The sequence below is a fragment of the Microchirus variegatus genome, assembly GCF_963457635.1.
Source record: "Microchirus variegatus genome assembly, chromosome: 18".
Taxonomy (NCBI): domain Eukaryota; kingdom Metazoa; phylum Chordata; class Actinopteri; order Pleuronectiformes; family Soleidae; genus Microchirus; species Microchirus variegatus.
In genome coordinates, this window is record NC_139819.1 from 20,902,856 (window position 1) to 21,191,213 (window position 288,358).

A 288,358-nucleotide genomic window follows, 5' to 3' on the forward strand; every position below is an offset into this window, starting at 1 on the left:
TTTATGGTCATTGCACATAAGCTGTTAAACATGCTGTATTATTTGTGGATAATCAATAAAGAGGGTTAGCGACAACAGTAGTTGTTTCTCTAAAGGTTCATTAAGGCACAGAAGGATATTAGACCATCAAACTGTCCATTATGGTCACTTCCACCTAATAAAACAACCCAATTTGTGGGCAAAGGCAATGACAAAACTTTAATACTTTTTCAATGCTAATATTTTCAACAATTGGCTAACGTGGAGAAAAACAACAACCAAAAAGAACATTACACCAGGGCTTTTCACTATAGTCTGATGCATTTTAAATATTAGTTTTGTGTGTGTGCGCACGCACATGCTTGTTTAATGTTTCCTACAGGAACAATCCACCAATTTCTTTATTATGTGCCACATTACAAAACCAATAAAATAACTCGTATCCCAACGATCAGTGTTAAAAAATAACATTATTGCTCTTAACTGGCTTTAGTCATCATATTATACTGCAGCACATGGAACTCAGGCAGCAGGGATCCTCTCTGCCAGGAAGATTTGCATTTGCTCTTCTTTTTCTTTATACTTCCTGACCTGAGAGGAGGAGAAGAAAAGGCAGATGGTGGATCTGCTTTCAATTACCATCCTATCCTTCCTCAGTTTTATTTGTGGGTATTTGTTTGTTTTATTGTGTGTGTGTGAAAGAGGGTTAACAAATATCAATTAAAGTGCCTAAATAAATTACAATTACTTTCTCATTACTGTCATATTTTGTTTTAATTAAATAAATAATCTGCCTTAAATGGTTGGGGTGAGAGGAGAAAATAGGAAAGAAGAGAGATGGGTAGAAAACGGCTAATACAGCAACGGCTGTATTAGAGTGCTGTCAGACTACAGCCGATGGTGTGACTCAACACTTTGATCTAATGACAGCAGCAGCACCAATTAAAGGACCATTGTGTAGGATTTAGTTACATCCAAGGGTGGATGGCAAATTTTTCTTCAATGGAAAAAAAATGAATTAGGACTGTGTGTATTCAAAATAAAAATTAAATATCAATTGACTCATCATATTTGATGACTGTGAGAAACATCATGTAGTTCTGTTCACGTTAAATATTTCAAATTTTAAGATCAATTTTGTTAGAGCACTGAGGCCACCCCTTATTAGGTAGAGAAATTTATTGAACAACTTTTAATCATCATTAACACTACATATGTTTGGAGGGGGGTAACTCAAAACGTGCTCGGACGAGTTCTTTCTAATGCATAGACTAGTAATTTTCGTTTTTACCAAAATGGCCGACTTCTGACTGGGACGAGCTAATGATGGAAGTACATTAGAAATTTGTTTGGAATCATGAGAGCAACAACTGTACCAAGTTTGGCTCAAATTGGAAAAAGTATGTGCAACTTTGATACATCCATTCATGTCACAGGGGGTGCTGTGCCTATCTCAGCTGACATTGGGCAATAGGCGGGGTACACCCTGGACAGTTCGCCAGTCCATCACAGGGCCACATATAGAGACAAACAAACATTCACTCACACTCTCACACCTACGGTCAATTTAGAGTCACAATTTCACCATATCGCATGTTTTTGGACTGTGGGAGGAACCTGGAGAACCCGGAGAGAACCCACACACACACAGGGAGAACATGCAACCTCCTTGCAGAAAGGCCCTTGCGAAGTGGTTCCAAACGGGGCTCGAACCCAGGAACCCATTCTTGCTGCAAAGGCAAGAGTGCTAACCACTACACCAACCGTGGGACTTTGATACATGAATTGAATACAAAATTGATTGAATACAAAGTGAACATTTGATTTCCCATTCTGTGCTACTGCACAAAGATGGTGGTTCAACATGTAAGAGGATTCCCTCTCATTATAAATAATATAACATATCAATGTCTGTCAATGGTGTAGATCCACTATATTATACAGACTGGATGAGCTATAATGCTCATATTTGGGTGATTTGTTTTATTATTGGCATATTATTTGCCTGTTTTTTCCTCATGAACTGAAACAATGTAACAATATTTGTATTCGTCATCTGAACCTATTGAACCTTTGCTCTCTCCCTCCCTATTGGAGCTATCAGCACAATATTATATGGTGGATTATATAAATACTAAACTTTAACACCCAGCACACAACGTAAATCTCCAACCTTATAATCTTCCATCGGTAATGACTTTTCTGTCATAAATGTTATGTAATTAACACTGCTCTTCCAGTAGCTTCAGTGCTAATAGGACATCTAACTTCCAGGACGTAATTCATGCCCTCATTATCCTCTTAATACTTCCGACTTGTGATGAAAAGAATAGTAGAACCTTAGTCCAGGGAGCTATCGAGAAGCAACAGCTTGACTCATTTCATTACTGTCATGAATTAAAGATTCCCAATCTTCTCTTTTTTCAATTGCATAGCAATGATCCATCCTTAGTTAAGTTACAGTCACTCGTAAGTTAAGTTCCCATGACATTTTACCTATGTCCTTTCCATGTCATTGTAATATTCTATAATGGAATGAGTGGAGGCTTCAGGAGTGAGTAGGCGTGCGGGGGACCGCCGTGCTCTGGGGGTCCTCGGGGGTGCAAATGGGGTGGAGTGTGGGCCTGGACTGGGCTGCCCTAGGGCGATGGGTGGGGTCGGGGGGGCTGGTGATCGCCGTCAAAGGCGAAGCCGTGGTGGCCTGCAGGGCCCCGCCTCATCTCGGGGGGCTCTGTGCCCTTCGGTGGCCCACCCCCTGGGCGTGTAGGGGTGGATCTGCCTGGTGGTGCTCATGGGGCACCGTGATATGTCCCTGGCCTGGACGGACCGCCCCCTCGTGGGCGTGGACCTGGCGGGGTCGGGGCACATGGCTCTGCCAGTCAGGAAGCTAGCATCCTACTGGGGGGTTGCTCTTGCCCACCTCTATGTCCCCCCCAGGATGCATACACCTCCCCACATACATTTAGGGTACTGGGGGGAGGTATGGCAAGTCATCCCCTGGGCGGGGATGGGGGGTGAGCATGAGTACTCTCCGAGTTACCTGACCCCTGCTCACTCCGAGTTGGGGGCTGGCTGTGTGGGTGGAGGCGGCTACAGTGGCTTGGGAGTATCACTGGATGTGGGGGGACTGGGTTGCCTTCGCTCAGCTGGGGAGGACTGGGGGGCATTGCCGCTGTCCATCACGGCGCACCTCCCTGAAGGTGCGGTGGTGGGTGGCTGACTGCTTAGCCGGCGGGGGCGCGTCCATCTGCCTGGGTGTGGGGTTGCTTGGCCTCTGTCTGTAGCTTTGCCGCCGTCTGCCCCCGCGGACTGACCCTGTGTGGGGGGGCTTCGGCCGTGCACCCCTCCAGCTGGTCTTCTACGAGGTGGATGCGTGGCTATCCTGGGGGGCGGTGACACTTGGGCTCCTCCTGCCGTGTGGCCGCTGGGTTCCCCGGGCGTCGAGGTCCTTATTGGCTCGCTGCTGGGGGTCAATGACTCGGTCCCCCACTCAGATTCCAACCACATCTAATGACAACACCTGCACATTTACACATGTGTGCGCTCATGCTCTCACACATACACATACGCACCCCACTACACTATAAGATACATTTGAACTGATATAGCTGTTGTAAACCTGGACACCCTCTCTTGATATGGTCGTTAACGATTACTAGAAACCACTCCCATTATACAAATGAATGTCAGTCAAATGTTGTTTATGTTCTGTTCTGTGAAATATGTTCTGTCTGTTTTGTATTACTTTAAAGGTGAAGTAAGTAGTTTATAGTGCCATCTAGAGGAGAGGCTGACATTTACAACAAAGAACTGCTGCTCTGCTCACCCCCTCCCTTCCCTACGGTATTCGCAGCTGGTCAAATGTCGTCCTTGTCGTCTTTCTCCGTGTCAGCAGATGTGGTTCGTGAGGCGAGGGAGAGGGCGAGCTACCGCGGACGTAGCAGACGAAGCGGAGAGAGTGGAGGCGGGACTTCCGCTACAAGTAAAGAGACGCTTGATTTGTTCTCTCGCGTTTGTCCTTACAGGCTCCGGTAGAAACATGGCGTCTCGCTGCTAACAGTGGCTATGCAACCGCGGCCCGCGACCATATTATTTTACATGACTTTTTGAAACACTACGAAAATGAAACAAAAACTATTATACAGCGACTAGACAATGCAGGAGCACATATGTATAAAAAAATTTGGACTTGGGGTTATATAAGCCCATAAATACTACACATTGTCCCTTTAATTGTTTAATGTTGATAATGTTCTTTTCTGTGAAGTATCTCCTGTCTGTTTTGTATTACTTTAATTATTTAATGTTACACTCCTAGACACTGTCACTGTTAATGTTGTCTGCGCACCCCCCCCCCCCCCAAACTCCCCATCTTCTCCCTTTGTCTGTCCACCCCCCGTCCCCCTGTCCGGTCCGGTTGCCATGATCATAAAACAAATAAAGAGGAATAAAAATACTGCAGGCCTAATATCAGAGACTTGCCCTGTCTGCTTCCAGGACATAATCTGCTTAACATCACAGGGCATGAAGTCAACCTTACTACCTGCCCCAGGTACTGGGCAGGACAGGTTAGAAAGAAGAAAAAAACGGAGTGAGTAGGCATGTTGAATAATGAGCTGTAGGAGCTATAACAGTCAGGTACACTGCACCCCGCTCATCATTATTACTTTTATTTGTTAATCAATACAAAAGCATCACAGAAATGGTGCAACTCCCGTTATAGACCTCACAAAGCCATAGAGGATCAGCACGTATTTGTCTCCATTCGGGGATTCGAATAACGCACGGGGGATAGATAACTATGAGAGGTGACAGCATTCCCTTCTCTCACATGGGGTGACCTCAGTCCCAGTGGGTTGCTGCGGCAGCTTTGGACCCTGTCTCTACTAGGCCATCTGGCTCTGCCGATCTCTGCTGTGAGCAGACACTGACATATTTTTGATTATGTGATTTTGTATTCATGGTAGTTGTAAGCTTGGGATTAACTGACTGGACATTCCTCCAATTAATTCAGTGACACCACCCACCTGACTATGGTTCACCATATGTTTACCTGCTCCCTCTGATAATCCCTTGCCTTTTTTTCCCTGCCTCATTATACCATTTTGCAATTAACACAAGCATTTGGTTCTGTGCCAGTGTTCCTCAAAATACACAAAATACTGCTGAAAGCAAGGGAATGATTTATTGTATGATTTGAAACCACTCCTATATTTCATTATGGATGTAAAGGCTGTAGAAATATTCCATATTCTTTTATAGAAAGTACAACTTATTCTCCTTTGTGAGTTCAATAATTTATCTGCAGGCGATTAGAGGCACATGTAGTGTGATTTCTTACTGTCTCTTGAGGCGAGCAGGGAATCATGCTGCATGAATGAGCCTTCTCTGTCTCTGTCCATGGTTCTGAAAATTAAAAGATCTTCACCGGTAGGGGGCGCGTGGGACCTAAAGATAAAATCAAGCTGCTGAGAACCCAATCAAAGCGTTTCAGCTTTACCTGCATTACAGCAGACCACAGCAACGGCGAATTGCTTCTCGGCCCAATCAGCATCGTCAGAGCGTGTTAGTGTATATTCGCTTGAGTTGTTTGTTTGTTTGTTTGTTTGTTTTTTGTGGATAAAAGTGGATAATGGATAGTGTACTACTACTAATAATAATAATCATCATCATCATTTCTAGGAGAAATTCAAGATGTGAGTAATGAACTATGGTTAGGATAGGATAAAATTAAATATTTTTAGTATCAAGTTAATCTGTTGTTGTATTTGTTACTTATTTAGGATATTTTCTGACATAAATACTGGTCCTCGTGGAGACTAAAACCTGGTCTTAATGGGGCAATGCAGTGTCCTGAGAAGAAAAGCTGCACGACCTTGTTTGTTTGTGTCTTTAACATCTCCGCCTTGAACATCGGATGAGCCAAATTGCCCATTCCCAAATTCGAAGCGCCAATCCCAGCAGCAAACTCTTCGCTTGCCTTTTGGGGCGGGATTAGTTTGCGTATGCGTGTCTGGTCGTGTCCGATCCAAATAGATTCGCCTCACGTCAACTTCCCACCCACCACATCAAACCCACCTCCTCGTGCACATAAAACATTCATAGAGTGCAGCTCTGCGCTGGAAGAAATGTCTGTCTGAATAAATCATTAAGTCTCAGTTTCACTTCCAGTCCATCAGTTATGTCATATAGAGCATTTCTCCCGATAAATATTTGTTTTTATCTGAGGGAGTATCTGTAAACAACTGTAGGCGTCGTCAAACCAGACAGATAACACAGCATATTAATGTCAAATAATATAGATGTTTTTATTTATATAGTACTTTCAAGCATGAGCACAGAATACATTTAGTTTTTTGTTTTTTTTAAATAACAAGATATGAATCCAAAAACCACTTGAATTGAAGATGTCTTTGTCCTTTTTTTGCAACGTGACACAGACCCATAAAACATTCATCTTTGAATTATCTCCCCCTCTCTCTCTCTCCCTCTCTCTGTTTTTCCACCTCACGCACCTCGCTGCCCCTCCCTCCCTTATCACCTCCCTGTGGTAAACGCTCAGTAACGCGCACCAGTGCGCATCCGCTGCACACTTTTCTCTGTGTACACTTGGGATAATGCACAACGGGACAACTTATCCAACTGGATATGCTCTGTGGTATCTAAAGATGGATCAGACCGTGGTTCTCCTCCTGTGTCGCTGATTCTTCTCCTCTGATTTAACACTCTGAGCTCTTCCACGGAGCCGCTTGCGCGTCCTGTGTGTTGGGGAGGTGTCGGCTGGTCGCGTAGAGTCTTCAAATCCAAATTTGGATGTTTATTGGTGACTGTTTTTTCAAATCTTTCGTCCAAATGACTGAGCCCTGGTGCAGCCAGAGACGTGGCTCCCCACTCGGGAAGCCTAAAGTTTGAAGGGTGCCGGGGTGTTTCATGGTTCTGGATTTGCTGTCACCCATAAATTGCAACAAACAGCGGATATCTTATCTGTCTCCGCGCGCGCTGGGATACACTCGACTTGGATTTTACACCGTCTGGATTTCACCCCCATCCGAATCATGAAGACCGCTTTTATTGATGGTGAGTAGGCTGCTCTTTAACTAAAGTTTTCACTTAAATGTGACGCATTATCTCACTGATGACGTCCAGGAGATCAGACACAGCCAAAGATGAATCTCGTGTCCTAATTGGAGTTGCTCTGGTGGCTCCTCCGGGCTTTTTCTTATCCTGTTCCGATGTGCGCAGAACACATCTAATCTGCACAGTAACAAGTTTATCCTCTGTTTCAGACCACACTAACAACAACTAGCACTGCCAGTTTTGGTAACTGCTACTGTAAATGACCTTGACTCAATGGCTCTGAGGTCTGGGTTGTAATTTCGGGAAGATTTTGCCCCTTTCTCTCTCTCTCTCTTTGTGTGTGTGTGTGTGTGTGTGTGTGTGTGTGTGTGTGTGTTAGTGCGCCAGCGCTCGAAGGCGCGTGACAGAGCGGTCAGTGGTGGTCAATGTGATCAGCGTGATTTCAGAACTTAACCCGCGCATCCGCTCCCCAGCCCTTCAGGACGCTGTGGGCTGTGCGCTTTAGGAGAATTCTGCAGACGGTTCGCTTGGCGGCCCAACAACAACAACATCCCACCGCCTTGTTCTGTAACTCATCTGCGCATAACTGATGTTAATGTCGCTTCATCCAACTCAGGATGCGGCTGAAGTGAGGGAATGTGGAGCTTTGAAGCTTCGACTTGGAGTTGATTTAAAAGAAAAAAAAAAAAAAAAAAAAGGCAAAACAGTGCCAAACCCTGCTGCAAATGGCTATAAACTGCCATGTATGAATTGGGGGCAGGGTGGAGGAAGAAGCACCTGGCATGTCAGTGCCTGCATGTGTTCCTGCAGGCCTGATGGCGCTGCTAATATGTTTAATGCAGCACAGAGAGAATAACACTGACATGGCGTCATCATGAAAACTAGTCCCACTAGTTAGTGGAAAAGCCCCATCATCATCATCATCTCCACCCTGCCCCACCCCTGCACATTTGCACAGCTATTCTTATATGAGGACCTAAACATAACTCTAGACCCTTGACCTTAACTAGGACCGAAGAGATGACATTGTCAGCATTGGTTCCTCTAAACAAGAAACAAGAAACATGACAAAATGACTATACCACATGAACAGTTATTATGCAACATGCAGCACACACTGTTTCTTCCTCGTGCTGTTTGTTACTTTGCTAAAACGGAGGGATTATGCTGAGAAAGCCACAGATTACGGGCCTACCGAGCAACTTTGATTTTCTGGGATAGGAATTGCAAAGAGGCATATCTACTCATACATTCTCTTTGATATGTCACAGGGTGATGTAAATTCAAATACACACTCCCCTTCATTGGCATAGAAAGGCTCTGGGTCCCACAGACCATACAAGCAGGATTTCTTCATCCATCTACTGCTGTGATTTAGCACCAAGCTGCTGACACACACACACACACACCTACAGTATGGCTGAATATTCCGTGTTACAATTATAACTGGGATCCAACTTTCAGGGTCCTGATTTGGTGGGAGAAAATATAGCCTGCTGTGTCTTGTGTTTAAAGAGTCAGAGTGAGGTGGGGCTTTAATTTACACTGTTTTTCACCCAGTCAACATATGATTGAATGCCTCTGTGGGGAAGCATTTGCTCAGGGGCGTCTTTGCTCCCTGTCTACTGCCAAGCAAAGCCAATAAAGCCCAAATGAATGGATTTCCATAATGGTGTAACTGAAATTTTTCTCTCTCTCTGGAAGTTGTAAACCTCGACATAATGAGGAAATTTTTTTTAAGCTTTCAAAATGGGCCACAATATACAGCATCTTTGTTATATATGTGAATTGTAGAACATATCAAGTCATAAAGGAAAAAAAAGGCATGTAATTAAACAATACTCATTGTTTATTTTAATGCAAAACGTGGTGGAATCAAAGTCAACGTCATACTGAGAGAATGAGACATCGTATCATCCCTAAAGGGAACGGTAAATTGATCCATCTTTGTGTTCGTATGAGTGTACAGTAAATGTGACTGCACTGAGTGCAGGCTGTGAGGCGTAATATGTGTGTGGGTGTAGTGTTCTGTGGGTATATATGGGGAGGTCTGAGGAAGTGAGAAGCAGTGGAAGGAAAGACGGTCAGGAACGGAGAAAGGGTGCGAAGGTTATGCAACCTATCATGCCTGCCCTTTGTCTGATTGGACACGACGTGTCTTCCAGTCGGTGTACTGTATATCAGCTGCGTGGAAGCTGCAGAACAATAGTTGGAAACGAATTGGCAGCTGTTCACACTGACTCAATGAGGATTTGTGTTCTTTTGTAAGCTCAAGTTGAGGTTTGTTTCCTCTTAATTGGCTTAGGTTAGCAATGAGACCGATAAAACCTCTTCTCTTGGGGTATTGGAGAGAAAGTATGTGGACATTTTTCATTTCCATAATTACTACCCGATGCTGGGAACATTGTTGAGCAATACATCTGATTCACACACGATTACATTGCCAGTTGCAGATATTTCTGGCTCTCATTTCCTGTTTTTTGCCTGCATTTCAGGACACTCCCTGTCTCCTTTCCAAGTTGAGGATATAAGAGCAAGACATTCAACTATGAAGAATAATAAGGCTCATTAGCTGTGCCAGAATCCCATGTAGCTCCAAGGAGAGCAGATAAATGAATAAATTCTGTTTGACCAAAAACACAAGGTAGTTCAGAGGGAGCGATGGCCTTCATTGGCTGAGCAGCTTTGCATGCACATCCCTTCAGTGGAAAGGTTGCTTGTCAAGCTCTGATAACAAATGCCTACACTGCAAAGCAACCTGGAGAAAGAGTAGTTCAGAGATGAAGAGATTGCCTCTCGGGCCATCTGTCACAAACATGCAGCTGTCCGTGCTTGAGACTCAGCAATCCACACATTTTAGAGCAAATCCTCCAAGAACAGGGACCGTCCACTATTTGATACCTCAACCATCATTTGAGTGCAGTGGATATGTAAATTGTAGCTGATCACTGGCCTAAGCAGTTACAGCATTCATGGCATTCAAAAGAATGTTGAATTAAGACATGTTCTGCACACAGCGTGCTGCAAACTGAGCTCATCTGGACACTCACGGACTTGTACAACTTTCTCCTGGTAGAATGTACGTGACTGAGGCAGGCTGCTGTAACATGCTGGTAATGTTCACTCACACTCTCGAGGGACATTTATATTCCACGGTTCTATTTTTCTCCAATATTGAGTGAACTTCATCGCACCAACAGGGGTCAGTCAAGGCCACCACCCTGAAATTGGACTGGTAATTAATTAAGCTAGAGCACAGACGAAATCATGGTTTATGATATAATAGCAATGTCTCGTCTGTGTATTTTTGAACTACTAATACTTGATACTTGTGGTTACATGTCTACAACAGAAAGAGTATCACGAGAAGAGGTAAATTGTTTTGACGTGGTGATTATCTTGCGGCTACACATCAACATCGTCTAATGAGTTTGCCACTGGCATCAGTGTACAATGATTAAAGCCTCAGTGCAGTCCAGTGCAGCTGACATTCATTCTTGCTTCCACTTGACAATCAAACCTTTCTAGCAACAGATTGTATCATAACTGGTAGACGAAGGGTGTTTTGTGCTGTGTTGCCCAATTCAAATAGAACCTGCTTTCCATGTAACTGCTAGAATTTGAGTTCAATGCGTGGCTATGCGTGATCATACAATTACTATAAATGCTATAATTTACTTTGTTTTTGACAATCTTCAAGTGTTAAGCAGTACAGATAATGAAACTCAGAGCAAATAAGCATTGGTGTCACTGATAAACACATTGGATTTAAAAAAATATCTGTAATATCTTGAGCTCCGTGAATGCTCTAACTGAAAAGTATGAAAAAGTTTGTATTTTGTTCCACAAGCAGATCACGGTTCACAGTATTAATGCCTCTGTTACAGTGACAGGCTGCAGCAGGCGATCTGAGAGTGTATCTGCTGTTTTCACTGCATCCTGATGAGCAGGCTCCTTCAGGGGCTTCTTTTAATTGGCTGTGCCCTAAGACGTAGCACTGTATTTGTTTATACAGTGCACGCACATTCGCACACGCACACACGCACACACACACACATACACAGACACACACATAGGCATGCTGGCCTCGGATATCCTTGGAACCAGCCGCTGCAGATCATCCCAGTCTCCCAGCCCTTCACTGCTAATCAGCAACACAGAAGAGCTAAGTGGATAAAAAAGATGAATTCTATTTGTATATACAGAGCAAACTACTGGGAGAAAAAAAATGAACTGAACACTCAAGACAAGGTTGTGGAAAAGGGACTGGATGAATTATTATCATGTAACGTGTCGGTGATTTACTTGACATTTTTGACAAAAATCCAATTGCACATATCATAATGTTGGTGTGTCCACATATAGTATATGACACACAAACACCTCCATTGTGCTTATGACCAACCGGTGCATTAGAACTGTGTTCACATCAGAATAGTGATACATAAACCAACCCAGCTGAGCCTGCAAGTGACACGAACACTCCCCCAGGGGAGTGAATATACATTGTGAATTCCTTTAACATGGCAATAACATTTTACAGCGGTATGCTTATCCTACTGTGCACATAACTCACTCTACAACCATACATTGTCATCTTTCAATGTCGGGTTTCACATCCATTCTTGTTTAGTCCTTGGAACTTCCCCTTTTTGGTCAATGAAAATGGCTTCAATTCCAGTACTGGATAGGTGTGAAAATATGCACCAAGCTGCATGGACGACGATGATTATACCACAATAGGTAGGCTAACTCATGGCCAAGTAAATTATTAATTAGACAGAGAAGAAGCCACTCTTAAATTAGACACATGAATGGAGTCGTTGTCGTCCTTATAAGTCAGCGCCGCTCCTCTTCTTCTTGGCAGCTGCAGCACCACTCAGACAGATAAAGTGGCTGACTGATCCAAGACGCGAGCATGAATGTGTCATTGATCACGTTGTTAGGAGGAGGTGGCAGATAACAGATAAACACCAAAAAAACGACCCTGATAATCTCCCACTGAGTTCATCATAAGTAATGGCGCAGAGTTCAAGTCTTAAAGGGACACTGTGTAGTATTAATGGGTTTATATGACCCCAAATCCACTTTTGTATACATATTATGTGCTCCTGCATTGTCTAGTCACTGTAAAATAACATGGTCTCGGGCCGCTACTGCATTGCCACGACGCCATGTTTCTACCGGAGCCTGTAAGGACAAACGCGAGAGAACAAAACAAGCGTCGCTTTACTTGTAGCGGAAGTCCCGCCTCCACTCTCTCCGCTTCGTCTGCTACGGCCGCGGTAGCTCCGCCCTCTCCCTCGCCTCACGAACCTCATCTGCTGACACGGAGAAAGACGACGAGGACGACATTTGACCGGCTGAGGATACCGTAGCGCTCAGGGAAGGGAGGGGGTGAGCAGAGCAGCAGTTCTTTGTTGTAAATGTCAGCCTCTCCTCTAGATGGCACTATAAACTACTTACTTCACCTTTAAATTGGAGATAGATAGATAGATAGATAGATAGATAGATAGATAGATAGATAGATAGATAGATAGATAGATAGATAGATAGATAGATAGATAGATAGATAGATAGATAGAAGAATCTCTGCTATTTTGTCCTCTTTTTTCCTCCATGGATTGATGAATAATTAAATTAATAATAATAAAAATAAAGAGTATTTTTAGACACGTTGATCTCATTAGTGTCAGTGATGCAAAATGGATTCTCACCATTTTTTCTGATCATCTTTTGTGAGCCTGATTACTTTGTGGACTCGACAGATGGGAGCTGGGTGTTTTGATGTCAAACCCTGGCAGCACATTGTTGAGACTCTTAAGCCAAGGGAGACACCTTTATTTACTGTAGCATTGATTGGATCCTATTCTTCTCATTATTTAGCTTCACCAGTGGTGAAGCTCTGAAGTATCACTTCAGAAGGACTCTGCCCAAATAGCTGCTTATGGGACAAACACAGCTTCCGGAATTTAGATTATGCACATTTTAGCAAGCTCTCCAAATGTAGTTTTAAAGTGTGGGGTAAAAGTAAAAAAGGCACCTTGGGATAATGGGGTAAGGAGCCCATTTAATGACAGAGAGGGTGGCTTATACTCAAGGAGAATAGCTTGACAAGTCAGACATAATGCTGAATTGCTTTTGTATCTATCCGTCTCTCTGGTGTTAAACAAATATATTCTATTCCACCTCAAAATCGACTTAAGTCGTAGATAAACTAAGAAAACGAATAATATATATATAATTATATAATATAATATAATTTTTCTTATTATAATTTCTTATATATTGTTTTAACATACACAATATTTGATCCTTCTCTATTCAAAAGCTAGTTGTTTTTATTGTTTGTGTTTGACCTTCAATGTGCAGGACAATGGGAAGGTTAATGTGTTCTCACATGAAATCCAGTTTACAGTGTGTCCATTACACACCGATTGGTTTGTGAGACTGTGTCCATTATTTATATGTAGTCTATGCTCACACAAGGAGACATATATGTGTCTTTTTACAACGTTAAACAAAAATAATTAAAGGTTTATTAATCATCAAGTTGACCTCTGTGGCTTATCTGGCAGCTGGAAAGGGCTAAACGAAGTAAAATGTTTGTTTTTGAGAGGAGTTTAAATCAATATTATTCAGTGTGTCTGCAAATGTTCAGTGGTACAGCTTGTACAGGCAGACAGATAAAATCCTGAATTTTTCATTATAGTCTACTCCTATGACAGATTAAGGTAGAACTAAGCCTCTCAGAAACTGTGATGAGTAGCACTTTCATCCAGTCACATTGCAGTGCAGTCTAAACAGCCTCTATAAAGAGTTCAGCTGGAATATGTGCAAGACAACCTTTCAAAGGAAATAGGCCATTACTTCTTGGATTGGGGGGAAATTGATGCTGAAAACTCAATCTATAGGTGATACACATATGACTGACTTTGCACAAAGAAATACGAACAACTATTTCAATCACAGGACAATGTCTTGAATTGCACATGGTGTGAAATACCCTGCAATGTTCACTTTAACCGAACAACACCTTTTATCTACATATAATTGGGCAGGGCTGGCCTGAAAAATAAAAGTGTTTTCAAGCTGTGTTCAACATCTGTGTTCAGGGACATCAGTTTTGGCTCTCTTTCACTTTGACAAGTGCATTTTATTCTTTTTGTCCCACAGCGTCACTCATCTCCCTGTCTTTACTCTCAGGTAAAAATTGCTGATTATCTTATGTAGATATCAGTCCATGGCAAATTAAATGGGACCACAGCTAGCCTGCCAGGATGTCCGTTATAATGATATCTGTAATCTGCTGGCTCAGTGGACACAATGAGGAGGGGTATGAGTATCAAGGGGTGATGATAGAGGGGGATTCAGTGTGGCTATAGGAGAATAGTGGAAATGGATTTTCCTTCTCTGACGAGGTTCGCATGGACACCCAGACCATTATGTCACCCATGGATTTATGTCAAAGGAAACCAGAATTCCATCCAAGGCTGTAGCGGTAGCCAAAAATATCACTTTTGTATAATATCTTATATCCGCATAGCTCTGTGTTCGAGTGAACCAGAAATATTTTAATTCTCAGGGAAACTTCTTTGATCTCCGATGTTTAGAAATGCCTTCCCTCTGTTCATTTGTTTTTCATTAATTTTACTACCATGTTGTGGGGGATGTTGGACACATTGAATGGACTGCATGTCATAAGAATTTAGCCTAAAAAACAGACTCTGTAAAAGGCTATTTCCTTGAATTTAGTATTTTTTTGTCAGTAGCCAGCCTGTGTATGTATGTAACTTGGTCAATTGAACACATTATTCATTTAAACAAAGTTATTTTACAAAATGAATGTACTAAGGGCACCACCAGTGTGTGAGCTACTCAATTTTGAAAATCGAAATGCACCCCCTGTGATTCGTTGTGACCTCAGTGTTTAAAATCGTTCATATAGATTTTCATAAACCGCAAACATACCAAGGCAGCAGTGGACCAACATGTGTTCACACACTGTGAGCGGTTTACAAATGTTGGTTCTCAGCCAGAAAAAAGCTTTAAAAACATCTGTATGGTATAGGTGTTGATATTATTCCGTGCCTGGTGGCAGTTATGTTATCAGTAGTGTATGGAGGTGGGTCCATAGAAATTGGCTCTGCAAAGTCAGGTTTTGATAAAATGTCAATACATCAGTAACACTTTTAATAGTCCCATATTATGCAAAATCAACTTTTTAATCATTTAAATCTTTATATTTGGAACTCTGGAGGTCCTATCAGTCGGTAAAGTATTTTGTGGTCCTCCTCAGTCTAAGTACAGGAGCTGAAACATGGGATGTCGACTGTTCACTTATTGGGACATCACATTGATGCATTATATTTGAAGGCGCCTTTCAAGACACTCAAGGTCGCCGTTTGCGCATTGCACTAAATACCTGGAATTGTTGTCTCGCGGAGCTCCGCTTTGTCCGTAAAACACGCTAGAGCGCTGGTGAGGGCAATGGTATCCAAAAATCGGAAGTCCGTGAAGTTGGCGAAAAGTTCTATTGTTGGCTCCACAGTGCAGCACAGAGTCCTACACAAACTTCCAGCCTCAGAGGATTTATCTGTCCAGTGGATACATGTTATATATGACAGCAATGTGTCTGCGAGAGCCTGCAAATGATCACTTTTCCAAATGCTAACTACATTTAGCTCCCAGTAGCCTCTGTGGCTGATGTCATTTCCTGTCCCTTAAGTTTCCTTTTACTTTTTTTTAAGGTGGACCTTTAAGGTGGACCTAAAGAGATACTACTAAACAGAGCATTCTGAACAGGGCTGTTTTGGCAGGGTTATTAAACTGCTGTGGTGCTTCATCCTTATGGCATTTTGACCAAAGCATGTCACAGACATGTTCATTAGGACACCAGGGAACAAGGTTAACTTGGAGAAATAGGGTATAATATCTTTAAAAAAATCTACCCAGCCAGAATGTCCATGTGGGCCCCATAAGGTGGGACCACCATGGAGACCACAGACAAACCCACTTGGGCCCCACATTGTCAACAAGTGTATTGTCAATATATTGTCATATAACCCTTATGTGGCACCATATTGACAGTCTAGTATCAAAAATCTATTAAGAAAGTATTGCCAATGGTTATCAGAAAATTTGGATGAAGCAGTGTTGTATTTTCACACAGCTTTAAGTACAAAGAATTCCATCAAATCCCTGACATTCAGAATTGGAGAGCATGAACATCTGATTAGCAAAAAAAACGATTATGGTTGGGATGTGTTGCTGCTACAGACAGATCACCTTGGCTCGGTTTCCCAAACCTCTAATCAGAAATGTTGCTTGTTTTCACATGCCTGTACGTGTTCCCAGCAAAGCCTATCATCACAGCAATTATTCCAGTGAGGGAGATGATCACTGCCAGCACTCCATCTCTGAGCTGTAAACAAATTAGGCTGAGGGGTCTTGATGGTGTCTGTGTGAGAAATTAAATAGTCTGATTCCAATTCTGACGTCCCAGCGGACAACCATGTGAATAAAATCGTTCCAGCCACTGGATCGGTGATTGCAGTGATTTCTTTTCAAGCTGTTTTCACCTGTGTTGGTCCATCGTGCTCCACTTGTTTGGAAAATGAGTTTTGACAGATCAAGTTTTTCTCTCTGTTAGTGCAAATTAAAGCGTTAAATTTCCACCTGGAACTTTCCACAAGTAATTAACGACACCGCCACCAATTCTTTAGACATAATGTAACCGAACATGATTTCATTAAGTCTTAGGAGGTTAATTTCTCTGACATGATTTTCTAATTAGTCATACACGTGGTGGCTCATGTTTTGATCTATTGCATGTTTAAGCTATTTTGTCAGGAGGAAATTTCTCATGGATTTCAATTAATCTTACACTGGTTTTGCCGCAGGTAATTGACAGGTTATGTTTTCCCTCCATCCATCGCTCCCTTGGAAGGCATTAGCATATTGAGTTTCATTCCTGACTGTGAAGTGATTCCCCCATGCCTTTAAAAGACATCACATAAATAGGCGGCACATTACACTGTGGAGAAATATGAGACAGGAGAGAAAAAGCCCATTCTTTTTGTGTTTGCTTTTACACCGACTTCAGTGGGATCCTCAACACACACAAACGCATACACAACATTATCTAGAAGGCCCACACATAGTTTAAGATGTGCTCCAGATTTTCAGATGTACTGAGTCCACATTACTTCTCCATCTTCCAGTAAACTTTGGAGAAACAGCCATACAATTGGTGTACCTTTTCCCTCTGAAACACCTGAGCCTCCCCTGGTTTATTGTTGTCTTCTCTGGCAGAATGATGAAATTAGGGTAAAACTCTTCACTCCTAGGGAACCAAAAAGAAGTCAATACCTGTGTTTAGTGTCAGCAGCCCAGTATAGCAATAAATGCATTTATGAGATTGTCGATTAATATGTAGCATCAGACTCGTTTCAATAAAATGCCTGTTTTTTTACTCCACAATAAGTCAAAATTGTATTGAAGTCGCAATATAGCCTATTTGCAATTTTCAAATAATTTCAGTTGAATTATTGTCCGTACACATCTTATTCTACTGACCGAGGGGATCTTTTTAACTCACACATCTGCACAAACATCACACAGTAATCGTTTTAAGTGTGTTTAAGATGTAAAAATTACCAGGAATTGTCAAATATTTAGAGAGAAATTTTCAAAATAATGGACAATTCCTGGTTGGATATTTGTACAGTGTAGTGTGTGGAGGGTGATTTTAAATCAGCTGCAGTACAGTGCACTCAACATGTATAAATACAGAGTAAAGAGGTCAGGATGTGCCTCAAACATCCCTATGCTATATATGAGAGCTATTCTGGGAACCAGCAGAAGTAACAAGAGAACACTTTATCTCAGACAAGATCACAAAAATCTGTAATATAATTGTCCATCCATCGAATCCATCTATTGAATCCAGGCAGGACTCAAAGCAAGAACCTTTTCTGGAATGAGGTGACAGTGCTAATGACTACACTGACTATAAATAAATTGAATACAAGGGCAAAAGTTAATTCATATAATGCATTCACCTTTTCCCGAGCACATTTATATGGCCCTCCTAAATGCAGCACATTTCTATCACAAGTAGCTCAGTAGTTTAATTTAACTACCGTCGTTGTATATGAGCACGAGCAAGTGATTTATTGACTTGAGTCACTTTCCACTACACTAGGCGGAGATATGTCCCCTTCCAGCGTGTTAGTAATAGGTTTAGCTGGTGGCTGTGTGGAACATGTGCAGAGCACCCAGTTCTGCTTCAGTCTGACTATTTGTAATTATACTCTCAGTCATTTTATCTGTTAGTCTGACTCGAGAGATTTGATTTAGTGCAATTTCACCCCGGTTGGATGCTGGTTTTGGTTGAACAAATACAACAATAGATTTTTTGTAATATCATGTACTTGGCGTCTTGGTGCTTGGTGTTGCTCAAGGACCCTTCAGCATGCATATCAGATGGGCCTGGAAGCTAATCATGACGGAGAGCTCTGTGGGTACTACAACCACTCAACCTGCAATTTTCTGTTCTGAAAAAAAAAAGATGGTAATCTTTAATCACTACATTGGAAATAACGTGACCTTCCAGTATTAGTGGCCCAAAAGTTCCTATCTCAATTTAATTCATTTTCTCCATGGAGCTGGTAATCTGTGTTTTCACCCCATAACCTAAATTTTGCTCGAGTCCCTGTTAAAGTACAGCTGACATAAGCAGTTTTTATAGATCCTCTTAGTTCTTTGGGATTCCTGTGCTTGACTTCTGTATTTTTCATTTAGGAGCACATCCTCCAGGTAAGCTGAATTTAATATAGCAGTCCTGATCCATTAAAAACTGATGAGACATAAACATTCAGACGTTGTAAGAGGTCACTTGTGGTATCACAGCGTTTCCTGTCAATGGAGTCTATCCTTACAGAATGTCCTAATAGAGACCCGTTATTTCAAAAGCTATAGCATCATGCATTAGAAACCATAAAGAGCCTCCAGTGTAAGAGCACTGTACCTCACCACTGCTGAGGCTAAGCATTAGTCAGCAAATTGAGTGACTGGAGACTGGAATTTCTTTTTGAAGATGAGTGAATGGAAGCAGATATCATTAAGTGACCTTGACTTTGTAGATGATGTTCGTCAAATTAGCAGCATTTACTGAATCTGCAGGATTTTTATTAGTGGGTAAGCATTTGTAAGGCAAACACCGTTTGCTGAAATCAGCTGAAATCTGTTTTTCTTGACATTATCTTTCCAGACATCTTTTAGTATCTGAGGAAACAAGCATATTGTAGCTTTTTTCTGTATTTCTTTCCACTCATCCCACGGACGTGTTCACGATGACAGGAAAATGGCTTCCTTTCCATCCACTGACAATAGACTCTGTTGGAGTTCCCTCTGCTTCAGTGGAAACTTTCTTTCATTGAATCAACTCCTCTAAAAAGGTTACTCAAAACTCAAAAAGCAAAGCTCTAATTATGTTCTTTTCATATCTGAGCAGTGTGTGAGTACAGCATGATATAGTCCTGGAGTATGTGATACCCACTTTATTATTGCATGGATTTATGCAGCACTCCCCCTCCCATTGCTGTGAATACTATCCCCATGTGCACCTCCTTCTCAATGAGAGAATAGTAGTTTTGCATATTGGGACTGTATTACAGTATTGAATCCTCATCCGCCTAACAGGAGGATCAGCTACGTTTATGACTACTTAAAGCCATTAATACGGAGGCATGCTAATGCATTTTTGTGTTGATAACAGAAACATGAACGATGATGGCAGCCAGGCTTACCGGCAGGTCAAGATGAGACTAATTAACTGGGTATTAAAGGCACAGCACGACATGTTTGGCGGCTAGAAAGGGGTGAGAGAGAAGATAGGGTTTGGGTGCAGACTCTTGAGTGACTCTATGAGTGTTATCAAAACTCAGTTTGCTTCTTACACTTTATTAGCTCAATAGTGCTCCTCGAGGATCCATAGATGGAAAAAAGACATCAGCAATGAAACTAAGTGGTGCACAAGAGCTTACAGAAGTATTAGATTAGAGGAACTCATGAGTCATCTTTTAAGATACTGCTTTAATTCATGTTTATTTTTTTTTGTTGCCCGTCAGATGGGAAACACAACTGTGTGTAGTGGTTGGCACCTCACCTCTGGTTTAAATTCTGGTTTGACCAAGGCTTTTCTGTCTGGAGTTTGTGTGTTCTACCTACACTACCAGTCAAAAGTTTGGCACACGGCAGAGTGAAGGCAAAAGGGCCAACAAGTGCTCAGCATGTCTCGGAACTCCTTCAAGACTGTAGGTGACTATCTTATAAAGCTCATCGAGAGAATGCTAAGAGTGTGTAAAGCAGAAATAAAAGCTGTTTCACCCTTTTTTGTTTACTACATAATTCCATATGTTGTCATTCATTGGTTTGATGCCTTCAGTGAGAATCTACAATGTAAATAGTACAAATTTAAACACTCAGCAGCAGTCCAGTCCTTTTTGTTTTTCGCCCAGGTGAGACACTTCTGACGCTCTGGTGAATGGAATCAGCAGGAGGAGGAGGGAGTGGCAGAGTGTGGAATGACATGAGTTAGTAATCACATAGGGAAACAGACAATGATAATATGAGGTTTTAGCTGGAATTGTGACAGTAGGGTATGTTTTTCCTCTCCCACAATAAATGTCACATGCAGATCATGGCTAAGCCACCAGGAGAATTGTGTGAAGTTAAGTGTGTTATTGTAAGTCTGTACGTTGGTCTCTTGTGTTAGGCTGGTGACATGTCCAGGGTGCACTTGCCTCTTATGCATTGTGAGAGCCAGCTCCCCAGACCCTTTGATGGTCGAGACCGAATAAATGAATAAACTATATATTATGTAAGACACTAATTAGAGTGCCTGCTTAGCATTGTAAAGCAAGGGAGAGCTCCAGAGCACAGAGGGGTGTTTTCAAGCAGCTGCAAGAGTAAACAGATTTATTCCAAAAAATGGTACTCTGTCTAAGTACTCAACGTTTTAATCCACTGAAATATTACTTTGTCTAAATACTGTCTTTATTTGGCACATTGCACTGACGCTGATCACTTTCGACACAGTCTTGCAACAAAAATCCATTACCTGCTAAAGTCCATCATTGTTTATATCATATCATTTTGTGAAACAATGCCTCACTATGGGAACATTCTCAAGAGTCTGTCGGGAATAATTATTGGTTACATCACCAGAATTTACATAAAATTGGCATGCAATTAACTGAGTTTTTCACCGCAGTGTACCATGTCGTATCTACTTCATAACATTTCAATTTTTAGGACTTCTAATGGAGGATTCTGAAGGTTAAATGCATAAAGGTCTTGCATAATGACTACACATACACACGCACATAGCCCCTATTACTCTGCCTGCTGCCATTATTTCAGAAAGTGTTTGACAACAGCCTGCAGTCTGGGAGTAGAAAAGTGTTTTCTCTTCCTCTATATACATTTCACATCCATTACCATTCTTACAAAGTACAAGGCATTTTAACTATACCTTTGAAAATCCAGCCTCACATGCAAGGAATGAGTCAAATTCCATGTATTAATATTCAGTGTCCAGATGAAGATCACTCAAAGACAAAACTAAGCCTTGTTTCTGCCACAAGGATCAAGATGAAAGAGCTGGGCTTTCACCTCTTCCTTCACGTAAGTTAGGCTGTTGCTAAGCTGAGTCTGCAGTTATCCTTTATCCACTGTGCTGAATACCAGATGCCAGAAGAGGGGGGATGGAGAATGGTAAAAAGGTAGATTGATTCCATCTTCAAAGAGATAGTAGCAAAGCCCCTGTTCCCCTTTTATATTCTTTTTTTCACAGATTAATTTCAAGGATGCCAGTCCAAATTAAACAACTGTGTAACGGGAATGATCAGAGACACAATGGAAACAGCCAGGTTTCTGAGCCACAGATATGACAAGCAGAAAAAAAAAACCTCTAATTTAAATATAAATTTGGGCAGATCAAACACTCATTTGTGGTCTCACAATAAGTATAAGCTTATTAGCTTGTTGTCTACATCACAACAATCATTTAAATGTTATTGATAGTGGAAGTTCAAATCTCAGAATATCTTTCTATCTTAATCTAACTTCGGTAATAATGATTACTTGCAGTGCCAGGCCTTTGAGAATATCTCCGTAACTCATTCCAAACCTAAAATAAAAATGAAGAAAATCACACTTTCTCTGTCCATCTTGCCACCTCAGCCCGCTTGCGCCTCTTTTTGCTGAAGCAAAAATTAATTACCTTGAGAGGTAATTCATGGGAAAAGAGGGTTCTTTTTGCATGGTACTGATATAAAAATTATGATACGTAGTGTTTTTGGCTCTATATATTTATATTTATGCATGTACGATTACATGAATTATCTTTCTTAAAGACTTACAAAAACTCAAAATGTATTCGATAACACATTCTTCCTTATTGTGTTTTAAAAAAATCAAGGAAGCAATCATGAAACTTTTGGGCACCAGAATAAGAGTAGGTGTGCATAACTTTTAGCGTCAGTAAATGGGGCATTTAGAGCAGCACTGTTATTTTCCTGCTTTTTTAGACAAATAAATATTGCCAACAGGTATTAAAACTAATCACGATTTAATAGCAACGAATTTCAATATTAAAAATAACTAGTATTCAAAATAACTAGTACCCCAAGCGGTTCTGAGTGGGTTTGAGCCAATGCCTTACGCCAAATCCGTTTATATACCTCGCTGTACTAGTTATTTTGAGTACTAGTCATTTTCTGCAGCGTCCCAACACATGTCAGGCTGTGGCGCCATTGCGACGTGCGCAACAAACGCGTCAGAGCGAGTCACCCGTTCCAAATTTCGAGGGGATCGTGCGATGTACGGCACACATTTAGAGAGCACTTCCTGTTTAAAATGGCCAACTTCCTGTTGGGTCAAAGGGCATGGCCTCAAATATGCGATTCATTTGCCGGAATAATAATAATAACTAGCTGGGAGCGGATCTGAACAGGTTCAAGTGTGATCCGATGATCTCTGCAAAAGCTATTCCCAAATTCTTTAAGAAACTTTTTCTTTAAGTTTTCTGTCACGACCAGGAGGAGCTGTTGCACAAAAAATTGACAATTTTTTCACAGTCGTCTTCAGCAACTACCCATCATCAGTCACTGCAAGGTTGGTTCGGATTGGACCTTCTGCTTTTTCCCCAAACGACTTTCACAAGCAATCGTTCACCAGGTCTGATGCTGTTGAAAAAATCTGTACGTTTTGGGGCATGGGAAAGGCCTCAAACGCCGCCACGTGCGTTTCGACCTTAGTAGTTTATATGATTTACAGAAAGTGTGCAAGAATTATTTAAACAAAATTAGGCATGTGCATAAGTTTAGGCACCACAAAAGAAAAATATGCATCCTCCTTTTGCAGAAATAACAGCCTCTAAACTCTTCCTATAGCTTCCAATTAGAGTCTGGATTCTGGCGGAAGGTATTTTGGACCATTCTTCTTTACAAAACATCTCCAGTTCAGTCTGATGGTTTCCCCCGGCACAACTTCAACTTTGTCACTGATTCCTAGACATTGTTCTCCAGAATCTGCTGATATTGCAGACTTTCTGTAAATCATATAAACTTTATTTCACTTCTCAAATATCACTGTGTTTATCTCCTATGTGATATATTTAACTGAAATTTCTTATCCAAACAACCAAAGATTTTTTAGGAAAATCGCTAGCTTAAAATGCTAACGAGTCCACTCACCGAGAAGTGAGATGTGTGTCTGTCTTTGTTAAGAAGTTCAGCCACAGTTTAGTTATTGTACTGTTCTGCTTGCCTTCCTTTGGTCAAAAAAGCTTTGATGACGACTGCTTTGATGACAATCATGCTTTAATTTCGCACTGCACACGCTCAATAACTGCTGGAGAGTTCCACACACTCTCTCCCCTCCCTCTCTCTCTCTGTTCGTGCATATTAATGAGCCATTTGTATTCTCCGTGACGTCAGCTGATTGGCCGAAAAAACAACAAAAGCTCTGGAAAGTGAGATCGCCACACCCAAACAAGGAATGATTCACAGCAATCAAACAGCCTTAAATCAAATACAAAGTGTATGGTTTTAAGACCCACAATACTGTGATTTGAAGCATGTAGTGGCTTCTTACATGAACAATTTTGAAAAAAATGACAAAAAAAACCTTTTTACATGTTTTACTCGTTCTGCGTTGGGCTGACTTGCACCCTCTTTGGCCGTGGCGGGTCACAAATATGCAATTTATTCCCCTGAATAATAATAACTCCTTCAGTTTCAAGAGGGTTCTTGCACAGTCCTGCTCGAACCCTAACTAGGGCGAGCTGCTATGAATTTGCTGGATTCCCAGGTGATAGTGCAATTCATGGGTGCATGCCACAGACATTGAGAGAATCTGCTTTGATGACTGCTTTCTATGCCATCAACATAACCCCTAAGCCTGCATTGAATACCTAATAAAGTCCATGCAAGTCAGCATGGTCTTCCTATAGGCTTTTCAGATCAGCAGGGAAATAGAACGTCTAATTTCTGGTGTGACTGCCACCAAACTGTATGACTATAAGATAAAACCTTCCTCTCACCCTCACTCCTTTTATATTTCAGCAGCCTAGCATTCCTTTTGAAAGTTTCTTTGGTGTTTTTGTAATGTGTAGTAACCATTAGCAGTAGTATACATTCCTCTCCTTTTCTGTGGTGCCATCCGACACCATAATGTTTAGACATTTAAGTGTACAGCATCCTTGGCTTCGCAGAATAAGATTTCAGCTGCTTATTTCCCTCTGCAACATCAATGTCACTGTCATGGCATGTTTAAAATAAAACAGGGAATAAAGGATTTTGGAAGACAATGTTGCAGGGCTGGTGATGGCATAGAAGATCACACTGTGGGAGAGAACACAGGGAACTGAAGAAGGCAAGCATGCATACTGATACTGTTCTCTGCACTCTTGTTTCCTGTACTGATTCATATACAACTCCCTTCACCCATGGTGCCAACCTGAACGAGATGTCTACAATGTTTAGATGTCCCTGTACATTAGTGATATGGTGCAATGTAGCTATTAAAGCTAGTGTCTTTAAGTCCATAAGTGGCTGCACTTTACCATTTTCCACGACTCGCTCACTAACTTCTGGCTATTGTACCTGCTTCAGCTTGCTTGTTGTGGAAACTCCAGTGAGTGAATGGACAGGCTGCAAACATCATGTATTTATTATTTGATGGCTTATGACGTGGATTTTGACAAGTAAGATACACCATATATCAGAAACAAATCCTGTAGTTTTAACTCACAGACACAGTATGTTTGACATGCTAATTGACTTAAACTAACTGGTAGTTATAAGATAAATGATAGGAAATCCATATTATATTTGTGATATTAACTACACTGTAATTGAGAGAACATTCACACAGACATGGAAAGAACATGCAAGAGCCTCTTTGCTGTGAGGCACCAGTGGTTACCACGTTTGATTTATACTCCCTCATTCAACACTGTTGGTAGTGCTCGACAAAACTTAATGAATCACACAGTGTTTTCAATGTATGGCTCAGTGAAAGGTTTTATTCGTCTCCATTAAACCACAGACCACCAGCTGCCTTTTTCAGTTACCAGTTCATACTGATCAGGACAATCAGCTTGATTATTTGTATCCATATCTGTGGGACTCCTGCTTCATTTTGATAATGGATGAATTAGATAAAGATGATCAGAGTGCTGATTAAACCAATACTGTAACAGGGAAAACATATATTTTGGTGTTGCAGTTGTCTACGACATCCAAAAATCCTCTAGTTGGAGCAGTCAAATGCCATTATTGTTACGGATGAACCCGAATGACATATGACTAATTATGTTATTTGCTATTTCAGACTTTAAAGCACTACCTTCTGAGACACGATTGTCAGTAATTCTCACTTTCCACAGGCCGAATAGAAATCTTCATGACAAACTAACCTAACTAATTAGTGGAGTGCAGACTGAGAGTTTCCATTTTCCATTTTTTTTAGAACTGTTGACTGAAGTGATTCTTGTATTCAGCATTATTCCCTTTACTTAGTAAACTTTGGTTCATCTTGAAATCCTTCAGTTTGGTATAAGTTGGAGAGCATGTGGCACAAAACATAGAGACAGAATTTGTGAATTGTAAATGTCTCGTGTGGAAAGATTTGACTTGACTGAATGCAAAATGCCAAAAGGTGTTGTTTAACTGCAGGGTAAGATGTCGGAGAGAAGTCAGCATGGGACCTCTGTCCAAGCTCAGTCTCACCAACAACAAAATATGATGAAAACAAGTCCCATTGTTTCCCAGTAATGTAAAGGCAACATGCTTTTAAGTAGCTTACAGCCCCATGTTTGTATTGTGGGTGACATCCATACTCAACATTTGCCAGAACATAACAGATGCTGGTGTTAGGAGTTGGTCTTAAGATGCCCCGGGGAGCCAGGTGCCACAACCGGTTTGGGTTCATCACACAGCTTGCTTTGGATTGCTACTGTTTGTCATGGCAGAAATTAGAATTGACAACTTGAGGGTCACATGGTGGGGACACATTGGTGGTAAGAACCGTCCCAAGTGCCTTTCTGCATGGAATTTGCAGACCTGCCAACCTCTATGTATTTTGCGTAGCAGATTTGCATTGTAATAAACATGACATCCAATGAGGATATTGAGAGGGAGAGAGAGGGCAGCAAACCTGAACAGACGAGAATATGTGCCCCTCAGAAATCTGTTTAAGAGACATTTTTCTGTTATTTTTGTCATGCTAAAGTCCTGTTGGAGGGACATAGCATAGCCCTTTGTGATTTTCACTTAGCTTATGTCAAATAAGATCTTCTACATTTAAAGGGAATCAGAGGGGTATGGATTTAAAATAAATGTTGAATAATAATTGCCTTTGCTTCTTATAGACTTCTTTTTTATTGTGTTCTTCATTGGCTATTTGTATGTTGTGTATTTGACACAGAAGTGAGTGGTGAAGTGATGCACCACCTCCATATGTAAGAGAAATAACATTGACAATAAATCCCTGGTAAGTTGGCAGGTCTGTTTGCGTGTTCTCCCTGTTTGTGTGTGTGTCGGTTTTCTCCAGGTTCTCTGGTTTCCCAAAAATATGCAGAGGTTAATTGGACATAAATTGACCTTGGTCTAAATTGACCATAGGTGTGAGAGAGAATGTTTTTTCTGTGTGGCCCTGCAATGGACTGGAGACCTGTCAAGGGTGTTCCCCACCTTTTGTTCCTATGTCAGCTGGGATTAGCACCAACGGCCCTGCAGTAGATGATGTATGAATGAATGAATGAATGAACTTGAGGGTGAATAAGTAATTTCATCTCTTAATGTCTTTCTTAATTTAAATGAAAGACAAAACATCTCAGAAAAATCAACTCCATAGAGTGAAGGCAAAATATGGCATTCATAAAATGTTTGGTGTTCTCAATCAACACAGCAAAGAAAAACCCCAACATTTAGAGGGAGATGGCCTCTTGACCTTTAAATAAGAGGTAAAGGAAAATGTCTCCAGTTAAAACTTTTGGTGCCTTTTTAAGGAGCTGTTAGTGTGCACCCCCCTTATTTTATCTGAGCTGCAGAGTGGCTGTTGGAGTCCACATGATTGATTGGGTCTCATCGCTCAGGCTGTCACCCTCTCCTGATGAACAGTTACTTTATTGACTGCATTTTGGGCAGTGTGTCTAGTCTCACTGCTCACGGGAACGTATAGGGGAAATGAAATTAGGGAATAGGCTCTAAATGTTGACATGAGCCGTGATCTTCAAACTGTCGATTCAAGTGTGAGGTCTGATTCGATAAGTTTTCCTGGTCAGATATAATTCTTGCAGTAGAGGGAAGAAATCAGCACAGTGTTACTAGTCCGCGCCAAGTGCTATTGGCAGAACAGGAAATACTTGAGTTTGAATAATGGAATTAGCCAAGGTGACAGCGTTCAGCATCGATGTTTGCCTTTTGATGGTAAGTCTTTTTGGCTCCTATGTGCTGCCAGTGACGTCTGGCTGGTCAGGTTACAGTCAACATCAATCCTGCAGAATTCTCAAAGACAATAATCTCTTTGCCTACGCACACAAGACAAAATACACACATGCATATATATATATACGTACATATATACAGTATATACTTATAAAGATGATGAGTTTAACTCATACAATGTGTGTATGTAACACTCATGTGTGTCTTGAGTTAGACCTTTGTAATATATTTTTTTCTCAAGACAACATAGTCAAACAAACACAGGTTTTAACATTAATTTTGGGTTCTCCCCCAGTTTCAACAGTCAGGGTCATGTAATTGTTGTAATAGGGCTATACAACTGCGTGATTGTTTGTTGTTGGATGTTTCCCAATAAAAAATGATTGAGAAATAATTATACTGCATGGTAATTATAGCATTGCAAAAACAAACAATCTAATGGTGGCCTGATATGTTTGGACAGTACTGTATTATTATTTAAAAAAAAAAAAAAATCCACAATGCTTCTCTTCCCTTGCAATAAAGTGATAGATGTGCATTTTCCCTCCTGAGCTCTGTCAGCCGTATCAGATTGCAGCCTTTATGGAGAGGGGCACCCCAATTTACTTCATTTATCAAAGACAGGTACTTATCTTGTTCATATAGGATCCTTTGGTCAAACTAATCTGGTGTTGAGACATAAGGTCATAACCCTCATGTCCAGGTCTGTGTAGACTGACCATCGTGTGTGGAAATAACCTCTCAAGTGAAAACGAGTAGCAAATACTGTGGAAAAAAATAGATGCTTCAGTTTGTGAGAAACATACTTTTCTCCGCCAACCCTCTCTCCTATTGCACTGTGTAAAGGAGTCATGCTAAAAGCAATTTTCTTCCACTAAAAGAAGAAGAAATGGTTTGATAATAGCTCTAAAAATCAGCAGCTTGTTAAATCTTAATGGGAAGACGTGACAAAAGACAAGCCTATTAATTAAAAAACGAATTTCAAGGCTATTGGATTTATTAAAACACGACCTTCGATTATGCTTTAAACAACAGCAAGTTTTTTCGGTGTTATGCAGTTACCCTGGAGGTCGAAGTCGAGGTCGTAATATTCTAACCTGTTGTTTTAGAGGAGAGTTGTTTAACTGAGGGCCGTGGAGCATTTCGTGGAATTGTACTTGAGAATAGGTTTCACAAACAAGGAGATACTTAATCTTTTGGCACATCAGCATCACATTGTCATAGGTATCAGGACTTTAAAAAGAATATTCAAGAAAATGCATTTTTTTCGCAGGGAAGAACCAGGCAGACTTGGAGGAAATCACTGCTTTTGTGGAACTGGTGAACTGCAGGTCAACTGCAGGGTTATCAGTGCATACATCTGGGTTTTGTGGTTTCTCAAGAAACAATCTGACTGATGATTACGATTTTGGATGCAGCAGGAGTCGAGGTCCGGCGCTGTCTGTTTAGTATAGCTGGTCTTGCTGTTTCAAATGATCCATTGTATTTACAGGTAGAGTATTGATCAGGGTGTTTTCCTATTGTCTTCGAGTACAATCACATCAGAGGGGAATAAATCCTATCTTGACAAGATGTTGTTCGTTGGAATCTATCTTAATAAGGACTATTGACACTGTTCACAGTTGTTGTGATACCCACGTTAAGCAGATAGCTAAGCTGCTTCTGTCACTTTGCTGTGACTTGGATATTATAGTATTGACCACTGGGATTTTAGCTGTCAAACTCTAAAGCTTATCGCAAAACAAATAGATGCGAGAGACAAACACTGTTTTGAACATGTCTCTGGGGTCCTGCATGGACACAAGGGCAACACACACAGACAGATATTTCATGGGCAGCTGGATAATGTTAATAAAAATAGATGAAGGTCACTGCAGAAAGGATTTGCTCACTAGAGACGTCCAACCTCAATGACCATATGGGCTGTTTGTTTATCGTCTAATACAACACCTTTGAGCATCTCCTGGCATGTGTTTTGCATTTGGCTGTATTTACTCAACAAGCCTCACTGTCTGTCCAAATGATCTGTGAAATCATTAATATTAATCATTTATCCCACACATCTGTCTCTCACATTTTTCATAATGAAGCTCTTGTTTTATATTAAAGCTCACATAGAGTGGTCCTGTTGCACATATATGTTAGTTATGGAGGTCTACTTACATACACTAATATGTTTTTATGGACAAAAACCTCCTAGTTGCTGTAAACGAGCCGATAGAAATCTTTCTTTTCTGATGCTGTCCTCAGCCACGATATTTCAGGCATAAATCTCACACCCAGAAGACAGACTGTGTTGTGATTGGCCAGCCAGCATAGAGCCTTCCCAACTGCCTTGTGATTGGCCAATACCCGGAAGTGACATAATCAGCACACCCGCTCTCAGAAGCACAGCTCCCTCCTCTGGAACGGTGGATGCACTGCTACTCATTATCAAAACATTGTTTTAACAATTTAACAAAGCTTCTTCACGACTCCCCGCCGCAGTCTCTTTTATGACTTTGACCCGGAGTCAGACCCAGAGTCAGAAGACACTGTCGCTCGTGAAACACCTCCACAACAGACGTTATTCTTCTTCTGGATGTGCCCGGACTAGTGCCCGGAGCAGGAGGATCTGCTGTTCAGGAGAACCGCTGTTTACGTAACCGGACCAGGTTCTTTCAGAGATCTCGCTGAGCCCGAGATTACAATAAAACACAGCGTTCTCAGCAGTGGCTGAACTGTTTGTTTTCGAAACTTCAGGGCTTCGTAAACAAGGTAATGACGCAGATACACACTAAAAACAGCGTTAATTGGAACTTCCAGTCTAGGTCTGCTTTAAGTCTAAATGTGCAAGACTTTGATAAAACAATGGTGTAAAAGGCAGAAAACCATCATCATCATCATCATGACCCTTACTGTGTGGTCAAAACAAGCAAAATATTAATACTGTCCTATTTGTGCGCTTGTTTGTTATTGTGATAAAAAAAAAAAGACTGTGGTGTAAAATCGAACACAATGTGTTGTTAAGACAGAGTTGTTAACACTCTGTTGATCTTATGCCATCATCATCACTGTGATGAACACTAGGGGGCAAGCTTAGGCCTTTCTCCCATGTCCATAGCATATTTTGCCAATTAAATCTCTCTTCTCTTTCATCCTTTAATTCTATATATGTGTGTATATGTTTACGGTGGTGCATGTGTGTGATCACTCGTATGTGGCTACATTCTCTTTCTTTGTGTCTCTCCTTTTTCTCTTGACCTAGTCCATCATCTCCCTTTATCCTTTCTTGTTATCAAGCCTGTCTTATTAAACATTTGCTCCTGCAATTTCTGCCTCAATTTGCATCATAAGTGGGGGTTCGGTGTCAGCTCAAGCCTCTGGATCAAGTCCTAGCAGCTGTTGACATCTTTCATCTGTGCATCTGTGTCGCTGCCTCCCTGTTTCCCACAATTCCTTGCTGGTGCATGAGTGGTACCCGCTTGGATCTGTCGGTCTATCTGCTGTCTGTTGTTTGTTGTCGGGGCACAGGGAACAGATGGTGCGCTACGTTTCTCCCTGCAGAGGGTGAGTGCTACAAAGTGCCGCATCATGTAGGATGGGTTTTACTGCAGAAACTACCACAGGAAATCTCCTCTAGTGTGGTACGATCTATATGTACATATATCTGTATAGAGAGAGAGTTCTCATAAGAGCAACTAATAATTCAGCAATCTAAATAATATGATTAACAGAATAATAAAAAAGATAACAACAAGAGTGGAAAAAAAATATGTCCGAGAATGCTGCACTGTGGCAGCTTTGTATATGCTAATATGTCGGCAAGAACATTTATTTTGCACTCTGACCAAGTTCAAATAAGGCATACTGCACTCTCCTTCCGTGCCGTGGACTATTTTTAAAAAAAGGCAGCATGCAAAAATAATGATTGTCTATGGATATTGCTGAAGGAACATTGGTGCAGCAGTGCAAGTAACCTGCTCCGTGAAGCAGGAGTGAGTACTTTCAAAGCTTTCAAATGCAAAATTCATGTCTATGTTGTTTTACTGCTGTGAAAAATCAGCTTTAGTGTTATATGATACCAGTCATCTTTTTTTGTGTATTTTTGTTTTTCTCTTTTCTTATGTTTGTGTCAGCTTTTTTAATAATTTGAACCCTGAGTCTGACAATAAACAGAACTCAGCTGAATCCTTATCATGCCTCGCTTAAAGTATTCACACCAAATTATAGATTGAAAGGCTTGTCCTTGACTATTTTAGTGGACAAATGGTAAAATATTAAGAGCTTTGTTGGGGACCACTTTGTACCATGTAGTCTAAGATCCACATCTGGTTGACAGTTCTGTTGAGATTATGAGGTTCAGCAAACCTTGCTGCTGTTGCAAGGAATATACATGTTGTGCATCGGTTGTACTGTAAACTATCGCTATTTTCAGTAATTGGTGCAGGCATATAGGCAGCTACATGCTTGGGACGAGGCCACAATGGCACACCACATAAATTGTGCAAAGCACAGCAGAAGTGGATTTTTAATTGCAAATGAATCAGTTGTCTTTTGGGCCAATACCAGGCACACTTTAGCTGCGATTAAAAGTCTTCACTCGCTGATCATAACAAAAGCCTTGGGATTAGTCACCAGAGACAGCGTCAAGGTCCTTGCTCACACAACTAATTGAGCCCTTATCTTAGGCCAGCTAATAACGCCATTATTCATAAATGGCATGTCACGTTTGTGATGACGTGTGAATGCACCATGCTACAGTGCTACAATGCTTTGTTTTCAAAAGCTCAGCAGATACAGTATCAATATTAGCCTATTCGAGGGTGCTGTTAGTTAAAGCTAAAGATGGCTGGAAAATCTTGTTTTGTTTTGGGAACGTGCTATTCAGTCCTGAGCTTCTCTCATCAGCTGAATTCAGATAGACACAGTTGTTTCATACTCAACAGATGACCTGAATAAATCACTCCATCTCTAAAACTCTCTGCTAATACTGCAATGTATTTTATTGTGTAAAATATTGTCTGACTGGTGGATGCCTCATAGATAAATGATGCTGATGTTGGGTTTCAATCATTCAAGTACAGCCAGTAAGAGCATGCAGTCTCTTTCTTACTGTCTTGTGATTGGTCAAATGTAGAGCTGAAACGATTAATCGATGAATCGGTTATTAATCGATTACTAAATTAATCGCCAACTATTTTGATAATCAATAATCGGTTTGAAGCTTTTTTCATTATTAAAACAATATTTCTGATTGTTTTAGCTTCTTAAATGTGAATATTTTCTTTGTTTCTTTGCTCCAAATAACAAAGAAATCATTAAAACTGAATAATTTTGGTTTGTGGACAAAACAAGACATTCGAGAACATTGTCATTTCCAGGTTTGACAAACACTAATCAACGGTTTTTAACATTTTCTGCCATTTTATGGACCAACCGATTCATCGATTAATCGAGAAAATAATCGACAGATTAATCGATTACGAAAATAATCGTTAGTTGCAGCTCTAGTCAAATGTGCTGTAAACAAAGCCCAGAGGAAGTGCAGAAGTATCATTCATTCATTTTCATATCACTAGATTTAGATTATGGTGATAGGTTATCATTATTATGTAATTATTGATCAACACATGCTGCCTACTGTACCTTTGTCTTCATACACAAGTTAATATAGACACTGTAAATCACAGTTGTCCTTTCCTGGTCTGTGTCCAATTCATTGAGGCATAAGCCTTTTATCTTACTTTTTTCCTGGCTATAGAAAGGCCTACTGTTATTGTGTGGGAGAGTGTTTTGTTGCTTAGAGCAGACAGAGAACCTCCATCTTCTTGTTTACTCTACTTAACCAGAGGCGGTTTACCATAGATATAGCTGACAGAAGTGGTAGAGCAAACATTATCTATCGTTAACCATTGCAGTTGTTGCACAGCTGCTATTTCTAGATGCCCCGCAGAAATGCGCTGGTAACCGTGAAGCTACATGCAGGTACAGTGGCTCTCATTGCTTTCTGCATTATCTGTCTCTGAGGTATTTTCCCACTTTGAAAAACATGTGTGTATAACCAAGCACATGTTATCTTATGACCTGTGAATGAACTGATTTTTCCTTCAGGAGGAAGGAAACATACTTTCTTTGGTTATCCAGTTTCAAATCATGCATAACATTAAACCCTAGCCCATTATGGAGTCTATGAGAAAGCTCTAAAGTGTGAGTGCTCACATCAGTTTGCACTGTTAAATTAGCATGAGAGTGGTGGGTGGCTGCGTTGGGGGCAGGTGGTGGTGGAGATGAAGTTACAAGCTCAGCAGTGTGATTGAAATCCCTGCTGTCAGGTGATGGCTGCTCAGGTGATGCAGCACAATAATAGTGTGTGAAAGCAGAGTGCAGACAGAGAGAGAGGACTTGAGATGTTTTCTCATGAGGGAGGATCGAGAGAAAATTGGTTCATTCAGTGCAGCGATTCTTCCTTGTTTCTCATCATATGCATTATGTATAACACAATGTATAAAGTTGAGACCATGTGCAAACCATGTAATTTATGTCGACAAGTAATCAAAATATGTTACAGAGACAAGAGGATTAATTGGAAACACTCAATGGCTATTTATGACTGGTGCTTAAATGCAGAAGAAGCGATATGTTGTTAACGTTGACTTAAAGGGACAATGTATAGTATTTATGGGTTTATATAACCCAAAATCCACTTTTTTATACATATTATGTGCTGCATTGTCTAGTCGCTGTATAATAGTTTTTGTTTCATTTTCGTAGTGTTTCAAAAAGTCATGTAAAATAACATGGTCGCGTGCCGTGGTTGCATAGCCACTGTTAGCAGCGAGACGCCATGTTTCTACCGGAGCCTGTAAGGACAAACGCGAGAGAACAAATCAAGCGTCCCTTTACTTGTAGCGGAAGTCCCGCCTCCTCTCTCTTCGCTTCGTCTGCTACGGCCGCGGTAGCTCGCCCTCTCCCTCGCCTCACGAACCTCATCTGCTGACACAGAGAAAGACAACGAGGACGACATTTGACCTGCTGAGGATACCGTAGCGCTCAGGGAAGGGAGGGGGTGAGCAGAGCAGCAGTTCTTTGTTGTAAATTTCAGCCTCTCCTCTAGATGGCACTATAAACTACTTACTTCACCTTTAAATTGACGGAATTTCTGAATTATTTGCTAAGATCCAGGCCCTGATCGTCATCAATAAATACAGTTGACTAAAAGATACCTGCCCGCCTGTCACTCACTGATCTGTCTACCTGTTCTCTCACACAATGTGACAGAGTCTTCCAAACAAGCTAAAACCCTTGAGGGCAACTCCATTACGGCGAATGGCAGTAATGGCATTATTCATATCGACAAAAAAAAAAGTGCATCTTCAGATGAAATGGCTTTAATTCCAGGACAAAATAGGTTGAAGAACTAAACACACATTTCCCTGATTATGTTTTTCAAATATCAGACACCTTTAAAGATTGTTTTTAAATCAGGATGTTCTACTTCTTTTTGCACAATTAATCAATACTTTCTTGTCCAGCTCAGTTTAGCCACTGAAACTAAGGCTCTTAAAGTGAAGAATGCTTTCTCAAATTTGAGTAAAACTAATACCATCCTCTTTTCTGCATTTGAATGTTAAATCTCAACCAGTGTTTTGGTTATTTGTTTTAACTGGCACACATGGTGGATTTGGTTGCAATGCGCAGGGCATTAACTCTTAATCAGCAGGGCATGGAAGTAGCAAGAGCACTATTAAAAGCAATGTAATGCTTTTGTATTATTCAGACATATCTGCCCCATTAGCACAAGTACTAGAAACAGCATTCATGTTACAATCCAGCAAGAGCTTACAAGCTGGAGCTCAAGGGAGAAGGGAATAGCTGAAGGATGCAGTTTAAAAATACCAGATTGTTTTTCTCCAGGGCTGGAATGACTCATTACCCAGGCAGCAAAGCAGGAAGTTTTGTCATTTGGGACGTCCCACAGTATAGTGACATGCAAATTATGCCAGCGCATCACTTACTGTGCTACATTAATTCTGGGGCACATACAATGGTGCACATACACACTTTGCATAGGCACACATTTGTGTTGGAATCCACAGATTTTTTTGCAAAGTCGGGGAAAAGACTCAGGTGGCTGCCATATGCTGACATGTTTATCCCTGCTTCTCATCTTGTGGATCCGAAGTAAAGGTTGCTGGGAGATACCCCAACCAACACATTGCTCAGATAATGCAGTGCTGCTGTGACAACTTGCCACTACTGGATCTTTACTCCAGTCTTTATCTGATGCCCGCTTTGCCATGAAATGTTGTGAAACTGGTGCTCATATGTCTCCAGCTCTTCTGCTATCTCCCTGGAGGCAGCCCAAGCAGGTGTGAGGAGGAGTTTAAGGGTTTGGGGGCAGCCTGGCATGGCACTCAGCCTCGTATTTGGCCTCACCGGGACAGAGCTGGAATGATGACTTCCCAGCATGAACTGAGCTTTGGGCCAGTGCCCGACCTTTCCAGTAACAGAGGTGACTGATCCATGGAGGCCTCTGATGTAAAGAACTGCCCTTATCAGACCATCTGTGATGAAGAGGAGCAGATAGCATTAAGGCTGGTGCAAAGCAATTCTGGTGATTCTGGGCTTGGCTGGGTGGGGACGTTACAAGTGTCTCTCTGTATTCATCCCTTCCTTTTCAGTTTTCTGCGTTTATCTCCGTCTATCCTTCTAATCGAAGCTCCTCTGCTGAAAAATCCATTTTCCTGCAGTAGCCCACTTTGTCTGCACAGGGTGCTGCAGAACTGAGGCAGATGGTAAATAATGCACAAGTCATTCTCCTTTCATTCTTCCAAAGGAAGGAGCACTCACTCTAAGATCCTCTCTAAAGTGAGCTTATTAAACAACCAGTCCACAGCTGCTTCTCTTTTTTTTTAGACATGGCAAGAGGAAAATGCAAGGATGTCCTTTAAAAAAATCTGCTGCTTGGGTCCATTATCCCAATCTCTCGTACTTAACCATTCAAATAAATGGAATAATCTAAATGGGAAATACACACATTTCCAAAAACTGCAGTGCTTACAAAGATCCCAGAGTCTGATCTCCTGGTGAATGATACAATGGTGTAATTCCTCTTTCAAATATAGCAAAAACAGAGACGAAGGAGGTTTGAAGGTCTCTTTTCTCCTCATGGCTTTTAAATATGCAATAAATAGTGTCTGAATAAAGAGATGGTAGCTGAATTCTGTATCAAAGCTGAGGTTTTCACATGCCTTGGGTTTAAGTTAAAGATCTAGGATGGAAATATAAACACATATATGCAGAGGCAGAGTAAGATATGAGATCCTATACCTCTGTAATGTCAAAAATCCACCTACACATGCTCATGTAGAGAGCCTTGTTGCCTCCACAGATATTTTCCTGATTGTCAGTAGTTATTCTGTACCAAATCCTAAAGAATCCCCCTGACAACAGGGGAAACGGAGGCCTGTAACAATCCAAAGTGATGGGAGTAAAATAGATCTGAAAACACAAGTCTTGTTACAAAGCAGAGCAGCAGAAGTAGACCTCATGGTATTGGCTCTAGTTCATTTGCTTGCTGGGACTGACTCAAAAAGATGAAAGGAAGGGGTACATGTAGGTTGGTCTTTTTTTAGGCCAATGTGCCTCTAGGGCTGCTGACATATCCAAAAGAGATGGATCTACAAGAAAGCTGGCCAGATGTAGTTAACACATGCGCAACGATCAACCTAATTCACTTATCTATGTTATACTTTTCATTCTCTCCTAGTCCAGGGATGTCTTTTTCGTCCTCTGGTTATTTCTTACAGAGCACATTGTGTCTCTGTATTCCTTCCACAGATGAGTGTGCTCAGATGTGCTCAGGGACCAGAAAGTCAGTCATTGTTTGAGATAACACATAAGTAACGGCCACCTTATGAGATGGCACTTTGCAGCAGCAGTATTAACTGTGTGTGGTGCAGTAATTGAATGTGATCTAAATCAGTGTTGTTTTCGTCAACGATGACGATGACGAAATCTTTTCGTTGACGGCACTTTTTTTCATGACGATAACGAGACGGTGACAATAACTGGACACAGTAGTTAGTAGTAGTGGCTAAAGTTAGCTTTTGTTACGCTAACGTCAATTCATCATGTGTGTGTTTCTTTAGCAGCATGTTTAGCCATGTTTACATTCAGTGATGGTGTGGTCATCTCTTTGTGTGTAATAATAGCCAATCTGCAAGCTCACAGTGTGTTGAACTTATAGATCTGCTGCTATTTTCACAACTTATGTGCGACGCTGCCCAACAACAACCTCCAATACTTATTGACCTAAATACATTTGTTAAAAGACTATACTTCTTTTTTCGACTAAAACTAGACTAAATCCTTTTTGAGTTTCCATCGACTAAAACTGGACTAAAACTATCACATATAGAAGTGACTAAAATGTGACTAAAACTAATAAGCATTTTCGTCCAAAAGACTAAGACTAAGACTAAATCTAAGATGGTTGTCAAAAACAACACTGATCTAAATACAGTATGAGTTCAGAGATTAAACATTCTGAGGTGATGAGACCATGTAAATACCACCCACAGAGCAATAAGCCAGCCAGTCACTACACATTGCAAAACAGTGCATCAGCAACCCACCTTATTCCAATCAACAGTAATCCAGCTGCTATCTGTAATTCATATGTCACTGAGATGCCCATTTATGTTATAACCTTCATATCCTTACATGATTCTCTCCAAATGTCACAGCATGGCTCAGATTATTTGTGGCCGGCACGAGAGATAAGAGTTTAGCGATGTGTCGCATGACATATTATGTCATGGTAAGCCTGTTCTGGAGTTATTTTGTCATATTTTGTAAGGGTAACAAAATGTTTTTGTTGAAATATTACAGACATTTTGGATATCGCCCTTATTGTTTCATAAATCACAATCATCAATATGCTGTCAGCAGCTGTTAAAATATATTTAAGTATAAATGGTATATACATTTGGCTTTGAATAATATAAGCCATAGTAAAAACAAAATAGAATATTTGTTGCCTTTAAGTGCTGTTGGAGTGAACTGTTACCCATCAAAATCTCAATGTAATTTGATTGGATACATTTGCACTGTATAAATATGTAAATTAATGTTGTAAACAGTTTAACAAAATCTCTATATATAGATATGCAAAGGGGTGTTCCTTCTGTCATTTCGTTATTATCAGACATCATATATGACATTTTATCTTTTGCTAAAATCAGCACATGAAAACATATTTACAGTTTTTCTCAATTGTTTACACACAAATACTGGTACTTGAGACACAACGACCACGACAGGTAACTCATGCAACAACCCCCTGAACCAACTCTGCTAAACTACAAGCACAATTCCTGCTTTACAGAGGGTTTTTTCGGGGTGAAAAAGGGCGATCGGGTCACATCCTGGACAGTTCGCCAGCCCATCACAGGTCCTATAAAAACAATATTCCAAAATATTTTACAACACACTTATGTATGTACTGTCTGTAGTAAGTGTAACACTGAACAAAAAAAGGCCTAAGTCATTATGATCAATGGAGAAGAAGTGTTTTCCATTCATCATAGTGTTTTACACTGAGCACATCAGTGTGCAACTGGTTCTTATAAATGTCTATTCATAGGATGGTTTGTGTGTGTCATTTGAAGACAAAATACCATTTTAAGAAGAAATAACATTGTTTTGAATGTAAAGTTACATTTTGCAGGAGAATTGAGGGGTTTTGCCCATTGTGTGTGTGTGTTTTTGGATTTGTGTGTAGCGTTCTGAGAGCATGAGCATTTCAGGAAATGTGTATAAACAATCGATTAGAAAGTTTTTAAACTTTCTAATTAAGTAATAGAAAGTGCAGACTGGATTTGGTCTTCCTGTTGTAACCATTCATAAACTCATATTCAATAAGGGTTTATATATATATATATATATATATACATATATATATATATTTTTTTATAATAAATAAATGCCATCCTTCTAATTTTACATTTGGACATTGTGGGCAGGTGATGTAATTAGTTCGTTTATAATACTGTGTGTGTGTGTGGTTTGACGACACATTATGAAAGTAAAGGTGGTCAATAATGGTTTCTGTTGTGAAGTATCCTGTCCTCTCACAACAAGGCAGTGTATTTAGCTGAATCATGCACTGGAATGAGAAAATTTGCCTCTTCAAAATACTTCTCTGTGCTGTATGGTGGAATCACCGAAACGTAACCTTGAAATGACTAATGTGTGTGCTTTTAGTTGCTTCTATCCTGGGCACAAAGGCTTTGCAAGTTTAAGTTGAGCCTCCATGTCAAAGCAAAGCAGCAAAGGTGTTTAGAAATCCTTTTAGCATTCCCCCATTCCCTTCAATTGTACAAGCCAACTAAATTAAATACTTGCACACCAATTCTGCTTTAGTTGAAACTCACTAAATATTATTGACCAATAATTACTTAATAACTAGAGATATCTAGACTTCTACCAGGCTCTGCAACCTTGGAGAAATCTGACCTGTGATGGGAGAAATCGACCAATCACAGGGTGAAATAAGAATGGTAATTATTTCAGTATTGGCAACAACAACTTTCACTGTGGCAACATAAAAGGAGAGACTATATCATCAGAGAGTGCCAAAGATGGGGAGCCTCACATTGTTTTTATTATAAGGAGCATGTGTCTTGTTTTGTGTCATTTGCTGGGATGGAATCAGGACAGATTCTCACAATGTTAAAGCGCCCATAGACCAGAATTTCCAATTAACACTGTTTTTTGCTGTGTATCTGCGCCATGACCGCGTTTATGAAGCCCTAAAATTTGGAGACAAACAGTTCAGCCACTGCTAAGAACGCTGGGTTTTATTGTATTCTCGGGGCTCTGCAAGCGGTCTGAAAAAGCCTGGAATCGTGAGGTAAAGATCCCGTCTCCTGAACAGTAGATCCTCCTGCTCCTGTGACTAGTGATTTATTGATCTGGGGATGAGACTCAACAATCAATTGATCTACGGCAGCTTTTGATGCTTCCACAATGTATTTTTTCCCCAATTAAAAACTCATACAAAATGCATTCTCAAAAGAGAAATATAAAAAGGCCTGGAAAACAGAAGAGACCATTAATTGAAAGCTCAAGTATGCCTATAGTAAAGACAAGCCACTGCAGCGTGTTCTGCACTCGGTCCACTTCGAAGTGTTTTCTCACTATGATGCTGCCTGTAGGCGATGTCACTGCTCTCTCCCTCTCTAGCTGACACTTTATGAGAGGAGGAGTTAACATGACTACTAACTATCATCCGACATTTACCGCAGCTGTTATCCTTTTTAGATAATCCAGCAGTGATTCATTGTGCATTGTGCTTGCCCATTTGCTTTCATGCCAGTGTAATTTCATATTGTTGATATGAGAGCCCCACAACTGCATGAGAGACTGTGAGTAGAGCATCATGGACTGTTTTGAACACCTCATGTTTTCAAAAGGATAAAGATATTTCAAAAAAACAATTGACTTACCCATCCTTAGTGAATATAAGACACTCAGACATCAACCATGCTTCCTTACCTTACCGAAGACCAGCGCGAGCCTAAGCACAAAACAGTCACAAAATGTGTATATGATTTAGCAAGATTACATATAAATATGTTTCTAATTTGCCACCAAATACATAAAATAACAACAAATCCTCATTATATGAAAAAAAAAATGATTTTCAGGATTTTGCAAATTAGCTGTTTATCATCAGAAGGTCATTGGAATAGAGTTTTTCTAATTACCTCAATTCATTCTCTGCCAACAGAATACCCCCCCCCCCCCCGAAATAAATACATAGATGAATAAATATAGAAAATTATATAATTAAAACATCTGTTGTGCCATTGCCATGTTCCAAATTGGCAGTAGTCGATTATTCTTTGCTGAGAATAATGAATGATGTTACCCTGTAAATGAAGGGGGTATTTCCTTCCTTTTATCATGCTTTTCATGAAAATTATTTTCATTGTCTCAATAAAATAAAGGATGCCTCCTAAAGTGTTATTTACAGCTGAGCTTAATTTATTCATGTATTTTCTCTCCAGCCATGTGTGGACAGGAATAAGTTTTACACATAATGTATAAAAATATAATCATTAAAAAAAAAAAACAGCACTTCCCGCGCAACTCAAAACTAGAAGTAGGTCGTCCATGGCTTGATACAAGTGCGTAGTGGATGCCTGCATTGTTGCAGCCCCTTGAATTAGTCATGGATTCACATGTGGAAATTAGCCATGTGACATGTGGAGGTGGGCACAAAGCCGGATTTTGTACCCTCTGCAAAACCATAGGTGACTTGACTCCCGATGCCTCCCATGGAATATTCACATTGAGCCATAGCAGCACTGAGGGTGACTTGGTTTGCAGTCAGCTACACAGTAAAATTGTGAAAAATGTGCCATTTTGCACTCTAATCCATTGGCACGCTGCAATCATGCAATAATGAATCAACTGTGGTGGAATTTAAGCACATGTAACTGCAACCCAGCTATTTTAGATTCGACTAAAACAAAATAAAACTGATTTTACTAACAGCCAGTTTCCATGTGTTTTGGACTGGTATGGACTCATCTTCTTTTTCTGTACATCTCTAAATGTCATCAAACTTTACATGGAAGTAATTCACCAATGCCAATCTTAAGTAAAAGTGCAATTATCACTTTGAATTATGCAACCCAAATCTTATAAATTATTTACACCACTCAAGATCTCACAGGTAAAAGTATCCATTATGCAGGAAGAATTTCAATGTTAGACTATATTGCTTGAGACTCAATGGGAACACAACATGTTGGTGTTAAGATTAATATAATGTTCTTTAAGGTGATTATAGTGTCTGCATGTAAATGATATAGCTGTCATACTGGAGCACATATGAGTTGGCCATGAACTGTGATGAAGTTGCCCTCAAAAGTGGCATAAAAGGACTGTAGTGTTACAGTACTGTTGAAATGGAGGACTCTTCACTTCCACTTTCATTTCCAGTTATTCTCCACTTTAACAAGCATTCGATCAGACAGCCATCTGATTAAAAACTCCTTCTCTCACAATCGGGCCTGTTGTTACTGCTGTCACTTTTCTGTCATGAGAAATGACAACCTATGTGTCAAAGCCACCATTATGTCAAGGCACATATTTCCAGCTTGTAAATTGGTATTGATTACATTTCTTTCATTGCACTTCCATGTGTGTACACATGTGGATTTATAGAGATGGTCTTTTTCCACACAGTCTGTTTTCCTTCTGCCAGCCAACTGCTGCTTCCTACACTTATTCATGAGCCATCTGCTTGGACAAGTGCTGTGTCAGATGTGTGTGAAACACAACCTCAGCTGTCCCTCCACCCGTTCATGTTCCAATTGTGTCCTCATCGACATGCCGAAGTCGTCACTGATGCCCCCTCCATAGTTAGCTAAGGGACTTGCCAGTCCCATCATGTCCTAAATAACCTGTTTGATCTGATGTGGGCATCTTTTTTTTTAACACTGTTGCATCTGGTACCTAAATGTTGTAAAGGGCAAACACAAACTCTTGTGTGTGCCTGTGCCTTACTGTGGTAAGTGGGTTGAAAAAAACCTCAAACTCTATGATTATTGAATGACTTAAACCTGAACTTTATTAACGTATGTCAAATTTAGGATTAGGAAATGAAATCAGGCAGGCATCAAAGTATGTAATCAAAATATTTCATGACCGAGATTGAATTGAAAACTGAATTGAAATCAAATGAAAGAAAAAAAAAATACCTCTTGTCATTATAAAAAGGCCAATGTCGCATTTTGACCACAAACTTTTCAATTTGAATAAACCCAACCATCCAATCTCTCTGCAATTCTCTCACTCAAAATGAGGTTCAAACTAAACAGAATGTTCCTCTGCTCTACCATAACACTGTAACCAAATGTCACCTTTCAAACACTCCAACGGTGGAAGTAGATGTACTGATTGTTGCATGTATATAATTATTTGTTATAAACTTTATCAAAAACTGAACAAACTTGATGAATCACTACCCATTTTACCCAACATTGACTTTGTGGTATGATTGCTAGTCTGTCTGTCAGTACAGCGGACGGATTTCTCTGAAGAAATATCTGCCGTATCGCGCCCAACTGTGAAAAATGCCTTGGTGAAAAAATACCAGGGTTATTAGTAATGTACCAATTGTAATCACATAACAGTGGGCCTGAGCTTAGATTTAATTGCTGGTATTATGCACCAGATGGGTAAGCAGACTGGATGGTAGGTTTGAGAGAGGAAACAAATTCAACATAGACAAAAACTGCAGAATAATAGGCCTAAATGGTTCAAAGACAGGTGGAGTCCCATTCATCAGCAAACCAGGTGCACTCAGCTGCACAGGATGTGCAAACATTTTGCTTAATTTAAATGTCACATTCAGTAGTTTTCCTATGTTATGGATTTCAACATAATATATATAAAAAACTATAAATGCATGCATAAATGTGTTCACACAAGATGCATGACCTTACAGAGAGGGATCTTTGCTATTTTAAACGCAGGTCTTCCTGTGAGGAACATAATAATGCATGATTTCAGGAAAAGGGGCAGGAGGTCCCTTTGGAAAACCACTGTGATTCATCTGTGACAGAGACATCACTTCCACTGTGGACCAAGGGGATGAGACTGTCATGTTAGCTGTCCTTGCCCAATCCCCCAGCCCCTCAAAGTAAAGCCACCATGATGAATTGGAGGTCTTTTGACTGTTCTTGTCCCAACATGACCTGAGGTTTACTGTGGGTTTCAGAGCACGGGGAAGGGTAACACAAGTGATCTACACATGCCAGACAGGTGCAAATGAGCCTGGAGTCTTGTTAAGTGATTTGGTCATGTAGGAAAGGAAATGGCCATGAAGGCTCTTTCTGCAAGATGAAGGTGCATCTCAGAGGTGTCTGTATTTGTGACTGTATGTATTTATACGTCCTTGGAGAAAACACACAATTGAAGTAAGAATGAGAAATAAAATGTGTTCTGTCATTTATTATTTTAAAATGTGGATTCATGCAAGATATGACATATTATATAATTTGGCAGCGAAGTTGTAGGAGGTGAACTGCTCTGCTTATGGGGGCACTCGGTGCTCACAGTGCCCAGCACAGAGCAGGTTTACCTCGGCCTTGGCTTATGTGGCTTTTTGTGATTTGATTGGTCCACTCTCTAAGTCCAGCCTCTGGGATCTGCTTTCCTTGTGTGGCTTTGTGTGATTTGATAAGTCCATTCTCCCTCTGAGATCTGCCTCCATCTGCATCTTGCATACAAATAGACTTGAAACTTTTTGGAAACCTACTCATACCACTCTTGTATTTTGCCCTTTGCCCCCTTTTTTTTCAAATCCATATAAATTAAAGTAAGTAGGCTGTTAGTCTTACAGATTGTCATGTCCAAAGCTTTTTCGGAGTTAAAATCGTATATTCTCACTTACAGTCCTTGGCACCGGCAATGGACACAGAGAGGCCAAGATCCTCTACTATATCTATAACAGTTAATTTAATTACTCAAGGTAGGATGATGCATCACTTTATTTGATATATACTGCAATTCTCTAACCCCCATTGCCATATTTTTGTATTTGGCTTTCAATGTAAATTGGTCTTGTCAAGGAGTAGAGAGAGGAGAATTAAATTGTGTTCTTTACCCAGAAGTTAAGGGGCCACAGTGTCAGTCAGGAAGAAAACAAAGAGGCTTGTCAGCCCTTAAACACAGTGATGGTTGCTATTGTACAGTAATATAAGTGAGAGGGGATTGCAGTGCTCAGAGCCATGTTCTTTTAAAGCAGATAGAGGAAGAATAAGCGATGAAACCAAAGCTGGTAGAAGACGATAAGAAACAGATTTGTTTCCTCCACAACCCGCTTGTATTTTAAGATGTTGTTGTTGTTTTGTCAACAACTCAACGGCAGCTATTAGAACTAACAGCTGAAAAAGAGTTGATTTTGATGTAATCTTGCCTATGCTGTTGATCTGACGCTAAGACAACAACATAGTCAATTAAACCAAAAGTGCAAAGATCAGAACACAACTCATGCATCAGCTGTGTACGCTGTAGATACAATGTAAATCTCTTGAGAAGAAGGGGGAAAGCCATGTGAAGCCATGCAGAGGTTACTCAGAAGTGTGGTTAGAGTGGAAAAAAAAATGCAATAGTGCCAGATTGATGTATGACACATATTGTATGCTAATGCATTCAGTGTGCTACAGATGTGAAGAAGCTGTTAGCGAGGAGAAAAAAAAAAATAATTGGGATAGAGTTGATGACACTGCAGGGCGTATGGTGTCATTGAGCAGCTGCTAACACAGACATGACATATTATGCTGAGAGCTGAGCAAACCGGGCTTTTGACATGCAATGCATCGGTGAAAATAGCCTGTTAATGAGTAGACAGCATAAGGGTGAAAAGAATGGCGATGGCAGAAGAGAGACGCAAAAGTGCTGTGCGATAAAATATTGCTATTGTTAGGCAGTGCTAAGGGAAAAATGCTGCGATGCAGAGAGAGTGGAAAAATCTGGACAGCTTTTCGGTGGCAGTCTGACGGCTGAGCAGAGAGACCGGAGGGAAAGTGCAGCAGAGGGCTGCTGTCAGGCCACACCAGTGCACCGTTTAACAAGGTCCAGAGATGAGCTGTACCAAAACATATTGCAGGGGAATGAGAGCAGTTTGATGATGGAGGAAGGGCCTCGTAGGACTCATGCATTTTCTTCACAATTCCACTACATGCCGTGCCTGAGAGTCCGGGATCCCTCTCTTGTGCATGAGAGCGGAGATTGGAAACCCCTCAGTAAGGACAAGGGCTAAAGAGGATTTCGAGATTCGGAGCTGTACCTACCTTTATATGGCCATACCACACATTCCTGTGTGAGCCCTGACATATGCACTTCATTCAGTTGTACGTACAGCAGAGTCATGTCAGAGGTGATGGTTCACATGTAATGATCCAGGCAATTTAAATTATAATGGTTTGATGGTGCTGAGCAATAAGCTAATCTGAACCATGGCTGAGGATGTGGAATATGCCTTATTTTAAACATGGATGTCTTCTGGGCAAACAAGTGTAATAATCCTTCAAGCCTCACAGAGTGGTACCACAGCTCTGGTATAGCTCATCTTCATGCTGCACTTCACAAAAATGCTTCAGTCTCAGCTGCACAGTGGAAACTCTAGCAGGCCATCTGTAGCCCTCTTACCACCTCGGTCTCAGGCATCAATCTATTATGAAAGCTTATCTCCAGCATCAGGCTGAATGCCAGCCTCAAGAATGCTGCAACAACATTAGTTATGTCTGCCCCATTATTGCAAGCTAATTCAACACAAAAGCCACACACCCAATTTTAAATGGCCGTTATCTTTACAGGTTTCTTCAGCTGTTTTTAGTTCATATGTCACATAGAACAAAAACCTGTTGCTGTCTGCAGTGTGATAAATGTTTTGATACCTGTACTCACATACTCTCAATCCCTATAATAATTATTGTGTTGATGTGCTATATGTATTACATATTTGCAGTATGTGACAAGTTTAGACCTATAACTATTTACAAAAATGATTTACTCATCAATTGCCTTGTTTTCTGTGTCTTTAGGAGGGCGACTCCTGTTTCTGGTGATGTGGCTGAACCTTGTGCCTCAAACTGACAGCTGCCCTGCCAAGTGTGTGTGCTACAGCGAGCCTAGGCCCACTGTGGCCTGCCAACAACAAGGACTGTTCTCCATCCCTACTGAGATCCCTGTGCGGAGCCAGCGGATATTCCTCCAAAGCAACAAGCTCACAGTGGTGAGGTCCACCAGCTTCAGCTCTTGCCACAATCTCACTGTTCTGTGGCTGTACTCCAACAACATCAGCTACATTGAAGCTGGAGCTTTTTATGGCTTAGAAAGGCTAGAGGAATTGGACATTGGAGACAACAGTAATCTACGCACCATCAGCACTGCAGCCTTTCAGGGCTTAACAAAGCTGCACACCCTCCATCTGCACAGGTGTGGCCTGTCAGAGCTGCCCATTGGGGTTTTCCGAGGAATGTTCTCCCTACAGTACCTTTACCTGCAGGACAACAACATTCTAACCCTGCATGATGACACTTTTCTGGACCTTGCCAACCTCACTTATCTCTACTTGCACAATAACAAGATCAAGATAGTGACAGACAACATGTTTCGTGGATTAATCAATTTGGACCGGCTACTGCTACATGAGAACCGGGTCATCTATGTCCAACCGAGAGCTTTTAATGATCTTGGTAAGCTGAAATCCCTGTTCTTGTTCTTCAATAATCTTACTGTCTTGACAGGAGAGGTCATGGACCCCCTGGTATCCCTCCAATATTTGCGTTTAAATGGTAACCAATGGATCTGTGACTGCCGAGCGAGGACCTTATGGGACTGGTTCAAACGTTTCAAAGGTTCAAGCTCTGAGCTGGAGTGCAACGTTCCTGACTTCCTGGCGGGTAAGGACTTAAAACGTCTAAAAAGTGAAGACTTGGAGGGGTGCGTGGAAATGCCTCAAATCCAGACCGGACTCTTCAACTCGAAGGCACAGTCTGGGAAATTCCAATCAACTGAAAATCCTCTGGGGGAAACAATCCCAAGGTGTTGTCTCGGAGATAACGACAAGTCCTCTATCTTGTCTGGCAAGAGCCGCCAAATCACTAACAACCCCCTTAAAGAGAAGGAGAACATGTCCAAGACAAAATTCAAAGAACCAGGACGAATGAAAAATGAGACCCAGAACAAGCAGAATGATGGACCACTTGGCACCTTGTCCAACACCCTGGATGAGTCTTTGGATAATGTAGACCCTGGCCTCATAGACAATGTGGAATCATCTACAGCTTCAAATAAAAAGAAAAAGAAGTGTGTCAAAAAGCCTAAATCAGACAACCAATGCAACAAAAGCCAGGCTACGACCCTACAAGCTCTTCAATTTTTCTTCATTCCCTTGATCTGGATATCTCTAGCCATGTCTTAGGACAGCTGATCTCACTCTGAATACAGGACTCAAGATTGTTGATGCTCATGACAATGATACAGAAGATGCAGTGACATCTATAACAGGCAGTGACTGAGAAGCAGGGAGTCTGAATGGCCCAACACGGGTGAGGACAAACAATAATGAAGACATTACAGTACATTTAACATAATGGATGCCTTTACAGAACACTACAGATCCAATGTATATAATGAAATGGTGCCCACAATTGTTTGTTCTCTATGTACTTAACTGTACTGTGTCTAAGCTAAACTTCAGAGACTCCTCCCCGTTTCCCTCCTCAAAGCTTTTACCGCTTAGACAGGACACCGGAAGACTGAAAAAAAGACAAATATAAAAAATAAAGAAAAAATAGGAAGTCAGAGACAGGATGCACACGAAGAATGTTGGGTCTGTTCAATAAAGATAAATGATCTCCTCCCATTATTTAATAAAAGTGATGCATTTGTTGGGTAATGTTATGTTTTTTTATGTTTCTAAAAGCAAATGTTTTTCCTTCCCCAGTTTCAGTTGTATTTTCATGACAGAAAGGGTGAATCGATCACATTTACCAAAAGAATGCTCACAGTTTGTTTATGGAAATGGCAAAGGAACCATAGATATGCATTTTATTTTACTTGTGTACAAGTATGAATATATTATGAATAAAAGTTCTTATTTCGTAGCTCCTTTCGCTTTTTGGTGTGATACTTTCAAAGAGGACACATACATGGACTTCACAACCTCTCAAATATGATGTTATTACATTTGAAACAACTGTTTACCTCATACAAAAGAAATTAACTGAAGATGATCCTATGGGTTATTTTAAAATGTGGGGGGGAGGGGGTGGGGTTTAGCTGTGTTATTAACACACAGTTAAACTTCATGAGCAGAGATCACCACGTCTGTATTGACTTCTGGCTCCTCACAGGATAAAATGTTTTATGGAATACTGAAAAACTATAGAACTAATTAACATGTACTAAGAAGTAACATGTACTCTGTTCTGATATCACTATGCACTTCTAATTGAAAACACATGGGAATAAATATTGTAGACCCCTGTTCTATTGTCTGCAATCACCACCCCTTCTCCTCATCTTGTGAAGGATCAAACCAAATACATGATTATGTGATTATGTAATATGCAATTTAAAACAAGGTTAAATCCACAGCATCCTCTCATGCAGCATATTTGCATTTGAGTTTTAACTCCCCTAAAAATCCCCTCTTTTAAACAGTGCAGAACATGGTTATGAAATCTTGCACCAATTTGTCTAACAAGGCGCTAATATCTCCTGTTTACAAGGGAGAGTAGTCTAGGACAATGAGCCCTGAGTTGATTGGACAAGAGAGTGATGAAAAAGTGTACCATGATGCAAGCAAGGTCTAACTAGCCAATGGTAAAATTTGAATGCAGTAGCTTTTGTATGACCAGAAAGAGGCAGTAGATATACAGATTTTTTCTTTTTATCATACAAGTATAATTTAAGTAATTTACACTAAACTGTGATGATTTGCATTACTAGATACCCATATTCACCTGCTTTTAGTGATGTGTCGGTCAATAATGAGCCAGGTCTAAGATCCGCATCTTCTGCTGAGAATCCATGCAAGCAGGGGCGGGACTTTATTTTGACAGACAAACCATGTGGGCCAAGGACATGCCATAGGATCATACCATTATGTAAAATATGGAATGGGGCAGACTATCTGGAGACAACAAGTGTATTGGTACATACCAGGTACACAGAGAGGACAGAGAGACAGAGGATCCAGAACACAGAGCAGTTAGGCTGCTTTTTTTTTGCATTACTATGTTAAAACGTATGTACAGAGGCTATTTGTGCAAGATAGAGTCTTATATCCCCTTTTTCCAGCACAACCTATAGGCAATCTGATGAAAATGTGTTTTTTTTCACCAACTATATAAACACACCTGAGCAAAAAGTACTTAAATATTTTTTTTGGAATGGGATGGAATTTGTGAAATTTGCAAGCACATCACAGCTCAATGCTCGCTTGGCTCGTTTTTATGACACCTAAGAAAACAAATATTTTGTTTTGTAAAGTCTGAAGATGTGACCTATATATGGCCAGAGTTGTGTATTCCTGAAGAAAAGAAAAGGCTGCATTTCAAAGATAATGTAAACTGCAAAGCTCAGTGCAGGGTTAGGTTGGTTGGTTAGGGCAGGTTCTGTGTTCAGTTGTTCATTACAAGATTTGATTAAAATATATATATAAAAAAAGCATAAATAGTAACATTTTTTTTGTCATGAAAAATTGCATAATTGATAAAATAAAACATGCTGACCAACACACAAACAAATAATTGCTAAATTAGAATAAAATAGTAGTAAGACTATGTAAAGAGCCATTTGGGAGCCATAAGAGCCTGTTCTTCTGGGGAGCCAAAAGATCCGAAGGGTGGAGCAGGAATCTATATTTAACACCAAATTAAGTCAAATGAAGTGTCAGTCAGGAAGAAGATTGCACTCAGGTCTTGTCAACAGCCTTCATTTACATGTATATTGTACGAATGAAAGGATTAGATAGCAGGTTGACCTGATATCCTCAGAGCTTTCCATTGTTGACGATTAACCCTCGAAAGTAAAGAAAAATTAAAAGGACCAGGGGAGATATTGATCTTGTGTAGGAATCAAGAGGGAAAATCAACAAGGCTCTTTCCAACAAAGTCCTCGACCAACTGCTGATACTCAAGCAGCTGCAGGCTGAGAGGAAGCTGGTAACTGTCCAAGCTCACACATACATGTCTATCTGACTGGGCAAGCATTCCACAGCTGAGCCCCATTCATATTAAAATATGTTAAAATAATGTGGATCAGAGGTTAAAAATGCATTGCTATATAACTACACAATAATAATATTTTTTACTTTAGAATGCAAAATTATTATAGGTTCTTATTTACACTACAACCAGAGTGCATTCTGAATTAAAAGTATGAATTCCTATCACACTGCACCAAGGAGACAAGGTGAAAGTTCTGTAATGACAATTCAGGTTTTGTACCTGTACCTGAATCCGTCCACACAGCAAAGATAAGTCCAATAGTCAGAGTCAATATCCAATAATCCAGGCTCTTAACACACTATGTAAAACTTACCATGAAAAGGCTAGAATGCTGACACAAAGGTATAAGAGAAACTGGCACAGACAAAATGATTGAGACTGAATTTACTAAGGGAGGAGAGACAATGGAGAGGAGGAGAGGTACAGGTACAAAACACAAGAGCTGTGTCTCACTAATCCTGGATAAATGTGTCTAAAATTAAATACAAAGTTGTGTGAAATATTGTATATAAAGTAGCATTTATCCACACGCCTTGTTGTAAAATTGCTTCACAAAAACAACGAATGGACGATGAATCCACACAGGGGAGGACCCATCCCCGGGATTGAGACATAGATTCATCATCTGGATGTTGTCAAAATGCATCACAGCACCACAAACATGGACTGTCCCAATTTCATATGAATTGTCAGCTGCATGAAATGTGGCCGACGTTTGCCCATGGTCAGCCGCGAAAGACACATCTGGTGTACAGCTTTGTTGAAGGTTTCTATTCTATATCAATATGACAGTTAGCCTCAAAATACATATGTCACTATAGGGCTCTTGGTTGTTTACAAACAGTGCGGATGAAGAAGGGCGCCACTCAGCGTTTAACTAGCAGTGTCGTCGTGAAGTTAGCCGGCTCTCATATACGAATTCAGACGGCTAAAGAAAAAATGAGAGCTGTTTTCCTCGTACTACGCCAGCTTGTGATACAGCTTGATGACCCATATGCTTTAGGCAACTGAGTGGATAAATGACGAGACAAAGTGGCCCCCTCTGCAGTGGCCCGATATCCACTCATACCTGATCCACACTCCGAGTCTTTATTCCAAAGAGAACTTAAAGTCCTACACGACTCTGGATGCTTACAAAAGTGAACAGTTACTGTATTAGCAACACAACTTGTCCAGATTTTTACCGGCTGCTTCCTACAGCTCAATACCGTCTGGGAAGGGCGACCAGAACAAATACGGTGGACAACGCGAGTGTCTTAAAGAGGTTTTATTCTAAACAGAACTTAATACACTACTTAAAGCAGACCTAGACCGGAAGTTCCAATTAACGCTGTTTTTTAGAGTGTATATGCGTCATTACCTTGTTTATGAAGCCCTGAAGTTTCGAAACAAACAGTTCAGCCACTGCTGAGAATGATGTGTTTTATTGTAATCTCGGGCTCAGCGAGATCTCGTAAAACCCGGTCCGGTTACGTAAACAGCAGATCTATGGCGTCATTATAGTGCCATATTCCGCGAGCATAAAAACATAATCAGCGAGCAGAAAGACCACTCTCCGCGCGCTCGCGAACACTCTCCGCGCGCTCGCGATCTCTCTCCGCGCGCTCGCGATCTCTCTCCGCACGCTCGCGGTCACTCTCTACGCTCTCGCTGTTTCTCTCTGTAACTTCTGCTCGCTCGACTTTGCTGACTTTTGGCACTGGGGGGCGGGTATTGAATAGACGCCCCGTAACACCCCCCCTTTCTGATTGGTCACTTAAACGCCTGGGTCAGAGCCAATCCGAGGCAGAGTAGGGCGGGTCATCATTGCAGTTGGTGGCAGAAGAATGTGATTTAGAACGGAGAAAAAATAAGTAAGTAGAGGAACAGACAGATATTTAAATTAAGAACTTGCTTCAAGGGAGGATGGAGGCTCCTTGAAATCAAAGCACATGGGTTATCAAAACAGACTAGACTTTCATAGTTCCCATAGTTTCTGTAGTGGCCGTTTGTCAAACAAATAATGATTTCAAATCAAACTTCAAATTATGTGAATCAAAAGGCCACTGTTGCACAGAATAACCAAAACTAACTACTCACTAAACAAAAATACTAAACTAAACAGCACTAAATAATAACAATAAATAAATAGCTCCAACAGTTTCTATGGAAGCAAAACGTGTCTAACATTTAAACTGAAATGCATTTGCATTTCATGTTAAGAATAATAAATCAATCAATCAACCTATTTTATTAAAATCTCCTTGTCTTTTTCATTTTTATTAAAATGTCCTTTTCTTTTTCATTTTAATTAAGTGAAAGAATGAGTAGTTTTGAAAAAGTCAATTTTATTTATACTACTCATTCTTTCACTTTTTTCTCTGACATCTCCGTCCGCCGTTCTAAATCACATTCTTCTGCCACCAACTGCAATGATGACCCGCCCTACTCTGCCTCGGATTGGCTCTGACCCAGGCGTTTAAGTGACCAATCAGAAAGGAGGGGTGTTACGGGACGTCTATTCAATACCCGCCCCCCAGTGCCAAAAGTCAGCAAAGTCGAGCGAGCAGAAGTTATAGAGAGAAACAGCGAGAGCGTAGAGAGTGACCGCGAGCGTGCGGAGAGAGATCGCGAGCGCGCGGAGAGAGATCGCGAGCGCGCGGAGAGAGTTCGCGAGCGCGCGGAGAGTGTTCGCGAGCGCGCGGAGAGTGGTCTTTCTGCTCGCTGATTATGTTTTTATGCTCGCGGAATATGGCACTATAATGACGCCATACAGATCCTCCTGCTCCGGGCACTAGTCCGGGCACATCCAGTTGCGTACATTGAACCACAGAAGAAAAATAACGTCTGTTGTGGAGGTGTTTCACGAGCATCAGTGTCTTCTGACTCTGGGTCTGACTCCGGGTCAATGTCATAAAAGGGACTGCGGCGGGGAGTCGTGAAGAAGCTATTTTTAAACATTGTTAAAACAATGTTTTGATAATGAGTAGCAGTGCATCCACCGTTCCAGAGGGGGGAGCTGTGCTTCTGAGAGCGGGTGTGCTGATTATGTCACTTCCGGGTATTGGCCAATCACAAGACAGTTGGGAAGGCTCTACGCTGGCTGGCCAAGCACAACACACTCTGTCTTCTGGGGGCGAGATTTCAGTCTGAAATATCGCGGCTGATGAACAGCGTCAGAAAAGAAAGATTTCTATCGGCTCGTTTACAGCAACTAAGAGGTTTTTGACCATAAAAAAAAATGTATGTATGTAAGTAGACCTCCATAACTCACATATGTGTGCAACAGGACCACTCTATGTGAGCTTTAATAGGTTGTAAACCAACAAAGCATACAGGTGCTGATGAGCGGTTACAGATGAAAAACAGGACAATAAAAGATTAGCAATATAGATGCTCCATACCTGCTGGAAAGTTCTACACAACTAGAAAACAACCGGAGTACATTAGCTTCTAAGCTACTTGCAATACTTAGTTCATTCATGTTGGCTTGTTACCTGAGGCCAAAAATGAACGTATCGTTAACTGATATGTAGTGAGCACTGCAAATTCTTGCTTCTTTTATCATTTGCTCGTTCCAGTCGCTCCACCTGATGTCTTGCAACCAGAGATGTCTCCAGTGCAACTTGACAGTAAAACTTCAGGCTTTTGTCTTGTTTGTTAAAAGGATTAGTGCAAACGACAGCAACAAGACATGTTGTTGGTTTACCTGTTGCTCACAATAGCACTTTCTGCAACCGACATATGCAGTAGAGAGAAGGTGACGCCAAAAGGTCTATACTACTGGTCATATGTCAAAACAAGCATTTTCTGCAAAAAGTGTTTTCCCTAAAAAAATCAACACGCATGAATCCCACATCTGTCTGTCAAGCTGTGCTATTTCATACAGCCGCAGATGGCAATTCTTCAATAACAAAGTTTTAAGTTAAGTTAACTTTTAAGTGAAGTTAAGGTCTTTGTGTTTCACTAAGACACCAATAACACATTATATCCTACCATCATCTTGTCATGCATATCTTTCTATATAAATATATCGCTGCTGCGGTTTAGAAATGTATGTGTATGCTCTTACAAACATAAAAACCTAATCAGGTGCACTACCATTTTGTTTTGCAGTAACAGCTCTTATCATGTTTTTTTTTTTGCTTGAAAGCACCTTTCTGATCAAAATATGATAAAGTGTCATCTTTGTAAGCACACTTAAACAAATGTGATTATATATATGTAGCACTTCCGTGGTGGCAAACAGCCTGTGATATGAGACTTTAAAGACGAGACTCACACTGAGCGGAAACTGGAGTTCCCCGTAGCATGAAGAACATGAGGAACATTTGGCAAGAAACAAGGATCCGCCTCCACAGGTACATCACATCTCATTCTCACTATACATTCACACATAATAATTAGATTTCATGGTTCTCTTTCTTTTATTTCTTTATTCGCACAGTATATATATATATATATATATATTCAGTGTTTATGAACGCGTTTATAAGAGTGCTTTAAAACTGTAACTTTACAATAAAGCAGAAGGAGCATCAAGGCTATCGGCCAAAGCAGAAAACAACCATAAAAACTGAGTCAACATATTTCCACAAAAACTGTGCCCTGGATGCCAAAAGAACAAATTGTGAAAGCATGGTTCTTGGTGTAATTTTTTATTTTTCTCTTCTTTTAACATCATAATCACAAATTCAAAACAGCTACAAAAAGTTGTCTATTTCAGGGGGCGCCCTCAGTGAAGTGGTCGCTATTCCAGCATTGGTAACTGTCGGTGCTGCAAAGCGACCTAGAGGAATAATCCAAAAAGAGAGTCATGGGGATGTAGCCCAGTCAGGTTGGAAAAGCTGGGATTTCTCTCAAGTAATCGGTGAAGGTCACACCGATTATTAGACCAATCAGCAGTGGGTTAGGCTGCAATTACACTCTAGAGCACATGTGTCAAACTCAAGGACCGGGGGCCAGATGTGGCCCGCCACGTCATTTTATGTGGCCCGCGAGTGATTAATTGGTCTCTTTTAAAATAAGTCTATGCAGCTTTAAGGCGTGCGCTGACCATAAACTACATTTCCCACAATGCATGGTGATTGTGTTACCCACAATGTGACGGCACTGCCACTAGATCGCAGTGTATCATTGTATATGCATCATGCGATGAGTGAAATTGAATAAGTAATAAATACAGAAAGTTATTTCGCAATATTTTATGGAGTAGTTACCTTTATTTTACATTATATTTGGTGACATTTAGTTACATTTATTCTGTATGACAGTTACATGTGGCCCTTTGAGGGTAACCATTATGCTGATGCGGCCCTCAGTGAAAATGAGTTTGACACCCCTGCTCTAGAGTTTAAGGCTGAATCCCAATTCCACCCTTTCCCCCCTACCCCTTGTTTTTGGGCGTTCATGTGAGGGGTAGGGCTGTCTCGTTTCTCCTTTGGGTAAGGGCTAGGGCCAAGTCGTAGGGCTACGTAGCCCTTGAAATGAAGCTTCCAAAGGACCGCACATGAAAAGGAGGGTTTTGAGGAATTTCCAAGCATCCCCCGTGTCACCGTCAGCGAAGTTTAAATGCCGGCCGGTAAATCCTTTTGGAAGCGATGGCTCAAGCCAAGGACTCGTATATATATATTTTCAGCATTTTAATTACGACAGTAATGTCTAATGATACTATTGCGGTCTTCTTCAATTGTCAACGTTCTTTCTGAATCACTAGTCAAGTTTGTTTTGAATTACTAGCTAGTCTTAGCTGATGCTCCCGGTGTTCCTTTCGTAAGTGGTTAGCTAACTGCTATCGCTATTTGTTTAGATGAGATATCCGATAACCCTCAACATGACACGTTAAGGTTTTAAGTGAAATTAGTGCACAGTGAATTTATTTGTTACTATTACTACTCCTTGGTTGATTATATCGGCACACTGCTTTGATATAGCTGACCTTGTTTATGTCCTAAAGGGGCCCTATGGGAAGCTAGAAAACCTACTATGGGCAAGATGTGATTTATAGCAGGATGAGCAGATACCCTTTAAGAATCTGGGTCTTGCTTATGGTTGGTTAGAGCTTCTGGAGAATTTGGCTGCAACGGAGTCTCATTATGCATCATCTCATCACCTGTTGTTCTCAAGAAGAAGGAAGCCTAAATAAACGACATTCATCTGATGGGGGTTGCTCAGGACACTTTGCCTTGATCCCAGAACGTTATTATTGAGAGCATGGAATGAGATTCAGCAATCAAATGTTTTCAACACTGCCCACTAAATCTTCAAAACTGAGTTACTTTTGGTGAGTAGAGTTTCAAACTATGTGAATACCCCAGATCTCGATCCTCTCAGGTCCTGTCTTAATACTCTTTACCAAAAGGAGGGATGGGTTTACACTTATGTCCTTATTTCTAGACATTCAGTGTTGGTCTTGCTGTCACAAATACTTTCACGGTCCACTCCACAAAGCCACAAAAACACACAACACAACAAGGCTTAGGGGTCATTCTAATCGGTCAGCTGCCCAAGGAGAGTAAAACCCCATCAGTCCTGGCCTCGATACAGGCCCCTAAAGGTACTGATAAAGACTGTGAGGTCTGACAGCAGTGCCACGTTAAGGCCACAGCTTCATTTAATGGTGCACAGAAACATGACGATCAGAGGCTGCGGGTCCCTGCCACACATCAAGAAGTATGTCGTCAGATGGGAAACCTCACTCCTTACCTAAGTCGGTAAAAAAAACAGTGTTACCCTGCTGTTGCACTGATTAAGAGAAATTAAGCTAATTATCGACATTCCATCTGCAGTGAGGGTCCAGATGCAACTGGCATTAGCCTCTTGGTGAGGAACCTAAATATCTGCAGAATATGGAAGAAACCCGAGGAATAAGAAAAAGAACGAGCGTAGAAATGTTGCAATCAGCTCCTCTTTTGTTTTCAGAGCTGCTGACATTCATGTGCATTCCACTTTCAACAGTGTCAGGGTTAGGTCTCTGTTTGTCAGATTCTTATGAAATCTGGCTAAATGCATTCCCTACATCAGATTAGTTATTGTCGAATAAAACGTGTGGAAATAATACATAAATACTGGCCCTTGTGATCTTGAATCTGTTAGAGTGCCATAAAAGCTTTGTATGAGTAATAGAATTAAGCCGGGGTGAGGCAGGTTACATTAACTGCCTGCTTCTACTGAAGGAGTGTTTCATGGAAACGGAATGGAAAAGTCAAGGAAATGTGAAACAGTTTGAGAAGCAGTAATATTGGATATTTCTGTTGGCTCACATAGAACATTTTTCATCAACATTTACAAATGTTTCTTTTATAAAATGACTATTTCTGTTAATTAATTTTTATTATTCATTATCATTTAGTTTCCACAGTTCTCATTTTACAACAGTTTTTTTGTAGAGACTTTTGTAACATTGTTAAAAAATGCTTTCTGAATAAATTATTATTATTAGCTCAAACCTTGAAAAGATATTTCCAGAGCACCAAATTCCAAAATATCAATTACAAAATGCATACAATATATCATATCCATCCAGGGATTTATTTATAAAATAATCAATACATTTGTTTTTATAAATTTTTTATCTGCCTGACGCATTGCATGCATAAATATATGCATTTATCTCTGTGCATTTGCTGCTGAAAGCCTGGAGTGATGCAAGTGGATGAAAGGCAAAAGTGTGGATTGGTTGCAAAACATAATCATATGTAAAATAATTGAATGGTTCAAATGTCACAAAGAATTAAGAGGTTGGATATTTAGAGGCTTAGTATTTCAACATTTATATGGATACTGGTAGGAAAGACCTGTAAATGACAACAAGAAACCGTGGTCCTACTGTTTTATTTTATATGACAACAAGAAAGATATAGAATACATACATTTTAATAATCATAAATGTAGTGCTGTTTTCCCATGTAAACGTTCTTCAAAGGAAGAGATTAAAAGCGGAAAACACAACACATCTCCACTAGTTTGGAGAGTGACCCGCCTTCAACTCAATGCAAATTCTAACAGACACTATGTGTAGCCTTGTGGTTCTTATTTTCATAAATGATATTTTCCCTTTTATTTCATTAATTTATATGCATACATCAACATGTTTATATTGTTAAAAAGTAACATGTTCATTCAGTATATTTGTTAAAAAATAAGTTGGATTATAATATGTCAGAGAAAATGAAGAGTGGTGTTAGTCCTAAAATTCATTTACAGCTGGTTGTGTTCACAAACTGTGCACAAACACTAGAAGACCACATTTGTTTGTGGGCCACTGAATCATCTTGTACTCTTTGGTTAGTACAGTGGTATGCAAAATTTTGGGCCCCCCTGTTTTTTCATGATTTTCCTTTATAAAACACAGTGATATTTGAGAAGTGAAATACAGTTTTGGACGGAAGGTATTTTGGACCATTGTTCTTTACAAAACATCTCCAGTTCAGTCAGGTTTGATGGTTTTCTGAGCATGGACAGCCCGCTTTACAATCACACCACAAATGTTCAATAATATTCAGGTCTGGGGACTGAGATGGCCATTCCAGAACGTTGCATTTGTTCCTCTGCATGAATGCCTTAGTAGATTTTGAGCAGTGTTTATGGTCGTTGTCTTGTTTAATTAAAGATTCAACAACTTCAACTTTGTCACTGATTCCTGGACATTGTTCTCCAGAATCTGCTGATATTGAGTGGAATCCATGCGACACTCAACTTTAACAAGATTCCCAGTCCCTGCACTGACCACACAGCCCCACAGCATGATGGAACCGCCACCAAATTTTACTGTAGGTAGCAAGTGTTTTTCTTGGAATACTGTGTTCTTTTTCCACCATGCATAATGCCCCTCGTTTTGTCCAAATAACTCTTATCTTAACTTATTTTAGTTTCATGAGTCCACAGCACCTTATTCCAAATGTGCTTTAGCATACCTCAAGTGACTCTGTTAGTGGCGGGTGCAGAGAAAAGGCCTTTTCTGCATTACTCTTCCATACAGCATCTCCTTGTGTAAAGTGCGCTGAATAGTTGAATGATGCACAGTGATACCATCTGATGTTGTAGGTCTTGGAGCTGGTCTGTGGGTTGACTGTGACTGTTCTCACCATCCTTCACCTCTGCTTATCTGAGATTTTTCTTGGTCTGCCACTTCGGGCCTTATTTAGAACTGTGCCTGTGGTCTTCCAATTCCTCACAATGTTCCTCACAGTTGAAACTGAGAGCTTAAATATCTGAGATAGCTTTCTGTATCCTTCCCCTAAACCAAGATGTTGAACAATCATTGTTTTCAGGTCATTTGAGAGTTGTTTTGAGGCTCTCATGTTGCCACTCTTCAGAGAAGATGCAAAGAGGAGAAACACTTTCAATTGGCCTCCTTAAATACCCTTTCTCATGATTGGGTTCACCTGTGTATGGAGGTCAAGGGTCACTGAGGTTACCAAACCAATTTTGAGTTCCAATAATTACTGCTAAAGGTATTGAAATCAATAAAATGGCAAGGGTGCCTAAATTATGCACATGCCTCATTTTGTTTAAATAATTATTGCACACTTTCTGTAAATCATATAAACGTTGTTTCACTTCTCAAATATCACTGTGTTTGTCTCCTACATGATATATTTAACTTACATTTCTTATCCAAACAACCAATGATTTATAAAGGAAAATCATGAGAGGGCCAAAAGTGCTTTCTGCAAACTAAATACTATGACACTATCAAGCCTTCTCTTTATCAAATCTCACCCAGTCCCTTATCTATTTATGTCACTCCTTCCTCATATTCCCTTCTACTCACCTATTGCCACCAGCACAGTCAAGCTTGGAATATCACTTTGAATAATAGTGATGGGAACGGCAGTTAATTTGACTGTACTGAATCACTAAAATCAGTTCATGAAAATAATTTGTCCAAAAGATCCGTTCACCGAATCGTTCAGTGCTTAAAAGGAGCCCTGTCACATCACTCACGTCCTCCCTGAGTGCAGCTTTTTTAAATTTGTATTATTATTATTATTATATCCGCGAGAAACGCGCCTCGCGATCACATTTTAGCCGTTAACGCGATAACTGGAAAGGTGTTTGAGATTAAATTTTCGTCTTTTTTTTTATGGGTCACATACCCCCTGTAGATGATCCCTATTGATTTTGAGCTGTCTACCATTATTATTAATTAGTTAATTAATTAATTTATGATATAAAAAACATATTTTCGCCTGTATCTTCCAAAGTATTGCAGGTATTGGCTTCAAATTTTGCATGGGCATCACATACCACCTGAGAATTATCCCTATCTTTGTAGCTTTATTATTAATTAGCAAATTAATGAATTTATTATGCTAAAAACACATTTTCGGCTTTATCTTCCAGACTGATGGAGATATTGCCTTCAAATTTTGTACAATGATTCATGTAACAACTATCTACAATTACAATCATTTTACTTTGGCTATGATTGGTAATAGTTACATAATAAGTTAACTGGTTAACTTATTAGTGAACACAGAAAAAATTGTTACGGCATTTTTTCTTTATTATTGAGCTCATTTGGACACATTGAGGATATCATGGGTTTATTTAGCACTTATTCATAATATTTATTACATTATAATATAAATGTATTTATTATCATATAAAAAATAGTTAAGCCTCCATTTCTTTATTAATGCATTGAATGGAAAGTTTGAACATATTGTAGCTTTTTCATGAAATTTAATAAACATAGTGTATGCTTTTTCATGTCATTTGGACACTTTGAAGATATGGCAGGTGTGGTTAGCATTTTAATAGTCATAATATTTAACAAGGTATAATAGGTTAACTAGTTTTATTTAAAACTAGAGAGAAATTTATGAGTTCAGGTATTCTGTGTTCAATATCGAGTTTATATGGATACTTTGAACATGTATAAAGTGTAGTCAGTATTATATCATAATATTTAACAGTTATTTTGTTGAATTTATTAATAATTAATTAGAGTCTCACAGTTCAGTGTGTCAGTACATTCGCGATGTACTAACACGTGATACAATATTGAATAAGGAAAAAAAAAACTTTGAATAAAGGATAAGCCATTCAGAGTGGTGTTTAATGTGTTTCCTGATTTTATACATCTAAATCACTTGTATATATTACTGTACCTAAAAAATAACAAAGACACAAAAACAAGTTGTAGTCTGTAATCGATAAAAAAGCAATAAATAAAGTCCTATTAGTCAATGGTTAAAGCTGTTATATTTGATAAGAATCCTACATAGTTCTGCTTTAAAGGGTTATGTTTTTGTTTATTATTCAGACAGAACAGATCTTATGACATGATATACATGGCTGGACCTATTACATTGTCTGTTTATTTGACCCAGAGAGCCAATAACTGATATTAGCTGGAAATTTGTTAGAAACTTAATAGCGAGTTCACAGCTGTGTGACAGCCCAGCCTCTGGCTGATCTCAAAACAAGAGAGCATCTTATGAAATTATCTTCTTCTAACCCTAACACTACACAAACAAAGGTTGAATTCCCAATACATTGGTTGTGCTCGACTTGCATCTTTGTATTGAACTCAGACACACTGCATCTCAAATTGTCCCTGCTCTGTGTGAACACAGCCTCAGAACTCGCCCCCCACATTTAAAGCAATTTCCAGTTATATTTGTGTAAATTTAGCTGGAAGCTGTTTTCTTATGAGCAAGCTGTTGATCACATGTAATTGACTTGCTGCTACAAATTGGCATAATAAGTCATTTAGAATCAATTTATTCCCCTCCTCTTGCTGTCACTTTCTTTTTTGAGTCTCTGAAGCATAAGTGCATTTCATGGTTCATGCATTGAGAATCTGAAATTATGAACCTTTTGGCAGCAAGCTAGTGACAGGGGGAAATTGTCATTGATGTACACTAACAAACTCACACTTTCTCATGGGCCTCTCTCTCAGCTCAGCTCAAAATTACATTTGGCTGCTCTTTTTTTGTATTGAGCATGCTTCCATGGTGACTTTCAATTGCAGAATCCTCTTCAGCCATTTCCTGAATTGCCACAGTATTTTTTGTCCCTGGGCCCAATCCGAAGGTCATTCCAGAAAGACCATCCTCCCTAATCCTCTTTTAAATGATTAGGATCATGAGTCTCATTTTGCCATTCGTGCTATCATAGCATGGAATGCTGCTATTGGATCATTTTGATGCATTTCAGATGGAGAGTGAAAAACAGGCATTCTTGATACGAAGAAGGTCAAGGTCTATCAGGCTATTACAATATATCTGAACACTGAAAATGATGTGAAGTGTCTGATGCACTGATACACATTCTCCAAATGTGAATGTGCAAGATTTATTATAAACTGGAATATTTAAGACTGACATCGATATGAGGAGCTTTGCCTGATAAAGATGTCCCTATCTGACTCACACCAATGTAGGCTTGTTTTATCCATGATTAGTTTTTCTTATGAGTCTGTTATGAAAGTGTTGGGTTTCCTTACCAAGAGGTTGAGCTGTAGGGGGATAATCTTATGAACCATTCATATGGGCTGAGCCTCTCATTATTTCTGAATCATCCCTGGATTTGGAAATGTAGAGTGGCAATTTGTTTTCAATTCCGAATTCAGCCAAATGAATGCTGCACAAATGTCCATATCCAGGCTAGCACTTAGGGACACACTGTTCCACTAATGCTGCAACTGCAGGTACAGAGCTTTTGCCGTAGATTAGGATGATTTCCAATAGGATTTGGTGCCATACACACCCGTGAAAGCACTGTGCAAATGGGTCCATCTAATAATCCAACAATATAATTATATAGCAGACACACACAAATAGACATGCAAACACACACGTACATGGCACTCTAAATTGTGGAGGACACGCAGCCATAATGGATTTTGTCTTGACCACACATTAACCAACTCCGTTAAATGCACAACTCTCTAAAAACAAATCTTAAAGGTTGATTGGCAGAAACTGAATTACATAAGTGGAAAGTCATTTTGTATCTTACAAACCACACATACATTGACTTTTCCGTCAAGCTGGTTAAAAATAACTTTTATATAAGCTTCATATAAGCTTGTATGTGTAATGACACGTGGTTATTTGCATTCACAGCAGGGATGTGACATTCAGTCACAAGTAGTTAGTCTTATTCCAATGCCAGGTATGAGATGACATATTTAGAGCTGTCCACCTGTGATTTAATCACCTCAGGCACATGTCAATGTGTGAGGTCCAAACAGGACCAAAGGCATCACACAGTGTACATACACACAATCCAGGTCATGTGGTGATCTGTGCTGATGTGTTGTTTTCCTCATAAAGCCAACAGCACACACAGTCCCATCTGCTCAAAACTACATGTCAGCATGACTCACACCACATGTACCGTCTTTAAAAATACATTTATGAAAAAACTATAATAATATTGGTATCAGCTGACACTGGCAAACTTGGTCAACAGACTAATATAAATGGACTAGTGGGTTCTTTCTTATCACATAATAGATAAGTTGACTTTTCCAGACTTTATATGAGCAGAATATTTAAGAATGGAAATCCATGTTTTCATATTCTACAGCCTTAACTGCATGGTTATTAGTGTCTCTATGATGATACACTCTTAGAAATAAAAGTACTAAGTAGAACCATATAAGGTTCTTTGGCTTGTCCTCATAGGAGAACCCTTTTTGGCTCCAGGTAGAACCTTTTTATTAAGGTTCCACCAAGAACCCCTTTAAAACCGTTTATTCAGGAATCAAAATGATTCTTACTGGAATCATTAGTGTTACTAAGAACCTTTGAAAAACATTTTCTTCGGGAAAGGGTTTTTCAGAAGCAAATGGTTCCAGGTAGAACCCCAGCCCTTGTAGAAGGACCCTTTTGTAACCCTTATTTGTAAGAGTGTAGTCTGGATGATGGTTTTAGACACATGAGTTGGAATGAGCAACCAAGGGTTTTCATTTGGAAGACTTGTTATTTGTGAATAAAACCCAGTCCTTCTGTTGAGTTTTTGTGTTGCTAGCCACTGGTGGATGAAGAGCCACAGTATTAACAACACCGTACTTAGGTTAAATCACTGAGCATTAACTAATAAAACAATAATAACAATTTTAAGAAAATGCAATGGTTTATGACTTTAAACTGGATAGCCTTTTCATTAAAACCAGCTATCATTCTAATCTCTAAGTTGCTGGATGAATATTAACCACAGGCCTAGGCATGCAGGCATGGATGTTAATATACACTCTAGTGCAAATTCATCTTCACAGGCAGAACATGCTCTTTACTAGGGGAGCTGGGCAAGCCAACATTTCTTGATGTACCTCAGGGGCTTAGGAGGACTGATGTCCAATTCTTTACACTTCCATGGCTCTAGCTTTCACTCTCTAATGGAGTGAAGCATGCTTCACTACTAAGGTGTTCAGAAAAAAAGGAGCTCCAATTTCCTGCAGCACTGCAGGGCTGTGGAATCGCAGGAAAATATCAATGCATTTTCTTCTGTTAATTTACCGTGAATAATTCTATGAATAAATGACAATGTTTTTGAAAGAACAGAAAAATACTTTGCTCTCTTAAATCCTGTTATTGCCATCATCACATTTTACATTTTTCCAAAGATGTAAACAAAGACCTCTTGGCATTGTATTTTATTTTCTACTTGTCATCAGGACAGGCTTTTGTTTCTACTCCTCTACTGCCAATTACCTCCTATAGTGCCTCACAAGAGGGGAATCTGTCTTGCTGTTCAATCCTGTAAATATGAGTGATTCCTTTTAATCTGCACCATTGTGTTCTTATTGGTCGGTCCGCTTCTCCTAAATCTCTTCATTATTTGGTTTAGAAAGAGAAGAAAGCAGGGAAAAAATAGTGCAGAAGAGAAATGGAGGAAGTGCATAAAGGAACAAGGGAGGGGGAACGGACGCAAATCGTCATTTGTCTGTTTGTGAATAAAATCCACTCCAAAGCAGATATTATTAACCTGCCCACACAACCATACACTCTGAATGGGGCCTTACCAACTAGTAAAAGAAATGAGCTTGCACCTAGTGTGAGCCCTAAATCCACATACTCACAACTGCATCAACATAAGTGGTGTTTGTTTTTTACATAAATGGGCACATTTATCAGATTCTGTGCTGGGACATCTGCCATCTATCACTGATTATGCAGGACTCTATTGCCTTTTCCCCACTGTCAACATTTTTAATCCCCTCCTATGTTCTCTTATCTGATTGTGACCCCAGTCACAAGCCTATCAGTGGGAGATTACAAACATCTGGCAGGTCATCGACTCCCAAGCTGTTATGATAAACTCGGCAGCAGAGAGGACCTCTGGGCAGCTCCAAGGGAATTCAGTGATGGAATATCACACAAAAGTGAACTCTTAATGCTTTGTCATTGCAATGAGTTCCACCACTTAATGCCCTGCTGGTGTAGACATGTGATTGAAAAGTGTAATCTGAGTGGTTTGATATGCACCATATCACTTCACAGCCAGGGTTTCTCCTCTTATAGCTGCAGTCCTTCTTTAGTTTGCTGGCATGCCCTAGTATTATTGAAGCAGAAATAAGATGATAAATATGCCCTGGATGTTAAAAAAGAAAAGTAATTATGAAGAATTATGTGCTAATCTAGAAATGTATTCCACCTTCAGATGAATCCCATTCAACACAAGATCAAACTAAATAATACAAGGAGAATGTAAGCTTTCCAAAGGTTATTTGGGTGGACTTTACTTGTACAGCTTGTGTATTTTTCTACATGCATAGGGCTGCTAATTGTGATTTTGATGGGCACAGTATCTGAAAAAAAAAAACCCTGCTTATTAGCTTGATCCTCCTCCTTCGTGCTTGTTCATCCATTCATTGGTTGCAAATTAATTCAATCTTGTTGTGAACCTTGCTTTTATCAGTGCAACAATAAGACTGTCTGGTGTTTGTGTGACTGTGGGACAAGCAGGCCTGTTAAACTAACCTAAGCAGGGTATTTTGGCGAAAGACCTGAGAAAATTGCCAATGCAGAGCATGGAGAGCTGTGTGTGGTGTGCATGTTTTAGTGAGTGCAACAGGCACCTGATTTGTGGATTGGTTGCCTTGGACTCAGTACCTGACAAGGAGATAGATATAGTCATCTTCAGGGATACAGTGCAAATCAAGTCTCTACTTTAGCTAACAAGGATTAAAAACGTGATCTTGGACAGTTCCATCTGAACAAACTCAGTGAAAGTTAACTTCTTTCATATGATGGAAAATGAACTATGTTTGTTCTGACCACATTCAGCAGGAGTTGAAAACAATATCCAGTGTGCTTACTGCAATGAATGATGCCTTGACATGAGGCACATGAAAAGCTCACTCTCTCATCTCTTACAGCGAAAATGACATGCCCAAACTAAATAGAGTACATCTCTGCAGTTACAAGCTCTATGTGAATTATCTTAGTATCAAAATAAAGATAACACTTGTGAGATTCCATCAGAGGTGTAAGTTTCACTGTAGATGCTACTGTGTCAGAGTAAATGTACATGGAACAAAAAAACACATGGGGATCATGTAACAACATGAAGAGTTGTTCAAAGTCTGATGCTGCTGATGTGAAGCAGTGAAATTACAGAGGTTTTAGTAAAGAGATGTCTAGGCGTTCTCTCCTTTGGCACAGTTTGGCACCATTTGTGCCATTTGAGATTTCTTAGGCACCAAATTGTTAAAAACCCATTTAATGTTATTTACATGTCACTATTGGTCTAAAAAAAACTTGTTTAAAAAAAACAAAAAAACTATGATAACTTGCTGTAAATCGATGCTCCCTGTGCGGTGCGTAATAACAACTCTTTGACTCTGCAGCGTCTTCAGTTACGCAGCCTTAAACCTCTAAACTGGTAGAATCAGACCTCAGTCTCCAAATGCGTGTGAATCACTTAATTAGCGAGTCAAAAGGACATAAATGCATATGACGCATTTGTGTGGACATTCACCCTTCTCTAATCAGAACGATCAAATGTCGCTCTGTAACTATCAATCAGACCGGGATTTGTTCCAAAAGCATGCTGGAAAGTGTAGTTCTCCATTAGAAGTGGTTTTGATCCGGTGGAAATAACACAGGGGAGCTTATACAGCCCTGTGGTACTCTAATATTGGTAGTATTTGGAGAGGAGAGTGTGTCGTTTACCTTGACGCGCTGAACCCTGTTTGTGAGAAAAGAAAAATACCAGTGAATAAGATATGGGTTAATCTGAGATGTGATCATTTGAGATAGAAGTATGTCTGGCTGAAAGGTGTTAAACGCAGTTGAAAAATCATCAAATCATCAATCATCAAAAAGAGCCCTGGCATAGATTTTTGGTTTATCAAGATGTTTAGATAAGATTTGACTGTGGGGCTAGGTCTGTCCCACACAGGACCCTAAGTCCAATGAGTCAATAAATGCAGATCACAGTCCAGCTACATCTCCAGAAAAAACATGTGTGAGCTGCTCCCACTATCTACATCCCCAAATCTGCATGTTTTTGGACTGTGGGAGGAAGCCGGAGAACCCAGAGAAAACCACACACACACACGGGGAGAACATGCAAACTCCATGCAGAAAGGCCCTTGTTCCAAACAGGGCTCGAACCCGGGTCTTCTTGCTGCAAAGGCGAGAGCGCAAACCATTTGCATTTGCAATGGTGTATAATTTTAATTAGACACAATGACAAGTAAGCAGATGTCCAAACAGCAACTGTGGCTTTGAGCAATTAATCACTACCTGAGTACTAAATCTGACTGATTTAATTATATATTCCATTTACTTTCATTAAGGCTGAAAAAGGACAGATGCGCCATAAAAGGCAATATTATGCTTTGCTGCGACTTCAGCCAAGTGAGTGTACTTCAATCAACACCTGCAATGCAAATGTCTTTTAACCATACCATTTAGAAAACAGAATTTCACTCACACTAAATATAATTCATGAGTGGCTGGAAACTTTACCATATAATCCTCCTTCCTATAGACTCTGAAGACTTTCTGAAGACTCCTTGTAAAGTCTGGATCAAAATTTAGCTGTTCACTTCCAGGTAGCAAGCACTGCAGTGCAGATGCACATCATTTGTAAGGAGAGGGGAAATGAATGGGAGTAGGACTGAGACAGGGTGGAAAAGAAAGGCATATTATTAATCAAATAGTGAATCCTCCATGTCTCTATGAGATCTGTTATTCTCACCCACATCAGGTAGTGGCACAAAAAGGGAGAGACTGTGTTTTAATGTTTGTGTCAAGTTGAGGCAATTTATTGAATTGGGATTTAGCCAAGCTCAGAATTCATTGCAAAAACTTTCAGATCCAGGAGGTTTAAAGGGTCGGGATAAACAACAATGATTGTTTCAGAGGCATGCATATATTAGCTCAACCTATTACGCACAGAAAGCCATCACAATGTAAGCTTCTTTAACATCAGAGGGATTTAGCAGAAATACATGGTCATATCAGTGGATTTATTTTTTATTTTTTAGTGAAGTATACACATTGAGAATAATTTCTTACCAAATACAAATATCCTATAGTTGATGTTAAGTTATGTCATAGTGGTGGTTGACCTCAGAGGTCAAGAGGCTTTTATTGGAATTCTGTTCAGCCCAATTTCCACCTATGGTCTCGGCTCGCCTTGCCTTGGCACGGCACAGTTTAGGTTGGTTTTCCACTACAAAATAGTATGGAATTAGATTTGTGTCAATAATTTCAAACAACACTTTTTAAGAATATTAAAAATATTGTATGCTACTGTTTGAAAATGCACTTGTTCTTTGCCACTTGTTCTTTGCCGCAAAAAGTGTTGTTTGCGTCTTAAAAAGTGTTGCTTTGTGAAAATCTAATTCCATAAAATTGTACCTACTCAACGTGGGCGGAGTCATCACTGCACGGCTGCATGAAACTGCTGTGACTTTGTTTTACAGAAACGAGTGACTTGTGACTTAAATCAGTTGTTTTCAAGATACTGAATCATTACAATCATTTAAATATTTGTTCAGTACTTCCTCCCTGACCAGAGCACAGATCATGTCCGACACAATCACTGGACTGAAATACAGTGGCAGGGTTTGTGATGCAGGTCGCAATCCCGATCAGCAGTGCTGTCGCTAAATACACCAGACTCCTCTGTTAAATACTGACATTTTAGAGATTTCCTTGGTAATAGTTGGAGATTAACCCACGTTTTTAGGATTGTTACGTTTTTTGTTTTTTTTTACTGATCTACATTTCTGCATTTTTCGGCTTGATTCTTGTGTCGGATGTCTCTTCCTGTAACGCCACTCTGACCAATCAGTGGCCGGCAGTCTGTCTGTCTGTCATTGCCTCGCCAGATCAGGTACCAAAACAAAGTACCAGGTACTATCACTAGTGGAAAAGCAAAATAGCCGTGCCGTGCCGAGGCGAGTCGAGTTGAGTTAGATTGGGATGAGGATAAGAAGGCTTTTCCATACTGTTTGCTTCTGTGTCCACAGAGAGTCTCATGTCTATGTGCATGTCCACAGTTCTATACACAGATGAACATCAGAGTCACTTTGACATGCCACGGACACATACCTAATGCCACATTAAATTGTCATACCAGTAGTATTCAGAGTCAAAATGTATGGTCCTTGTGGTTGCATATTCTTGGGCTGCATGGAACATGTGCATAGGGTCCATATTATGTACCATCACAGACATAGATATAGTGCGACTTCTACGTCCTCAGTGTACTGGTGGTCAAGGAAAATTTTAATTTCCCATATGATGAACCGAAAGAAGATAGGCACAGCACCGCTCGTGACCCTCCGGTGGAGGATAAAGTGGTAGATAATGGATGGATGAACCTATAGAGTCTCCACTCATTTAAATAATTTAATTCTAAATCATTTAATTTAGGTCAACTTAAATTATGGCGTTTATTAAAATCAGGTTTGCTGGAGGTTGACAGGCTAAACTACCCTTCATACTATACAGTTCACCAATTTAGTTCACCCAACATCTGAGGCTGTGTTTGAGAGCATAATGTCGACACCAAATATTCATGAAATGCATGATGTTAAAGGAGACTCTGTCGATGTTGATGTTATTGCCAACAAGTACTATGTGCTCAGAGCTTCTGGCATCTGGTTTCTAAAAAGGTCAGTAAAGAAGGTCAGTGACTACATAATGCCTACTTGAGTCCTGCTTTTTCCTGCAAGAGGTTATTGTAGGTTTACATTAAGTTTTGTGAATATTGGCTCTTTGCACAGCAGCCATTTTAACAAGTTGCAGTGGGAAAAATCACAGCTTCATTTAACTCCCTAACTTTCAAGGTAGTTGCCGATTCATTTGAACATGATGCTATATGTTCTGACAGAGCTGAGAACTTTCCCTGATCCTCGGATATAGCTCATGGCCAAGAGGAAAGGAATTGGGTTTGTAACCTGGTTGGTACAAATACAGGCCAAGGGCTGGGGTGCCCTCTCTGATTGCTGCCCAGGCACAGATAAGTGCTGCCCACTGCAACTGTGCCCAGCTTGTGTGTTCACTACTGGTGTGTAAAAAGCATGAGGTAAATGCAGATGCTTGTACTTGCTGATATCCGTTATAAGCTAATGAAGAAGGTGTTTATCACTGTTACCAAGCAAACCACAATTACTAAACTGGCAATAGAAACACTATTTGTGGCCAGCTATGGAAAAACCAGTCACAAGTCTACCGAGGGACATTTTGAGGTATTTACAGATTCTGAAAATGTGATTTCTAAGCTTTCCAACAATGTCAAAAACATGTAATCTGATAATATTTGAAGAAGATATGTCCATTTGGATGTAGACACTCCTCAAACTGCTTTAGGGAGAATTTAAGCCTCAAAGATTTACACCTTCTGGGAGCCAAGAGACAGAATCATCACATGTACATAGAACAACCCCCTCCTGGTCTAATCTGTCAGTGAAACCACACCTCTCTGTATGAGCACAGATACTATTGTTGTGAGCTACACAGAACAATGCATATACAATACATTAAAAACTGGACATATCCTCTTAACATTTTAAATTAAATAATTTAAAAAAATTAAAAAGGGGGTGGCTTATTCTGTTATCATTTGTTGCCCGCCACTGCCAAAGAGGGCGCAAGTCGGCCCAGCGCAAAACTTTTGCATACCACTGTATTCCCATCATCTGTTTTTGTTGTTTTATGAAAACAAAATATACTATATATACTTGCTATATATAGCAAGTACTATACTATTATACTATATAAACTGCCTTGGCACTAATAAAATACATTGAAGTGGCTCTGTGCTGTAGTGTGGATGGATCAGTCTGTTCCTGAATGAGCTGATGATGTGCTAATAACTCTCGGCTCGTTGCTAAATCATTAGCATCACAGTCATACACAAAGCTGTGTCATTCACACATGATTCAAGCTCATCAGCACATGTGGAGCTAGTGAACAACAATTCAGCCCCATAACGTTCTGAAACGCACTGTGGATTATTAAAAGAAAAAACGTCCCTGTATGTGACTGAACACTAACCTTACGTAGATTAACCACGTTCATGAAAACTCACCATAAGGAGATAGAGCGGTGCTGGCGTCACGTCATCATCTCGGACAACTACTGTGTCTGTCCTGCTCTCTTTCGGCCGCTGAATAATCATCTGTTTGTTGTTTGTGTGACGATGAAGTCTGCTAACACGTAAGCTTAAAGATTGCTAGCTTAAAATTCTAACGAGTCCACTCACCAAGCAGAAGTGAGATCTGCGTCTGTCTCTGTCTTTGTTAAGAAGTACAGCCACAGTTTAGTTATTGTCCGGTTTATCTTGCCTTCCTTTGGTCAACAAAGCTTTGATGACGACTGCTTTAATGACAATCATGCTTTAATTTCACACTCCACACACTCTCTCTCCCCAAACTCGGAATGATTCACAGCGATCAAACAACCTTAATTCAAATACAAAATTTATGGTTTTAAGACCCACAATACTGTGATTTGAAGCATGTAGTGGCTTGATCAAGTTGATCAATGATGAAAAAAAAATAGTTTTTTGTGTTTGTTTTACTCGTTTTGCGCTGGGCCGACTTGCGCCCTCTTTGGCTGTGGCGGGCCACATTTATGGTGCTGTCTAAACTCTGTTTTCACTATATCCCATATAAGACATTTAGAAAGAGAACACAGAGCTCCGTTTGTGGTAACCATGGAAACAACTGCACCCACAGCTGGTACAGGTAAGGCGTCATAGTCAGAATGAGCTCACTAATCTTGTTCTTACTGATTGATTCACTTTTCACTGTGACAAAAAACACTCGCCATATTACACTTGGACCATATGTTTATAGTCATTTGCTGTTTAATGACTATATTCAGGTGGTGTGAGGTTTTGTAAAGCCTTCTTGATGATGATTTGGATTTTATTTGAAAGGGACCATGTGCAATGAAAAACAAATGTCACCATTTGATGCATTACACCAGAGTTAGCCTTGCGTTAGGGTTAGGGTTCGGTTAACCCTAACCCTAACTCTTCTTTAGAGTAAAAAAAAAAATGCAGTGCAACATGGCCATCTCTGGAGCAGTACCCACTAATGTCTTGTCAAGTCATCTCAATATCAATATCAATTCTCAATATCAATTCATCGTCTGGATCCTCAGGGGTATGCAGCTGATGGAGGCGAGGACTCCCTCAACTGAAGGAGACGGCAGTCAGGCTCTGTGTCACACAACTATTGGTTACGCTCCTTCTTCTTCTAATACATTATGGCAGGCTGTACACCGAGAGGTTAATGCCACCCTCCCCAGTTCGAAGTACTGAAACAGCTCTTTCTGATTCTTGATGCCTGACTGCTGGTTTAACACGTGATCAGCCAAAAACATCATAACAATCTGTCATATTTTAGTTGTATTACTTTTATTATAATTAATTCGTTTCCATGGACCCTCCAGTTATTATTATTTTAATCCACTGTCCAAAGTCTGTTTTTGTGTTTGTAATAAAGGTTTACAAAAAAAAGCTTCTTCTTCTTCTTGAGGAAAACTCACTAAAAACCCTTGTCCGTGGAATAAATGGTGGAAACTGTTATGGTATCAGCAGGGACCGGACCCAAATGCAAGACACAGTACTGCAGTTAAAGTCAATATTTATTAGAGACACGGCGATGTGCAGGGGGAAGAGGTGCTGGAGAATCCAGCAATCCCACGTGGCTTGGTGAAAGTGGCAAGTGAACAAGTGTCTCTTTGTTTGGCGTCGTCCACGTGCAATGGCGGTCCAGCCGGGAGACCCGGCTGGGTGGATTCCAGTTACAGGTCCAGGGAAATGGAAAACAATGGTGCATGTTTTGCCAGATTTTGGTCACATCTGAAGAATATTTGAGAACCCCAAGACACTGCTAAACAGCAGTTGAAAGCTGATGCATTACTGATGTACCTTTTATGCTGCATTCAAAGGAACCGGTGATTTGTTTGACAATTGGGACAGCTCACATGGCTGTGCTGTGACGCATCCGGAAGAGGAATGCACACGATTGAGGATCCAGACCAGAAGTTCACACACATTTAATGTAACATGGTTGTACGTCAAATCTATAGACAGGGAAGCTATAATATATATTTTTTTTAGAGTTGTTTTGGGATCAAAGCTCTGTCCTTAGGCCCTCCCACCAAATAAACACAGACAGGTGTGCATCTCTGACAAGCTCCTTCATATTAACACGTTTTTGTTTTTTTTATGTTTATGGCCTGAATCTCAAATAAATTGTTGTCTTTTTAGTTTGGTTTCAGGAGAACCTTATCTCTCTGAAGTGCTCGGTTACACTTTCTCCAATCACTGGCCATTAAGGCTGGAAACAGAGACGAGAGGATTGTTTTTCCCTGCCTTTCCTGGCACACTTCTGTGTGTCTCCATTTGCATATCAGTGCAATAATCTGAGACAATGAGAGTCCCTTTCAAAAAAAAAAATTATAATATTATTATAATAATAATAATAACATACTGGTTGATAATGTCTTTTAAAAATTGTGAAATAATTTGGTGTAACGTTCTACCAAAAGAAAATATTCAACAACAGTAGTATAGAACTACCACCACTAAGTTCACATACCTGCCACTAGGGGGGTGATATACCTAAGTGCTATACCTAATTAATTATGCATAAAAAAAAGATTTATGACCAAGGGTGTGTGTGTATGTGTGTATTAGGGAGAGAGAGATAATTTAATAAAATAATCTTTACCACTTTCATTCTTATTCATTCAAGTGTTACCGCCGTTTCTATTATCTGTCCTCACACTTGCTGAATCCTCTACACACTCTCCTTCTACACAGGCATCATCTCGGCAATCTGGATGAAGCTAAAATGTTTATATGTAATTTATCTTGCTAAAATGTTAATCTTGTCTTCTCAATAAGTTACAATTATTTTTGATAGTTTATTTTGTTGCTGTTGTTATTTTCTTTAATTGTAGTTTTATTCATAGAAAAACTGTAAAATACCAGAAGTTACTCTTATTTTTGCCAGTTTATTTTGTTGTTGTTGGTATTTTCTTTAATTAATTAAATTATTCTTATTCCTAGTTTAGCCTTACTTCCTATGTTTTCAACGACTAACACAGCATTGGTGCTTGTAATGGTCTGAATGGCCTTCATTTTCTCACAATGTGAAACAAGTTCTCAACAAGGGATTAAAGCACTATGTTGAGTCATTAGTTTCTTATTCTGTTTTTAAAATTGTGTTATCTAAACCTTACACAATTAATGTTTTAAAAAAAAAAATCTAACGAAGCAAGTATGCAGGGGACAGGATGTAAGGGTTAAAGGAGGGCTTAAACGTCATGGTTCCTCCCCACCACTCTGACTCACTGTTTATGAAGTGATAGAGGTAATAACAGGCTACACATTTTTTTTGACAAAGAGCAGGAAAAAACTATATATCTGGATGGTCTGAACAAAGGACAGTGTCGTTCATGCATTGAGTTCAAGAATCTCTGAAGATTTGGAGTGAAAAACGAACATAACCTCTTCACGGTTGCCCCCAGGATCGGGGGCAGCGTCAGTCGCAGTGACAAAAGCATCATAAAACCATATCTAACTTTAACAAACACAGACATGCTGCATACCCACAGAAAGGTCATAAACTCAGCTAAAAGCTCATATAAACCACTCTTATGTTCACGAAACACAATTAAAACACAGATGGATCAAACAGCAGGAGTGTAAAAAAAAAACGTCACAGTGCACACATTGAAAAGCGGCACCAGAGCATCAGCGTGATTATGTAAACAAAAAAAACCACGTGTTGACTGGACAGCGGAGAATCTACAACTTCTAGCTGTACCATTTTTATCACTCTACGACCAAGATTCACCGATCCAGCCCCAAAATAAGAGCAAAACAACAACTGACTTTCAAGAAATACAAGCAGAAATGTTGTCTTACCTTTGCTGTTTATCAAAACAAGTTATTTCCATCATCAGACAATCGGACTGTTTTGTGTAAGAGAGTATTGTAAGATGCCTTTAGCAACACATCTAAAGATCCAATTCTGCGCTTTCCTTTACACTTAATGAATAATTTGACTGCACTATCTTGTCATATGTTTGTTGTATGTATCTGGTAAAAGTTGTGAAAGCTCTTGATATTTGGTCAGTTAATAAATACTTGACTTAATATGCTGCCCCTGTCTTTATGTGGTTGCTGGACACATCTTGTGTCCTGTTTAGCTATTTTACATCATACATTAGATTCATGTAAATAATATTTGTTTATCAAGTTGCCATCTAGTGGACACAAGAAGGACTGTTAATCATTTAACAACAAATTGATACTGTCTTGCTTTATGCACCTATTGAATGGGTCACCTTAATCATTATCAGAATGAAATTTTCTTCAGGAGCCGCCACTGGATTCAACACATATCAGAACTGGTAAACCATAATAGAACCTGAGCAACATGGATTAACTGGAGCATTTCTGATAATAAGCTCACACTTTGTACATAGACATCTAACACATTGGACAGAGGGCCATCAGGGTCTGGTAGACTTCCAACTTCCTGCTCGGTCAGTGAGCGCTGCAGCTGAACTTCAGGGACCACAACACCAGGCTGACGGTGACCACACGGTCCAGTCCAGTCAACACCAAACTCCATGCTAACCTGCAATTGCAAGAGCTGAGGTTAAAGTGTCAATCAAAGTCTTAAAGATTTCTATGGCAAATATGGCTACAGAACTGTAAGACATGCTCATTCATTTTACAGAACCTAGTTTGAAATATCATTTGTTTATCATCTGGGATTCTGTACGTATGCCCAAAAAACAGCTGTGGCATCAGAAAGAGCTTGAGTACAATTTCCAAGAGCCAATACATTAATTTTGAGAACTAAGATGTATAATTTTCTCTCTAAATCACTGCTTGTTGTGTGTTTTTGTGTCTCTCTGGTGTTCTCTTTCTCTCTTTGTGCACACAGGTAGTCTCCTCAAGCTCATGGCCCTCAGGTGTGTGCAGTCTCCAAGGAGGCGGGGCTGTGCCTTTAAAGCCCTGCAGTTCAGCCCTGCTCTCTCTCTCACCATTTCCAGCCTGGCACTCTGCAGCTCTTACCTTTTTTGTCTTAGTTTCGCACACAACACACACACACACACACACACACACACACACACACACACACACACACCCCCACACACCCATGCACCCACACTTACAGCTGATTCCACTGATTACAGACATAGGATATATTTTGTTAAAGATTATTGTTTATGCAGTTTGCGCAGCGCTCCGCAAATTCTCACGGCAGCTCGAGAGTTTTTCGCTGCAGTCCGCTAGGTTCCACGCCAAGTACATTTTTATAAATGCCATCGTGTGCGTGAAAGCAAGCGTACGCCGTCTTTTTGTGCGTACGCACGGTTTATACATGAGGCCCCTGGTGAGTATTTTGATTAAAAATAGCCTTTGAGGCCAGCTGCATGTTGTAGGTTCTTTAGTCTGGTCACTGACATTTTCTGTTTTTAGCACTGTACTCCAGCATATTAGATTTCAAATAAGACAATGGCTGAGGTTAAAATGTTGAAATTTGGGAATATTGACATCAATACTGGGTGCACAGTGTGGGAGCCGTAGACATTTTAGCCCGTCAGACTGTATACTCAGATTACAATTTCTACATTGTACAATCTACAATAGAGTACTGTGCGATATAAACTAAACTGGGTAAAGTATCTTACATTAGTAAAATCTGAAATGAAGTAGATGCTTGAGATGGTGAATGTTTTTTTCGATACCTTATCAGTTTGTGATTTCCATCAATGTGCCATAAACTGTTCGGTGCTCTAACAGAGAACCTCCTATGCCTTCTTGGGTTCAGCTGAAGGGTGCGCATCAAAACTCCACCAGCATCCACTCGTCGCATGGATTCCTGGACACGCTGTCCTATAATAGGCAAAACGATGCACAGATATAGGGTACTGAAAAAAGTAAAGCATTACTTTTCTGGCAGAATTCAGCACTACTGAATTCTGGCAGTGAATTCACAAATCCCGAAAAAAATCCAAATTAACAGTATAAAGCAGCTTCCTCAGATTGTGAGTAAATCAGCAAGTAGGCCAATCCCAACATAAAATAACGTGTAAAATAAATAATGAAAATAATGCAAAATAAATCTAGGGGCTATTTAACCCAAATTAAATCACTCCACAGTTGTTTGGAGACAAGACCACCTCCTGCTCCATTGGTGTTTTTTTGTGGTTGTTTTGATCTTAAGCAGCAGGTTCTTGTTCAACCTCCAGCTGGAAAACCAGCATGTCATCCTCCTCCTCTCCACATGTTTCTTATCAATATCTTACTAAGGTAAAAGCCAAAATGGACTCTATACTTTTTCTTCAGTATTTCTTAAACCATTGGCATTAGTTTAAAAATGAGCAGAGGCAATCTGTGGCACATTAACCTTCATAATCTGCATGTTTTGAATAAGGACAGGTGACTGATTAAATTCAGTTGATTGACAATTGCTTAAATTCAAATGCATAACACAAACAAAGCAAACAGCGAGGCATCAACTTATTCTGGAAACAGGTTTTTAAACATTGCAGGAATAATAACAACTTTATTTATATAGCAATTTTAAAACAGAGATTACAAAGTGCTTTCACAACAAAGCAAAAGCAATAAAACAAAGCATAAGCAGAGATTGGGCAGGAGGCTCAGGGACAGTAAAACCAACCAGGCAGCAAAGCCAAATAAAAGTGATGACAGATAAAAAAAATTATAATAATGGAAAAAAACACAATGAAACAAAGAAGACAAAATAATACATAGTTTAAAAAAGTAAGTTGTGATACATATTAATAGAGGACATTTGGATGAATAAACAAAAAAAAAAGAAGGCAAAGTGAAGTCATTAAAAGAGATCATTGGCTGCAACAGTGATTCTTTTTGAGCAAATATATTCAATATGTTACAGTGAGTTTATAATTTTAGGTAGAAGATGCTTGAATGAATGCATTTTAATGCATGCTGCTTCTGCTTCAGGACCAGCATTGACCAAAAGTCTTGAAATGCATTTTTAGCATTTTTTACCTTAATATCATCTTTGCTGCTTTTAAAATGTACATTTGCAGCTGGGTGTATGTTACCAACTCACACACTCTCCCAGTTTTGGAAGCACGCAGCATTTATACTCGACAAAAATATAAATGCACAAACTTGAAATGGTGAACCAAAATAGAATGTCATGACATTTGCTCAGATTCTTGATGCATTTGTTTATGGAATGATTTGTTTTTGCTCAAACCCAGTAGTCCAGTGTCACTTGGCCACTCCTATTGACTACAATCTCAGATTGAGTGTTTCAACTCACAAGAGTCATGGAGCGTGGAAGAGTGGTGGTCAATATGCGTGACTAGTACACAGACACACTGTGGACTTTTGTCACTTGTCAATATGCCACAGATGTCACAAATCATGAGGGAGTGTGCCATTGGCATGCTGAGTGCTGGGTTGAGCGTTACAGCCAGGCTTTTAGCCAGCAGGGCGTCCTGGGGACCTGGGCCCTGTACTGAAAATAATAAGAAATTAGACGCCCTACTTTTAGGTAGGATGCCCTGACGCGCGAGTATAGACAGGCGCGTGCTGGCAGCAAAAACTACGGCCATTAGGTTCGTTAGGTGTCCACCAGAGTGAATTACAGTGATCTTGACTGGATGAGATCCCGTCTTCATTTGTGTAGCGCTTGTGTTATGTCCCCCACCCCCCAGCATAAACTTAAGCGCAACCTCGTTCGCACTGCACGTACACACACGCTTGGACGCACGCAGTCACTCGAGAGAACGAGCCGGTGACGTGCGCACCATCATCTGAGAGCGCAGGGAGCCTGGACAGCAGGATCACCTTTTTGTGCACAGCTTCCTCAACCTCCATGGTCGTGAACTTTCGAGCGACTGTCGATCGTTTTGTCGACAAAAAAGTCCCATCCCTACTGGAAAGTCTCTTTGCGCAAAAGCGAAACTTGCAGCGCTGATTATGATCTCCCAGCAACACTCTCTTCTCTCTCTTTGAGCAGTTAACTAAAAAAATCAGCTCATCTGATGCCTCTGTTATTCCCTTAATTACAGCGCTAAAGCGTCTTCTAAAGAAAGAATGAGACCACGGAGTAAAAACAATGAAAAGAACGCTCTTGAGAATCTGTCATAAGTTTACTAAGATCTACTCGGATCCCCTGTATTTCATCGCAACTGTAATGGATCCTCGTCATAAAGATCATTATGTACATCTCATAATATGAATGTGGGGATGAAACTGCGCAGAGAAATTATATATTCCATCCATACGAAGGTTCCGCTTACAGTGGCACACAATGCAGGAGAGAGAAGAGCAGAGTCAGCAGGGCCGGTGCGCAGAAAAAAAAGGCCCGCACCATATGAGGGGCACCTTCTATAATTGCAATGCCTTGACTTTAGTGATGTCAGTACAGACAGTCCCAGCCATAACAACAAAATTATATTAAAAAAAGAAATAAAATAAAATAAATGTCACAAAATTGGCACAATAATATATATATATTTTTTTTCTTTTGGGTTGGGGGTTCCCGAGGGCAAGGGGGGACACCCTCTAAAAAAGTCCTAGCTAAAAGCCTGGTTACAGCTGTGGCAAAACAACTGAGTGTGCATCATTCCACGATCATTCCAGGCCACGATCAACAACCTGGTGATGTCCATGCATCGGCGGTGTACCGCTCTGTGTGAGGCTAATGGTGGACACACATTATTGAAGTTTGTGAACTTGGATCATCGACCCCCATTCCTGCGTTCTTCCTGCCATTACTCCTGGACTTTTGTTTTGAAATTGATCCCAATGCTCGCAAATTTAAGCCACTTTATTGATAAAGTTGTACTGTTATTTTTGGATAGTTACTCTGTTTTGTCACATAACAATAACTACAAGATCTTTTTCCGTGCGTTTATATTTTTGTTGAGTGTATATATGATTTCCTCATTACTGTCACATCCTGAAGGCCCCAGATGACTTCTGGCCTAATGAAAGCCATGTTTCTGTTAACCCCCAGTGATATCAGGCAGAATACAGATGTGTTGCTCTGTGTAGTTGAAACCATTAAGAGGCTTTCATAACAACATTACCCAATAACAAAGTCCCACACTTGTTATGAGTGTTCACAGGGAACATATGTGTTATGTGTGGTAAAAAGCCATTCTTAAAACAGCAGGAAAGTTTAACATTGTGTTTAAACTCATTTTGTTTTGGCTCATCCAGGAATTCAGGATGTGTTGCCAGAAATGCCACCTGGAACAGGGAGCCTTGTGTGATTATGAAGACAGCTGCTGCCAGGTACTGCAGCTACCATCTCCCTCAGCATATTGTTATGAAATCTCATTTCATGCCACATTCAAAAGGAGTGTCGTCAACCAGCTCTGCAACACAGTGTCCTTGGTTTGAAACTAAAAGTGTCCCCTGATTTATGCATTTGCATATTTCTGGATAATTTGATGAGGCAACTGACATCTCTAAGATTACACCACCTCAAATGTTATATGAAACTGTTGCTCTTATTATCATCACACATGTTGTTCATGATGTCCTTCATTCTCTGCATGACACAGCAGTTCAGAAGACACTACAAATATTTCGGCCATTTTCACACTAAAATAATATTAAAAATGCCTCCCAATGCCAGTGAATAATCTGCCCTGTGGTGTTTTTTTTCAAAACTGCATCACTCATTGTTTACTGCTTTGTCTTCCACTGACATTAAAGGGGACCTAGACCGGAAGTTCCAATTAGCGCTGTTTTTTAGTGTGTATCTGCGTCATTATCTTGTTTACGAAGCCCTGAAGTTTTGAAACAAACAGTTCCAGCCATTGCTGAGTACGCTGTGTTTTATTGTAATCTCGGGCTCTGAAAAAGCCCGGTCCGGTTACGTAAACAGCGGTTCTCCTGAACAGCAGATCCTCCTGCTCCGGGCACTAGTCTGGGTACATCCGGTTGCGTACATTGAAGCGCAGAAGAAGAATAACGTCCGTTGTGGAGGTGTTTCACGAGCGACAGTATCTTCTGACTCTGGGTCTGACTCCAGGTCAAAGTCATAAAAGGGACTGCGGCAGGGAGTCGTGACGAAGCTATTTTTTAACATTGTTAAAACAATGTTTTGATAGTGAGTGGCAGTGCATCCACCATTCCAGAGGGGGGCACTACGCTTCTGAGATCGGGTGTGCTTAATATGTCACTTCCGGGTATTGGCCAATCACAAGACAGTTGGGAAGGCTCTACGCTGGCTGGCCAATCACAACACAGTCTGTCTTCTGGGGGTGAGATTTATGTCTGAAATATCGCGGCTCAGCACAGCGTCAGTAAGGAGAGATTTCTATTGGCTCATTTACAGCAACTAGGAGGTTTTTGACCATAAAAACAAGTTAATGTATGTAAGTAGACCTCCATAACTAACATATATGTGTAACAGGACCACACTATGGGAGCTTTACAAAACACAGTTTGTCTCACAGGACTTCACAGGGTTAGTAACATCCTCTGTCCTTAAATCCTCGGCCATGGTAAGGAAAAACTACCAGGCAAAAAAACCCATATAACAGGGAAAAGAGGGAGAAGCACAGGTGAGGGATCCAATCCCTGGACGAACAGACGTGTAGTAGATGTTACCCAGACATACAATACACAAATACAAACAATAAAGAGTAAAAAGTATTTAAATCCATCTGGATCACTGGGTTTGTGACTGACATAGGGTGAAAGGCGAGGTACACCCTGGACAGATCACCAATCCACCACAGGGCCACATTGAGACAAGCAACCATCCACCCTCACACTCACACCTACGGTCAATTTAGAATGTCCAATTTGCCCAATTCCCAATTTTTGGATTGCAGGAGGAATTGCGCATGGGTCCTGAACTCGGGTCTTCTTGCTGCAACCTACATTTACTTTTACCTTTGTCTAGGGGTAAATCAGTCACCGGCATCTGCGTTGTCGTTCTGTTTGGAAAACCAACCAATTAAACTGTACAATTTGGTGTTTGTAGCAGCTGGTGATTTCTCATTTCTCTGTATTAGAAAAAGAAAGCAATCTTCAAATATAGGTACTGTGTGTTACATCTACACTGTGATGAAAAAGGAAATACAAGAAAAACTGCCCCACAATTTCAAATGGCATATGAAAAAAAAATAAAAAAAACCTTCTGCGGGTCTCACCACCAAAGGCTGAAGCAACTCCGATATCTCCACATATCGACAAGTGTCTGCTTTTACCACTAGAATGGCTCTCAGAAGTCACAAATTCTGTTTTGATTGCAATCCAGAGTGAAATGTAGGTCACTGATAAAAGCATCCCCAGCAGCATTAAGATTTATGTAATGGTGGCAATAAATGTAGATTTTAGTGATAACTTATTGTTATCTGTATATGTTTTCAATTAATAGGAAATAAAGCAGTGAGTAAAAGCAGGGACATGATCCCTCCGAATAGATTAGCATCCTCTTGTCTTGTCCTATTTGTTTCAATCACTGAACGAAGCCTGTCATATTTGGGACAAGAGTCAGGATCTTAAATCACTTGCACAAATTTAAACCAGTATGCGCAGAGAGTGCAAGGCATGGGGCGGGAGAGAGAGAGTGAGATCTTGGTCATTAGTTAACTTACTTATTTGTGTGTAGGTACTATGTTGTGAAATATGTTTAAACTTAAATAAACTACACATACAGGTAGTGATTTGTTTTTGTATTTTTAGTTGGATATTGGATGTGAACTGATTGTATTTCTATGATAAAATGTTCTATTAAAGAAAATATGCAAAAATATATATCTTTCTGTATGCTGTAAAGTGGTTTAAAAAATTTAAATCGGTATCGGCAGGTCAAACTTCTTGAAAAATCGGAAATCGGAATCGGCCCCAAAAATGGCAATCGGTGCATCCCTAGATACAAGACATGTTTTCATATGCTTACAACATAGCTCTCTATGCTGTAAGGTCAGCTCAAAAAAAAAACTTGCTGTCCTTTATCCACATGTCATCACCCATCAATACTAGCTTAACACATATCATTATAATGGCCAAGCCATTTCTCTTCCTACCTCTTCTTTCCACAAGCCTACCAAAGGAAGCACTGATGAAATATGTTTCCCTGACTTGCAGGTTATTTGATTGTAGCCACAGTCACAGAGGTAATCAGAGGGTGATGAGGAGTGTGCTATGGCAATTTCCGGAAAGGTCACCTTTCTAATGAGGAGCATTAGCTAACTCACCAGCCGCAGAGAACCACTTTGTGGCACACAAACAAGTGGTGGCTGAGGCTAAGGTGCCTTCAGAAAGGGATCTTTTTTCGGGGTGATTTCTTCCTGTTGGTTTACCGCAGACTGAGCTAACCTCTGAAAAGGCAAAATGGAAAAGGACAGTGTTTTAAAGCAGTTGTGTTATTCAGCTTAATGTCTGGAACAATGGTACAAATTGTTAAGTGGCGGTTGACTGTGCTGAGTGTGTATGTGGATATCCTGTCAGGAGAAAAATCACTGCCTCCATGGAACAATGATAAGGCACTACAATGGCATAAGACGACTGCACAGTTGGTTCATTGTTTAAGGTAAGTATGGAAGCTTGTGTTCGCCTTCACCAATGGGGATGCTGTCATGGAGTCCATTGACTAGCATGTCATGGCAAATGAGCCTCTGGGAGCAGCAACCAATACATTGCAGCCCCCAGTATTAGAGAGCAGATATCCATGACAGGACCCCAGCTTTGTTGACAGAAAAACAAATGAAACCACATAAAATACATATGTCAGAAGGTGATGAGTTGGTGAGCCCTGCTCAAAAATGATTAGTCAAACTACAACTAAGTGTTGCCCGTAGAATCTGAGATAAGGGGAGGTATAAATCATAATCTTGTAAACTATACAGGTTCCTCATTTATTTATATATACAAAGTTACAGTGGCCCATTCATACACTCTTAGAAGGACGCCACAGACTCGGGCATGGCGGTCCCTTGGACCTCTGTCTCCGCCTATGCTTGGGAGCTCTGCCCTGGACTGGCTTGGGGGCCTCTGTCTGCCCCTCCCTCAGATTCCAACCACATCTAATGTTTTGTATTACTTTAATTATTTAATACTACACACCTAGACACTGATATGGTTGTCTGTGCATCTCTCTCTCTCTCTCTTGAGCTACCAAGAACCCTTTTAAAACCATTTATTCAGGAAAGGGGTTTTAAAGGGTTCTCTGCATCAAAATGGTTCTTACTGGAACTATTAGTGTTACCAAGAACCCTTGAAAAACAGGTAGAACATCAGCCCTTGTAGAAGAACACTTTTGGAACCTTTATTTCTAAGAGTGTATAGCACATGTAGTCCTATTTTCTATCACACATTCATACACAATGACAGCACAGGGTTCAGTGTCTCAGAACATTTGACCAAACAGTTTTGTTGTTAAACTTTACACCAAAAATGTAAATTACATTGAATAATACACGTTATAAAGTGATATTTTTTGTAAAATGTAATATGTTTCAAATTTTAACGTGCTAGTTTTTTGTAAATTAATGTTCATGTTAAAAGTGTATTAATGTCAAACTCCAGCTTTCAGCTTTTCTCTTTAAGGGTTGCCACATTGGCTCATCTGCATCCATTAGTTATTCTCCTGAACAAAACAAAAGCATGAACCATATTTTGGGTTGCAATCGTCTAAACTGAAGGATCAGACGCTATCAAAGTGCAAGGTTCCTTTTTAAGAATCTGTGACAATCAGTGGAAAGATGAGCCATTTTGGCTGGCATCATTAATGTCAAAAGAGTAAACCAAGAGTCAGGCCCTCAAACTTGAGTGGCAATTGGAGTGTAAGCATTGCACCTGTCAGCTCATTACTGGGGCTTCAGTGTGGCTACAAAGTTGTTAGCAGGTTGGATGGCAGGTGCCTTGCAGACAGGGTAAATGCCTTGCCCTGCTGCTGTATTCCTGGGATTCATTATACTGCAAGTAAACACACAAGCAGCTGCCAGGACGTACCTGTTTCATGACACACTAAATATTTTAACAGGGGTTTTAACTTGTTCAATGAGACTAATATTGATTTGGGGCGGGTGGTGAGGTTTGGGAGCTGGAGATGCATTGATTCAATCAACACTCGGTGCCCATTACATTACTATCTCACTAATAAAGTTATTTCTGCTCTGCAACTTTCATGAACTAGTATTAATCTGTCCTCCAGTGGCACCGCAAAGTTGCTCATTAACCGCACAAAGTAAAGTGGCCTAGCAAAAACAAAATCCCTGTAATTGCAAGACAGATAAGCTGCTTACCTCATCTGCAGCAGAGCCAAAAACTCAACCTGATGCAAGACTTTGATTTCTCCTATTTACTATCAAGCTAATGAAGTGAATTAGCCCAAGAGTGCCGTTGCCTTCCAGCCAAGACTGAGCTGTGCGTTGTTTGTTTTCATTTTGTTTTTCTCTGTGCATTTTGGAATCTCATCATCATTTTGATGTGTGGAAAAGCTGCAATTTAACGAACAGTGTGTTTGTCACTGGGTCACCAGGTCTACAGGATAGCTGCAGATGTGAGACATCAGTTCATTATATCACTTCATGTTTAACTTTTCATTATTGTATATCATATAACTGACAGCTGTTAAGATGCTGTGTCCTAAAGTAACGTTTTATCCATTCCAATCCATTGTTGAGTTTGGTAATGGGATAACACAGTACATCACGCACAGTAGATACCAGATCAGCTCAAATCCCTATACCACGTACAGAACATGCACTTGTTGGCAAAGGAATGATACACAACAATAACTACTGATTACTACTGAACTACTTAAATGAAATTAAAAAAAGGTAAATAACACCAATTGTGTAACATATTGGTAGCAAAACACCATAACCTCTAACTCACATGTACTGGCTTGTAAACTGATAAATTAGTAAAATCCATTCTGATAACCGATTCTCATCTTCCAATCATTTAATTTCAGTTTCAATTAATTTTCCTTTAACTTGTTTTTTATTGTAGTCTTCAAGTTCAGTACCATGGACAGCAGCATAAAGGCACCACAATTAGTGAGTCGATCTAGTGTATTATAGCTTTGGCTGCTGCTAGTAAAAGTTGATGTTATAAATGCAATTGAGGATTTGGATTACATTCGTAATGAATCTATAATCTATATGCATGCATTTCTATGAAATACATATAAGTTTATTGATTAAAAGTAATGTTTCATGTGATTGTCTCAAATATATTTCAGTTTGTTTTCCTTTTTCCTGATATAAACAATTATTAAAATTAGGCACTAAACACTATTGTCGTATACATAAGCACTCTGTACATAAGCAAGTTGTGTATCTAATTATATTCACAATGGTATACAAATATAATAAAGTAATATTTTGTGTATCTGTGATTTATGATCTTACATTTGCTCTTGAAGGAAAAGTGACAAATATATGCAATCATTGGCTGTAAATGATGGTTGCGTCTCTTTTAATTGATAATTTTTACCCAGAGTTCTTTGAGCGCACAAAGTATATTCTGTGAATGTCAGCGGGATGTGAAATTGGGTAGGTGTGTTTATGTGCTAACTTTGTGTTAAACATCGCTGATGTGAGCAGATAGTGGAGTGTAAATTGTCCATGCTGAGATTATGGAAGCTTAGGTGTTATAAAAATGCAATTCAAACATTCAGACATGCATTGATTTTCAGTATATTTTTGTTTTCATCCATGATTAATTGTCAATAAAAATGCAGGAACAAAAACAAACAAGATCTCTGATTTTGCAGAAGTCATATAAACTCTCAGGCTCAGACTTTTTGCAGATGAATGTTATTCTCCTTTAATGTCTCTGCAAGTGGTTGAACGAAGCATGGCAGCCATAAGGAGAATTATTCTGATTAGGCAGTGATCAATGCTACAAGAAAAATTGTCCATATGCTACAGATCATTAGCCATGTCCCCCTGTGAGCATAAATGTGCCAAAGCATGTTTTTGAATCCATCACTTGACAGCATTGATCACCTTTCACTTCGATGAAGCTCCCCCTCTGGCATTTGTGTGAGGAAATATACACATAACTAAAGAAACAAAGCTCATGGGAGACAGTCGGAGCCTGTTTACAAGGCAAATTTACATTTACTCAGCAAATTATGTTTACAGTTCATCTGCTAGTATACAGATGACAGGGTCGTGTTGATGTCAGGGTTCCAAAGGAGTGTTGGGTTGTTTTCAGAATAAAGGCAAGACAATAAAATCCAATGCAACACACTGTCACCAACTGGTTTGTCAACTTCCCCTTTGAAACCTCCTTAAAAACTATGTACTAAAGTGCTTTGTTTTTTTGCAATTCATAGGGAATATATTGTCTGAAACAACATTTCTTTATCTTCAGACATAATTCTAATTGTATTGAGGTACTCTGAGAGTGATGAAAACCGTTTCCTGGTTAGAATAAAGTTAAATTTAGGTACAAACGGTATCTGGGAAGGGTTAGAAAAAGATCATGTTTTCTTTGTTTGTTTGTTTGTTTTTCTCATAGCATCAGCATCCTCCTCCTCCATAAAAAACAAACAAACAAAAAAGAAAACATCATTCATGATTAAAACAGACTTCGATATTTCCCATAGACTGTTCATGAACAGAACACACAGCAATAATTTGCCCTTAATAGGACCATGATTTCCAAAATGGATCATGATGGAGATGTTCCTGTTTTTATTTTTTTGTTTCTCAACCAACAGAACCCACCAGTTGCTTCATGGATGTAGTAAAGCATTTAATGAGTTATGAGTTATGATACATTTGTTGTGTCAAGTTAAGTGTCCCAGTTTCATTGGATTTGTGGCTGACAAATCAATTTGACATTATACCACTGAGGGCTTCACAGGATTGGGGAAGCATTTTTAATCAAATGTGCTATTGGGAGGGAAAGTGCAACGAGGAGCACAGGAACACGGTGTCACACCACAGAGGATGGAGGCATTCAAAAGAAATTCAAGCCAGCCAAATGGTTCCCTCTGACAGAATGAGGTTGTTGGATGATACACTGCAAAAATACCCACACACCAAATTGTCCTGAATCAAGAACACAAGTGTGTTACTGAAAAAAATTCTATGCAAATGTTATATATAAGAAGATAAATACATTAGACCTGTCATGACTCCTTGAATCATTGAATCCTGACCTATGATTCGTCTTCTTGTTGGTGACCAGTAAGGTGTATTTTGCTCTGCAGGCTGTTACTATGAGCTCCACACAGACTGAAGATCGTAATCTTTACCCTTTTGCTACAGGATTACCTGTTTACGATGTGTTAGAAATATCATCATATCATCATATCAGTATCAGACATCATATTAGTAGATTTTGGTACTGCACATTTTAGCACTATGTGTTAGAAGTTATGTCTCAGATTTAAACTTCCATTGAGGATGTCACAGATACAGTCCAGTTAGTGCAAACATGCGTATATCAAGTTATAAAAGTGACCATGATGTCAGAGATTAAGGGATCATGTTAAGGCTTTAAATACAGGTTTAAATGATAGCAGATGTACAATGAGTTGTATCAATTTTAATTTTAATTTACAGCCTGAAAATGTAGCTTTTATTCATACTGTGGAAAAGGATTTATCTGTATCTGTGTTGATCCATCTTCTGGTTTGTGCAAGATTGGATCCTCAAAACACCTGGCAACCTCAAGACTCTGGGAGGAATGGGAGAGAGGGCAACACAGTCCAACATTTTAATTGGATTGAAGCACCTCTTTTAAACTCCAGTTGGTATTTCTTACATACAGCCAATTTCAGATCTGGTCACATTCTTATTGTATATGTTTCCCCAAGTCACATTGTCCTGCCAAAATGTTGAGGCGTTTTTGCCAAAAAAAAACAATTAAATGTTAATGTTGTTCAAAGTTTCTGCAACCAACATACAGAAAGTTCATATGAGATACTAAAGGGAACATTTCAATCTTATACGCTTTGGCCACGCCTTTTATTGATTCATTTATGATAGACGTGAGACTCTCATTTATCCTCATGTGACTTACTAAGTGCTGCTTGTTAGGCCTGGTTTAGACCGCTGCCCAAATTAGATTTGTAAGCATATCCAATCAGAATCTGATCTTCCTGACCGACTGTTTATATTATATATTTCAGGTGATCAGAAATGATCTGCTTGTGTCTATATTGATATAGTCTAGTCTTCGACATGGATTACTATAGTTACAGCAGCTTCGTGTTTTATCAGTGTTTAACTTCTATGCTGAATTCTGCTGAATTGAAGACACATGGAGTCAGTGGAAGCTGGCACATTAACTATCACTTCCAATGCCCCGACGGAGACGCATTTGTTGGAATCCCTCTGGAAGACATTTTGAAATCTGATCGACCGAGACGTTTAGATTGAAACGGATCTGTAAAAATCTGATCAGAATTGCATTCAAAACCACCTCCGTATGTGGTTTGAATCAGATCTGGAAAACAATCTTGTGTTTTTGAAATGTGCAGACTGCCAAAAATCTAGATAGATGCAATCTGAATATGCTAACCACTCTGATTTAAAGGTGCATTGTGTAATAAATCTAAAGCAACTGGCCATAAAATATGTCACAGAGGACCAGGATTAATGTTCAAAAAACTGAACTCACCAATAAAACTATATTTGCATTAAAAAAAATATTCTCTGCACCGGAAAGTCAACAATGCCAAGATGTCAACAACGCCAAGATACAGTTTACGGTAAAGCGAGGTTCTATATAGGACATGCTTTTGAACAGTGGAGAGAGTTTAAAGCTGAAAGGAATTTCAAACAGCTGCAGAATGGGCTACTCTTCTCCTAGACAGGTAAGTTCAGCTTGGCTAACTACGTTAGCATCATAGCTCGACTGTCGAGTTCTCTTTTGAACTGTTTCGCTTCGGTGCGGCGGGGGTTGTGGCTCCGGGCAGAACCACCAGAACCACCACCACCACGGCGTTGCCCGGCGCTACAACCGGTCATGAGATGTCATTGTTGTTTAAGGGGGACGGCGATGCAGCTGCTCACTGATGCATTTAGGCTCCGAGTGTCGGGAGCCCCCCTATCGGCTCGGGGGCCCCAAGCAGTTGCCCGCCGCCTTGCCTGTTCATAAATTGCACGTCTACTCGTAGCGCGATGGAAGTGAGAAAGTGCGTTAATGCGTGAAAAAAAATTAACGCGTTAATTCCACAAATTAATCATCCTGCATTAACGCGTTAATTTTGACAGCCCTAGTTTTTTTCAGTTATTTACAGTATTTTATTGTTCTATTTATTTATATTGTTTTATAATGTGGGTTCTTTACAGTGTAATGTATTTTTTTTTACTTAGTTCATATAGTTTTTTAAAAGCTATTTACAGTATTTTATTGTTCTTTACATTTATAGTTTCACAAACTTTTTAATTACAACGTTTTTCCATGTTATTTCATTCATTTCGAAAAAAAAAATGTTTCGAACTCATACATTTTTCGTTTGTGTCAGATTATTTATAACATGACAATGGTGATGAACACTGGTAGGAAGGGCCCCCTGGGAATTTTTGCTTAGGGCCCCTACAGACTCTAGAATCACCTCTGGTTTAAATAAAGGTAACGTTAATAGATTTTTAAGACCTTTCAAAATTGTATTCAAGACCTTTTATGAAATTTTTGGAGAATTTTAGACATTTCAAGGCCTTAAATTCAAATTATTGGATTTAAGACTTTTTAAGTTTTTTTAAGACCCTGCGGATACCCTGCAAATATCATGCAAAAAGTTATTCCATCTGATATATCCATCCCTAGTCAAGAGCTAATGTTACCATAAATGATTATACATCTAGATCTTTACTGAGAGTTGTGTGTCTTAGAGCCACTTATTTATTTACTCGCCGCAGTGTTTTGATTTTGAGTGTAGTAACCGTTTTTAGCCACATTGTTACAGATGGCGCCTTTAAGCTTCTGAAATCACATGGTTTGTAAGTGGGCAAAACCGGCGTGGCCACATCTTATACCTCAACATCTTTGCATTTCAAGAGTGTTTTGAATATGGACTCTGTTTTATAACCGCATGATTCAAATGATCATATTCTATATGGACCACATTTTTCCCAGCCAAACACTTTTAATGTGTTTTGCAAGTGTTTCATCATGAACTGTTTGGTGTGGAAATAGGTTTCGCTATTTATTTAAAAGTCTGCCAGTGGGGAGTCCCTGTAACGTTAACCTCTGCAGTTCATTCACACTTTGATGTCACATGAATCATTAAGTGAGGTTGGCATTAATCTTAGATAGATGGGAAAAGCTGTTGAATTTAAATCAATATCCAGGTCCAACCTGATCTATTATGTCTGAACCTCCCACATCTCCCTGTTGAAGAAACTGGGCCTACAGCTAACATAGTTTTATTTAGGACTTTATCTCAATGAGTTCTTTGCGCCTGCAGTATCTCATAACACTAAATACACATCCTTTCACCACCCACTGCCATTGCTGCTTTTTCCTTCTAATGTTCATTATTAAATTCCTGAAACGATGCCAATGTCATCCTGCAAATAATGTTGTCTATCTCACATACACTACAAAGGCTTCCTATCCTTCCAGAGCCCATCCAAACAAATGGGATGTAGGACTTATCCTACCTGAATAGTACTAGCTCTTACTTCAAAGCGTTCCAGGCAATTGAAGTCGAATGTTAGAAAACATGGACGACCGTCGCTTGGTTTGCAGAGGCATTTTGACTGTCAGCAAGTCAGTCTACTTACATACACAAGTGAGCCGTATATATGTAACGTCTTGAGTATACTTTAACCATAGCCCTACATATCTTCATGCTAACAGATAACAACAACATCATAATTTCAGGCCATAACATGAAAAACAAGTTGTTATAAAATTGCTGTGTCTAAAACAACTCTACATGCAGAAAAGTTCATAGCTTATTCATGTGACTCCATGGGCGCCGACATTATTCTCTGGCTTAATTTTGGTGAAGTGGAGGTAGGTCGATCAGCCCTGACTTCTCTGGTAGGAGGTCCCACTTCGACAGACATTCCAATGCACTGTTTGTAGTTGGAGGTAGGATAAGTTCATCTTTTTAATTTTAAATTTTCCTTTATTTAACCAGGTCAAACACTCATTGATATTTAAAACCTCTTTTCCAAGTGTGACCTGGCCAAGACAGCAGCACAAACACAGAAATAGTTACAACAAGACACAAGTAGAACAGTAAGTCCCACTTCCAACTGGTTTGGATGGGCTCTGGAACGCACCATTAAACCAACGTTGCTCCTGATGGCTGTGCCGGCAGTGTGTGAATGAGTATGAAAGATGAGCGATAGAAAATGTGCTGTATGAAAGTGAGTGTGAAATTGTGAATGCCAGACTTCTCTTTGCTGAACAAATAATAATTCACGTGTGTTTATGGTGCGACAGTAGAATTAGTTGTTTTTCAAAGTCGTTTTTTAAAACAGTTGTAAATGGTCATCAATAATAGAAAAGTGCTATATTAATACAGGCCATTTACAGGTATCAAAAATAATACATTGTGACATTATCTGGATCATCTTTTAGTTCACAGATTAAAAAAGGAAGTGCAAGTCTGTACCACCTCCTTTTATTTTGTATTGAGTGTTTTGTGTGGTTTGTGCAATATGCTCCAAGGGATTGACAAGTCATTTTGTTGTCACATTTTCCACACTCAAAAAAAACAAAACAAAACATGTGAAAACCAAGCTCACACATCGTTCCCCCCAACACACTCAAGTGATGTGACAGAAGTGCGGAAAATGCCCTGTTTTATTTAGCTCTGCCTGAACAATTATGGGACTATTCTTTTTCAGATTATTACAATTAAGACAGTTATATGTATAGGAAACCACTAATCACAGCCATTAAATGGAGACCAGTGTTGGTGGAGCGCATGCATCATTTTGTATTCTTGTGTAAGTAATTGGATGATGCAGACCAAGTCTAAAATGTTTCATCAAAAGGTGTTAATTATTTCCTCTGTGCCACTTGAGATTCTAACATGTGCACATTTCAGTGACAAAAACGAACAGCTCCAACACCTCGCTAGCTGTCCCAAGCGACAAATGCTCACCAGTCATGTTTACTGCCTCTGATTGGAAACTGACGAGAACCAGAAATTTTTTTTCCAAGTGATTCTCAAATTCTATTGTGGGTTATGCTATAGACCTGTGACTGTAGCTAAGCAGCTAATTACAAAGCAATGTAATGAGGTAAGGAATGTTTACAGTTGTGTGCATACAAGTGCCAACCTCATCTTTGACACAGCTCACACAATATGTTGAGAGCTTCTTGTGCAATTTATGGGCCTTTAAAAAAAATATATATATATATATATATATATAGCATGGACAGCATAGACAATGAGAGTAAAACATTTTATAGAGAATCTGAAATTATCCCCTACTGCAACACTGTAATTTGCTTGTAATATGTAAGCATATGAAATGCTGCTATAGCCCTTGAGGACCCAAGAAAATCAATCTGTCCTTTCCTTCTATGAATAGTCTTCCCACATATGCAATGGTGGACGGGAAAAAAAAAATCTTCACAGGTCCAGGTCTGAACAATATTATGCCCCGAGACCAGAAGAGTTCAAATCCACGTTGTATAAACTCAGTCGGCTTCAGCCTGGGTCCCATAATGTCAATGTAGGTCCTCGGTCTATTTAAGTTTAGATGTATTAACCGAGTGGACATGAAAAGACAGTGGTCAGACTAATCTAGTGAGTACAGGTAACATGTTGCCCTGTTGAATAATATCTGAATATCACAAGCTAGCCATGCAGTGACCTCAGTCATGAGAAATAGCATAATACATAGGTGTATTATGAACTTATGACATTGTGCTGTTGGTGCTCAGGGGCTTTGTGTCTGCCATCTGTCTTTGGGTTGTCTTGTCTTTGGTCAAGTGTTTCTCAGTTCTGCAGGGATAAGATTTTAATTGTACAGTGTGCATTTATCAACATCTATTTGTGAAGCTTTGCATGTCACAGCTGAATAATTCTTGCCTCACCCTTCCCTTCCAAGCATGTAGTAGAACATAATTATGATAGCCTTCAGTTATAATTTAAAATTTACAAGATGTTTAGGTTGTCCATGTAATATATGGTGGACTAACACAGCGGCCTCCTCATTAATCACATTATATACAATATTATATTATTATCTGCCAAATGGAAGCAAGTTCACCAAAACTTTACACACTGTACTTTTAAATGATACACGGATGGAGGTAGCCTGAAACGTTGGGTATTTAAAAAAAAAAAAAATAGATGAAAGATGAAGAAGTTTGTTCTCGAACTCATGTATAAGTATATATTAGTCAATTATGTTCATGGTAACTTTGGTATTAAACATACCTTTTTGTGTGGTACAGTTGTATCTTACTCACTGGGTGTTTGACGTTTTACTTAGTATGTTGTGGAACTTACATGGTACACATTTGTGCTTATTCAATGACAAAGGGATGGTATCTATATCTTAATTTACAATCCCATCTATCCGTTACCTACAGCTTTATCCTCCCCCGGTGGGTCATGGGGGCTATCTCAGCTGACATAGGGCGATAGGCAGGGTAGGGTTAGGGCTAACCTTAAATACCTGGTAATTAGGGCACTGTAAAATAAAGGGTATATATATATATATATATATAATAAATAAGAATAGTTTTTTTTTCATTTTCTACGCACTCCCATCACTTAAAAACAGTTGTTTTCTCCAGTTGTGTTGATAGATAAATTTACTTACTACAAACTTGGCTTGGCTCCTACATGCTTCCTTTTCAGTGAAGCTTGTACCACAGTTTGAGAACCATGGGTTTAGACCTCAATCACATCTCAGAAGGAGCCTACAAAGCTAAAGCCGTCTGATATATATTATCTTTCTTACTTCTTTTGTGTTGGACGCCAAACAAACCTGAAAATAAGCAAATATTAGCTGGTCAGTATATGTGATGGACTGGTTTCACAACATGTTATGAAATGATGGAACAACATCAAGAAGAGTGTGTTATGAGTCAGCTCACTGTATGGCAGAGGCAGCCTCCTACTCATCCCAGGAGGAAACAAGAGATGGGCAGAGATGGGGGAGAGAGGATGCTTGAATCTGGATTTAATGTTGTGATCTATTTTAAGTGCCCCGCATGTCTCCCGCCACCATGATTGTACGGACCGAACTGAAAGAAACCCACTCTTCATGATGCACTTAATGCCACTTTTCCAGTGATGCCTGATTATTGAAGGATTTGTTGGTTGGTAATTTGGCAACTCACCAAACATGAGCTGCTGCAATTTAATGTTGCATTAGTTTAGAATGAGGTATCAGTGGCAATACTGAAGAAATGCCAAGGAGGCAGAGTGAGGAGGCATACTAGATGCATTAATTTTTTAACTCTCAAAAAGGACAGCATTATGCAGGTCAGCAAAAAACTGTTCGCTCAGACAGGACACAGCGCTGAATGGCTATCTGTGAGAAGAAAATCATTTTTGAGGTTGTCAAGATGTGATGTTTGCGCAAGAGGTGTATGAAGTAGTAGCCTGGCTAATGCTAGACTCCACCTCAATCAACTCAAGTATGAATTTTATTTGTTATTTATTATGTCATGTCCATAAATATTGGGACATCGACACACGTTTCTTCTTTTTGGCTCTATAGACTACTACAATGGATTTGAAAATAAACGAACAAGACGTGCAAAGCCATCCAAATCAGGTGAACGGTGTAGGAATTACAATACTTTCTCTATGTGCCTCTCACTTTTTAGGGGACCAAAAGTAATGGGACAATTGACTGAAAAGCTATTTCATGGACAGGTGTGGTCTATTCCCTCATTAGGTCATCTTCAGTTAAGCAGGCAAAAGTTCTGGAGTTGATTCCTTTGCATTTGGAATATGTTGCTGTTAACTCTCAATGTGAGATCCAAGGAGCTGTCACTGTCAGTGAAGCAAGCCATCATTAGGTGTGGCCAAATCAACTGTTTGGAACATTCTTAAAAAGAAAGATTGCACCGGTGAGCTCAGCAACACCAAAAGACCTGGAAGAACACTGAAAACCACTGTGGTGAACGACAGAATTATTATTTTCCTGGTGAAGAAAAACACCTTCACAACAGTTGGCCAGATCAAAAACACTCTGCAGGAGGTAGGCAGAGGTGGAAAAAGTACTAAAATATTGTACTGAAGTAAAAGTACCAATACTTTCATGAAATATTACTCAAGTAGAAGTAAAAGTAGTCATCTGAAATGTACCCAAGTAGAAGTAAAAAGTAGTTCATTTGAAATGTACTTTAAGTAAAAGTTACTTAGTTACTTTGCGTGGGGTGTGAGGGTAGTAGAAATATGACAAGGGGTCAGAAATCCAAAACTATTTTGGAGCTCACGCCTGGCGCGACACAGGATGTGAATCAAAAAATCAAAAACCAAAAGAAGACTCCACAAGAGTGAATTAAAGCTGAAAGTGTGCAGTTAAAGCACATCTTGTTCGTTTCATTTCAAATCCATTGTAGTAAGTAAAGAGAACTGTGTCGATGTCCCAATATTTATAGACCTGACTGTATATGCTGTATTGAAATCCTTGTATTGAAAAAATAAAAATGATATATCTGTGTGTGTATATATATATATGTATATATATATATATATATATATATATATATATATATATATATATATATATATATATATATATACTGTATGTATTATGTCTGTGTTGTTTGTGTTATGTCAGTTACAGAACACGCTATTCATGTCATGTTATTGTCATTAATGTGAAAGTTATTATGTACCACAACAAGTTCTGCTTCTCTTTTGCTTTCAGCAAAGAAAGGGTGAACATAAAGGGGGCCATCATCAAGTCATTTGAAACTGATGCACACAACATTTATCCCCAATGGAATAATTACAAAGCAATAAAAAATGGTGAATTGCCCTTTACATTTTAGGGCAGTGATGTTCTATATGGTGTTTTTCAGATTATTGAAAAATGAATGTAATTAAGGGCACTTTAGCTGTTGTCTAATTTCTGTGGACAACACTATTGTACCTCCAGACAACATGGTATTATTTTATATAAAGATTCTTAACAGATTCCCCATGAACATATGGAGCAACAACACAAGAGACAACGAGGGTTAGAGAGTAGCTGATTTTTTTCATACTCATACTTTGTGGCTGTTTGTCTCCACAAGACGTCAAGCTTTGCATTAGGATAGATTGCGGGCACTGGTTGCAAGGGAGTGAAACTTTACTGTTGCCCAATCAGCTAACTGTCATGGTTCTAGCTCCATCGTACCATTACTCTTGTACCCCATGGGAAGGGTACTGCAACATGGAATGGTTGGGTCCGGTTATTTTCCTAAGGGAAACTGAAAATATGCACCGCACCAAACCATACGTACACTCTTGCCAGGCAAATAAAAAAATCTACACAAATAATTTGGCAACACTGGATTCAGAAGCACCCTGATAGACAAATCCATGCAGGAGACCAACAGTTTCTGAATGTTACTCTTGTGTTGTCCCCTCTGTCAGGCCTTTCTTCAGGTCTCTTCCTTGTTTCCTGGTGGGGAATGCAATTTATTAAAATCAATATTTTTTTTACGGCTTTCATGGTTCGATGTTAGAGTGTTTTCCAGCCATTTTCACTCACAGCATGCATGGAAAATAGTTAGTATGCGGAAATGATCGCAGAGGATCACAAGCCAGTGATTTGGCTGAATTTTGATCAAAGCCACCAAATCTCTGTGAAGGTCCTTAGTCACCCAAGCCATAGCCATGGAAACAGGGAAACCAAATGGAAAGTGCAAACCCCTTGCTTTGCTTCATAACCATTTGCAGGGTTCATGCTGCCAAGGTGTTAGACCTTTTTATAAAGGGAATTTTTGTTCTCATGTCTATAATAATGGTGGATGAGTTTTGTCTAAAACTCCAATGTATTCCAGTTCTAAGGCTGTTCTCTCCAGCACCTTTTGCAACCATGAGGCAATTGTTGCAGGATTTATTTATTAATAAAACATTCATTGCCCCTTTCATTTTCCCAACGTCCTCCCTGACCGGTGATTAAAAATAATCGCCGGAAAGGGAGTGATGCAGTGTTGTCCCAGGAAACCCGATGACAAAATCACATGACTGGAGGTGAGCTCAAGCAACCCTATATAAATGTCCTTCCCAGCAAACACCTATAAAAACCTTCACTGAGTGCAATTAAATTGCAACTATACATCAACACATACAGGCCCAGATCAATAAAAGTGACATGCACATATAGCTATAGTCAGGCGGCAGAGGTGGCAACACCTTTTGTGATTCATTAAGCCATTAATGAGGCATTTTACAACATGTCAGCCAGGCAATGATTGACGAAGCTTTATTTATTCAGACTGTACAATATGATTTTCCAGACCTTGACTCCTCACTCTGAAATGCCTTTAATGTAGGCTTTTCACAGTTTTAACTGAAACAGACAAGAGGGACAGAATCTTTAGAGGTGAATGAATAAGACATTTCACTGTAGCAATCAAAATGAAAAACTCTAATCTGTGTGAAATTGTTCAAATGTATCTGATATAAAGCTTTCACCCTTAAGTGCTTTTGATTAATCATGAAAGGACTAAAGCCTCTAATAGGCTTTTGCAGTCATCTGATAAAGAGTAAAAAATGATGTAATAAGGCCTTTTAATGCATGATTAAGTCTTTGGAAATTGATTTGTTTGCAATTACTTTAATTTCAATTCATTTCAGGCCACAGAACAAAAGTAAGGCAGCAATCAGGGGATGTGAGACAGAGATAAGTCTAATGAGAGACAGTGGGAGACATGTATCTGTCTCTTACTGCCTCAGAGAAACAAACTGCCGACAGTGTTGACATTCAATCCTCACGGCACCTGATAGGGCAAAAACCATCAAGCAGGGGTGAGTATACCAAACTAACAGTTTCAAGCGAGGAACTCCAGTAGTCTGGGTATTAGAAATGGGAGACAAGAAAGTGAAATTGATTGTGCATTTGCCGAGAAGAGGCAGAGTCAAAACTTGGCAAATGCCAAGCAAACGCAACGCTGCACAGTTAGTGTATCAGTGTTCAGTTGATGGAGGAAAATGGCATGTCATTGGATGGAGTTCTTCATTACACAAACAGCCTATTCATAGCCAACATTTGGTTCGATATGATACTTCAACACAACCTCATTATCAGAAAACAGGTGGGGTGAGGGAGGGCGTTGAGGCAAACACTGAGGCGTAGGTCTTAGGGATACTGCATGCATAATGTAGTCCTACCAACTGTTCAGTATATGAGTCAAGACTGTGATGACTTCTAAATATCAAAGTTGAACAACCACTGGCTTTTTAGTTTGTTTGTTTGTAGAAATAGAGTATTTAACCACGCTTTCCTTTGTCTTGTTGTGAGTTTGTCTTTGTTTGTCACCGAATCAACACATACTTTTTGAGCTGTCTAGTATTTTATCATTATTATTATCATTATCATTATTTGTCATTTAACAGAGGATTTAGTTTCTGTTAAACTCTGCCTTTTTGTTCCAGTCAAGTGACTCTCACAATTATCCCGCGCCTGTGTAGAAACACATATTTGAGGATCTTTGTTCCTGTCTGCTTGCCTTGTGTTTTCGATTCTAATAAACGGTGGCTACTTACCACCGTCCTGCATCTGGGTCCAGTCCTGTTTCGTTACAATATTCCATTTTATTGTTATTCCTATCATTTATTTTTCCATTTTATGTAAGTTTTATGGACAATAAAGAAGTTTAAAGTCCAATTTATACTCCTGCGTAAAGTGCTCTACGTAGGTTATGCAGAGACCTCTGCGTCGACGGAGAGCCTGTCAGAGAGCCTCTGCCGTCTGAGCTAGTTGAAACTGATCACAGCGCCAATGTACAGAGACAAAGAGCAATCACACATCAGTTTAGAGCAAGGGTGTCAAACTCAAATATGCTCAATAGCCTGGGGGGGGGGGGTTCCAGGTGGAACCCTTTATAAAGGTTCCACCTGGAACCTGGATGCAACCAGCAACCGTTTTGCAGTGAGGCAACATTGCCAACCATGTGTACCACTGTATGGCTGTCCAATGCCTGAGCCCTGATATGCAAATGTAAAATCCAATGAGCTGAGTTAACTGCCACAAGAATGAATGCAGTGCTTCTTTTTGAGACATTTTGACATGTTGACTGTACTTTGATCCATGATGTCATGATGTCATTTTCCATGATGAAGGAAAATTCTTGAGTGCATTGATCATAAAGCTCTTACCCAACAAAGGGTAGACAGACACTCATAGTTAGCACAATGGTTGAACTAAATTTTGACATGTGAGGATTTTTTGTACCCTGACTGTGGAATCCTATGACACATTATCAACTGTTAAGTATTTCACAATGAAGTCAGGTTAATATTCAATTATAGTAAATTGTTTTAATTTCAGTTCCAGTTCCTTTTAATTAGTTGAGACTAATGGAAGAGCGAGAGTGGAATATTTTTTTTTCGGAACTAAACATAAACACTAAAGCAATTGTTGGATCAGTGCATTTCCACTTCGAATCTATATGAGTTTCCATTTAAATGCTACTATTATCTATTTTTAACTTTGTTTTCGTGTTCTGTAAAGACCATTGATACTTGGCTTGTGATGACAGGAAGCATTAAAGGTGCCCTGTGGATCGAATCGATCCTTGATGTCTGAGTAACATTTCTGTCCACAAAACATGTGGTTTGCTGCTGCCTAGCTGCCTGCTTTTCTCATCATAGAAGACGTTTGGTAGTATTATGCCACCAGTGGAAAAACATCAAACTAAGGGATGGCAAAGCATCTCTTCTCTTTGTGTATAATGTGCAGTGCCAATAAACATTACAGAAACAGATATGCGTTTTTAACCATAGGCATGTGGCAATATTATTTGTCATCATGGCAGCACATTACAAAATCTAAATATGCAATTAATATTAATAAAACAAAACAATTACTGACAAAAGTTGAAAATATCTGCTCAACTGCAAAACATTGAATCAATTGAGTTGTCTTGTCTTAACCTGTCATTGTTGTTATCCTTGCTGTAACACCACAACACCACTGATCTATTCACACTACACAATCATCATTGGAGTGTGGTTAGGTCAACAAGACCAATATTTGCAACTCTGAAGTCAGCTTATGTCAATATATTTAGCTTGTCAAGTTAAAAGTACTACATTGACATTAAGATCAATGAGAAGAGTCGGCAGTGTGTGTGTGTGTGTGCGTGTGTGCGGGCACCCGCAAGCTACAGTAAAACAACACAAATATAATATTGGCAAGCTCATTAAAATGGGGCCATGTGGTCACAGACTCAGTACCTTTAAAAGTCTGTATGCGACTAATTAAAGTTCCAGTTTATTCTGAATGTATTAGTCATCAAATCATAGAGTAGAATGAAACACAAAATAAACATACTTTAAAACGGTGTTTTATGTACCAAACTTCAGGAAATGTCCTTGCTGCCACAGACTCATTGCTGTTTATATTTATCCTTGAACGGATTTTATTTTATTTGCACAAAATCATATGAAATGTTTGCTGCATCAATATATTTTGATCCCCACTGGATGGAAGGATGAATAGATTAGCAGGTAGAAGCACATGATTTGATTTCAAAATTTATCTATAACACATTGGCCATTATTGAAAGCATGACTAATTGCTCTTGCTACAGCTCTGTGTGAAGACAGGAAATTCTTGGACTGTAGAGTGTGTGTGTGTGTGTTGTGTGTGTGTGTGTGTGTGTGTGTGTGTTCGTACATGCGTGCATGCATGTGTGACAGAGTGGCTTTTTCAACAATATAGCTTTCAAAAACAAGGCAATTTCTGCAGCTGGAATAAAGAACAGATGCGTGATTTTTTTTTCCAGACAGATCAATCAAGCATGAAGACTGATGCATTTTTTTTTTTTTTACTACTGGAGTTAGCACTTATTGGAGTTATGGCCATATCACACAGACAGCCTAGAGGGTGATCCTCTATAATCCAAGCAGTCAATACAGCAGATCAGGGCTTTTGTTTAGCTCTTTTCCCCCTCCTTTGTTTGGCCTTTTGACGGCACTTGATTGATCAGCTCAGTCTTGCCATTTGCCAAAATGGATGATGAGCAAAAAGAGCTGCAGTCAGGAGTATCATACGACTTTGAGAAGCTGACCTTCAAGGCTATGAGGTTGCCACGTGCCAGACAGCTCTGACTCCAGGGGTTTACCGACGCATTTCACTCTTAGCTAATGCACACCGACCTATACATAAAAGAAAATGGAATTGGCTTGCCACTGTGTGTGTCTCAGTATTGAGAAACAAGCTCATGTGTTGTTGGCTTTAATATTCTGTAGGATTTGTTTACAATAAGAAAACAAAGGATAACTTATGCATTAAACTTAGGGTCTTTTCATCTGTTAACCATCTATCCAAAATGCTTCCTTTGTTTGCATTTGCTTAAAATAAACAGTGCTGTTGCACAATCAGTTGGCCTAAAGGCTGATGCAACTGTTAAGCCATCAATGGTGTGAACCATATTTTCTCTCTCAGCTGATATTTTATTCAAAACCCGTATTTGTTTCATGGTGAAACTTTAGGGCAAACATAGAGAATAATTGGTCCTCCAGGGACAAGCGACAGTATCTCTTGCAGGAAGTGATTCCCCTTTCTCACAGGTCCAAGGTGTAAAAGAACTGAGGATATCTCCCATAATGCACCAGCTATGTTGCGCTTGTCGCTGTGTGATGTAACTGCCCTTTTACGTAAGCAGCACTGGAGAGAGGAATCAATTGTGGCACTTTGCTCTCATTTTGTGTGCAGTGTACATTAGGATATTAGTTACTGCAATCAAAAACACAAGCATATAAAGTATGACAGATTTAGCAACACATTACTAATTTTTGAGTCCATAATACGCCACAATAAGCCACTGTCTATTCCCAGCTATTGGAGAATGGTGGTGCTTGGACTCATTCATTATTTGCAATTTGCCCCGTAATCCTATGCACTGGTCCAGTATAATGCTGTATTTCCATTATGGTACAGTACGGTCTAGTTTGGAATAGTAAAACCATAGGGGTAAGGTTTGTGTTTTGACTGAGAACAATACACTCTTAGAAATTTTACTGTAAACAAACAGTAAAGAACTGGCAGCTGGGTTGCATTTATGTTACTGTAAAATTAACATATTTTCACTTTCACTGAAATGTACAGTTTTGTCCTGTAAATGAAAAATACAGTGTAAACTGATATTTAAAATTACTTTCACTGTATTTTACAATTAAATGACTATTTACCTTGTATTATTTGTACATAATCTATTTAAAAAATATATATGATTGCACACAGTTAAAGGCACTTTAAGTTAGACTTTAGGTTTCACAAAATCTCTGTTTGAACCTGACCACAAGCATGGAAGGCAAACCATAATAAAATTATCCTACTGATTTTTCAATCATGTGATTAAAATGTAAGAGAAAAAGCAGCTTCTTATTGCACTTTACTTTTATTTGAATGTAAAGATGATATGTAAAAACTTCACATGCTGAACAAATTTCATGTTAAAAACAGTATTACGAACATACATATATTAATGGTATTACAAACATATGCCGACTATTATGATGGTAAATTTCAAGTCATTCCAAGATACTTTTTGTTTTTGAGAGGAAAGTCAGCTCACTGTCAAAGCGCATCAGGGCAAATGGATCATTTCCTGAATTTCAAAAAATCATTAAAATTATTCCTTAAGAGGTTTGCAAATATTTTCAAGAGATCCTTGTTCATGGCGATGCCAACTATTATGATGGTAAATTTCAAGTAATTCCGAGATACTTTTTGTTATTTTGAAGAAAGTCAGCTCACTGTCAAAGTGCATCAGGGCAAATGGATCATTTCCTGAATTTAAACATTTCATAAAAATTATTCCTTAATAGGTTTGCAAATATTTTCAATGGATCCTTGTTCAGGGCAATGCTGACTATTATGCTGGGAAATTTCAAGTCATTCAGAGATACTTTTTGTTTTTTTGAAGAAAGTCAGCTCACTGTCAAAGTACATCAGTGCAAATGGATAATTTCCTGAATTTCAAAATTTCATAAAAATGATTCCTTAATAGGAAACTAATGAGCTAATAAGAAAAAGGACAGAGCAACTGTGAACTCTGTAGACTCTGTAAACTGAAGGCCAAGTCAGGAGACTTTTACAACTGTCAACAACTTTGTGAAGAAGGAACGGTGCATGGACTTCATCTTCAAAAGAGCAAGTGCACTCCCTCTCTTTAACACGCAACGCACATGCACGCGCACAGTTTAAGTTTCTGTTATAGTACAGTACTATAATCTTGATATTCTCAGATTGCATGGTGCACTGTCTGCAACGTATGAAATACTAATTTAGTGTGTGTACGTCTTGGGTCTGTGACTGCCTGCCTACCCTACCCTAGAGCTCACCGCACGTCACTGGTTTAATTATATGAAGAAAAATATATTACGTTTGTTTTCACCATGCCTTGCCTCTGTAATAAAGTCACTGTTTTAGTTTGTTTCTATTTTTTAAACTCAGTCAATATTTTCTTTAAGGATGCATTCATGCCTTAAGCTTTAATGGTTGACTGTTTGCTCAATACTCCAGTGACTCAATCTGAGACTGATCACATTTCTTATCAAGTATCTCCTTGACCTTAATTGATTCCTCTGCAGTGAAACACAAAGACAGTGGTTGTTCTGTAATTGAACCATTAATTACATCTCAGTCCAATAATAATGGCTGCCCCTATGCAAAAGGAAGGTTTTGTCAACAACAGGGTGTATTTATGTCTGTTTGTTTTTGTTTAATCTAAGCAGCACTGTACATGTTTGCACCGCCCATCAAGGCAAGCTGGCAACTTATGAATGTTTCACAACAACACCGTAATTTCAGTGAATTATCTCTGCGAGAGTAAAACAATAATTAAAATGGCAGTGATGCCTCCAAGCAGGCAGAGCTCATGGTAGCTTTGGTCGTGTTTCTTTTTTTTCTAACAATTGAAAACGATACCAGTTGGTTTCTGTGTCACACCGTAGTGTTTGCTTGATGGATGTCAAGCCAGAAAATAAGGATAATTAACTATGGTTTTATATCAAATTATTGTGTTTCAATTTGATACTCGATTCTGCAAGCTTAAATTAACATCTCTGACCCGTGTCCCGTCTTTGTCTAAGCAGTTGGATAAACTCTTCTGTTTGGTTTCCCACTGAGAATGTCAAAGCAAAGGTGCCTGACAGCCACTGCTGCTGCTGCTGCTGCTGCCCTTTTCCCTTTCATGAGTGGTTTTTCAGACAGAAGAGGCAGAAGGGGTGCAATTTTTGGAGCATGCTGTGGTGGATGTTTCTACCTCACTCATCCTTCAGGATTAGTGTTTAAACCATGACCCAGTGGCTCAGGGATGATGAGCACACTATTCCAATCTCTTCCTCCTCCAAAGGGCTTGGCAATCGTTGGCCTGGGCACAGAAAATTGTGTCCGTCAGCAATGACTTCCCCCTCTTCCCTCACCATCTTAAATGAATGTTTTTCACATGGATCTGTTGCCCAGACCCAATTTTTGCCCAAAAATTCACCAGAAATATCACAATTTCCTATTTTGATGTAGAGTGATTTAATTCTATAAAATGTGACAAATAATTTTAAAGATTCAAATCTTTAAAAATACTGTCTATCTTTAATAGACAGTTTGTACAGTATACAGTTTTAACAGTATATATCATAGCCCGCGACCATGTTATTTTACATGACTTTTTGAAACACTACGAAAATGAAACAAAGAATATTATACAGCGACTAGACAATGCAGGAGCACATAATATGTATCCAAAAGTTGATTTTGGGTTATATAAACCCATAAACACTACACAGTGTCCCTTTAAGTGAGTAAATAACTCCATGCATGAGAAACAACATATTTACCCACACCGTGCTCTTTTCCCTAATGCATAGACTCCAAGACCTGATCAGTATGTGGTACAGTGAAGTAATAAAAAAAAAATCTGCCTTGATTGTAGTCCAGGCAGCTTCCTGATCAAAGATCATTTAATTGACATTCCAAATCCACACACTTTGAAGCTGAGAATCTTCAAATGAATGTGTGTTGCAAAGTCTGCAAACTCACATGTCAAGTACACACTGTTTTACAAGTTTAACTGTGTGATGGAAAGTCATCACTTGAATCCTAAATATGCCTTTTGCCTTCTGGGAATCCATAATCTTTCTTTATGTTTCACAGTATTTTATTATTTTGGTTTTCATTTTATAAAATATATCTTTTACAAAAAAAAACATGATAACATTTTTATTAAGAGAGAAAAGTTAAAGTCACACAGTGTTGGTGAAGCACAAGATCTTTTACATGGAATTGAATTGGTTGGCCTAAAACCATAACGTGTATGTCACATTTATTTTTTGTTTTTATTTTATCAGCCAAAAATTGTAACCATACCACGTCTAATCCCAGTGCAGTGATGTTGATATGTTTTCAATGTATTGACTCCTGGGATCCTGAGGCCCTCTGAAAATCAACGGGTCCCCAATTTCTTGACAAACTGTAGTGTTCAACTCTTATTTGTTGTTGGTATGTTATGATTATAACAGATATATTCATGTAGATTGTTTCCTCTAGGGTTTTTTTTTTTTTAACAGTAGGGCCAGGACTGAAACATTAATAAAAGTCCACATTTGGTGAGTTCTGGTACATTTTAATAACAGAAATTCTTCATGCGCATCGTAAATATTTAATGTTACAGTGAGCTCTCGAAGATGAATGAGTAATTTTTGAAAATTAAGCATTAATATTTGCTTGATTTTTCAATATTAAAAAAATAAGTGTGCATATTGTCAGCAGTTTAAACTGCAGACTAGAAACTGTTCAGGCCGTGCAAATTCTACATGTAAATGTGTTACTTCACAAACACAGGAAAAAATTTAATTGTTTAGTGATTGACCACAATAATCATGTAATCAATGTAAAGTGACTTTAAGGTAAGAACGATGATTTCATAACGAGACGACTTTCTAATTTATAACAAGAAAACTATGTCGCAATAACGAAAAGTGGCTCAGACATTTTTTCTCCCCATGGCAGTTCTATGTTTCCTGATGAATGTGCATGTCAGAGTACACTGGGAAGAGAGATGCAGTGGATTAAAATTAGGCATCATAACATGATGTCAGCCCTGACACCAGTTAGTCCACCTTGTGTCATATTCAATAGGCCTCCACGGTGGAACTCTGCACATGGTTGTCATGAAAAAATGAAGAGACAGTGAGTTTGATGCATCCGTTTAGATTTTAGAACGTGTTGGTATATTATAAAAACGTCCTTTATTCACAATATCTAGGAGTGAGTGAATCCTCTACCCACGATTACCTTAGTTATGGCATCATTTGCATTTATTATACTCTTAATTTTCTTTCTTTTTTTTATGGTCATATATCATCTTTTGTCTGTGTTTAAACTTATTTTTTGTTCAACAGAGGAGAAATTCCAGAACCAGAATAATAATTTTTGTGGGAACTCACTGTTTTACTCTATGTGGCTTAGAATTAAGACCAATCCATCCATGGTTATAACCTCATAATTTAAAGGAAAACCTTTTTGTAATAGACCATTGCATGAACTGTTGTGATATAGTGTGGAATACCTTGACAGCAGTGAATCTTAATGGCAAATCCCTATTAGCAAAGGCTGAATAGGACATTTCGATGAATCCAATGCAGTTTTGCAATGCGTGGCCTTGCCCAGGCATAAATAATGTGGACATAATGTGGATGTGATTGACCATCAGTGTTGCCAGGTGTAGGATAATTATCGTATTTGTACGATAATTTTGCCCTCTGTACGATGTACGATCAATAATCCCAAAAAAGGCCAAATATACGATAATTTGACCATTCCGTGAATGTGTGGTTATAATCGGTTGTAATCAGCGTCAATCGACTGTCTGTCGGAGTTTTTTTGTGAACCCTGAAGGCATCTGTTTCCATGTGACAAGTTTCCAGCCAATCATGCTTTTCTAGATGTCAGCTACGAGTGAAGTGCAATCGTTTCCCCTCAGAACAACGGCCATGATTGGCTGAATAGTCCGCTGCGCACGCCCCATGAGTGAGGAAAAGAAGAAAAAAAAGAAATGAAGGAGAAGCAGAATTGGTCTGGAAGAGGCGCGGAAAATGAGAGAACCTGTGGAAGGGGGAGGAGGAGGTGGAGAGGTTATGAAGACGGCGGGGCAGAGTCGAAGTAGGTTACATATGCACTTTATTTTAAGTTATTACCTGGTAGCAGGCACTTTTAAATTTGCATAAGGGCTGTTTTTGTTTATTTTATTAGTTGTTGTCATTTTTGAGGACAGAGACATGTTGTTGCTCTGAAAATAAAACGTTAATATGTGAAGCCAGATCTTTATTTTCTTGTCAGTTATCATGAATACTGTTTCTCTTTGTCAAAAAAGTAAACCTGGTGCTATGTCTATTTCCTAACAGTAGGTGGCCTCCACCTCATGATTTGGTCTCATTAGTTTATGGGGGACACTTTAGCCTAACGCAACTGTGGGGCTGCTGATGAATCCATGCTGTACTGACGCCACAAAGCTGTGAGTGCCTGTTAGACGCTATTCAACACTAGAGTGACTATAGCGCATCAATGTTATTTTGGTTATGACGGGTGTACGATAATTTCCCTCAAAATACGATAATTTTATGTCTCTGGTACGATAATCCTACATTTCTCACCTGGCAACACTGTTGACCATATTCCATGTGGAGCCTTCATTTCCAGACATGCTGCTCTCTGTCATCTTACCTTCAGAATTTGACTATCGTTATTGTTTGAGATGATGGACATCATCTTCCCATCATAAAACCCCAGTGTTTGCTGCCCTTTGTATAACGTTAGCTGGGTAGCCTGTTCAGCCCAGCTGGTGACGGCTCAGAAGCAAACACAGCTGTGTGGGAGTCGGCCTAGAAGGCACTTGTTCAGGGACCTGAATAAGATTAGATCTTGCTTCCTGCTTGAAGGCTATCCAGGCTCCGTGAAATAAAATGCCAGGGCCAAGGAACTTCCTGCCTTAACTGCTGCCTCTTTCCCTGCTTTTGGAGGGGAATAGGGAAACCACTGTGCTTACTTTAAAAAAAAGAGAGCACTTCAAAGGACCACTGATCCCCTCAGCCCCCATTTCTTGAGCTTGTTTACTATCTTGACAACGAAAAATAGTTTAGTCCCTTGGAGTGGTATTCTCTGTGAGTAATTGCTTATCTGTTCAAAATAAGCTCTTCTTCTTTTCCCTATACTCAATAATGAACATGCCATATTGGGGAGATGGCATTTTGATCACCTTCCTTTTCTCTGAGGTTTAATTGCATGCATTTGAAATGAACTTTTTAAGGTCTTAATTGGGGCACAGATTACTATGTGCAATTCAGGGCAAACAAGGCTTCATTATGCAGCTACTTAATATGTATACATGTAGGATGATGTGTTCTGAAAAGTCTGGTTGCAAATATACAACTCACTGTGGAGGGGAGCTTGTTTAAATTCCGTGTCTTACTTGGACTTGGATAATCTTCTAAGCTCTTTGCCAACAGTGATATCACTCCTTAATCATTCACATTGTTTTCTCACCCCGTTTTTAATGACACACACCAAACAGACAGTTTTTAAAGTTTAAGAATTAATAATTGACATCACCTAAAAAAGACAAGACACAAACGTCTACAGAAGTGATTCTCATACAGATCAAAATGTCCTATGACTTGCCTTTGAAACAGGAAACACTCACACCAGGCGTGTTTCAAAAACACATTAATTGAATACTATCAAAAGGGCTGTCAATACTGCTCACTGTATGTTCTGTGTGGGGTTTGCTGTTGTTATCGAAGAGCCCAGCAAAAAGGCATATATCTTCTTATCCAATCTTAGTACACAAGAGGTGTGAGGGTGGGCAAAGGGGGAGGAGGAGAGAGGGGGAAGAGATTCTCCTCTAATGAATATCTTGTGGGTGCTCTTAAATCGTGACATGTTTGTTCTTCTATTATTCTCTTAGTTCTATCCCTCCATCCAGTGAAAATAAAAACAACAGCTCAGAGAGTAAGATGTTTCTGCAGTGTTGGATTTGTTATGGCATCCTGTCAGAGGCAACTAATTGGATCCAGTTGGATTGACCCTAGATCCTTTGCCTATCTCAACTGTGACCTGATCTTTTTTGATTGGCCCTTTTTTGAAAAATTACTTGTCAAAACCCTTGGTGCCGGTCCCAAATCAACCTCTGTGACGGTGGACAAGGGATGTTTCTGTAGTTAAGTATCCACAAAAAATAGCAAGGGAAAAAGTGCATTGTTCCATGTTAATATATCCACTGTGAAGCCAAATTATTAAAATGCTTTCCCTTAGGATGTTCCACCAGCTGCCAAGTTTCCTCAAGGAAAATGCAGTTATTTCTTTATTTATTGCATATACAGGCAGCTGAATGTGTGTGTGTTTGCTCCCTTGTGCAACATTAAACTTAACAATTTTGAACTCCACAATCATTCTCCCTAACCTATTTCTCTCCTATAATCTGCCCAACTAGAAAGACTGCATGGATCCAGGTATCTAAAGAGAACAAGAAAGGGAAGAGAATGTGGTGTGAGCCCATAGCATCATCTCTCCTAATTAGCAGGCAGGAGATAAAAGGCTGTCATTCATAATTGAAGCAGGCGGAGGAACCCTGTCATCCCTGAATTTGCAAGTGAGAACGTTGAAGCTGCATGATTCCTGCGCCGCTTTCATCTGCACTGGTATAAGGAAGAAAATCTAAAGGGGTAGATATGTCAGTTTTGCAGCGCATGAGTAAAGGGAAATTAAGCACTTATGTTACATTTAAAATGAATCTTCACGATATTCCAAAACATACACACATCCCCATTTGTTGTTCAATCATAGCTGCTGCTGTTTTTTGTCTCATTGTTTTGCTGCCGAGGGGCAGTAAATAATGAAGCGCCTCCAATGGTTCGATCTGGTGCAGAGCAGGTGAACTCACTCTATGGAGTTACATGGTGTGTCAACATTCTGCAGAAAGAGGATCAATATAAAGCTCAAGTCGGGCTGGTTCCCCCGCTTCCCACATCTCTACAGCGCATGTCGTTTTTCAACATTCTCAGTCTGAGTCACGACAACACTCGAGCAGTGAGCAAATTTAGCTCACTGCAGTGAGTTCCAAAACAGTGCATAATAATGATCTGACGTGACAAACCTCTCTCTGTCTCTCTATTGCCACCCTTGAACTAATACTTTGATACTCAAAACACATTCATTGTGTTGGGATAGCTGCCTTCCAGAGAAAACAGATCACATCTTACCTGCAACATAGTGTCCCCAACTAAGGTGTTATGATAGAATGGGTGTTTGAATGGATGTGCTTATGAGCAATACACTTTCAGCTATGGAATATATTGATCAAATAAATATCTACGTATGTATGCAGAAGACAGTAGTTGTAGGTAAAAAGACAAACACACTTGTCTGTCTATGTAATCTTATGTTATCATTGTTTCTCATATGCACCAGTTCTTTCATGTCATGTTGCTAAGTGGACTGCAAACACTTAGCAACAGTAAAATTGAATTCTTCACCCAGAAGCCCCCAAAATATTGGCTGTTGCCCCAAGTAGCTACTTCATTGCCAGACGATTTTGTCTATGGTTTCCAAGATTGGTCGGTTTCTGCTGCTGTGCCGTTATGTATAGAGGCCGCAGAGTACCCGAGTGGAATTTATTAGTTCCCATTGGTGCAGTTATTAGTTCCCATTAGTGTACACCATTATTGACGGTGGTGTGCATTGAATCAATAATTGCATCATGTATGATTATTTGCACAATAACACGACCTCTTTGAAAACAAATATGACGCAGTCTTCCCTGCTAGTACAATTCCCCAATACTCTTTCAATTCATCTATAGTTCATGGCATTTAAAAGATTTTACTATGCTCTATGACTTTGCTTTATCCCTCAAGGAATTATCTCAAAGTTCAATTTGTCGTAGTGCATGATTTTTATGTATAAGAGTATAATAGTGTGGTTCTACGGTATAACATTTCAGGGGGAAAACTCCTGCAGCGGTGTAGTCCTGCATACATTCAGAGCGGCTTTTATGTAGGGAAATCACTGTCTTCTGCATTATGTTGAAGTTGGCACTCTATGTCAGCATGATCATAGTTTGTTCGTTTACACACTCATGGGCATAGACACACACATACTCCCACACATTGTTATCTATGTATGTGAGTGAAAACCTCAGATGACAACAGCAGTATACAAAAAGGCTATATTATTGGCTACATTGCATGAAATCACTTAAACTGCCCATAAAAAACTGTAAAAGTTGTAATAAAGGTACCAAGACATAGAGAATCAATAACTGAGCTATTTTCTCATTTTGAAAGCAGTTTCACTGTGCCATTCTTCCTTTTTCTGCCTCCCTGAGCTCACTATTTTTCCTCCTGTCATCTCTTTGTGGTGGGCACTGACTGTAGCAGGCAATGTAAAACTGTATTATAAATGTTATTTTACCACAGAAAAGATAATACACAAGCATGGTTAACACTTTCACTGGTAATGTGGTCCTCCATTAACACATTACTTATGATGAATGAACAAAAAAAGCCCCAAACATCCAAACAATACTGTATAGCTCTGTATGCAATGGCCTTTGCTCCAATGTCTTTAATTACCCAGGATGAAGATGTCATATATCACATTAGTCTCAGAGAAACAACCATAACTGCTGTGGAAGTTTCATCATTTCACAAAGAAAGAAAACTTGTTTATTAAATTGTGTTTACCATAATGCTGGTGTTTCAGTTTGATGACCCAAATCAAGATGATGTCAGTCATGTGTCAACACATTTATTCTGAGTATGAAGCAGTGTCATTCATGAAATGTCAAGAAATGTTAAATGTCACAATATCGTTAAGGTAGCATACCAAAAAGTGTAAATGTGGTAGAAGAAAGAAGAAAGTGAGAAAGAAAAAAATAAATTTTTTTCTGTGTCCCAGAACGCGGTTTTAAGATCATTTGAGGCGAGAAATTAGTCATTTGGAATTCAAAAATGTGGTTTGTGTATTAAAGGGACACTGTGTAGTATTTATGGGTTTATATAACCCAAAATCCACTCTTTTATACATATTATATGCTCCTGCATTGTCTAGTCGTATAATAGTTTTGTTTCATTTTCGTAGTGTTTCAAAAAGTCATGTAAAATAATATGGGGCCACGGTTGCATAGCCACTGTTAGCAGCGAGACGCCATGTTTCTACCGGAGCCTGTAAGGACAAACGCGAGAGAACAAATCAAGCGTCTCTTTACCTGTAGCGGAAGTCCCGCCGCCACTCTCTCCGCTTCGTCTGCTACGGCCGCGGTAGCTCGCCCTCTCCCTCGCCTCACGAACCTCATCTGCTGACACGGAGAAAGACGACGAGGACGACATTTGACCGGCTGCAGACACCGTAGCGCTCAGGGAAGGGAGGGGGTGAGCAGAGCAGCAGTTCTTTGTTGTACATTTCAGCCTCTCCTCTAGATGGCACCATAAACTACTTACTTCACCTTTAAGATGTGATGTATTTATTATTTGGCAGCAACTTTGTAGGAGGTGATTAGCTCCGCCTCTGTGGACGCTCGGTGTGCTCAGTGCCCGGCACAGAGCAGCGTTACCTCGGCCTGGTTGAAATGATCCGCTGGCTCAGACGGTTCCATCATTAGATATTTGGTGTGATACTTTCTTTTCTAATGTAAACGTTTTGACCTGACTGTCTGTATAGCATGAATGTTTTATTTATTTTAACTTTGAATGTCAGCTGAGATTGGCACATCACCCCCCTGACCCTTAATGAGGCTTAGCACTGCCATCCGCCATTCAAACAGTACAACAACGAAGTTAAGCTGCTGTTCCAATTGAAGAGACGTGTTGTAGGATGTGCCTTTACACCTATGTGTAACCCAGACAGCTTTGGGACACGGCTGGTGTGTGAATGTGAGTGAGTGCTTGCGCGCAGCCGAGGCACGGTGCGCGAGCGAGCCCATGAGCGGAAGTCGGGTTTTTGTTAACATGTGTGCCAGTGAATGAATAGTTGAGACGGCAACCGGCGCAGATAGTGAGAGTGTCGAATGTTACTGTGCAATCAGCTAATAGAGCCAAATTCTCTTCAGCTAAAGCAGCCTGTCGTGTGTGCCATCAGGAGATAAAGCAGGAAAGGTTAATGAATAATGGATTTCAACCTACAAGAGCTGCCACGAACGGCTTCCTTGACCACTGGCTGTAGCTGTATCCTACCGGTAAGTTTCACTTTAGGATACATCCTACCTGTAAGTTTCATTTTACTAACGGATGTAGGATACATCCTACTTACTGGTATCCTACCGTTAAGTTTCACTTTAGGTTAGTAAAGTGAAACTTACCGGTAGGATACAGCTACAGCCAGTGGTTAAAGAAGCCGTTCGTGGCAGCTGTTATCAATGTCCAGCCGGCAGTTCCTGTATCTGTGCTCGATTGTTCTTCCTTCATCCTTGAACTACCCGGATGTCTGTCACAGTAATTTCAATCTGAATTTTGAGAACTGAAACTGAATTTTGAGTATTGAATTTGAATTGTGAGAATTGAATGTGAAGATTGCAAGGATTGGTGTAAGGTGTTGAATTTGAAAAATTCAATTTCAAATTATACTATTCAGATTCAGTTTTCAATGCAATAATTAAAATTTAACAATAAAAATCAAAATTATGTGATTCAAATTAAGTTTTGTAATGCAATTATTCAAGTTAAGCAATTCAAATTCAAATATAAATGATTCAAATTCAGTTTCTGGTGGCACATATTTCAGCCCATAGGCCCTCAGCCAAAATTGGGATTGCTGTAAGGAAACAACGCTATAACCACTGGTCCTTATGTGGTCCCTGGAGACAGCTGTACTCCACCAAAAAATGTTATTTTTGAAATTAAAATATTTGCGGATCTAACTTTACAGCAAATAATCAACCAAAACACAATGTTTTGTGTCAAGTACCTGTAGTTTTAGACCTTGGCAGTGATGGAAATATGACAACCAGATCAATTTTTTTTCAAAAGGTATTGTCGAGTGTTGATATAAGTACGTACAGTACTTATATCAACACTCGACAATACCTTTTCCTCTCATGTATCATAATTATAAACGCTACATGCCAGTTAGGAACTCAGTTTATTTCCATTGCTTACAAAAATAAATCACACCCGTCCAGATAAACATCTTCATGCACGTAATATTTTGTTCAAAGCCTGAAGTATTTTGCCATGACCCACTTCTGCACAGGCTGATCAGCAGTGCACTTTTGTTTAGTTGGTCTCTCTGTCTTCCTCCCTCAGGCCAGGTTACCTCAGAAGATTTGTTTTTTCATTACAAGCCCAAGTAAACAGGACGGTGGGAAGATAGCAGGCCAGTTAAGATATATAGCACCATAGAACAAGGCTGTGTTGTTTGGCACTTATAAATTTCAGCTTTGTTTTGAGTTTCTTGGCCAGTGTTATCGAAGTGAATTATGTCTGTGGCCAGGACAGTAGAAGTTCACGATAATATTAAAGCAAATTATATTTCACCCCTCTTGTTCTCTCCAATGGTAGTATCTTGAGCTGTGGAAAATTCTAAAAAGTGCCAAAAGCGAAAGAGAATTAGGCTTGGGATTGTAGTGATGCTAGAGCATAAAGTCCGTCAAGTGGAATACACTGTTGCATGCTTTGATCACAGTCTGTATACGTCTCCCAAACGAACATTTTGGGAGCTTCAGGAGTGAACAGTGTGAAACCCATTCTGTAAACACCGCACAGTGCGTTAGCGGAAGTCAGAGGATACCCTACTTCGCTCCAAAGCGGAAGTTGTGTGACGTCATGTGAAAAGGGTCTATACTGCTGCTTGTCCTAACTCTAACCCCTAACCCTAACCCAATGCGTATAACAAACTTGGGTGTGCTGCAGGGTCTCCCTGCAAATGGGCATGGTCAGAACACCCTTGGAGTGGCAGCCTCACCATATGCACAAACCACCTCAGCTGGCTCCTCTTAATTCGGTGAAGCAGTGGCTCTACCTTGAGCCTCTCCTGGATGTTTATTCATTTTTTCTCACAATATTATGACCTTATCTTGAAATCTTTGGGTCTTTCTTCAGAATGGCCCCGACATTGTTCTCTCTACTGACTTTTCACTCATTCTCCAGGCCAATGCACTCCAAACTTAGTGGATATCCTGACTCTGTTTGCTCTGATTGCACTTGAATGGTCCCTGTGGCCAGCTGTCGTGTAACTGTTCCCTCCCTCTCTGTAGGACAAACAGCCTCTCAGAAAAAAGAGAAGGACAATTACTAATCAATGCACACAGGTCCCTGATGACCCCCAAAGCAATGGTGTTGTCTGTATCACATTCTACTCCCAAGGCGTCTGGAAGATTTGGTCTTGTTGCATGAGAGCTTGAGTAGATAGTTGCCTTTTAATGGATTGGCTGTAACTGACCACAAAGCATTGCATTGGTACACTGGAGTGATGGAGCGAGAACAGGGAATCTTTGTTGTGCTTGCTTTTTCTTTTTATGGGTTAAGGTTTTAAATGTAGGCTAATCTTTCTTAGGATGTTTAGATATCTTAAATGTAGTTTTGACTAGTACAATCAAAGATAGGATTGTGGTTCGATTAAATGTTAAAACGGCTTGCCATAGGTGTCAGTTCAGGTTAGACACAATACACAATATACAATACACTATACACAAAGGATCTGGTATTCTGTACTGGGCAGGTATCAGGTGATGGCCAGTTTTAGCTCTGAGTCAGAGAAAATTGAATTTAACATTACAGAACATCTAATAATAGATGTTAATGAGGAGATATTTGGAAGGAGTACAAAAGATGAAGTAGAAGAAACTGCAAATAAAAACTCACACAACTTAAAGCAAGGACCTTTGATTTATTTCTCATTTTTTGAAATCCTTTTTATGTCCCCATTGTCAACATTTCCTAAAGTTATGGTTGTTGAAAAGCTAGTGTATGTAACCTTCTAGGTAATAAGGGCAGCTAAGAGTGAGTGGGACTTATTCATTGCATTTTTTCAAAATGTAGCCTGCTATTGTTAGCTTTTCCACATTTACTGTACAAACCCAAGCTTTAAATTTCAAGGGCACAGAAATCATTTGTGCCCTGGTGTACTATGTGATATTGTGTTGGTCAGAATGAAATGACATAAATTCATAACATGTAGCTGTTTACACGTTTGCCATGCACACACAACACATGCAAACTAGTGCTCCGGTAATGTTGCCAGACTCTTCCAATAACAATCCAAGCAATTTATTGGCAAAAGCACTTTTTATGGATATAACTCGATTGCCCCGTACGATTACCCTGCAGCCATCGCCGGGAGCCCCAGCTCCTGCAGCGATCAACTGGTCCAATTATGAAGCGTTATGTAAGAACTATTCACATACACACCCACATATATAAACATACCAATACCAGAATTCCCCTTTATCCCTTGGGGAGAGGTGGGCTTGAATACTGAACGAAAGTTATGGTTTTTTTTTTGTTCTTTTAATCCTCACCCCAAAGGCTTCAAAGACATAAAAGATTGGCATTGGAGTCTTGAGCCCTCGTCCTCCATTGCACTGGTCAAATGTGAGTCATATATTTATATTGTCTCATTAAGGGGGTGTATCTGATCCTGTCTGCTTGGATTGCAGACACAAATGTACGTGTCTGATTCCTAACTGATTTCCATACACAAATGAAGCTTGAAATCAATCTTGATCTTATTGGGTCATATCTCATCTGTGCCACAGTAAATATCAGAATTCGGTCAATTGCACTATGCAGTGTAAGTGTCCCTCTGTCTGACAAAAATGCTTTTACAGCTTGAGCTGATTCCCCATACAGCAGGTGCACTGTTGACACAATGACAAATGCCATTGATTTCTGGGCAGTGTTGGGCAACTTACTCTAAAAGTAATTAATTAATACTAGTTACTTCTCCCAGAAAGTAACTAAAGTAGATACTGAGTTACAAATTCTAAAAGTAACTAGTTACTTTGGAAAGTAACTATTGCGTTACTTTCAAGTAATTTTTAAATACTCATTTCAAATAATTTGGACCCCATCTCCACCCCTCTTTGACGGAACTTGTGTGCGTGTTCAAATATTTATGATAAATGAATATAATGAAATGGACACACAATACAATACAAGCAGAAATCCACAGTGCACAAATCTAAACTATTTTAACGTTGCTGTGGGAAAGTGAGATGAGCATCCAATAAAATTTAAATCGATTATTGTAGATATTATAATTACTGTGGAGTGGATTGATAAAAATAACACAATATATGTTTTGGAACCTCTGAACTTATTTATTGCACCTCAACAGGTCACAACTAAGCAACATTAAAGTATGCTTGTTAAGCAATATACCAACAATAAATAATAAATTGATTTACTCTTTAGTGTACATTAGAAAGATAAAACAGTCAACATACTGTACGTACACATCAGTAACACAGCTGGTTCAAAAAATAAAAATAATAACCAGCCTACCAGTTCTCTTCATCAGGCAGCAGTCCAGCCTTTCCAAACCAGTTGGTGATTGTGCATTTTTTCACACTGACCCACGCTGTCAGGATCCACTGGCAGACTTGAGCAGAAGTTGGTCTTCGCACTAGCGTCTTCTTCGGCACATTATCTCTTCCACTTCCATCTTTCTCACACTTATTAATAATAATAATAATAATAATAATAATAATAATAATAATAATGATGCATCATATTTGAAGGCGCCTTTCAAGACACTCAAGGTCGCCGTACAACAACAAAATAATAATAACAAAAAAATAACAGCAACGAGTAGAGAGTTAGAGAGTTAAAGGTTTAAAAATGTGGGTTTTCAGATGGGATTTGAAGATGGGGAATGAGACAATGTTCCTGATGCCAGGGGGGAGGGAGTTCCAGAGGCGGGGGGCAGAGCGGCTGAAGGCTCTGGCCCCCATGGTGGTCAGACGGGCGGGAGGCGCAATGAGGCTGATAGATGAGTCAGATCTTAGTGTCCGGGAAGGGGTGTTGATGTGAAGGAGGTCAGAGCGGTATGGGGGAGAGAGGTTATGGGCGGCCTTGAAGGTGAAAAGCAGAATTTTGAAATCGATGTGGAATTTGACCGGAAGCCAGTGAAGCTGTTGCAGAACAGGTGTGATGTGATTGATAGATGGGATCCTGGTGATGATGCGGGCAGCAGAGTTCTGAGCCAATTGGAGTTTATGAATGGACTTGTGAGGAAGACCAATAAGAAGAGAGTTACAATAGTCAAGGTGGGATGTGACCAGGGAGTGGACCAGGATAGCAGTGGAGTTGTGAGTAAGGGATGGGCGGAGACGGTTGATGCTGCGGAGATGGTAATAGACTGACCGAGTAGTGTTATTGATGTGGGTTTGGAATGAGAGAGTACCGTCAAGGATGACACTCAGACTCTTAACCTGTAGGGAGGGGCAAACAGAGGAGTTATCGATGGGGATGATGAAACTTGGAGAGTTGGTGAGAGTGGATTTAGAACCTATGAGGAGAACCTCGGTTTTGTCACTGTTGAGTTTCAGGAAATTGGAAGAGAACCAGGTTTTGATTTCTTAGGAGACAGTTACAGAGGGAGGAGGGCGGGAAGGTGCAGGTGGGTTTGGAAGAAAGGTAGAGCTGGGTGTCGTCCGCATAACAGTGGAAGTGGATATTGAATTTGCGGAAGATCTGACCAAGTGGGAGGAGGTAGATAATGAACAGGATGGGGCCAAGTACAGAGCCTTGGGGAACACCAGAGGAGAGGGGTGATGGTTGGGATGTAAAGGTTTTCAACTGGGTGAACTGGGTGTTCACTGGGTATAGCTTCATTGAGTTGAGAGAAATCATTAAGTTGTTGCCACGTCTCAGTTAGACATAAAAAGTCATACTTGCGGTCAAGGAGGAGGTCATGCAGCAGACGTCCTTTGCTTGTGAGAGAACGGATGTTAATTAAACCTACTTTGATGTTGCAGCGGTCGTTGGATAAGCTAACGTCAGCCGCCGCTCTGGGAATACGAGCTAACACACTGTGGTCCACTTTGCGGGCAGAGATTCTCAGTCGACGGCGTTTCGTGGACCAAATGGAGTTTATGGCAGTGGAGTCATCAATGTGGAAGCTTCGTCGGGAACCACGGTAAATGTATTTCCGGTATGGCAGGCGAGTGATGTCCGGACAGAAGCGCAGCATCAGCGGGGGAACAGGTGGATGAAACCGAAGCTGTAGGAGCTCAGCAGCGGTGTATTGGAGTAGGGCTGATGATGGATTTAATATGATGGACATAATAGTCCAGAGGAGAACATGCCTCACAGGCAGGTAAATCCTCATGATGAGCGAGTGAGAAGAACCAGGAGATAACGGTCGGGAGGAGTGAGAGTGCCACGATCAGGTTAAAAAACGTCCATAAAGATAAACACACAGTGCCAACAGCAGATCGTTTGCAGAAGAACCAGTGTAGACTATAAAACCAATATTTTTGTCTGAGTCAGGACGAAAAAAAGTTCAGATAACAGTTAATATCAGAAAGGGGGGGCCGGAGCGCAGCGGCAGTTAACCGCGCAAGCGTACACTCAACCGGAAGTCTTGCGCTTCCTGCTTGATCGCCCCGTGGAAGCCATTAGCCCTTCAAAATCTATAGATTAGCCGCATCGTTATATAAATAGCAGGGTTCAAAGCGTGTGAAAAAAGTAGCAGCTTATAGTCCGGAAATTACTGTACTTGGGCTCGCCATTCCTGTTTCTACTGCACACCTTTGCTGCGTACAACGTGAGTAAGCAGACTAAGCACCCGCCCAACTTCACCTCTGATTGGCTTACCATATTTTAATTTTACTCAACCTCAGCCACTCGTCATCACTTTTGCGATTGTCTCGTGCCCCCACCCTCACCAAGGACAAGGAGGAACAAGACATTTCTCTGTCGCTCGGCTCAGAGGTCTGATGTAAAACAACTGCCTTCAATAAAGTAACGCAACACATTTTTTGGCAGTAATGATAACGGTGTTACAATAATGAGAATCAATTAGATTACTTGTTACTGAAGAAAGTAACAGCGTTATTTATAACGGTGTTAGTAAAGCCATTATTCCCATTACTGTTCCTCAGTGTATTTAAACCCCACCCTTTTCCTTGTCTTGTCGTGAGTTTGTCTTCGTTAGTCAACCACTCTACACGTACCCTTTTGAGCTCTTCACTTCTTCTTAGGTGTTTTTTGTCTCTTAGCAGAGACAGTCCTGCTTTATTTGTGCACTATTGTTGTTGCCTCTCTCTGCCTTGGCATAAAAAACACATCCTTTGTGCAGTGCGGGAATGTTGCTGGGCTACACAAGCTCTCAATACTGATACTCTTAATACAGAGATGATCATGTGGAGCTGATAGATTTAGTCAGCAATGTGTGAACTGCATGTAACTGACATTTCGGTTATGTAACTATTACGCACTATAGATTTCAGCATGTGTTCATCACAGAACACCTTTTCATATTAAGTGCCCCTGTCATCATGATAGGGAAGCAACACTGGCCAAGTGACAGATGCAGTTACTTGACATATGACGGAGAATGAATTAAAAAAATTGTCTCTGAAACGCATTTCGTTATATTTATTGTCCAAATTCTTCCTTTCTGGTAATTTCTAATTGTTCCAATGCTGGAATAACGGCGTTTGTGTGTATGTGTGTGTGTGTGTGTGTGTGTGTGTGTGTGCGTGCATGCGTGCGTATGTTTGTGTGTGTGCACCTGCTTTGTACAATAGCAAATGGCAAAGTTCCCTATCTGTGAGCTGCATGTCATTTTCTCACATCACAGGCTATTGTTTCCCACAGCTGGGAACAGAGCCTAGAGGAGATGCAGATGTCAAATTTCCCTCAGGTACTTTATGCTGAAAGTTCATAATGAAGAGATGATTATTCTTATTCTTATTCGTATTTAGATCTTATAATTGTTTTTTGTTTCCACGAGCACATACAGAGTATGGAATGATATTATGGCATGATATGATACAGTATATGTTGCCTACCTGTGCTTTTAGTGAGAATTAATTGCACAGAATTGTAGTGGATAGTGGATGGGCCAATGGTTGGTGAGCATCATCTGGGCAATTTATTCTAATTTAGGGTTCATTTTTAAACAATAATGTTGAGCAATCAACACTTAATGAGGCATAAATACCACATTTTATGACTTCAGGGTGTTCATGGCATTGGACTTGACAGAGAGTGTGTACTGGAGGGTACCCAACTCTTCTTCTCTTATTTTGCTCTTTTACTCACTGAAAATAAATACGCCTAATGGCATTCCAATTCTAGATGCCTCACAGATGGCAGCTCCATGTGAGACCAAACTGATCATAAACATGTAAATAATGCAAGGCTGAGCGGACATGTTGTAATGATGGCGGTGGAAGGGAGTTTAGGCCTATGAGCCAGAACATAACACAAGTATTGATTTTACTCTATAGCAAATTTGTCTATTTATTCATTAACACGTTGAAAGAGGTCAGTCCCCTGTTGGACAAATCAAGACCTTATGTTTAAGGCCCATGCTGTCATGAATATTTACTGATGAATCTGGATTTAAGAGTTGGGCCTGAGGCAGTAACAATCATCCTGTGATCATCCTGAGATTCCCTTCACATAAGACATGAGGCTAATGTTGTTGTAAGTACTTTTGGAGCGTATCAGTCTGTGTCTGCCTACATGATGAGTGAAATAATTTACTAATAATATGTTCCCCATGACGCAAATCATTATCTGCAGGTGCTGTTGACCTTTATCATTAAATGTATTTGACTAAATGTTCCTCATCAAGTGAAACCTTTAACACATGGCATATAAACATAAGTCATCTCGTGATTGATGTGTTATTACCTCATTTAACAAAAAAATCAACTTAGATTAGGTTGGTAATAGGCTCAAAAGTCTATACATACAGTATGTGTGATGTTTTTGCTTCCTTTTTTGTCCTTTATTCTACTAGATGACACATTTTACACTGAGGTACCCACTCAACAGTTCATGAACGTCCTTTAACAATGTCTGTATTTGTCAGAGCAGAATCTTGTTAACAAAGGTTAATGAAACATGGTAAGGTGCGAGAAACATGGCAATGACCCGTGTCGGTAAACATCTTTCAAGGGATGATGTTTTGGTCCAAGGACAAACGTCAGCACGGAACAAACAAGAATGTCTTTGAAATTGGAGCATTCTACTTCACCTTGAACAAAGTACTATGTCACCTTCCGTGACAGAGGCTTCCAGCTGTGCTCCATGATGACGGTGTTGTACTGCTGCTGTGACATGAAATACAAATTGTAGTGTGTAAGACCTTGTGCAGTAAGAGGCAGGTTAGCAAGGTGTTGGGTGAGGTGGGCTCCCTTTATTTGATGACTTTCTGCTTCAATCCCTGCCTCCAGCTGTGCCCACTGCGCCATCAACATTTTACTACACTCCGATCAAGGGCACTGAGCTGAATTTGTTATGTATCTAAGTGTGGTCCAAGGACAGGGTTGGTGGAATGCCTTTTGAAAATTTCAAGTTGAATATTGGTTAACTAACTTGACAAAATGGACCCAAAATATTCAGAGATACAGAAATATTAAAAAGTATGATTGTATAAAACAGCATGAAAGCTATTTGTCTGGTAGTTGCAGATTTCTGTTAAAAAAACCAAAGGAAACATGCTGAACATTTCAAAAGAAACTCTGGACTGTGGAGAAAATAATGGACATATGCTTTTGTTAATATAAATAGTGTATTCAGACAGCAATCGGCTTTAGATAAGTGCAACACAAAGGCTTTATACAGGAATATATGTAATATGTCCAATACAACCAGGTCTAGATAACATTTGGCCTGAGGTATTCAAAAGTGCATATACTTACAAGTCTGAGCCTGCAGTCTCCTCACTTGATTCACTGGAAGTCTGAAGTTAAAACTGTCAGGAAATCTGAACACCACTTTAACTTCCTTTCATCAGCAAATAATCACACATCAACCACGTTGATCAAACAGTGTACTGTCATTATAGCACCAGGGTTGAAGTTGAATCAGTTATCTCATTAATTCTCTTTGTCATTTTGAGCAGCTAGCAGTATTATGTTCAAATAAATCAGGGAGCAAAGGTTTATATTATCTACAGGGCACTAAAACCAGTCATTGAGCCAGTGAGAGATGACTCCTGTTGGTGTAAACCAGGGATGAAAAATGTACGGCCCGCTTGCCAGAAATGGCCCAAATAATTGACAAATGGAAATTGAAGCTGCTGTTGAAATTACAGTGACAATGATAATTACTCTTTTTCCCTTTCAATTATAACTCATTGTAAATCAATGGTTTCCTTAACCTTAACATTGCTGTTTAGTTTTAAATTATAATAGCATTAATACATTAATACATATATCACATAACATTTCATAAACATTTATGGAAGTTGTCCATATACTCGAACTACCAAAACGGTCTGCCTGACAGTCAGGAACTCTGCATGACATTGGCGCTTGTGCAACACAACACATGTGACTTCTACCTTCCCTGTGCAACTTCCACACACTACCCTGTCACATTTATTACTAGTGTCCTATGTTCTATTTTTTTTTTTTTTTGCAGTTTTTTTGTGGACTTGGCACTGCCCTCTCTTCCCCATCTCTAGCCGCTCCTGTCAGGGCTTGCGCACCATGACGTGTCGGCCTTTTGCGCTCATGTGATCAGAACGCAGTTCAGTTGCGAGGCGCACGATGAAGTTTCCCCGTGCCATCGTGTCATCAACGCATTTTTTGTACAGCACTGAGGCATTTATTACAGTCAAGTCGAGTTAAAAAAAAAAAAAAGATGATTTTTTTTCATACCTTTTTTGGAAACTCCACATTTCAAGTATTTTTTCCTTTTTCGTCATTTTTTTATTTTTTCTCATGTCACTTCGGGGGCTCCGTACTAAGGCATGTAGTGTGGTGTTGTAACAGATTTGCTATGCACAGGAAGAGCCATGCACACTTAGAGAGAACGTGCAAACTCCTATCTAACTGTGACTTTTCTTGCTATGTGGCACCTTAATCAGATACAAAGATAAATTGTATCTATTTTAAGTGTACTTCATGTCTCATAATACCATTATTTCCGTGATTTATCTTGATTTCCTCTCAACCTGCAGTCAAAGAGAGTTGTCATGATCATGATCTATGAAAAGCCAAGTTTCTTGCTTGGGGCAAGAAAGGCTTGTTCATTTCTGAACCAGTGACTAATATTTAGTCACTGCCTTGTTGAGACAGCAGCACAGAAATGTTCAATTGCTGGTGTTATAAATACAGGTGATTTATCGATCTCTGTGCATTCAGAGCTTTTTTACAGTATAAACGGCACCAAATGTTCTGATGCACGGAAGAAAATGTGGGCTAAAGACAAACGGAAATGTCCCACTCTTTCGTGATGTTGAACATGCAGCTGTTCACAATGGATGACTTCAAGGCTTTTTCCTTTCAATTCCCCCCACCCACTCAGGGCTGAAAGACCCTGAGTACAGGAGCCGTGAAAGCGAAACAGCACAGAGACATAGTCGATGTAGCATCAGCAGGTCAAATGTGCTGTGTACTCTGTGGCCACTGGAGAAGCTCATACCTCATGCGTGCCATGTTGGACTCTGCCCTGGTCACATTTGCATTTCACAGGTAGAGGTTCCTGCAGCCTCAAGCATGATACATCAATACTTCTTTGTTGCTAAGCCAATAGATCAGTATTCTATCCCATTCAGAAACAGTACTCTGCCAGCTGTAAAGAAACCAGTGGAAAGAGATATGCAATTAGTTGCTGTACAGATACATCATGGACTTTGGGAAACTGGACAAGGCAGCAGGGCAGAACTATCCACGCTACTCTGGTGTTTTAGAGAAGTTTAAAAACACTGCTGTCTACATTTAGTTTGAAAAATCTGGGGCAGCATTTTTGTATGGGCGGGCTAAAACAGAGACCTTTAAAAAGGACGATGCAGTTATCCACATTAGCTTTCTCTTAATTGGTTCTTATCAGTCGTGACTTGACTATGAGCAGTGAACTGCTTTCATTTTCAGTTTCACCTTGTAATTGGCCTCTTAAAATAAACCGCTGCTCTTACTTTGGACCATTGCTCCTCATTACTTGTGCTTTCTGACACTAAGCATACAGCTGCAGAGGAGAAAATGTGTTACCTGTTTACACTATAAACACTCATGCCCGATGCACATGAATGGTCATGTGATGTACACGATTTCATGTGTGTTAGTGTTCGATGCAGAAAAGTTCTGATACAGAGCTAAATTCTTATCTGGACGCATTTACGGATGTAGCCTAAGGGTAATTTCTGAAGCCAGTACTCATTTTCCTACCAGATCCACAGTGGAATTCATCCCCTACATTTTAAGTGATTAGTGGTGAAAACACTTACACTTTAAATACAATCAAACAAACAATTACTTCAGTAATGGCTCTTAATGAAGTATAGTAATTGCACAGGAGAGCATGACACAGATACACACTGTGCTGTAGCTCCAAAATAATTATAGCGGTCTCATTATCCCACCAATTCTCCTAAAGTCTTTTGTATGTATTGAACCATGGATGCAGCCGTGATGCATGCTGTGAATTGGCCAGGACGTCGATTAGCTGTCATGTAGTAACTTAAAAGAGACGCCTGGCTTCTGTTACTGTCCAGCTAATTGTCAAAGAGGCGAGACTCATCAAAGGAAATCCCAAATCCTCTTTCAAACCTTTCTCCATAAAGGACAAATGAACAAATCTGAGCCCCAGTAATGTGAACACGGGGTAGATGACTTAAAGGCATCCTGTTTTAAACATTACCATATTAAGAGGATTATCAGCACAGAGACGATAAACAAGATGAGGCTAAAGGGACGTGATGAGCTTATCTGCATCACAGTGAAATGCATGAAATCCATGTAGCTGTCTTTTAAAATCATATTTTCACCTTGGTTATCATTTTTTTTTTAATTAAATTGCACAGGTCAACCTCTAAAAGGGTAATTGGACTGGGTAGCAATGATGCTGTTGCTGAAAAATGTAATCTCCTCAATTCCCTTAATCTATAGAGGGAACTTGCCCTTCCTTTTTGATGTGCACTGTAATGCACAAGAGAACTGCCCCCACACCCGCAGCATATACACAATATCGATTTTTTTGAGGCTCACAATAAAACTTGAATGCTAAGTCGGGAAGACGTGGTCATTGAGCATTGTGGGTGATTACTTCGCCCTCACCTTCCAAGGCAGGTGATCTCCTCTTTGTGAATCTCTGTGCACAGATTTAGTTCCTGCAATATATCCCACAAGCCTGACTAATGGATTACCACTCCTGAGAGTAGTCGTGCAGACAATACAGTATGAACTGAGAAGGTTCCGCTCTTTTGAACTCGTAGGAATTACTTTAACTTCGTCGCACAAGGTAAGGCAGTATCTGTGCATTCAGAGAGAACATCAGTGCTAATGAAAACATTGATCAGCAGTGCATTTGCTTAGAATGAAATCACGGATGATTGAAGACACAGATTATTTATATTTACCATACTAAAAAAGCTGAAGTTTTGGTCTGTAATTAAAGGAGCTTCATCAACACCAACGGCTTCACCAATGCATTTCATCTTGAAAGTAGCTGTGTCTACAAGTATATATAGAACTACGTGACGCCACAATAGTGCATAACACTGATGCAAGAGGCAATCCATAGTGATGTTACCAGCCAGTTTGTGAACTGCCGCTTTGAAGCAGTTTGCCCACCACTATACTATGTATTTTAAATGAGAAGAGACCACATGACTGGGGGTGGTGCTGGGGAAGAAGCAAGTGGTGGATCTTAATGAGAGCATGAGGATGTGCAGGTCACAGCATGTGACACCTATTCTTCCTCTTTTGTTTTATTTGTAACCATGGGTAGATTTATTTCAAGACATATGCATCGTTTGACAATGTGAATGAAACAAATGAAATAATTACGAAGAAACCACTGGACCAATACGGGAATAAATATAAAATAATAATAAACAGCCAAGCCCCAAAGAATACCATGGCTTTATCAGCTACTATTTTCTGAATAGGATCATGATTCTGAAAAATGAACATCATGCTTTTTAGACAAAGACCTGACAATGGTTATTGAGACCATTAACTCATCGGGTAAATTATATCATAACTGATATTATGACTATTTTCTCATACACTTACTTACAAAGACCACCCAAGAACAACATTATTCAAGATATCTTGCCATTGCTAGTAATTTATTTTATAATATTATGCCAAAGGAAATTGGCTCTTCCCGTTTGGTCAAAGTGACAATGGTGTAAAATGTTACTACAGTAAAATGTAATTTAATTTGATATACACATCACAAATATGTGCATCAAGGCCTTCCAGTGATGGCAGTGCGATAGTGACTGAACGCTCACCTCTATTCTGGTACTGCTATAACAGCTAGCTGTACCAGATGTTTATACTGTATCACTTCATTTCCACCATGTGGTTTCATTGTGTTGACGACAATGTAAGCAGGATAAAACACATTGATTGAACACACTTGTAGCCAATCACTTTAGGCAATCCTCGTTAAACCAACCACACGATAAACCTGTACTCAGTGAAGCATTTTAATATAATCTGTTTTCCAGCCCAGTGGTTCCATCAAACACTTTTCATCTCTCTCTGGGATTTATTGATATCCAAAGTTAAACAGCAAGGCAAAGAGCAAAGCCAATAATCACAGCATGCACAACCTTTCTCACTTTTCTGCCTCTTGGTTGATCGGCGATAAAGAAGTCTGTAAAACAAGTGCCAGTTTATGTGACCTCCTGCTGGAGACAGTTCACATGGGTGACTCTCTTGCCTTGTGAGCATAGCTGTTTTATCTCCACAGGCTAGGTCGAGGAATGAATACCAAAAAGTGAAAGACTGAGGATGAGGAAGAATGGTGGCCGAAGAGAAAGAAAGAAAGCGACACACAGAAACAGACAGGGAGATTGAAATGGTTAACGCCTCGGAAAGAAAATGACTTTGGCGGTCAACCAACTGGATCATTACCTTCTGCTCCAAAAAATATGGTGTAGTGGAGAAGGTGAAACTGATAGTTTAGAAATAAGAGAAGTTCGCTGGACTGATACTTAATCATTACCACCACTGCACCATAGCTGATAGTGGCTGTGGGCTTCAAGGTGTTCTTCTCTGATGTTCACTGGAACAGATCGACAAGCTTGTTCGCCGGTTCCAAAGGGACAAGTGTGGCATGAAGCGATTAGAAACACAGTGCCCACTTTGTAACTGTCCACCAAGTGCTTAGGTTCATGTTTGCTCTGCTTCGAACAGAAGATTGATTTATTGGTGCTGCAGTGGAAACACCAAGTGTGGACATTCTCCACATTCATGCCCAGTTTGTGGCTAATTTTAATGGTGACTTTAGTCGCATGTTTCCATTGTGAGCTGCCAAAACAGAGCCACAGAGGGCTTAATGCTAGTGTCTCAGGACAGTCAGAAGCAACAATATAATGAATAATGATGACGATGACGTTACGGACTTTGTAAATAAAATATGATCAATTGCTTTATGATTGAAAACTGAAAGAAACAACATTTCCAAAACAAACAAAACATAATGTTTGGTTCTTGGCAGCGGTCTAAGACTTTATCATTGCACACCAACAAACACTGCAGCTTTTATCCAAATGCCTTATAAATCTTTAAAAAAGTGCTGCATTCACAAGTGTGACAAGGCAAGGGAGACAAAACACACAAAACTACCCTTCTCATCCATCAGCCACATTGCATTCAAAACATAAATAAACAATGAAAATAAAACGTCATAAAAACATGTTACTTATTTGTAGCATTACACAAAACGATTTGACACTTCCCGATGAAGATCAACCTGTGGTGATGGGTTAGATCCTGTACTTACAAGGGAAACTACTTATTATTATGTGTCAAGGCTCACAAGGTCTTACTGGACTGGTCCAGAAACAGCAATATAGTATAACACAACTATAATAAGACTTATTTGTATTAATTTTGATACATTTCATCCTTGTATTATTTATTTTCCTTTTATTGTGACCTTGCAAATACATCCAACATACACTTAATTAGCAAACGCATCTCAAAAAAGAGAACACATCAAACACTGATGTACTAATTCCAGCCAATCGTGGTTTGAATGCCACAGCATATCTGAGTATTGTTACTAGCCATGTGCATCCCTTTAATGCTGCAGTTTACCATTTTTTAATGGCTGCCTCACCACTATAATGCGCCAGTCATCACAAACTGACTTCAATGATCATGATAATGACTTCAGTAAACTTCTGTGGCCTCTCTAATGACCAGACCTGAAGCCAATAAAACATGGCAGAACATAAGATGGCAGCCCAAATCAACATTACTTGGTCTTTTGGGGTTCTTGCACAAATTATTGTACCAATAAAAAAACTGTTTGATGAACTGAGGACGTTTTTTAAGCTCCAGAGAGGTCCAACTCATTGATTGTATGGTGTTCTTAAATTAGTACTTAATGAGTGGAGTTTGACCAAAAAATCCCAACTCCAATTTAGCGATGTTCAGTAAAAAGTATGAAAATAAGTAATCACACTTTTTGACCAGCCAGTAATCAAACAGCGAACGTTTTAGTTTCAGTTAATTATAATCTAAATATGGAACCCGGGAAGTTTCACTTACAAGACCACTTAAGGTTTTCCCATGATTCCACAGCCTAAATAGTGCTCTCACTAATGTTGTTGAAACCACCATACTTGGATTACATTCCAGAGAAGATGTCAATAATAAAAAGAGAGTGGACACCATCACTGGTCCCACTGTGGAGAATTGGATACCACTGGACTTCCCCTTGACAATGTTAGCTCAAACAGTCGTATTAGACTCACTCACCTGTTGGGACACTTTAAAACTGGAGCTCGAGTCAATGGAAAAATCACATCCATTAAAAGCAAATGTAGACTTCTGAGAAATATTTTATATAAATGTTATTAATAAACATATATTTTTTTACGTACAATTTGTGACATTCAAATGTCATTGTATGTCTCTTCTCCATGCAGAAACGGATGTAATATTAGAGCATCACTAAAAGGAGGTTTTTTAATGTATTTATCATTCACTGGTTGTTCTCGCTGTTTGACTTATATGTTCACTATAAATCAAATCTGACAGATGCAGAGGTTTTGCTCTTGAAGGAAACACTCCTAAAAATGACATTTTATGACATTTGCAAAATGCACTTAAGGCACTCAGAAACATGTTCGCCATACACGGCTTTGCAATATTTGAAAGAAAACATTTCAGTGGTTCATTCCTGAGATTAATCTACAGGGATATCACTGTATTTCCCCTCGTTAACAATGTATGTACGAATGGATTTATGAATGTCTGTATCTATACACACTGTGTGTGTGAGAGTGACAGTGTGTAAACAGTCTTATCATGTATTATATTATGACAATGAAGTTCCTTTAAGACATGCTTTTAAATCAGTAATATTCTGAAGCTCCATTTATATACTGATACTGTAGTTCAAAATGTTATTTAAATGTATGATTTGCTCTCATTCGCCTATCTTTATATGTGTACATTTCTCAATCCAAACCTAAGGTTTTGCAGCGGTGGTCCTGCAGTGCACCCATAGAACATGCTCAATCGCAGTGATGTTGTCTTTACATTCAACATCACAGCTGTACTCCGTCAGGAAAACAATGTCATTCAAATACATTGCACAAAACATTGCAGATGAATGTACCACTGAGTGTCGACAGCCGAGTCATTCGCGTTTGATTTTCATAGAGGATTTCTCTGCCATTCCTTTTATCTGACCTAATCAATGTTAATTCTCTATGGCCGTATTAATACATGCATGGGTGCTTTCAAAAATAATGATCAATACACTGTAGACAGTTCATAAAATGACCTGAAACTGGCTCCTCCAGGTGTTTTTGTTTCTACCTACTTACTTTTCGTAATACTTTCTGTTGAAATTATCCTAGTCACAGAAATGCACTACTGTTCTGTTTATACTGTAGCTCAATGAATTTGACTGGGGACTGTAGTTAAACCATGAAAAATACTTCAGTTCTTGATACTTACTAACTACTTAATACTTCCGCTGATAATCAGCTTACTGCAGGAAATCTGGAATTTCAATTCACATCGACTTGAGAAAGATCAAGTTTTGCAATACAAAAAAGCACAGAAGTGAAAAACACTGCTATAATCTGCCAAGAAAATTGATCCGCTGTATTTTCACCCCACTCAGTGACATGTCTGTACACTCTTAGAAATAAAGGTCCTCATAGGAGAACCCTTTTTGGCTCCAGGTAGAACCTTTATCAAAAGTTTCTACCTGGGTTTTAAAGGGTTCTCTGGATCAAAATGGTTCTCACTAGAACCATTAGTGTTACCTAGAACCCTTGAAAAACCCTTTCTTTGGAAAAAGGTTTTCAGAAGCAAATGGTTCCAGGTAGGACCTTGTAAGGACCCTTTTGGAAAAAAACAAAATTATATCTCTCTACCACCCATGGAGATGAGTTGCATTTCTCCGTTTTATATATTACTTTTAGACCGTAGCAAACAAAACAGTGCTAGGAGTTTAGAACAGTTATACAGTGATAAAGTACACCATATAAACTATCTGAAGGACTCAGCCGACTTGATTTGTTTTATTTTAACAAGAGTTTGTAGATGCCTCACATTTCATTCCACCAATGGGAGGAAATGGACACAAGATAGTAAAATAAGGACTATGGTGTAATTTTCTTGTGTATATGGAAGTGAATTGTTTCCTCACCACAAATTGCCCAAGTGCAGCTGTTCATTCAGCACCAGATGTGTCTATAATTAATGTTGCAGGCAAGTGAATCTGAAATTCTAACAGGGTTGGTTTCATAGCCAGATTGAAGAAATGAAATAAAGAAAACACAAGCATTTTGTACAAAGGAATACACATCTACTCTATAACTATTTGTTCAAAGTTGGTGTGCACCCTTAATAACTGGGTTGTATCGCTCCAGTTGCCTGGAACATTATTTGTAAAGCAGAATTTAGCTTTTGAATTGCTTCATCTCGACAGCATTAAAAACATTACATATATTTTTTTATTTGCTACTTGTAATCTTATAGGGACTTAAAGACTTAAAAACTATAAGTGTTGAAATACTTTGAAAATGTGTCATGACTCACAACTTTGCAGCTATCACGGATGTGGTCAGTGGCATGTGTTTCTCAGTCTCAAGGGCAGTGCTTTAAGCGGGAAAAAATTAAGTGCCAATACTCAAATAATAGAACATGATGCTGATTTTAAAAAGAAAATTGTTTTATTGAACTTTCAACTTTCCAGAGAAATTATGTTTGTTCACTTGCATGTGGCCCAAGGCAGGTCTTCAGGTGGGCATTCCTCAAGTAGCATACAAGCTGATGCACAAGGTAACGTGACATCCTTCCCGGCACACTCCACTTGCGAGCTTGTGGGGATTTTATTTGCCAAAATACTATATATACATACACTTCTCCTTGATGTGATTAAAACAAAAAAATAATAAAATGTCGAAAGAAAATCAGACAATTAAAACTTAAACAAGTCAACCTGAGGAAGGGATGAAACAATCAGCTACTTGTCTTAAGATTCTGCTGATGGCAGCTTTAAATATACCGTTGTAATAACTTACATGATTACTTAGTTGGTTATTATTAGTATTAGTATTATTAATAATACTAATAATAATAATAATAATTTGTCTCCCTGGACACAATGCGCCAGCTATTGCTGATTCAGATGATTCAGACCTGCACACTCAATTACTCTTTACTCTATTTAATGTTTTATCCACTGTGCAGAAAATGTGACTTTAAGAAGACTTCAGATTTTTTTTATCTCTCTCCATTTCGTAAAATGAAGAAAAATAGCTCCAATTATTCTTCTCAGTCGCACACGCATGAAGACATCTGATGAGTTACTGCAATATTAGATTGACAGATAAGACGGCTGGATATGAGGCAGCCTAATGAAACAGATGTGCACTATAACTGGTTCAGTGATATTTCTTGGGCAATTACAAATTTTATTTTTTTTAAACCAATAATGGCCCTCCATCTCATTCAGAGTGAAATTGTGCAGTTGGTTGAAAATATGAGCAGTACACACAGTACATCGTGGGAGTGTTCCCATTTGCTCCAGCACGGCAGTTTTAATCGAGACAGATTATTGCACCTGGTAAAATTCATCACAGCACAACGCCATGAAATAGAAGCGAATATAATGAGTGTTCTGATCTGTACTGTTCTTTTAAAGTTTGAAATGAAGTGAAATCAAATACAAGCACAGTGGTAATAAGAATGGTTATCAACTTATGTCAGGCCTAAACATTAAGTTTCACTCGATCTTTTTGTACAGCTACAACAGGGTGTTTCCAAAGTTAAAAATCAAATTCATTTTCTAAACGCCAATTTAGATTATTCGCCGTAATATTGCAACCCACCAATATTGTCCACGTGTTTATAGTTGTGCTTCAGCTTTTTATTTCAGCCAGTCACTTGTTCTACAGCTTGTAAATTAGCAGTCCATGGGCCTGATTTACTAAAGCTTTGCACGTGCAAAAACACGCACAAACTGGAGTGCACACGCAAAGATCTACTAACAGGGACGCATCGAGGATTGCGTCTCTCAGATGGGTAAAATAACACACACCATTTAGCCTTGCCTTAATGAATATGCAATGTGGGGTGGGAGGAGAAAATACAAATAACTCATTTTAGCACGGGCAAAGTGATTTATCAAGCCTGAATCTGATTGTGGTGCTTATTTGTACGTCTATAATTAACATGTTCGAAAGGCAGGTCTTAACTGGCACAGCCCACACAAATGGCTGCGGTTGCGCACATCCTCTGAAAAATCCATAAACAAAAATACTTTTTGTAAATCAGGAAATGACGTTTTTCCAGAGCATGTACAACTACACGTTGACAGATGACTCACATTCATTTCTTATTTGGTATATCTGAATAACCTAAATATAGTTATCCAGAGGAGAAATGTGTGTTTATACTGGTATGGTCTTACCTTGGTCTGCAGTTTGTGGTTCAAGGATGTCATTTCCCTCGATCCCAGTTATCTGCTCATCGCAGAACGTCGGCTGTACTTCAATTCATTTTGCACTTCCGTTGAGTCTGCTCTTTCTCTTTCTCCATGATGACAACCCTTGACTAGTGCAAACTCCTTATTTAAATAGGGCGGTCTTAACCACTTCTGCACTTGTAGTCAATTGCGTCGGCAATCTAAGTTGGTCACACAATGAATGAACAATGAATCCTGATCTTGTCACAACTGTGGATCTACAGAAACCATTTAGCTCCTGGAAAAATGTTCCTGGACCGTTGCCGGAACTATGCAGTAGAAATGTACCTGACTATGGTATGACAATGTTATGTCATAATGACAATATGTTTCTGTAGATGCAACACATCTGTGTAATATGATGTCAACTGAACTTCAGTGTCAAACAGCATATGTTCATACCCGTATTTGCGTCATACCCCTCAGTCCAGTGGTTACAAATCCTCTTTATTTTATTCATATAATGGTGATGTTTACTTGTGCTGATTGGTTTTCATGCAGGATATTCTTTGGGCTGACTGCAGATATCGAGGTAAAGTGGCAGCTTAGTGCATCTCAGCAGCAGAGATGATGAATCTAAAAACAGAAAATGGGCCTGGGCAGGTTTCACTCCCTACAGAACGCTGTCCAAATGTCAATGCTATGAGGAATGAGGACTCCAAACAACAGCCCACATTTTATTCGCATTAAGCACCACTAACTATCTTAACATTTAACATACATTTCCATACAAGAGACATTATCCATGCTGTAGTCACCCAAAGGACCCACAGTTTTCAAACAGGTGCAAGGTTAGAGTGTTTTTCTCATCAAAACGAGATTAAATGTAACAACAAACACTATAATAATAATAATAATAGTTAGAAACTAGGGGCTCAAGTTTCAAGTTGAATGTCTGAATGTTGAGGAGGAAGTCGAAAGAAAGTCATATCTAAAATCTGAATAGAGTCATGTGGGCTGTCATGGTAATCACTAGAATAATGTGGCATGAATAAGGCTATCGTAGAGGAAGACTGGATAGAGCAAAACCGCACAACCTCGTACAACTGGTTCAAGCACAAACAATAACTACCTCAGTGGCTTAACAGGCATTGTGCTGTGTCTACTACTACTAGAGAGCAGTAGTAGGCTCTTTGCCACTTGACTGACTTTTGCTTTGAACTACTCCACTGGAAATACACTTGTTTTGTGAGATAACCAAGTCCAGTAAAAAAAAAACCAGAGGATATCACCCTGAATATCGGTAGTAGTTATTTTTGAAGAGTCAAAAAATGGCTGAGAAGTTTCACAGTTTTAAAATTGTGAACTTCTATGTTTTTGCCCAAGGTCGGTTTTTATTGTGGTCGATGAAAACGCTGGATGGTACTCATTTGTTTACATTCTGATAAAAAAATCATGCATGAATAGTGAAATTTGTGAACTGCAAGCAAGTTGAATAGAATTTCTTATTTTAAAGTTGAACAAGCTCTCTGCACTCTAGGGCGTCATGTCATCCACTCTAAAAATGAACAATTGTGAAATAGCCTGAAAATTCCATGAATTTTTAACAGTGAAAATACCTTTGTAGGTCACGAACGAGGTGAATTTTTTTCTTTTAATTACGAACTACTCCAGAATAAAATTCTGAATGGACTCAATAATGTCATAATTGACCGGAGCATTTCGAATTTTGAATGAGGTTTCTACGTTTGCTGAACTAGTAAAAAGCTGACAATTCAATTCAGTTTAACAGGGGCAAAATATGGTCCATTTATTTAATGAAATATACCAATCAGAAAATGAAAACACAAGCAATAATGTCTCAAGTATTTTGTATATGGAACTAGTTAATAGACACATAATGGCAGAATAAGAATTAGCCGAAGAAGACAAAGGCCACAGCAGAACAACATTTAGTGGGATTGTTTGCAGAAATCTCACAAGTTAGCTAGTAATTGTCCAACCTACAGAAATTAAGTAACATATTCTAGAAACAAATAAATAATAACACTGTTATTTTTTGTTATTGTTTTCAGATAGAATCATAACCCAATCCCATTGTATTGGAAGTACACTTTACTGACCATTTGCATCAACCTCCGAATGAACACCACCTTGTTGGTCTGGTTTAGTGACAGAGGGTACCATAAAATGTCTCTACAATTTAAATCATCTTTTACAGTCCAGTTTTATGGTACAAAGTCGCTGTAAATCTCAAAAGTTGCTGCACAAAATTGCGGTGAGAATCAAAAATTACATCGGGTGGTCAGAGGGGAATTAACCTTAAGGCATGGATGTAAAATCATGGTGACATTTTTGCAGCCTATCATATGGGGTAGTGGAGGATCCTGAGTGGGTTCCCTGTAAATGTGCCTGGCATAAGGAAGCAGGAACAGAAAGTGTGACAGAGGCTTTGCTATTTATATGCATTCTGCAGTCTCCCTTTGTCAGCTTTTTTCTAATAGCGCATTTATATTGTTGCACTGCTGTCTGACTATCATTAGACGACACGAGAACACAAGAGTAGAGCAAATATTTTTGCACTACATGCATACCATAAGCTGCGCACCTTGTGTGACTTGTAAAAAATCATAATTCCTGGAAGCATCGACTGGCCGTGTTTGCCTCTGTTGCTCTATAGTTATTTATTCATGTTTGCGCTCACATGCTTTTGAACAAATCCCATAATTAATGGGGATTTGTGTAGAAAGAGCAGTGATGTGCTGGAGGCTCTTTATATAGAGAATTAGTGGAGGAGCGTGCCACGCCACTTGAGGCGGAGAGAGCAAAATGCTTTATGTGACTATTGGCTTCCGACATGATAACAATCTTGGCACTCATGTCATGTTGTAACAGAGAATAATGTGAACATGGTATAGGCTTCATTGACTGACCATTAACCAATTAAACTGTCAATCTTCTGTCCGTAAAGGGCAATTACCTCTATCCTGATGTTACATTGTCCCTTTACATTTAATGGCACTGCTTTTCAAGCTCAGTTAGGGTTCAGATGAGACACTGGGACACTGTGAGTGTCAGTGATGTGACAGCTTTAACACCTGTGTGACCTAATGTACTTAATTTATGCATGGTAACATGGAACCTAGTTGAGATAAAGTGCACATGTTTAGATGATTATCACACTCCCTCCCTCCAATTTTGAAGCATTTTTTAAATTCAATTCAAGCAATTTCTGTGAAATTCATAAAAACTGTAGTGGCTAGACAATCCATATATGTATACATAAGTATCTGTGAGAATGCAAATGACTGCCCATAACCAAGATGGTACTGGCAAAAAAAATACATTAAATAAACTTAACGGCAGTTTACAAACTAATAGGTGATATCACACTAAGTTTACCACTTGGAACTAATTGTCTGGACATTTGCTGAAGGCTGATAAGAAAGAAAAAGGAGAATTGAAGCAGCGTTAATTCGCATAGAGAATTTAAACAGCTTTTATCATGGCTGCCACTTAGATACGCCAAGCAAATTTTTCTCAATAAAGGAACCTTCCAGAGAAAGGAAGAGCATGAATCAACCGCAGACCCAGACCTGATTTCTGACTATTCACTTTGGTCATCATTAATGACTTCATTTCAAGTGCTTCAACAGATTTGATAAACCTAAGGTGAAGTATAACTTCATTGATTACTCAACTTTCCATCTTGTGCCTATTTCCAATGACCTGCACTTTAGTTCATCATTAAATAAGAACGACTGACGCATTATCCTCGTGCTTTCTGTTTTGTCATAATAAGAATGGTTATACTGACATTTAGTACAAAACACTATTGTGTCTGCAGCCTCACAGAAGCATGGCTGTAGATGTTTAGTCTTGTCAGTCTGCTGTCTTTTGATGCATTGTTCAATGAATATGTGCTTATGTAATGCCAACCTGTCATTACTCATAAGTTTTTAGTGAAGTCAAGTAAGCCTGTCAGTGACAAAGTGATTATCAAGTAATTAATCAAGTAATCAGCGTGGCACCATGATGGGATGCTCACCAACCCTTGGGCGGTTTTAAATTAATTCACATAAAGATTTAATGTAACAATGTAAGTCAACAAACTTGCTGTACAGTGCTTTAAAGCATGTCATATTGGGAGAGAAAGCTTTCAAACATAATGGATTCAGATTTTTAATTATTAAGGTTTCATGCTCTAACTGTGTAAACGATCTTCTGCTGCAGATTGGCGTCTCCTGTGATAAGAAGGCATATATGACCACTCACCAGGAGGTGCTCTCCATCTGGGAAAGGCAGGGGAAAGCAAGTGTGTGTTGCTCATCAAGCCTTGTTTTGGCCTGGGGGCGAGAGTGCCACTGTGACTCTCAAGTCAGCCAGTCCAGGCATGAAAACCAGGAACACAAAAACATCGCTGGTACACAGAGAAAGCGAGGGAGAGACAGAGAGCAATTGAGAAGGGGAGGAGAGGGGGAGTGTGCGAGGTGAGATGAGAGGAAAGGCTTCATCCCAGGATGACTCACACCTCTTCCTTACATTGTCTGCGGCACAGAGTGAAGACTGTAAGGAGTTGCAGAGCTGGCGAGATGGGAGTTTCCCAACGCTTGTTGCATTGCTTAGAGGAGATTTAGAAAGCTATACACAGGTGGATGCACACACCAATTTTGTATTTTGACAAATACACCCACATATGGTTTAATTTTATCTGCACACACGAGCACAAAACTCTCTATTTTTTGCCTGGATTATATGCAGGTCTCAGTGCCGTAAGCACATAATGAACGATTCTTGTGGTTAAGGAAACAACATACTTTTCTTTGCTGGCATCCCTTCCCTTCCGGTGCCCACTACTAATCCCCAAGATGGGTCTTGCAGATGGTCTTTCTTGGCAGCCTCAGCTCTTTTATTTTCAGCATTACCATAACACTATACACCAACTTATTTCTAAAATGGTATTAACAGTTAGCAAGCCATTGCAAAAAGAAGTAACGGTAGCCTTCGTTGGCCAATTGTTATTGGCATGAATTAGCTTCACAGCTTTGTGAAAGGTAAGATAGGAACAGGACTTGTAATGACAGCCAGTCACAGCTGACACTGGGCAGGAGGTGGAGTCCAGTCCATCACATGACCAGCATCCAGAGATAAAACATCTCCATCCAAGCATTGCTACACCTCCCTAACACAATGTTTATTAATGTATTGATGGGTGTCATAGCCTAGCCCGACAGTTTTCATTAGCCCAAATAGCTCGACAGTTGAAGGCTATTGGCGACCTGTAGCGTCCATTGTGGGCACATCGGTGCATTTTGAAAACACTCACTCACAGTAAAACTATGTTTTGTCACAATAAAATACTCATCAGGCCTTAAAGTTATGAGCCTGCACACAATGTCTGTACAACAAAATAATTTTTTTGACACAGTGTTTGGAGATACATTGTTTTAAAAGTAGCCTGGGGGGGGGGGGGGACTGTGCATACTATGAAAGACAATCCTGACAACGGCCCTGCTTGGTGCAGTGTGATAAATCAACGAAAATTAAAATTACTCTAAAAAACGTGAAAATCAAGGATGCACACCATGCTCAACCCATATCCAACCCAACGGTCAGCGAGATATGCCCGTCACAATCACACACACAGACACAACTTGCTATATAGATAGATGCTACAGATGTTTGACAGTTATTTGACTGGTTCTTGTATGGAGGTCCATATAAAGCTGAGTATGTTGTTACACCTCAATAACCAGCAGTTGTTCTTGTCGTGGTTTTGCTCCATTTCCCCACAAACACATTTAAAGTGTACTGCCCACTACTCTGCATAGCACAGCACTGCATACAGTATGTGTGTGCAACCCTCTCTTTAAGTGCCTGAGTGTGGTGCGAGTGTAATGCATTTGTCTTTGTGGGAACAAGACCTACTGCACAGCTGGGAGTTGTGCACAGCAGATAGCCAAGATTCCTGGTTGCATGTGAGAGGGAGCGCTTGTGTGGTTAAACTAATGAGGCTCTATATAGAGGATGGCTGCTGAGTGACGGGGATGATTTTCAGCAGCAGGATGGACAGTCATCAGGGAGGAATCATTCCTCTTAGCATGAGGCGCTGTCGCAGACATGTAGGCGATGAGCATATTCACACCCATATAGTCCCACACACATGTTCAGGACTGCAGTCACATGTCCTGAGCTATTAAAATACTCCACTTTAAAATCAAATGTACCCATTCTCTCATTTCCCTTTTCCTGTATCTGCCTTTCTGTAGTGTACATCACCTCCAGACAAATGAAAGGTTAATGGTCATGTTACTAAGGACATGGATGCTATAGAGGCTATATATGTAGCCGCTGGTGTTAAACTGGATAAGAAACACTACAATTTCCACCCAGCCTCTCACCACTTCAGCAGTATATTCTGACTACATACTCCCTGTCACCATATTTGTCTGTCTCTCCTTCTCTCCAGGGCATATGAGGTGAATAAGCCTTCTCTTCTTTCAGACCAAGATGGCTCCCTATCCACCAAGGGCATAGTTTTGTGTGAATAATGTCTGAACTGAGGAGTAAATATCTTTCCATGACAACTTGTTTGGATTGGTGTTCATATGCAATCTGATGCTTTATGTATCACTGCCTGGAGTGCCTGGCCGATACAGCCTTGCTGGAGAAGGGTTGCCCTGTCAGTGCCCCTGAAACACTGAGAAGGAGAAATGCAGTGCTGCCCAAAATGTCACTTTGACTCTAAGTTATTCAGACGAAGTGCCCGACTGAGGTAATACATCAGATATGGTGCAGTTTTTATTATTATTTTTTCAGTCTATATACGCACAAGGTTGAATTTTGGTTCAAATTATGAGGAGATTAAAAGCAGATCAGTATCATGTTAATCCTGAGAGAGAGAAAAAACACCTGCTGTGAATAACACATCAACAGAGGTCAACCCAAACCATCTTGATATTAGCTTCAGTTAGTGTCACACATTGCCCTTGCAAGGTTCAAGGTTGCAAAAGTTGTTTGAGAGTTCATCAGGATTATGAAAAATTGGCCTCTTGGCTTATCTCCCTGATTCCCATAATAGTCTATGCGTTGTTTGCACTGATATGGTGTAGGGTCTGTGTTTATCATTCCATTCAGCAGTCTGCTATATTTATCCAACACGAAACCAATCACACAGATCAGCAGAGGCAATCAACAGTGAAATCACATCACTCACCTCGGTGGAATATGGATAAGCATTCATCCATTAAACTTTGCCAAAGAGGTTTTCGGTTAAGGGCATCTGAGGGGCCAATGTGCAAAAAGCACCTCTGAAATCCTCAATCGCCCATTGTCATAAACATTCAAACATAGCACTGAGTTTATATGCGATATGTTTAATTGGAGTCATCCACTGCTGCAGCCTGTCACCCTTTTACAAAAACAATATGCGTTTGAGGTATTAGAGCAGTGGCGATAGCGCTAAGACAACAATGGAAGCTCAACTTCATCTGAAGGGTTAGAATACATGCAACACCATGATATTTAACATCATGGTGTTGCATTTACATTTCTATACTAAATGTGAGCTAACACATGATTAGAATATATCACGAGTTTGTTCAGAATCAGATGTTTACCACGGATGGCGGATCATCTTACGTGATTTTCATATTCCCGTAGCAGTCTCCACATTAAAACCACTTCAGCTTCAACTGTTCTCTTTAGGACATCAGACAGACAGAATACTTGTTTTTCCCACTGCGGTGAGTTTGAAGGTGATTGGACAAATGTGGCAAAAAAAAAATCACTTCCAAGGAAGCTCAGCCTCACTTCAATGAGCAGTGGGCAGTTGCGGACACTGGGCTTCCGCATAATCATTGGAGGAACTGTCTGTAAGGTGGAACCAATTTTTGATTGACAGCATTGCAGATACAGTGAAGCCTTTTCTGCCTTGTGGATTTTGCTATGGAAGTCTGTAGACAAATAGCAAATAGCTGGTCATTGTGAGTTGTTTGCTCGGTGATATAGCCAATTTTTTTTGGTACATATACACTGTAAATAAAAACACTATTATAGCATTTCAGTTCAAAATTATCACTATTACTTGTTATTTCATGTAAGAATTTATGAATAATAACTGGGCCTGTGTCCTGTGATGGACTGACGAACTGTTCAGGGTGTACCCCGCCTATCGCCCAATGTTAGCTGAGATAGGCAAAGCACCCCCCGCAATAAAACGGTAGATAATGGATGGATGGATGGAACTGGGCCTGTTTCAAAGACTAGCAACCACCAATGTATTAGTAGTAGCTACCAGACATGGCATTTACCTCTGTCTTGTGGATGCAGTTTAAATACATGCATGTGCATGAAAACACAACATCCTTAGTGCACAGGCTGGTTATCTCACATACATGTGTGGTGTTATTAATTTACAATTCCTAATACACTTTTAGCATAATGTAAATGCAATAGAGAACGAGCCTACACCAATTCTAGGTTCTATTTCCAGAATTGAATCTGTCATGGTCCATGCAGCAGAGTTTGATGAGGACAGTTCAAAAAAAAGATGGCACTTCTACTGGCAGGTCTACTAAGCAGCTTTAGGTACACATTCTTATGGAGAGGTCACTATCCCAGTATTGGTCAACTGCCTATTGTACAAAGCAACCAAAATAAATAAAGAAAAAAAGAGAGATCATCAAATGAAGCACATGCCCATGTGCTCATGTGGTGGAAGGAGCTAATAACACAGAGCTTTAAACAAAATAACATGACACTGAGAAGCCTGAAGAAACTATTTTTCAAGGAATCCTGCCAACCCTAGCTTTAAAGGAGCCTTAATGTTATTCCTGGATGATCAGTACATTGGCTGGGTGTGGCAGTTTTGGAAAATCTAAACAAATGTATATTTTGCCAGACATTAAAGCATGATAATAGGAATAAACATTAATTTCCTCCAAATAACTGACTAAAAATGATGACAAGATCAAACAAACTTACTTCAGTATTTCTTCCATCAACTTTTCTCTTTTATGTCTGAATTCAAAACTTTGCTGAAACTCCCACACGTTTTCTTCACATCATTCTTGCCCTCGTGAATTGCGTCTTCAACAGTAAAACCAACACCTTCAGATTGGGTCTTTAATGCCATATTGGCACCAGACCAGTGGATAAGTTTTGATTATTTAAAGAGCAATTGGCTGAGATTTGTGAGAGGCACCTTTTCCATTTAATGAGAAAGGATATTTGGTGAAACTATAATCTTAAAGGAGTAATTTCCATTAGGGTTAAAAGGTTGGGAGTGAGAAATTAAGCCTGGCTGGACACTAGGTGCATGAGCGATATTTTCTAAAAGGATTTTTGACTGAGAAATCTAAAATAATAATACCAGTTTACATATTCTCAATATTTTTTATTTAAAATCGCTGAAAATCTAGGCAAGAAAAACATGTTATTGTATATTCTTATGTCTTTGTTGAGCTACAAATCCAGGTGTTCCTGTTTCATTTGAACTAATGATTCATATCATATTGACAGATCTCCTTGTTAACACATTCTTACAGGAGGGTGCTTCTGCTCTCAGAAACAAAATCTGTGAAGTGAAACCTTTTAAAGATTTCAGTTTAGTGATGGATAACAAAGGAGTCTTAAAACTCCCATACATTCCTGTCAGTATTATGCTCTGCCACCGAAAATCACATATCCATTCAAGGTCCAGTTAAAGAGCAGGGAAGGGTTACAGATGGTAATCACCTAGTAGTGTAGCCTGTCTCCAATCCCCCATATATTATGCAACGTTGATGACTGATAATACATTATTGATTGTCTCTCCATGGCAATCCATCTCATGGATATTTTAATACAATTTCTTTTGGAGTATGACCACTGCACTTCCACAGTCCAAATGATGAACAAATACAGGACATTTTATCTTGTGCTGTCACCATTGTTCAGATCCATTATTCAGATTCAGCCTATTGAAAAGGCAGCCAGTGAGTGAGCCACATGTGCCCCAAAAGCAACCTCTGCAAACACTGTCCCTAAAAGATTATTTCATAAAGTCCTACAGTAGTGCTGACCATGACTGCAGCTCCACTGAGCCTGATAACTTCGGTGTCTGTTAAATGCATGTTGAGATGTGATTGGGCCATATATGACATGTATCCTATTTTAAAAGGAAACAATTGTTGTTGCCAATATGGTGGAGCTACTAATCTAACCCTACATAAACATTTACAATATGATTGTAAAAGTAGGAACAATGTTCATTTAAAAAGTGGAAAACCTTAGATTCTGTTCAAGTGTAGTTATTTGACTGCTTTCTGTGTCAGATGTTGCAAATGTAAACGGAAAACACCAAACATGACCTCTTTTTCGATACATGATATTTTTTGCTGGTTTAAAAGGTGTCATCACCTGCTGCTTAATAGCGGTGGAAAATATCTGGCCCAGCTAACTTTCTTCTTTTGAAAAGGTGACCCAACTGAATTTGTGTATTTTGTGTATGTATATATAAATACAATAAACCTAAATAAGGGTTTTTGTTGATCAAAAATATTGAAAATAATAAACTGATAATAAACTGAAAAGAGCATGGACACAAGGATAAAACATGGTGATTAGAAGAAATGGTATGATTACCTGTTTACCTGCACCACATTAATCATAGGTTTGAATTATAATGTCATCTAAGTGTAATAAATAAAGTGATTGGTCTTTATTTGTATCTCTTTCCAAAATTCGAAATAGTGTCCTTATATCTCTAACAGTGGGTGTACACTGCACACAGTTTAAATCTGCCGCATTATCAAATGGCAGTCAAAGTCAAAGGCGCATCATTCAAGTGAGACAGCACAATGGACGTGTAGAGGACAATGTTTTTTTTGTCATCCAGCGTTCTAGAACACTTCTACTTCTTCTACTTAATACCATAAGAATTTCAGCAATGGGTAATGTTGAAAATGAATAGCTCTCTTCTGGTCTAAATACATGGGTTTCCAAAACTCTTGCGGATTGTTTCACACAATAGACAGGATGTAACAAATCGTGTCACCTTTGAAGTGAACCCACAGTTGGGCTTTCTTCCTAGATGGTACATAGTATTATGCAAATCCTTGGTTGCGATCATTGTTTAACTATGCAAAGGTAGCTGTGAAGACAAACTAATCTATGAGCATCATTTTTATTTGTTGACACGGATAGCTCTCGTCCAGATCCACAACTTAAACGGTCAATGGAGTCCCTGAAGGGGGTGCCACTGCTGCTGAAGGAGAGAAGGCTGTTAAATCAGTTATTGAGACAGTCCATCTGCTATCTGTTCTGCTTATCCGTTGGTATGGCGCTAACGTGGCAGCCTGTTGCAGCAGCTCTCGCTGCTTTTTATCTCTTTTTCACTTAAAAAGAGATAAGGGCCACTTGTTGTGGCCCTGCTGTGTTTTTTACACTTTTCTGGGGACCCTGTGTGGAGTCACGGCTCCATTGTTTACAGTAGAGATCAGCTGTTAGCGCTGTGCTACACAGCTGTGCTGCTGGAAGAGCGACCCGATGTCCCCCGTGGGCTGAGGAGGAGACGACAGGGGTGTCGTGCTGGAGCCCAGCGCCGGGTGAGAAGGAGACGCTTCAGACCTGTTATGCCGTCCATTATTATGGAAAATATAAGATGGACGAGTTAGCGGCGCACAAGCTGAGCTTTTTTCTGGAATTGCTGCCAATGCCCTTGTAAATCATACAATAACTGAGACGTTGTCCAACTATAGCCAACTATCTGTTTTCAAACTTGTCCTTAAAATATAAGATGTAATATATGTCAATGGTAGCTTCTGAAATAATCCCCTTTGTATTGCTGCTGAAAAAAACAACTATTGTTTTAATACAGCTGCAAATGTCTGAGTGTGCCACACAGAACATTTTGTGGCTCCAAATCACTTGTAATCCCACTGAAGGACATTGCAGTTCAGCTGGATCTGAAATAAATTTCAAGACTCCAGACATGCTGGGAATACTGTCACTGTTTCTCTCAGCATATACATTTTCAACAATGCTGGAATTCAGAGCATTGCCATCTACCCAGTATATGCAATACATTCTCGATAATCAGGGCAGGGTATTCTGACAGACCCCAATCCGTAACATTTCATTGCACCAGACATTCTATGTGTAGCTTTTGATCTACTTCATTGTCTTGTGGGGTGGCTGACTGGATTTTTATTTAACTACTAGACACCCTTGAGTCCTTGTGTGTTGTTTATTCATTACAAAGAATGTATTTGACTTTTCTGCTGAAAAGAAGTCTGATGTCTAGAGGCTTTATTCAAGTTTTTGCTTGCTCCAGACATTTTTTTTTGAGGTCTCAATGAGCTGACACTGCCAAGTAGCCTTGCCATTGATATCAAACAAAACTCTCCCTCTGACAAGTATCAGCAATGATATGGTATGATTGTGTCGGATGTAAGAGAGCTCTCAGTATATATTATATACTGCATATGTACGTGTTAAGATCTCCTACATGTTAATGTAAGTAAAAAATGTGAAGTATTTCTTTTAAATGAAAAAGAACAGTGATTGCCGATGAACTCTGTTACCAAGTCACATTTATCACTACCTACGTCTGTTATTAAAGTTTAGTTCAAGTTGTGTTCCAAGATGAATTTCAGTGTTCAAATGATTGCTGGAGTACAATGGAATACTAACTGTTAACTATTCTAAAGGTGTCTCATTTGCATTTTAATACTATAGTCTGTGAACACCATCACCTCTGCTGGTTTACATATCTGCAAGTGCGGGCAATGGTGAACTACTCAGCTACTACTACTACAGCAATATAAGGCAGAACGTCATCGTTCTTCAAATTTGAATGTAGTTAATGCTCAACCACAAGGGGACTTGGGAGTCCTGAAAATCTGATCTTGAGTACTGCAATGCTGCATAAACAATATTATGTCGTTGATTGCTGTTCCAGGTAACAAAGACCTGACACAGGATTTTGTGGGGCTGCACAATTAAACTAGCCTGTAAATTAGCTCATTAGTTTATCTGCAAAGATCCTGAAGAACAAGGGCCCACCATCATCAACCACCTCCCTTTAGCACAGTCCTTAGTCACAAGCATATCCCTCAATCTGTCATTTAGTTGGACTTACAGCTTGTGCCCTAAGCTATACAGAACACAACTCTGAATCCCATTTTTTGCTTCAGTTTGTTTTTGTTCTTTAGGCAAAATCCAATAAAAGAGGATTCAGTCATGAAGGCAAGAGTTTATTACACCCAGTTGAGTGCTAAACCGCCTCTTCACTTGTACAAAAGAGATTTTTCAATTTCAAGTAAGAAATGCCACAAGGCCAAACTTGTAATTAGTTTGGGGAAACAGGGGCGTTGAAATATATGATTTCCTCTTATTACATTAAGTTTATTTGACCATTTTATTTGACAATTTGACCCTTTCAAGACACCGATCTCAGACACATGCTCTCATGATCGAAGGCTTCAGGGCCAAATTTCCATTTACATCAGTCAGTGCACCTCAGCCATTTACCACTGCTGTCTCCACAGCATCCTCCTGCGATCAACCACTGTGTCTGCTCACTGACCCACTCATTTCCCGTTCTTATCTTTAGCATGCTAATTGTCTGCCTTATGTATTATACATTAAAGGCACTGTTGTACAATCTATCAACTATCCATAATGCTCTAATTTGTCAAAACTATTCTCAGACAAACTGTTTACCTTTTCCTTGTCAAGGAGGGACCATGTAACTCTTCTATGTCAAAAAGGTGTCCAGTTGAGTGATTACAATTATGTGTTTGTTTTTTTACTTCTCTCCAGTGAGTGTTGATTAAAATCTAATGTCTTCCCTCTTCAATAATGCATCATATCTCAGTAATATATTTTTTTACTGCAAGTTATATATTTTTCAGCAACATGACTTGGGTAGCTCCATTAATGACGACCCTTACCTATTTTATTATATATAATGGATTTGATAAGGTTCCCGGAGCCACCCCTTTGGCTCAGACCATCACAGCGCTGATCAGAATAATTTATGAGCAGTGGTGAAAGATTCCTTCCACCTCCTTCGACCTTTGAGGACTACAGATGTGCTTCAGCACTGCTCGTAGAGTCCAGACGCTCTCATAAAGCAGTGTCACCACATCTTCATTTCTGATTAATCTTTGCATATAAAATTTCTATTATGCATGTGACGTACCCTGACCTGAACCCTCCATTGACCTTGAAGTTGATTTTGTTGCATGCTCCAAAGCCTTCAAAGGAAAGGGTGAATAATTGCATTGGGTTAGTGTTATTAATCTTGCATAACAGTAGGCCAAACAATCATGTTTACATTACTTACCCTGAATGTACCCATGTTTCCACACAAATTACTGATGAAATGATAATGCTGCTGCATTCATAAAACATGATGGACAACATGGTCTCCATTGCTGTCCATTTCCCCTTTTTATATACATTGATGACATCTGTTTTGCAATATTCTAGCTTCATTCAAGGGCTGTCAAAAGACTTTGAGTACCCAGACAAAAGTGACCAGGAGTTCAAAAGTTAGAAGTTTTCAAACCATGTTTTCAGTGCAATCTCCTGTGTATAGTATAGCCAAACATAAAATGTAACCTGGTTTTAAAAAAAACTTTAGGTATAGAAATTATTGAGAGCTCCCTCTCAGCCTGGGGGCCCCAAGCAATTGTGTCTGGCTTTATTATTTATGTTTTGCTGTAACATCACTAAAAAGCATGCTAACATATGAAGTTAAACTGTTTATTTAACACAAAATTAGAAAATCTTATCCTATGTATGTGTTAGTCAATACAATGAAAGGCGTCGGTCAACAGCAAGTGACTGTAAGAGAGCAGATATATTCAAAATGGCTGGTCCGGCTCTGTCCAGTTACAGGGCACCAGCCAGATTTGCTGGCATTTATTTTTAAGTGGGAGCTAACCACGTGAGCTTTAAAATTTATCCCATTAATTTTGAGTGGTATCACTCTTCTAATCTAACTTTTGGCAAGAAAGCAAGGTAAGGTAGTGGTTGAAAATAAAACAGTGGCTATAATCCAGCCTCACAATAACTCCCACTGTTCTCTTGAAAAGCAAAGGATGTCATAAATGATTATATTCCCTCACAGAACCGCAATAATTGCTTCTTTCAAAACCACATTGGCAGCAACTGGACAGCCTGTGTGGACACTGGAACCCACTTTACTGGGCCTTTATGACATTAGTCTCAAACTGACAGTGGCTGTTGTTCCACGGTTCCTGTTGGAGACTTGGTATTGATTTCCTCCCCGTACTTCTTCCACAGGTAATATACAGCTTTAATCTAATTGGTGTGCAGGAACGTGAAGGGAGTGATATCTTCTGAGACGTGTTGTGTATTATTGCTACCTTCACACTCTGATTCACACTGACCTGGTGTCAGCTGTCTACACTGCTGACAAAGCACCTTTGATCACATGGGAATAATGTCACCAGCTCAGGAAATGATCAAGGAGAATAAAGATCATTCAAATATGTTTACAATGTTACATGTGCATTTGCAGCTCTGTTACAGTATGTATAAAGTGTGTTATACGTTTTATTCTGCAACACCAGCAACTATATTGCAAAAGATATATAGTTTATGTGATAATATTATCCAGATTAAATGTCTGCTGTATGAAAACTATTATTTTTCTTGTTTGATGTTGCTGGAATGATACTAGAAAAAACTCCCAGCAAATATCTAGCTCATGCCTTGCATTGGGAGTAAGTTCATCGGCTTGTGGAAAATCACTGTTGTCATTTTACAGTACTTCATATGGTGCCTGATCCACTGACTCCACACTGAAAACAGATTGTAAAGCTTGATTCACAAACATACTTAAAACACCTATCTTTAAATTTAGGAGTAGATTTTTCTTTTCTTTTCTTTTAATTATAACTAACACTAAGAATAAAAACCCTAACCCTAATTGAGCCTGACCAATAAACGGTTCACTTGGCCTTGGGACCAGACACATCACAGGCCACTGTTTGCCAGACAGATAATCTTTATCCAAGGGCACTGTGACAGCAGCTATGCCCTGCCTACTTATTTACATCGCCTTAGCCATGTTTTTTTTTTTTTTTTTTTTTATAAAATAAAATAACTGATAAAATAACTAAAATAAAGTTCAGTGCAGATTTTCCCCCAATAATATAGGCATATGAAGTAGCTGCCTCCCCTTGGCATTAGTAAAAAGTCAACTTTGATAAAAGGCAAACATTTTACAGATTAACTTGAGCCTTGCCGCCAGATGCCTTCAGTGGGAATCCGTACCATTTTCAGTCTCACACTTTCATACCCCTTGAATCTGGTGTGTGTTCCTGAACATGAGTGGGAGACATATTGAGAGATGCGAGAGATGTACGTTTTTCACTTTGGGTGGTTTCATGCACTTCCCAAAGCAGCCAAGCCTGTAATCATCTCTTGGAAAAGATGGATTTGCTGCACAGTAACATTTCTTTAAGGGCCTGTATTCAACTGCCCTAAGATGTTCAGCTCAATCAGACCTTGATCTGCTGTATTTTCTCCCAACGTTATGAGTCAGCTCCTCACTGTCCATTCAGCCATGTGCTGCATTGTAACAGTGGCTCGTCTGGCTGTGAAATGCTATCACTCTGCCCAGGTCTTCATCAGGCTGAGTGAGTACAGAAGGATCAATGCTCTTCCTGTACACTGGATCACTTTACCCAGCTGTGCACATAATGGTTTGAAAGGTGGTTTCATAGAGCTCTCAGCCTGGCTAGTGTGTCCTGAGAGAGTGTATTGTTTGTGAGAAGGAAGGGTTGTTGTATGAATACATGACAACGTGCATGTTTCAGTGCTCACAAACCAAACCATGAAGCAAATCCAGCACAAATCAATGCTATAACTACTATACAGCATAGGTGGAAGAACCCTTAGCACTCTTTGTGGCCCTAAATTATTGACTATGTTTATCAAACTAAACTCTCTAATGCAGTGGCTGGAAATGTTTCTCTTCAGCATAGCCTCTGATGCCAGATGGTAGTAACTACATTAGTAGTGTTCAGGATTTGACTGGGACAAAAATAATTCCTCCTGGTGGTCACAAGTCAGAGACAAAAAAGAGGAAATGCTTTCCCTAGTTCGTGTTTCTTGTGTTGCACCATATTGATGATCTGCTCTCCGATGGCTCTTCTTTCAAATAATTTTACGATATCTTCACTCCTTTAAAGGTCCCATAGCATGAAACTTTCACTTTCAGTGGTTTTTTAACATTAAGATGAGTTCCCCTAGCCTGCCTATGATACCCCAGTGATAAATGGCGGTATGTGTAAAGCAAGTGCTGGGTATCATCCTCCACCTCTGAAGAAAATGAAATCTCAGATGGGCCAATCTGGAATCTTTCCCTTCATCATAAGGGGAAAGGTTACCCCCCCATTCTCTACTGTGCCTGCCCCAGTTTGGCTCACCGCCTCACCCATGTGACAATGATCTACGACTGTGAGAGGAATAGGTCTGTCAGAATTTCTACAAAATATTCCCTCTAAAAAAAAAAAATGAATATCTATATTTGCACATTATGTCAATAACAAATGGACAAACTAATAGAAGGGTTAGGATTAGACATAATAGGGAGACAGAAGAACTTGTATAGGTCATTTTCTTTCAGTTTTAACAAGCCTAAAACATATGTTACACTTTTAAGACCGTAGTCCTCTCGTTCGCCCGTCCGTTGTTTGAATAAAATAAGGTACACAATTCTGAGAAATGTGACAACAAAGAACTTTTACCTCTTTTTAGTCAATATATTCCCGGCGGAGGAAAAGAGCGCACTGAGGATCTGGGGACGGGAAGATTCCTGGCATCTGCTTCACGCTGTGCATGTGCGACAGACAAGGCGCCATGAAGCTGAGGCAGCCGGCAAAAGCAGTGCCCCCAACCACAGACTGTGGTGTAATGGTAACACTGAGCACTCAAACACACCAAACCAACAATTACTAAAAACACACAGAAAAACAGAAGTCGCACTGAGTTTCTACCTCTTCACGTGCTTCTCCATCCGGATCAGATTCTGGGTCAAACAGAAACGGTTGAACGACTTCGGGTCTACGAGCCTTTGCGATACATCCACTGTAACCATTAGCGCCCATGGTGCTGTGGCTGCAAGCCAGTCAAGGCCCCACACACACCCTCCAGCTTGACCTGCCACTCACCTCCTCATCTGGGACTGACTGTAATTCTGCACCAAGGCTGAATTTCAGGAAAGAGACTTCAGGTATTAGGGGGGGGCCTAAAGCCAATATAAAAGCATCCAAAAAAGTAGCATGTCATGTGATCTTTAAGAGTTCTCCTTCGTATCTATTACCCTGTTCACCACAAAATGTGCTTGTATAACAGTGAGAGAGAATGCAAGTCATGTAAGACTGTTGACTTTTATCAAAACACATGTCCTTGCAACTCATCCAGTTTATAACCATGCTAACTGACTTTTTTTATACTTTTGTTTCTTGACAGTCTCCATGAAACTTGAAAGCTATGAAATTAGATTTGTGTCAATATTTTTAAGACACTTGATGAATTGAGCAAACAAAACTTAACCACACAATCAAAATACACAAATTGCAAATAAAAAATATTTAAAGTCTGAAAATGCAGTTTCTGTTTGCAATGATCAAAATTTTGTCTGCTCCATCTCTTTTGTGTTTGCGCTCTCTCACTTGTTCTTTGTGTTGTGTTGTTGCTTGCTTGTTTATTTATTTATTTTATTGTTTATTTAAAAGGATCCCCATTAGCTGTCACCAAAGTTAGACAAGCTAGTCTTCCTGGGGTCCACACATAAGTTCTTACAAAATCTGAAAGCAGTGAAACATTGCAGACATCATTATAAACATCATCAGTAAATTTTCAGAATAAGTTCTTACAAAATCTAATCTAAAAGCAGTGAAACATTGCAGACATCATTATAAACATCATCAGTAAATTTTCAGAATAAGATAATGGATGGATGGATGGAAGTTCTTAGAGCATAACATTCATTGTTACATTCTGTCTGTCCATACCCAACTCACAAACCTAAATAGTGTATTCTCAAATGGTACTTGAAAGATACTTCGCTATTCAGTTTACGTATATTCAGTGGACAATTATTCCAATAATTGATGCCACGATAAATAACCGTTCTCTTTAAAGCATTTGATTTTGGGCGTGGTAACATCAACTGGTCATTAGCAGCTGCCCTAGTCAAATGTGAATGAACCTGATCACACCTGCAAATTTGGTTCTATAGAAAAACGATTTGTGAAGAAAAAACTGTGTTTTTGAAAAATGTTGTTGTGTTGAAAACCAATCTGTTATCTACTGTTAACCATGAGAGTCGATGATGCATACTGACAGTGTTTGTTCTTATGGAACAGTGTAATACTAATCTTGCAGCTCTATTCTGGGCAGTTTGTAATTTCTTTAGTTGACCATACAGGTGCACAATAATCCAGGTGAAAATCCAAGATTTAGCCAACTGCCCCACCTGATGTGAAAAGGACCTGCTCTGAAGAACATGTTTTTCTTTGTTTTTCCCATAGAACGGAAGTGCCAATTAACGTTTTTTTTTTTTTTGTGTATCTGCACCAATACCTCGTTTATGAAGCCCTGAAGGTTCGAAACCTACAGTTCAGCTACTGCTGAGAACGCTGTGTTGTATTGTAATCTCGGGCTCAGCGAGATCTCTGAAAAAAACCATTCTGGTAACGTAAACAGCAGGGTCAAAGGCATTAAAGGTACTGTGGCGGGAAGTCGTGTCCAAGCCATTTTTGAACATTGTTAAAACAATGTTTATTGATAATGAGTAGCAGTGCATCCACCATTCCAGTGGACACAGTCTGTCGTCTGGGGGTGAGATTTCAGTCTGAAACAGCGAGACTGACGAGAGCTTCAGTGAGGAGAGATTTCTATCGGCTCATTTACAGCAACTAGGAGGTTTTTGACCATAAAAACAAGTTGATGTATGTAAGTAGACCTCCGTAACTCACGTGATAGGACCACTCTATGGAAGCTTTAATTTATTTAATCGCAGGGAGATTGAATTTCTCAGTTGCTTTGTGATATGTATTGCCTAATGTCCCAGAATACTAGGCCCATCCCTGACCTGAAGATTACTAAACTTTGACTATTAGCAGGATGAAATATGGCACAACAATCACTGCATTTAAATTCTAATTAAGTGTGCTTGGTCATATTAATTGAAAGATTTGCATTTTAAATTCCTTTGTGTGTTTTGATCATATCCTAATGCTTTAAGTCCTCCTTTAATAAGCTAAAATGTAGCCTAATCTTTTAAACCAACAGGTTCACATCATGGATCCAGAGACACACAGCAAAGGGTTTAGGACCCCTGTCAGAGAGGGCGGTATTGACTGTGGTGCCTGTGCTATATCCCTCTTTAATTAACACCAGGAAGCAGTGCAGAAACGTGGTAGGGTTGCTGGAATAATAGCAGCGGCCAGCTGATAACACCCCTCAGCACAGGGGTCTGCACTGTCAACAAAAGGACATGCCAAAGTTGTCTTGAAAGCTCAGTGAACCCGACCTTGTTTCCACCCTGCAGGCCACAACCCATCTGGGCAGGTCAGCAGGAGCAGGACCAAGAGCCCTGGTAGCAGAGTGGCATCAGGCCAGAGTCAGCAGCCGCTGCATTCAGCCTCTTCTCCACCATCCAACATGACAAAAGAACACATGATAAAGAATGCTCTGTATATCTGGGAGGGAGGGGGTGGGAGGAAGTTAGAAAGGGAGATGGAGAGATGGATAGGGAGATAAGTGGTGTAGATAAAAAGTAAAAAAGTGTTTGCAATGGAAAGCTCTTAGAGGAGCACCTTAAGAGGACATGCAGAGGAGTCTTTACAGAAGTGCCTTTTTTTTGCTGTGCAGCAGTTTGTAAACTTGACTGAAGGACCCCTCAGTAATACCCACAACACTCTTTTTATGTTCTTTTGTTTTTGAAATGTGTTATGAAGGATTCTTTATTCCCAAGAGAATGGTCACCACTGCTGCCAGTGTTTCCATCGTCCCAGCTCTGCCGCCCCTACTTGTTAGTGTGATCACTGTCCCTTTGGTGGCTGCGCACATATTACATTCTCCTGCTGCAATTAACTGCTGCATGGCCAGTGTAGGAACTGAGAAGGATGCCCCCACCACAGAGCTGGAGTTAATATAGGAGATGGATGAAAGTAAGAATGCAAGAGAAGAGAGTGGGTAAATAGATGGGGAGTGTGACAGAGAGAGAGAGAGAAAGAAAGGGAGGGAGCAACAGAGAAAGTGTGAATGCAGCCTGCCAAAGCTCCCCACCCACTGCCTGTATCTATATTCTCTCTGGGAAGGGCTGGGTATCAGGAAAAGAGATGTTGTGCTGTGTGGACTGCAGACAGCTTCATCTCTTCTGCCCCCTACTGCAAATAAAGCACTGATGAAATTTTCCATAAAGAGGGGGAAAGACTGGTATGTCCAATGTATATAGCTAATTTCTCAATGCTAACAATCTGAGCTGTACTTCACACTTAACAATCGCTGTATTAGTCTGTGGAGCAAGATGGCACTATTGTTGCTTTAAAGCACATAGTGACCAAAATATGTCATCTGCTCGGGCTTATTAAGCTGGTAATCAATACACTCAGTGATTGCATCGCCAGGTTTTCAGTTATTAGACATTTTAATAAAGTTTATGTTGGATCACTGAGCTTTTTTTTTATTATTGTTCATTCCCCTTTCTCTGTTTTGTCTAATTATTTGCCTCTCTCCTTGCCTGCATTGTGATACATGGATCAGCTGTGCTGTGTTCAAATCATTTCTAATCAGTTTATAGTTATGAGAGGTAGGACCTTACACCAACACACACTTTTCTGACAAACAGAATAATAATGTTTTATTAGAAGCTGCATATTCACCATTCCAGTAGCAGCATTTCAATAACACACTTGTTGGATTTTTTTTTTCATTATTAATTCATGTGAAATGGGATCAATTCATAGGAAATCTGAGCAAAATTACGGCTTTTATTGTTCTGTACCAAGGTTTATTTTTTTTATTTTTTTCAAATGTTCACCTCTGTCTTCCAGACTTCCTCAAAGATGCCTGGAGTGGTAAAATGGTAGCTAATGAATCAAGCAAGCCCTTTAGCCTATCTTCTTCAGTGCTGACTCACAGGTATTTCTTTTCTGTGTCTTTTTATTCCATAAAATGACTAAGCACCATTATCACCATAACATGCTGACTATGCCTGTTTCTTTCCATGATGTATTTTTTTTATTGTCTTTAATTTCTTTCTCACTTCGACAGATCTGTTCACGTAATGGGCCCTAAAACACACAAGACTCATGATATAATGTGATCATGTCAGCATGATCAGTGAATATTGAGTTAGTGCTAGTAAAGATATACTGTGATGGATGAGTAGTTCTCAAAATACAAGGTACCCTAACCTTTTTACAGACAATACCTTCTGAAACTCTGAATGTGGTGTAGTCAGACATTTGTTTAGACATAAAACCCAACGTGAGATGGCGCTTGTGCTCAGATTTCGTCACTCAGCTCTTCCGTCTTTCACCAGCGGGGGCGCTGAGTAAAAGAGGAGAGTTGAAAGAGGAAATGGAGTCAGTGATGACGCGGAAAATTTAAAAGGAAGTGAGGTAGAAAGTGTGTAATCAGAAAACTTCTGTAAATCACACAGTTTATCCGGTTTTAACAGATCACAGAAGTTTTCCTCTCAATACGTGTTCACGAGCTGTGTTGAGGACACAGGATCGTAATACACAGGGACTATCCACAGAGATAGAGGGAAACCACGAAAATAGAGATTTATCTTGATCACACAGCGTCACTGGAGTTTGTCCAGTAAGTGTAGTTTTACAGATCGAGGAAAATGTTCTATTGTAATCACGCTGCCGCTTCGTGCGGAGCGAAAGACACAGAGAACAAATAAACAATCAAACAGCTGTGCGGACGGCGCCGTGGTTTAACATCAGCGATATAGAACCTCAGTTAACTACACAGTTCGCTACTTTATCTTACTGATCTCATCTCAGGCATATTGCAGCCGTGTGTGAAACATGAACACGGTGGTGTGTAAAGAAAAAAAAAACACACATAAACAATAATAAACACAATGAAACTATCAGGTGTGCACTACCCATGTCTATAATAAACTCTGAATAAACTATTTTTCCGCTTACTATGAGTCGTCTTCTGGTGAGTCAGGGGGCTGCCGCAATGGCTTGTGGGGAATGAGTCCATCACAGACTGGCCCCCATGGTGGCATTGGATCTTCCTTTGTCTTCACTATGTGGTTTCTTGGCTTTTATGACCCCAAACTTTTCACCAGGCCTGAGTTCAGCTTTATAACTTCCCAGTAGGCATAAACAGTCTACAATGGCTAGGCCCAAGATATTTCATGCGGTATTATTATTCTGACCTTTTAAAGGTACAATATGTAGTATTTATGGGTTTATATAACCCAAAATCCACTTTTTTATACATATTATGTGCTCCTGCATTGTCTAGTCGCTGTATAATAGTTTTTGTTTCATTTTCGTAGTGTTTCAAAAAGTCATGTTAAATAACATGACCGCGGACCGCGGTTGCATAGCCACTGTTAGCAGCGAGACACCATGTTTCTACCGGAGCCTGTAAGGACAAACGCGAGAGAACAAAACAAGCGTCTCTTTACTTGTAGCGGAAGTCCCGCCTCCACTCTCTCTGCTGCTACGGCCGTGGTAGCTCGCCCTCTCCCTCGCCTCACGAACCTCATCTTCTACCATGGAGAAAGACGACGAGGTCGACATTTGACCAGCTGCGGATACCGTAGCGCTCAGGGAAGGGAGGGGGTGAGCAGAGCAGCAGGTCTTTGTTGTAAATTTCAGCCTCTCCTCTAGATGGCACTATAAACTATTTATTTCCCCTTTAAGGATATTGCCATGCCAGTGTCTTCTTTGTATCCTGCCTGTTTTTCCTGACTGCCTTTTTTTTTTTATCTACAACCTGTCTGCATGTCTGTGTCCTGACTTGTGTTGTTTGAAAATCCTGGCAAATAAATCCTGCTGTTTTGAACTCTGAAACACTGCCTGCGCTTGGGTCCTCTGTACACCCTATGGTTCAGGTTACTTTATTGGTACCCATGGGTAAACAAGGTTTGCAATTTAAGAACGCATGGACATCCTTACATTTTCTATACCAACACACAACACATACATTAGACATTATAGGACAGGCAGTGGGCCAGGTACATAATAGTACATGGCCATATGCAGTTGTTATGCAACGTTAGCTACAGTACATGACCAAAAAGTGCTTTGTGCAGTTGTTGTGCAAAGATAGATACGGTACATGACCAAAGTGCTTTGTGCGTTATGTACAACTAGTTGATTTTACAGCTTTATTTAACAGAGTGATTGCTGCTGGGAGAAAGTTGTTTCTAAATCGTTTGGTTCAACAACCATGGACCATTAGCTATCATCCAGGATAGCAATGGCTGTCCGCTGCAGTTGTCTGTCATGTCAAAATGAGGGTCACCAGTCAGCTTACTTGACCATTTAACAATTTGTTTTAAGTGATTCTTGTACGCAACTGAAACATTCCCAAACCATGACACTAGAGAGGAAGCTATGATTGATTCAATAAAGCACGATAGAATAGTGTCATTATGGTCTTATCTATATATTCAAATGGAAAAAATTTTTCAGGCAGTGTTGACACTGTTGTCCTTTCTTACAAACAGCTTCACAGTTCTCCTGAAAATTTAATTTGGAGTCAATAATTTTCTCTAGGTATTTATAGGTGTCTACTTGTTCCACAATTTCACCTTTCATGGTAGTGGCCTCATATTTTAGAGTTTTACAAAAAATTTAAATGCATGTCTTTTGTTTAGGATATGTTCAGTTGGAGGTGTGAAGTGGTCTCAATTATGGACTCACTCATTTTTGAGCAGCGGGCTCACAATGACAGAGTCATGAGCATACTTCATGATGGTCCTTGTGACGGCTTCAGAGCTGGCCATGTTGTTTCCCTTGTTTTCTGTTTTGCCTTCTCTTCCAGGTGGGTGGAGCTGTGGCTGATTGAGTGATGCAGCACACCTGAACACAGCTTAGGAAGTTATTTAAGCAGACCTGCAACAGATGTTCGCTCTCTTCCTCTGGCCTGCTGACTGACATCATGTGTTAATGTTTTTTGTATATAAGATGAACAGTAGGGGTGAGAGGACGCACCCTTGTAGTGAGCCTGTGGAAGAGGCTGACCAGACGTGACTCCATTCACATGCACATCCGCTAAGGTGATGAATGGTAGACGGCGTTTAACACCCCTACCGGCCACCGTGAATATCGAGTGATGCCCTTTGGCCTTACCAATGCCAGCTCCGTCTTCCAAGCATTTGTTAATAACATTCTCCCGGGTCTCCTAAATCAGTCTGTGTTTGTCAATCGAGACGATATCTGGATTTTTTTTTCCCCCTGATATCGGCAATCACCATATTCACGTCCGTCATGTGCTGGAGAGGTTGGTGCACCATTAGCTTTTTGTCAAGGCGGAGATGTGCGAGTACCTGGTCCATCACCTTCTTGGGGTTCATCATCCATCCTGAAGAGGTTAGACTGGACCCAGAGAAGGTGTGACTGGCTTTCTCTGACCTCGTGAAAAGCCCTTCAATGTTTTTTGGGCTTTGCTAATTTTATAGACGATTAATTCGTAATTTCATTTCTGTTGCTGATCCTCGCAGCCCTTCTCCTGGAGCACAGAAGCAGAAGAAGCCTTCCAAGGCTTGAAGGCACGCATCACCACCGCTCCCATCCTCCGCCAACCAGACCCTCAAGCTCAGTTCGTGTTGGAGGTGGACTCCTCAGACTTGGGGATTGGGGCCGTGCTCTCACATAGGTCAGGTACGGACCAGACACTCCACAACTGTCAGCGCCAAACGGAACTATGACATCAGCGCCGGGAGCTGCTGGCCATCAAAGTGGCAGTGGAGGCACTGACTGCAGCGGTCGGAACTTCTGTTTCTGTTCATCGCAACCTCGACTACCTCCACTCGGCACGTCGCCTCAATCCCAGGCAATCCAGGTGATGTCTGTTTTTTACTCCCACACCTGCTTCTCTCTGCCCCCAGGTACTTGAATTCTGCCATGCATCAAAGTGGACCTGCCATCCTGGGGAGAACTGGACCGCCTGTCTGCTGCGTCAATGCTTCTGGTGGCCAGGAGTGATGAAGGACTTTCAGGAGTTTGTGGGCGCCTGTGCAACCGCCAAACCATCACATGCCCAGCATCATGGGAAGCTTATTCCTTTGCCGCTTCCGTCCGATCCCTGGTTGAACATCTCCTTGGACTTTGTTACTGGTCTCCCGCCATCAGAGGGTAAGACGGCGATCCTGACAGTGATCGACTGGTTCTCCAAGATGGTCAACTTTGTCCCCCTCTCCAAACTGCCTTCTGCAAAACAGACTGCTGAAGCAGTTCGCAATAACATATTTTGCCTACACGGACTGCCAATGGACATTGTATCAGACCGGGTTCCTCAATTCATCTCCCTCAGGGCATGGCCCAGCCTCTCCTCTGGCTACCACCCTCAGTCCAATGGCCAGACGGGGAGGGAGAACCAGATTCTCTAAACATCTCTGCGATGCCTTGTCTCCCAGGCCCATCCTCCTGGCTCCGTTCCCTCCTGTGGGTCAAGCAGCGGACAGGCGGCATGCTGCGGCACCCACTTACCACCCTGGGCAGAGGGTTTGGCTTTACACCCAGGATCTCAACCGCCACCATCCCCTCTTGTAAACATGCTCCCCGTTTCATTGGTCTCACAGTGGAGGAAACTAATATAAATAAATAAGATTAGGAGTATTTTGGGTGATTTAAGTTAAGTGTGTTCCAAGAACATAAGATAAACACATCTTAAAACTCACTCTTCAGAAAGTAGTCTTTTCTGACATATTCGTATTCACCAGCTGTTGTCTCCATCTCATGGGGTGCATGTCCTGAAAAATAAACTCCCATTTGTCTCCTAATTGCAGTGACACAATTATTTATTTGAATATCTTAATTTACACTAATGTTCACTTTGTGCTGTATCCTCTCTTGTGTTGGGTATATACTGTACTGTACTGTGACACATAATGTAGGCAGAGTGGCCCATTACAGGAATAACTGTGTGATTTAGATGTTACTCAACTCAACTTTGTGAAGGTTAAAAAAATTTCCAACAACCCAACATGCACGCGCACACACACACACACACACACACACACACACACACACACACACACACACACATCCTCCCTACAAATCTTCACAATGAACATCCATGGGGGGGTCACAGATCCTGCGTTGCAGTCCTGCAGAATATTTGCTGTCAAGAAACAGACATGCAATCAATCATCAGCAAAGTCACAGCCAATGTGAAGGATACCAGTCCTGTGACAAGACAGCTGTTGAATAACTTCTGACATAGCAGTGCCTCGGGTTGAGATTAATGGACATTAAGTACATGTGCTTTCAAAGGCACAAGATAAGAATGTGTCCCACCTCCTATGGGGAAAAACTGAGCAGAATTATGTTTTGCAAAAGAAAGGAAAAGCGGTGGTTTGATCGGATGTGGGCTACTGTGGACGAGGAGAGCGGTGTGACACAAAATCTAGTGCTGAGAGTGGATTCTTGCTCTGCTTAATGGGCTCAACACAATTTTGAGATTTTTTCATTGTCCAAAGTATAACATGAAAAATACCATCTGCCACTTGCGGATTCCTTTATGTGTGTTTGTGCTTTGAGTCTTGCATACAAAGTATTTTGTGGATGCCTTAAGACTTGCCTTCTTTCTCTGACAACTTTAAGAAACCAATTCAGTTTAAAATTCCAATAAAGTTTGAAGAAAAGAATGTGAAGGCTTGATGTTAAAGTCTTTGTATCAACTCTCAGTTCTCCAGACAGTCAAGTGACGCTCTTGCTTTGGGACATTTTGGCTGTACAATAACAGTTCAGGAATTCACTGTAGCAAGAAAACAAAACAAACGTTACCATCCACAAAACCTGGCATCGATGTCAGTAAGCCTGCCATTTAATCTTCAAGGCATATAGTTCAAATGTCTAGCTAAAGTACATCTAATGTGTCCAGACAATGTGTGGCAAGTGTAACCTTGTGCTTTCAGCTGTTTACTGTTTCCAAGGTGGCCCACATATTTTTGATTTGATCCTTGTTGGACCTAGCAATAGGTTGCTCTGGATTTAGATGTGATCAGATACTTACAGGATTTATCATGCTTTCGCAAGCTGCTCTCTCCAAACACAACAGCCATGGTTAAAATCACGATTCTGTGTTTGCGGCTCTGACAGAGAACATCATGTATTGCAAATCTTTGCCAAATCCATGGACATTGTCTGCTGGCACATTTTGTGCACTAAACTCTAATCCCCACCTAAAGCTAGTCAACAAAGAAGATCTTTTGCACCAAAACATCTTGATGGTTCAGTATCTTTTAGAAGTACATTTGATCTTTAAAAAAGTGTGTGGTCATAGTTGAACTTCCAAAAAAGCCAGAGAGACACACAGCACTGAAGCTGAGTCAAGGGAAAATGGCAGGTGCTGCCAAAATTCACAGTTTCACCTAGGGATGCACCGATTAATCGGCCAGTGACCGGAACCGGCCGATTTTCGCGTGATCGGCCGCAATCGAAATGTGAACTGATGGTATTTCTATGTTAAAATGTTCTATTAAAGAAAATATGCGAAAATATATATCTTTCTGTATGCTGTAAAGTGGTTTAAAAAAATTGAAATCGGAATCGGCTAAAATCGGCATCGACAGGTCAAACTTCTTGTAAAATCGGAATCGGCCCCAAAAATGGCAATCGGTGCATCCCTAGTTTCACCCCTGACGAATTCCAGTTGAGGTGGAGCTTTGATGGCAGGGCCGACAGAGGTTGGTGGGATCAAAGTGCAACCAGTAACCAGCTATTGCTAGCTTTTCTTGTCTTGCAGACCCTAAAGTGTGACGGTAAAGTAAATACCTTCATGGTCAAAATAAATTCTGAGTAGGAGACGTTTTCGTTTTATGATACACACATACTTCCTCTCTAAAGTTATGAAACCTTATGTTTGCTACAGGAAAGTTACTACTTGCACGACCACGCAGGTAATCACACACCATGAAAACAAAACAAAAACATTGGTAACTTTTAGCACTAATTATAATTATATATATAAGGGATGCACTATATTTTTGCCCCTTCTTGTACCAAGGTGATCTTTAAAGCAGCATATTTCCACCAGTCACTGTTCTTGATTCAAACACCACACAAGAACAACAGGGCAGCATCAGTGGCACCATCCTTCTGCCGCTGTTAATTCACAGCACAAACTTGTAGCTAATAAACAGGGCTCCTGCTAATTGAACTGCCAGCTTCATTGTTACTGGTTGTTTGTAAGAAATGGATGCCATGTTGTTGCTCCTCAGTGTAATTACACGTGTCTGCCCTACTGGGATAAAGGATCAATCTTGGGTGACACCAATGGTGCACCCCCTCTTGTATCCTTGGGTATTGGTTCTCCATGGCAGGGACATTTTATCATCATGGCTAGAGAGCCTTGTCCATGACAACAGCCGCTTCTCTGCAACACAGTCATTACTTCTGCCACTCAGATTGCAAAGAAAAAAAAGAGTACACATTTATGAACACTGCTCTCTTAACACTATGTCATTTGATGGACTCCTAAATGGTTGGGGGAATTCAATTAGGAAAGAAATAGAGTTTTAAAAATGTGGCAATGCGTCTGCCAGTTACTCAAGGGAGGCGATTGATGTCTGAGTGGCATTTAGCAGAGCTGACCCTCGTTCAGATTACCATCTCATTAGCATCAATAGACTGAGACACACAAAGGAGAGCAGTGCTGTTGCCTGAAACCTGTTCTGAGGGACCAGCCTGAGGGAAATACTGAAAAATACTTAAATTTCATAGTTTTACTGTGGCATGAGGGGGGTGAGAGAGCAGCTGCATAAAAATCAGATCGAGACATCCGACAATGTTAATCATTATACTCTGATTCCCAGATACCAAAGCTAATTTGAAATATGTGTAAAGAGTTTGTCATGAACATATCTTCCCAGCTGACATAGGGTGAAAGGTGGCCGGTCCGACACAGGGCTTCCATAAACATTTGTTGTTTTAATTATATCATTGCCACACAGCGGAAACGTGGCTAGAATTGTTGGACTGCACACACAAGTTTGGATTAAAGAAAATTCAAGACAACAGGCACACACTGAGCTGGTTATTTGTGCATCAATGTTTGAATAATGTTTATGAAATGTTGTTTACACGTCTTTCTTAATGTATCACCGCAGTCAATAAAAGCCAGACTGCAACTCATCAAAACAGTATGTCAGCTGGCTGAGCTGCCTGACAAGAGAACATCCTGCAATTGGCAGAGCAACAATAGTGTAGGCCTCAGTCAATCAATACATGTCTCTGTTTATTAAAACAAATACATGGGACAATTCACGAGTAAAGAGGCAGGATGTTAGGATGGCCAGGCTCTGTACATTCTTCTGGTGTATTTTTATTAAGACAGCACATTTTATGAAAACAGCATATTATGTTTTTTTGTTTCATTTGAGGAGCTGCTGCAGGCCCAGATATGACCTACTTTTACCTTTGCCTCATCCACTGACGGCGCATACGTTATAAGACAAGGTATAAATATAGTCTGTGCTGATGTTTGTGCTATGATGTGCAATGTAGGTGTGGGTTTTGAATCATCTGTGATTTAATCAGGGTGGTAAAACATATGGTGGGAACTTGCAAAACAATGTGCCAGTAGAGATGGGGAGGAGAGGAGACAGACTCAGACAGAGTGTAAGTATACATATGCATGTGAAATTTACAGAGAACATGTAGCAGAGATGTAGAAGATAAGACCATTATAAAACCATTATTATATAATTATATATATACACCAATGTTAAAATACAGTGGTGTAAATAGGCTGAGCAAAGTCAGCTATGGACGTTTCACAGGCAGCAGATTTATATTAAGACTGGTACTCCACAAAAGCATGACTCCAAAAATCACTTTACTTACCTTAAAAGGCTGGTTCAATACACAAAGATCAATCAGTGCAGGCAAACAAATCCACAAAGGGAAAGGCAAAGGTGGAAGTCAGTAAACAGGCAATAGTAAAAATAAAAACAGGAAAAAAAAATGTTGCAAGAAAGCTGGAACGTGTGACACGGAGTTACAAAGACAAACTGGCACAGAGGGGAAAAGGGAACGCATGAGGTGGTCCACACTGGTATAGTGAAATAACATTACAAGTCAGCTCCACTTAGTTCACATACCATGGTACAGTAGTAGAGTGTTTCTGATTTTACACCAAGAACAAGTAACACCAGAGGAAGCTTGCATACCATTGGTGTTACACATAGCACAGTTTGAGAACCATGGCACTAGACTATGTCAGGCAACAGAAAATGTTAATATCCCTCATAGTTCTAGACAGAGTCCTGCACTTTTAGTAGGGAAATTGTTTCGGGAAAGGTCAAAGTGTTTTGACTCCAGTGCTTTGGCTGCAGTATTCTGACAAGTGTTGTACAGTAGTACTAACAGTGAGAGAAACTAAGCTAAGTCATCTAACAGTCTTGGACGGTGCCAATGTTTTTACTGGTAACATAAGCCAAGGGTAAGATAATCTTGAACAAATTGATGTGTTTTCCAGTGGAAAGTTTATGAAAACTGGAGATGATTCCAACAGTTCATTTGAGGACAAGGCAGAATTCCAAACTTATACACACAAGTTGCCATGTTTATTGCCGTATAAGAACTAAATAGTAATACATTTTATTTGTCAGGGCCTTTCTCGACATTCAAAGTTACCTTACATAAAATACAAATGCATTAACAATAATAGAGAATACAAGACAACATTTTGTCTTGTCAAATTTTCGGGCTATTCTCCACGTCAGTCAAATTGCCCCAGAAGAGGCGGAACCATAAAACGTGACTTGAATCTGAAGATTCTGATTGGACAATGACAGATCATATGTCTAGAACACTGATAATAACTACCTTTGCTGGAATAGATGGCTGAAAGGAATATTAGTACTAAGGATCTTATGGAATTGGTGAGGAAAAGAAATTCTCTTTCTCCTCCTAGTTGGTAGGGCGTGGCCCAAATCGTCCCTATACACCGTTCGCCCCTGCACGGTACTACTACTACGTCACCTGCAAGTTGTTTTTTTTCAATACCACAGTGAATGACTGGAGCTATACTCAAATAAATAATATATATACGCAGTTGAACATCTGTGATGTGAGTGACTGTATTAGCATGCATGTTTCATTAACGATTATAGGTCAAGTTGGCCCAGCCAGGTCCAGATGTGACTTGGAGATAATTGTAGACAATGGATCAAGGCCAGTAGCTTTGCCAGTCGATGGTGGGGTGGTCATATGCCCGGATTTAGGCCAGAGAGTCCAGATTTAAATACCATGTCCGAGCCAGATGATCAGTTGCCCTCATTTTTGCAGTTACACTGGAACGCAGCTTAACTTCATATGCCCTAAGATCTACTGTATGGACTAACAAATAATTGTCTGAAAGTGGTCTCAAATATGACTGATATATAATTGTTTAAGGCTTCCACATGCTGACTACACAAGTAAAAGGCAGTGCTGCTGCTGCTGCTGGTGCTCCACCTGTTCGCCAGCTGCAGCTAACCCCAATATTATACTGCATGTGTATCCATTGCGTAACGCGTCCATGGCGGCACTCGGAAGTGACCCAGCCATTTTAGCCAATGTGTCCACTGACTCCATTTGTGTCGAGTACAGGCTCTGTCGTTGTTCCATCAGTCCTTTGCTCCAGACATGTTCTATTTATTTTAGATGACAGAACATAATGGGACACAGGAAGTCAAACACTGATAGTCGTTCCTGTGCTGTTATCACTGTGCGAAATACAGGGAGGTCTGGGGGGGCTAGTTACTGATTAACACTCGAGACCCCCTAAAAGCCTTAAAGGTACAATGTGTAGCATTTATGGGTTTATATAACCCAAAATCCACTTTTTTATAAATATTATGTGCTCCTGCATTGTCTAGTCGCTGTATAATAGTTTTTGTTTCATTTTCTTAGTGTTTCAAAAAGTCATGTAAAATAACATGACCGCGGTTGCATAGCCACTGTTAGCAGCGAGACGCCATGTTTCTACCGGAGCCTGTAAGGACAAACGCGAGAGAACAAAACAAGCGTCTCTTTACTTGTAGCGGAAGTCCCGCCTCCACTCTCTCCGCTTCGTCTGCTACGGCCGCGGTAGCTCGCCCTCTCCCTCGCCTCACGAACCTCATCTGCTGACACGGAGAAAGACGACGAGGACGATATTTGACCAGCTGCGGATACCGTAGCACTCAGGGAAGGGAGGGGGTGAGCAGAGCAGCAGGTCTTTGTTGTAAATTTCAGCCTCTCCTCTAGATGGCACTATAAACTACTTATTTCCCCTTTAAAGGCAACATTTGAGGGGGTCTAAACTAGGGCTGGACGATTAATTTAATTTTATTCATGATTTCGATTTTGGCTTCTCACGATCATAAGAACATTATAATTGAAGAAAAACGATGTAAATTCCGATGCTAGAAAAACACCTTGAATGCACCCGTGTTACGTGCAGCTGCAGCAAGCGTGTGACATGTGTGGATGAATAATTAGAGGAGTGAGCGATTGAAAACATGGCAGAAAGGAAGCCTTTGATTGAGAAGAAAGGTGGGACAATATCAGTTACCTGGAAACACTTGGGCTTCAATTTGACGGACGTTGAGCAAAAGGAAATTGTTTGCAAAGTTTCTCGCGCTGTTGTGTCTGCTCCTCAAGGCAACACGACCAACTTATTCAGTCACTTAAATTGGATCAGGCGATAAAGCTCGTCAGCTAGCGCCACCGCAACACAGTCCTCTATTAAGGACACTCTTTACAATGCCGTCACATATCACTAGGTCCCGCAGACATCAAGAGATAATACTCAAGTTTTGAAATGAATGAACATCGTGTCTATTAATCATGATTTCAATATCAGTCAAAAATAATTGTGATTAATATTTTTGCCATAATCATCCAGCCCTAGTTTAAACATGTTACAGTGTAATATAAAAACATGTTTTTTTTAAAATTGTATTATTGTATTTTTAATGTTTTAATGAATTGCTTGCAGCGACCATTTTAGTGAGACTGTTTGATTTTTGTTGTTAACTATTGTGTTATTATTTGAATAAAGCATCTAAGGCATGACAAAATGAGAAAATTTATGTCTCTGAGTTGCTGTTTTCATGTTGATATTATGCCAAAAGCTTACTCACTGAGCTGGCACCCAGAACTGTGTCAAATGTTTGATATTTTATTTCCATCTCCTTTTGTACTATTACTCTAATTTGTGCTATAATTGAGTTTGTAATATTCATTTTGTCAGAGAGAGTGCACATTTAATACATTGCAGTGTAAAAACAGGTTTGGCAAACATGTTTGTGAATTTTTTTTTAGGTAGAACGTAAATTATTAATTGTCATGCTCCATTTATCCATCCCTCTTATTGAGGGTCTTGAAAGACGCCTTCAAATATAATGCATTATTATTATTATTATTATTATTTTCAAGTTTTCCCTGTCTGCGTGCACTTTACTTTTCCCCTCTGTGATTTGTCGTCTCCCTAAATTCCTCAGTGTATTTAAACCACACCTTTTGGCTTTGTCTTGTTGTAAGTTTCTCTTTGTTTGTCACCGAATCAACACATACTTTTTGAACTCTTCTCTCCGTCTTGGATTTTTTGTATCTGGGTCCAGTCGTGTTCATTATATTAATAGAATGAAATATCTATTTAATGGTACATGTGGCTTAAATGATTCATATTATAGGCCATGTATTGTATCTCGATACATCATCTCTAAGGGAGAGAAGTACAGTCCTACTGTAAAGATGAACTTAATCTTTCACTACATTATACCAACTGGCTACACAGTGTGTGAGGGCGAGCATTTGGGCATATACAAATGCTGATGGTATAATTTTTCTATCACCATTATGCTGGGTAATTAGTTTCAACATCATAATGCCAGGTTTAAGCCAAAAAGTCTATTTTCATTAAAGCAGGAATCAAATGTATTTTGTGTCACATGAAAAACATTCGCAAGCATTTTATGAGGATACATATTTGCAAAAAAAAGAATAAAAAGTCATGTAAATACTGAATATGTCAGCAACAAAGTACTGTGCTGCTCATCTGTTTGTTCTTTTTTTCTTCTCAGATGGTAAATGTTATTCAATGAATTATGTACTGATTCAGCCTCCATCACTGTAAACCTCCTCTAACCTTTACAAAGGCAATAGTGCACCTGCAGGCAGATTTGGGAGGATTATATTTGCATTGCTGTTGTTGTACTACAGCAAGCAGGCACATTCTGGAATACGTCTCATTCCTTTTGGCACTTAATAAGTAAATGGTGCATTACTCTGCAAAAGCCACAGGCCAATTTTTGCATGTGTCATTAAATGAGAGTAAATGAGACAGACTGCTTGGAAATCAGGAAAATGTTTCTTTCATTGTTCTCACATACTGCCAAATGTAACTGAATGGGCAATTCACAAACTGTCAGTTTCCTCTGTAGCTCCACATTCAAAATCATTTTAAAGAGTCCTCTGCATGACTATCAGGAGAGATCCATGTCTGAGATCTAAGATTTCTGGTAGAGGCCTTCCCTGAGCCTTGACTCACCATCTTCCCCGGAGGAAACAGGAAATGACAAAAGTGCATGGCAGTCTGGAGGAGGCAGGAAGGAAACGGCTGTCCAGGGACTCAGCCCATCTATAATTCAGAGGAGCTGTAATAAGATAAATTTTGCCTTTTGTCATTTTCTTTAAGTGTGATGACAGCCAGCCCAAGCAAAGAGACTGGCTCCAGTATAATAATAATGAAGACATGGAGTATTTTTTTTCACTCATCAGCAGACAAAGCCTGGGTCCTTGATTTAATATTGACTCATGACTGTCTGTGTGTTTGGTGACAAATCAATATTTCATACGAGTAATTGTTGGGATCATCTTTAATATTATATGTCGCTGCTCAGCATCAGGTTTGATTGCATTTAACGTAGAGAGTTTAACAGAGTAAGACCTCCCTGCAAATGATTCTTCACAGGTAAGAAACCCCTTAACCCTATAAGCAACCCTATAAGAGTCAGGTCATTTGCTCAGCCTCAGCATCTCCATTAAACTCATACACCACTTAATGGCTGACATAATATCATTAAATTAACATGACAACATAATGTTCTCAACATGTAGCCTAATCGCATTATATTCAAAGTCAATCAATGTGCAGTGTAGCCAGTGATAATTGATAAATCAATGTCTGGCCAATGTATACAGTATGCATAATATGCATGTTTGTATTATCAAGGGTAATTACTTAAACCAATCATGAATGAAGAGTTGTTACATAACTGGGAAGGTTAAATTGACTGGTATGCAGTAATAGGTGCAGCTATGTGCCAGGGCCACAACCCCCCATGTTAATGGGAACCTATTATACAAAATCAACTTTTTAATCATTTAAATTCTTATATATGGATCTCTGGAGATCCTATCAGTTGGCAAAGTGAAAAAAGATGACTCACTCATGTTTTTGTAGTACTCCTCAGTCTAAGTATATGAGATAAAACACACAATGTTGACTTCTGCACTCAATGGGATGTCACAATGCGCTAAATTCCTGGAATTGCTGTCTTGCGGAGCTCAGCTTTGTCCGTAAAACAGGGAAGTTTCGCAGTCTGTGAAATGTTCTATTCCTGGCTCCACAGTGCAGCACAGAGTTCTACACAAACTTCCAGCCTCAGAGGTATTTATCTGTCCAGTGGATACATGTTATATATGACGGCAATGTGCCTGCTAGAGCCTGCAAATTATCACTTTTCCAAATGCTAACTGCTGTTAGCTCCCAATAGCCTCTGTGGCTGATGTCATTTCCTGTCCCTTAAGTTTCGTTTGACATTTTATTAAGGTGGACCTTTAAGGTGGACCTTTAAGGTGGACCTTTAAGGTGGCCCTAAAGAGATACTACTAAACCGAGCGTTCTGAACAGGGCTGTTTTGGCAGGGTGATTGAACTGCTGTGGTGCTTCATCCTTATGGTTTTTTGACCAAAGCATGTCACAGACATGTTCATTAGGACACCAGGGAACTAGGTTCACTTGGAGAAATAGGGTATAATATGACACCTTTTAATGGGTTGGTTAATCTGAAGGTAGATACTGTATGTCTGTTTATTCAGATAGTCACGGAGTAAGTAAACATGGCAGAAAGTAAAAGAAGAGAGGTGCCTGTTTTTCTAATTATAGCTCCTAACCAACAGTTAATTCTAAGCTCAACCCATAACTCCATATCACCTGTGTGCACAATCACAAGGGAAGTTACACCAATGTGGTGCAACATTGATCCACCTCACTTTTACTCCGTCATCAGCATCTGATCTATAATACCTCCTGGTATTCAACTGCTCACCTATTGTATGTCCTATACCTGAGGCAACCCTGCCTGATTATTCTGCAATTGGAGGCATACATGGTATTATTATATTATTATTCAGGCCACCGATTGCTTCTCAGTGGCAGCTCATCTGCAACTCTGACTCCTGTTGTGCCATGAATCTTTTATAAGCATGTGAATAGGTTGATGAGTTCAGTCCCTAAAGTATTTTTCATGATGTGGTCCCTATACATTGGGAATAACATTCACAGCCTGTCAATGCAAGCCACCACCACATGGATATAGAAAAAACATTGAATGGTGGATGATTATGTATGTACCGCAGTTTTAAGACATGGATATAAAAATATGTTTCTCATAGAGCTTTTAAGTAAAATGAAGGAATGGATAAAGAGAGCGATGTCTCTTTTACCCTTTACTGAGAAGAAAAGTGAAATTCATTTCCACAGAAAGCATCTGAGGCATATGAACAACAGCACTGGTACACACACCGACTGACTATCTTCAATAGAGATGCTGACAGTTCAACTTACTCTCACTTTACCCTGACCTGAGAACGTATTTCTGTCTGGCCTCTGACACTCACATATGGACTTTACAAACATGAACATTTCCATGTTGTCCTATTGACACCTGTGGGATGTAGGGCCAGGTTACATCTTGAGCTACTGGGATGAAATAATGGGAACATTTTTAGCTGTTATTTTTACTAGATTTTTAAGCCACACTGCTTATAAACATTTATAAAATATGCATTGTAACAGTCGAAACACACATACCACAGGGCGAAATGCAGAAATTAATTAGTGAGGAATTTCAGTGCAAGTGCAACCTATTTATTTGGATACTTTAATAATTATAAAGCAATTGCAATAACTTGTTCTAACTCATCACATGTATAATTTATTAGGGCCCTGGCACGTTTCGTGCTCGGGCCAACAATAGGTCCCTCGCCAGTTCAGTTGGAAAAGTTGGTAAATTTTCTCTCTTAACATGCATAAAAACTCTTGAAATTTGGCATGGAGGTCGGGTAGGCAAAACATTTGATAGTGGCATAGCTCCCCAACCCAGGGCTCTATAGCGCCCCCAGAAGTCAGGCTATGGTCAGACAAAAGTAGTCCGATCTGGACGAAATTTGGTGCGTGTGTTAGGCTTAGTCCAAATTTTCTGGAATTTGCATAAAATGCAAAATTTTTAAAGTCGGCCATTTTGAAAAAATTAAAATGATTAATCACTAAGCTCCTAGTGTTAATTTGTGATTGCATTAAACTAGCTAAAATAATTGGAACAAGGGCCTTTCTGCATGGAGTTTGCATGTTCTCGCTGTGTGTGTTGGTAACTTCTACTTGAGGAATTATGTGTTTTAAAGTACAACTATATGATTACCATGTCATTTCGACCCTGAAATGAGTCTTTTATAGCAATGATACGCTCTCCTTTAAAGATTTAGCTGATTGAATAGCACATATACAGGGGGATAATGGCAGCTGTATAGATACAGGGCTTTAGGTTTGCTTCGACAAAGTCAAACAACAGTTTTCACTTATCACACAAAGCAAATTGTCCTCAGAGCATAGAAATCATTAAACCCCACTATTCAGGCTTGAAGTTAATTATCTCTCTCTATTTTGCTAAATTTGCCAAGCTACGGGGATTTACAACTCTTTTCACAAGGCTGCCTCTGAGACCCTCTATCTAACGGATGTCTCGTCCATGGGCAGCTTCATGCTTATGCTGTTTTCACATCACCGTCATCAAACTTTATGTTTACCTCAAAAATCGGGAACTAAAATAGAATTTCAAAATCTCAAACCCTTTCCCAGCTGTAAAACTTAGATATTTGACAAAACAGACAAATCATATTATTCAAGTTTTGTGGTAACATCTTCAGAGAAAGCTGGTCAGCCATAACACCGCAGTCCACCCTAATGGTCTATCGGTTGCAGACTGCAGGAGAGAACTAGGAAATGGACGTGTGGTTTCCCAGGAGCATCACAGCTGTAGACTAATTAGGCAGCATAGCTCAGAACGGTATTAACTGGCCTGGCATGGTTACCTGCTGTGTCCCAGCCTCCCAGGCTGATCTCCTTTGAATAGAATATAACCTTCATCTGGAGAAGACAGAGTGCAGCCTCAACGCCAGACATTCTGCTAACCGTCACTTACATTTAGCATGTTTGACAACTAATAATATCTTATATACATGCATTAAAAGATGACTGAAGAATCCACATGTACAAACTGACGTCACTGACTGTTTATAAATAAATTAAATGTCACACTTAGGCCACATTCTCTAGTTTGTCTGTGTTGTAAGCAGCATAACCACAGACGTAGAAAAACAAAACAATATAGTTTTCCAGGTTCCTCTTGAATCCAAACAAGAAGTGAAAATTACTGTCAACCTGAATGGAAGTGGAAAAATTAGCCTCCTTCTCCTGCTTAGAGAAAAATAGACGAAGAAGTATATACACAAGTGTGATTGACAGCTGGTGTCATGCAATAATAGTCTGGTTGCAGGTGAACTTCTGATTGACCTTACAAAGGGAAGGGTGCCCAAAAATGGAATGGTTGGTGCTGTTTATTTTGGTACTATTCCTAATACAAAAACAATGTACTGTACTGTACCAAACAGAACCTTTTCACTTGATGGAAAAACAGCTTAGGTGGCCTTGGTCGAGGTTTCTTCTTTTTTGCAGTTACAGCGTTATAGATGGACGTTTGAAAACAGGGCTCGAGGGATTACTTTTCACAAGTAGGATTGAACATTACCCAGAACAGGTGATTAATTGAACCTAAAACTGATTTTGTCAGTTGTTTATTACTGTTCCATCCAGTGTCTCTGGTGTGGGCTGCAGTTAACGATTCAGCCTCCAGAGGCATCTGCTCTGTTAAGTAATATTGAGATTCCATAAAATTTAAAAGGAAAAGGGAAAGATATCATTTGTAAAATCAAGATAATAGTGGAAAAACAATAAACACTGTGTTGTGATCTCCCCAAGTAAATATGAGAGTTTCTTTGTGTCTGTAGTGTGTTCAAATTCAGGGTGTATTTGTATTATTTTGGGAAAGTGTTCATTTCTCAGAGCCTGGTATTTGGTATCTCTCTCTGTATATGAATTATATATATTTACATTTTCTCTGATATATACCATTTGTGTATGTGTATATATACATGTATGTATATATATATATGTGTGTGTGTGTGTGTGTGTGTATACATATATGTGTGTGTATATATATACGTACACACACACACACACATATATATATACACATTTATAGATGATTACTCTATGATTTCTATTGCTGTGTTTATATTTATAGTGTATATAGTGTTTGCAAAATACCTACATATCACATATATCATATATCTGTATATTCTATTACTGTTAATCCCACTATGACTATTAAAATACGCCGAACCATGTGTTCTGTATCACAGCTACATGTATGAAGTTTGCAGCAAAAAAAAAAACACGTGAAAATAAGTTTTGAATTCAGAGTTACGATTGATAAAGTGCGCATTGAGCTGTCAAACAGATAGACAGAGTGGAGCGGGCGACCTGTCCAAGATGGCGGCCCCACGCCTCGTCAGCGTCAATAGGCAGTAGCGGTCGATGCGGCGTCTACTGTTATATGTCTATGGTTGTAATGCCCTGGTGTCACTCTGTTTTTTCTTTCTATTTTAGATCATCAGTTAGATTTTTCTGCTGTATTTTTGTGGCACTACCAAACTAAACTAAACAGATGGAAATAGGCCGGGTGGTAGAGTGATGACCAAGCTTGGAGATTGATGAGGTATTTGAACCAGGTGTGGCTTGTCAGCTGCCATGGCCACAGCCACACATGCACACAATGCAAGAGGAAACACAGAGAAACAAAACGAAAGAAAAGACCACAAAATAAATCCTCATATTCTTCCCCGATCAGGCAAGTTGTTCCTAATTGTTTTCACCTTTGTATCATTATATCACCCTCCTACTGTTCAGCTATAATTGCTGTGTCTAAATCCAAGGGCTGGATCCTCAGAATTATGGATTTGTCACCCAGATCAGAATGCATCACAGCACTGTGACTTTGGCTGCCCCAATTTCCACAACAATCTTCGTCTCCTTTTGAATGTGGCCGAAGTGTGTGGCCGATGTTTTTCTCATTCTTTTTCTTCTCATTCAACCATATCTCACAAGTTCTTGCATGGGAGTGACACACAACACGGCAACAGGCTTGGTGGAGCCTGGATAATTCCAAACACAAATGCAAAAAAAACCTGAAATAATAACAAAAATAACGAAACTAAGATATAATGATGACATATGATATGATTTTGAAGGTTGGACATGGACCTATTACTAAGTAATGTCAACACATTCTTAATATTATTTAGTTTTGAAGAATCGACATTATAATTTGCAAGAAGAAGAAACTTAACCAGGTGTATTTTACCTGCTCAAACCAGTGTTGTCCTGCTACTTCATTGCATTGCATTGGTTGAATAGTTGACTCACACATAGATGTTGTTAAATGATTGTTGTGGAAACAGTGTTTTATTTGTCTATACATCTATCTGTTATTCCAAGTCAGAAATTTGTGGGGAGATAAGCTATATTTGTAAATCATATTCCAAGTTAACATTAATGGAAATTGTTTTACCTGATCATGGCTGTCTCTCGGCCTGAGATACATCACATGCCAACATATACATTGATGCCTCTCCATTTCCTCCAGTATTACATGCATATAACTGGAGGGTCAATCAAGTAATCACAAACGTAATACAACACAAAACTAGAACTAAAATCGCTAACTAAAAAAAGTCTACTATTAGTAAGGGCAATTTTAAAAACTTGGGTTTTATGTCCAGTTTAGTAGGACAGCTTGGTCTGATTTAAGAGCTGTTAATTAAAGGGGGAAATAGCAGTTTGGTGGGGATGCTTTTTTTTGTTTTTGTTATTTACATAAATACTGAATAATCAGTAGAACAGTGACGTTATCTCAGCCTTGGCTACCGTTCTGAAAATAAACTAGTGATTAGTCTTATTTTGTGCAATTAAAGAAGAAGAATAGTCAGCATTTTGTGGGGGCTTTTTCGTTTTCTATAAGAGAAATTTTGCAGGTTACATGAATTGCTTTTTTTTCAGTGGGGATAGTGTGCAGTGAGGCTGCTGCACTATCAATAAGGCTTTCAAAGGAGGGATATCCAGGTTTAGATTTGAGGTTGATTAATAGACTGGAATTGAAAATGACTCCTCCTTCACCTGATCGTCAGGGTATGAGTGTTGCATGTGGGTGGTGTGGACTTTCTTCCTGTAACCATGTTCCAGTTACACAGACCAAATCAGTATGGTGATCGGTTATGATATCAGGAATTAAAACCGATTTGGAGGAGAGTTATCTTCTATTTAATAGTCCACCTGTGCGCGTGGTATTCTTTGATTCTGTTATAGTTTTGGTGCCTTTTTACTATTATATTAGAATGTCTAACTCCTGTCTTCAGTTTGTTGTTGATTTATTTAATTTAGTAAGTTGGGGACAGGCATCTCTATGGGGTTTTGAGGAGATGACTGCTCGAACAGAGAAGCGTGTAATACTGCAACTCTGCCTCTCTATTTTTCAAGGTCTTGGATTTCTAATAAACTTTAGAAAAGAGAGATGCTCCATCTCTCCTCGTGACACCAGGTTTTCTCCAGAATGTTTGCCAGTTATCTTTTAAAAGTAATGTTTGTTTTCTGGACACCACCTTGACAGCCAACAATTAAATGATGACATGTCATCACTGGTCACATTGACATTGCTGTACTCCTTTCTGGTCCCATGTTGTTTTCACTTGAGGCAGCAACAATGCAAAAATATATTTTTTTTTTATTCTCTCTGAAATGTGAAACATGACCACATGACACATGTGAATGATTGCTTCTCCTGTCACGTGGAGCACCAAGGTTACTCAATGCTTCTAGAAATGACTGAAACTGAATGAATTCCCTTTGCAATCTGTGTAAAGATAAACTGACACTTGTACTTACACAAATATTTCATACTATCACATCCCTGATGACTTTGAAAGTTGGCGAAGAAAAGCTGGTACGGTTGTCCTTTATGAAGCCAGAAATACAGATGATTTCTGTGGGAATTATAACTGAAATTGAAACTTAATAATAATTTCCTTAATGACTCTAACCCTAACAACTACCCAGCACATATTTTTTTTTCTAACTCTTGCACAAAATTCCATATGTGTTTTTTTTTTTCACTGTGTTTTCTCAAATCTGCTGTTCATCCTATGATAAATACTGTTTCACCTCAGGACCCTACAAGATATTTAATGAAAAACTCTGAGAGGGCAACATCATTCTTTGGTTGTCTCACAGTTCATAGAAGTACAAACGGTCAGGAGTAGGTAGCCTGGTGCTTTACCTCATAGAGTTAAAGGTGAAGTAAGTAGTTTATAGTGCCATCTAGAGGAGAGGCTGAAATTTACAACAAAGACCTGCTGCTCTGCTCACCCCCTCCCTTCCCTGAGCGCTACGGTACCCTCAGCTGGTCAAATGTTGTCCTCGTCGTCTTTCTCCGTGTCCGCAGATGAAGTTCGTGAGGCGAGGGAGAGGGCGAGCTACCGCAGCCGTAGCAGACGAAGCGGAGAGAGTGGAGGCGGGACTTCCGCTACAAGTAAAGAGACGCTTGATTTGTTCTCTCGCGTTTGTCCTTACAGGCTCCGGTAGAAACATGGCGTCTCACTGCTAACAGTGGCAATGCAACCGCGACCCGCGACCATGTTATTTTACATGACTTTTTGAAACACTACGAAAATGAAACAAAAACTATTATACAGCGACTAGACAATGCAGGAGCACATGATATGTGTAAAAAAGTGGATTTTGGGTTATATAAACCCATAAATACTACACATTGTCCCTTTAAAAGTCAAAAATGTTGAAAATAACACAGTGGGTTTCAAGGTATTTTAGTTATCTGGTCATCTGTTGTGCATATACAGTATGTGGTCTATGAAGTGTCTATGTTCACTGTAGCTCTTATGCCTCAAGTAAAACAATGAAATAATGACTGAGCTTTAAACTCCTTACAGAAGTGAAACCCGGGGTTGTTAAGAAATCAAGGCACATATGCTCACAAACATTCAGAAATAAGGACTCTAGTATAATACTCAACAAAGCTGTATAATTTAACAAGGTTTTCATGATCGATGCTGGTGAGCTTGTGGACTTAGTTATTGATTTACACAATGACCCTATGCTACAACAAGCAGGAATTATTTTCTGTTTCTCCCTTTTCTACAGAAATCTCAACATGGGCTTTAAAAATGCCTCACATTAATAGGCCTAATGTTATAACACAGTTCTGGAGAAACTTAATCACCAGCTTGACTGCATTCAAATCATAACAACAGACCCAGTGCACAAACACCATATGACTCCTGAACTTAATCTAAAAACAAATCAGGGAGTCTCTGATTATGCTGAAGGTCTGGCTTTGCATATCAATTGTGGGAGCATGAGTGTTGAGGCTGCTCTGCAGTGCGAATACAAAAATGAACCTTGTCGCTAAAAGCTGACTTGTGAAGCGAGGCCAAGAATGTGAAAAAGCAACAATATATAAATAGAGCTGAATATCATGTGCATCTTTTAGCTGACTACTTTGCCATTCTCGCAGATCCATTTAACTTTCTTTTCCTTAGCTGTGTCTAAATGGGTTAAATGGAGCCAAAATGTGCCCTAAAATGTAAGAGCACAAACATATTGGTGCATTTCTTTACACTTCTTCACCTGATTTAAGTTTGATTACATGGTTGTTTGCAGCTGGAAATGGTTGAGTGCATCCTCTCTGTTGGAGGTGAGTTGCTTCAACCTAGAGGAGTGGAGAATTCAAAGCATCTCAGTTCTTTAAAGGTGAGGTAACAACACAGCTGGTGATTGACAGTTGGATCAGTGCAGCATCAGCAGTAATGTGGGCATTGTTCCTGGCACATTGTGATGAAGAGACCTGAGCTGGAAGGTAAAGCTTTCCATTTATCAGTCACTCTACTTCTTGACCCTCACCTATCATGTCCAGTTCACTGCAATGCTGGCAGAGCTGATGACTGCAATAATGAGATTGCAGCTGCAAACAGACAAAACAAGCTTCCTCTCCAAGGCTCAAATGTAGAGATTGGGTGAGTAGTCGAGAGGAGGCAGATGAGATGGTCTCCCCCAGTAAGAGCTGTAAAACTTTGATGTAGAGTTGAGTTCAGACCACAATACTCTGCTGAGCCTGTCACAACATAAGTGCAGTGTTTGATAAGCAGAAGAAAATAAATGGATAGGGATGGAAACTTTTCTTCTCTAAGAGCGTGACAGTATTTTGAAATATATGTGAACTTGAATAAGAGTTTAACGTGATATGACCAAAGCCAATCAGCAGACAGAAATGTTGAAGCATGAAATATACTAATGCAACATGAACTGTAGCAGTATTTTCCAGCATTTCCTTTTAACAATTCTTGCTGATCACAAATACATTTTCAATTAGGTCTTGCTGTATTGGTTTTGTATCAAATGGATGGAAAATGCTGATTATTTATTATTGAAATTAAAGAATCGGTTTAAATAACATATGGATTTGCCATGTTCAAATGTTGGAAAGTGGGACTATGAGACTGTATTAGGAGAATCAATGCAGGTTACTGGTAATTCAAAGCAGCTAATCAGTTAAAAAAGGCAATGTAATCAGGCTAAGGCAGATGAGCACAAAGTAACAAAAAAGAAAAATACATTTTTTTGAAAATGGTCACAACAGGCAAGAATTAGGGCACGACTCACTAGCACACCATAATAGCATGTATGTGTCTGTTGAATAGGATGGAGTCATCATTATCAGTATCAACTGTGCTTTTTCAGATATTATGGAACAAAAGTAGCTCATCTCAGTCTCATAACATCAAACGCAGAATCTTATAATCACTTACAGAAATATACAATTATTGGCACATTTTCCTTGCGATCCATGTCTGCTTGGTGACTGCTGTGTTGCAGGTGTGTTGGAAATGAGCTGAGTTTGCAGTATAAAATGAAAGGATCTGAATGTAACGGGTGACCTCAGTGTTGCATGTCACATACTTTAGGTATAAGCATCAAGTTTTTGCTGTTGACGTGATCTGGGTTCTTTTCTCTTCTGGGCTTTTTCTGTTTCAGTTATGACATTGAAACTTTCTCTTGTGTATTTATGTTTTTGTGGGTTTTAGTCATTTCTCTTTGGCCTTTTTTAGTTTACATTTCTTGTGTCTTTGACCATAAATTACTTCTTGTCTGTTTGCCTGCCTCTGTGACTGTCTGCCCCGCCCTGATTTGTGTCACCTGTTAAATAATCCCCTGTTTTTTTTTTCTGTTTTGGATTTTGTTCTCCTATCGTGAGTTATCTACTAAGTTATTGGTCATTAAATAGCTTAGAAGCCCTGCAAGCACTCCCTCGCCTGCAATGTGTCAATTAATATTTTATATAGATTTGTGACCCGCCACAGCAAAAGAGGGCGCAAGTCGGCCCAACGCAAAACAAGTAAAACATGAAAACCTTTTTTTTTTTTTTTTTCAAAATGAGGGGTTTTCGTTTTCTTTTATGGTTCAAGTTGAAGTTTGGAAGAAGCCACTACTACTTCAAATCAGTATTGTGGGTCTTAAAACCCTAGTTGGGGTGTGGCGATCTCACATTCCTTCATTAAGTTATCATTTTGTGATGTAAGTAAAGAGGTAACTGCCCTCTCTTCCCCGTCTCTAGCCGCTCCTGTCAGGGCTTGCGCACCGTGAGGTGTCGGCCTTTTGCGCTCTGCGTGACCAGAACGCAGTTCATTTGCGAGGCGCAAGATGAAGTTTCTCCGTGCCATCGTGTCATCAACGCATTTTTCTGTACAGCACTGAGGCATTTATTGGTCGAGGATATTGTAAAAATAAAATGCTGGCCAACAGGGCATGGTTGCTTTGACGGAATACTTTCTTGCCGTTTGACCCAGCACAGGCGAACTTGGTGCTGTTGTCATAGGTCACAGTTTCTGGTTTTGTCTTTTGCCCACTCGTGATTGTCACAGTTGAGTGGACAGTACTCAAAATGTAGGCATTTTTCTTTGTTTTGCCCTGATACACAGTGAGTGATGCGCTGTCACTTTTCAGCACCTGTGTTGTGAACAGCGGCATTTGCGTCTTTGCATACGGGGGTTGCACTTCTTACTTTATTCCCTGTGCCAACAAGGCTCGTTTTCTTGGCTTGTAAATCTTTTTTTCCAACTCAAGTTAAGTAAAAAAGTTATCTGTGGTGATGTTCCTGCCCTATACTTTGATGTGATAATACCATTGTTTACTAAAGCTTTTTACTTTAGAGTTTCACTTCATACCTGGATAATTAGCTGAATTAGTGACAGTAGAAGCAGGAGTACGAGACTCCAGTCGGCGTTTTTTTGGGAACAGGGACAATCTGTTCGAGATCTCGACTTTGAAACTTTTTTTTTCTCTTTTTTTTTTTTTCTTTCTCATGTCACTTCGGGGGCTCCATACAAATCTTACGAGGTTATTATATCCAATATTTTAATGTATTCTCTCACAGAGAGGTGTGGTTTCACTGACAGCTTTGACCAGGAGGGGGTTGTTCTATGTAAATGTGATGATTCTGTCTTCTTGGCTCCCAGAAGGTGTAAATCTTTGAGGCTAAAATTCTCCCTAAAGCAGTTTGAAGAGTGCCTACATTCAAATGGCCATATCTTCTTCAAATATTATCCGATTTACATGTTAGACATTGTTGGAAAGCTTAGAAATCACACTTTCAGAATCTGTAAATCACTCAAAATGCCCATCAGTAGACTTGTTACCGGTTTTGCCATGACTGGCCACATTTATTAAAACTAAATGCTGCTATCTGCTTTGGCAAATGGTCAGTGCTAACGTAAATAAAATGGTTTAAAACTCCACAATGCTTATTTAATTCTTTATTTAGGCAATGTTTTATATGTGTTTATTCATATCTTTCACACTAACTTTGCATAAGCCACCTCTTTGCGGCTGCATTCATGTAAAGAAATGCAGTTTCATCACATCTTAGTAACTATGCAGAATTAATCTTGATATATTTCTCCCACAGCTCACATTTGTTGAAGCTGCATTGTCAAAATCAAGGTTGTTGGTATAATATAGGCTCTTTGCTGAGAGATGGAACATTTAAATCTTCAATGTCATTAAACATATATTTTTTTCCCCTCACAGAAGCATTAATTCAGACAGTTCCAATAACAAGTGAATTCCAGAAGACATGTTATGCAAGGCACACAAAGTGCCTTGCATAATGGGTTTCTAATGGGTTGCAACAGTCATACAGAAATAATATATATCAGTTATACCAAATCCAATTTCTGTCACACACTCAGTCAATAGGCAAGTACAAAATTCCTTCTATTTGAAAAGATAGAGCTGATGACTTGTGGGACCTGACCACCAGCTTGTTAATAGCTCCAAAGTGCAACCATGTCTTGAGTCCTGTCTTTGGCATAAATCACAAAACTTCTTATCAGATTAAATTGGATCATATGGATTTTTACTGCATATTACTCAATACCTCTGAGGATGTATACAAGAAATATGATAATCTGCAGTAATACCAAGCATCAGTCAGACCAAGATTCATGCACATCTTTTTTTCCCCCCTGCCTCAGCTTCAGTTGACTCTACCATCATTCCACCTCTATATCGCCCAGACCAACACTGGGACTTCCCTGGTGAATATCATCATTCTGTTAACCCATGCATCCATCTGTGTCACCTTAGAATGCATTAGAATGAATCCGGATTCATACATAATTGGTGTGAAAACACAGAGGTAATTTGTGGGAGGTACTGAGGAGAATGGTGCCAGGAAACCAAAGGAAAAATTCTCACTCAAACATTGTGGTGGAGCAATTGTTTGTTGATGACAACAGATTATTTCATGTGAAACTGTAAGGCAAAATGCTACTCATAAATTAACAGCTAATCCTGGCAGATTCTTGCAAACCTCCCCCTGAAGTCTCACACCACCAGTGTCACCCAGCTGCCTTCTCATAAACAACACCATGATGTATATGCCACCATATGCTGGCAGAGCTGATGGCTGAAGCAGCAAGGGACAGGTAATGAATGTGACAGATAGAGGTGGAGTGAAGATTCAGGTCAGGTTGTCCGTATAGAGGCACATGAGGGCCCAAATCTCTCCTCACAGCCGTGGTGGAATATATTAGTTTAATGAAATAGCGAGGCACACTCTGGCACTGACTGTAAATTTACCAGCAGAGCTCAACAGCCGAATGCATACTGCACAGTGATAAAGTGGCATCTCTTTGGCTCCACGAGGGTCACATAAAAGGACCTCAGTTTGTGTAATCGACATCATATATCCAGCCTCACACTTCTAGGACACAGACCTGAAATTACTCAAAGGAGCCTGAGAAACTGTTTTTTCCTTAAAGCCAAAAACGATAATCACGACAGGGTAAAGCAGTTATCCAGCAAAGTTGATTCCATGGCTGGAAACATATAGAAATAGTTAAATGGTTATTAAATCTTCAGTAAGTAGTCTGAACCGTCTGCAGTTAAGCTTTGTAAGGAATTCATAAGAAAAAGTGACTTACACTTTCCTTGAACTCTGTGATGCCTGTCACAGTCGGCGGAGTCGGAGTTTTCACAACCGACATACGCAGCACACATAAAAAGTGATGAGACTTTGACAAGCAATGCTTTGGAGTCACTATTACTCATTATGACTATTTTTTTTAGTGAATGGAGGAATCCAATACTCTATTTATATATCATGGCTTCTGTGAGGCAAAGCATAAGTGTAATAAGTGTACCTTGTCATTTGTGTCCTCTGTCTATGATTCCTACATTAAATTTTTATCGAAGCCAAAATGAGGAGTCATTTTTCAACATCAAAATCTAATGACTCCAAAGCTCAATCAAAGACAATTGAATTCCTTTTGAGGTGGCATTTTATGTAACATTTAAGACTTTACATGTTTATAAGCTCTTGTTTGTAACATTTGACAATCACAGTTATGGAGGTTTGGAGTTCTGTGCTAGAGAGCAAAAAAACAACATCAAGGAAGAAAGGTATTTTTAGGGATTGCTGTGCAGTTCACACTCCTCAGTTTGCTGTTTAGTGATCAGTCTTTCAGTCACTGTGTGTTTACACTGAATGACTGATTGACACTGGAGTGGTTGTCCAATGTTAGTTTTCAGAGTTTCTAAAGAGCGTTTGGTCAAACAGAATCGACTGAAAACAGTCCACTGAATCTCCTGTAGCGGTGCTTTCCATGATCTCTGCCAAATGTATTTTCATGTCAGCAGTGTTACCTTGCCCTGGTTTCTGGGAAAATGTCTAGATTTTCATCAGTAGCTTTTGTCTCGCAGTAGCATGACCTGCTGTGCAACTGTGCAGAAAATTCTTGACTGAAGGTGAGCAATATGAACTTATATATTTGAGTGACTCGGATTCAAATTATTTATCAGATCTAATCTTTCATCCGATAAACCTGGGCAATTGTCTTGACTGAGCTAATGTCCTGCACTTTTCACACTTGTTAATACGGAGCCCCCGATACGGAGCCCCTGAAGTGACATGAGAAAAAAAAAAAAATGCCAAACAAAAAAAAAAAAATTGAAATCTCGAGTTTCAAAGTCGAGATCTCGAGTTTCAAAGTCGAGATCTCGAGTTTCCCAAACAAATCTGAAAAAATAAAATCCCACATTTGTGGGATTGTGCCCACTTGTGATTGTCACAGCCGTATGGACAGTGCTCAAAGTGCAGACGTTTTTCTTTGTTTTGTCCTGATACACGGCGAGTGATGCGTTTTTCAGCACCTGTGTTGTGAACAGCGGCATTTGTGTCTTAGCGCGCGGGGGAAGCTCTTCTAATTTTATCCACTGTGCTAACCTGGCTTGTAACTTTTTTGCAAACTCAAGTGAAGTAAACAACTTATCTGTGGTGATGTTCCCGCCCTATACTTTGATTGTGATAATACCGTTTACTAATGAATCTGAATCGCTGTCAGAACTGAATTCTCTGAAGTAGAGCTAATGCCTCTAACCAAGCTAACAGTAGTCGTGGTGCCGTTTACAGTTTAGCAGGATACTTTTTACAACTATACTAGTGTGTTTATCCGTTTGTGTGTTTACAGATACATGTGTTGCAATAATCCCACAAACGTAATACATTTTCAAGAAACAAATTAGCCACTGCCTACTACAAACGAAACGCGCGTTCAACTTTCAATATTGTAATTTTGTGATAACGCAATGAGTGACGGTCGTTGTGGTTGTTGTTTGTTTGCCTATACACACACTAACACTGACCTCGGCTGTAAATCCAGCTGCTGGCTCTCCACGCCGCTATCACAACGGAGGACCCCCGCACATACGCAAGCAAGCAGCATTGTCATTCATTTTCAGTTCACAACATTATTTTGTCTTTAAACATAAACAGATTAATTTCTTTGCATAAGCAAACTGCTTCTTGCTAATGAGGAGCAGCTCTCTCTCTCTCTCTCTCTCTCTCTCTCTCTCTCTCTCTCTCTCTCTGTCTCTCTCTCTCTCTCTCTCTCTCTCTCTCTCTCACCACTGTGCACGGTGCTGAAACAAAGAAGCCCTGAACATGGTGCAATTGAAAATGTTTGAGCGGCTGCCAGTCAAAAGAAACTTTCAAAGTCGAGATTTCAAGTTTCCAAAAAAATTTGATTCAATTTTTTTTTTTTTTTTGGGAAACTCGAGATCTCGACTTTGAAACTCGAGATTTCAAATGTATTTTTTTTTTTCTCATGTCAATTCGGGGGCTCCGTATGTTAATGTGTACACTATTAGAAATAAAAGTGCTAAGTAGAACCATATAAGGTTATGCGGCTTGTCCTGACAGGAGAACCCTTTTTGGCTCCAGGTAGAACCTTTTGAAGGTTCCACCAAGAATCCTTTTAAACCCCTTTTTCAGGAAAGGGTTTTTCAGAAGCAAATGGATCCAGGTAGAACCTCAGCCCTTGTAGAAGGACCCTTTTGGAACCCTTATTTCTAAGTGTAGGAGATCATGACTGTAGCAAATAAACATCACTGAATTGTAAATCTGTGTGTTCCTCATGCTCACTTCCTGTGTGCTGTTTATTCTAAGTTATTAGCATCAGTATAGCGAGCATTATTTACTCAAAGATGTGCATGAGTGACACTTCAGATCTTCTCTTTCATGCTCTCTTCTGTGTACCTGTCACTCAGGCAATGATGAGAGTTAACTGTGTGTTTTTATGATCTCTGCCAGTGTGTTTTCTGGATGTTGTATTACTCCTCTTTCTAATCTTTCTAATCATCGTAGACTGGTAATTCCTGCTTCTAATCAAACCATAAATATGTATATAATATTACATAATAATATCAGATTACAAACAACTTTGAAATACCCTGACAATTAATTATGTTCTACTTGTGGTGGAATGAGCTTCTAAAATAGTTTGACTTTTTCACCAGGGCATAGACAAATCATCTTTGTGTTTGCTCTTGTTTGTTGTCACACAATGTGTATTGTGGATTTAATTTCAGCCTGCTGTTAATTCATATAAGGATAAGAATAAACTTGATTTATGCAGAATTTTTCACAACAGGTATGATATGCTTTGCAAGATAAAAATGGAAGACATATATGACACGCTTGGCACAACATGATGACGGTGATGACTGTGTTATGTCTCCTCCATTCAGGTCTTACAGGTAGGTACACCAAGAAAAGTATCGACTTACACGTGTCTTTAAAATGTGTAAATGAAATACTAGTGAGCAGGCTCTGCTATTTCATAATGAGAAGTGTGACTGCTGTCTCCACTGAGAGATCATTAGAGACATGCTGGATTGGTGAAGGACATGCTCCCTGCTGAATAAGAGAAGTCCCCACATCAAACTGAAGGGATAACCATATCAATAACATCACTTGTACATAAGAACGTACTGTATCTTGATGCGATTCATGGCAGTTGGCATGGCAGCCATATTCATCTATAATATCAGTGTCAAATGACTGATTAGTTGCTTGGGACAAATGTTAAATGTATACACTGCTGTTGTATGAAAGCTCTGTATCTACAAAGTGTCAATTTATCCGGATCTAGAGAGAGATTCTTGTTTTCATCTTAACCATCTCACTGTTCCGTTTGAGGTAATCCATCATTTTGAAAGGTCTTCACATGACAGCAGCAATATGTTGCCACGGTTACAGCTGCCTCAATGTCCCAGTTTTGCAATGGATTATATAAGGCAGAAGCTCTTCAAAGATTTTTAGCATAAAGTTTGAAGCCTTTTTCATCACAAACACAATGTTTAAAATCTCACAGATGAGCAACAAAGGTGCCACATTTTTATCTAAAAAACCCAGGTCATGTCTTTTAATAAACTAGTAACACAGTCTACACTCTTAGAAATAAGGGTTCCAAAAGGGTCCTTCCACAAGGGCTGAAGTTCTATCTGGAACCATTTGTATCTGGGCAAAGGGTTCTTGGTAACACTAATGGTTCCAGTAAGAACCATTTTGATCCAGAGAACCCTTTAAAACCCCTTTCCTGAATAAAGGGATTTAAAAGGTTCTTGTGGGAACCCTCCAAAAGGGTTCCAAATGGAACCTTTATAAAAAGGTTCTACCTGGAGCGAAAAAGGGTAAGAGAAAAGAACTTTACATGGTTCTACTTAGTACCTTTATTTCTAAGAGTGTACTATGGTATCTGTAAAAAACAGTTTTGGCAATTATAAAAAGGTGGTGAGTCACATTAGAGTATGGAAATCTGCCATTGTCAACATAATAAGTGTGAAACACGCGCATTATCAAAATTGTACTTTAAAAGTTAAGTCGGATCTGGAAATAAAGCAAGAATACAGCAACAGGGTCATCAAGGCTTTCTTTACACATCCTGTGTCATCACACTATTCTGACATTCACGATGACTTATGTGTAAATGATTAAAAGCACTCTCACGTCTAATTTGCTCCTGCTCCTAATGTTTATTAAGGTGACAAACTGCACACTGGTGGCTAAAACACTGTTAGCAAACTGGGGTTCCTCAAAGTAGTGGTCACGATCTGAGAATGGTTATCACACTGAAACACAACACTCTTAGAAATAAAAGTGCTAAGTACAACCATATAAGGTTCTTTCGGCTTGTCCTCATATGAGGTAGAACCTTTTTATAAAGGTTCCAACTTGAACCGTTTTGGAGGCTTCCACCAAGAACCCTTGAAAAACCTTTTCTTCGGGAAAGGGTTTTTCAGAAGCAAATGGTTCCAGGTAAACAGCACACAGGAAGTGTCATCTTAGATACAGTAGATCATAACTAGAGGTGGGCCGTTATAGGCGTTAACGGCGCGATAACATCCACATCAGCAGGTAACACAAGGAATTTTTTATAAAAGATGTTGATTTGCGCAGTAAAAGTTCTGTATCTTGACTTCAATTGTCTTTGCATTCCGATTCCTCACTTCATTAGAATCATGAGTAGCTCATCATTTTCTGGGGCCATGTGAACCAGTACTAGTGTGGAGTTATTCTACAGTATTCATGACAGTAAAATAGACCACCCTAAGTTAATCTACTGCAGTAATTCTGTTCTCAACCAGTAGAAAATACTGTGAACACCTGATTATGCATGAAAAAAAATACCGTCATATACCGTGAAACCTAGCCATTTTAATCTATATTAATCTAGATTAATTTCAAGATTAGAGTGAGATTAGTCTAGATTAAAACAAATAATCTATGCCCACCACTAATCATAACATTTGTGTGTCTCGCAATGAGTTGTGTGTGGGCATCAGGGGCACATAAATATAGGCCAATATTCCTCAGCCGTTTCTCCTCTTACCTGTGGGATGCCTCAGGGTTCTATCCTGGGGCCTATACTTTTCCCACTGTACCTGCTCCCCTTGGGGTTTTTAGATGACTTACAGTTTCATCTTCCCTCACCGTCAAACAGCTCAGCTTCTATTCAGTCTCTGCCGGATTGTGTCAGAGATGTTCAGACATGGATGGAGTTCTGAACACTTTACAAAAAGAGATTATTTTATTTGGACAACCTCACCTCTCAGATGATTGTTATAGTGCCACATTGGTCTGTTAAGTTAATTTTGTCACACATCTGTAAGGGGTCTTGGTGTGAGGTGTATGAGCAGCAATTCATGCCTTCATTACACCTTAACTGGACTACTGTAAATGCCTCTATGGTTGTGTTCTTCATCAGTCTCTTCAACGCTGCAGGTTGCCCAAGATGCTGCTGCTGGCCTTTTGACAGGGACAAAACACAGAGAGAACTCCTGTTCTAGTGCTTTACACTGGCTCCTGTTCTTTTTTAGGATTCATTTCAACATCGTATTACTTACTTATAAATGTCTCAATGGCCCGGCACCTGTACCTGACAGCTCTTGAAGCCACACACTTCAAGGCAGAGCTCCGAGGTCAGTTTATCAGCTGCTCTTGCACGTGCCTAGATCACGGCTAAAAAGCAGGGGAAATAGAACGTTTTCCGTGGCAGCCTTCCTTTACATATGAGAGTTGCTCAGACGCTCGAGCAATTTTAAAAAAGATAGAAAAGAAAAAACTTCTAAAGACTTATCTCTTCTTGCTGGCTTTTAACACTAGTTAGGTTTGACAACTTGGTATTGCTGTACATTCATTCTTTTCTTGTGCCATTTTTTACCTTAGTGGTTTTTGCCAATTTCATGGTTCTCTTGTTTTGCGCTTGTCTTTTTTGTGTTTTATTGTTGGTCTGTTTTGTGTTTTATTGTTGTTTGGTTTCTGTTAGTTTGATTTTAGTTCATGTTCCCATCTCTCATGTTGGCTTTATTTTATTATTATTATATTGTTTCTTGATATGTTGATTCTGTCATTTCTCCTTGTTACTCCCTCTCTCTTTTTTCCTCTCCCTCTTTCAGTCCCCCCACCTCTCCTACATCCTCTATTTTCCTCTCACACAAACTGGCCGAGGCAGATGGCTGCACATCTTGGAGTCTGGTTCTGTCAGAGATCTCCCTGTTAAAAGGGATTTTTTTTTTCTTCTCTCCACTGTTGCCTAGTGCTTGTTCATTGTAAGTATTGTTGGGCTTCTTTGGTTCCTTGACTTACCAGGCAAGACATCTTGTAATATGTCATTATGCTTGATTGGACTGTTGTAAAATGTGTTACGAAAAGTGCTATATAAATAAAGTGTAATATTACTATTAGTTAATCACCCAGTGATTTAGCATTAAATGTATGCTTTGACCATTCACCTTTGTTAGGCTTGCCTGATTCCGAAAACAAACACCAGAACATATATAGCTTTAAATAAATAGCTGTAAATGCAAGATTCAATCACAGATCACTGTAACACCACATTGAATTATTCTTAGAAGTTCATTCATGATGGAAATATGTTTGCTGTTGAAAGGTGCCTCAATTTTTCAAAACATTTATTGTTAGTAGATAGCCTTGACAGGTATTTGAACCTGTAGATGAATGCAAGGCTGAAGGTTTGCACAGCATCCCCAAGGAAAACAACTTAATGGTCTATTCACAAGCTGATGTATGACCTTGTGTTCTGTGGCCCCAGAAATTCCAAATACAGCTGGAATCACACCTAAAAGCCAAAGGGATTGCTTTCCCATTAAAAGTGGAATGGCACTGGTTTTATGTTTTTCTCTCTCCTTTTTTCATCCACCCTTACAAGGGCATGCTGTATTTCTGGACTTGATTCAAAAGAAGAAAAAAAACTTTTTGTGAGCACTTCCAGGGCAACTGCGGGGATTGCTTTGGTTGTGACATTTTGTGATCCTGTAGTCTTTTACCAGCAGCATGTTAGTATAAGTATTTTTTATATATATAGTAATGTTTTCTCTGCAGGTATTTGGTAATGCATTTTCTTCCCACACACTAATCCTTATGTGGGACAATAAAGACAAGATGTCATGCCATCCCACTTTCTTTAATATCCCGCCTCACCCTGCAGCTTAACATTTTAAACGTGTAATTGTGTGGCACTCCCTTGAGACAAAAACACTCATCTATCACCGTGGCCTGAGAAACTTCAGGCAATTATCACACTGTCTATCTCCACATTCATTCACATGCCCCAGCTTTCTGTTTTGGGGGTTTGTAATTGCTGCAGCAATAAGCCTGCACACAGAAATGCCAGGGTGCAGTGTGGCTCATTAGGAAGTACAAAGGTACCTGGGGAAAACAATGCAGATGTTCTATAAGAAGCACCAGCACGCAGAGGTATGCAGACACTGCAGTATCTTATATCTTTAAAGCCTAAATAGGTCAGATGTAATGGTAAAGACACATTATAATCTCAAACAATATGGATTTTAAAACTTTAACTTTTTTCCAACCACTATATAGACATCAGGGAGAAATAGTTCTGTAATGGCAAATTCAATGTCTTTGTCTCAGAGCTAGAGCCCGCTAACACCCCTTTCCTAACACTAGATACCAGGGGCCTCATGTACGAAGGTTGCGTACGCCACGTCCTTTTCCACGCTCACGTTCAGATGTATGAAACGTGAAATGACCGTGGAAATGTGCGGTGCCCACGGCAACTTCATGGCTGGCGTACGCACGTTTCTCCAGCTATTGTTCCTTTGGCGACACTTAGTGGTGATGCTGGGAAACTGTTAATAATGTGAAAACATGTAGTCATCATGTGCACATCAGAGACACATTTACGAACAATCTGACGTGAGCGAGTATTTAGGCAACGCAAGGATTTATTTGCAAACAATGATAATTGGCTCATAAGCCGATGCGGTCAGGAGTGTGCCAGTCAACCCTGAGCCGAGCCATGCTAGCTGTGTGGGATGGAATCATCCGAATGTCATCCAGGTACATCACACTCCCATACAATGCTGTTGAACAGGCCAACATTAAAGCGCAATTTTCAGCGAGAGCCGGTTTCCCTAATGTAATTGGAGCTATTGACTGCACACACATCGCTATAAAAGCGCCGTCACAGAATGTGTTTACGTTAATAGGAAACATTTTCATTCCATCAATGTTCAAATCATATGTGATGCGCAAATTGAACAGGCTGGAGGCTGGAACAGTGCGCGATGGGTGGCTTCTGGGTGAGTAAATAGTTTATTATTTTAATTGTCCCGTATGATGAAAACCAGCGCCATGCACATTTGGGCATGTGCGCATTCACATATCATGTTTTTGGTTTACTTTGCTTTTTTCTGCTGGTGAAATTAGAGCTACAGAGCTTTCTAACAAGCCCCTGATTGTCTCTCTGTGTTCAGTATTCATGTCAGTAAAAGCGGGCGTAAAGTTGCAAATGTCAGCCGCGGCGCACTTCTGCATTCTTTAATTGTGAGAAATAATTTTAAAAAAAATTAACATGAGTCAAAGTGTTTAATGTCCTGCCAGCTTTACGCACGAGCGATGTGTATTGTGAGTGTATTGTGTGTGTGTGCGTGCGTGTGTGTGTGTGTGTGCGCTGCTCTGATCCCACAGACTCAAACACACTCCCACTCACGTCTTTTTTGTCATATTTATACCTGTTGACAGGGTGTCAAACAAAATCTTCCTGCGCGTTTTCATTCATTCACTAGAATCTCTTGCTCAGACTGTGTGAAATTCCTTTACTTTTCTTTGTTCAGTGCGTTATTTGATCAAAGAGGTGAATCGCAGGGCCTATTTAAATTGATTTGCATATGTAAATGGGGCGTGGACAGGGAGGAGTTTGGCACCTCTGCATGTGCGCTCAATTCCACGTTGATTTGGGATGTACAAAGGAAACGTGCTTAGATCCATGCGTACGCACACTTTGATACATCTGAATTCATTTGAGCGTACGACAGTTTCTGGGTTTTGGCGTACGCCAAGATTTAGTAGGAAATCCACGCAAGTCTTTGTACATGAGGCCCCAGGTCCTTCTGTGTATTCAAATTAGGATGTCTAGACTCAACTTTGCACCTAAATACAACATCCTACAGGATAACTCTGGGGGAGGTCGGCTCCGATACCTGCAATAGACAAAAGGGTGAAAGCAAAGCATGGAGGGGCTAGTGATGGGATCGGCAGTTCATTCGCAACTTGGCGCATTCTTTTGAACGAATCATTCATGACTGACACAACACTAGGAGGGGCAGACCCCTGCAACAGACAAAGGGATGTGAGAGGGGTGTTCCCGCCATACTTTGGGTCTTTCTTTACGTTTGACCACTCGTATGTTGATTGACCTTTTCTTTGCAAAGAAAATAAAACCTTGTCGGCCAGCAGAAGTCTCTATTTCATTATTCACCAGGAGCAGAGAGAATTTCCACAACAGTTCCCTCGCTGTCTGCACTGTATGTGTGCTGAAAAAAAATTATTCAGTCACATTCATCAAACGTCACAGCTCATGAATAAATTCTGATGCAAAATAGTTGAATTAATGTTTAGAAACAACAATACAGATACAATAATTAAGCAGAGGTCATACTGCGAAAATGTTCACTCATTATTCCAGTTGGAGTCTGAACAGAGGAAAACCTGCAGTGACTCATTCTAAGACCACGAGCTGCAGGCTGGTAAGTAATGCTTTAGAGGCTGAGCCAGGTAGCTTGGAGCCATTTTGCACAAGTCCTATAAAGTATAGAGTTAAAGGGGAGTGGGGGGGGTGGGTCTGGTCTGGGAAAAAAAAAGAAAGTGACTCTGCAATAAGAGCAGAATGTCACGATCTCACCTGCACCCACACTCTGTTTTTATTATTATTTTCGTGTTTTGGTTTGGTGGCTGCTGTGTGCTCTTCCTCCTTCTCTGTCTGCAGGGGGCGTGGCTGACCCACTTTCTCAAGACGCCGGTGATTGACTACACCTGCGCGGCTCCGCCCTCACCTGCTCCAAATCAGCAATCAGGAAGGACTCTTAAGCGGAGCCGTTTCCCGTCACCGGCGTCAGATCGTTGTTTCACACTCATGGGTGTAGTCGCATGTCAAGTCTGCTGATGCTTTAAAGTTGCTACTCGCTGGAAACTTACCCGTCTCTCCTCGCTCCAGGTCGTCACGTCTCCTGCACTCCAAAGAGCCACTGGTCGCTGCCTGCTTTCCCAATCTTCCTGGGAATCTCTCCTGCCGACTCCGAACCAGTGAGTTTGTTCCGTGGTGGAACGTTGCCTGATCGCCGAGCCGAGCCAAAACTGTCGCTGCTGCAGCGGCACCTCTCTCTCTAAATATATATATATCCTGTTCAATTCCGCGTCTTGTGAAGTCGCTTTTGGTTTAGTTTTCTTGTAAATAAATATTATCATTTTTACAACCATACTTACCGTCTCCTGCCTGCAAAACTTGTTGGGTATGTCACTAAATTGTGTTAAAGAGGCAAGTTAAATTTACATCACTCAACATAAAAAGACTTAAAGGGACACTATGTAGTATTTATGGGTTTATATGACCCAAAATCCACTTTTTTATACATATTATGTGCTCCTGCATTGTCTAGTCGCTGTATAATAGTTTTTGTTTCATTTTCATAGTGTTTCAAAAAGTCATGTAAAATAACACGGTCGCGGGCCGCGGTTGCATAGCCACTGTTAGCAGCGAGACGCCATGTTTCTACCGGAGCCTGTAAGGACAAACGCGAGAGATACAAATCAAGCGTCTCTTTACGTGTAGCGGAAGTCCCGCCTCCACTCTCTCCGCTTCGTCTGCTACGGCCGCGGTAGCTCCGCCCTCTCCCTCGCCTCACGAACCTCATCTGCTGACACGGAGAAAGACAACGAGGACGACATTTGACCAGCTGCGGACACCGTAGCGCTCAGGGAAGGGAGGGGGTGAGCAGAGGAGCAGGTCTTTGTTGTAAATTTCAGCCTCTCCTCTAGATGGCACTATAAACTACTTATTTCCCCTTTAATATACAACAGTGTTTCACAAAGAAGGATTTCCGAGCCTCAATTAATAATGTACAACCTGATGGTCGTAACATGTCTCCAATAAGTAAGAACATCTGTTATGCTACATTGTGTCCATTACACTATAACCGATTTATTTAATAAACCTATTTTCCTCCTGTGAATATCTGACATCGCTCTATTTCACAGAACAATGTACATTATGACATGATTACCTTCAAAGGACTGTGGTGTAAGAATTGGTGGCATCTTTGCAAAGAGGGCCAGATTTGGCAAGGTGAAAACGTGTGGGGCCCGACCATTCAGCCTGACATTCTTTGAACCAATAGCATTAAATACAAATGATCTATTAATTTTTAATTGAAAATGACATCCTTCATTTATTTTTCATTTTCGAGTTTTTACCAAAATTATATCAGTATGATTTCGTAAACGTATATCAGTTCATTTGAAACATTACATATTATTCACTATTAAATGAATTCACCTCAGAGGACTAAACAAATCATGTCTGCACTAAAATGAAGTGTGATACTAAGATCTTGACTGCAGTATGTAGCCCAGTTCTGGCTCAAAACAGTGGTTTTAATGCGAAGACGTCACACAGGTGAGAGTCACTTAGGGCGCTTTCACATCTATAGTTTGATTGCTTTGGTCTGCACCGGTCAGAAAATGTTACAATGTAGCAAACAGACGTGTATCAAATCTGGCCCTCTTTGCAAACAGTTTGGACACCCTTGAGTTGCAGTTATAATACGTATACAGCAATGTAAATGTCATTAAAAATGTCTTCTTTCATGAAGGTTATACAGAGGTATGAATTGTGAGATAAATCAAAATATTGTCCTCTTTCATGTAAAAAAAAAAACATATCTACGTGTCTTCTGCACATCATTGGAGACTTGATTGAGATAGTTACGTGCTTTGGCAGATATTAATAACTAAGGAGTAAAAAGAAAACTGCTGTCACAGATGATAGAAAGGGAAGGGAGGGATATTTTTCCCTGGAACCTAATTTTAATAAGCCAATGGAAAGGTTAAATGTCAGTGTAGGTAGAGCAGTTGGTTTTATATTGCCATGTTGACCACTGCTGTCTGTGTAGATTGTTTAAGGCTACGTTTACACAAGCAGGGTATTTTGATAAACAGATATTTATGTTTTCCAAAATGTCTTCCTGCACAAATCATAGTTTTCAAAAAAGTTTCTGTTTATATTAACCCCGCATAAACATGCTGTCGAGAGCCATCATAACTACGCCACCAGACAGCAGTCCACGCAGGTCGGAACCAAAACCGGCAACGGTGGCGCGTGACAGAAGTAGTTCTGAAATTGCTGACCTCCGAGCCCTGATACGTCTCTGCTCCTCTACGTAATATAGGAGCTGTATTTGCAAATGCAAACGTGTAAAAAAGTGTTTGCACCAACAGAAATGCTACTGCTACCCGGAATGCTTCCAGGATCATAACCAAAGTTTGCACTTTTGGAGCATAGATTGCCTAAAACGCTGTTTTTCTCCGTTTTTCTCAGTTTACGTGCAAATGCGCAAACCAGAGTTCACTCCGCTTTTGCCGGAGTTTTAGAAAGAATCGTTTTCAGAGGCGAAATCGCTGTGTGTGTGTGTGTGTAAAGGAAGGGCACAAATGAAGGGGAGAGTCTCCGTTTTTAAAAATACCCTTGTATAAATATATACTTTCTTCTATACATACTACTAATATATACTTCACTATGAACGCATCCTTGCCATTTTATGTTTGGTCCTTACCAATATTATTCAGCATCAGAGCCAATGCGGGGAAATGTGTTTTTTTAAAAGTCACCAACAGATTAATAGAAAATCTTCATCAGACTGAGGTGAACATCCCCTTTTTTAAGACATCACACAGAAAGATTTTACCACCACATTCACTTCTACCTTCGAGTGCAATAAACCAATTAAGGGAGTCCAATTAAAAGCCAATTCCTGCTGAGAAAAGCCAGAATATATTGTGCCTAATGGTTATGTTGTAATTAGCTCCAGAGAGATATGGGCCTAAGGGAAACACTTCTCTGGATTGTTACCCGCACATAAACACACACGTTTTATCATTTGTTAGTGGGCATATGCTATTACAACACAATCAGGGAGGAGAGAAAGAAAGAGCAGACAGTGGTTTTTGCAGTGTCATGGTGGAAATGCTGACATATTGTCAACGCTGTAACACTGTAATTGGCTCTCTCATATCCACCCACAGCTTTGGAAGCATGTCTGGGAAAGACAAACACACAAAAGCACCTTTTAATCTCTAATATACTGAGGAAAGAACACGGAAATCCAAAGAATGCGCTTCATATTTACAGAATTCTTAAAGGGCTGTGACTCTTTATGATAACAGATGAATTTGATGGCAGCGTTATAGGTGTTGTGGCCACACTCAAGGCTATTAGGCGGCTGCAGCCGAATGGAGGTGAGATTACATTTTCACCTTCCACATATGTTTTACACTAAATGATGAGTATTAATTTGACGGTTTGTGCGGCACTGCCTGCATGGTGTCCATGATAATAAATTCCCCCGGGCCGTCATCACAACATTACTCTCATATTCTCTCCCATGACCTTGTGCATATACGGGTCAGGTTTGAATAAGCAGGAATAATAATTAAGATAATTAGTGGGTGGCAAAAAAAAAAAAAAAAAAACAGCACATGCATCATGGTGCTTAGGTGTGGAGTGATTGTGCACCACATGAGCAGTTATTATTTATTGATTACCTTCCCTGTAATGTAATTGCTTTTATTGCTTTACATGGACCTGGGCTAATAAAACATACTGTCAGTCCACAACTTGAAATGTTAAACTGCTGAGATAAAGAACTGAGAAAGAGTCTAAGGGAATAGTTGTCAAGATTGTACCGATTATTGGTTGTGATCCATATTTAATACCAGTCCTCATTTGCTCTGTGATGTTTAAACAGTTGAGGAGACAGAAGTAATAAAAATCTTTCTTTTTCTTGAAAAAAAAAAAATAATAATTTGCTCACTCATGCTCACACTGAATATTTGCAGATACCTTTTATACAAAAGCTTAAGCCAATGTGTTGATTCATAAATACTAGTTGGGACATCCAAACCTTGCATTCATATGTACATAAGAAAATCCTCTATTAGATCTAATCGCTGTCTTTGGAGGAAGAATATTTGATCCTTTTTTCATACATATTGTTAAAAATGTTGTGCCAGGTTGTGCATTTTTGAGTGTTCTCATTTTTTTTAATGTATTTTTTTATTATTATTTTTAGACTAACCCTGTAAGACCCCTTGTTGTAAAATGACAATGTCTAGCTGTTACCTGTAGCCAAAAAAACAATCTGTAATATGTTTATCTTGTGTTTTACCACATTTACATAGTCATTGGGTGCTATTGTTCAGTTTCACAATACTCCACTATAGTGGATGGTACATTTGTTTATAAGTCACGTTTTATGGCCATAAATGCACACAATCTTTTCTAAATGTGGGTCTTACAGGGCTAACTAAAATTACACACCACTACACACCAACATGTGCCCATTGAAACCCATTCAAATCACCATTTGACAATTCAAGGGTTAAACATTTTACGGTAGAACCTTTTCTTACATTACGGTAAAAGGATAGAACTACTGCTGATGTTACGGTAAAGGTTGTTGATTTTTTCAATATTCTACCATATAAATAACTTTTTTTTTCATTGAAAGTAACAGTGTTTTTCCCATATATTTAACGTGAAAATATTGTATAAGTAAAGCATTTCTCCATGAAATAATGTGTAATGTGAAATAAACAGCCTGTATTAACATAAAAACCCACTTATTTTTAACGGTAAAAAACTGGCAGCTATGCCAGTAAATAAGTAAAGGTTTTGCATAAATTAACACAATGGTTAATAAGTTTAACAGTAATATAAATGTATTTTTTACCAAAAAACCTGCAAAAGATACAGTTTTGGCTCTTAAAAATATTACGCGATATTTCCATAATTACTACAGTGCAAGATTATCTAACAGTAGATAAATGTCATTTTTACAGGAAAAAATATGCAAAAATTACTGTTTTGGGAAATGCATATATTTACGGTACTTCACTGTATTATAGTCTTTTTAAGTTTACGGTCCTTTTCTTTCATGGTTTGACAGTTTTTAACTGTAACATCTACGGACATTTTTTACAGTGTATGTAATAATCCAGTTTGCATGAATTACATTGAAAATAAATGATTTAGTGTGTGTGTGTGTGTGTGTGTGTGTGTGTGCGTGTGTGCGTGTGTGCGTGCGCGCGTGCGCGTGCGTGTGTGCGTGTGCGCGTGCGTGTGCAACACACAACCACCAGAGCTTCAGGAAGATGAGCTGGGGTAAAGCTTGACTACAGAGCCCTGGGCAAACATGAGGACTGTACCCTCTTGTGCAGCATCATGAGAGACACAGAAAAGTATACAGTGGATAAGAAGAGTGAGACTTTTTTTGGGGGAGGTGTTAAAAAAAGAAACTGTAAGACGAGTTTGTGGAAGAAAGAAAGGCAGAGTGAAGGGAGGGAGAGAGAGGGGGATCTGTGTTCTGCAGCCATCTGGCCCATTCACTGATCCAGAACACTGACACTGGCAGCTGAAGAAGAGGAGAGGAAGGGGAGCAGAGGCATCCTCAGTTGTGTCTCTGAAGAGAGAAGTCTTTTCGTATTTAATGTTATTCACAGAGCTACACAGACACACATACACGCACATACACCAAGACACATATCGTGTGACGCAAGTAATATGAGCTTTTTTAATCATAGCCAATGCTGAAGGAGTACATCCAAATACACAAGTGATGACACTGCCATTGTTATTACAGCTAGCTGTTATTACAGCTTAGTGTATCTTTAAACAGGTAATTTTAAAGCCTCTGGCTTATAAAATGTGTGAGTTTGAATCAATTAAATATAATCAGTGTGCTGAATCTGACTTGCAAAGTTGCAGTGGTGTCCAACGTTTAGGTTGTGGCCCCCTGGTGGGCTGTGCAGGTTCTGTAGGATGTTTGTGAGACCTCATTAAATAATAAATTTTAACTTTTATTTAAAATACTTTCAATGTTTAGTTTTGGCTAAATGACTCCATTGGGGAAAAAGAATAACAAAGTGCAAAGATAGAAGATCAATGTCAACATGCATAGATTGTGTCATTTTCAATCAACATTATGATTCAGTGTTGAAATCATATTTTCTCCCTGTTTATTACAAGTTAATATTATATGCTTTTTATTACATTAATAATAGGTTATGTATGTACTTGATCCTACACCCTTATGTGTTTCTTTCATAACCAATTTGACATATACTATTTACACAAGTTCAATTTGCTTAATATTGATTGAAATAACATTCAACCTTTTTTTTATTTTCCATTCTCTTGTAAAGGGCTGATTAATATTGGACAGGGAAACAATAACCGCATATAATTTGATCGTCCTTCAGCATATCCTCTCTCATAACATTAAGGGGCAACATTTCCAAAACTTATGAAGCATAATAAAACATCACAAGCACACTTTCCAAGCAAATTCCCTCTAGTCATCTGCAATTAATACTTGCTTCTAATTCTTGTTCAAATATATTGAGCTTTTATGTGTTTGAATAGAAGCATTTGTTCTGCTCTGTATTAGGTGTTGTTTTTAAACTGTGGCGTCAGGATAAAACTAAAGCATAATGTAAATGTAATGTAATGTAAAAGACAAAAACAACGTTTAATATTCATGAGTCAGGATTTTTTTTATTGTATAATGATGAAATGAATTTGGCAACTTTGTGAAAATAGGCAAAAAAAAAGTGTCAGTGTTTAGTTCGGACAGCCCCGGTCGTCCATTCACATCAGATTGATGCAGCGTGGAGGGTTGATCTCACACATACAGGAGAGGAAGAGGGTATATTATCGCCTAACAGATGGCATGTGCAGGCTTGCATGAATGAAGTCACACAAGCACATATGAGCCCCTGCCCTCATGTAGTTTCTTCTCTGCTTCTTATAACTGTTAATGGAAAATCTTTACAAATCACCACTGATCACGATTTGATGATGTCGTTATTTTGAGAAACAGAAAATAAGATTTTTGGACAATTATTCAAAAGAATTTAAAAAAGAAAATGAATTAAATTTTTTTGGGGGGGAGAGTCTCTTAGATTTACGAGTCAGAAAGCAACATAATCAAAAGCTGAAGGACTGTGTGAAATACATCATTTACTATTCACACTCGTGCCCATTTCCCTACACAGTCTTTCCTGCTTTCTGTTTATATGGTTTCTCAATCAAATAGTAAATCCTCAGTGTGTAATATGACAGGCAAAGAGCCAGTGTAGCACTTCATTGATGTCAGTATTCTCATCAACAGCCCGCAGCTAAGTAACAACTTGTGGGATCATAAAGAAATTGTCTTTTTGTGCTGAGGAAAAAAAGAAACAAACTCTTGCGGCTGAGCCAAAAGTGACTCTTCCCGAAAAAGTTAAAACTACAAGCACAAGTTAGAAAAGCAACAAATGGAATTGAAGATTTGTGAAAAGTGTGTCCCTGTGCTCAAAGTGTGAATTGGAGAAGTCATTTGTAGATGTGCCACTTTATGCAGAAAGATGTTAAAGCAGAGCTTCACCCATGAGAAATACGATTTTGAATTCAGTGATAAAACAGTGGCGATTAAAGTAAGATTGATAATACAATTTATAGATTTAGTTTATGCCCTTTGAAAAAAAAGTGTATTGAGTTGTAACAGTTCTGTCCTGTAGTGTCCCATTTTAAAGCCATCTGTTTTGCATAATGACTGCTCAGCTAGACCTACACTGCTCGTGTGACCTTTCAGTTCTGTCATGGTGATGCTGTGCTACACTGTCAAACTCACCGCTCTGCTTTTTTCTCTCATTCTTTGTCTCTGCTGCTCATGTGGGATCGGTGCGTTCTGTTCACCACTGTTGAAGGAGAGACACAAAGTCATTGAAGCGGATTATGCCATCCTCTCTCTCTTCCTCTCTTTCTCACTTTTATTATATTGAAGTGGCTGTAGAACAACAACAAGCTTATTGGGTTAGCAAAGGTTTATGCTTTTGTTGTTGTGACTGGGGACTTCCATTACCAGGGGAGACCAAATCAGTTAAACAGGTTTGATGATGTTATAAAGTTTCAACTGATATACAGCCCTACCGTATAAGATTTGTATCTTAATATAAAACTTACTAACTAGCCTGTGTAATGGCAAATTCAATGTCTTTGTCTCAGAAGCTAGGGCATTTCTCAAACAAGATGGCAGGTCCTTTTGTGTATTGTGTATTCAAATTAGGATGTCTAGACCCAACTCACACCTTCCTACAACATCCGCAGGGAGTCGGCTCCCCGATACGAACAGTAGACAAAGAGGTGTGAAAACACAGCCTGGAAAGGTAGACTCCTTGTCTATTGGAGGAATGCTAAAGGAGAGTTGCTCAGGTACAAATGTGGAGAGCCCACTATGCTCTGGGTCTTTCTCCATCTAGGATCACACTTGTGAAGATTGACAAAAACTTGTCGGTTGGCAGAAGTTCTCTATTTCATTCTTTACCATCAGCAGATAATTTCCCCAATACCTGACAACAGATTACCAAATATGGGCTGTTGCCCCTGGTAGACCATGCTGGTACATTAAAGATTGGGCTGTCATTCTTATGTTTAGGTATCATCTATCTATAAAGCAAGTTGTGTCTTTGTGTGTCTGTGACAGGCATATCTCTCTGACCGTTAGTCAGATCGACCTATGCGTCGATCTGATGCGTATTGCCCGATGGTGTGCATACTAGATTTTAATTTTCGCTGATTTATCACGCTACACCAAGCAGGGGGCGTCGTCAGGATTGTCTTTCATAGTAGGCACTGTTCCCCCCAGGATACTTCTAAAACAATGCAAACATAGTTTTCACCGTGAGTGAGTGATATAAAAATGCATGGATTTGGCCACGATGGTCGTGAATAGCCTACTGCGCTCTCTTCGTACTACTACCTACTGCATCTTCTCAATGCACACATCATCTTCCTTTTCTTAAAATAACTATATCTGTGTCTTACTCAATATAAATGTTGTATATTAACACTACACAAGAGTACACCTGAATACATACTTCCTAGTTCCTAGCACTAGTTGTGTCCATAACAGTAATCATAAACAACATTTAAAGGTCCAAAAACTAAAAAGAAAATCCATAAAACGTATTTTTTCTCACAATAATTATTAATGCAATGCTGTGTTACAAGGGACCCAAACGAAACCCACTGGTAAACTCAACACCAATGTGCGACCAATCGCAAATCCTAGTCGTGTTATGTTGGTCACTTACTCTTTCTCCACTCTGGTCGATCGTCAATAAAAGAGGATGCTCAGGCCTTACAAATTACACACAACTGATACTAAAACTTTCCACACTTAAATTAAAGCCCACTTGTTGCATAACAATATTAAATAACACACATTACTCATGAAATCAAAAATAGCAGGGGAGCATGCGGGAAGTCATAATGCAGCAATGTTGAACAGCAGAAGCCTGACTGACACACCTTATCCATCCTGGCTGTCATGAAGAGGGTGATGTGGAACAGCTGGTTAACACCAGGTTGCTCTCAGTGCATCACAGTAAAGGATAAATATCATGAAACTGTTGTAAACACGGTCACATACACCCACAAGTCTCTGTGAAAAATGGTTAAGACACAAGCATCTGTGTCTAATCCATTCACATCTCTCTCCAGTGCAATAACACAGTCTCAGAAAAAGACAAAATGGTGTCAGGTAGTGTCTTCAGTGTCTTTTCTACAGCAGGTGATCATCATCAAAAGGCTTAAAGGTACAGCTGACCAGAATTTTTGTCCTGGATTCTGCAGCAGGAAAGTCACAGGAAGTCTAACATACTGACTGAAATTTGAAAAGACAGGGAGCCCCTAATTGTTAGGGGTTGCCACAAAAGGGGGAAAGTGACCTCTCCTGTACTGTTGTCAAGGGAGACAGTGATGGCCAGCAAGCAGCATAGAAACAGTACTTAATCATGTAGCTCCTTTTGGGGCAGCAGAGGTCAGGCCTTTGGAAGAACCTTCGTATCTATAGAGATGCAGGAGAAGCATCACTCCATTGCTCCTTCTTGGGACATGTCAGGAGCAGACCTAACACTCCCTACTGCCACTGAGTGAAGAATTGCTGTCAAGAAGGGTAAGACTGAAGAGGCTAGGGATAACAAAGCATCCTAATCACAGCCATGCAGTGTCTTCCTCCTGATAGCCCTGAGCTGAGGATTGATCAGTGGGTTAAGTTTTAAACGATTGTCAAACTGGATATAAGGAGTTAGAGGGCAAGCTGTTGTAGGAAGGGTCAGTACAAAGTTGAGCCTCATCCCTGGGTTGTTTAGAGCTAATATTTTGGGATCAAGATTCTTTGTCCCAAGCTTCTACAAGGTGAGCCCAGACAGATGCACACACTTCATACACAAATGAACTCTCTTGATCCCACTCTCACCACACAAACCTGTATCATCATCATCATTATTTTTATTATTTGGTTTCCCTGCTGCTCCGTGTTTCTCTCTCCCTCTCTCTCTGCAGGAGGCGTGGTTGACCTACTTTCTGTGAGGACGCTGGTGATCAGCTCCGTAGCTCCATAGATATAATAAAAGGTAGATGTCTTACGGCGGAGTGTTGAACGTCCACTCTGTCGGCCATCTTGCCCCAGTCCATCTCTCTGTGTTTCTGTAGAACCTGAGATAAGTTAGTGACCTGCACAAACGTAAACACTTATATCTCGCTGAAATCTTGACGGATTTACCAACGGTTTAGTTTCTTACAAACGTTATTAACGTCTGGATGCTTTAACATGTTGAAATTGCAGCTTTTCACTTAATCGTGCAGCTTATTTGTGTATCACGGGCTACATTATCTAGCCTCTACTTGTGCAAGTTATCAAGGTTGATATTTTCCATTATATAGCTAGGTTTTACTAACCACAATAACAAACTTAAGTTGCACATGATTTCCAATCAGTTTGGTTTGTTAAAAACATCTTTCATTGATTTCTACAGGAAATTGCAGACTTTGACCAGGGATGATGCCAGACTTTTGTGCAGCTTACGGATGCTCTAATCGCTGTTGTCTTGAAACGAGAACCCGTGGGATCACCTTTCACCTGTAGGATGTAGTAAAATTATGATTTATATTTAGGATAATTTGTTAGATAGTTTGTTTACATTTGTTTTTCATTTTCATATGCACCTTAAGCCAATGTTTCTTATCTTTTGGTCTGTCCTTTACCTGGTTCCCCACCACAACAAGGGGACGCGGAACCAACATTATGTTCCGCTAAGAAAACAAAAGGCTAAAGTGATAATAAAACATTATAGACTAACTAACATAATTAATAAAATTAACAATACAACTTAAACACATAATAAAACAATAACATGTAATGTAAAAATAATATTAATGGTGACAACATAAATTCCATACTTAAAATAATAAACACACAACTACACGGTTACAAAGGGGATTGCGGCGGGGAGTCGTGAAGAAATTATATTTTAACATTGTTGAGTAGCAGTGCATCCACCGTTCCAGAGGGGGGAGCTGCGCTTCTGAGAGCGGGTGTGCTGAATATGTCACTTCCGGGTACTGGTCAATCACAAGATTCTGTCTTCTGGGGGTGAGATTTATGTCTGAAATATCGTGGCTGGGGAACAGCATTAGTAAAGAGGATTTCTATCCGCTCGTTTACAGTAACTAGGAGGTTTTTGACCATAAAAACAAGTTAATGTATGTAAGTAGACCTCCATAACTATTATGTGCAACAGGACCACTCTATGTGAGCTTTAACATCTCTATCTCATTCTTTTGTGGAAGATACGTAGTTGTTGCCAATGCAGAAATAGTGTCGGGACTTGCACTCAAAGATAAGAAGATAAGAGGGGCCCACTCCCTCTCAACTTACCTGTGATTGGTAAAAGGGCCAGAATTTTCTCACCTTTAAATTGATTACTTACCTTAAATAAAAACACCTGAAACACCAAATTGTGGCCAACAAACCGATAAAAACACCTAAATTCAGAGAGTCAAGTCTTGGAAACATTTTGAATACAACTCACGCTACCATGAAATAAATGACACATCACTGTAGCAAGTGTCACACTAATTGCACTTTCTCCATTAACCGGCACTGCCAGAAGCCGCTGAACTGAGTCATTGTGCACTTTGTATTTCAGATGACAGCAACTTATCCGTAGTTGAGCTGGATAAAAGAACATTCAACTACAAAGTTGAAATGGATTCAAGCTCAATCATTCCTACAAAAGGTGTTGGTTATTATTCAAAATGATGGATTGTTCTCTTTGGCATCAAAGAAAGCAGAGACTATTGTAAATTGTTAGCAAACATCTTTAGGTCATGAGACTTTTCAAACTTTTAATCAAAGGCCAAAGGAAAAGGTTGTGTTGATTGTCAGTCAACACAGGTAGAGGTCTGAGTCAATTTAGGAATCTGATGGAAATTGTTGAAAGGTTGAGATGATCTGAAATGGTCTGAATGCCTTTTCTTCTTTGTTCCACTCACATGATAAACATTGTTTTCCAGTAACATTTTACTCTGATTTATTATTGTAATAATTTTTCCAAAGTGTATTACTGCAACTAATTATAAGAACGGGTCTATTTGCAGGATGCATGGTTCGTACTGAATATTCCTGTTATTTACATGAATACCGAGGAGTTTTTAGACCAGCAGTCTCAAACTCATGTTTGATGTGGCCCGCCAATTGATTTAATGCAGCTAGCCACTTGATATCAAGTTATAGTAAACCTGGACAGCAACCCTCGCTCTTCAGTGTAAAACACACGGCTGAGGCATAACTGCCAATGAGGTCTACGGACAAGATTGAGTTAGGGATGGAGCGCAGCACTATATGCACTCAGGAATAATGCTGCCCTTGACCAGCCCCCCCCCCCAACACCCACAGCAGAAAAGCTCCCTGTGTGAACAACAGAGCGCAGCGCAGCACCGCAGCCTTCACATTCTGCACATGCATCCCCAGTGAACCTAGACTAAATCTTGCTCAAAAGACATTACTTGCACAATTACCCAGCATTTGCTGGATGAATATTTCACTGCCCTATACATCTATTAGCCTTGTTTAACGGCTGTGAGCCAGGCCAGAAGGTAGTGACCAGAATACAAATGTGATCAGGTAGAGCTCAATATATTGACCTCAGGTGTCATTACCTAGTCTCTGGTCAGTTGGACATCACTAGCAAGTGTATCCATAATTAACAACAGGGTCACTATGCAAGAGCACACAGAACCAATCAGCGGTGTTTTTCAGACAGCCCATCTAATGAAGACGCTAAGTTCATGTCTGTGTACATAGCCTCCCAAAGTGGTATTTAGTTATTCCAATGCACGCTCTCAATTTGATTTAATTCGCAAGTCTCTTTTAAAGAGATGAGTGGTGTCCAGAAACCCATCTCGCTGCAAATGCATTGTTTGGCTTGCCACCAATCACATACATTGGTGAGCAAAAAGTTTCATTTTAACCTTGTGTAGTTAATCAACTCATTGGAGTGCCTTTAATCCAGGAAGCAGCCCATGCATTGTCTATGAAAGGGAGATGTTTCTTCATATGGCCTCAATGAGAAATAGGCATAATTGCACATTAGTTTTCTTCCTTTGGTGGACTGCTTCTTCTGTTGTGGACTGATGTTGTGGAGTGATTGAATATCTTCCTGAGGAAGAAGAAAATGTCAGAGGTTGACAGGTGCTGTGTGACTGTGCATATGTGTTCAGCTATGGTTTGGGGATCTATTCGACGAGGAGAAGCCTGGTCCCATGAGCTGAGGTATACTCCCAGTGTGGAAACAAAGGGAAGTCTCTCTTGAGGTTTAGTGAGTGAGCTGGACTTGGGACAAGAATACCTGAGCAGGAGTGTCATGGAATGACGAGTGGTGTCTGTTTGACCATGTGTGATGTAGCTGTTCTTGCTTTTCTTTGCATTGTCAGTGAAATCAAACCAGATTGAAGCAGAGATGGATTATATGGAGTATAAAGTGTAAAGGTGTTATTAAATACAGACTGATATTTGTTTATGCAGTTATAGACCATATCCTGCTAGGGAAAAAAAACAGCAATTTAGGTGGTTCTGAAGTGGATTCTGGATGACTACATCAGTGAGTTGATACCAAATGGGTCAGCATGGATTCAAATGTCTAAAAAATATATTCTAATTCAGATCAGGTTGGTTTACAGTGGCGAGACTTGCCTACTTGACATCATGCTTTTATCCATGAAACTCATCTATAAACACTGTCAACGTCCTGGTCAGTGGTGGTATGTGTTTACATTGTATTATACAGATGCTGCTTTGGGCTTGGATCGGGTTTGGGTCATGTTTGTTGTTTGTTAGTTTTCTCTTAGGTCTCAGACAGAGAAGCAGCATCCATGTGTACACCCGTCGCAGCAATGATGGGATTGTTAATGGTTGAAGACACACTTTTACTTTGCTCCATCGGTTTTTATATTACATTGCATTTGTTTTCTTTTACAAGCTACAGCCTGTCATGTTAAAGGAATACCAGATGATGAATCCATATCCAGTTATCGTCCAAGCCAGTCGTGTGCATGCAGATAGTAAAACAACCTCCTTATTTTTGGTCCCATTTAATTTGACGACTATGTAAAATATGTTTTCTTTTGTTTCCCCTGTAACTAACACATTTTAAAGAGCTGCTGATTAGACCTCTTGTCAGGTGGAAGCTGGGCAGAGTTGTGCCGGAAATTATGCAATGTCATTAAACTTTATGTACTAATAAAAATAATAATGGTTGTAGGTCTAACCAAAACAACAGAAGGGCAGTGGGTTGAGGGGGGGTTGTGAATTGAGCATTATTTGTTTGTTTATCTGCTAGCTCAGTCCTGAAAAAAAGTGTGTGGTTACAGGGGCCTTAAATCTGCTGCAGTTCAGTGTTGTAACAGGATGCTTGGGCCCATTTGCTTCCCAAAATAAAGCATTTGTCTACCTGCAAACAACACTCCACACCCCTGGACTGACATAAAATGTTGAAACAGGGCAATAATTATAATATATATATAAAACAGTTTTAAAGTTTTGGTAAAGTCGACTACCACTGATGTTATTTGTGCATTACTGCATTAAGGAGTGAAACACTTTTCTTTTATGAATGACACTGTCTATAACTTCCCCTGGAACAGAAATATACTATATGAAATATAACCTATCAGGAATGGAAACATGGTGCACTACACCAGTGTGTTTTGTTTTTTGTTTTGTTTTTTTGCCCTCTGTACTTTACCTCTGCATGATGTGAGAATAATCTTTCTACTTCAAGTTATTTCATAAACTCCCCGATGCTCATAATGTCAGTCCATTCAGCCTCTGTTTTTCTCCACAAACTAATTCTGACCTTTCTTTTTCTTTCGTTTGTTTTGTTCCCTTTGCCACCTCAGCCCATAGTTTAGTGACAGTTGTACAGATGTGGCTCGACAGCTCTTTTTGCATTGTAGTTTTAATCCCCCAGTGGATGCAGAAGAAAACACAGCCTCCAACAACACTAGTGACTGAGAGGTGGCGTCCTTTCAAATGGCCTTGGCGAGATGGTAAAGCACTCTTTGTAAAGGAAGTCATGTTGTTAATGGGAAACATTGTAGACTGTGGAACTGCACTGTGTCCACGGGGCTTTAAGCCTAAATAAATTTCAAAGTTCATTTTCAAAGTCAACTTTCAAAACTTTCTGAATTGAACATTAATTGCTGCTCCGTTTTGCCACTGTCAGTTGTTTTGCTCGAACCTAAAGGAATAATATGTAATTTATTACTGTAATGGACCACAAAACAACACTGACAGAGTTGATCACCTCCTGAGTTATAGCTTCCAGTAATAACATAAACAATAATTTCACATTTCCTGGGCAGATATGACCAAGCATCTGCAAAAAAACAAGTGAGCTAATTAGAGTAGAAACCAAACAGAACTGTCTCTTGAAGGGATAATGTGTTTTATAGCAAAATACTCCATACATAATCTTCATCTCCATATAGAATTTTCTTTGCAATTTCAGCTTTAAATGTGTTGCATAGCATCATTAATTTCTCGGAAATGAGTGTCAGTAAGAGGGCTTGAATTGATTAAGAATAATTTGGCACGGAAGTTATAGAACTCCATCAAACCCCTACAGATATGCAATATTATAATTTTGTAATTCAAACTTTTGTCAAGCAAACATAGCTTTTGGTTACATCGTAGTCGAATGGAGATAAGCCTGGGGTCAACAAAGGATGCTTTATCGCCTCATGAGCAACTTGGCAGTGTGCAAATGTCACACACTACCATGTCTGGGGCTTTAGTTGCAAGGTTTAGTTCACTGGGATCTGTTACCTTTTCCCCTTTTCACCTTCATTTTCCTGCTGAGAGCAGCAAAGGTTTCCAAGGTTTAATGGCATGTAATGGCTTCACAGTCACTGCTGAGCTTCAATGTTAACTTAAACTTCGGTCAAGTATACAGTACAAGGCTCAAGCAGACAAAAGAAAAACCTGCACAGAGCTTCAAGTAAAACAGAAAATAATGCCATTGATTCAAACTGATTGAATTTGAAATTTGACCTGAACTATAATTTCCATCAGATATCAAAACAGATCTATCTGAATGATTCTTGCAAGCAATATGGCATAGATGGAGACTTATTAAATGTTTGAACAGTCAGTAATAACAAAGAATGATATGATACATGCAAAACCTGAAATTGAATTACATTTATTATGATTTGGCTTCATAAAGGCACACACAGCTACCTGGAAAGATAAGACTGGAAAGCGTCTTTGATGTCAGACACAATGGAGGACTAATAAAGAGATTGCTTTTCTCAGGAAAATTAATCAAGTAATCAGGGGAAAGTATATTTCCTCAATCAGCAGCCACTTGCCAGCGATTGTCAACAGTTTCCACTGACTGAATTTAAGTTGTTTTCAGGCCAAATATTATTTTTTAAGTAAGTAAAAGACAGTGAAACGTAAAACAATGGATCAGATACCTCAACAGCCCTCAACAAGTTTGTTTTGTTGTTGTTGTTTTCTGCAAGGATTAAGGCACAATTGCAAGAGATCATTTGAATTACATAATCAAATTTACTTTAGAAATGTACAATATAGTAGCTGACCAAACTGTAATATAATTGGAAACACATCAGTAAATAGTTCACACATTAGACACCAAATCCCAAAGGCAAAATCAAGTGTATGGACTCACAAGCAGTGTTGGGGGTAACAAATTACAAAGTAACAGATTACAGTAATGACATTACTTTTTTGGGTAACGAAGTAAAGTAACACATTACACTAAAAATATCGGTAACTACACTACTTTATTTGACTATAGTAACACGCTTTTCTCTGTTACCCAGAAGTGATGTGTGTGCATGCGTGTTGCTTGTGTGTGTGCTTGCCTGGGCACTGTTGGTGCGAAGGAGGGAAATGGAGACAGATATGGAGACTCCAGAGAACAGGCTTTTAGCCAGCAGGGAGCTGGGACGCCTGGCGACCTGTACTGAAAATACTAAGAAATTAGACGCCCTTACTTTTAGGCAGGACGTCCTAAAGACGCCCTATTTTTTCCTCCCATTTCCCCTGGTAACCACTGAAACGCTGTTGTGATCACGCATGCAAAAACTGCGGCCAGCACACGCCCATCTATACCCGCTTAGAGTCTGTCCAAGATCAGTTTGGAACACCAATAAAACAATTCCAACAAGATGTAAGTACACTGTAGAACAGCACCTATTAAATGCTGGAAAGTCTCTGCGCAAAAGCGAAACTTGGCTGCAAACAGCGCAGATTATGAACTGCCTGCGACAGAAGTCTCTTCTCTCACTTTGAACAGTTAACTAAAGAGATCAGCTCATCTGATGCATCTGTTATTCCCTTGATTACAGCACTAAAGCGTCCTCTACACAAAGATTGAGACCACTGAGTGAAAACAATGAAAAGTGTGCTCTTGATTATCTGTCAACACGTTTTACTAACATCTACTCGGATCATCTGTATTTCATCGTGACTGTACTCGAATGTGTCATATATGGATGTGGGGATATAACTGTGCATAGAGAAATGATCCAGTCTGCGTTGGATCATAGTTTTACATGCCATTATGTATACATTATACAATAAACACTATGTGGGCAGGCTAAGTGATGTTTGTCCATATATCTACACGGTAAATTAAGAAACGGGAAAGTAAAGTAATAAGTTGTGAAGTTACTTTTCAAATCCAGTAACTAAAGTAATCTCATTACAATTTACAGAAGTAACTAGTGACTAATTACTTTTTTTGAGTCACTACCCCGAAACTGCTCACAAGAATCAAACATAATAAGTTCCGTTAGCACAGCTGGCTGTGTGTGTGTGTGTTTGCAGAACCCTGTGCTCTCTTGAATGACTCCACTGGTCTTAAAATTAAGTTGGTTTGTTTGCCTCCAAAAATCATCATAAGAAATTAGTCTGGGCATGAACTGAACAAGAGGTATGGGCTGAAATATGTGCCACCAGAAACTGAATTTGAATCATTTATATTTTAATTTGAATTGCTAAACTTGAATAATTGCATTAAAAACTGAATTTGAATCACATAATTTGAATTTGTATTGTTCAATTTGAATTATTGCATTGAAAAACTGAATCTGAATAGTATAATTTGAAATAGAATTTTTCCACTTGAAAAACTGGAAAACTGAGGGAACAGTTTACAAACGATATTTATTTTTTCCACACCTGACCCTAGAAGGGCTTTTTTGAATTGCGTTTCCGTTTTGACGTGCATTTCCACTGTGTTGTGGCTTTTATGTTTGCGTTTTTTGATTTGGTTTGCGTTGGGAGATAATGTTGTTGTGTTAAACGCTTTGGTGTGTTTTCTGCATGGGACGGCAGCTCTACCAAGTGAGCTACAGTGAGTTAACGTTTTCATGTTTTCTGCTTTTGTGTTTGTGTTGTCAGTTAATGTTTTCGTGTTTTCTGCTTTTGTGTTTGCGTTGTGAGTTAATGTTTTCGTGTTTTCTGCTTTTGTGTTTGCGTTGTCAGTTAATGTTTTCGTGTTTTCTGCTTTTGTGTTTGCGCTGTGAGTTAATGTTTTCGTGTTTTCTGCTTTTGTGTTTGCGTTGTGAGTTAATGTTTTCGTGTTTTCTGCTTTTGTGTTTGCGTTGTGAGTTAATGTTTTCGTGTTTTCTGCTTTTGTGTTTGCATTGTCAGTTAATGTTTTCGTGTTTTCTGCTTTTGTGTTTGCGCTGTGAGTTAATGTTTTCATGTTTTCTGCTTTTGTGTTTGCGTTGTGAGTTAATGTTTTCGTGTTTTCTGCTTTTGTGTTTGCGTTGTGAGTTAATGTTTTCGTGTTTTCTGCTTTTGTGTTTGCGTTGTGAGTTAATGTTTTCGTGTTTTCTGCTTTTGTGTTTGCGTTGTCAGTTAATATTTTCGTGTTTTCTGCTTTTGTGTTTGCGTTGTGAGTTAATGTTTTCGTGTTTTCTGCTTTTGTGTTTGCGTTGTGAGTTAATGTTTTCGTGTTTTCTGCTTTTGTGTTTGCGTTGTGAGTTAATGTTTTCGTGTTTTCTGCTTTTGTGTTTGCGTTGTGAGTTAATGTTTTCGTGTTTTCTGCTTTTGTGTTTGCGTTGTCAGTTAATGTTTTCGTGTTTTCTGCTTTTGTGTTTGCGTTGTCAGTTAATGTTGTTGTGTTTTTGATTTGCGTTTGTGTTTTTTGATTTGCGTTTGTGTTTTTGGTTTGCGTTTGTGTTTTTGATTTGTGATGTGTTTTGTGATTTGCGTTTGTGTTTTGCACCTCAGGGCCACCGTATAAATCATCCAGTGAATAGACTCAGGCATATTTACATGATGGTGTTCATTCATGTGCAATGTCCCTTATACTCCAGATAAATAAAATGTATTCACTTGTGGAAATTCAGGTGAATATACCTGCTTCATTCAAGTGGAATACATGATGACAGCCATCACTGTAGAGAGCCTCGGGCTTGGCGCATGGCATGCATTTATTACAGATGTATAATAGCATAATATTCACAGTGAGACAGTGAAGCACAAGAGGACACAAGAGAATCCCTGCCATGTACTTGAGGTTAGTTAACAGAACAAGAGTCTTGTTGCTCCACACACCAGAAAAAAGCCAAGTCGAGCTTCTTTATCACAAAGTTGCAGCAGGTTGGGGAAAGAAGTGTAGCACTGCATTAACACAAGGCAGAACACAATTCACGAGAATGCATGAGGAACAGGAGAGTGAAATTATTATGCTAAGAGACCCGTCGTGTATATTGTTGCATACAAAAATAAATTCACAAACATTGTTTGTTGCGGCTTCTCTGTTGCTACTCTACGGCTTTGTAGTTCTTCAACAAAGCCATTAAGCTTTTCACCATTTTCTTGTACAACCTCAGTGTTGCAAATAATAATATAATGAGGTCATTATTAAGTGTATCACATTACCCTTTGACTTTCAGCAGGGCATTTATCCTCCACGGTAAAATGTCATTCAGACACATTTTGATTCATAGTTTCAATTAGCTGCGGCTCTGTTATGAAAGCATGTTATTCCGTCACCTGTGTATACAGTCTTTTCAAAATGTAGTTTTAAAAAGGCTTATGCTAGAAGTTCATTTACATTTAAATTGAAACAACAATGCCAGGGGAGAGAGGTTCACACAATGTGAATTCAACCAAGTAACCAATGTAGACGGTAGGCCAGAGCCAACCAGGCTGAAGGTTCGTTAATATTCTTCATAAATTCTAATATGCTTGTGTTTTGAGGAAAAATACAGCAAAGTCAATTCAAAGTTGCAACATCACAAACAACTTTGCAAAGTACTTTTAGAGTGTGCATCTCTCCACCACTTCTACATTTTGTGGCTGTTTTTGATTTAGTCATTGCCTGTCTTTGTCTGATATCTATCTATCTATCTATCTATCTATCTATCTATCTATCTATCTATCTATCTATCTATCTATCTATCTATCTATCTATCTAAACTCATCTGACTCAAACTTTATTTCTAGAGCACATTTAAACTACCGGGGTTGACCAAAGTGCTGTTCACTCTTAGAAATAAGGGTTCCAAAAGTGTTCTTCTACAAGGACTGGGGTTCTGGAACCATTTGCATTAGTGTTCTTGGCAACACTAATGGTTCCAGTAAGAACCATTTTGATCCAGAGAAACCTTCAAAACCCCTTTCCTGAATAAAAAAGGGTTTTAAAAGGGTTCTTGCAGTGGCGTGCAGTCAGGGGAGGCAGCACCTTGCTGTGCCTCTCAGTAGATCATGTAATCCCTCGCAAACGCTCATTATGTTAAAATTAAATGTGCAAATTAAAATTTGTTTTCCTGCTGTTGCCATTGCAGCTTGTGTTTGCCATGTTTGCCACACAATTACCCCCACATTTTAAAAGCATAAAGTTGTTATGTGTGACATTGCGGTGTCAAATGTTTCATCTTGGTCTTTGTAGGAAACCACGTTCATGGTGCTCTGGTGGGGCAGGATAGTCTAAAATGTCCAGTGTCCTTGGCTACTTTCTGAATTCTAATTCTTTTGCACCTTTGTGTGTTATTGCATGAGAGTCAATAAGAGAAGCCCCTTCCCATTCATTGCACTCAGGTAATTACTGTAATCGACTCTGGACTCAATAAACAATTTGAATTTAGGTCAAGCTTTACTGATACAAACATTTCCTGAGCCCCTGACTTTTGTGTAAAAGCTCCTGACTGACCTGCTGGGTAATAAATGATCAGTCAGTTCCTGTACACTCTGCACATTTGTTAATAATGTCAAGAACTCAATCCCCGACTTTCTCTAGGCACTAAGTACTGCACATTCTCTAAAGGTAAATCGTTGGACCACAGTTTAATAAATGACACAGTGATTGGCTTAAAAGAACAAAATGTCAGTGCTATTTCGACTCTGAATCAATTAATGAATTGGAAGATTCAGTTTGTGTTTGTGTTGGCACATATGAATGATATTTAATCACACTGCAGTGAGATCATGTGTGAGTTATGTGCTTACTTGTAGGCCAGATCTTAAATTATAATTATGATATTATATTTGCATAAAATGTGATTACGTGAGAATTATCTTTTGTGTTTCTTTCCTCAGGAAAAGTCAAATTAAAACTGTTGTATCATAGAATTATGTATGTTTACAAGATGCACATGGGTTTTCCTCTCACAGTCCAAAAAAATGATGTGTCCAATTTCTCTTTATTAATTGTATCTTAATTGACCATAAGTGTGAATGTGAGTGTGAATGGATGTTCATCTCTGCTGAGCCCCGTCTTTGGCCCCATGTCAGCTGGAATTGGCTCCAGCCTCACAACCCTAATGTTGAGGATAAAGACGTAAAGAATGAACGAATGAGCTTGTCAGTGTATGCCATGTCTTGCATCACTCCTGTGCATAAAACTGCCACCGCAACCTCCTCAGATCCCATCTGCTATCACTGTGCTGTGCTTGTAGTGTGAGTAGAAAGGGCACCAGTCTGCCTATGTCACATTATTTGCATCCTGAATGCGAAAAATTAAAAGCAAAGTTTGCGTATATCTTTACTCTAACCTGGGTTGTGATTTTGATTCATTATTGACACTTACTGGTTAATTGCCAATACTTTAGATGTCTTGTAAGAAATAGATTGGTCCCGGTTCCCTCTTCCCTTCTTAAGTCGTTTGTCTTCTTGTGTTCATCGTCATTGCGTTGTATGTCTTCACAAAATTTGTATATCCTGTTTCCACGCCCAGATTTAGGTTCTAGAACAGGGGTTCTCAAAGTGTTGATGCCAATTGAGGAACCCAACATTGGACTGAGGGCCACCAAAGAAAAAAAAAAAGGGAAAAAAACTGAAAGAAATCCCATTTGTAAAAATAATCATTTTAATGACCAGTTCTACAGTTGACACTTATTGGTCTGTATCCAGTAATGTCCAATATACATTTAACAAGCTTAGTCGCTCCTGGATTAAAACTATCAACTGTAATTCATTGCGGGCCGCCAGAAATGTTTCTGCAGGCCGACATTGGCTCGCGGGCCGCACTTTGAGAACCAATGTTCTAGAAGATCAAGTTTTCTGGGTTTTGTTGTCGTTTAGTGCCTTTTTTCTTGCCCTCATGCATTCTTTTTTGTTCTTGTTAATTATGAGAGTAATAAAGACTATTTATTTTACGTCTCTGACTCCGTCTCGTGCCTTTGGATCCTTTCTCTGATCGTGCGCACCCTGACAGTATTCTGCAGATATAGACATTTAAAATGTGGTGAAAGTCTTTTTCACCTGTCTCTTTTACTGTGAACTGTGTCGGGGACAAGGGAAAAAAGGGAAGCGCTCCATAACAGCTATTCTAATCTAATATCACGAGTGCCTAAATGAAAACCAAGATGTTCCTCGACACGGATGCACTTTTCACACATCCAGTGTGGGCAGTCTTTAGATCTATCCTAATCTATTAGATTATTATCTTACAGTGCTAAAGAACTCTTGCAATAATACATTTTCACTATAGGGACTGTTATACATTATCTGTCTGGCAAGTGGATTTGTGCACTAATTCAACTTATACAGTTTTTCAGGAAATGGTTTGGAAATGGATTTCAAGGGCTTTCCATGTCTTAAAACATTGCATTTTTCATATTTCACTGCCCATAGTTGCACTGATGACCTAAGATCAGTGTTCTGTAATGTTGAAATTGAAAAAATAGATTTATTCAAAAGGAAATTATTAACTTACGATACAAAGAGGAAAGATGCCAGAGACTTCAAGCACATTTTATTTAAGCAATTGTGGGTGGTCAATATTTGATCAACTCATTTGCTCACACTCAAACACTCCTTGCACTATATATCACCAAACAGGAAACCCATGGCAGACTTGTCTCTCTGTGGAGTAACCTGCTGAATGTCAGTTTGGGAGTGAAATGTGTGAGAGGTGAAAAAGGGTAACACGTTGGCGAGGATCTGACTTATGACACCCACATGTATCTAAGACGTTGACATTTGATTTGACTTGACTCGAGCTGGGACGGCAAGACAAGACTGAAAAGTCAATACAACATGCTAGTGAGACCATGGGGAGGATTCAACGAGAGACTGACTCGCTCATGTTGGCAGGTCGACAGTTTATATTCTTATGTCATTTTTTTAGAGCTGCATCCAGACTTCAGAATGTTCCTTTTAAGTTTGCTCTTAAAAATATCAGTAGAAGTTGCTTTATGGTGGAGGGCACTGTAGATGAAAGTCACGTTTGGTTTTCAAAAATGAATTCTTTAGAATGTTCTTTAGAGTCACAGGTGTTACACAGTAGGTTAATGTCCTGGAACATATCCATGTTCAGAATCAGTAGCCCGTGTACAATGGGAAATATTGTATTGAAATGAAGCGGGATTATTCATAAAACTCATTACACATTCATAAAAATGTAAAAGAAAATGTAAGGGGTTTCTGTCTCTTTCTCTTTATGACTTTTCAAAACATTTTGTCAGTTAAAATCCAACAATCACTCCATCATGAGATTGTCTTTGAATCCTTTCGAAGTTTCCTAAATACCGAATGCACCCAAGGCAAATTTGTATCTCTCCTGTGTCTGTGTGTGTTGTGATGTTGCATTATGTATTTGCACCACAATTATTATACCAAATTATTAAAGGCCTCTGCACATTACAGTGCATTACAGCAACCCGAATCAGGAGCAAAAATATATTATTCATATGTTATAATGATTTAAAAAGGCATTCTTTGGAAATTCATTTGTTTTATCATATTTTGTTTGTTTTGTAAGGAAACTACCAAGTTGACTGTTTCCAATGTGTGATTTGTCAACAATACGCATTCTGTTTGGTTTGAATAATACTTTGCAAATGATATGCACAGTAAACATCATTTATAACTCAAGAGAGAAAGCTGTTTTTTTCCACTTCAGTGGCAACAGGAAGCACACTTCAATGGTTTGCTGCTATTGTCAAACCACAGATAATTGCATGAAAGCAAAATTAGCCCACAGTTTGGCTTAAATGCACTTCAACGTGTTCATTGCGACTGTACCAAATGTTTCGAGGGCATAATAATAACCATGTCCAAAATTATTTTTTTAAATGTAGAATCCAATTGTATTGTATAATCCAATACATGCTAACATATGACAAGAAAGTCATTTGTTTTCCACGTATCATAAACGCTGCCCATGGCACTAAAAGTAAATTCAGGAAATGTGAGGGCTTCATCCTCTGAGGACCATGAATATCTGGAAAATAGTTCCAGAGAGTTCACCCATTAAATGTAGAGATTGAAACCCATGCAGTGGACAGGATTTCCATGTGTGATAGCTTGAACCTAACAATCCTATGGCCATCCCATGTGTGCAATAAATATTTTGGTAAATTTAAAATAAACCATTTACTTATTACAATTATTACCTATTTGAATATCTTTTGAATTTGTGCTGCAAACCGAGGTTAACTTGAGCAGTAGGTGTTGTAAGTCCGTCTTGTGGACTTTATGAAAGGATGAGGTCAATGATTTATTTTGTATGTGCCTCTCCAGAGACCAACAGTTGGCCTGGTATAGGTTGGCCTGGTTTTGGCATGGTATAGGTTTGCTGAGGTGTTGTTACTGGCCTGATTATCAACACCCAGGAGACAGCCAGTGACCCCTGCAACACCCAAAGAAAAGTAAGTGTTTTTGTGAATTAAAGTGTATTTAACTCTTTGACCAACAGAGGTTCAAAGACCCACAAAAGCAATGATGTTGATTTTCCGAACATTGTTCTTGTCAGCCTCTTAATTTCTCAGACTGCACCATTTTAGCAGTCTGCTGAGCCGAGCCTTCTGTGATTGAAGTGGGAGCATCTGTCTGAAGTAATACAATCGTCAAAGTTCCCTCATTAGCTTATGTTAAGGAACTGTCTCCATTCATTTTGATGGATGCATCTGGGTTTTCCATGCTTTGATACCTTTGTGAAAAGGCAGCATGATTCCATTGAAATCTAAACTGGGTATTTTTTTCAACCAAGTGCTGCTTTTTCATGACTATTTTACACTAAAGCTCTCTGTTGTTTATGCAACACCATGACCCCACTTCACTTACAACTCCGTCTCAGGTCATTAACTCATCACTGGCCCAATATTCAATGAAACCAGAACCTAATTACTTCTTGGAATCCAATTTACCATAGACTGATTTATGACCTACTGAACTAGGGGCTGATTTAAGAAATAAACTTACTTTGTGTTTTTGTTTACCTTAGCATTGTGGCTTCATTTATTCTACACCCTTACTCAATAAACAATCCCTTTGCTTAAATACTGGCCAAGTATATTGACTCACTGTTCCTTGTAAACATAGAAGCAACTTTTCAATTAGCTTAAAAAAGGCTAAAAAAAAAAGTGAGTGTGTACAAATACAGTATGAGCACTCAGTTACTTACTGAACTAAAATGAACTAGGATCACTCGTAGGACTCATAGTCATGACAGGGCCCTCCCCCTGCGCAACTCGGGGAGTGCAGCAGTTCCCCGACCTCACAGTCTGCCTCACCCGATGGCCGTCTCTCTTTATTTTCATTCAGGGACACACTTTGTGCCACATTCCATGAATTAATTTGCATGTAAAATTGTGTGTAAATGTGACGTTCCAGTCCATCACAGGGTCATAGAGAGACAAATAAAACAAGCATTCAATGTCAAGCTCACTTTAGAGTGTCCGATATTTGTTCAAAATGAAATGATTCTCCAACATGCCTCCAACATTCTCCCGACATGCACGTGATTGGACAGAGAACTCGGAAAGTTGTTCCCACTGCGATTCAAACTTGTTTGTTTGAGCCTTCGGGCTTGAAGGGCAGGGAGTTACTCCTTAAGCTCTAGTGCACAGCTCGCTCAAACGTGCTAGGAGTAGTTCGTTCAAATGCAAAGACTAGTCATTTTTTTGTTTTTCCTAAATGGCCGACTTCTGGGTGGGCGGAGCTAATGGAAGTACATCCGAAATTTGTTTGGAATCATGAGAACAACAACTGGACCAAGTTTGGTTCAAATTGGATCAACTATGTGTGATATAAATACACAAAAGAAAAAATGAAAAATTTTGCATTTTATGCAAATTTGACCACTTTATCTTGCATCAAAGATTCCCATAAAATTCCTCAAGAAAAATTGGACTAAGCCTTACACACTCACCAAATTTTGTCCAGATCGGACTATAGAGCTCTGGGGCTAGGCACGGGTTGGGGCCCTATGCCACTATTGCATTTATTGCCTACCTAGTTTTTATGCATTTTTACCCCCTCAAAATTGAGCGCAATGTCGTAAAAAAATTACCAACTGAACAGAAAACTCCTCGAACTTTGTGCCAGGAGCACTTTGTGCTCGGCCCCTAATTAATTACTCATTAATTAGTACACCACCTTTAAATGGGAAATGTGCTTTATCTATGGCATTCACATCCAATGATTTCTTTATACCAATACAATGTCGGTGAAATGATTTTGTTTTATGGAGCTCAACGCTATATTTTTTTAGCATAATCATAGACGAGATAAATAAAAGTAGAAGCGATTTTCTCACGCCATTGAGAAAGTACCTGTAATTAGGGTTATGGTTATGACTTAAAGGGATAGTTCGGAATTTTGAACATAAGACCTATTTTCCAACTCAGCCGGTGTGATGGAGACGTCTGGAGACGTTTTCAAGAAATTTCATTCAGTTCTTCTAGTTGCCGAGTTCGCTGATGCTATGGCTAGCGCAAGTCAATGATACAAGTTAGCATGGCATTAAAAACACTCATACCGACTCCACAGTGCACCCGAGTGGTGCACTAGGTCTAGGTCTTATGTCCAAAATTCCGAACTATCACTTTAACCACTGTGATGGCCAGAGCTTCATGTTGTCACAAGGCGCCAGATCTGATAGTGTTTTTGCTCTGTTTAGTCCGTTCTTGTGTTAGTTTATGTTTAAAGCCACGTTAAGTTCATGTCACTTTTTGGTGTTGGATTTGATTTCAACTTCCCCTTTTATTTTGGTAAACGTTCATGTCTTCCTGGCACTTCATCTGTCTTGACACATCCCCTAATTCCCTCGTGCACTTCACCTGGTAATCACTCACACCTGCCCTTGATTCCCTCTTCACTATATAGTGTTCCCAGTCCCTCTGTCGTGCCAGTGGCTCATTTATGCTTTCAGAGAAAACATTGTGTCCAAGTCTGTCTCGCTCATTCTGCTCTTTATTAGCTCAGTGCAAGTTTTGTTTTATTGTTCTACTTCGAAAAACGAAGAGCTCCTGTGGCTTTGTTTGTTTCTTTGCAAGAGGAACAATAAAGACTTTTGAATCTTTCGGCTTGTCTCCGGTCTTGTGTATTTGGGTCCAAGCAGTGTATTCACCCCCCCTACGGCATGTGTATGTACACTACCAGTCAAAAGATTGGACACACTGCAGATTGAAGGCAAAAAGGCCAACAAGTGCTCAGAATCTCTGGGAACTCCTTCAAGACTGTTGGAAAACCTTTCAGGTGACGACCTCATGAAGCTCATCCAGAGAATGCCAAGAGTGTGCAAAGCAGTAATCAAAGCAAAGGGTGGCTACTTCGAGGAAATATAAAATATAAATATAAAACATATTTATAGTTATATCATACGTTTTTGTTTACTACATAATTCCATATGTGTTCAATCATAGTTTCGATGCCTTCAGTGAGAATCTACAATACGACTGCTAGTGTAAGTCTTGAAGAAATGATCTGGATGGACATGTCGGTAATCATTTTGTAGTTAAGTCAGGCTTACTTCCTCTTGAGAACAACAGCAGGTGATGAGACGATGATGCAGAATGAGACTCTGTGACACAAGACTGTTCACCAAACAAAGAGATCTTTATTCTGTTACAAGTCAAGTGTCAATTCTGAGCGCTGCAGTTCGCTTGGGAGAACTAAATTCCCCAAAAGCTTTAACCAACCGTGAGCAAGACCCCACTTCTTAAAGGGTATCTGCTCATCCTGCGATAAATCACATCTTAGCTTCAGTCTCTCATAGGGGCCCCCTTTACAGCTAAAACAATGCATCCATTTTCTGCTAAACCGAAGCCCACATCTGGCAATGTTCAGCTACGGCCTTGCAGACCTCCATTGTAAACGTATAGTGGAGGACACAAACTCCACTCCAACCTGGGGAACCATGTGCCCCTTAATGCAATGGCACTTATTAAACATAGTAAAAATAGAACTTTGTTTTAATGTGTTAATCTAAAACACTTACATTTTCTCATCATCTTCTGCCAAAAATAATGTTCCATTTATAGTCAAAAAGATGATAGAGCCAGTGTTGGGAAGATTACTTTGGAAATGCAGTTGGTTACAATAACAAGTAACCCTGTTGAAAATGTAATAGTAGTGTAATTATTTCAATTACTTTCTCAAAGTAATGTAACTAATTACATTTGATTACATTTTGATTACTTTTCTTAATTTTGAATGAAATCTCTCAACTGTTAACCATTTTCACATTTTAAGACCTATAGTGTGATAAACCTTTCAGCAGTACTTAAGACTATATAAAAACAACAAGACATCTTTTTTTAACCATATGTTATGAGTCTGACCTTAGGTCTGTACTGTGAAGGAGGCTCACTTCCTCACTAAATGGAGCGACAATGGGCTGATTTCAGCCAAGAGGAGCAGGTTGTTTTAATAGAGAGAGTATGAGCGATACAAAAAAGCCTGAAGCAACAGTGTTGCTGCAAATATGACAAAAGGCTGATTTTAATTTCTGACAGCTCTACATTGAGCTGCTTTTAAATATGAACCTTTAGAGCAACAACAACTGTTGTTTTAAACTGTGTTTTATATTGTTTTCATATATTTCACTGATCACAATTATAAAATGTCAGTGTGTGTTTTATTGAAAGCGAGGCTGGCTGTGTATGAAAATAGGTTATGGTGGGTTTTTTTAGGTGCTGTAGCTACAAGCAAATCTCATGTTGTCTCTGTACAAAGACCTTTTTGACTGTATATAAAGGTAAATAGGCTATAGCCTAATAAATGACCTCCTGATGCTGAGCAGCTGAACATCTGTAGGTGGACATGCTCAGAGAGAAAGTAAACAGCAGCGGATCAGCGCGATCTCTCCCTCCGTACAAATGCTCCGTTCTGATCCAGCTCCACTGGACTTTGGTGACGCCAGCTGTAAATGAGTTAAATAGTGAAACAGCGGCGCTTTTATTGCCGATGTTATGATTAAACTGGTCGTGACCAGGTTCTGCTCTGTCTGTATGAAGTGTTTTTTGTATTTCCAGCCCAGGAACATCTTGTGCGCTGCCGACAGTATCGCTGCTGAGTCTGACTGCCGCCGTACGGTTTGTCGGTTGAGTCGAATGGCACATGACCAGAGAGAGCCAATCACAAGCGTCAGTTTTGGAAGGAGGATGTTGATTTGAAAAAAACTAAAAACAAACATGAATCCATGGGGAGGAAAAAACAATCCGAGGATAAATCCAAGCTTTTGTGGCGATTTTTTTTTTCAAATGTAACTTAAGTTGTAATCATTGAAATTTCCAAAAGCAACTGTAATTTAATTACATATTTTCTCCCAGTAATGTAACTGATTACAATTACGTACATTTTGTAATTAAATTACGTAACGTCGTTACATGTAATTCGTTACTCCCCAACACTGGATACAGCATATGCTTTCAGGTGCGACTATGGTGTGATTGACAGCAGACGTCATTCGCTGTGACCTGCTGGTACTTACAAACTGATGTATATCTCCACCCATCAAATCTTTCCCAACTCCACCCTCTCACCTCAACATGGTCTCTTCTGGTTTCAAAAACCCAAGATGGCGCTGGACAAAGTGCAGTTCAGAAAATAACCGATTCTTTCAAGCCACTGCTCCCCCAATGGCTGCTGTGTGCTGGGGAACAGCATGAGAGCCAACGACACTAAAAGACTTGATAAGATTATCAAGAAGGCTGGCTCTGGACACTTTTGAGGACACTGTGGAGAGGAAAACTGCTCTCCATCATGGACAATCAAGAGCACCTCCTCCGCCACACTCAGACAGACGGCAGAGCTCCTTCTCCAACAGGCTGTTACAGCTCCGCTGTCGAACAAGTGTGTATAGGAAGTTGTTCCTGCCACATGCCATTTCTCTATAGCCATGTGAACTCATAATACTTTTGTCTCATTTATTCTATGTAATGTACAGTTCGGAGTTTTACAGTTCACAGTTTACTACATATTTCTTATGTATTACACTCTTGCGTTATGTACACAGAATTTAATTCTATTCTATTTCTTTATTCTATTGCGTGTCTTCCTGCTGCTAAACTATAATTTTAATAATAATAAAGTAAATGTGTTTATTCTATTCTAAAATCATTGTGGGAGAAGGATGTTGTCTTCTATACTCGGTCGATAACCCAGCAGGTACGACTCTCCTGCAAAGCCCATGAGTGTTTCAATGTGTTGATGTGTCTTGAGTGTGTGTCTCATGGTACCTCGGGGCATGGAGCGAGCTGTGACAGTACAGAACATCTGTGGTGACTGTCAGGTTCTCTAGGGTCATGGTGAAAACAGCAATCAATAACCTGACTATAATGTGTCACTGACGGCATGCATACACACACATGAATGAACATTTTTTTTCCCCACCATATATCATGCATGGCTGGATATCTTGCTCATGCATGTTTCTCTCCCCCTCTCTGTCTTGATACAACATGCAACTTCCCCTCGTGACCATTCTGCTCTGAGGTCTTTATTACAGCAAATCAATTGTTCCCATTGCTTTGCTGTAGTTAGATACACATAACTACGACAGAAAAAAGGTACAGTATGTGTGTTGAGAAAATGCAACAGATAAGCAGGTAAAGTACAAAAGGACAATATTCATCTATCAAACAAGGGGAAAAATAGGTGCCAATTCCTCATTCCTCTATGAGCACAAGTGTGCTGCTGACCGGGTGGTGGGGGTGGCAGCGACAGAGGCAGAAATAAGGATGAAAACCCCATCATCTATCCTCTACCAGTTGATTCCATCCACCCCCAGCTTAAGTGAGAGGTGGTGTCATCACACATCATACTGTCCTTGTCATATTGTGTTTCACAAAGGACCTAAGCCTCTCATTCCATCCACGACAGAGAGCACTGGGAAGGTGGGTTTCAGAGAGAGGTCTAGTGAATTCCTGATGAGTTCACCTGAGGAGGCCTGGGAAAGGATTGAGTGGTGAGGGTCTAAGGTCGATTCATTGTGAGTTTTCCAGCCTATTCCATTTTTCTCTCTTTTATCTCTTTAGTATCCATTTTCCCACCCTCTTCCAATTTATTTGTTTCGTTCCATCCTTACAACCTCACATTCCTCTCACTGCAGTGCCCTCTCTTTGGAAATTCTCTATGGCTTCATCTGTCTCCCTGTCGCCTCACCCTCTGCATGCTGCAGTCCCATGAGGGCCACTTTAGTTAAAAAGTGGGATTTAAAGATTAGAGGCCAATCTGCAGTAAGGGGTAAACACATCTTTAGAGCAGAAACAATGACTGAGAGAGTGAAGGTATCGACTATATTCTGACAATTGTATGTTAGAGGGTGTCCTGCTGTTACGAGTCGGTGACAGCTCTTATCTGTGCTCCCACTATCATTGTGTTTCTCCAAAACGCATTCATTTGCTTGATAGCCTAAGTGCTTAGCAAAAGCCAACTCACAGGATCAATGTCAATAAATGTCTGTGAAGGTTGACAAAATCCGTATCTTGCTTGTTAGTCATCAATTAATAAAATGGAAGTTTATATTACCTTTGACATATCATTGGCAAGCTCAGCTGTCATTGTTGTCACTCAAGTCATGTAATGTCTGCTGTACATGCATGCAGCCCAGGACCAAGTTAATAAAGATGCAAATGGCCGAATGTAAATTTCTCTGAGTGTCAGCCAGTTGTGATGTTACCAGTCCATGTGTGGTAAAGATGTGAAAGAAACGAGAGAATGCTCTCATTCTTCAGACACTTAGGATTTGGCTTTACTTTCAAGATGTGGGTTCTACACCCATTTTATTTTTCCATACATTAAAAAAGACAGGTGTGAAATGGTCCCTGCTGATCTCTTTTTACTCCATTTACACAGCATTCACACTACACTGGATTCTTTGAGCCCCTAAAACTGCTGCTGCTGTTGCTGACCCCATTTCTAACTGTATAGAATGGATGACATGGATGCTTCCCAAAAGTAAAGCAGTAATAACTTTATTGTCCCCATTGGTGCACAGCTTATACCAAACCGTGTGTATTTTCTGACATTTTACATATCACTTGATCAAACTGATGTTTCAGAGTCCGCATTTCTATTTCTGATATCATCCACTGTTAATTTCGAGTCGAAGGACTTAGAGACCTCATTCATCTTACACAGTTTATGGTCCACCTGTTCAATTTCTATACCGCTTGTCTTTTAAGGGTAGGGGAGTTTATATAGGACAGGTCGTCCATATTGGACAGCAACTGGATGTGTAAATCAGTTAAGACAAACTAAAGCCACTGTTACCACCAACCAAGTCCAGTTGCTACTGATTTCAATGATAATTGGAGATGTGGAGGTTGTCGGCCTATAACCATACTGCACACCTATGGGTTAGATGTAGAGTTTCCGATCAACCTAACCCCAGACTGTCTGTACTGTGGGTGATAGTGTCAGCAGAAAACCTACGAGCACGCACATAGAGAAAATGCAAAAGTCACCCAGTGCAGGACTTTTGTGCTCTGAAAAATGAGGGCCCATGAGGGCCACTTTAGTTAAAAATTGGGATTTGAAGATTAGAGGCCAATCTGCAGTAAGGGGTAAACACATCTTTAGAGCAGAAACAATGACTGAGAGAGTGAAGGTATCGACTATATTCTGACAATTGTATGTTAGAGGGTGTCCTGCTGTTACGAGTCGGTGACAGCTCTTATCTGTGCTCCCACTATCATTGTTTCTCCAAAACGCATTCATTTGCTTGATAGCCTAAGTGCTTAGCAAAAGCCAACTCACAGGATCAATGTCAATAAATGTCTGTGAAGGTTGACAAAATCCGTATCTTGCTTGTTAGTCATCAATTAATAAAATGGAAGTTTATATTACCTTTGACATATCATTGGCAAGCTCAGCTGTCATTGTTGTCACTCAAGTCATGTAATGTCTGCTGTACATGCATGCAGCCCAGGACCAAGTTGATAAAGATGCAAATGGCCGAATGTAAATTTCTCTGAGTGTCAGCCAGTTGTGATGTTACCAGTCCATGTGTGGTAAAGATGTGAAAGAAACGAGAGAATGCTCTCATTCTTCAGACACTTAGGATTTGGCTTTACTTTCAAGATGTGGGTTCTACACCCATTTTATTTTTCCATACATTAAAAAAGACAGGTGTGAAATGGTCCCTGCTGATCTCTTTAACTCCATTTACACAGCATTCACACTACACTGGATTCTTTGAGCCCCTAAAACTGCTGCTGCTGCTGACCCCATTTCTAACTGTAAAGAATGGATGACATGGATGCTTCCCAAAAGTAAAGCAGTAATAACTTAATTGTCCCAATTGGTGCACAGCTTATACCAAACCGTGTGTATTTTCTGACATTTTACATATAACTTGATCAAACTGATGTATCAGAGTCCGCATTTCTATTTCTGATATCATCCACTGTTAATTTCGAGTCGAAGGACTTAGAGACCTCATTCATCTTACACAGTTTATGGTCCACCTGTTCAATTTCTATACCGCTTGTCTTTTGAGGGTAGGGGAGTTTATATAGGACAGGTCGTCCATATTGGACAGCAACTGGATGTGTAAATCAGTTAAGACAAACTGAAGCCACAGTTACCACCAACTAAGTCCAGTTGCTACTGATTTCAATGATAATTGGAGATGTGGAGGTTGTCAGCCTATAACCATACTGCACACCTATGGGTTAGATGTAGAGTTTCCGATCAACCTAACCCCAGACTGTCTGTACTGTGGGTGATAGTGTCAGCAGAAAACCTACGAGCACGCACATAGAGAAAATGCAAAAGTCACCCAGTGCAGGACTTTTGTGCTCTGAGGCAACCGTTCCAACCATCCCACCACGTGGCCCTGGTCCAAATCTGTTGTACTCTTGCATTTGAATTTCTTTGTGATTTATATTATCAGACTTTCTGCAAGGAGTTTGCATGTTCTCCCCGTGTGTGCTTGGGTTTCCTCCGGGTTCTCCGGATTCCTTCCACAGTCCAAAAACATGCAGATTTGCTGATTAGGTGAAATTGGTCACTCTAAATTGACCATAGGTGTGAATGTGTAAGTGAATGGTTGTTTGTCTCTATATGTGGCCCTGTGATGGACTGACGAACTGTCCAGGGTGTACCCCACCTACCGCCCTATGTCAGCTGAGATAGGCACAGCACCCCGCGACCATCCATCCATCCATCTTCTACCGCTTATCCGGAGCCGCAGTCTGAGAAGGGACGCCCAGACCTCCATCTTGCAGGATACTTCCTCGCAGCGCCTAAAAAATTCTGTCCATAAAAATAATAAACAGAACCGGTGACAAAGGGTAGCCCTGCCGGAGCCCAACATGCACTGGGAACAAGTCTGACTAACTGCCGGCAATGCGAACCAAGCTCCGGCTCCGGTCATACAGGGACCGCACGGCCCATAACCTCTTCTTCATGGTTGCCCCCGGGATCGGGGGCAGCGTCAGACGCAGCGACAAAAGCGTCATAAAACCATATCTAACTTTATCAAACACAGACATGCTGCATACCCACAGAAAGGTCAGAAACTCAGCTAAAAGCTCATATAAATCATTCTTATGTTCACAAAACACAGTTAAAACACCGATTGATCAAACAGCAGGAGCGGAAAAAAAACGCCACAGCGCACACATTGAAAAGCGGCACCGGAGCGCCAGCGTGATTATGTAAACAAAAAAAACGTGTCGACTGGACAGCGGAGAATCTACAGATTCCAGCGATACAATTTTTATCACTCTACGACCAAGATTCACGGATCCATCCCCAAAATAAGAGCAAAACAACAACTGACTTTCAAGAAATACAACCAGAATTATTGTCTTACCTTTGTAAACAGTGTTGGCGGAGTACTGCTTCTCACTCCTGAGGCGCCGGACGGTTTGCCGGAATTTCTTCAAGGCTGACCGGTAGTCCTCCTCCATGGCCTCCCTGAACTTTTCCCAGTTTTTGCTTCTGCGACTGCTCGAGCCGCCATCCACTTGGCCTGTCGGTACCTGTCAGCTGCCTCAGGAGTCCCTCGAACCAACCAGGCTCGATAGGACTCCTTCCCCAGCTTGACTGCATCCCTTACCTCCAGCGTCCACCACCGGGTTCGGGGATTTCCGCAGTGTCAGGCACCGGAGACCTTACGGCCGCATCTTCTATCAGCCACCATTGTGGACGCAGTGGAGAACAGTGGAGAACATGGTCCACTCTAACTCAATATCTCCAGCTTCCCTAGGGATCTGGTCAAAGCTCTCCCGGAGGTGGGAGTTGAAGACCTCCCTGACAGGTGATTCCGCCAGGTGTTCCCAGCAGACCCTCACAACGCGCTTGGGTCTGCCAAGTCTATCCAGCTTCCTCCCCTGCCAGCGGATCCAACTCACCACCAGGTGTTGATCGGTTGACAGCTCAGCCCCTCTCTTCACCCAAGTCCTGGTGCCACATGCACTGATGGACACCCTTTTGCCTGAACATGGTGTTCAGATCGGGGAGGCCATTCATCCCAATTACGCCCCTCCACGTCACACTGTCATTGCCCACGTGGGCGTTGAAGTCTCCCAACAGAACTATGGAGTCCCCGGTTGGAGGACTCCAAAAAGGCCGGGTACTCTGCACTGCCGTTTGGCCCGTAAGCTGAAACAACAGTTTGCATTAAGCTCGGGACAACATAGCTCCTAGGATCATACAAGGAGGAGCGCGACCCTCCAGTGGAGGATAAAGCGGTGGATAATGGATGGACAATGTAGAAGCCAATCCAAGCTGACATAGGGTAATAGATGGGGTACATAGATGGTGTACAGATTGCCAGTCCATTCGTGCCAACACATTCGCACATACCACCTCTGCATGGGACTGTGGGAGGAAACTGTACCCAGAAAGAGCCCACACACACATTAGGGGGTAACATGGATACTACACACAGAAAGGCACTCAGGCAAACCAAGATGCAAACCAGTGACCTTTTGCACTTCATATTTTAGCAAAACTGTCTAGCCAAAGTGAAAGTTTGCTTTTCAACAAAAAAAATGACTGCATAAAACACACTTTCAACTGCTCTACAGTAATACAAATATTTGCCTTGACATTCTCGGTGATCTGAAATAACAAAGAGAAATGTGAGACTTTTGTGAGCTGTGTTTGCAGAAAATGTGTAGTATTGTGCTTCATGAATTGCTCTAATTGGGCAAAATCATCAATCATCGTTGATAGATAGATAGATAGATAGATAGATAGATAGATAGATAGATAGATAGATAGATAGATAGATAGATAGATAGATAGATAGATAGATAGATAGATAGATAGATAGAACAGTTCTCCAGCTGAGGTCTGCATAAATGAAAAAGGTGTTGGCAGGTTGCAGATGAAGCTGAGATACAGCATATGCAAGCAGGAGATGTGTGAGTGTGACAAAGATAAAGGAGGGGAGCCGGTGGAATAGGTGTTAATTGGATACATCTGTGTACTGTTTTCCACCCTCTTATTACTGCTGCAAGAGGAGCAGTGCTGATGTGATGACTGTGGACCACAGCAGGGCATTGATTATGAGTCTGAGGGAAACAGTGGCTGCAGTAGGAAGAGACTGTGTTTAAAGAAATGCTTTAGAAGCAGCCCCAGCCGTGGGTGTGTGGCGCTGTGTTTTGTGTGCATATTGCATATTTGCCTTCACACTTTTGTTTCAACCCACGAGGGATCAGCCTCTGGACTGAAAACTGTTCTCTTTTTTTGCCAGAAAGGCTCATGATTGTGCTCATGAAGTGCAAACCCTTTGTGTCCGCAGATGTCTTCTACCCTCCAGCTGCTAATTGTTTTATCACTTACCTGTTCAGATCTCCATCCTCTCTGTTCAGTGTATATAAACAGCAGCAGCCTGCAATGACGAACAGTAGCAACTATACCATTGCCACAATAGCAGCCATTTCAGCTCAAACACTTTGATTCTGGACAGTCCTGACAAAGATGCTGTGCTGTAAAGCAAAAATAATCAAAGTCACAGCAAGCATAATAATGAAATCAATAATCTTGATTCACTAATATGCAGGCAGGAGATGGTGATCCAAGCTTTCATTTTTCTCTCTTAATCAAAGGGATTTTGTATGACAGACCAGGCAACATCCAAACCCAATCAGAGCTCCCAGTTGCCACATGTCATCCTTCACGCTGGAGGAAATGGATGTGCTTCATTTCACTGCCCATAATATCTGCAGGGGTGTACACTCGGCCCCCAGAGGGCATGTGGTACTGTATTAAAACTGTCCATCGTCTTGATCGTCATGTCTCCTGCATTTTCAGTAGGACCCACCAGGGCCTTGAAAGCCAAGGGAGTTCAAATCCAGTTTGAGAGGTTGAATATTGCTAGAATAAAGCTAGAAAAGTCACAGAAGCTGGAAATGGCAGGACAAGGGATTGACGATGAAGATTGTATGAGTAAGATGTGAAGATTTGTTGGTTAACTCAGAGCGTGTTGTGTTGTTCGTTTTGTTTATTGTCCCTCGCATTGGGTCATTGGTTTTATTGAAGTTTGAGCAGAAAAATTACACTGATATTGCTATGCAACATCTCTGTGGTGAAAAGCTGAGTACATTAAATATCAATCCACATAACGTATATATAATCAGTTAAATGTCTTAGAAATTGAAGGTTTATTATTTTCTGCATGTGTTGTTCTTGTGACACTTCTGTGACATATTTCTAAAGCGAAGTAGCTAAAAAATATGAGGCCAAACTTTCAGCTGGAGCATGGGTTTGTCATGGTGTGAATCATATGGAGACATCCACCAAGCAGCAGAACAAAGGTTGAAATCAAACTATCAAACGGATGTGGATGTTACAGTGTGTTTTTATGGCAAGCATGTTCAAATGCTATCAGGAAAAAACCTGACTTTTCTCTGGTTCTAACCAGGTAATTTGTGTTTTAGTGTTTGCGTTTTTTGATTTGCGTTTCCGTTTTGAGTTAATGTTTTCATGTTTTCTGCTTTTGTCTTTGCGTTGTGTGATTTGCACCTCAGGGCCACGGTAAAGATGGGTTGGGTGATAGGGCTGAGCTCGGCCCAGGCACCCAGAAAAAATACTGGAAACAAATACTGAGGGTGCTTTCACAGCTACACCATTTTATGCGCACCAAACGTGTTTGGTCCCTTGGTTTGGTTTGTTTTATCTGCCCTACTTTGGTACGGTTCCTCTGGTGTGAAAGCAACCAAACCAAATGGGATAAAACAGTATAGTATAGTCAGCACCGCGGTTTTGCACCGTCCTCTGCCCAGCGTCAATCCCCACCAGGCGCTTTACGGCAGTCTGGTTAGTCTGGTGCCGATGGTCTTTGCGGTCTATTTTGGTTCGTTTAGGACTATTATGTGAAAGCAAACCATACCCACGTCTGTTTCCTACATTGTAACATTTTTCTGACTGGTGGGGACCAAAACAATCAAACTATAGGTGTGAAAGCGCCCTGAGTTAAAGTGGTGTAGAATGCCTGTTTTGCTATGTTTGGCAAAGACTTTAAAGAAAAAGGCCCCCTTTACACCTGGCATTAAAATGCTTTTTCTGTGATCGGATATTAATCATATAGCACCTGACAACTTGGTATATACACATGTAAATACACAGAGACTCAATGAGGTCAGATTGTTATCAGATCTGTCAAACCACTTCGGGGGGTGGTTGGAGCTGCATTATGATCACATTGAACAAAAGTGTAAATTCAGTGAGTCTTTGATGCTTCACCGCTCCACCCACAACAACTACTTGGGCTTCAAGCACAGCTAACGTGAACTCTGCTTTCGTTGTTTTTTTGCTTATCGAGGACAATTTCTTCCTCTGCTTCGAGTCCATAAGTCCATAATAGCGCAACTATTATGAGGCAAACGTTGCTGTTGTTGCTGTTGTATGCACACCGGATGAGACGTTGCAGTTTGCTGCTGGAAATCTTTACTGAAGAAGAGGGGGAGGTTACGCAAGGAGGAATGACTGTGATGGGAAAATCAATTGGTATCTTGATCCTAACAACTAATGACATTTTTGGGAAAAGTTAATTTGCAAAAATACAAAGTGATTATGACAGACATGAGCAGGTCACTCTGCCGCACTGATACACATTAGAAAAAAGACAATAAGTCTCATAACCTTGTCATGAAATAATAGCATGGTTGAAAGCACACAATCGGTTTACTTGCTACACAGAGGTGAAAGGATGTAATGCACTGAGGAGTTTTGAGGGCGAAAGCGCATGTAGCACACAAACATGACAACTTGTCTGGCTCTGCATTCATTTTTCAACTTTTTGACAGCAGTGAAAATGTTTACTCATTCACCTGTTTATTCATGCGAGAAAGCATGGCTCACGAATATTAAAGGAGCTTTAAAAAAAAAAAACCATAAAAATCAACAAGACTGTAAAAAATAAAAAATAAAATACATTCCCTTGATATGCAGTTGTGAGTTTGTATTTTGAATATTTTGCTAATTTTATATGCAACTGTTCTCTCTTTTATAAGAATTGTATACAAGGAGCAGAATACTAAGAAAGTTACTTTTATTATAATACTATTATAATATTATGTTATATATAATTTGGATGATCAGTTATTATTTTTCTGTGTTATTTCTACATTGTCCTTTGTTGCTTTTTTTCAGCATTTTTTTTTCCCAAGGAATAATGAGAAAACATCTGATACTGATCTATAACTCTCAACTGCCCCAAAAATGTCACTGCGGCAACAGCATATCTCCCTGAAGGCCAGTATCCTTCCCCATGCTGCACCAGTGAGAGTCTTGTCTTAGATATGCCTCCTTTCTCATCTCTTCCTTGTCTTCGCTCTTCTTTCAACCCAAGCAGGGAGCTGACTCATTCTAATGCCTTTCTTCTCTTTTCTTTCCCTCAAGCTAACAATGAAGTCCACAAAATCAGACCATTTTTTTAAATGAAGGCTTAAAATTGATATTAGTTCTTCGACTCAGTGTCCCTTTTGGTGTCAAAGCGGACAGCGCAGCTCCTTCTTGTTAGTGATGTATCATAAACTCAGAAAAGGGTTGGTATAAGTGATTAAAGCAACTTTGGAGGAGAAACCCACAAAGACAAGAAATGACAAATAAACTGAGATTTCTCATGCATACGTGGCCAAGAAACGGGCGTCTTCTTCATGATGCACTATACTGGTCTTTCAAAAGGAGCTGAGGGCATCAGTCACTAACCGTACAGCTCGTATACACTTTTCACAGAATATCTGTTCAGATTACTGAAAACTGCGGCATATGGACCCCTGCAGTCAAAAGGGACATCTGGAAGTGAACAAGGGTACTTCACGAGTACAAATTGATCTCCACCAAGTTCACACTCTTAACAAGTTTTTCAGAAGGCGTCAAAACCAGACATTGTCAGCCTGACCTCTGCTCAGTGCTGTCTAAAGCAGTCTTGGCCAGGTATTCTCAGGGTCCATTACTACACATGTTCAACAGATCTGGGATATACAGGAACCTGAGTGACTATGATATATGGATCTGAAGCAATACTGTTTCCAGATCAGTTCTCAGGTTATATGCTTTGAGTGAACCTGTCTACCATCTATTTGATTTGATTTGATTTGATTTGATTTGATTTGATTTGATTTATTTATAAATAAAATACAATAATCCAAAAGATAACATGCAAAAGTACGAAACTTATTTCCAGCATGGTCCTTGGTGTTGCACACATAACAAATGGACAATCAATCAATCTTTATTTATATAGCCCACAGTTTACAAAACATAGTTTGTCTCACGGGACTTCACAGGGTTGGTAACATCCTCTGTCCTTAGACCTTCGACCAGGGTAAGGAAAAACTACCAGGGAAAAAACCCTTGTAAAAGGGAAAAAGGGTAGAAACCTTAGGGAGAACCACAGGTGAGGGATCCACTCCCTGGACGGACAGACGTGCAGTAGATGTTACCCAAAACAAGGAGTTTCAGGAAGTATTACCTAAACCCAAGCTGACTCCTAGCCATCCACCTGTAGATCGTGGCGCGGGTTGAAAGTTATATCACTCCTTATAAAAAAGACACACTCCTCCTCCGTGTCTATTGCGATCGTGTCGGTAGATGTGATATCCTGCAAGCCCAACTTCGCCATCCTGAATCGAGCGGTCTAGCCAGGTCTCCGACACAGCAATTATGGCAGCCTTAGAAGTAGTAGCGAGGTGCCCGATTTCATCCAGTTTGGGTAGAAGACTCCTGGCATTGACGTGAATAAAAGGCATCCCTTTCTACCTTAAAAGGCCAAGTGAAGTCATAGTCTCTACCATCCGTACTGTCCTCATCATAAGCTCTCCCTTGGGTTGAGTCTTCTAAGACATCGGCGCTGCACATTTCCCGCACACAACACCGGTTTCAAACCACTGGGATATCGAACTTATTCTTTACTGCCCGGTCATATAACTTCGGACCAATATTCCCGCACCGCATATGAACGAAAACGTCACAAAGTCACAAGCAACTGCTTTGGCATTTGTTCTTACCCCCTTTCCACAGTTAGGGCAGCAGCCGCTGCTACTGATAGTTGACTTATTTTGCCGGCATTTCGCTGCTTGTAAGTTGGTGGGTCCCGGACACTGATGTATATCTCCCGAAAGCAGTAGGCAGATTAATTATGATTTTCCCAAAGGCATCGGATCGCTGGGTTCATCCAGAACTTGTTTTGAATGCGGCTTTAGACTGCAAGGTGATCAAGGCAACACTGCCGTATCCACACAGTTTTTCAGTATTTACTGACATGTGCCAGATTTTGTCCAGACGCTCAGTTTTCAGCTGCGTAAGCGTATCATATTCCAAGAAGTCCTCAGAATAATTAAAACGGATACCTAAAATGCTTAAAAACACGGTAAAAACTGATACTGCTACCAGAGCTCCAAACACACTAGGCACACCTGACGCCATCTTGCTGCGAAGCTATTATGAGCTATCTATCGCCATCTTCAGACCGAGTACTGTTTTTAATCCTGTGAGTCAACTAGCACATACACTATTCTCCAAGGGAAAATTGCTATTCTTTTTGTTTTTATATTGTTAACCAGGATAGGTTCATGACGGATAAACTCTAATGAGATACCAGGCTATTTGTAAGGTTATTTATTTATTTTCCCAAACACTGTGTGAGCCGATCTCCAGTGCAGACCCAGTAGGATTCCAATTTATCCAGCGCAGCTTGATGTTCGATCAGCTCCACGAGGAAGGCGATACTGTCTGATTCTGCTCTTCGTCAAGATATACAGGAATTAAGTCCCAGCACTGGCATGTTATGATTAGTTATTCTGTGAATAAACAAGCTTGATCAATTATTTCCAGGCACAATGGATGTGGCTGTATTATAATGTCCAATGTCCAGAGTGGGAAGAGAAGAAGTGCAACTGCAAAATCACCTCCGTGGCCCCGATTTGTCTTCCAACTCATTGCTGTGGCTCCCTCTGGAGCAGCATGCTGCAGTCTCTCCTTCAGTGTTTGCTCTTGTTTCGTTATGATTATCCTTTTTTGTTCATTCCCCTTAGATCCTTTGGGTTTTTCCATCTCTCCCTTATTCAGCATGGGTTTTATTTTTAACAATATGGTTCTTCGCATTTTGATAATGTAATGATAATATTTAGTTCTTTAGGGGACATATTAAACCTTATTTCTCCAAGTTAACCTAGTTCCCTGGTGTCCTCATGGACATGTCTGTGACATGCTTTGGTCAAAATACCATAAGGATGAAGCACCACAGCAGTTCAATAACCCTGCCAAAACAGCCCTGTTCAGAACGCTTGGTTTAGTAGTATCTTTTTTCACACTTTGCTGACTGATGGGACCTCCAGAGTCCCAGATATAAGGATTTACATAATATGTCCCCTTTAAAGCTATGGTTTTGGAATTTGTTTCTGAAACAATTGTTTATCTTTTTTGTTGAAGTCCTCTTAACCTCCCAATGGCAATCAACAATGAAAGTAGCCCTTGCAGTATTGTTATATAAAACAATTGTATTGGACTACATGGAATGATTTGCTGGCATACCTGTACTGTATGTCAATCAACACCCTGTCCTTGCTCTTGTGACACATGATCAGGGTTTTTCACAGTACACCAGAAAGACTGTGCAGCCAAAATGTAACGTTACACTACTGACAAAAATTCCCTGTGTTTTAGGTAACGAGCATTGAAAATGTTGCATAAAATTATATCTACAATATACTTTATCATAATAATATTATATATATATACTGTATATAAAGCTGTAGTTTCTTGCAAACATGCCTGCTCTATCACTCATAACAAAGCCCTCTTAATTACATTTCAAGAAAGCAGTAAGAGAAAGTAGTGATTTTCAATTACTTCCAATATGAGTCATTAGTCATCTAATTCGCTAATATTGGATTAGGTGGTAGCAAAATGCTGTTATGAAAAATTAATATCTCCCAGGGTATGCACTCAACCAATTCTGTGCGGAGCTTTTGCTTCCATATGCTGTATTTCAGGGGTGAAATCTGAATCGTTGTAACTTCCTCTTCCCTGAGATTTTAGAATCAGCGGATTTAAGTCATCAGTGTGAGCCAGATAGATGGACAACAAGCATTGCAGAGGTCAGGTTCCCAGGAATGCTGAGGATAATTTAGTACAGATCCTGATAAATTACAGTTTGGGATAGTCAAGGGATGCACTGCTCCAAAATAAGCAATGCCTATCGTAGCGCTCCTCGAGCATACATGATTCATAAGCATATATTCAATACATAATAACTCTCACTGTAGTGGACAGAAAAATGCTATGCTATGATGGTAGACTGTCCTTATAAATAAAGAAGGCTCTTCAAGCATGCAACTGAGATGAATGGAGTTCAGTGTAAGTTTTGCTTGAGGGAAGCAACAGTCCAAAAAAGGTTTAGGTTGTGCTGTCTCTTTTATTTACTGTTATGTTGCAAGAGAACACTTTTGGGGAAAGAGCGTTTTTGATTAACTCAGGGGCAAGACACTGCTGACTGGAATGATGATATTACTGAAATGATACAAAATAAATGGTGCGAACCCAGGGTCCTCATCTGTGTTCTCTTAATATTTCTTAATCAGTTCCTAGTCTGGGTCCTCAGGAGTGTACGTAGTCCTCCAGATGTTGTCGAAATGGGTCACAGTACCGTGACCCGGGCTGTCCCACTGTCACATGAATTGGCGACTCCTGTGAATGAGGCAGAAAAATGTGGAGGGTACCATCAGTCTGCCATTTTTGGATTTGTGTGGCAGCAGCACAGAGTGATACAGTTGGTGGTAACTAAGTAAATAGGATTTACTAAGTAATTTTAACTCATTCTTCATATTAAGAATCTACATTTGTGGATTGAGAATTTGTTAGAAGAAGAAGAAGCATTTTACCTGGCTAAACCTGTGTTTGTCCAACTACTTCATGCTGTGAATAATTCAATGTTATAGAGTTGACCTGCATAAAATACAGTATGTTGTTAAACTATTGCATCTAACCCTAGACATAGAGATTTATTTTTGTACAAATTCTCTGAGTTCTTCAAAATCAGAAATAATGTGAGGAGATAAGTAGGGCTGGGCGATATGGCCTCAAATCAATATCACGATATATTGAGCAGCTCACCTCGATAACGATAAATCAACGATAAGTTCGAAGTTGCTAAATGACGTCATCGCCTAATTTGCATAATTGACCATTTGCCTGATATAAGTGTCCGAGTGTCTTAAAGGGACATGAACATACAGGTAGCCTGCCTACCTACACACACAGCCAAAAAATAACTTTTATTTTGTTTTCTTCTTTTTTTTTTTTAAATTATGGAATGTATCGATAAAAATTACTATTATTAATCATCATTTAATTATTTACACCTGTGCTTTTCCAGTAGAAAGCTATAGTTTAAGTATTTAGGCTACGAATTTGTCTTTCTTCCTGAATGTTTTCCAAATCAGGCTGAATCAACTTTATACCAAATTACAAAATACACTACCTCAAGGCACCTTTACACATTCCAGATTACCTGTTACTGCAATGTGGTTTTTATTTTCAAATGAATCTTTAATAAATGCTATTTTAATGTCACAGTCAGTCTGAGATTTGAAACTCTGAATTTGGGTCAAGAGAAAACTATGAGACAGTAGGAATTGACCATGACATTGACGATGTTAACATTGTTAACAGAAGATAATATTTTATCATGATTTCTACATGAGTACTTTAGTTAAGGCAACAGGTTGCAGAGTAAAGTCAATTATGACTCTACATCATCTCAACAAACTGTCGACATACATACAAGGGCCTCTCCTTGAACATGGTTTTTAACCATTTCATAACCTTGTGGATCAATACAGAGATCGATCTGTTGATGCTTTTGATTTTGACAGAAGGTTCATGGGTTTGTGTCTCGGTCCATTTTTTTTCTAATGATTTCCATGATTTTTGTTTGAAAATGGCTAATAGCAGTCGGATGGAACTTTGAAGTCTGTTTATTCATGTTTGGTATAGGGTGACGTGGAGAGGATGCAATGTCTCTGCAGCTTTCTTAGCTTTCTCAGTTTGCATAGTAGGGTTATGTGATGGTCCAGATGGCACAGAGTTGAAATGGGGATGTGGTTGTACTTCAGTTTTGTTTCGCTGTGCACTTTGAAATTTTTCCAGATTGCTTTTGGATTATAAGTGGAAATTATTCCGTATATTGCTGGAGTCCCTGATAAACTATATTATATACTATATTCACGACTATATACTACTACATTTGTTCATCCAAAGGAATACCTCGACACATACAGAGTAATGTGGTTTACAGTATGCAGTGCAATGTAATGAGGAGTGTCCTAACCTCTACATTGGGGAAACCACACAACCATTGCATGAACACATGGCACAGAGCATAAAAGCCAGCTCATCTGGACAGGACTCAGCTGTCCACCTACATCTGAAGAAGGGACGCTCTTTTGATGGGAAGACAGATGGTTTGAAAGAGGAGTGAAGGAAGACATCTACGTCAACCTGGAGAAACCATTGGCAAACTATCCGCCCCTTAAAATGCTGCCCTGAGCTCTCTTCCTAAAACGATCAAAAGTCTAGGGCTGTAATCAACCAAAGAAACTCTTGGTCGACTAAAGCCCTGAAATTTAGACTAAAATTAGACTAATATGGAGGGGGGTGCTTTGCGATTGCGGCTATTTTAATTTGAAAAGAGCCGCGCCGCAAAGTACCTGTGCGGCTGCGGCTCATAATTTGAAAAGACCCGCAGTCGTGGCTGCAGTTCAACAGAATCTGACGGCTCTGACGCCGTTTTGCATTACATTCATCTGCGCAATACCATAGCCCGTGATATACGAAAATAATGTGCTATGTCAACAAGTAATATTAGCACAATAAGTGTTGAGGAATACAGAGCGAGACTGAACAGCGCAGCACAGCTTCGCAGCTGAGACACAAACAGACCGCGGGACGCTGTTGTGAGCAGGTGCGTCTGCAGTTAGAAAACCAATCAATGATTATTAGACTAAAACATTGAAATATGCTAATAATTCTGATATGTTCATACTCAAAACGGACGGAGCAACCTAAGCGTCTTTTAATGATATGTCATGTTTGTAGTAGAGCTGTAAAAAGCAAACTGTTGCTCGCAAAGTTTGCATTCCACTTATTTACCGGCATCTACTTTTGAAAAATGCTGCCACACTGCTGATGTCTTTGACATGGATGCGACAGGAGGACTGACTGTAAATGAAAAGCTCAAAATTCACGTCTAATTATTGGCAACGCTAATCTGTAAACAACCCACTGGGCTGGACTAAATCAAAATAGTGGAAAACGGGGTGTTCTCTGAAGACAGGCTGCTCTAAAACACTCCTATTAGACTTGGTATTTTCCTCCTAATGAAATTCACCATAAAAAAAATTGTAATAAAAAAAATAAATTAGTCGTCCAATCACAATTTTGGTCGAGCCAGAGCGCGTCGACCAATTAGTTGACCAGTCGACTTTGACTTTACAGCCCTACAAAAGTCATATACAAAACAACAATAGCAAAGTCCAACACCCACACAATAGCAAACTAGATCCCTCAGGTGACCCTAATAACCCTCTTTCACACCTTGACTCAGGTGAAACCAACAACCTGTAACTGGGTCAGAAGGGGAAAGACAGATGGAGGCAACTGCACCATTGCACATGTAAAGCAAGACAGTTGGAAAAAGGATGGAGAATAACTGAATACAAAAAGTTTCAGAAGTTAATTGTACTGCGCAAAAAAAAACAGTAAATCAGCAGTTTTACAGGATGGATGCTTCTTGCCTCTGCCTGTCCCCTTGCTCTGCTGGTGTATACACATTAACACTCCCTCAGTTAGGTCTGGTTATATTAATTCCAGGGCCCGTTTAATGCAGGACAGCATTATGCACTTTATGGGTGGAGGTTGAGAAAGATAGATACTTTTACTGTCACTGCACACAAATACAAAATACAAACGAATTGATGGAGCAAATCTGAGATGCCATATTAAAGATATCATAAAAACACATAACTAACACAAATCCTTGAGCTAAACAAACATATTATATAAAAGTAGAGGTATAAAATATAATGTGCCTTGAGATACATAGTAGATAAATACTAAATAAGAATGACATTTCGTTTAGCTTAACAATGTAGGTTTTCTGCAGTATGGTGTTTTTTTGTGTGCATGTGTGTAATTTATCCTCCACCCCTGGACAACACAATATGTAATTTCCAAGGTCATACATTTCAATAAGAATCCAGTTCCACTTGTAAACAGTCAAAATGTGATCCATATACATAATGACCCCTAACAGAGTAATGGATGATACTGCCCAGTGCATTACACACCCTGATTAGGTCAGACCACAGACTATAGGACATTTAACGTTTATCTTCAGCAGTGCTGCAGCATCATCTACCTCAGCTGCACCATTATTTGATTAAGCCAACGCACCTGAGCAGCACGTAACGCTCACCAGCATACACCAGTGATGGCCATGAGAAAATGACAGTAAATCTGTGGCAGATAACTCCTGTAAATTGTGCCTAATCAGTCGGTGCCTCCTCCACCAACGCTCCCCACGACTTGGATCATCAAGGCTAATGTAATGTACCAAGCAGAGAGCAACACGGCCTTTCTCAGGATTGTTTTCTGCCGGGCAAATATCTCCTGCTTTAGTTCTCAGAAGAAGCCACAGTAGTCCAGTCCATGCTGTTCTGGTGATAGGAGGCAAAATGTACAATTTCGTGTGCCCAGCTCCTGAAGAAAGGCTGTTTGACATTTGTTTCGGATAATCAGTGTTTTGTTTTATTTTAGACAACAGAGTCTACTAGTCTAGAAAATATAGCAATAGCAGGACACACACAGGCTTTAACCAGTGCAACTCACCCCTTGCCATCGTCCATCTTGTCAATGATTGTTGTTGAATTTCTGATAGTTGCTATCTGGACTTAAGACTAGAGGCAAAACTTGTTTTAGTCTAAGTCAACAGTCTGCAAGGTCTGATGTAGAGGAACTGTGTTACGCTTTGTCGAGCTTGTTAAGGTATGTTGTTCTGTTGAGTCATGTTTTCTGTCACTTCCTGTTTTATTTTGGTGAGGGTTCCCTTTCCTGTTCATTTTCACTCGGTCTGTCTTTTCTGATCTCCTAAATGTCTGCACCTGGTGTGATTCCGGATTACCTGCACCTGGCCCTGGTTCCCTTTTCTCCTATATAGGCATCTCCCTCCTTTTATCCCTCGCCTGTGCGTTGTATATTCCCACACTCTTGTTTCATATGCTCTTGTCAAGAAGATTTAAGCTCTAGTTTAGTCTGAAGATCAAGTTAAAACTCTTAATTGCATTCCTGCCTTCTGCATTTGGGTCTGCCATCCTTAGCAAACTGAAACTTAAGATATTTTTCCTGGGTCAAGAAGGAGAAACCGGAAGCAGAAGTGGACGCTGACCACATAATGTTCCAGACAACTCAAACGGACACAAAAAAATAACACATGTCAAAATGTCACAGCCACTCAAAGTAGAAGTTTTGCATGAGTTAAAATCAAAATCTGTGTTACATTTAGTGTCCTGAGTATTAGAACAGACTACTTAACACATCATCGAAGGCTTTTAATAATAATGCAAACAGCAGTGCACTAAGATGTATAAACATTTCTGTAAATCCAGAGTTGTCATCAGGGCATACTGTAATTAATCAAGGCGAAAAAAAAAAAAGATCTGCATGAACACACTTGTCAACACATTTGACAGTCGTGAAACCTTACAGCATCTTGCCGGCAAAACGTTAATTACCCAGTTTACACTGTAAGTAAAATAATTGCTGATATTAAGAGGTCTGTTTCTGTGTCTGTTTCTTATGTAAATTGCTGTGATGGTGAATTTTTATTGTGTATATAAAAGGGGAATATAAAAAGGCAGTGGCCCTTATTTTCAGGAAATCCTTCAAGGCTAATCTCACAATGCATCTGCAGACTATAAAATAATAATAATAAAAATAATAATAATAATAATAATAGAACAAATGACTTAAATCCAACCTACAAGCTGAAAACGATGCTCCCTGAAGCAAAGTGCTGAATTGTGTTACTTTTGCAGTTTCTACCTCACCGTAACACTCTACGTCCTGCTAACTTACAAAAGTGATGTTACCAGTCTGACAGCAATTATCAGTCAGAGTGGTGTTGCACCAGCTCAGCAACAAAAGGTGACCTAGTTGGAGAGTTGGAGTTTTTATGTTTTAGGTTTAACGCAGGTTCAGCTATATAGATGCATTTGTATTATTCTTTTCAGGTATTCATGTGCCAGTACCTGAGTGATATCTGGAAACATAAATAAAGACAGTAGACACACAAATTTAATAATTGTGATAAACCTTTATTTTTAAAACATTGGTTTAAAATATGGACCTGAACAATGGTTTGAGAATGACATCCCAACTCCCCAGAGAAGCTGTCACAATGACTGTTGTATAGTCAGACCTCCGCACTCAGACCAACTGCTCCCCTCAGTCCAACTGCTCCCCTCAGTCCCTGCCAATGTAGTCAGCAGTGGAATTAAGTCATTAAAATGCCAATCTGTGTTTCTTAATTAGAAGGCATTGAAAAAAAGGTATTTGGTGTGACGGGACCAAGTGACAATTCTTTAACTTTCAGCTCTTTTCCAGCCAATTATGTGGACATGCTTAAGACTTGCTCCTGCATTTCCATTCAGTACTCAAACAGGCTTAATGAGAATGCCCAGCTATTTCAAAGTCTGGTCCTTGTTAGAAGTGAAAATACAATCAACAACAGGCCCTAACTTTAATTTGTGTCAGGCCTTGCTTTAATCGCTTCTCATAAAATTGCCATCAACAATCGTAAAGTCCTCTAAACAAGCCTAAACACTCTACTGGGGCAGTTTTGGATTGCGCAGGTAAAGACACTCCTATTCAGTACATGCAATAAGGTTTGAGGGAAAAGTCACATTATTACCAGACATGTTTAAATGTCTGCAGTGTGGCTTTTTGTTCATTTGCTGCTTCTGATTAACAGAAAGTTTCCCTTCAGACATCCACAAAGAGGCTTTATACTTGTACTGCATGTGCTCACAGGGACAGCTTTACATAGAAAAGTCAAGGATATGTTCTGATTGAAACTGTGTCCATTTCTCTAGATCACATTCTGTCTGCATCAACAGGCACAGCAGGTAGAGTGTGTGCTCATCAGAGTCCTCGCGTCCTGATTGGTGGCGGCATTTTCTGCAAAAGTGAGAGAAGACAGCTTGGAGGGGTTGTTTGGAATAAATGCTGTTCTCCAAGACGAGGTAGAAAACATCGGCAGAGGAGATTTAATGATAATAATCATAATAATACATTTTATTTAGAGGTCATCGGTACATCTATCTATAAAGCAAGTTGTGTCTGTGACAGGCATATCTCGCTGACCAGTCAGATCGACCAAAGATTTTGGATATGGGTTGAGCATGGCCTGATGGTGTGCTTCCTTGATTTCCACGTTTTTTGGAGTAATTTTTCGTTTTTTCGCTGATTTATCACGCTACACCAGGCAGTGGGCGCCATCAGGATTATCTTTCACAGTAAGCACAGTCCCCCCCCAGGCTACTTTTAAAAAGTGCATCTGCAAACACTGTGTCAAAAGAAATATGTGTTAGTTGTACAGACCTCGTGTACAAGCTCATAACTTTAAGGATGGATGAGTATTTTATTGTAATATACCCTGCGATAATGTAGACCATAGCCTACTGGTAGCAAACGATGTTTGTTGCGTGTATTGAAGCGTGTCATAGCCTAGCACAACAGTTTTCATTAGCCCAAATAACAGTTGAAGATTTTTGAATTCATTTACATAGGACGTTTATCACAGCACTTCACTGTTTCCAAGGGGACAAGTTTCAGGGGAGCACCACCCCCATAGGTCTCACTTTGGTGATAGTCACTCCAGGAATACACTATAGCAATACGGGCACTGCACTAGTCAGACAAGACAAGAGACCACCCTATGGTGGTGAGGTGGGCGGAGGGGACATTTTTAGATGGCGGGAGGAGGAGGAGGATCTGAGGGAACGGGAGGGGGTGGCAATGTGTTGGAGGTCTGACCGATATGGAGATGCCAAGGATCTTCCGTTGTGGTCCAGCTTTCGCAGCCATAGAGGAAGATGGAGACAAGGAGTGATTTCTAGAGTTTTATCTTGACTGGCAGGCTGATGTTCTTGCTCTGCAGTATGGGCCTGAGTTTAGCAAGTGCTGCTGTTGCTTGTGCAGTTCTTGTTTTGATTTCTTACGTAGAAGGGCCGTCCCTGTTAAGGATCGAGCCGAGGTATTTAAAGTAGTTCACGTCTACGAGGACTTCGCCACCCATGGACACCGTAGTTCTTGCATCTGGTACTGGGCTGTTGATCATGCCTTTGCTTTTAGATGTGTTGACTTCCATACCGTAGGCGGTACTACTGCCCTCCACTCGAGTTGATAGCTCTTGGCAATTCTTTGCAAATCAGTGTAAATTATTTAAATTATACATACTGTGATTTTCTGCCCCTCTCTGGTAAAACACCAGATTGGTTATTATAGTTCATGTTTTCATCACTGGTACTCTTTGTCTTCACTCTCTTGTCTAGTCAGCATGAGGCTCATTGTCTCAGACCCCTCCCAGCACCTCTCCAGACCAGGTTTTTAGTTAGAATTGCCTCCGGTACCACCCCCCGCAAAAATAAAAGATGCAGGGCATGTGGAGCTTTTGAAAATTTGGGGTAAAAACGGGGCATTCTGAGGCTTTTGGAAGTACTCATGAAGTAAGGGCAAGTAACTCAAAATGGAAAAAACAAACAAACCGAAAAATCAAAATGAATTATTATGCCAATGTTGTGGGAAAAAAAAAATTTTCAATCTAATTTTGTTGTTATGGCTGGGACTGTGTGTACTTGCCTCACTAAAGTCAAGGCATTGCAATTATAGAGGGTGCCCCTCATCTGGTGTGGGCCCTTTTTTTTCTATGCACCGCCCCTGCTGACTGTTCTTCTCCCTCTCCTCCGTTGTGCGCTGCTGTAAGCCGGTGCATCCAATGCAGAATAGATTTCTCTATGCGCAGTTTTATCCACACATCCATATATGACACATACATAATGATCTTTATGAGGAGGATCGAGTGCAGTCGCGATGAAATACAGGAGATCCGAGTAGATCTTAGTAAAACACTTTTTCACTCTGTGGTCTCAATCTTTGTGTGGAACCGCTGGCCAACGTCTTCATTTCTGAAATTGCGTCTTTATCTAAGCACTGGATGTTTATTTCTGAGCACTCGAGCTACCATCTCCACGGCAACCAAGAAACTGTTTTTTTTTCTAAATCAACTAATATTTTCTCTACCCGTTACCTATTTTCTCCCCATGTCACATTCTTTGGGCTTACAGCAGCCACAAGAGCCATGCTTGATCTAATTTGGATCACAATTGTACAGCCGTTACAAAGCATACAGAACCACTGCACGATCCATCTCACCGTCCATCTCGACATTCACTGTTTGTTTTCCTGGGAAAACAGGAAACTGATTAAATATGCACTAGCTTATAGAGAGATGCAGCGGAGCCAGATGTTCACAGCCAATAAATCGATTTTGTCCTCTGCATTACTCAGACTCAGCAGTTGTCTGATTGTCTTAGTCAGACTACAGCCTTAGCTGAATTAAAGTGAAACTCTGTATGTAAACGTACTGACTGACAACCCATCACCACAGTACAACCCTGATTAGAATGCCTAAAGTCATTGTTTTTGAGGAAAAACTTCCAATGAGACCTCAAAACAGCTTTGAACCTCTCAGTTCAGCCTCTTAAGCTTTGCTACCTGTTGTGCTTTGAGTGGTGTTTTAGATTTAAACTTCCTCTCATTGGACTATTCCTTTCAGATTGTTTACTCTTCTTTTTGGATGTTTTGGATTAGAATGAGCACCAGCAAGCTCCTGTCTCTTCACAGCATGAGACCATTGACAAAAATTCAGCAACTCAGCGCCTTAACTCCTCTGGAGTTGAATACATGAATGTCCAATAACCCTGCTCCAAAAGCTTTCGGAGTCAGCTCTGTTTTCTTGAACATTTGACAAAGGCAAGGTGTACTTTTGGAAGGGTGAAACCTAAAACTCAACAATAACGCTAACAAGGCTAGAGCTCACCCAATGAGAGCCAATGAAGCTTTTTTGGAAAGAAAGAAAAAAGATAAATGCCTATCAAGGAGTTGCTGAATTATTTATCACCTCTGCTCTGCTGTCAATTTGTTCCTGCCATTTGGATTTTCTATAAATTAAATCTGTTTGAGCCACAGATGAAAATCTAACGAATAGGCCTCAAAAGAAGAGGGGTATTAAGTCTTTCTTTTGTTTGACTTGGACTTTTGTGTAACATTATCAAAGCCTGCTGGCAAATATAATCATTTCCCAATGCCCAATGAGCAACTGGCAAACATCAACGGCTTTAGAAGATTTAATTCTGCCTAATTGTTTCTGTTTCAGTTTGTTTCCATCAAACAGTCTGAGTCTTATGCATATTTAAATAGAAGGAATCCTGATTCTTTGATAATGATGAGAATATGGGAGGAGAAAGAGAAAGACTGATGCTTATGTAAGATGCTATATATGCATCTATATTGAACGCATCAAGGCAGTCTTAGTTTTGCATGTATATCCCACTAATGTTTGATCATACGCTGCCACTGCGAGGATTCTGTATGATGCAAGTGAGGGGAAACAATGTAGCATTCCAACCCATTGCTTTAAGAGTACCACCCCAAAAACAGTGAAGGTCAGGGCATCTGACCTTCAGACTGTTATCTGCAAACCTGTCGTGCATCTTCTGCTTTGTCATTTACTGTATGTCCACCTGTCTGTGAATGATGTCCTCTTAGGCTGAGTGTCCACCCAGACTACCATCCCCTACATAAGTGGTTCCTCTTACTTTTAAGCCTTTAAAAGTATTTCTTTTAATGGCTTGAGCTGCCTTTTCTCTTCTGTGTTGACACTATACCAGTATATATTTGTGATTATTTAGGAAGCGCCAATCCATCAGTTACTCAATCCATGCAGGCATTCATTTAAACTCCAGCATAGCGTCAAACTCAGTGATGGATCAACAACAAATTGGTGTAAAGTGGTGCTAATAAATGTAAGCTCTGTGACAAATAAGACTTTTATACAATATACTTTTACAGTTTCTCAGAGACTTGACATGCCACGTATAACTGAGAGTAATACTTAATACTTGCTCAAGTCTGGAAAGAGCTGTCTGCTAGCTGAACTGTGACTTAATCACTTTATATCAACCGAATAGACCGATGCGCTCCCTGAACTCAGGTCTACTGGTTATTCCGAAAATAACTAGAAGTAGAATCGGTGGTAGAACCTTTAGCTACCAGGCTCCTCTCCTTTGGAACCAACTCCCGCTTTCAGTCAGACAGTCTGACTCTCTCTGCCTTTAAGGTGAGACTGAAAACCTACCTTTTTAACATAGCCTATAGTCGAAGCTAGATCAGGTATGTCCTGATTAGAATAGTCTATCTCATGCTGCCATAGGCTTAGACTGCTGGGGGAATTTCCCATCATGCACTTAGAATGAGCACACAGACTTTGCACGAGCCGCACTTTCTCTACCCCGTCCTCGATTTCTCATCCCTCACCACTTACCCGATGTACCCCCATGACATTTAGCACATAAATCCACATGTAGCACATCTCTAACTGATTTTTAATCTCTTAGAGTTCTGCTGACACCAGTGAACGACATGAGGTCAGGACAGGAAGGAGGACTCCGTTATCCCCAAGTCTCTGACCACAACAGCCTTCACTACAGGCTGTGACAAACCCAGTGATCCAGATGGATCCTGGCATTTAAAGACTTTTCACTTTTTATACTTGTCATTATGTATTGTATGTTTTTGGGTAACATCTACTGCACGTCTGTCTGTCCAGGGAGTGGATCCCTCACCTGTGGTTCTCCCTAAGGTTTCTACCCTTTTCCCTGTTATAAGGGTTTTTTCCCTGGTAGTTTTTCCTTACCCTGGTCGAAGGTCTAAGGACAGAGGATGTTACCAACCCTGTGAAGTCCCGTGAGACAAACTATGTTTTGTAAACTGTGGGCTATACAAATAAAGATTGATTGATTGATTAATTGAAATAAACTATAACCTCACTTCCAGAGTAACCTTTGAGGTGAGTACTTTTCTAACTTGGTGCGGAGCTATAATGTGCTAAGGTCATGCCTGAGGTTTTGTTCATATTTGTCCCACCTGTTCCCAACTAACAGTGGGACAGTGGGTAATCTTATAACCATAAGGCTGGGGTTCAATTCCCAGCTTTGCTTTTTGCTAGCTGTGTCTACAAGATACCTAAACCCATATTGCTTTTGGTGACTGTGGCAGTGTGTGAACACCTAACACCGTTGCATTGTTTGGAAGGAAGAAAAAAGCATTATAATACGCAATTATTGTTGGTTAATTTATGCATTTTAAATGCTTCTAAATGAAATGTGTCAAACCATATCATTGACTCATCTACTTCCAGATATGAAATGTTTTGTTGTCACATGTCGGTCTGTGTCATGGAAAAGTGGCATCTAAAATGTACATCCGTCATTACTACAGCTTCAGTAGACCATCTTGTGATTGGACCCCTGAGCTGCCCTCTGAGTCTAATGACACAGACATACTTATCGCATCATATTTAGAGTTACTGCTACTACAAAGAGTGACAGCTGAGTATTTTCAGAAATGACTTACACAGCCATTACTTTCATGTTTCATGTGTAGAGGGGGAAATGATCTGCTATAGAAACTGATGGCCAGCATGATATTTCAAAAGGTTATGCTGCATCTTGCTCAGTGATTGTTTTCCAGAGATTTATACTTGTTTAAAAGGGGGTTGTGGTTGTCAACGATAACAAATTCACTGACAAATAACTGGGCAGCATGCCATTTTAAATTCATTTAGCAAGACAAGGTGGAGATAAAGGCGCTACCCCAACTGTCTGTGAGCGACACTTAGTAAATCAGAGCAGAGCATGGATAAATTATGCTGCTGAGAAAGTCTCTCTCTTCTGAAGGACAACAGCAGTGTAGCTATTTACAAGCAGCTGGCCTACAGCATAGGTCAGCACTCACTCCTCCTCTTTCTGTCCTTTTCCAAATGTCACACCAGGCCAGGTTGCAGAGTGAATGAAAGAAAGAATACCAATTCTGAGTGTCGCTTAACTGATGCGATACAATTGCAACGGTAACGATTTAGTGGAACAAATTGGTTTGGTATGGCACAGTAGATATTGTTTGTGTTTCCTTAACCAAATACCAAAATTACCAAAATAATCAGCCTAAGCTGATTGGCTGACAGAAAACTTAATATACCTTATTTCTCCAAGTGAACCTAGTTCCCTGGTGTCCTAATGAACATGTCTGTGACATGCGTTGGTAAAAATATCATAAGGATGAAGCACCACAGCAGTTCAATCAACCTGCCAAAACAGCCCTGTTCAGAACGCTCGGTTTAGTAGTATCTCTTTAGGTCCACCTTAAAAAAAAAGTAAAACAAAACTTAAGGGACAGGAAATGACGTCAGCCACAGAGGCTACTGGGAGCTAACAGCAGTTAGCATATGGAAAAGTGATAATTTGCAGGCTCTAGCAGGCACATTTATCCACTGGACAGATAAATCCTCTGAGGCTGGAAGTTTGTGTAGGACTCTGTGCTGCACTGTGGAGCCAACAATAGAACTTTTTGCGGAACGTCCGGTTTTCGGAATTCCAGGAATTTAGTGCATGGTATTGTCCCAATGAGTGCGGAAGTCAACATCATGTGTTTCATCTCCTGTACTTAGACTGAGGAGGACCACAAAAACATGATTGAGTCATCTTTTTTCACACTTTGCCTCCAGAGTCCCAAATATAAGGATTTAAATTATTAAAAAGTTGATTTTGTATCATATGTCACCTTCTTCTCTCTTGTGACCGTTGTTTCTTTAATGCCCACAGTCTTATCTTATACAAAGCTTGAGACAAACAGCCACAAATTAAGCAGGAAAAAAGAGCTTCATTCAGTTGTTACCTCCATTTGATGTCGTTGTTGTCGTCGCACCAGTACGACGTCACACTATATATCACGCTGGCCATCGGGCACAGCCAACACCCGGCCTATCAAGTAAAGGTACAAACCCTACCGTGCTGTACCAAACCGAAGCTGATGGAAACACATTCATTAATTTTCTGTTATTACCGGGCCAGGTCTGTTGAATTACACAGGCCATAAACTCGTAGATATGATGGATACCAACTGGAGTTATTTCAGTTTTTCATCTTCTTTGGTGATTAGTAATTATTAATCTGTTTCTATGGATTTTTCCCAAACATATTCAATGAACATGACATGTTTTTTTTTTTCAAAGTTTTTTTTTCCATTAATGAGAAATAAAAAGCAGTTTAATTTTACATTTTAAAGAGTTAAATTCTTCATAAAAACCCTGCAGCTTTGATTTTGTGGTGAATAGAAAGCATTCAAGCCTTTTCATAAAATAATTCCCCATGAATTATGCATACCACTATGTGCAAACTGATATACACAACGCTCATCAAGCAGAGTAAACTGCATACTGGTACAATGTGTGCCCTTCTGCCCACTGAGCAATTTTGATCGTGGCTGAGGAAAGTTTTGCAGACATGAGGCAAACTTCCTCAATGAGTGTTTGGACGGACTTTGTCCGAGCTATATGTGGCATAATAAAAGATTCAGATCCTGACTTCCTTTGTGTAATTTCCCGCCATTGAGATTGTCTGCCCCACCCCTAATTGGTTTCACCTGTTTTCACTTACCTGCTGTATAAATAGTCCTTGGGCCTTTCCCAATACTAGGGCTGTAAAGTCAAAGTCGACTGGTCGACTAATTGGTCGACGTGCTCTGGCTCGACCAAAATTGTGATTGGTCGACAAATTATGTTTTTTTATTATTATTATTTTTTGTGGTGAATTTCATTAGGAGGAAAGTACCGAGTTGAATGGGGGTGTTTTAGAGCACCCGTGTTTCACAGGTAACAGCCTGTCTTCAGAGAACACTCACGCTCAAGTCACCACGCGATGCATACTTGGTAAAACGGGCAGGGCGAAAAACACGTCCAGGTATGAGAACCGTACTCGCTGCTCGCATTCTTGAAAATTGGAACAGAACTTGGACTGAGGCTGATGACGTTTTCACAAGTACGGACAAGTACGCACAAGTAAGGATATTGAGAAAGACCCTTGTCTGCCCTTGTCTTGTTGCCAGTTCGTGTTGTGTTAATGTTAATGTTGTCCAGAAGTTCTAGTCAGATTTTCATGTTTCCAGGTTTTGGTTTATTGATTTTCAGATTGTGTTTGATCCTCCCTGAGCGCCTTTTGTTGATATTTTTGCAGAGTAAACTTTTAGTTAGTTTAGTAAACTTTCATTGCTTTTTTAAGTTGCGCATTTGAGTCCACCAGTGTCGAGTCTAAAGCCTTAACACTTGAGGGACAATCCTGTGAGAAGCTTTTGGTCCATTGACTTCAGTGTTTGATTTTTTGATTTTATCACTGTGCATGCCAGTGGACATTTTAAAATGTTCCACCTAACCAACCTCATGAGTATGTGTGCAGCTAGTGCTGAAACTATGGAGAGGTCTGACTGTCTGTGAGGATGGTAAAACATTAAGAGTGTTTTGACGGATTTCTCCTGGTGAAAAGTATGCATTATGCATATCCATTGTTAAATATGGCATGCAATATGGATGGGGATTGTATCAGGAAGGAATAGGCTCCTGTGTACGGCATCATTGAATGATTCACAGGTCCAAGTTTATGACTACAATCACATAGATTTACAAAATTGTTGACTATTATGGAATATTTGGTGATCACCAATTTATTAACTAATGAATATTGTAATAAGTCCATCAATAAAAGAAAACAGTGGATAATTAATTGCTTGTTATATGAACAGACAAAACACTAGTACACTATTTGCTTTAAAAAATCACTTCTTTCCCATAAGGAGATTGCCTTTTTGTTGTTTTTCTGGTGAGTGTTTTGGAAAACAACATCAGAAATGTAAAAAACACACAACAAAAGGAAGTACAATGGAGTGCAGTGATGAGGTTACACTTTAATATATTTTACTTAAGTCCCCTTTTTAAAAATTCAGCAGCAACTGGATGATTTTACAACATTGTGCTGGGAAAAAGTGCACAGTCACTGACATGACACCTAAAATAAAAAAAGAAGTAATAAAAAGTAAAAGAAGAAGTAAGCAAGAGTCTTTGGCATTTCATTGCCTATTAAAGCAGATTATAAACCTGTGTCTATTACAGATTTTATCCATTTATATTGTAGACAAAAGTCAGATTTATTCAATTATTTTTTGACAAGGTAAAAAGTATGAGTCAGTGGGTCCTTGGGCACGGACTGAAAAAAACGCTGAATAACATAGTAGCAAAGATATCGGGCTTGGGTTTCAGGGTCCCTTAAGTAAGTTAAGTGTAATCCATCCTTGCTGATATTAAATAAAACAATTCATATTATAATTGAAATTGGCATATGTTTTCTTGATTTAAGGTACAGGTAGCCAGGTGTATTTACTATTGTAGTAATGATAACTGCCATAATTCTGATTTGATCTACTTGCTTACCCCGTTCTCAACTTTCACCACTTACCCGATGTCCCTTCATGACATGTACCACATATCCAACTGATTTTTAATCTCATACAGTTCTTCCACCAGCAAACAGGATGAGGCCAGGATGGAAACGAAGACTCCATCATCCCCAAATCTCTGACCACAACAGCCTTCGCTACAGGCTGCGTAGCTGACAAACCCAGTGATCCAGATGGATCCTGGCGTTTAAAGACGTTTTACTCATTCATTTTTTGCAATTGTGTATTGTATGTTTTGGGTAACATCTACTGCATGTCTGTCCGTCCAGGGAGTGGATCCTCACCTGTGGTTCTCCCTAAGGTTTCTACCTTCTTCTTTTTCCATGTTATAAGGGTTTTTTCCCTGGTAGTTTTTCCTTACCCTGGTCGAGGGTCTAAGGACAGAGGATGTTACCAACCCTGTGAAGCCCAATGAGACAAACTGTGTTTTATAAACTGTGGGCTATATAAATAAAATTCGATCGACTGATTGATTGATTGTCTGTAGAGTATAAATCAAATGATTGCTGTATAAAATGTGTAACTTGTCAATAATAGTTGTATTCATTCTCGCAGTCAAACCGTTCATTATCTGCAAAGCAGTGAAATAGTGAAGCCAGAGAGACATGACTGATGCATATTTCTTTGTTTGTCTATATAATGTATGTGGAATCCGATATTTAACCATGCCAGGAAAATCCTAAAACAAAATTGTATGCTGTTTGGTATTAAAGCTATACTTACCTTTCTTGCATTTTTACACTTCTCTTTGTAATCTTAAATTGCTCCTGGCACTCAAAAACGTAAGATAAACCCACCAGGTTTTGAAACTCATCATTATTTAATTCTCATATTATTATGATAAAAGTACCACCAATTAAAATATTCGGACCGAATAAAATAATTGGCCGAGTTGCGCACATCTCTGAGGCGGAGGTGTCCATGTTCAAATTTTGACTAGGTGCTAAGAGACATGCAAGAAAGGTAAGTATAGCTTTAAACATGCAGCTTGTGGTATTTGTGGCATGATTTATTTATATAACTTTATAGGATAGAAGTGATGGAACGTTCTTATTGTTGATAATTTTACTGGCACCTCATACCTCAGAGAACATGTATTATTTAAAGTTTCCCTACCTTTGGCTGATTCACTTTGACACAGCTGTGCTATCAGAAAAGCAGTTTTGTCAATACATCATTGTAAAGTTGACAGCAAATGATTTTGTCTCAGGAGATGTGTCCTGGTGCGTCTTGTATCACTGATAATTACTGGAAAGTTTCCAGATATGTGTTCAATTCCCTCACTAGAAACCTTATAATTGTGTTGGAGTGTAAAGTGAAATGTTTAACTTTCGCCAATAAATGGATCGATTGAGGTCAGCAAGTACTTGGCAAAGACTTCTGAAGAAAAAAAAAAACAGCTATTGAAAGATAAGGCACACACAAACACGCACACCAAAGCCAGCTATGTGTTGCTTGTTGGGGCATGTCCTTTCCCCACAATTCTGATGACTCCTGCTGTCTTTTCCATAAAACTGAGTTTCTATCAAACAGCTGAGCACATTGGTAACTCTTACTTACTATTTTGTCAGCAGGGAATTCATTTCCATTTGTTGAGATTGACTTGGAAGAAAAGCTGCAGGGATCCTGATCATCATAATGAAGTAACATGTCAATCATTGATGTCTTTTTAATAGTTTTTTTGGACACAGATGGAGGTCTATTGCCTATTCTTTTTAGAGGGAGGAGTTGATTGTTTTTTTCTCTTTTCATTTGATTTATCAGTTGTTTAAACTGTGGTCTTTGCTAAAGCCAGGAAACAGGAAATTACCTGAATGTCTATGTTAGGGTGGCAGAATGCTGGTGGGTTACCACTGGTGCCTCCCAAGAAATACGGTCCTTATTTCAAATGTCTGCTTCAATGGCACCTTGTGCATGTTCTTGCTGTGTTTGTGTGGATTGTATGTGGGTACTACTACTTCCTCTCTATAGTTTTAAGACATATTAAGGAAAGGTTATTGGAGGCTCTCAATAGACAATAGGTGTGTGTAAGAGAACTTGCCGCATCAATAGAGGGCACTAGGCTGATCCGACTGTCTTACATATAGAAGAAGAAGATAGGAAATAAAATAAGTTTACAAATTAGCTAAACATAATAAATGCATGGCTGTGTGTAATCTGCATTTAAATGCAGTTTTAATTAAGTGAGCGGTCAAGTGGTGTATTTCCTGTTTCTTCGGGGCACAAAAATCTTTACCGTCGACTGTCATTATAAATGGTGTGCATCCCCCCAATACAAAAGAAAACTAGAAAAGCACTCAGAGAGTGCAGACCTCCGCCAAGGCAGCTCAGTAATGATGATAATAATAATAATAATAATAATAATAATAATAATAATAATAATAATAATAATGCATTTTATTTGGAGGCACCTTTCATGGCACTCAAGGTCACCTTACAATAACCAAACCTGTTTAAAAGGGTGGGTTTTCAGATGTTGCTTTTCCCATTGGTCCCACTTTTTTTGAAAATTTCATCCAAATCCGTCTGTGACATTTCGAGTTATGTTGGTTCACTAACAGACAGGCAGACAAACAAACAAGCCTCTGGTCCCCTCTGTGGGACATAGTGGCCAGTGCAAGTGCGGAAACACACAACAAACTCTTATTGATCAAAGGAAAAAAACCACAAGAGTTAATGAATGTATACATATGGAAATAGGGAAATAAAATGACATTTGGAAGAAGAATGGTAGTTTTATAAATCAAAAAAAAAAAATCCAAATTCAGGTCTCTCAAGAAGACAGTGGACAAAAGCCTTTTTGAAGTTGACCCGAGTATTTCATGTAGGGCAGTGAATGTCCCCGGCTTTATTTCATGAGCTGAGTGGCAGATACAGTACAACGCTTCATTGCTCTCAAAGCACTTTACTCTGGGCCCGAGCATGTGGCCTTGATTTAGGTGAGTGAGCACATCCCATTTATATTCAAGCAATCAGTGTTCTGTTGCAGAGACGCATGCACCCACATACAATCGCATAAACTCCCTCACTCTTTTTGTCTCTCCTCTTATGGTTCCTGCAGTTCTCATTACACAGCGAAGACGAGTGAGAGGAAGAAACACAGAGACACTACACACAGGGGAGATCTACTCCTACACCAGGCTGTTCTATCCATGGCATCAGTCATAGAGTCAGTGATCCTGGCAGCAGCTCCATGGTGCTCACTCTTCCTGCTCCCTCTCTGCTCTGTCAGAGGCCCGGAGTGACAAGCCCCAAAGTGTGTCCTCATGGCCCCCCAAGCCCCATGCTCAAGCAGTGCAGACCAAATGTTGAGAACTCCCGTACTTCAAAAGGAGTAGGATTGATGCAGCAACAAGAAAGGTATCACATTGTCATCACATTGTTGTTGATGCTGATGTTATTATTCAGCCTCTATGCGATCGTCATGGTCATTTTTGTGCTGCTTTCATCTGAAAACGAGCTCTTTCGCAAATGAGGGAGCGCTTGTGTGTATTCAACAGAAACTTTACATGAGCACTTCCTTTGTGTTTTTCAGCCATCTGGCTTTACTAGAGCAATGTTACTGCCACCTCCATCCGTCTTGACATAAAATAAATCACTTCCTGAGTGCCGTGTGGCAATGTCTCCGGGCGACACTATATTTAAACACTGCTATGTTGAGAAAGACGTGTTTTTAATTGAGTTGAACAATTCACTTTGGTATGCTATTTTTGTGTTACCTTTAGGAATAGTACCAATATAATTATGCCTATACTGTTGCATTTGTTGGTACCCTTCCCTTGGGGTACCAGAATAAAATGGTGCGTTAAGGTCAGGGTGGGTGCGATTGGATGCAGTCTTTTTGGGTCAAACGGCCACAAACTGAGCAGAAAAAAAAGAGCTGGGTGTGTCTCCATTGTCTGATGTGTTGTTGTCTATTGTATCGCGTACAACAGGTACACTACGTATCTCGCTGGTGCAGCCTTCAGGCACAGAACCACACCTGCCTACCAAGTAAACATACTGTTCTCAGTCGAGGTGCAAGCCTGACCCAGGGCTTTACCATTCCAAACCATACCACACTATACCAAACTGAACCGCACCATGATGGAAAGACAGCAAGACAATTCACAATTATCAGCAGTGTGCATTTGCCAATGGTTTGGATGTAACCTGTGTCACACATTACAGTTTTGAGTTGTCATTTGAAAGTGCCAAAATCCAATTTAGACAAACAAACCACAGTCCACATTGGACCACTCAGACAGTTAATTGTTTGATAATTATCCATAAAAGTAGAGCTGCAGAAACGGCATGCAGAAAAAATTACCAAGAAAACATGGTTCTATCGTAAGTGCTTAATCAACACATTTGTTTCTTAGCGTGTTGGCCCGTCCATAGAGGCCTACTAGGGTGCCGGTCAAGGGACGTATTTCCATTTTTCAGGCGCGCATGTTGGTCTTTTGCTCGGCTTTAAACACACACATAGACACACCCTCGCAGTGCAAAAGAAAAGACGCTGAATCTCATGCTCGAAGACCTCCCCAACGACCGAGCAGACAGGGCCTGATGCCGGCGGAAACGGAAATGCCTCCGCTCGATTTTATGTAAGTTGTGCTAACTTTACTAGCACTTAATTGCCGGTTTCATCATTGAAAAAGACTGCAAATAAGCAGTTTTATAGAAGAAAAGCTTTGGCTTATAGAACTCGGACCCGTAGAGCCAAATGTGGCCATAAAGCAGCAAACGAAAGACAGAGGTAGGAATTACCGTTGTTCTTTCTCCAGGAGCTGGTATGAGAAGAAAGACTGGCTAGCTGGTTGCCCTCAGACCAGTGCCATGTTGTATTTCCCCTGCCTCCTCTTTCAGATGCCGGACACAGACCAAGCCTGGATTCAGGCAGGTATTACAGACTTAAAACATTTATCTGAAGGAGCAAAAAAACAGACAAGGACAATGCTATGCAAACAAAAGAGTGATAGAGAAGCTTGCACAAGCAGAGATGGGCAAAATTCAAATGCCTGAAAAGTGAAAACTTTGTTGTTGTATTTTGGTGTCTCCAGTCTGGCTAACCCAGGCTCACTTTCCTCCAGCCACTCCGTTTTATGAGGTGTATAGTTGCCAACCTGATGTCTTGAGTACGATAACCTTCAGTTTCTATTCCATTTGGCCTCTTTGACTCAAGCCACACTGCCTCTTTATTACTTGCTGGCCTGCTTGCCTCCATCATGATAGCCTTTGGCTTGGTAGCCCTTAGCCTGCACCACAGCCAGCAAGTTTGTTAACCTGCTGCCTTCCTGTCCCAAGGCAGCTATAGTCCTCTGTCTTCGCCTGTTCCTAAACTGATTATAACTTCTTGTCTGATCTTGACTCTGAATCCTCTTGGCATTCACCTTTTTGACTATTTCCTTAAAATAGTGGGACCTGGAGATGTCACTCCACCCAAGGTTCCACAGCTCCACATTTCCCAGTAGCAGGAAGACTCAGCTATGTTTTACATAGTATACATTACAGACGCATAAAGCATGGCAGTTTGGAAGTGGCTTTGAGAGTACATATTCAAGGCATATTAATATTATACTGTATTTCAGACAGTGGTGGAGGAAGTACTGAATCTCAGTACTTAAGTAAAAGTACAAATAACCAGAGAAATATGTATTATTATTATTATTATTATTCATTACATTTCTAGAAGTAGAAGTACCAAAATGACAACCCTACTTAAGTAAAAGTAAAAAGTATCTGATTTTAAATGTACTTTAAGTATTAAAAGTAAAAGTACTGATTAATTCTCTTAATGTCTATATTCTAAAAAAAAAAGGTAAATAGGTAAATGTAATGTGCTTACCATCTATGGCCCAGTTTTCATTCTGACTTATAATTCTGGTCATCTGTCAGGGTAATCTACAGAGTTAAATATCAATAGCGAAACCAACAACGAAGTCTGGTTATACAGACGGTTCGCCCTACACGCACACACAGAGGTTTGTTGCAGCATTTGCGCCAATGGCAGGGGGCATACAACCAAAATATTTTACTTGTGCTGCCGGATAAACATCCGCTGCCTAGCAACAGTAATAAACAACAACTTTCCGCATATCCCTTACATTGGTCTCCAAATGTCCGACGCTCGGTGTTTCACGTACTGGGACATCCCAACATCCATGGGTCCATGGTCCAGAACTTATCAGAAAATGTAACAAAACATATTGTAGAAATGGAGTGGAGTAGAAAGTATAGATAATTGTTGCAAAATGTAACGAAGTAAAATTAAAAAGTGTGCACAATTTATTAAGTAAAGTACAGATACGTGAAAAACGTACTGAAGCACAGTGACAAAGTATTTGTACTTCGTTTCATTCCACCACTGATTTCAGATATGATTTTAATCTCATTTCATTGATACCTGTTATTATGGTATTATGTGCCTCACTCCAGCTCATCCTCATTTGCATGGGTCCATGGTTTACTTCACACCATCCATGAATAGCAAGTGGACAAATGTAAGGATAGTTTGGTTTGTTTGGCTGGTTAATGACTGGCTAATGTCTACTATAACTGCCCAGCTGCTGCCGTCTAAACAGTGGCATGTGCTGATCATTTCTGCCCATGTTGACTTTAATGTCACTTCCAGGAGTGGTATGGTCAATCTAATCCATTCTCAGTGTGCCTTGGTGGGTATATTTATTTTCATGTGGTCAAGCTCTGCCAATCTGCAATCAAATCACCTTCAAATGCATTTTCATGAACTGTCAGTATGTAATGTATGGTTAAGGAAAGCAGACACTATAGGAATGCATTTTTGTTCTTCCAACAGGCTTCGTGCTATTAATATTGTTGGCTAAAGTTTGAGAACAGCCGGATCAGAACTCACTTTCAGAAGAAAAAAAATCGAATTCCTGCAGCTATCTCTCAAGAAACACGGACCCTCCCCTTGTGTCCTGGATTGTTGACTACCTCACTGGCAGACCACAGTACGTGCGATTGCGGCACTGTGTGTCAGATGTATTGGTCAGCAACACTGGGGCCCCACAAGGGACTGTCCTCTCTCCTTTCCTCTTCACCCTTTACACCACGGACTTCAGCTACAAGACAGAGTCTTGTCATCTTCAGGAGTTTTCTGACGACTCTGCTGTGGTTGGATGTATCACTAAGGGTGAGGAGGCTGAGTACAGCGCTGTGGTGGACAACGTTGTCTCATGGTGTGAGCTGAACCACCTGCAGCTCAACACTACAAAAACCAAAGAGCTGGTGGTGGATCTGAGGAGGAAGAGGACACCAGCGACCCCACTTTCCATCCAGGGGCATAATGTGTACACTGTTGAACACTACAAATATCTGGGAGTGTTCATTGACAATAAACTGGACTGGACTAAGAACACTGAAGTCCTTTACAAGAAGGGACAGAGCCGCCTCTATTTTCTGAGGAGGCTCCGCTCCTTTAACATCTGCCGGACAATGCTGAGGATGTTTTATGAGTCTGTGGTGGCCAGTGCTGTTCTGTTTGCTGTTGTGTGCTGGGGCAGCAGACTGAGATTAGCAGATGCCAACAGACTCAACAAGCTGCTCAGGAAGGCCAGTGACGTTGTGGGGATGGAGCTGGACACTTTGACAGCAGTGTCAGACAGGAGGATGCTGTCAAAAGTGAGGGCGATACTACAGCATGACTCTCACCCTCTCCACAACGCTCTGGTCAAACACAGAAGCACCTTCAGTCAGAGACTGATTGCTCCTAAATGCACCACAGAGCGCCACAGGAAGTCATTTCTGCCTGTGGCCATAAACCTTTACAACTCCTCCCTCTGATGATCAGACTCTTTATAAATAAATAAACAAACAAACAAACAACAAACAAACTTTACCCATTCTCATCTAATTTCTTTCATTTGTTTATACTTACATTCACTGTATATTGTGTATATTCCCAAATTGTCTACTTATTATTGTATTTTATTTTTATTGTTTATTGTATTGTTTATTTTATTTTATTTTATTTACATCTGTATATCTAGCTCTTGTTTCCTCGTGCTGTATTTCTTCTTACTTTGCACAGAGCATCTGGAACAAAAACAATTTCCCCCCGGGATTAATAAAGTATTCTGATACAAGGTAGCCGAGAGATCAATTTTGGATCGGGTGGTGCATCTTGGATTGATCCACTCTCAGTCTCACCATAGCAATACTTGTCACGTATAAATCATCTGCCTTTCTTGCGAAGCTGCAAAAAGGTAAGTTGCGTACTGAAAACGTATTTAACACGTTTCTATGGGGGTTTTCTGACATAAGTAATAAATACAGTATTTGTCTTACATAGACTAACAAACACAATTACTTTATGAGATGGTGGCATTTTAAGAGAATACAGGTTTCAGGCTTTGCCGTATTGGCTTCTCTTTAAGAACCGTGTCATTTTTACAATAAATAAATACACTCCGTTATACAAATGAAATAAATCAATCTGATGGACGAGGGACAGACAGGTGGGAGAGAAGAGATGGGCTGAGATGACAGGCTTTGTCTTGCTTCAGGGTCTTTTATAACCATCAGTCTGTATGTGTCCACAATGACATACAACAACAAAAAGAAAATACACAACAGGCTGTGCCTGAAAACCGTGCTGTTAATAATAAATGACATAGGAAATGAACAATAACTCAAGGTGTAACACGGTTTTCTCTGTGAGCAACACCTCTCTCTCTCTCGCTCTCCAATAAAACATGATGCTCTTTTCCTGTCATGTGAGAAGGGCTTTGCCATTTAAATTAACACTCAACACAATGTATTGTTGACAATCTAGATGCATAAACTAAATTAAAAATAGCAGTTTCATTTAGAGGACATGATTTCACTCGCTGATTATTTCCATGGCCTTGGACGGCTGTTATCAATGAGATCCCAAAATTGGATTTCACAGGACAGATGTTGTTTAAAGACAGACCACAAACCGAGCCCCTGTGTGAAAGTGTGGAAAACACTCCATTACACATATAGACCATGTTAAATCCATCACGCTGGGAGAAAAAGATCTTCCATACATTTGGTCCTTGTGGTGTTCATGCTGTGGCTCACATGGACATTCTGGAGATACCTGGGCCCCTGCAGAGGATAGATACAAGCTAATGACATCTCCTGTCAACACAGTAACACATGTCACTGTGTCAGTAAAGCATGTGTCAAAAGTGATGCTGTATAGTCTTGTGGTACAATGATGTATGAATGTCACAGGATTTGCAAAATATTGTCAAGGGTTTCTCACTTTCTTACTCCTGTGCAGGAACCCTCTTAAATGGAAATAAGACTCTTTTTAAGAATTCATGTCTCTTATACTGTTTTTCTGTTGGCCCTGAAAAGTTCATGTGGGGTTTTTGGAAAAACTTTCCTCCAAAGCTTCAAAACCAGAGCGCTGGAACTGTAATCTGCATTGTCACGTCGATGTGCAGCCTGGAGCCGCTCCATTAACTATGATAACAGGGAGGAACAAACTCTTCGCTCTTGTTTCAATCTATGAAAGACAGCACTGAGTGTTCACTAATACAGGCTGAACTCTCCTAAGGCAACAAGATGACATATTTGAAACCTCAATACAGTGGTTCTCATCTTTGTATTCCCACCACATCCAAAGCTTCTACATTTTTGCAATGGAATTGTTTATATTTTCAGCACCAGGCTGAGATTTCTCGGGGAACAAACTTGTTTGTGTTTGATTTTGGGTTTTATTAGCATTGCTTCCTCATGAGCATGACCCAAAGTAAACTTTTCTATCCAGTAAGCCTCACTGGGAACATTCACAATAAACTCTTCATTGAAAGTATCTGTCCCAGTTGCAGCTTGGAAAGAATGACTCAGCAGCGCAAACTTGTCCTCAAGTCTATCCTAATTTATTCTATACTGTTATTCCACTGGTAATCAAAACTGACTATTAACTTACCAGAGAGGATTTCTGTTTGAATTAATTGCAAAGGAAAATGGAGCAATATTTTTCTCAGGGTGCCTTTAAATAAAGATTTGAATGACTAATGATGATGATAATCTTTCCAAAAGTCTACCTCCTGATTTCTATCTTCCCTTTCTCGCACTATTATCATCCATTTTTCCATTATTACTGCTTTTTCAGTCTTTGTTTCCCTCCAACATTCCCAAGAAGTAATCCTTGAGCCCATCTTTTCTCTAGCTTCCATGTAGTGACACCAATCAGGAAAAACAAAACACGAAGGACTTGCATTTCATTACAATTTACAGAAGAAAGTAACTACCCCAACACTGTAAGTAGAAATAATTCACTTTGGACCATAGAGTTAAAAACACATCCCACTCACATAAAGAAAGTGAATCAAAAGAGCATTTCTAAGCCTGCATTGTTTAATTTACAAAATACAACAATTAAAAAATTTTACAACAATTTATTCAATTCAAAATAAATTGTATTTAATACGACATGAACTAATTGGCTGGACAGTGGCCATGTTCTGGAATAGTTTGTGCTTCAATCTCAGGAATTCTTGTTTTAAATAAGGTTTTGTGCTATTTTAATTTTAATCTTAATGTTTGCGTTTATTTTTGGTGCTCTTTAATTTATTTTTATTTGTTTAATTTTATTTTATTTTAAATTGTGTACTCTTCTTGTACTCTCCTTCTGTACATTATTGAGTCTGATATACAGCAACAGCACAATTTCCTCCAGGATAATATTCTATAAGTATTCTGATTCTGATTCTGATGATTGTGATTGAGTTTTTTTGGATGTATAGCTTACCTTTACTTTCATCTGAAAGTAAGGTATAGCCTAAAAGACTAAAAGTTACCACAAATGAAGTCTCTTAAAGCTTTGTCGGTGGAAAACTTTCCTAAAACTCCCAAAAAAGACCGAGCTAACGGTGTAATTAGAGCTAAGACGGAATTAAGTCACGACTGTTGTAATCCTTATCTCATCATGAATGTTATTTCAGGCTCAGTTAACCTGATGTGTGCAAATCACATGCTTACAAATCCGTTATAATGGATACACGGTACAGCCCAGCTGTTGCATGGCGGGGTTCACTGGTGGGACACATTTCCAGCGCTGCTACAATGCTTTCATTTAACAACCCTTTTACTTTGGGGGGAGCCCTGTTGACTATGTTCCAAATATTTAATCATCCTAAATATTTGATGAAGAAGGATTTTCCTCTGTGAGAGAGTTTTCACAAAACTACAAATTCAGTGCAGACCAAATTGTGTTTTAATGGGTTCCTCCGAGTATTCATAAATGACTCAGGGAGGTGTGCGAGGAGTTATTGATCAAGCGACAACAGAGACTGACAAAGAACAAAATGTCTCCTCACTTAGGTAAAGCTTTTTGTTTCTGCCTTGCTCTGAGTCACAGTGAGATATTTCCTCACTCACTCTGGTGCTGCGGTGCATTTACTTGCAAACTCATAAAAAGTATTCTCATCATCTTTATAAACATGCCTACTCAGAAATCCCAAACACATACGTAATGGTATGTGGAAAACGATTCGCTCTGTGTTTAGAAAGCAGCATAAATCACCTCATGTGCCCTGAAGATCCATGGCAGGCCGCGGAGATCAATAAATGTGTTTACCACGGGTGCAGAGTGACTCATAGATAGAAAGTCTCTTTCCAAAGTCAATATGTCATGATGAATAATTCTTTGCATGTAAATACAAAAACAACATGGATGGAGAGAGCAAAATGCATCATTGCCATGGTGGAACAAATTGCATGATATATTGACAGATATCCATTTCAGCCAAGAGACGGATAAACTTAAATTAGAGAATCATGTCTGTTGGTTATTGGTGTAATAATGCAGTTAGTACATATTGGCTATCCGTGCTGAGGCAAACAAATCTGCCTGACTGGATTCTGAACCAGATGCACAGCCAGTACCTTTTCACAGTGTGTTTGAAATAGAGCATAATTATGACACCCACGCAGTCAAATTAATGCAACCCCAACTTTCTACCCAAACAATGTCTCAGCCGAATAAATAAAAAACATAACTAGGAGGAAGAAGAAAGAGAGGGGAAAAAAGAAGAGCCGTAGAAAAGCCAAACCATGTTTGCACTGGAAATTATGAATAATTGAATGTGGGAGGCATACACACAATGCAACCACAGACGTGCTTGCATGCAGCCATGTTGCACACACGCGCGCGCACACAAACACACACACAGTAGTCCACTGGGTCTCCAGTGCCATCTAGAGTTGTTTCCCAGAAATGTGCACAACATGCTAATAAACCAGATGGAGCTTTGGTGTTTCCATGTTGTCACTGGGTTCATGTGTTTCTGCTGCAACTATTCAAAGCTATAAGCTTTGAGCTGCGGCCTATCATGACCCTGGAAAGAAAGAGCAGGTATACAGAAAAGTAAGTCATTGAAAACGTCATTAACACTGGATGTGATTAAAGACTTTTATGTTGCATCCAATGCTACAGTTAGTGCTCAAGCTTGTTGTGCTCAGCAAAAGCTGTGACCCTGTGAGCAGCCGAGAGCTCAGTGAAGGCCATCATGTTCCAGCCCCCATGTCTGGCAGCTGTGTGGGCTCAGATTTGTTTTCCACAATAATGAGGAGAGATGTCATTCTTTCAGCTGGCTTCTCCTCACAAAGTGAGAAGCCATGCGTTAATTTTTTTTTTTTTCCCCGTTGTGTCAACACCACAAGAGTGATTATCACTGTGTGCATTGGTGTGGCTGCATTTTTGAGGAAGGAAACAGCTTCCACAAGCATCGCTTGACACTGAGGGGCAATGTCATTCAGAACATTTCTCCTGCTCCTGAATGTGTTGTCCAATCAAATATTCTTGTCGGTTTTCCATGCAGTGAAATCATTTCCTTTCGCATCATACATCTTTTCAACTGTCATTTTGTAGAATTTATAGATCACATTATCATCCATCAAACCACATAATTGTCTTGTCGTAATAGACATAAATAGTACTACATTTATAAATACTTACAAATATGTTTGAGGCCCCTTACTTACAAGTAATTTGATTCAGTTAAGGCTGCAGTGCAAATCAGAAGATATATTGATAGTTATACAGATAAATATAAGAGATCAGTTAATTATGGTTTTAAACTTTTATGTACATGAAATGGGAGAAAGTTATTAATTAGAGATACAACTGGTCAAACTTGAGGTGAATCACCAACGAGTGGAAAGTAAGTGGCGAACTAACCACTCTAGGCACCGATAGTGCCCGTAATATGCTGACAGCTGCCCGGTGACTTCCATTTGAACACCTATCCATTAATTGTGTCATTAGAAGAAAAGCAAAATGTGAGATAATTATTTTTTTATTTTTATTTTTTTTAATCTATCGACAGCCCTAAAAACGTAATTGCATGTTGTGTGTGTCTTTACATTGGGTAAACATAATTATATCTACATTGCACTTGTTATTGTGATTGAACTATTGCTCAGCCCTAAATCTGTGTGTCTATTACATGACATTACATTACATGTCATTTAGCAGACGCTTTTATCCAAAGCGACTTACAATAAGTGCATTTCAACGTTTGGGTACAAATAAGTAAGTTCTTCAAATATGCCAAACTATAAGTGCTATGTACAGGTAATAAAAAAAAATGTCTGTGATGTAAAGCCCAGTTTTGAGTAATGACTACTTTTACTTGACACTTTTATGTTTTGCCAGAAAAAAGCTGTGAATATTTGAATGTTGATCTTTTATATGCTGCTCTTCTCTCAACACAAAATATGTTAATATGTCATGTTTCAGATGCCACCAGCAGAATGCTTGCTCTGTGCACTCTTAGAAATAAGGGTTCCACAAAGGTTATTCTACAAGGGCTGAGGTTCTACCTGGAACCATTGGCTTCTGAAAAACCCTTTCCCGAAGAAAGGGTTTTTCAAGGGTTCTTGGTAACACTAATGGTTCCAGTAAGAACCATTTTGATCCAGAGAACCCTTTAAAACCCCTTTCCTGAATAAAGGGTTTTAAAAGGGTCCCAGGTGGAACCTTTATAGAAAGGTTCTACCTGGAGCCAAAAAGGGTTCTATGATAACAAGCCAAAGAACCTTATATGGTTCTACTAAGCACTTTTACTTCTAAGAGTGTACATGGCACCACTCCAGAGATGTTCCATCCTCTGCAATTGGTCTCAGCTTGCACTCCCAGGTCAGTGTCATTTTTGGGTTGTTTTTTTTTTGCTCAACTCTGCCGAGTAACAGAAGGTCTGGTAAAGCAATTTTATTTAGGTTTTTTGATTGAAAAAGGAAAGACAAATCACTGATGGTGCACTTTGGACACACTGCTCTATCGTTTGATCCTTTTATCCTCTCACAGTAGAGTTGGAACTGAGAGGATGATACAGAGAGGTTAAGGGGTGGACGGGAAACTTTTAATTGGCGACACAGAGCACAGCTGTGTTTGGTTGTTCTGTCCCAAATTCCATTTGTCAGAAGTGCAGAGCACTGTAATAGGGAGGCAGCACCTGAAACTAAACCGAAATGTAAACACCGGTGGTAGGATTTATAGAGGAGCAATCAGCCTCCAAGAGCCACCCAGGCAATTTCCTGTGTACACTAACTAACAAATTCAAATCACAAGCTGTCATGTTGTGACAATGACAGCAGCAGCTGAATGTTTAGTGTTTCACCCAATATGTCTGCACAGTATGGGTTTCCACTGTAACAGTTGATTTATTGGTTTTTATTCATTTTCCTTGGGAGGAGGGACAGCCATAGAATCGGACTGTGTTTCCAATCTGAATAGTTTCACAAAATCATTATTCAAATGTGATTGATTCGCTTCCCCACCCCAAGACCATGGTTTGAGTGTAAAGCAGTTTATAGCGGAGTCAACTGTCTCCCAGAGGGATTTGTACTGTAACCCTCACCTCAGCTCAATAGCATCTGAATGGTCCCCAAGTTCCTGACAATAAGCTCATGAATACTGTAAGTAGTGTTTTATTTTTCTCTGACTGGCTCCATTCAATTCACTGTCATAAAAAGAAATGAAATCCACTCCAAAATGAAGCCCTTTTTAGATCATTTGCATTTCAGTTAAGTCCAGTAATGGAATGAGATATGACACCAATTAAATTACTGCTTCAGAATTGTCTTGCCTCACAGTAAAAATATTGACTCAGGCTTCCCTCTCCTTGGATTCCTTCCACTATTCCATTTCACGTCTTCTCTTTCTCTTTCTCATCTCGTATTGTTGTCTACTTTAAAACGCTGCACTCTTAGAAATAAGGGTTCCAAAAGGGTCCTTCTACAAGGGCTGAGGTTCCACCTGGAACCATTTGCTTCTGAAAAACCCTATAAGGACAAGCCGAAGTACCTTACATTGTTCTACTTAGCACTTTTATTTCTAAGCGTGTGCTTCTCTTTCTCATACACACATTCCCACATGGGTGACATAGTGGGACAAGGAGAGATAGAAATATAAGAAAAGAAAAAACAAGTATGTATGTGTATACAAATCTTCATGCTGGGGGTCATAACTCATGTAAATACTTTGGAAGATGTACAGATTTCAATAGTTTTAAGAGCTTTTATTTCTATTTGATTAAATGTGTTAAAAGCAGTGAAGCATGGGGTATTTACAACAATGAATGTGACATTTTGACATAACGATTAAAAGATGAATCAAATAAATAGAGCTGCTTTTTTGTGCACTGTTTTTCTCCAGGTCCTACAACTTCCTGCCACTGTCCAAAAACCTTTGATGATGAGGTTAATTTTTAGTATAGTATAATAACCCTGCCTTTTGCCATATATTAGCTTGGATTGGCTCCAGCCAATCCTCATGTGGAGAATAAAATAGTAGAAAATGGATGAATGAACACACACAGAGGGAGAGAGGGGGAAACATGGATTTTTTTGCATCTTCCTCAACTTTTGGTCTCGTTTCATCCACCTCTCATCTCCGTTTACTGGCTTCCCGACGTTGCATGCTCTCTTCTTTTCTGATTGCATTAGATGATGCATGTCATGTTCCAGGACCAGATACTGGCAAATGAGCAACAAATATGAAATTCTGCTCTGGGTGTTCCCTTTGCTCCAGTGTGATGATAGTCATGCTCTATATGGGTCCATGCACTCTCACAAACAGCCCCTGAAATTATACTTTCCCTAGCAATAGAGTTAAGGCAAATGGGGCCCTGAGGGGCCCGTGGCCACGCCTTTTCTGTGCAGGACAGCGCACTGAAAGAGACAGTTAATACAAAAGCACAGTGCATGAGGAGGAGGAGAAAGGGTAATTTCCTCTCAGGCATCTCCCTGGTGGACTTCTATAAACACTTTGGCACTTCTCCATGAGTGTGTATGTGGGGTTAGCCTCATGGCAAACCTCAGCTCTCTCTCTCTCTCTGTCTCGTTGGAAGAGATACTATCCCAGAAACGTGGCCCTGACTGTAAATTTCACCCAACATGTTGTGGCTGCTTGCATTGCCACAAGGCATCGTGGAGAAAGGAGTGCAAATCACAGTGGGAAATTCAAACAGAAGAGGAGGCTAAGATGAATTCTGCAATTTTACAAAGAGGAGATCAGAGAGCAACAGTCTTACGATACATCCCTGCTACATTCCCACACTAAACATTAAGTATATACAGTAATGATCATTCATAAGATTATAGAGAGCACACACTTATTTTCACAGACAAAATCTCACAGACTTACAGACAGAAATATTCAGAATATGTTCACTGTAATGGAAGGGGGTTATAATTTAAAGCTAAAATACAATTTCAAAATTCTAAGGGTGCACACTGCACAGAGAAGGGTTTTGTGGTGTGAAACTGTGGAACAGTTCGATGGAAGAGAATAAAACAGTTCAGAACCATAAAAAAAACATTTTCACAAGACATAGGGATGAAGGTTTTGGACGATCACCAGGTGTTCACTGTTGTCCATGCATTTGAATTTATTGTTTTACAATTGTTTGCCAGCACAGTTCAGAATGTAACAAACAATATATAGAAACAAGGAAACAGTAATGTAAGAAGAAGAGGGCGATAAATAATGGTTATTAATACTTTATGGAGGTACATTGTGTTTTCTTTTCACAGATTGTCTTAGATTCTTTTTAGTTGTTGCTCATTTCATTGATATTGTTTGCACGTTTGAAATAGACCCATGAACACATGCAAAGATACAGATAAGTCCTTATGAGTTATCACTAGCACTTAAGTAGAATAAAATTCTCACCATCAATGACAATCAGTTCTTCTAATTAACTCTTGTCAAACTGTAACTGCAGATAACCAACCCATCAATCAAACGTTATATAGCACTTTTCACACAAGGTGATGCAACTCAAAGTGTTTCACATGAAGGATAAAAACAGAATAAACAAAGAAAGCTGCCCGTTCCCCAACAGCAATGGAGAAGTGAGGAAAACAAGAAGTAAGAAGGGCGTGAAGTAAGGGAAGAAAAGAAGAGATGAAAGGAAGTGAGGAAACACTATCCATGAACTCACAAACAGCCGCGAGGGAAAACACTGGAGACTAAAATACTAATGTGAGATGCAAACAGGAGGTAAAATAATGTAAAAGAGAAATTAAAAACCTTATCTATCTATCTATCTATCTATATTAGGTAAACCCAACAATTAACACGCTGCTATTAATACAGCTGAGATTAATTGATTATGATCATGTCATGTGTTTTTTTTTCTCTGTATCACCTTTTTTTCTAGTTGAACCTCCCTGTCAGGTGGAGATGTTGCTTCGTCTGTGTTTCGTTCCCTTGATTTCTGCAGGGAGGTGGTCAGGGAGCCTGATTGGCCTGATTGGCTTTAAAAGGACTGCTGGAGATGGGCCTCATGCTCTCACCTCCTCCCTGCAGCTTGAGTAGCAGCCAGACACCAGATACTTTTTCGCCACTTGTTTTGGCCTCGATTTTTTTCGAGTTTTGCAATAAACTCAGTTTTGTTGACACCTAACTTTGCGTTTCGTACATGTTGTGGTCCTCGAGCCAGGTCGTAACAGATTAAATAATTTGACGCGTTAAATCAAAGTTAAATCAATCCGTTTTTGTATACATATTATGTGCTCCTGGATTGTCTAGTCGCTGTATAATATTCTTTGTTTCATTTTCGTAGCGTTTCAAAAAGTCATGTAAAATAACACGGTCAAATCAAGCGTCGCTTTACTTGTAGCGGAAGTCCCGCCTCCTCTCTCTCCGCTTCGTCTGCTACGGCCGCGGTAGCTCCGCTCTCTCCCTCGCCTCACGAACCTCATCTGCTGACACGGAGAAAGACGACGAGGACGACATTTGACCGGCTGAGGATACCGTAGCGCTCAGGGAAGAGAGGGGGTGAGCAGAGGAGCAGTTCTTTGTTGTACTATAAACTACTTACTTCACCTTTAAGGAGCTGAGCGACGGAACCGGGAACAACTACCTGGGTGTCACGGTACAATCTATTGACAATGACTGGAAGTTGCAATCCTTTGCCTTGACCGTCAAACAAACAGATGCCAGACCTGCGCAGAGGAATTCCTCGACATTGCCAACAAGTGGAAAGTAAGTGGTAAACTAACCACTCTAAGCACCAATAGTGTAATAGGCTGGCAGTTGCCCGGGGAATTCCATTTGTGTTGCAGAGATTTCATTATCAGGTGAGAAGTTGAAAAGCTTTATTGGAAGCAGCTCAGATCTGAGGATCTAAGCAGCTGATGGCTCTGCTGGGGTGGATGAACACTCCTACATATGGAATGGGATTCTTGAACAAAAGAAGTGTACACATGTAATTACACGCATAACAATATATATATTCAGCCACAGACTGAAACACCCTAAATGAAGGAGCTTTATCCTTATTATTATCCTGTATTCCTCCCTGCAGCTGTTAGCTCTCATTAGACAACATATAACCAGGCTCCTCATCCCATGTGCAATATACTGTCTTTTTACAAAAGTGCAATATAGACATATAATATCCGATGCTCATTCTCTGTCTTTAAAATGTCTTGTTTAAGTGAGTTTATTCTCAGCAGTGGTAAAACGTTGCTGTCAGGCTGAAAAAAAACATTTACCATTGACGTGTGCGGAGTTGTTGGCGATGCTGTGTACGCCGTGAGCGGACATCGACTCCCGGTAAGACCTGCTCGTTACGGGCGGCTCCGTCCAGCTCGCTCTGTATGTTGTCGTCTCCGACTAAACACAGGACAGTCTGGACCTCGTCGTTGCATCATGGAATGTTCTTATGCAGAGTCGCCATGTCGAAGTATTTGCGCGATACTATTTTTAGAAAAATTGTGTATTTGATTCCTGCATCCTGTGTCACGCTCATGACGCACCCAGTGACAACACTTCTGGCCAATCAGTGGCCGGCAGTTTTGACTAATCAGCACATAGTACCTGCATAGTACCTGCGCCACTGACTTGGAACCACGACAGGGCAGGTACTAAAAATAGTGCCTGGTTCCACGTTCTACGCTAGTGAAAATAAACTCGCTAAACCGTGTCGTGTAGCGCAGTGCCGTTGAGAGTCGGGCCGGTGGAAAAGCGCCATAAGTAGACAGTTGGGCATCCTCAATCCTCTGCCCCAGTCAGATTAGGCTCAACAAAATTATAAAGAGGCACATTCTGTAGACAAAGGATGGGTGCCAGTGCACCGAGGCCTTTGTGATTAGCGAGTTGCAGCTGGCACCATCCTGTTGTTCAGGTTTGTGCTTAGGAATGTGAGCTGCTAATATTAGAGAATGCCGAATAATAAGTTTCACTCTTTCAATTTGGACACGTATCCTGACTGTGCTCTCATTGTTGTTACATAAACATAAACAAATGAGAATTGAGATAGCACTCTTTTTTTTTATCTCACTGCATTATTGAAAATGTTTATATTACATTAGTAATGTTTTTTGGACCTATTTTTGGACTCTGCCTATGGGGTAGCTGCATCATTTGTTATCAAAGACCTCTGTTTGTGCCGATCCAGACTAAAATGCAGCCCTGGAGGTTTTGTCTTTGTTTGTTTGTTTAGTTTTTTTTTTGAGTTTTTCAGACGTCTCCATTTTCAGGGCTTAAACAGTTAGGTGTAAAGCGGACAGCAGTTTTATCCCAGGCAGAATTGATGTGTTTTTAAATGAAACCAGAGTAGCGTGGATGTAGCCTTAGCCTCGTGGCAAACCTCGGCTCTCTACTCTCTTTGGGAGAGGTTCCAGCCCAGAGACGTGGCCCTGACTGTAAATTTTATTGGTAGAGTTGTGGAGTTGTCTGCACCGCCAAAAGGCAACATGGAGAAACGACTGGAAATCGCTGGAAAAGTCAAACAACAATGAAGTGGGGTGTGTTATTGTGTTGTGATAAAAAAAAAGCCCTTTTAAGGACTGAAATGGAGGAGATCGGAGAGTAACACTTAGCTACGTGGTCCTTTTCTTCCCCACCAATACTTTTCTGACTCAAAGCGAGAGTGAGGGGATGCATGCCACATCCTTGAAAGCACCAGGTGTTTTGTAAACAACTTTTCTCACAAAGGCTAAGTGTTTCTCATGTTTTCACAGCTCTTAACAGGCTGAATGCCTATAGGGTATCCTCACAGAGATGGAGGATTCAAACCTTATTGGTGAGCTTCACCCATTAAAAGTGAAGCGCTGACGCCCCCAAACAGCTCTTCTTGTTGTTGTTTTTTTTATATTAAATGGATTCCATTTAACAAGTCACACTCAAGCTGTCAAGTCCAGAGCAACTTTAGCTTGAGTTCAAATTTTCATGATATTAGCCTGAAACATATGTCTAAAAACTACCCAGATTTGGAGTGGGAGGTTGGCGATTCAAACCCAATCCATGTCATAGCAAAGATGTGATGTGAAAAACGGTATCTAAAGCCAGCATGAAGGGAGATGTACGGGAAGGTAGCATCCCATCACGGGAGGAGCAGAAATACCACTGGACTCTTTAGACTGTGGAAAGGGGAGATAACCACCAGCTGGAAACTCCTGAATGGACTGCAACCAACTATTTACATGGCTGAAAATAGTTTAATATGACTTGAGGTGTGTGCAAAGCCAATGCAGAGATTGTGACAGAGGAAAAAAAAAAAAGTAATCTGCCGAGAATAAAGCTGGAATATTACATGAACATTTTTCTCCTTCTGGATCCAAAAATGTCATAATCAGACCTAATTGTTTCTTGAGAAATTACAAAATGTCTTACGTAACCAGTGCTAGCTTTAGAGTCGACCACCACCAGCCATTTCCTCCTCCTCAGAAGAGATGATTTCCTCCAAGGAGCTGCTTAGCTGTAGGTTTTCAAACTTCTCCATTTTCAGAACTTCAACCCTTTAACACCTAAGCCTCAAAATGTTCGCTGAGTAAGTGCTTTTGCCCATTTTTCCCACAATAACTTTCAATATCTGGCAGTTATTTACAATTTACTGTATGTCCTGTGTTAATTTTAAAACATATTTAAAATAACATTGTCTCATTGTGCAAAAACAGACCAAAAAATGGAAACTATGTACAGGTGTTTTTCCAACTCTCTGCTGTCTGGTGATAAAGATCCTGATTCACCGGCTTCCTGCAACAGAGAAAGTGAAATTACCGTCATAACTTCTCAGCTTTCAGAAAACGTTGGAATTGCTTTTTTTGCTTTTTATGTGATTGAAGCTAAAGGTTTTTTTCTATACATTTGTAGGATTTATCTTTGTGATTTTTCAAAGCTATTTTCTGTATGAACTGTGAATTGCTTAAAGACTTTGAAACAGTTGCTAGTTATTTCAAACTGTGATGGGGATGCAATAGGTGTAAAAACTGTGAAGGTGGTGTAAAAGATTTTGTTTCTCTAATTAAGTATCTTAGCCTCCAGGGCTCGGCATTGACAACTGCAGTCTCTGCAGTCTCTGGTTCTTGTCTTCGTGTGAGTTTCCAGGCGCTCACATTGAAATATTTCGTTTGATCTTAGAATTAGCTTGTGCAGATCTGTGTTTGTGTAATTTGCATCAAAGGAATTTGAAGGGTATTTACACGGGAGAGACCGGAATCAAAATAATCAAAAACACTTTCATCTATGTAGCAGCAGCAGTTGTCTGCAAAAAAAAAACACACTCTCACAGGTGTTGAGATGGGGCAGGCAAAGTCTTCAATTTCCTGGGGCCCAAAGCTGAGTCCAGCAATTAATATTTATGAGGACCCCCTTGAATTAACAATAGCTCTCTGCTTTGAAATTTGAAAGTGGCAACACGAGAAACGTGAAAAAAAAAGATAAAGCAAAGAACCTGAAAAGAAACAAATGACATAGCATTGTTTCCATATTGGGCCACTGAGGTCACCTTTGGTTGGGGCCCCTAAAGTCCACGAAAAAAAACTCATAGCAAAGATAATTACGCTTATTGTTTCCCAAATAACCCTTCAGTTATCTCAGCTGGGAGTTTTTTCAGACTCACATGAAAGATTTCAAGCCTACAACAAAACAGGCCAGCACATTAGAGGTTCCAAACTATCCTTTAACAGGGACATTAAGTATAGCTTTTACTGCCCCATGGCACAAAACAGCCACAATACATCTGCAGGCTTGATAGGGTTATGCTTTAAAAACTCATTTTCTATTTCATATTCTGTTTTAGAGCAAAAACATTCCCCAAAAGTCTACTAGCATTTTAGGATGCTGGCATTTCACATTTTATTTCTCTCAAGGCAAAACTGCCAGTGACAAAACACTATTTGTGTAAGGCATTGATTCATTTGACATCCCTGTGGGATTCCTGTTTTAACTACCTATCTCATGTATCTCCAATGGGGAACTATGACTTGATTTCTTGTGTCTACTCCAGATAATACTGGTCCCTGAAGGGTTGGGTGAGTGTCAGTGATGCAATAACACTATAATTAAGGTGCATTTAACCCAAATAATGTTTACACCTTTACATTATTCTGTAGCTCCAATCATGAAATTGATCTTTAATCATCATGTGTAAAGTAAAACCATATTGCGTAACATCTCCATTGGATGTAACCAGAAAACTTTGCAGACCGTATTCTGTTGAAAGGCTGTCCTTCTTTTCCTGAGGAGTTCATGTTTTCTATTACCAGTATCTTTGGGGTGCAAGACACCAATTTGTCACAACCCAACTCAAGGATTCTCTCCTCTGTCTCTATCCTCTCACTGTGTTCTCTCCTTTTTCTCACCTCAACCACTTACCTGTCCCCCATCTTTTCTTGTGCCACTTTTACGTTGTTTTTTGTGTGGAGGCCTAAGCCCAATTTTCACTCCTACGTAAAGTGCTCTATGTCGGTTACGGAGAGCCAATCCATCGTTTCCGGCTGCGTGATATATTTTGTAAGTGTCTGTCACTCCGTCAAGGGACTGAGCTGACGGCAAGGGCTGCGGTCCTCAGCCAGTCTCTGGGCGACATCAACAGGCAGTGTTGGGGGTAACGGATTACAGTAACAATATAACTTTATCGGGTAACAAAGTAAAGTAACACATTACACTAAAAATATCGGTAACTACACTACTTTACTAGTCTATAGTAACGCGCTTTTCTGCGTTACCCAAGCCATGTTTGCCTGTGTGTAAAGTTCTGATCCCTTTAAGTGATGTGTGTGCATACATGTTGCTTGTGTGTGTGCTTGCCTGGGCACTGTTGTCATGGAGATCGATTTGAGTGACATAGCTGCTGGTGCTAAGGAGGGAGATGGATATGGAGACGCCGGAGAACAGGCTTTTAGCCAGCAGGGCGTCCAGGCGCCCTGTACTGAAAATAATAAGAAACTAGCACCGCAAGCGGTGGTAACGGGTTCGAGCTTGACGCTACGTCGCGACCCGCGCCCACCTCGTCGCTTGCGCCCTGATCTCGTCTCTCGTTCATTCGCTGCTTGCTGTCGTAGTTCTAATTGGCGCCGTCCGTGCGGATGTTGGGCTGTGGAGTAAAGTCATATATTATTTCCTGTTAAGTGCGTTACACTTTCTGACGGGAGGACATTGTTTGCGTGTTCAGGATAGGTCCCTGGCCTCACATACCAAGTTCCGTGCAGAGCGGTCAATGTACGGTAAAGTTAGAGGGCACTTCCTGTTAAAATGGCTGACTTCCTGTTGGGTCAAAGCGTGTCCATTAACATGTTCAGGGAAGTTCCCTTGACTCACATATAATGTTTCGTGGAGATAGGGCAACGTACGGCAAAGTTAAATTCTACTTCCTGTTTTGGCGTTCCACTTCCTGTTTGGAGTTTAGCTTTTGCAGACATGTCCAGGATAGGTTCCTGGTCTCACGTGTCAAGTTCCGTGCAGATTGATCAATGTACGGTAAAGTTACAGGGCACTTCCTGTTTAAAATGGCTGACTTCCTGTTGGGTCAAAGGCGTGTCCATTAATATGTTCAGGGAAGTTCAATTGACTCACATATCGTGTTTCGTGGCGATCGGGCAATGTATGGCAAAGTTACATTCTACTTCCTGTTGCGGCGGATCCACTTCCTGTCAGGAAGTCGTCTGTTGCTGACATGGTCGGAGCGGTTTTGTGGTCCCACATATCACGTATGAGGAGGATACAACAATCCCTGTCATAGCAGCATAAAGAAGTGTGAAATGTAATGTTATATCCAGCAACCAGGGGGCGCTGTTTTATAAATTGAAGATTTTCATATAGACTGCTTCAGGGTTGGACTGTCATCAATCCAGGGAAGTTTGGTTCAGATTGGAACAGGATTTACAAAGTTATACCAGTTTCTTTAGTGTTGCACAGTAGATGGCATAGTCTGCTGCCACCAGGGGGCGTCGTTAAGACATTGAATATTGTCTTATAGACTACTCCAAGGCATCAATCCAGGGAAGGACATTGGATCCTCCATCGCAAAGTTATAAGCGTTTTGTTGTCTGTTTTTACAAATCAGAATGTTTGTCAACTTTAGCGCCCCCTATCTTGTACGCCATGCGACATTTTAAAAAACTTTCACTAACTTTTGATCCTCAACTCGTCCACATTAACCTCGCCAAGTTTGAAGGTGATAGCACAAAAGCTCTAGGACAAGATAGATTTAATAGCAAATAAAATTCTTTCTGTTGCCACCAGGGGGCGCTGTTTTCGAAATTAAATATTTTCAGGTAGACTTGTTCAGGGTCGGACTGTCATCGATCCAAGGAAGTTTGGTTCAAATCAGAACAGGATTCACAAAGTTATCATCATAAATGTACTTTTTTTGGGTAATATTCCTCTCACCACTAGAGGCGCTGTTTTCGAACGTGACCGTTTTTTCATATTCATCTTTAAGAACTATCGATCATGAACCACGGCAAGTTTGGTTCATATCTGACCTTCCAATGCAAAGTTATAAGAGATTTGGTCAACATCAGAATGATCGCCAACTTTAGCGCCCCCTATCTCGTACGCCGTGCGACATTTTAGAAAGCTTTCACTAACTTTTGATCCTCAACTCGTCCACATTAACCTCGCCAAGTTTGAAGGTGATAGCACAAAAGCTCTAGGACAAGATAGATTTAATAGCAAATAAAATTCTTTCTGTTGCCACCAGGGGGCGCTGTTTTCGAAATTGAATATTTTCATGTAGATGTCGTCAGGACTGGAGGAACATCAATCCAAGGAAGTTTGGTTCAGTTTGGACCAGGACTCGCAAAGTTATAAGAGTTTGTTTTTTTGTCGCAAAAATCCGACTTTGCTCCGCCCACGCTGCTACACCGTTAAAGAATGTGCTTTCATATTCAACACGCATCATCTACCATGTGTTTTCAATGTTTCAGTGTCATTTTGAGTGACACTTTTACAAACTCTGTAAAAGTTATTACCGAAATCGTAAATAAACTTTTTTTTTGTATATTCTCTTCCACCGCCAGGAGGCGATGGTTTCAAACGTGATCATTTTTGCATAGCTGTCTTCAGCAACTACCCACCATCAATCATGGCAAGTTTGGCTCCGACTTGACCTTCCATCGCAAAGTTATAAGCGTTTCGTTGCGTGTTGGGAAAATTTGGAATTTTCGCCAACTTTGGCGCCCCCTATCTCGTGCACCATGCAATATTTCAAAAAACTTTTCAGATTAGATCGTACCTTAACTGGTCCACATCAACCTCGCCAAGTTTGAAGGTGATTGCTCAAAAACTGTAGATTTTGGTATCTACGGCAAGTTATGCTGTAAATTCGCCAAAAACGCCTCCGTTTTCGCCTTCAATCCAAGATGGCGGCCTTCCTGTAGGACTCACAAAAAACTTGTGATTGACTTTTGCCCATGGCACAACCTAATGAACGTGTGTACCAAGTTTCGTTCATGTACGTTATTCCCGACAGGAGTTGACCTAGAAGCACTTTTTTGCGTCAGTATTTAGCCCCGCCCACTTCCATTTTTTGATGCACATTCCCCGAACCACTTTCGTTCGGCGATTTAAGCTAGGTCTGATGTTGTCCCAAAAATTCGTGAGGTTTGAGATCCGTTTAGGCCTTCAAAAAAGCACTTTCTTCGTGGGAAAAATAATAATAATAAATATCATGTTTCGTGGCGATCGGGCAATGTATGGCAAAGTTACATTCTACTTCCTGTTGCGGCGGATCCACTTCCTGTCAGGAAGTCATCTGTTGCTGACATGGTCGGAGCGGTTTTGTGGTCCCACATATCACGTATGAGGATGATACAACAATCCCTGTTATAGCAGCATAAAAAAGTGTGATATGTAATGTTATAGCCAGCAACCAGGGGGCGCTGTTTTTTAAATTGAAGATTTTCATATAGACTTTTTCAGGGTCAGACTGTCATCAATCCAAGGAAGTTTGGTTTAGATTGGAACAGGATTTACAAAGTTATACCAGTTTCTTTTGTGTTGCACAGTAGATGGCATAGTCTGCTGCCACCAGGGGGCGTCGTTAAGACATTGAATATTGTCATATAGACTACTCCAAGGCATCAATCCAGGGAAGGACATTGGATCCTCCATTGCAAAGTTATAAGTGTTTTGTTGTCTGGCTTTACAAATCAGAATGTTTGCCAACTTTAGCGCCCCCTATCTCGTACGCCACGCGACATTTTAGAAAGCTTTCAATAACATTTGATCCTCAACTCGTCCACATTGACCTCGCCAAGTTTGAAGGTGATAGCACAAAAGCTCTAGGACAAGATAGATTTTATAGCAAATAAAATTCTTTCTGTTTCCACCAGGGGGCGCTGTTTTCGAAATTAAATATTTTCATGTAGACTTGTTCAGGGTCGGACTGTCATTTTTCCAAGGAAGTTTGGTTCAAATCGGAACAGGATTCACAAAGTTATCATCATAAATGTACTTTTTTTGGGTAATAATCCTCTCACCACTAGAGGCGCTGTTTCCGAACGTGACAGTTTTTTCATATTCATCTTTAAGAACTATCGATCATGAACCACGGCAAGTTTGGTTCATATCTGACCTTCCAATGCAAAGTGATAAGAGATTTGGTCAACATCAGAATGATCGCCAACTTTAGCGCCCCCTATCTCGTACGCCGTGCGACATTTTAGAAAGCTTTCACTAACTTTTGATCCTCAACTCGTCCACATTGACCTCGCCAAGTTTGAAGGTGATAGCACAAAAGCTCTAGGACAAGATAGATTTAATAGCAAATAAAATTCTTTCTGTTGCCACCAGGGGGCGCTGTTTTCGAAATTAAATATTTTCATGTAGACATTGTCAGGGCTGGAGGAACATCAATCCAAGGAAGTTTGGTTCAGTTTGGACCAGGACTCGCAAAGTTATAAGAGTTTGTTTTTTTGTCGCAAAAATCCGACTTTGCACCGCCCACGCTGCTACACCGTTAAAGAATGCGCTGTCATATTCAACACGCATCATCTACCATGTGTTTTCAATGTTTCAGTGTCATTTTGAGTGACACTTTTACAAACTCTGTAAAAGTTATTACCGAAATCGTAAATTAACTTTTTTTTTGTATATTCTCTTCCACCACCAGGAGGCGATGGTTTCAAACGTGATCATTTTTGCATAGGTGTCTTCAGCAACTACCCATCATCAATCATGGCAAGTTTGGCTCCGACTTGACCTTCCATCGCAAAGTTATAAGCGTTTCGTTGCGTGTTGGGAAAATTTGGAATTTTCGCCAACTTTGGCGCCACCAAATACGTCCGCTATGCGATATTTCAAAAAAAATTTCAGATTAGATCGTACCTCAACTGGTCCACATCGACCTCGCCAAGTTTGAAGGTGATTGCTCAAAAACTGTAGATTTTGGTATCTACGGCAAGTTATGCTGTAAATTCGCCAAAAACGCCTCCGTTTTCGCCTTCAATCCAAAATGGCGGCCTTACTGTAGGTTTCACAGAAAACTTGTGATTGACTTTTGCCCATGGCACAACCTAATGAACGTGTGTACCAAGTTTCGTTCATGTACGTTATTCCCGACAGGAGTTGACCTAGTAGCACTTTTTTGCGTCAGTCTAGAGCCCCGCCCACTTCCATTTTTTGACGCACATTCACCGAACCACTGTTTTACAAAATTTTCAGCGAGGTCTGATGTTGTCCCGAAAATTCGCGAGGTTTGGGATACGTTTAGGCCTTCAAAAAGGCACTTTTTTTGTGTGAAGAATAATAATAATAATAATAATAATAACTCTTTCAATTACAATAGGGTTCTTGCACAGTCGTGCTCGAACCCTAATAAGCGTTTTGTTGTCTGTTTTTACAAATCAGAATGTTTGTCAACTTTAGCGCCCCCTATCTTGTACGCCATGCGACATTTTAAAAAACTTTCACTAACTTTTGATCCTCAACTCGTCCACATTAACCTCGCCAAGTTTGAAGGTGATAGCACAAAAGCTCTAGGACAAGATAGATTTAATAGCAAATAAAATTCTTTCTGTTGCCACCAGGGGGCGCTGTTTTCGAAATTAAATATTTTCAGGTAGACTTGTTCAGGGTCGGACTGTCATCGATCCAAGGAAGTTTGGTTCAAATCAGAACAGGATTCACAAAGTTATCATCATAAATGTACTTTTTTTGGGTAATATTCCTCTCACCACTAGAGGCGCTGTTTTCGAACGTGACCGTTTTTTCATATTCATCTTTAAGAACTATCGATCATGAACCACGGCAAGTTTGGTTCATATCTGACCTTCCAATGCAAAGTTATAAG

At 39.9% G+C, this 288,358-nt stretch overlaps 1 protein-coding gene across 1 annotated transcript; it reads left to right on the plus strand.

The window, feature by feature from the left end:
* Nucleotides 1-47,709: 47,709 nt before the first annotated feature.
* Nucleotides 47,710-49,068, plus strand: rtn4r (reticulon 4 receptor; the record flags this gene model as incomplete). Its single annotated transcript, XM_083904869.1, has 1 exon — nt 47,710-49,068. The coding sequence occupies one exon, from the start codon at nt 47,710-47,712 to the stop codon at nt 49,066-49,068; it is 1,359 nt and encodes a 452-aa protein (XP_083760995.1).
* Nucleotides 49,069-288,358: the final 239,290 nt, after the last annotated feature.